The sequence below is a fragment of the Motacilla alba genome, chromosome 28 (genome assembly GCF_015832195.1).
Source record: "Motacilla alba alba isolate MOTALB_02 chromosome 28, Motacilla_alba_V1.0_pri, whole genome shotgun sequence".
Classification (NCBI taxonomy): Eukaryota; Metazoa; Chordata; class Aves; order Passeriformes; family Motacillidae; genus Motacilla; species Motacilla alba.
This window is the reverse complement of record NC_052043.1, coordinates 2,422,270-2,647,957: the sequence shown is the minus strand read 5'-3', so window position 1 is coordinate 2,647,957 and position 225,688 is coordinate 2,422,270. Positions and strand designations below refer to the sequence as shown.

At 49.6% G+C, this 225,688-nt stretch overlaps 15 protein-coding genes and 2 long non-coding RNA genes across 26 annotated transcripts; 7 read left to right on the top strand and 10 right to left on the bottom strand.

Annotated features, from left to right (window-relative positions):
- Positions 1-3,172: 3,172 nt before the first annotated feature.
- SIN3B (SIN3 transcription regulator family member B) lies at positions 3,173-17,473 on the bottom strand. Its single transcript, XM_038164006.1, has 19 exons — positions 17,335-17,473; positions 16,581-16,687; positions 15,657-15,810; positions 14,305-14,568; positions 13,784-13,927; positions 13,453-13,575; positions 12,890-12,979; positions 12,527-12,645; positions 11,680-11,887; positions 10,934-11,050; positions 10,352-10,590; positions 9,660-9,843; positions 8,851-9,445; positions 8,204-8,373; positions 7,509-7,682; positions 7,127-7,219; positions 6,745-6,839; positions 6,121-6,325; positions 3,173-5,721 (listed from the first exon to the last, which is right to left on the bottom strand). The coding sequence occupies exons 1-19, from the start codon at positions 17,437-17,439 to the stop codon at positions 5,491-5,493; spliced, it is 3,417 nt and encodes a 1,138-aa protein (XP_038019934.1). The 5' UTR covers positions 17,440-17,473; the 3' UTR covers positions 3,173-5,490.
- Positions 17,474-31,765: 14,292 nt separating this feature from the next.
- TMEM38A (transmembrane protein 38A) lies at positions 31,766-39,222 on the bottom strand. 2 transcript variants are annotated; one of them, XM_038163777.1, is made up of 7 exons: positions 38,937-39,064; positions 37,347-37,425; positions 36,802-36,958; positions 35,690-35,874; positions 34,263-34,350; positions 34,040-34,157; positions 33,558-33,785 (listed from the first exon to the last, which is right to left on the bottom strand). In XM_038163777.1, exons 3-7 carry the CDS (start codon positions 36,945-36,947, stop codon positions 33,558-33,560), a joined length of 765 nt encoding a protein of 254 aa, XP_038019705.1. In that variant the 5' UTR covers positions 36,948-36,958; positions 37,347-37,425; positions 38,937-39,064. The 2 variants fall into 2 exon arrangements, with proteins under 2 accessions (XP_038019704.1, XP_038019705.1); XM_038163776.1 differs by lacking the exon at positions 37,347-37,425 and having other exon boundaries at positions 31,766-33,785; positions 38,937-39,222.
- SMIM7 (small integral membrane protein 7) lies at positions 39,136-42,346 on the top strand. 2 transcript variants are annotated; one of them, XM_038163779.1, is made up of 5 exons: positions 39,274-39,330; positions 39,831-39,872; positions 39,958-40,010; positions 40,569-40,659; positions 41,081-42,346. In XM_038163779.1, the coding sequence occupies exons 1-5, from the start codon at positions 39,305-39,307 to the stop codon at positions 41,094-41,096; spliced, it is 228 nt and encodes a 75-aa protein (XP_038019707.1). In that variant the 5' UTR covers positions 39,274-39,304; the 3' UTR covers positions 41,097-42,346. The 2 variants fall into 2 exon arrangements, with proteins under 2 accessions (XP_038019706.1, XP_038019707.1); XM_038163778.1 differs by lacking the exons at positions 39,831-39,872; positions 41,081-42,346 and having other exon boundaries at positions 39,136-39,330; positions 40,569-40,657.
- On the bottom strand, positions 41,478-44,685 carry LOC119712488. Its single transcript, XR_005259831.1, has 2 exons — positions 44,545-44,685; positions 41,478-42,612 (listed from the first exon to the last, which is right to left on the bottom strand). It is a non-coding gene; the product is annotated as an uncharacterized LOC119712488 (long non-coding RNA).
- Positions 43,757-66,445, top strand: MED26 (mediator complex subunit 26). 3 transcript variants are annotated; one of them, XM_038163772.1, is made up of 3 exons: positions 43,757-44,093; positions 60,838-60,912; positions 62,214-66,445. In XM_038163772.1, the coding sequence occupies exons 1-3, from the start codon at positions 44,019-44,021 to the stop codon at positions 63,891-63,893; spliced, it is 1,830 nt and encodes a 609-aa protein (XP_038019700.1). In that variant the 5' UTR covers positions 43,757-44,018; the 3' UTR covers positions 63,894-66,445. The 3 variants fall into 3 exon arrangements, with proteins under 3 accessions (XP_038019700.1, XP_038019701.1, XP_038019703.1); XM_038163773.1 differs by lacking the exon at positions 43,757-44,093 and adding an exon at positions 50,834-50,909; XM_038163775.1 differs by lacking the exon at positions 43,757-44,093 and adding an exon at positions 61,525-61,736.
- Positions 61,762-63,079, bottom strand: LOC119712487. Its single transcript, XR_005259830.1, has 2 exons — positions 62,941-63,079; positions 61,762-62,450 (listed from the first exon to the last, which is right to left on the bottom strand). It is a non-coding gene; the product is annotated as an uncharacterized LOC119712487 (long non-coding RNA).
- Positions 66,446-67,008: 563 nt separating the features above from the next.
- Positions 67,009-75,140, top strand: SLC35E1 (solute carrier family 35 member E1). The gene is made up of 6 exons (XM_038164083.1): positions 67,009-67,431; positions 68,446-68,516; positions 68,819-68,956; positions 69,565-69,690; positions 70,141-70,386; positions 71,658-75,140. Exons 1-6 carry the CDS (start codon positions 67,032-67,034, stop codon positions 71,886-71,888), a joined length of 1,212 nt encoding a protein of 403 aa, XP_038020011.1. The 5' UTR covers positions 67,009-67,031; the 3' UTR covers positions 71,889-75,140.
- A 2,824-nt stretch (positions 75,141-77,964) lies between these two features.
- On the bottom strand, positions 77,965-97,067 carry LOC119712387 (scaffold attachment factor B1-like). Of its 3 annotated transcripts, none has more exons than XM_038163504.1 (21): positions 96,930-97,067; positions 95,061-95,148; positions 93,617-93,681; positions 93,255-93,533; positions 92,067-92,129; positions 91,219-91,246; positions 89,762-90,263; positions 89,287-89,333; positions 88,786-88,886; positions 87,795-87,944; positions 87,596-87,696; positions 86,995-87,131; positions 86,392-86,480; positions 85,605-85,741; positions 84,585-84,878; positions 83,815-83,952; positions 82,617-82,656; positions 81,822-81,934; positions 80,909-81,021; positions 80,653-80,719; positions 77,965-78,371 (listed from the first exon to the last, which is right to left on the bottom strand). In XM_038163504.1, exons 1-21 carry the CDS (start codon positions 96,930-96,932, stop codon positions 78,251-78,253), a joined length of 2,676 nt encoding a protein of 891 aa, XP_038019432.1. In that variant the 5' UTR covers positions 96,933-97,067; the 3' UTR covers positions 77,965-78,250. The 3 variants fall into 3 exon arrangements, 2 of the variants coding, with proteins under 2 accessions (XP_038019432.1, XP_038019431.1); XM_038163503.1 differs by lacking the exon at positions 96,930-97,067 and adding an exon at positions 96,331-96,655; XR_005259817.1 differs by lacking the exons at positions 80,909-81,021; positions 96,930-97,067 and adding an exon at positions 96,331-96,655.
- Positions 96,755-116,543, top strand: LOC119712386 (scaffold attachment factor B1-like). The gene is made up of 21 exons (XM_038163502.1): positions 96,755-97,209; positions 98,430-98,517; positions 99,440-99,504; positions 99,589-99,795; positions 101,928-101,990; positions 102,578-102,605; positions 103,502-104,003; positions 104,433-104,482; positions 107,384-107,484; positions 109,153-109,302; positions 109,398-109,474; positions 110,387-110,526; positions 110,813-110,904; positions 111,270-111,376; positions 112,580-112,873; positions 113,573-113,710; positions 114,201-114,243; positions 115,065-115,186; positions 115,650-115,762; positions 115,876-115,927; positions 116,182-116,543. The coding sequence occupies exons 1-21, from the start codon at positions 96,775-96,777 to the stop codon at positions 116,309-116,311; spliced, it is 2,997 nt and encodes a 998-aa protein (XP_038019430.1). The 5' UTR covers positions 96,755-96,774; the 3' UTR covers positions 116,312-116,543.
- Positions 116,544-118,466: 1,923 nt separating this feature from the next.
- Positions 118,467-121,495, bottom strand: MICOS13 (mitochondrial contact site and cristae organizing system subunit 13). Its single transcript, XM_038163501.1, has 4 exons — positions 121,440-121,495; positions 119,942-120,098; positions 119,155-119,206; positions 118,467-118,656 (listed from the first exon to the last, which is right to left on the bottom strand). The coding sequence occupies exons 1-4, from the start codon at positions 121,466-121,468 to the stop codon at positions 118,559-118,561; spliced, it is 336 nt and encodes a 111-aa protein (XP_038019429.1). The 5' UTR covers positions 121,469-121,495; the 3' UTR covers positions 118,467-118,558.
- A 200-nt stretch (positions 121,496-121,695) lies between these two features.
- On the top strand, positions 121,696-127,127 carry HSD11B1L (hydroxysteroid 11-beta dehydrogenase 1 like). Its single transcript, XM_038163500.1, has 7 exons — positions 121,696-122,481; positions 123,150-123,280; positions 124,431-124,542; positions 124,916-125,007; positions 126,009-126,102; positions 126,413-126,578; positions 126,796-127,127. The coding sequence occupies exons 1-7, from the start codon at positions 122,397-122,399 to the stop codon at positions 126,980-126,982; spliced, it is 867 nt and encodes a 288-aa protein (XP_038019428.1). The 5' UTR covers positions 121,696-122,396; the 3' UTR covers positions 126,983-127,127.
- A 428-nt stretch (positions 127,128-127,555) lies between these two features.
- On the bottom strand, positions 127,556-165,165 carry CELF5 (CUGBP Elav-like family member 5). 3 transcript variants are annotated; one of them, XM_038163497.1, is made up of 13 exons: positions 164,800-165,165; positions 158,268-158,350; positions 146,958-147,009; positions 140,396-140,524; positions 139,749-139,828; positions 138,699-138,845; positions 133,310-133,454; positions 132,546-132,692; positions 132,237-132,299; positions 132,066-132,149; positions 130,878-131,021; positions 130,614-130,778; positions 127,556-129,709 (listed from the first exon to the last, which is right to left on the bottom strand). In XM_038163497.1, exons 1-12 carry the CDS (start codon positions 165,083-165,085, stop codon positions 130,651-130,653), a joined length of 1,488 nt encoding a protein of 495 aa, XP_038019425.1. In that variant the 5' UTR covers positions 165,086-165,165; the 3' UTR covers positions 127,556-129,709; positions 130,614-130,650. The 3 variants fall into 3 exon arrangements, with proteins under 3 accessions (XP_038019425.1, XP_038019426.1, XP_038019427.1); XM_038163498.1 differs by having other exon boundaries at positions 146,961-147,009; XM_038163499.1 differs by lacking the exon at positions 138,699-138,845.
- A 7,774-nt stretch (positions 165,166-172,939) lies between these two features.
- Positions 172,940-186,325, bottom strand: NCLN (nicalin). 2 transcript variants are annotated; one of them, XM_038163966.1, is made up of 16 exons: positions 186,077-186,287; positions 182,698-182,888; positions 182,348-182,492; positions 181,644-181,738; positions 181,335-181,415; positions 181,023-181,126; positions 180,662-180,750; positions 180,376-180,515; positions 179,843-180,021; positions 179,556-179,643; positions 179,419-179,457; positions 179,154-179,317; positions 178,514-178,567; positions 178,344-178,422; positions 177,041-177,138; positions 172,940-175,612 (listed from the first exon to the last, which is right to left on the bottom strand). In XM_038163966.1, the coding sequence occupies exons 1-15, from the start codon at positions 186,255-186,257 to the stop codon at positions 177,079-177,081; spliced, it is 1,689 nt and encodes a 562-aa protein (XP_038019894.1). In that variant the 5' UTR covers positions 186,258-186,287; the 3' UTR covers positions 172,940-175,612; positions 177,041-177,078. The 2 variants fall into 2 exon arrangements, with proteins under 2 accessions (XP_038019894.1, XP_038019895.1); XM_038163967.1 differs by having other exon boundaries at positions 173,075-177,138; positions 186,077-186,325.
- Positions 186,326-186,843: 518 nt separating this feature from the next.
- S1PR4 (sphingosine-1-phosphate receptor 4) lies at positions 186,844-190,103 on the bottom strand. Its single transcript, XM_038163859.1, has 2 exons — positions 189,982-190,103; positions 186,844-189,130 (listed from the first exon to the last, which is right to left on the bottom strand). The coding sequence occupies exon 2, from the start codon at positions 188,980-188,982 to the stop codon at positions 187,777-187,779; it is 1,206 nt and encodes a 401-aa protein (XP_038019787.1). The 5' UTR covers positions 188,983-189,130; positions 189,982-190,103; the 3' UTR covers positions 186,844-187,776.
- A 2,707-nt stretch (positions 190,104-192,810) lies between these two features.
- On the top strand, positions 192,811-195,165 carry LOC119712506 (mast cell protease 1A-like). Its single transcript, XM_038163814.1, has 5 exons — positions 192,811-192,935; positions 193,022-193,169; positions 193,358-193,493; positions 193,753-194,004; positions 194,696-195,165. Exons 1-5 carry the CDS (start codon positions 192,872-192,874, stop codon positions 194,828-194,830), a joined length of 735 nt encoding a protein of 244 aa, XP_038019742.1. The 5' UTR covers positions 192,811-192,871; the 3' UTR covers positions 194,831-195,165.
- Positions 195,166-198,391: 3,226 nt separating this feature from the next.
- On the top strand, positions 198,392-202,041 carry LOC119712561 (granzyme G-like). Its single transcript, XM_038163935.1, has 5 exons — positions 198,392-199,119; positions 199,218-199,377; positions 200,418-200,559; positions 200,705-200,917; positions 201,292-202,041. Exons 1-5 carry the CDS (start codon positions 199,044-199,046, stop codon positions 201,427-201,429), a joined length of 729 nt encoding a protein of 242 aa, XP_038019863.1. The 5' UTR covers positions 198,392-199,043; the 3' UTR covers positions 201,430-202,041.
- Positions 202,042-205,952: 3,911 nt separating this feature from the next.
- Positions 205,953-220,440, bottom strand: GNA11 (G protein subunit alpha 11). The gene is made up of 7 exons (XM_038163667.1): positions 220,278-220,440; positions 216,072-216,256; positions 214,867-215,021; positions 214,071-214,199; positions 212,771-212,900; positions 211,861-212,014; positions 205,953-210,353 (listed from the first exon to the last, which is right to left on the bottom strand). Exons 1-7 carry the CDS (start codon positions 220,411-220,413, stop codon positions 210,163-210,165), a joined length of 1,080 nt encoding a protein of 359 aa, XP_038019595.1. The 5' UTR covers positions 220,414-220,440; the 3' UTR covers positions 205,953-210,162.
- Positions 220,441-225,688: the final 5,248 nt, after the last annotated feature.

Below are 225,688 nucleotides of genomic sequence, written 5' to 3'. Positions count from 1 at the left end.
TCAAACCCCCAGAGCAGGTCCCTTCTGTGCTCTGCTCTGGGAAGCTCCCAAATCCTCCCATCTCCTGTGTCAGAGCCCCAGTGTGGCCCTGGCCACCATGTGCATGGCCAGTGGGACAGGAGGTGATGGCTGGGAGGGTGCTGGGCTTTGGGCTGCTCTCTGCAGTCCTTGCCTGGCTCTGCAGGGAAGGAAGGAAGGACAGGAGCTGGAGCCCAGGCAGTAGGAACTGTAAATTTGGTTTGGCAACCTGAGGAGCAGCTCGTTTCTTTCTCCTCGCCTCATGAATGGCCTCTTCTGTGAAGGTTGCAAATCTGAGCCTGGCTGCTGTTTGATGAGATTCTTCTATTCCAAGGAGAAAATGATCCTATTTCCTTTGCTTTCACCATATTCCCACATCCTTGTGCCGAGCGTGTCAAGAGGTGGAGTTCCACTGGCAGGGAGAGGGAAGATGCAATGTTAGATGTTTTGCTTTTGTGATTCTCTCAGGATTTATGAACCATTGCAGAATGACTCATGTGGCCACATATTTTCCATGCCTCAGCCAGAATCCTTTCCATGCTCTGTATGCAAAAAATTAGCCATAATCAGGTTCAGATAGTGTGCAAATCACAGCCCTGCTTCCTATGGGCAGGTCTCTGGAGTGGAGCAGAGAGGGGTTACTCATCGCTGTATCCTTCATTTTTCAGATGCTGTGTGATCTTTAGTGACTGCCTTAGATGCAGAACAGCTTGCCTGAAAATTCTGATGCCAGAGGTTTGTCACGGCTTGTTAACATCTCTTTAAGTCGTGTGATCCCTGCCCTGTGGGGTAACAATTTGGTTTTGAAGTAATTCATTGTGCAATAGATCATCTCCTGGGAGCAGGGGCTCTTCCATTCCGTGGCTCTGAACCCAAAAGATGTAATGCTGCAAATCAGGCTGGGGATTTCAGAGCTCAGAGGGAGGGTACAGACACCACCTGGCCTGGCCCATACATCTTGGAGGCTTGGAAGAGCAAACTGTGGTGGGTAAGGGATGGGATTCTCTGTGGCTGCTCTGTTCCACCAGCTCCAGGGGGTTCCTGAGCAGCAGCTTGGAGCTGGCTCTGCAGGCTCTGCACGTTCAAGGTGCCCTCAAATCTCTGACACAGGTCCCCTCCTTCTCCCTGGGCCAGCCTGAGACTCTCCAGGGCTCCAGGGAATGCCCTCCTCTCCTCCTGCTTGTCCCACAGCTCTCCTGTTCCTCTGGGATCCCACCCAGTCTCTCCTGGGTGACCCCAGACATTCTCCTCGTCCTCACACTCCTGAGGGAGGTTTTTCAGAGCTGCTCTTCTGCTTGCTGGCAGTTTGCACTTCACACCATAAAAGTCCATGTGAAGACATTTTCCAGGAATATTTGAAGCTTGTTAACACCCCTACAACTCAGGGTGCTGGAATAGCTTTTTGGGGGCCTTTCTCAGTAAGATAGTGACAGTGGGGTGGGGGTTACCTGGTCTGACACAGCATCACCATCATCATCATCATCTTCTTCATCATCATCATCATCATCACCATCTTTTCAGCATCAGGACCCTTTGGATTCGTTCTTTAGCACAGGTTAGGAGTTGCTAGACATTAATTTAGTCTGTGAATTGAATTAATTAGTTCTAATCCAGAGGAATGGCTAAAACATGAAGAATACCTCAATATGTGTTTGCACACAGTTCTAGACTCTCTCACTGGTTCACAGCCCCAACCCTCCCAGTGCATCCCTGTGATGAGGAAACGCATAAAAAATGTCCTGGAATGTTAAACGCTGAACTCAGGTACTCCCTGTAGCAACTCTTGAGTTTAATTGTGCAAACCATTTACACCTATTCCATCCTGCAAACCTGAAGGATGTTTTAAAGCTGTCTGCTGTTGTGCACTCACTGAGATCTCCAAGAGCTCTCACGTCCCATCTGGCTGTGCAGCACAGGGAGCATCCCCTTTGTGAGAGGGCCAAGAGAAGACTCGTGCAAAGTGGGCTGTGTCCTCTGAGACCCCATCACCACCATTTTAATCCAATTTTTCCGTGCAATCAATGCACCAGAGGATTGTTATGGGGAGAACAACAGTTTGTTTCCCTGTGAGTGAGCAGGGGGCTGCCCAGAGAGCAGAGCTGCCTTTTGTTATGGCAACGGAAGTGTTGGGGATGATGTCAAGGAAACTCCTATCAGCTCTGGGTCACATCACCACGGCTTCATTTGCAAAATCCACTCATTCATTTGTCCTGCAGAGCTCACAGGGAACACAGTTAAACATGTTATTAGCCAGGAATTTGGGGAGGCTGAGGGAAAGGCGGGTGGAGGGTTATTTTCATGTTGCAGTTGTGTTGTCTTAACCTGTAGCAGATGTGCTTGTGGGGTTGGGAACTGGAATCAGCCCCTTGTCTTGAGCCCTGCTTGTGTTCAGTGAGGGATTCCTGGGGCCAGGCCTGTGCTGTGCCTCACCTCAAAGGTGCTGCTAGGCAGGAACCAGGCTGCAAGAAGCCACTGCCTGGTGGGACACAACTCCAGAGCTGGAAGGATCCCACAAGGATCAAATCCAGCCCCTGGCCCTGCATCTTTGTGACACAGCGCTGAGCCTGGGCAGGGAAAAGCTGAAAAGGTCACAGAGCTGGGAGGGACCCTCAGGATCATCAGCCCAGCCCCTGGCCCTACACAGACACCCCAACAACCCCACCCTGAGCACCCCTGAGAGCTCCTGGAGCTCTGGCAGCCTTGGGAGCATTCCCTGGGGAGCCTGGGCAGTGCCCAGCAGCCTCGGGGGGAAGAACCTTTCCCTGAGCTCCATGGCAAGCCCTGGCACAGCCCCAGCCCTTCCTATGTTTTAAGAGCTCTCTGGTGGAGCAACTGTGCCACCCCCTGGGCTCGCTGCTGCAGGAGGGGCTGTGGCAGCTCCCATGTGAGTGCAGCCCCAGCTCCTGCGTGGGGTCTCTGCTCGCAGGAAATGTATTTCCCTTTTCCATCAGCGAGTGCACTGCTCACACCCTCACACAGCACTCGCTGACACACAGCTGCATCAGCACCCCCTGCAGCCTGTCCAGGAACTTCAACCCTTCCATTGCATTTTTATGCCATTTAAAATCCAGTTTCAGGTAAAAGACAAGCTCCAGAATTGATTATCACAAAGTTTAAATTAGTTGGAAAGAAACAAAAAAACAGTGAGAGCTGCAGACTTTTAAAATCAATATTTTATTTTACTTGAATGTGCAAATAAATATAAAAAAAACTACATTCAAGGAGCTGGCAAAGCAATTACAAGCCCAAAAGCAAAGATCCTTCAAACAAATGGAAGAACAAACTCTTGAGTCAAGGTCGTGCAGATACACAGCTGAAACCCTCAGACATGGACAAGCCCCTCTCAAACCTGCCTGATATTCCCTTCACAGCCCTTGCTACTCTCAGCTTTGAGACAATAGCACTGTGAAGGGCAAAAGTCTTGCTTAAATCAGTTCAGATTATAAATTAAGGTTTACAAAATAAGGATGCTTAAAAATACCTGAAGTACACTTAGAATGGGTGATGGAACAGGACGGTGCCCAGGTGTGTTGCCCACCTTGGTACACCTGGAATCAAATGCATTTTAAGCCACAAGTTACCACCTATTTTCTAGGAAACAGTTTTCTGTATCATAAAACCATAAAATTTGGCACAATTGTCCTCTCCACTGGGAGACAGCAGAGAGGTGAGCAGGACTGAGGTGTGTTTTGGTGAGCTGGCTGGAAGGGAAAGGAGGACACTGTGCTTGGCACTGGGCTTGTCCCCCTGCTCCCCCCAGCCCCTGCAGAGCCTCGTGGTCTCTTATCACTGCAATGAGGGCAGGGGAAGAACCTTCAGATCACTTCAGGAACCAAAGTTTAGCAGAAACCCAGGCCAGGAGAACACGGGCTCTTGAAAAGTCTCTGCTGGCAGTGGTTGTGCAAGTGGCCATGAATGCCAGAGAGTGGCCTCCCTCCTTCCCTCCCACAGATTATTTTGCAAAAAAGACAAAGACTTGGGACAGTTTTCTATTAAACATACCCCAAAGGCCAATTTTTCTACTGTCAAGTGAGACAATTGCGAAACCAAATGTTGTACAGTGGAAATAACCCAGGACAAATCCTACAGGCTGCTCCTTAGGTCTGGCAGAAATCATAACCTAAAAATCAAAGCCACAGAAAGTTTCAGGGTGGGCGGGTTATTGCCCCAAAAGCCAGGGAAAAGTTGGAAGCAAAGCTGAAAGGAGGCTGAGTATGCCTCAAAAATGTCAATTTTGTAATACACTCCACGGACAGCGTGCTTGCCCTTGGCCCCTGAAAAACAGGAGTGAAGTCAAAGTGGGGCTGCAGGACAGACACGAGTAGATTTCCTTGATTTCTCACTAGATTAAGTCGGATGTAGTGTTCTGCACGGATCAGGGCAGGCTGTGTTAGGCTTCATGGCAAAAAAAGCTTCAATAGCAGTATGGATGCTCATCTAGGATGGTTGTGGCTGGATCTCCCTCTGCTCCTCGCAGATTTCCGTGTGTCTCTGCAAACCCAGCGCCTGTGCTGACCCGGCAGAAACAGGAGAGTCCGCGGGCCGGAGCTCAGCCGTGCTCCGGGAGCTCCATCTGCCGATGTCACCGATGTGGTGCAGCCCCGGAGCGCCGGGGGCAGGCACGCACAGGGAAACGCCCAGCTCCGGAGCTGCCCACCAACATGCAAAACACAAACCCAAAAACCAGGCCAGACCTCGCAATGGACATTCCTCCCCGTGGATATTCCTCCCCATGGATGTTCTGGAAGGCAGAGTCTGCAGCAGCTCCTCAGCTCCCAAAGCAGCGCTGGCAGCTGGGGATCTCTGGCTGGGCATCGCTCCCATCCCAGCACCACAGCTCAGGCTCCTTCCCCTCAGTTCATGCTCCTCAACACTTGGTTGATGAGGGAGAGTCAGAGCCTTTCGTGCTGGCCATCCACGTGTCAGTTTTGGCATTTTTCTCACCAGAGCACCAGGAACAAGAGTCATTTGTTGCCTTGTTGGTTCACAGGGATAATGAAGCCCCCCTGTGCTGGGGGCTCTCGGCCCCGCTGGCACTCCCAGGGAACAGTGAAGAGTCCTGCAGGCTCCAAGACAGCACAAAGTCAGGAAGATAGGGAATACCAAACCCTTGGAAGTAGAAGCAGCTGCCAGCATCTGCTCAAACACCAGCCCAGCTCCACCTCTCCAACAAAGCCACTAGTGGTAGTTCACCCCCTCACTGAGCTGGTCAGCAGTGGCCTAAAGCCAGGAAAATACTAAAAAGTGTGTGGCAAGGCCAAGAGCCCCCTTCCCATAAAAGCTTTTCAAAGTCTCTTCATGATGGCTGGAGGATTACACTGCAAGGAGACAAGTCTATGCCATATGGAAAATACATGATAATCCAAAGTAAAATGCTGTTTGGATAAATATCATTAATACATACATTGCATTCCCACCACTATTCTCATAGTAAATGTGCTTCACCAGCAGAGCTCTGCCTTGGCTGGGTGCTCAGGGTGAAGCAGGACGGCGGCTGTACTGGACTCTGTATCTGTTCACTGGCACCCCGTGGACATTCACTGTCTCACAGGTGGTTTTGCAGGGCACCATCTCCTCGTCCTCATCCCCCATCAGCCAGTCTTGAACCACGTCCACGGCCTCCATGGACACGTTCTCCTCCAGCCACCGGTTGTGCCACTCCTCGAACTGCTGGTGGTGCTTCAGCAGCACCACGGGCTGGACCTGGGAGCAGGGCAGTAAAGATCACTGAGAGGTTCCTGGGGGGAAAGCCAAAGCCCTCAGCTCTACCTGAGGTGTGCAGGGCTTTGGGAACAACACAAACGGGAACAGGAAACCGCAGACCGTTTAACCACCCCTATTTCCTAATGGCTGCCACTCCCACTTAGAATCTGCGTGTAAAGAAAAGGCTGCTAAGCTAATCCAAAGTACAGAGCATTTACCAGCTCTCCTCCGTGTTACACCCAACAAAGAGCAGTAACTTTTGGGTGCAGCTTGCAGGAATTCAGCCACAATTCCTGCAATTGGTATTGTGGAATCGGAATTATTGGTACCTGCATTTTGGCTCCCACCCCCAAGCTCTGCTACCACCTGGGCTGCAGAGGGAGCGAAAGGGAGATGTACCTGCTTGGCTCTGCAGAGAGCTCCCCTCCTGTACATGTAATCCTCAGAGTTCATGATGAACATCATCTTGTGGGTGTTGAGCTTGAAGCGGCAGTCGACGTTGCAGGCGCTCTCCACCCCGATCAGCCGCTTCCAGGAGCTCTTGACCTCGCTGCGCAGGGCCCTCACCTGCTTGCACTGCCACTTGCGAAACTTCTTCAGGTTTCTGGAGCAAAACAAGGATGACAAAGCATGCGTCACACCTGGTGAAGTGCTCTCCTCAGCTGACAGGGCCCACAGCACAAGTATGGAACTTGTATTTGCACGTTTTGTTTTTCAGGCTCTCTCCAGCATCTTCCTCTGTATCCTCTGACAAATATTTAGTGAAATGGGAACAAAGTAGACCCAGAATCCCATCCAGAGCCCATCCTGCTCCATTCCAAACACAGTTTCATGAACAAACCTCAGTGCAGTGGTCGTAAATTTCTCCTTCAGCATTCCTGTGCAGCTCACTGGCCTGGAGCAGCCCCTCAAGGGTGAGTGCATTCCCCCAGGGCTGGCACCTGACCCAAAGCCCCTGCACACGGGCAGGGAGCAGGCAGCAGCAGCTGCTGCAGGTGTGGCTCAGGGCAGGGAGCAGCTCACCTTTGCAGAAAGACCGGTTTCAGGAGGAAGCCATCATTCTGGTTGTTGGGAGCTCCTTCCACCCCAACGTACTGCTCCATGTAGTTTGCCAGGTGCTACACAAGGGAGACAAGTTCCAGTGAGATTTCACTTCATCAGGACAAACACCACTGCAAAGAACCTGTTTGTTTCCAAGCTGATCATTCTGAGGCTGATTCACGTTGATGCTCTTTTGCTAATGCACCATTTCTGTCAATGGCCACAGCCCCACAAGTCATCTGCCCACCTCCCAGGCAAACTTGTCCTCATTGCAAAGCCTCACAGTTTGGAACAAGAAAGCAGAGAAGGCATTCTTAGACATCTGCTCTGTGGTACACAGACTCCATGGTCACTGAGGTGTTACCTGCACCTCCACAGGATCTTCTGTCTGGGTTTCTTCTGTATCCAGCAGCTCAATGGTCATGATCACCTGCCCCTTCCTCTGGAGAAACATGACCTATGATAAAGTTACAGAAAATATTTGCCACAGGGGTTCACAATAAAATGCTGCATATTCACAAGTCATTTGGACAACAAATAGAAGCTAGGAGAGAAGCAGCAGGGCTTCTCGTGAGCCACAAAGTCCCCTCACTGCCTGTGCTCTGATTTTGGTACCTTCTCTACATATTGCTCACTCTCTCACCTTGGAGCTTCCAAACCCAACTTCTCCCAGGTGAAGTACCACCTGGGAGATTTTCTGAACTTTTTCAGTGATTTTGTGAAGTTTCCTGGCAGCAAGGTCTCACCTTGAAGCAGTTCTCATCTGCCATGCACCGTTCAGCCTTCCACTGGTAGCTGGTCTCCTTTGCTGCCCGGACACAGCGGGATGACAAATTACCCCCGGCAGCTCCTCGCTTCCTCTCGTTCAGGTAGAGCTCAACCACCTTCAGGCAGATGTCATCGCTCACTAGATGGTGAAGCTTCCATTAAAAAAGGGGGAATTCAGTCAGCAAGCCTGGGCCAAGAGTTAACTCCAGTGTGTCATGCAAGGAGTGTAAAACTCAGCATGGCACCACACTCAGCTGAAGCAGCAAACTGCAGAGACTTCCCACGTTTCACTCTCTTTTTCATGACTTTGCAACAAAAGGAAGAGAGGAGAGTGAGGGGCTGATGTGCCTTAACTATAAAACTACAGCTGGAAGACAGATTTGAGTAAGAAGGACCTGACATTTTTTGTGTTGCCTTAGATATATTTTGAGCACAGCAGAATTTTGAAAAGACTGTAACTCAAAAAACATCGGGAAATACCAGAAAGAATAAATCCCCTAAGATGGTTTTTGCACGGAAGCTGAATTCTCTCCCTCAGTTTCTGCTGGGGCTTTTCCCTGTCAGATATAACTTTTCTGGATTTGCCCTGAGCTCAGTGCCCATTGCTCTGCAGGGTGCTCAGCCTGGCCGTGTGTGAGGGGAGAGGAGCAGCCCCAGCCCAGCCCAGGCTCACCTGGCGCACGATGTTCTGCACCAGCTTGTCCATGGTGAAGCCGATGTAGGCGTGGATGGTGAACATCTCCCGCAGGGTGTCCTCGTACTGCGTGGGGTCGATGTTCCCGTCCAGCAGGCTCCTCACCATGTCCAGGAAGGCTGGGTAGTACTCCTCCAGCTCCACCTCACCTGGCCAGGGGAAAGGGAGTTCATTTCACACACAGAACAGGCAGAGTGAAGTCAAGCAGTGCAAGAGGCAGCACAAGAACCACGAAAACCAGTGCAGAGAGTGACATTGCAGACAGGCAGATCCCTGCCAGCTGCCCTGACAGGCGGGGACAGTTTTTCTCATGCACTTCCAGGACTGCCCTGGGCAATAACTATTTCTTTGTGGGGCTGTTTACATTGTAAATCAAAGTAACGGAATCCTACAAGGAGGTACCTGGGAACACCCGAGCACAGTGGGCTGGCAGGAAGTCTGTGAAGCAGCCTGTGACACCCTGACTGCCCTGCTGAAGGAGCTGTGTCCACAAATCACCAATACAGCAGAGGATTGCACCTCCACACCCCTCAGAGCTGCCTGCTGGCCCCGGTGACTCAGACATACACAATGGAGCACTGGCACCCAGAGCATTGTGAGAGAACTAAGGCCTGCATTATTCTTACTTGGTTGTTTCAGTCTTAGCTCCATGGCTGGATCATTGGTTTTTTCTTTCCTCCCTTCACAGAGGAGCTTCTCTCTCTCTTTCTCAGTCCGATATTCCAGAAGCTGCTTCTGGGCCTGGCGATAAATCTTTAGGAGCCTGGAGCACAGAGTCTGGTGAAGGCGCAGGAAGAAATACCAATTATTATTGACAAAGAAGAGGCTGTAAACATCATCCAGGGTGTTGTGGGGCTCAGCAGCTGTCACATCACAGAAGGTTGCTTTGGTCTCCAAAGGACTGCTTGGAGGCCCAGGCACGTGTTTTTTCCGCAGCTCAGGAGTATCCAGGTTCTGCCCCTGGTGGTTTTCTCTGTCCTCATCTGTTGATTCCTCAGAGATGTTGTGTTCAGGTGGCTGAGAGAAGAACAGCTCAGGTATGAAGTGATGCACAATCTGCCTGATGGTTGCCTGATCCTCCTTTTGGATGGTGGGCTGCCTTTTCACATAATAGCTGATAAGAGATGCTGCATCTTCCAAAATCTGCTTGTCTTCATAGATGAAGATAAGATGAGGCTCGTTCGTGGATGAACTCCTCCCCTCTGAATGCTGCTCCTGATGCTGTAATCAAGAGACAAACAGATAAAGATCCTTCCAATCCATGCTCAAGAGCCATTCCTGCCAGGAGGAATAAGCCAGTGTAACACTGTGCTTGGGACAGCTGCTTTTGACCCCATTTCCAACCACTTCCACACGGTCCCAGGTGCTATGGACACATCTGGGTGACAGCAGCAAGGCAGGGAATGGAGGAGGGCTCACTCCCTGTCATACCCACCTCATCATAGACACTCTCAATTTCATTCAGCAAGCTCTTGGAGCGCAGAGCTTTGGTGTCATTCTGCTTGAAGTTGACAGCCTGGTGGTCCAGGGATTTCAAATAGGCCTTCTCATACTGCTCCCTCCAAATCTTGTTGAAGCCCTGCTGGGCCTCCCTCCATTCTTCCTCTTTTGCTTTCAATCTGCACAAATGAACAGTCTACATCAGTTTAGACAAACAGGCACAGAAACACACCCAAAACATTTTAATGCAGCCAACTGTGATGCAGCAAGAAGTTTTCAGTGGAAAACTGGAATTGATTCCCGGAAGCAAGAAATAAATTTGAGAAAGCACCGCCAGTGATGATGAGCTGAAACAACACCTAGAGAATCACAAAACCATTTAGGTTGGAAAAGACCTCTGAGATCACCAGGTCTGACCTTTGACCAATCATTGCTTTGTCAACCAGACCAGAGCACCAAGTGCCATGTCCAGTTGGTTTTTGAACAGCTCCAGGGATGGGGACTCCACCACCTCCCCAGACACCCCCTCCAAGGTTTAACAATCCTTTCTGTGAAGAAATTCCCCCTGACGTCCAACCAGAACTTCCAGCACCACAGCCTGAGGTTAAATCCTCACATTTTATTGTTTAAAAATGCTTCAAAAATCCTTGTTCAGCTTCTTAAAGAACACAGCACAATGGGAATTACCTCTTAAGAACCACAGGGACAGCAGTAACTGGGTTTTTCTTCAGACTCTCGATGATCTCTGGTGCTTTGTCGCCGTAGATGCGGTAGATGGCCCGGCGCTGGATCACCTCTGAGGTTCCTCCCAAACAATCATCCAGGCGAAACTTCTCCTGGTCCTCCTGGCTCAGGCGGGACAGTTTCTTCTGCACACTCTCCAGCACACGGATTGTGGCTAAATTGGTCTCCAGGACAACATCCAGCTGTTGAGAGTTCCCAGAAATCAGTGTCAGAACAGGTAGAGCAGGAACACGGAGAGCAGCAGCAGGCCAGGTTTGTGGAAGGTGTTCCAGCCCCACGGGGTGGAGCCAGGAAGCAGCAGGAAGGTTTTTACTGGAAAACAGACCTCTCCCAAAGGTCACATGCAATTTAGAACTGGATTCATACCTAGGAAGAACTATTAGACTCCAAGCACGGCACACCGAACTCCATCTCAAACCAACAAATGCCAACAGAACTTTCAGGAACTGGCCACTAATTAATTCAGCAACACCCAGAGGTTTTGCTTTCTGAGGGAGCAGAAAGGGAGCTCAGCAGCAGAGGTACCTCAAAGCGCTCGTCCTCGCAGCGGTGCAGCTGCTCCTCATACGGAGTCTTCTTGGAGCTGACAAAAGTGGAGTCTTCAGACCAGGATGGAAACGAAACCCAGGTATCATTTAACACCTGCAACAGTGCAGAGACATGACATTGAGCAGGGCCTTGTGAGCCCAGAGCCGGTCTCATGGGGTTTTCGCTCTTGTCTTTTTGCATAGTTCTTCCCTGAGGCTCTGTAGGACATTCCAGGCCTAATTCCCAGGTCACTGCTCCCCAGATTTGAGGTCTGTGTGGAACTGCAGGGCCCTGTTCAGAAAACTCAGTGACACCTTCACTATCACCTCACAAACAGAGATCCCTCTGCAGGGATCAGCAGCTGTAAATAAAGGAGACAGAGCTCCCCACTACAGTGGGAATGGTGCCCCAGCCACTGCCTCACGGGGCTCTTCCAGAGAAAAACTGTTCCCCCCAAAGGCCATACTGGCCCACTGCTAGAAAATTAATGCCAGGATATTTAATATTCTTTTCTGTCTATAGGAATAAATTTCTGTCTGCACGCAGACTCAAAAGGTATTAGAGATGTGATTTGAGACAGGTTTTGATAAAATTAGTGAAATGTGGGTATTATTTCAATAAATTGGCTGAATAAATTGAATTAGCACTGGAAAGGGGGCTCCACATGCAGCAGCTGTGGCACGAACCGCCCCACTCCAATTTTTATGTGTGTTCAGGGATTGAACAGCCTGATCCCAGAGTACCTCCTTGCAAATGGCTGTTCTCCCACTGCACTTTGGCTGCTGGTAGGTTTTTGGGAGAGCCCTGTAACTGGATCCGATGCGCTTGCAGGACGCGTAATCGATTTCCCGGCTCATTCCGTCCCCGGAGCGGTCGCTCAGCGGAGAAGCAAAGGAAAGCTCTTTCACACCAAGGAAGGACTTGAACTGTGCAAAGAGTTCTGGGAATTTCCTTCAAAAACACAAGTATTTTGTTATTTCAGTGTGACAGTTTTAGGGTGGTTAATGCGTGTCATAAAAGGGAGGCAGAGATATCTGAACAAACTCAGCAGTGCAGGGAGAAATCTTTCACCAACATCCCACCTCTGTTATCATTCTCTCTGAATTGCTCTAGGGTTTATTTTTTTTTTTACTTAAGCTAGGAAAATTATTTCCCTTCACCACACAAACACTGCCCTTGAGTGCCTGAGGAGAAACTGATCCTTGCCATTTGACTCTCCCTCTTCTGCTGCAAGCCAAACAGCTCAGAAAGCTCACAGCAGAGCTGGAGCTGTTTATCCTCCTCACAGCCCTGTTCTCAGATTTCATGTTTATACCTTTATTACACTTTGAGATATTAAATGGGGAGTGTGAACAGACAGAGGAAAATATCTTCCTCACAATACCCATTAAGAGCTGTATAGATAAATTTAAAGGTTCAGATTTTATTACTTCTCATTTTGGATTAAATTTCATTTTCTTGCCTGCTACCCAGGAGATACTTCTAAATTAAATCTAAAACTTCTGTAAAGAAGTTCACAATGTGCCCAAAAAATAACAAGAGTAGGACCTACAAAGTACCACAGGGCAGAGAGGTAAGTCAGTAACTTACCCTAAAAAGGGTGTAACAAGCTGCAGCAACTCAGAGCCAGAGACCAACTCCTGGTTGAAGAGAGCAATGCAACGGAGAAAATTTTCATAGACCTCCTGACTCTTGAGCACCCTGCGCACCTGCAGCAGTTTGGAGATATGATCACAGCACCTGAATGCCACTTGTATTTAGAAAATTATTCATTATCAGTCTATTCATCTTCTAAATCCACCTATTTTAATATTGGTCGGTCTTTCTCTACCTGAAAAGTCAGGGAATGTCTTACGTGCTGACACATAAATTGTACAGAAAATCAATCAGTTGACAACCACGTAAAAGGCTGAAGATAAGTCCAGAGAATGTGAGAAAAGGACAAATACTGACCTTGTCAAAGAAGGAAAACTCTTGCAGTGTCCCATATTTCCCCACTGTTGCAACTGACAGATCTTTGGTACCTCGCAGCTTCATTTTCTTCTGTTAAAAGAACAAGCAGTTATATTTAAAATGCTGTGACTCAAATGCCATCAAATTCCACTCTGTTGACACAGAACAGCTCCCTGCAAAGGCTCAGACCCTGTATTTCCCCAGCAGTGATCTGGCATTGCTGTGTCACGTCCTCACAGCAATCTCTGTCAAATGTCTCCCAGCTAAGAAGAAACAACAAAAAAAGAGAATCACTTGAGATTCTGCACAGAAGCAGTAAATTGTCCCCTCCCAGGGCCAATACTTAGCACAGAAGCTTGTGATATTTAGTATCAAACATGTTACCACAAACATTTCAGCATGCATTAAGAATGCCCTTTTTCAACAGTAATTAAAGTAACTCAAAATTTTGTTTCTCACAGACCTACATACATCAAATTCACTAGTCATTACACCTTCATCTCAGCAATTACTAAGCACAAGTAATATGAGGTTATTCCAAGTTTTTACTTGCTGACAGATACCTTTGCTGGGCCAGAAACAGGACGCAGCAGCAGCGGCCTGGATCGCTTCTTGCTGTGCTCCAGATTCTTCTCATGCTCGGTTTTCTGGACACTGTTCACTTCACATGGTCCATTTCCTGTGAACTGAAGTAAATAAATAATGATTTCAACATTCTCCTCTCAAATAAAGAGTCCTAACAGGACACAGAGCATGTGGTTAAGTCACCTGTTCTGAGAAAATCCAAACAATGAAGGGGAGCACTGTTCATTACTGGCTGTATGATTTTCCATGTTTTGCATAGTCTACATGCAGAAAGAGCATTCAATATCCTGCCCTGCTCTCAGCACATACCAAAGACCTTTTTGCCTCTGGGAGGAACTGTCCAAACTCTGAGAGCAGATCCTCCTGTCCCCGGAACAGATTGGCCACTTCAGTGAACACTTCCTCCTCTGACATGCCCCGGAAGGGTCGGCCCTTGGTGTTCAGCTGCTCTTTCTGGAAAGACACACACAGATGTTCAACAGAGCCAAAAGATCCCTCACTCTGCCAGAAAACTCACCCTGAGCCAAAAACACGAATGCCACAGAACTTGAAAGGAGTCTGAGGCAGCCCCAGGTTGTTACAGCTCCTCCTTTCACACACAGGATCACAAAATCACCTGAAGGTGAGTAAAGACAGGTCTGGCTACAACCTCTTAACACCCTGCAAAGTTCCACAGTTTCCACACTTTTTTGTCATTTCCTGTGAATATCTATGAAGACAAGTGCTTGGGAACTCTTAAGTCTGTTCAACAGGCAGAGATTAAATTTGACAAGCACAACTCCAACAGCTCCGGTGCCAACCCACCGCCTCTTCCACAGGAGACTTTTTACCTGGTAAGTGTGAAGAATTTCTAGAAAGGATCTGTAAATCTCTGGATGGTCAAGGAAACGTGTTTTGATCTTATTCACGTAACTGATGGCATTATTGAACTCCACAGAATCAGATTCCAAGGGGATTTGGGATTTATCTTCTTTGTAGGGAAGCTGCTGCCGAAACTCCTCGGAGCAGTCGCTGTGGTTGTGGGAGTTCTCCTGGGAGTAGTGCAAGACCAGCCCACTGCCAGGGAGTGCACTGGGAACGGGCTCTGGGGGCACCTGGGGGCACAGGACACACGAGATGGGTTGGAAAAAGATCAGGGAGCAGCTCAACAACAACCCAGCAGCAGTGCTGGCAAGGTCTCAGTAAAAAATAGTCACGTGAAGAAGGAAGAAAAAGTATTTCAGTCACCAAACAATTTCCCTACCTGGTTTATTAAATCCACCAGTTAAAATAATGCCTGAAGTTCTCCCTGGTGTAGGAACCACCTGATTTGTGGCTGTCCACAGCCTTATTGGCCTTGAGAGGCTGCACCAAACACCACTGCAGGTTCTGCTGCCACTGGTTGTTGCAGAGGAGCTGCCAGTTTTAAGGGGCATATTAAACATAAGGCCCTTACAGGTGTTCATTCCTAAGCAACACAGAGATCTGAGGGAGCTGAGATTTAAAAGGTAGTTCCTGCTGCTAACTGGAGTTAAACCACAAGTTGATCAGCAGAATTCAGTTTATGGCTCTATTTCAGCTCCACAACCACACAATAACAACAAAAACAAGCAGGGGCTACACCCATCTGTATCCCAGCAAGTGTGATTCACACCAACAGAACCTGATGGGTAAAGATCCACGATCCTAAAGACCTTTCCCAAGGTAAACAATTCAATGATTTCACAGTTCTTTTGCCTGTTTCCTAAACAAGTTTCCTGGATTCTCACTGGAAGACTGGAAGTGCAGTTCTTCCAGGACCACCCCTTGAAATTTGCCACTACCCACAACCCATTTAACAATGCCAAGCCAATTCCAATTTCAGTTTCCAAACACGACTGAAATATTTGGTGTTGCAGTGGTCATCATTCCTAGGTAAGGCATCATGCAGAGTCATCATTCCTAGGTAAGTCAAACTACCTGGTTTGAGAATAAATCTGGCGTTGGAACTAAGTGATCTTTAAGGTCCCTTCCAACCCAAAGCACTCTATGATTCTTTGAATCAACATTTAAATTTATATTACACCCATTATCACAGGTTTGAAAATCATCTAAAAACATCAGGAACGTGCACTACACATAAATCTCCACAGCCTAAAGTGTGCAGACGTGTCCAGTGACACACAGAACAGTTTATTTACAGAATAAGAGCTCTGTGACCTACCTGACTATTCAAAGGTGACTGTATACTTAATTTCCCATTCTTTGGAATTTCTATCCTGTAGCCCAGAGGAAGAAATGCATTGAATCCTACAATGAGGTCAGGATGCTCATGGAAAAGCTGAGAAACGCGTCGGATCACTCCAGGTGTGTCAATGCTAAAATTGAGAGGGGTTTGTTACTTTTATCCAAATCAGGAACACAAGTTAAGCCCAGAAAATGCCAACAGAAATGTGGAGTATCTGGTAACTTAAGGATGCAATTCTTTAAAAAAAAAACTAGCCCAATTAGAGGGAATGATCACTGCAGCTTCACCCTGGGAATGCTATCCATGGAGAGGAGAGATGAGTGTGCAGGTTGGCAAAGGGGCAGGACAGCCAGCCAGCACCTCCAGGGCTGGCAGGTCACGGGTTCTGCTCAGGCTGCCTCACTTATTTCCCAGATCTGTGTTTCAGAGTGGAAAGCAAAAGCAGATTTGCTTTCTCCTGTGGATTTCGCCTCTGGAAAATTATGGGATGGGCAGAAGTACTTCACCTTCACATGACTGCACCACTGGGGGTGTGAGCAGTGAGTGTGCAGAGGGGGAATGATGGGGTGAAGGCTGGGGGGCTCTGCACAGGTAGAGAGACCCCACACAGGCTGAGACCTGAGGGAAGAACTGGAGCTGTGCCAGGGCTTGCCATGGAGCTCAGGGAAAGGTTCTTCCCCCCGAGGCTGCTGGGCACTGCCCAGGCTCCCCAGGGAATGCTCCCAGCCCCAAGGCTGCCAGAGCTCCAGGAGCGTTTGGACAGCGCTGCCAGGGGGGCTCAGGCTGGGGTTGTTGGGGTGCCTGTGCAGGGACAGGGGCTGGGCTGAGCATCTCTGGGGGTCCCTCCCAGCTCAGGAGATCCTGGGATTCTGTGAAAGGGGGGCAGGACCTTGGCTTTACCTCTGGCTCTTGAACTCCTTCATGATCTCCAGGAAGCCGTTGTAGGTGGCAGGGTCGCTGCCAAAGCGAATCTTCACCTGGTCCAGGTAGGAAAGGGCATCCTCCACCTGAGGGGGAGAACACGCTGGGGCCCGGGCAGGGGAACAGCCCCGGAGCCCCACGGCACCGGAATTGGGGCGGGGGCACCTCAAGACTCTGTAGGGGCTGGGAACCGGTCCCGGGGGAGCCCCGCAGCACCGGGGGAGGGCACTCGGTGCCGGCTGAGGGGGCCGGAGGCCGGCAGGCCCCGGTGGGCTTCCCGGGCTCGGGGTGTCAGGGCACGGAGGGGAGCACGGTACCGGGGAGCCGGGAACAGGTCCCTGGGGAGGATGACCGCGGTACCGGAGAGGAACAGCAGGGCCGGGGAGAGGGACACGGCCCAGGGGAGGGGAGACAGGCCCGGGGAGCCCTCACGGTACCGGGGGAGCAGGACACGGCACCGGGGGGAAAGGATGCGGCCCCGGGGGACCCCACGGGAGCAGCGGAGGGCGGGGAAGCCCCCGGCGCCAGGGGTCCAAGCCCCCGGGACACCCCCCGGCACCGGCGGGTGAGGGACAAGCCCCGGGGGGCGAGTTCGGCACCGCGGCCGGGACAGGACAGGTCACGGCGGGGGCGGGCGGGGCCGTCCCGGGGGGGGGCGAGGAGCGGCCATTCGCGGGGGCGGGGAGGGTGGGGAAGGGGCGATGGCGGCCGCCGGGGCGGCCCCCGCACTCACGTGCACCGGCAGCTTCTCGTGCGGCGCGGCCCGGCCGCCGCCGCCGCCCCAGCGCGGGGCGCTGCCCCCGCCGGCCCCGCGGCCGCCGCCGCCCCCCGCCGCCATGTTGGGATCGGGCGCGCGAGCGCGGCCCCGGCGGCGCGCGCGGCCGCTGCGTCAGCGCGCACGGCCCAGGCCACGCCCCCCGCCGCGCCTCCGCCCTCTGATTGGCCACGCCCCATTATGGGCTACTCCTCCGTACCGCCCACATTTGTGGCCACGCCCGTGTCCGGCAGGCCACGCCCCTATTCGCGACAGGCCACGCCCCCAGCGCCGCTTCCGGCCGTTCGAGCGCCGGGGCGGGAGCGGCGCCTGAGGGAGCGCCTGAGGGAGCGCCGGGGCTGAGGGGGAACCGCGCCCCCGGGGCCCGGCTGGAGGAGCACGACTCGCTGCGGGGTCCCAGCGAGTCTGCAGGAGCCGCCAGCTGAGAACTGGAACTGCCGGGCTGGAGGAACCGCGTCTGGTGCTGCGGGGCTGAGGGAGACGGGGGTGTTGGAGGGGTTCAGACGGGGCTGAGGGAGCCGGGGGTGTTGGAGGGGTTCAGACGGGGCTGAGGAGCCCAGACGAGGCTGGGGAAGGCCGGGAGGGCTGGTGCGGCCTGGGGGGAGCTTGAGGAAGGAGGGCTGGGGGAGCCCCAGGGGCTGGAAGAGGCAGGGGTGTGGAGGAGCCGGGCTGCCCCACATGGAGGGGCCATGAGGGGTTGGGAGAGTCATGGGGGGTTTGGGGGAGCCCGGGGAGCCCTTCACTGGTGTGCTCTGAGCTCAAGGGTTGCTCTGGGGTAGCAGGATAAATCAGGATAAATGTGAGCTTAAAATGTGCCCCTTCCCCCAGCGGTCCCTGTCAGCAGGCAATTTGAACTCAGTAAAACTGAGTGACATGAAGAGCAAGGAGGAGAGGGGGGATAAAATAAGCCATGTGGTTTGTTTTTCCTTAAAGCATTACCGATGATTTGCATCATAGAGAAGTGCAGAAGCCTTTCTTGCCTTGCCCTTAAACTTGCTGCTGGTATTTGAAAACCCAGAATATTTTTCTCTATGTTGTGCTCGGATATTCCAGCTGTTTGCAGCTTTCAGGCAGGATGCTCACATGCTGCCTCTGGATTTGGTATTCCGTCCCCTGTTCTGATACTTGCACAAACTGCTGCCCTGTGACCCATTTCCCTTCATACAGGAAGGATTAAATTAATGCAGACTTTCTCTTTCACAGTTACTGCTTTCCACATCCCAGACTGTGATGGATTGATTCAGTGACCCAGCACACAAGTACTTATCATCTCTGGAGAAGCAGGCACTGCAAAGACCTTTCAGGAGAGATGTGGGCTGAAAATGGCATTAGATTGTTGTACTGGTAAATCCAGGGTGAAGTGGAGATGTTTTAGAGTTTTCAGTGGTTAGTCAGGGCTTAAGAATAGAGATAATAAATACAGATGTTTACAGGAGTGATGCTGGAAGGGTGGTGGGAGCCAAATGCAGCTCCTAGGTTATGAAGCACTCATAGATGTGCAGGAAAGATAACCTGGTAGGACAGAGTAAAGCCCTTTATTCCACCTGTGGAAAGGAGTAGCTCAGAGATACCCTTGGTGTGTTATCAGGTGAAAGAAAATCAGCATTGATCCAGCCTCCTGCACCACTTCTTTTTTTCCCTTTTTTTCCTCCTAGATTCTCCTGAGCTGGCCCAATTTCTGTTTTCTATTACTGTTATTAACTCGAGAAGGCTCATCCTCTTCCCTGGTAGTGCCATGTGGTGACATGAGAACCAGCTGCAGACAAATAACTCCTGTGAGTTTTGTTTTCTGTCAGAGCAGAGTTCCCAGCCCTCAGCCCCTGCCAGCACCAACACCTGGGTGGTGAGTCCAGCTGTAAGGATGCTCCCAAAGCAGCCCTGGGTGCTGGGAAAAGCTCGTGCCTGTCAGTTAGTCAGGATTTGGGTGTTCTCCTTGGGACTCCTGGATGTCAGTTAACCATTGACACTCAGCTCGTGGTGCCTCAGAATAGCTCAGCTCAAGTTGCTGCTGACAGAGCTCCAGGGACCATGGGCTCCACTGCTGCTGCTGCTCCCTGGGCTGCCTGCCAAGCAGCAGCTCTGTGACCTTCCAAAGGGAGCCCTGGGGCCCCAGGGCACTCCTGGAGGACTGAATCCCTGGGGCTGCCTGGCTGGGTTTGGAAAGACAAGTGTCTGCTAAGGCAGGCAGGAGCCTCCCCTGAAATGGGAAATGTAAATCTCCTCCCTCTGAATTGCTATAAATTTTAAATTAAGGTGTTCTCAGGCAAAAACATGAGAGCAGGAATAACAGTTCTTTAATGGGGAAGAAAAGAAAAAGATAAAATAAACAATGCAGTAAACTAAAACAGCACTGACAGAGCCAGAACACAGCCTGACACCCTGTGGGTCAGGGTGCTGGCAGCAGTGCCATTGGAATTGTGGCTGCAGCCCTCCTGCAGTGTCAGGGGTGGTTCTGCTGGAGCAGGGATCCTGTAGAAAGGTGAAATCTTCCTCTGAAGATCCAGTGGAAGAGGCAGCTGCTGTTCCTCTGGGAATCCAGTGCAGAAGCTGTGCTGCTGTTCCAGAATCTCAGATTATATCCAGGTAGGAATGCTTGGCTCCTCCCTCTGGGCTCACATCTCCCAGTGGGATGCTGCAGTTCTTATCAGCCATGCATTCAATGGCCTCTTATCAGCAGATGTCTCCCCAGAGGGAGGAGTGGCTGTGGAAGAGGTAAGGAAAGCTGCCCACTGAACAGAAGCCAACTGCCACCCAGGTGGCAAATAGAATACAGCTTGCCTTGCAGTCTGGGACAGTCACTCTGTGATCTCCAAAGAAATCGGGGATCTGGTGGTGTGGGTGGGCCTGTGGATCTGCAAGGACTAACTCATCCTGTGCTGTGGCAAGCTGCTGCTCCTGCCTCTTGGTTGCCGTGTGGCTTCTGTGGCTCTGGAGGAAGGATGAGAGCATCACCAAAGGGGTACTGGGGACAGACAAAGGTGATACACAGACTCCACCATCAGAAGCATGACAAGGCACTTTATTGTTAGAAATCCACAGTTCTTATCAAAACGATGATGGACCTAAGACCTGATTGGCCTTTAGGAATCTTCTCTCACCTGTTGATGAAGAAGGGACAACTCCATCTTTGACAAACAGAGATTGCCTGCCAGGTGCAGAGATTGAGATAATAATTGTTTTGATTCCTTCTCTGAGCTTTCTCACAGCTTCCCAGGAAAATCCTGGGAGAGCTCTCTCTGTTCAGAGGATATGTGATTGCCACATGCCAGTGACATCCTGCCTGGAGTTCAGTGGGAACACAAGGGCTGTCCCAGGGATCAGCTCCATGGAAAGGAGCTGGCTTTGCTTGGATGTTTCTAAGCATCTCACTCAGGCAGGTGTGTGCAGTGTGTCACACCCTTCACCTCTGAAACAAGGAAATCAGAGAGACTGTTCCTACTCTGTCTGCCCTCAGATGAGGCTCATGGTTGGCTTCTTTACTTGAGAAATGGCTTATTCATATTTCAAATTGTCACCTGTCACAAGCTACAGCCTTCAGGGTTGTGGCTGCAGTGTTGTGGTTCTTTCAGCCCCTTTAAGCTAAAGGCTGACTCTGCCTTTGTACCTGAGGAAGAACAGACAATCCTGTGCCCCTCATCCACGGGAAGGTGATGTGAGGACTGCTCTTTGGGATGCATATCCTGGATAATGAACCTGGCTCTGCCAGAAATCAAATTCCAGGTGTGCAGACTGTGATCCACAGCAGCAGAAACAGCACAGGTTCCTTTTTCAAACCCTTCCACACACCTCAGCTATCAAAGAAGAGAGGGGCTCCCAAAATGAGGGATTCTCAGAACTTTTGGGATTAAGGAGAATGCTCGTGCCTGGGACATGTCTGTGTGACTAAAGCTCCAGGACTGCCAAGCTGTCACAGCTCTTCTCAGGCATGAAAGCAGCTTCCAGCCTCAAAAAGTGGAGAAGACTCAACAGAGTGCCCAGGAAGGGCTTGCAGCATCCCAAAAGCTTCCATATTCCAGACAATCACAGCCATCCCAGGAAGCTGCCACCAGCAGCTGGCAATCAGGACCAAGTGCCATCACTGTGAAACAGAGGAGGGAGAGGCTGCTCTTGCTGCCACGGACAGAAAAAGGACGTTTTTGAGCTTGTTTTTGTGCTGTGTTTCCCCAGCTGGAACCCCTGGTCCTGTGTGAGCCCCGTGCTCGGTGCCAGGGGCAAGATTAGGTTCCTGCAGACATATCTAGGTCAGTGTGTGCTGCTGTTGTCCTGACGACTGAATGACCCACTTTCCCCTCATTTGTGGAAGCAGCTGCCAATGGGGCCAGGGCACGGCCAGCACAAAGGCACGGCACCTTCCTCCTGCCTTTGTCTCCAAGCTGGGGTCCTACACAAACAGGGCTCTTCTCCAAATTTATTGTGTTTCTTACAGGGAAAATCCCTCATTTTGGGAGCCCCTCTCTTCTTTGATAGCTGAGGTGTGTGGAAGGGTTTGAAAAAGGAACCTGTGCTGTTTCTGCTGCTGTGGATCACAGTCTGCACACCTGGAATTTGATTTCTGGCAGAGCCAGGTTCATTATCCAGGATATGCATCCCAAAGAGCAGTCCTCACATCACCTTCCTGTGGATGAGGGGCACAGGATTGTCTGTTCTTCCTCAGAAGAACACAACAAATTCTTCCTTCCTGTTTATTGTGTTTCTTGCATCTCATTCATAACAGATGGATAATTAGAAATATTTTTGGGCTGTATCTGCCCCGGGAATGATTCTACCTTTGAGGAGAGACAGGGTCCTGCACACACCCCTCTGGAGAAATCCACACAGTGGGATGGGCACGGGGTAGGGACAGACCCTGCAGCAGCTCAGGCCCTGCTGGCACAGCTGCCCCAGGTAGGAAGGCAGCAAGGCAGGAAGCCTGGCCAACACTTCTGTGTGGATTATCCTCATCCCTGAGAGGACAGACAGAAAAACCTTTTAGGACGTGGCTCTGGTGAGCCTGTGAGAGCAGCCATGGCTGCTGTATTTCTGTGGTGTGCACTGTGAAATGATCTGGATGGCTCCAGTGTAAAACCTGGGAAATGGAATGGTGTGGATTTTCCCTCAGGAAACTTACGCCTTCAGTTATACCCCCTGAGACTTTGTGTGTTTATTCTCTTGGCTCAGCAAAACTTTCTCCCTTTCTGAAGCCAAAACAACCCGAGGCAGCCACCTGGCACTTGTGCAGGGGTCTGAGCCTCCCCTTGTGCAGGGCTTAAAGCTCTGGGTGTGGATTTCTCTTCATGGCTGTCACCAAAGTGCCTCAAGGACACCGAGCCGGGCTGGGGAGCTCTCAGGGCTTAGGAGGAGTGAGCAGAGGATTTGAGACAGAAGCAGGGAGCTGGTGCCAGCCTGCAGAGTGACACCCTGCTCTGTCCCTGCTGGTTGCTATGGCATTTCCATTTCTGCTTCTTTGCAAGGGGGATTTGTGGCTCTTCCCTAGTTACTGAGCAAACCTCAGCAGTATGGAGTCACAACTAATGCAAAAACAGTGATGGGGGAAAATTAATCTTTACACAAGTCTGAACATCATCAGTAGAGAATTATAGAATGGCTTGGGTTGGAAGGGACCTTAAAGATAATCCCATTCCAGCCCCCTCACATGGGCAAGGACGTGCAACTCTAATTTCAGAACTCTGCAAGAGACACTGAGATACTCAAAATCTCTTGCTAAGGATTTCTCCTGTGAAAAACCTGGGGATTTTGGACCATGGATGACCCAATAAACAACTTGGTCTTTCAGGACAAGGAACCTCATGACTGCAGGTTATTTGCTGCAACATTTCAAGCCTATATTCTGCCACAGAAGGATCCCTCATGTTTCAATAGCCTCTTTTATGGTAGAAATTCTGTGCAAAATAGTCTAATTAGGATTAAATTACCCCTGAAGTACATCCATTGGAATTTATACATGGCACTTTCTTTCCCAGTTGAATACAGAAATGAAAGGATGCTATAAACCCTCACGTCCAGGTATTTAAAGGTGATAATCCACCTAAATCAAGCCACCTTAGCCTTGAAATCCAGACAACTCAATCATACAAACACACTTTATTCAAAAGTTCTAAGAAATTGGCACGGCAGTATTTGACTTCTGGGGAGATGGAAAATCTAGGAGCATTTTGGGATTTTTTTTTGGTCCATCACATGCATTTTGATGGCTTTTGGACAGGACAGAAAGGAGAGAAATTATTTCCCTCAAACATGGGGCCTGTGCCTCTGGATGCACCTTCTGCAGAAGAGCATCTCCACACCAGGTCTGCAGGGGAGGATTCCACCTCTCAAGTCAGGAATGTGAACCACAGAACTGTTAAACAGAATCCTGGAATATCCTGGGTAGGAAGGTGTCGGAACCCAGGACGTCCCTCTGGCTGCCCTGGATGGCTCGAGCCCCTGGCAGGGGGCTCAGAGACCTTGGTGCAGGGGCAAAGACCCCTGTGCCTTTGATTTTAACCCATGGAGAAAATGACCAACCTTACGTGAAGATTTACAAGCCACAAAGGTTTAAGTAGAACGATAGTTAGTTTGTCACAAGGTGAAAAAGTGGAATTTTGGGGTTTTTAGGATGGGGGTTCAGGAGCCAAGATGGAGGGATTTGCGTGTGCTTTGTCCTTCCTCCTTCTTAGCCTCCATCTTCTGGGTGATGGTGGCACTTTTGGATTGGTTTCGTGTAGAGACAGACTGTCTAACATAGGTGATAGGTATTGGAAAATAATTGTAAATAAAGTACATGTAGTTCTTGGTGTAAAATGTTAACACCAGCCCAAGGGCGGTCAGTGTGCCACGGACTGAGCTGCCAGCCAGAGCTCAGGGGGTCAGAGACAGAATGTTACAGATAAGAGAAAATAAACAGCCTTGGAAAGCAGAACCAGCACAGCTCGGCTTCTGCGGTCTCAGGGCTGGGAAAAAGAGACTTTCTAACACCTCGGGGCCATCTTGACCACAGAGACTCCGAGAGGGAGGGACCCACAGGGATCATCAGTGCAACCCCTGGCCCTGGCACCCCAACAAGCCCACCCTGAGCCTGGGAGGGTCACACAGAGCAGCCTGGTGCGGGGTGGAAGCAGCCCTTAGGACCAGGGCTGGAGGGACAGGACCCAGGGAATGGCTCCCACTGCCACAGGGCAGGGCTGGATGGGATATTGGGAATTAGGAATTGTTCCCTGGCAGGGTGGGCAGGCCCTGGCACAGGGTGCCCAGAGCAGCTGGGGCTGCCCCTGGATCCCTGGCACCAGGCTGGACAGGGCTTGGAGCAGCCTGGGACAGTGAAGGTGTCCCTGCCATGGCAGGGCTGGCACTGGATGGGCTTTGAGGGCCCTTCCAACCCAAAGGGAGGGAGGATTCCATGGTTAAAATAAGACCATGAAAACTCTGGATAGAGACATTTTGGATTGCTTGGTTACAGAACACAGCGCAGCAGCATTGATCCAGAAAAACACATTTCTTACACCTTGCTGCAGCAAATCCTCCAGCTCAGTTTAAACCCCCACACTGTGCTGCTGGCCAGCTCAGCAGTGAGAAAGAGCCCTAATAAAAGGCAATTCTGCTCCCAGGGAAGCTTTTCATACACAGTGGAGTCTGAAATTCTTACACTGCTTCCCCTGCTGTGCCTTTTACAAGAGAGATTCCTGCTTTCCAGAAAAATCTGTGTGACACCTCTTAAGTGATGCATTCTCTGAATTAAATCGAGCAGCCAGCTAGGGAAAATTCAGATGAATTAAGAAGACAAAGCAAATAGAAAGAAATTAAGCACATACATGCACACAACCACAAGCACAAGAGTTCTCTCCCAGCAGCCTGTTCACTGATACACAATATTATGTCCATGGATACTTTCCATACATGCAAAATTAAAATATATAGAATATATATAAATAAAGGGAATATAGAAATAAATATAAATATATAAATACATTTATCTCTAAATACATATAAATAAAGGAAATTTCTCAAATAAAGGAAATATAAATAAATCTGTATTTTTATACAACAAATATAAAGGTGTGCTGTGTCAAATGAGATTAAAATTACTTCAGAACTGGCATGTTCTCTCCCCAGAATTATGTCAACTTTCATGGCATTACAGAATCATGTGATAAAGTGGTACAAGAGGGAGTGCTAAAATTAGGAAGGGGAATGGCTCTGCAGCTTTCCTTGGGACTGGCCGAAGTGGAAAGTGATCACTGATGGAGCCTGTGCCAGTCAGAGAGGAAAGAGCTCCCTGGGGTGGGAATTCTGTCTGCACTGCCGTCCCACAGAGCAAGGCTTAGCACAAAGCCTGGAATAATTCATTAGCTCTCACCAGGACTGCAGGAGTTAAAGGAAATTCTTGTGTCACTTTACACTCCAGCCCACAGGAATTCCAAACCTTCCAGTGAGAGAGTGGGTTTAATTTCTTGTCTTTCAGTGAAAATCCAATCACGTGTTACATCCTTGATCCCAGAACTGTTCCCAAAAATGCCTGAGGTCTGTCACACCTTGGACAGGTGTTGTAGGTGAAACCCAACTCTGTCTGTGTCCTTACATGCTGACTCATCTTAGAATCATTAAGGTTGGAAAAGATCTCCAAGATCACCGAGTTCAACCTTAAATTCCAGCCTCTCTGCAGTTCTCATGGACTCCTTCCAGAAGCTGCAGCTCCAACTTTTCTGCAAACACAGAGAGAGAACCTCCCTGTCCAAACAGCACTTTCACCACCCTGCAGCACTGCAGGAGATCCTGCTGGGTTTCCCTCCCTTGGGAAGCACTTCTTGTGCAACCGAGAGCCCCTCTAAGCCTTTCTTCTTTAAAATGGAGTCCGAGGGAATGATTTTCACAAGGGAGAAACTGAGTTTTGTAATTCCCGAAAATCTGAGTCACTGCTACCCACTGCCAGTTGCCACTTTAGGAGCTCAGTCTGGCAACTGTGTCCCAGTGGGCAGAGGAAGTGGGAAATGTTTGGGCATTGTCCAAGAGGAGAAGTTCTCCGCAAACACTTCTTGCTGTTCCAGGGCTGGATGGGAATGCAGTGTGTGTTGTCCAGGATTTGGGAAAGCCTCGTGCCTGGACAGGCTGGAAGTGCACAGTAGTGCCTGGGCTGAACGTGGCTTTGCTGCCAGTGCCATTAATTCCTGATTTCGTGCAGAATTCTGCCATCCCTGCCCCATCCTGAGGTGCTTTCCCTCCCAAATGAAGCTGCAAACTGCAGCTTCCCTGCTGAGGAGCTGTTTCACCAGCAGCTCCAGGACTTTTCAGCTGATTTACCTGAAAAAAGCTGAGCTGAGAAAGATCCAGACCAGGCTGGAAAGGAAGAGGAACCATCTTCCCACAGAGATCCCAGCGTGTGTCTGGACTGAAGCTCGTGGTGCTGTCCAGGCTCCCCAGTTTCTCAGATTTCTCCTTTCAGGGGAGATGAGTGTTGGCAATGAACACCAGTCTGTGGTGCCTCTCTCCAGAATGCTGCCTGCTCCCGGCTTAGAGGAAAGCCTTAAAATTTCAGCTACGTTGACAGAAAATGGTTGACTGGAACTTTACTGAGTCCTGTATTTGTATTCTTCAAGTCCATCTGTATTTGAAGAGAACAAATATCTCTGTAGCAACCAGTGTTTGTCACTTGGGCTCTTCCTGAGGTGCTGGGTGTGCTCCCTGTCAGGTGCTGTACACCTGAGGTCCCTTTGGTCACCACCCCTGACTATTTTAGAAACAACTGTCTCAGTATTTTAGCACCAGCACCATGGTTCAGGCTCCCTGAGCCATTTAAAGCAGGCACAGTGTGCCTGTGCCCTGCCTCTGCCTTCTGGCAAGCTGGGCAAGAGTGAATTCACTAGAAAGTGTTTTACACTGTGCACAATTATGGCAACATTCGGAGAGGGTGACCACCCCCAAAAGAGGAAAGGTAGAAAAGAAAAATGTCATCACTTGCAAAAAGCCCAGCAAGACAGAAATCAGAAGGAGAGAAGACAATCCCCCTTCCTCAGGGATACTACAGCTGCCAGCAGAATTCCAGAGGCAGGAGCTGGTTGGCTGCTGCTCCTGGTTTTGTCAGGAAGGGCAGGACAGCATCCATGGTGCACATCCCTGGCTGGGGGATCCCTGGCTGCTGCTGCAGTGCTCACCCTCAGTGAGCTCAGAGGCAGGAAACTGCTGCTGTCAGCAGGGACAAGGAGGGAAAAACCCATCTTTGTCCAGATGCCCTTGGAAGGCAGAGGGAGAGAAGATGCAGATCAGAAGCCCTGACAGAGCAGACATCTCCATCCTGCTCCCAGAGCATCCTCTGCTGGGACCCTTCCAGGCTGCTCTGTTTTCCAGCATTCCCAGCGCGCTGCTGGTCCCCCTCGTTCCGATCTGTGCTCCTGCAGGGGTTCAGGTTAGCTCTTCCCACCAGGAATGCTGCTTTCCCCACGTCCTGTGCAGACAAGGGTGGTGCTCTGCCAGCCCAGCAGATTCCCTCACTCAGAGCCGCTTTCTGCTTCTCACAAAAGCCCACAATCTATAATTTCTGTGGATTTTTGCCTTTTTTGGGAAAATGAACTGAGCGTGTGAGAGACAACCAGTATCAGCCAGAGCAGCTGCTGTGCTTTTCCTGGTTCTCTCATGAAATGAGATTTGAGAAGCTGGTGTCTATCCCTGGCTGGATCCCTCTGGCATACAGAAGAATAATTAATGAAAAATTAGTAATCTGCATTTATGGGCTCCTTTTGCAGACAATACTTGATTAATGTCCACAGTCATCTACCCAAATAAGGGGAGATTAACCGACACCCTAATCTGTCATAAATCAAAGAGGCAGGGAGCCTTACCTCGAGAGACAGACAAACAGCACAGAGCCCACATTAGGGTTTAGCCTACATTATTCTAAATCTAATTTTAGCCAACACCAGGACTCTGAAGATGGATTTTTAGGCTGCATTTCAAGGCATCACAATCTGGGATGTGTTCCCTGCTTCTCCCACTGCACCTCCCAGCCATTGTCACCGATTCCTGTCACACACAAAGAAAATCCGCTTCCCTCGCTGCTTCGGCCAGGTGGGGACAGTGGCACCAGAGGTCCCCAAGCCTGCAGAGGTTTTTTTGGAATGCCAAGAGCTGGCAGCTCCACGGAGGAGCGCCAGGGCTGGGGTGATCGGGAAGCAGCAGTTTGCTCTCTGCCAGGCTGTGCTCGGGTTTGGGGGAGCTCGCTGGAATTTGCAAATCAAAACCAAACAAAATCAGACAACGAAATCTTTTCCGGGGACATTCTGGATTTCCTCGGGCTATAAAAATGTTGAAGCCTCCAAACATCTCAGACCTGTTTTCCTGCATTCCAGGGCTATAGCCTACCTGTACCCTACGGCTAAGATGGAATCGCTGTCTCACACCGATTCTTCCTGACATTCACAAGCTCCTTGAAAAAAAAATCCCTCCCCAGATTCGCTTTTGGCAAGTAAAGGAAGCAGATAAGGAAATATAAATGGCACTTTTCCTAAGGATAATGTGTGAAAGATGCAAATGCACAAGCGTGAAAGACAGACCAGACTCCAAGGTATTCGTGACTGTTGATCTTAGCACTATCAACATCTTTTTGTCGCAGATGTCATCACAGAGGTGAAGTGAGTAGCAACTGTGACTCAGGATGGCAGCGTGGGCTCTGGCATGACGGGGAAGCGATTTCTCACTCTCTGCCTGTTCCCGGAGCCACCAGCCCCCAGCAGCTCGTTCACCGACTGCTGCCTTCGAGCGGGATTAAATTCTTAGCTGCGAGGTAATTTTGTGGGTGTTTACCAAGTCATGTCGATGTCTGATGAAATTCAAACCCCTTTCATTGGCATTTCCTCGTTGGGCACGCGGGATGAACCAGATGCCTTGGGGCCAATACTAAGAGCATCCTAAAGAGGACAATATCAACCCACCGTGCAGAGTATTTGGCATCAACGGCGTCATTTCCCCGGTGTGAGTGGTTTGCCTTGTCTGTGTCCTGCCTTCCTGGATGGAAGCAGCTCACACCAAATCCAAACTACCTTTGAGACCTTTCTGGAAAGTCTTGTATAGATGTATATTCTGATTTCTCGTTGTTTGGACAAAGAATTAAAATGTCTCGAGAGAAAAATCTTTGCTGCAGCAAAAATCCTGGGTATCTGAGGCCGTAGGAAATGCCATTTTATCCCAGATTTACCTTCCTTAGCATCCTCGCAGGAGCCAGTCACATCCTCTAAAGAACAGCACAAGAACCATGAAACAGAGAATCGTAGCTAAGGGCCAGATAATGCCGTGCTACTCTGAAACACACAAAGCTCTAATTTTTAATGCTTTTGTGTGCCCTTAAAGCACCAGGAACAGGCTGCAGGAAGGAGCAGGCATTTGGCAGCTGATCACCTGGCAAGTGTTAAAAGGAACAACTTCTGTACGGCTCAGGAGACTGCCAAGGTAACATCCATCTTTATCCCCTGGGTCTTTCTGCTTTGCTGGATTATATAATTCGTTTATTCTTTGGACAAAGTGTGCAACAATGTAAATATTGGCATCAATAACAAAAGGAAAAGTGGAAACCAAGAACACTGGCTGCTCTGGCTCGCTGCTTTTGCACTGGCTTTGCCCTTTCTGAAATTCTTTCCTTTGCCCTCCTCTTTTTGTTACTTCATTTACTGTGAAGAATTATTAATGCTCTGTGTAAAATTATCCCCGGGGTTTGTTTGTTGTTTGTTTTACATTACAAATACATAAGGCCTGTTGAGCTTTCCCTATCTGTGGAGCAGATCTGCCACCATGGAAAAGCTGCAGGCACCGGCTTTGGCTCTGCAACAAGAAAGGGAAACCTGTCAATCCACATGAAATGCTGAAACAGCAACTGAAACATTTGCTTTTCCCAGCAGGCACCCAGGGCCTCTTTGAGGATTAAACCTACTGCTAAATTTAGCCTGGTCTCACTGGAGTCAGTATCAGAAGTTATCAGATCAGGACATCTCTGGAGGGAATGACGTCTGTCCCTGGAAGTCTGAGCCCCCGAGCCCTGGCAGGCTCCTGTCCTGCCCTGGGCTGGGAGCTGGGAATATTCTGTGGAGTCAGAGACTCCAGAGACACCGTGGGACTCTTCAGAGGATGTGAAAAACCTGCTCTCATCAGCCTGTTCACAGAGCAAAAGAGCCCTGACCTGAATGTGACAGGGCAGAATGGTTTACCCACCTGAAACACTGTCACCATTCTTTCCTGAGCTGTTTTCTCAGTGGAAGTCTTGCACTGACCTTTTCCATTGGTGGATCATGCCAATGGAAATCCCCTTTTCCAGAGCAGTTTGCACTCTCATCTGCTCTAAATTAAGGAGTGATTATGAAGACTCTAAAAGAGTTAAATCTGTGGGGGAGGCAAGAGAAACTCTTCAAAATATAAACAGGCTTTGCAGATTCTTGTTTGGGTCGGTTGGCTGTGTCACGCTTTCCTTATCACTTCCACCTCTGAGCTGTGGAAACAAATTACTCCATCCCTTCAGGAAACATCCCACTCCCATTTTCTTTCTGTTTGGAGCAGAGCCCGAAGGAAGGAAGTGTCTGGAAAGGTCAGGTGGGGCTTCCAGAGGTGCTGGAGCGTGTTCCCACAGCCGTGGTTAAAATGTGCTGCTTTTTTGCTTTTTCAAATCCCATTTTTGCTTCTTGGGATGAAGGACACCAGGCTGGAATTGTACCAGACTGGCAGTGCTGAGCCATGGAAATTCAAGACAAGTTCCATCTCTCTCTCACTGGGAAAGGCTTCACTAAATGGAACTTGTGATTCCTCTGAGGTTGTTGTCTTCTCAAAACGAATCCTGCTCCTGTTGGGTACTCTGAAGGTGCTCAGAGCTTAAATTTTAACCTCCTTTGGAATATTTCTTCTCTCTGTGTTTGATTAGAAGCTGTGATTTGACTCAGTCCAATTTGATTCAGGGTCTGAAGACTGAAGAGCAATGACTGCACTCAGAGAGCAGAGCAGCAGTGAATATTTAGCCACACTAAATACTCACTCGTGCAGAGAATTTGTTTTTTTTCCAGTTTTAAATACTGATACTCCACATAAATCTGCTGGAACTGTGTGTGTGTATTTACCAGTCACAAGTGAATGCCCTCCTCCCTCTTACAGTGACAAAAGGGAAAATATAAACACCAAAGGAGGCAATTCCTTTTTCAAGGAATAAGGAAATCTCAAGGAAATTTTCAAGGGAATTTTCCTTCCCTGAAATCTGAGGCTGCCTGCTCTGAGAACAACATCACAAACACCTTTTACCCTGTTATTTCCATTTATAACAGTTTCAGACATAGCTGTAGGACTTCAAGTCTGATCTCCTTCACCCAGAATCATTTTGTCCCCAGGTCCTGGTGCCACAGAGCTCCTGTGTGGCTGGGAAGGGTAAAGCAAACACAGAGATCTCCTCAGGTGCCACTGGACAATCAGAGTCACTTCGCCATTTTTATTTGTTGACAGCTTTTATAAAACAAAATTCCCCTTGGATCAGACATCTCATAAAACATTTATTCAGTCTCGTGCATGCTCGTGACACACCAGGTTCCAGCAGAGCAGCATCTGCAGGACCAGACAGTGGAGCTGAAAGCAGAACTCCTGCTCTCTGCTGAAGGGGAGGGAAACTCACAACATTAAGGCACTGTCAAACCCCAAACACATCTGACCTTTCCTCCTGGCTTTCCCCTGCTCGCACACGAGGAGGGTTTCTTGTCTTTAATGAACCATCAGCTGCAGTTTTGAACAGGGACACACAAACCCTCACTTCTCTCCAAACCTGTTTCCATTCCCAGCTGCGATGGAAACAGCAGCAAACCTCACTGCTAGGGATGGAAAATGCCCAGTGCTACATCCCCAGGCTCGCCACTCTCCCTGTGGTGATCCCAGCCCTTGGAAGATGCCATAGATAAGAACAAAATCAGTGATGAGAACAGCTTTGAACTACTCTAAAAGCCAGTGTTCACTAAGCAGAACACAAATGAGCTGACAGACCCCTCCTGAGCCCTGCAAGGCAGTTCAGACTCTTCACTCACTGGGCACAAGCTGCAGCCACAGCCCAGCAGTTTGGCCCCAGGGGATCTAAGGAAGGTAATCAGTATTTTCAGCTGATGTGCTTTTATCAGTCCTTTAAGGTAGTTTTTCATCAGCTGGTGTGAAACGCCCTGCTTCAGCCTTTCTATGTGAATTTAAGAAAATAGGAAAGGTTTCTTCCTGCAGCCAGGGAGTGTTCAGGCTGTCCTGGAGCACACCAGGATCACTGCAAGCCCAAAGCAGCACGTGGCTGTGGGCTCAGGGACACAACTAGAAATTCAGATTGAAAGGTCAAAAAAAAGCCAGATTCAGGTCCTTGACTGAGGTGCCCTGGCAAATATAAATAAATAGTAATAAATACTTACACTCACACGCACTCTTCCTGTATCCCACAGGACTGCAAACAAACCAGAGCCATGCTTCTCCCCTGGTTCAATAGGATGAGCTTTGGGGTGGGACTCAGCAATGCCACACACAGCCTAGGATAGTGGCAGTGCCAACACACGGCACTGGGAGCACTTCACAGCTTCAGAGCTCTTGCAAACACAGACTTGGCTGAGCAAATGCAACGTCCTGACCATCAGAATCAGGGGGAACTGAGGTGAACAGGGTTTGGCTCGGCCATAATGTCCTTATTGCATTTAAAATGTCACATTACTTGGAGATATGGCAGGTGTGGGAGCTGGGAAAAACCAGAGCAGGCTCATACCAGGCCATTTAATTTCCTCGAGTATGAAACCTGATTTCCACATTGTGTCTTAACAGTTTGTTGTTTTGGCAGACACTGAAAAGGTCAGTGAAAATTCTAAGGAACTTAAAGAGTTGCAGGAGCACAAACCATTCCCCCATTCATAAATAAACACAGTGCAAGATTTTACATCAATTGAAAATGCTGCATCAGATTTGCTGACAGTTTGGGAAGTGGCACCCACTAACCAGCCTGGCACAAACCTACAAATCCCTGAAAATCTGATCAGAAGAGAGAGGCACAGACCAAGAAGCAAGCAGCAGCACAGAGAGCAAAAATGAAATTCAGGGACCCAGCTGGCAGTGTCCTGGCTTCCACCTCTCCTCTGGAGTCTGAGAGAGAAGGACTGGAGCATAAAGGAGGTCACAGGTGGCTTTGAGACTCAGCTCTGGAAGAATTTTCTTGGCCTATTTTCTGCGCCGTTGCTTTTTTATTCAGCTTTTTTTGCCTTCCGTTTCCTCGTGCCTTCGTTCAGCTCCTCTTTGGACTTGGCAGGAGGAGGAGGAGGAGGAGGGTGGGAAACCTCGTGGGAGGCTCCGTGGTGGTCGTGGTGGTGGCTTGGGTGCCCGCTGGAAACAGAGCCAAAGAGGACGGGGCAGAGGAGGTTTTCCAGCGGAGCAAAAGGGGAGGCGTGGGAGTGAGTGGCCGTCATGAAAACCTGCCAGGCAACAGGGAGCACTCAGAGATCACACAGAGCAGGGAAACACTGACCAGTGAGCATCTACTGACCCCAGACAACATCCCTGCTGCTGCACGACTCGAGGCACAAGGAGCTGCTTGTGTGATGGAGAATTTAGCACTGAATTTCCTGAGCTGATCCTACAGCCAGGGAATCCTGTAGTGGCTCAGGAAGGTGAATATTACCACTCGAGGTTCTGTCATTTGCTGGCAACAAAGCTGCTGTAAACTTACCTTGCAGACTATCATGAACATGGTGAAAAAGAAGATGAGGTTGGCTTCAGAGATGGGCAGCCAGTGAGTCTGCTGCAGAGTGAAGAGGACTGTGCCATACAGACTGGCCTTTGTAGGGCTGCAAGAGAAAGACAGAGGTTTTCTGGAAGGTTTGCACCCAGCCCTGACTGGCTCTTTCATTCCAGTCTTCATCTGGCTGGGAATTTCCAGGCTGCTGACTTACAAGGACATATGAAGAATTTCGTTTGTTTCAGGCTTCCAGACCCCACGCAGCAGCTGCTCAAAGTTGGACATCAAGGCCACACCAGAACCTGTGAGACAGAGAAACCTGTCAAAGAGCTGGAGCTGCCACAGCAGAGGGCTCTGGATCCTCAAGGGGACAAAGGGTTCCTGACATTCTCCCCAAATTTAGAAGGTAGCCTAAGCCAAGAGGGCAAACACTTCCCTGACTTTCTACCAAGTGGATCTTGATGAAGGGAAAAGGCATTTGCCTCCTGCAGTTACTGATGCTCAAGGGCTTGCTCCAAACCTTAAAGGAAAACTGACTGGCAGAACCCCCTGAAAAGACCCAGGTGAGGTCAGAGATCACAGGAGAAAGAATAAAGAACTCCTGACTCCAGCTCTTCAACCACTCTACGAGGCAGCACTAACACCTGCACGGTGAGAACCTGAGCCCACATCTGTCACTGCCATATACTCTGAAAAATCCCTTCGCCAGGATTTCTCCTCCTGGGAAGCTGAGAAGCCTCAGAGAAGAAATGAAAACAATATTATCTCATTTGCTTCTCCTGTGTTTTGCTGCTTTGGAATGTGGTTTGGGCATTGTTTACCAACAGGTGCATGTTTCATTGGTTTCATGTGAATTGTTTTGACTTAAAGACCAATCACAGTCAGGCTGTGTCAGGACTCTGGAAGGGGTCACGGGTTTTCATGATCATTCTGTGTAGCCTTCTGTCTGTATCCTTTCTCCATTCTTTAGTATAGATTTAGTATAGCATTCTATAATGTAATGTAATATAATGTAATGTAATATGATATGATATAATATAACGTAATGTAATATGATATGATATGATATAATGTAATGTAATATAATGTAATGTAATATAATGTAATGTAATGTAATGTAATGTAATGTAATATAATGTAATGTAATATAATGTAATGTAATGTAATGTAATGTAATGTAATGTAATGTAATGTAATGTAATGTAATGTAATGTAATGTAATGTAATGTAATGTAATGTAATGTAATGTAATGTAATGTAATGTAATGTAATGTAATGTAATGTAATGTAATGTAATGTAATGTAATGTAATGTAATGTAATGTAATGTAATGTAATGTAATGTAATGTAATGTAATGTAATGTAATGTAATGTAATGTAATGTAATGTAATGTAATGTAATGTAATGTAATGTAATGTAATGTAATGTAATGTAATGTAATATAATATAATATAATATAATATAATATAATATAATATAATATATCAGCCTTCTAAGAACATGGAATCAGATTCCTCATTCCTTCCAACGTAGGGGCACCCCAGAAAATACAACACACCTCCCTTCCCTGCTGCTCCCCCTGAGCTGCCCCCACACTGTCCCAGCCCTCCCTGCAGCCTCTGGAGCATCTCAGGTGTCACCTTTGACCCATCCCGTGGCCATCATGACGAACCAGCCGTGGTGGTAGAGGTGGTGGGCGTGGTGCACGCCGGCCGCGATCTTGCGCACCCGAACCACCTCCTTCATGGCCACGAAGATGAGCTTCACGGGCAGGAAGCTGACACACTTGTAGAAGAGGTTCATGGGACAGAAGAATATCAGGTACCTGCAAAAAGATCACAGATTTGTTCTGATCCGGGATATGCAAAGAGGGGTGGTGTGGCAGATTGAGTTATGGCAGGTGAAGGGGGTGAAGGAGAAGAAAAATCTAAAAATAAAATATTCCTAATTTGATTGCTAATTCTAAAAGGAAACCAGCATGCAACAAGGCCTCTCTATAGCAAGAACTGAGTGAGCCCTCAGTAAGTCAGAGAGCCCTCACTACTAATACCCCATCTTGAATAAAACCCAATAATTTTAATTCAGAATTTTTTAGAAGTTTGTGTCCTGTAAGGTCCAGAAGCATCAGCTCGTACAGAACAAGAAGTTACATCTACTGAAATGATATTACAGACAGAGGACAGATTTCAAATACTATTTTTTCCAGAAGACTGCCATATTCTATATTTTTCAGCCCTCCTCCCTGAAGATATTTCTCTTTATTTTTTCAAGGATAGAAAACTAGATGGCTGAGGGATTTACTGCAAGACTTCTTTTTATGAAAACCTCATTCACAGCGTTTCCCAACAATGCTCATTCTGCCAGGCAAAAGCACCTGCAACCCACACACATTAAAGGAAATTAAAGGGAAATTAAAGGTGCATTTGTGCACACTTCACCAACACAACAAATCAAATGGCCCCAAACCTTCAGGATGTGCCACCCCCTGCCCTGTGTGGGACCCATGGGCGCTGCTGCTCCTGGCTCAGCAGTGGCTGCTATGAATAGAAGTGCCCCAGCCCAGATAATCACAGCATTAGGAACTGGGCAGGGACACCGGGAACCAGAGCCAGGAGTGCCAGAGCCTCAAAGGCAGCCTCAGCCCACCTCTGCTGTCCCCAGTTAATCCCAGTGAGATCAGAGCTGTGTCCCAACATCTCCCCCACAGCTCCCCGCAGCTCGTGCCACACCAGGAGGGGTGCAGGGCACTCACCACACTGCTGTGGCCAGGATGACACTGGAGTTGTGGCTGAAGTAGCCAATGGGTGCCTCTCCCAGCAGCAGATCAGCCAGGATGTAGCTCCCAAAGCAGTGGAGCATAGCGCAGAGCCAGGAGGCAAAAGGGCTCTTCCGGGACATCTCCACGGCTCCTGTGAAAAAAAAATTGGGAATCACGGAGTCACCGGTGGTGGAAGGGACCCTGAAGTCCATCTCAGTGAGAAGATGGATCTAGCAATGAAGCAGGAACTTCAAGACCCAGGAAGAGAGAGGCTGGAGGTGTGTGTTCTCCCACAAAGCAACTCCAAGGAAAGCACTTGTAAAACAGAATACAGAGGTGTGAAACCCAAACAAGCACCAGAGACGGCCAAGAAATGATCACAGCCTGCAGACCCCCCCAAAGGTCTCACGTGAACAGAGTCATCAGAAGTTTATGAAATGGCTGAGAGATTCTCTCCTTTATTCTGCTACAAGAAAGAATATTTTTTTCCCCTTGAAATCAATGTCTCTTTAGTCTAAAAATAAAATGCATACTGGTACCATTCTCTCCACTGCTTCAACCTAGGTGCCCTCTAGAATTCATGAACAATCTGCTCAGCTCTTTCATTCACAAGATAACCTGCAAAAATAGAACAGGAATTCTTAATCTTTATTTGAGAGAAGAGGATTTGAGGGCTCTACCCCGCTCCTGTACTAGTCTGGAAATATTTTGTGGTTTCCTCCCACAATCTGCTATGGCCTTTTTTTAAATTCCTGTAGCAATTTTCATCCACCTTTGTGCTTTTTCAGGGAAATCTCCCAATAACATCAATTCTGTGAGGTTCTTTCATCACCTTAAACTGCTCCAGAATCCTTTGTGCAGCATTTCAGATACAAAACTCTGTTCAGTGAGCAGACAAAGAGAGAAAATGCTAGAAATGTTATGTCAACGTGATTACCTGGTACCTCTTAAACCAAACTAAGTGGATCAGCATGAGCCAAAGCTGTGAGTGCCCAGGCTCTTCCATCCTCGGGGACATTTGAACCAGCTGAAAACACAGCGGCAGCGAGACAGCTGCGACAGCCGAGACATGAAACTGGTTCTATAGGAACCTGAGGTTTAGCTTGAGGCTTAAATTTAGTAACACTTGTTTTTCCTTGGCTCCACGAAGCCATGCTGTCTCCAAGGGGGAAACAGGACGGTTCTGTCCTGACACTGATCCTCAGCCCACAACTGTGGGATGGGAGCACTGTAGGAATCTGGGGAAAAGCACACCCCGGCCTTATCCAGTCCCAAGTGGATTCCTGGGCTTGCATATATTTAAAAGCTATTTTTGTGAGGGCTGCCTGTTAATTGTTCGGTTCAGGAGTCCCTGCTGGAAGGCAGCTGGGAGTGATCAGGCCTGGAAAGCCAGCACTTGTTTACAGGAGTTTAACGGGAACAGCGCGTGGATTGTATGGCTCGGAGGTCGCACAACACGAGGGTTGAAAATCATTCCCGAGCCCGGGGTTGGTTTTCCCTTCAGTCACTGTGCAGTCACCGTGAAACTGCTCAAAACAGAGCATGAGGAGTGCACACATTGTCAAAAACAGAGGGAAAGGGGCGTTTGGAAAAAAACGAGGCACAGCCAGGCTGTGACAAAGGCAGAAGGGGAAAGGCAAGGCACAGGTCTATCGATCCGTGCAGGATAAGCCCAAGAGAACAAACAAAGCAAGGTCAGTTATGGTTCCTGAGAACAGCTCAGGGCATGGTCCAGAGGGTGGGAAAAACCAAGGTTTTACTTCCAGCCCTTTTGTATATAAATAGGAGGAAGGTAGTGCCATAAAAATATTCAAGCCAAGGGATTGGCCAGAAACGCAACTCTCAGTCCTGGGGTGGCAGCCAAGTGACCGAACCGAAATACCTCAATGCTGCCGGAATCCAGCCTTAAATAAAATCCAGGATTATTTCTCAAAATCAGAGTCACGGGTTCGCGGGGGTTTTTCCTGCTTTACATTTAGGCACGGGTGTCGGAGCTGTGACATCGCCGGTGACAGGCGGCAGAGGAGAGGCACGGGCAGGACCTGTTGGTGCGGGGCAGTGCGGGGTCTGTGCCGGCACAGCGGCACCGGAGCTCCCCCCAGGGCCCCCCGGCCAAGGGCCGCACTCACCGGGCTCGTACTTGAGGTAGAGGACGGAGATGATGAAATAGGCGGTGTCGAACAGCGGGAACACCGGCAGCGCGGCGAAGGCAGCCGCCAGCTCCCCGAGGGGCAGCGCCTCCGCCAGATCCATCGCGGCCCCGGAGCGCGGCTCTCAGTCCCGGTTCTCGATTCCCCGGCCCGTCCGGGGCTGCGGGAGCTGCGGGGGATGCGGGCGGAGCGGGCGGCGCTGCCCGGGCCGGGCCCCTCGCTCCCCGCGGTGTCCGGGCGCGGAGCCGCCGCCGCTGCGGAGCCGCCGCGGGGAGCGCAGGCGCCGCCGGCCCGGGCAGCGCCCGCCCCTTCCGCTTCCCCTCGGCCCCGGAGCCGCCGCCGGAGCCATGATCGGGGACCTGCTGCTCTGCGGGTACCGGGGCCGGGAACCGGGGGCGGCTCGGCCGGGTTAGCCCGGCCCGGCTGTGTCTGACCCTGTTTTCGTCCGCCTTCCCGACCCCTTCCCCCCTTCCCCCCTTCCCCCCTTCCCATCCCCGTTCTCCCTCCTCGACCCGCTTCCCCGGCCTCACTCCCCTTCCCCGTCTCTCTTTCCCCTTCTCCGTCCTCCTGACCCTTTCCCCATCCCCCTTCCCCGACTTCTTTCACCATCCCCGACCCTTTTGCCATTCTCCATCCCCGTTCCCCCTCCCTACCCGCTTCCCCGGCCTCACTCCCCTCCTTTCTCCCTCTTTTCCCGTGCCCGTTTCCTTCTTCCCTTTCCTCGTTCCCCTTCCACTGTCCCCAAACCCCACTTTCTCCGTTCTCATTCCCCTTCCCCGACCCTTTTTCCCCGTCCCGTTTTCCCCTTCCCCGTCCTCATCCCCTCTCCTTGCCCCTCTCCATCCCCGCCTTCCTTCCCCGTCTCTCCCGCAGGACGCTGCTGGTGAACGCCGGTGCCGTGCTCAACTTCAGGCTGTGAGCGACCGGGGAGGGCGGGCAGGGGAACGGGGGAGGGTTTTTTTGGGGTTCACCTGCCTGACACGACTCCTCTGCCCCGCAGGAGGAGGAGGGACACGGAGGGATTCGGAGAGGAGCAGAGGGAACCCACGACCGGTAACGGAGGGGATGCGGGAGCCGGGCACAGCCCTGCCTTGGGCCGCCAGGACACGCACAGGAACGGGCTTTTCTGGAGGAAATCCTTGGCCAAAGCACAGCTTTTCCAGTCCTTTTTGTTGGATGTGAATTGCTGTGGGGCTGGCTGGAATAACTGGTTTATTAACTTGTAAACTGAAACGAGGAGAAACACACAAAAAGCACATTTCTGTCAGCATTTTTGACCTGTAGGTACCTGTGCTGTAGAGGTAATGCTCTGCTCACTCCCCAGTTGCCATTTCCACATGGATCTACCTGTGTTGCTCCCTCATAGCACTGTTTGCTGGTTAAAAATCCCAGACAGCCTATTTTGGTCTTCCCTTTTTTGCAGTGTGACCCCTTTTAATAATTTTTTTGGTAATTTTGCCACGTATCCTTACAGAGTTGCACTGAACAGAGCATCCATCCTTCACTTTTAATTTTTTTCCCTCTTAGAGTTGCTTGCGACTTTCAGGCAGCGCTGAAAATGACTTGTCAGGTGTGTTTTTAATATCAAAAGCTTCTCCTCTTGATTTCTAGGTGACAATATCAGAGAGTTCTTGCTGAGTCTCAGGTATTTCCGAATCTTCATTGCCCTGTGGAATATCTTCATGATGTTCTGCATGATTGTGTGAGTAACCCTGTGCAGCATCTTCTCACTTGGTAACAGAAAGTCATGTATTGGCATTTTTCTTGCACATAAATCTCTTCACATCTGTCTCTCCCACTCGATTTTTCCATAATTCTTTTCCTCTTCACTTCTTTATTTCAATTTTCAAATATGGATTGATCTCGTGGGGTTTTTTTTACTAATGTGGGCACTTGTAGTGCACGAAAACCACCTGTGCCAGCACCTGAGCCATTCAGCATTGGGCAGAGCGTTGTTTGTTTGTTGGGGGTTGCTCAAATCAAACATCACCTGGGTTTAAATTTGGCGATGTTTTTCATTTTGGGGTGGGGTGGAAACCCATCAGGTAAATCAGCCTTGCACTGGTGTGGCTGTTTCTCATCTCCTTTTTGGTTTTTTTTCCTTTTTTTTTTGCATCCCCCAGGTTATTTGGATCTTGAAAGCCACCCATGGACACGTTGGAAGAGACTTTTGGCTGGGAACAAACTTTTCTAGAAGTAAAAGATCCTGCTGCTCTCCAGCTGCAGCCCCAGGCCCGTGGGGAGCTGGGACGTGCTCGTCCCCTCCACATTCCTGCTCTGCCAGGGCTTGGAGCCACAACCTTCACGCAAATTATCTCAGCTTCACTGAAAGAGAATTTTGACTTGGTTTTCTAAGCTCAGAGTGAGAGCAGGGGAGAGCTGGAGCCAGTTTTAAACCTCTGCCTGTGCCAGCTCGAGTTACCCCTGTCCAAGTCACACTCCTGAGTTCTCAGTTTTGTGTAAAAGTTGAGCAGAGTGTTCTTGTAACTTCTTACTATTCCTTTCATTTTTTGGAGGTGTAGAAAAGGAATATTCAAGAAAAAAATGCCATTCTCACCTTCTCCCTGTTTTTCCAGAAAAAAAAAAAAAAAGCTTTTAAAATTAATATTTCAAAGGATTTTTTTTCCTAAGCAATATGTAAGGGATTTTGAGTGGGGAAAAATGGCAAAAATCATTCTCTTAAGCCAATGTTAAGAGATAATTTTGGAATAATCTTGGATTTGGTTGAATAAAGTTCTATTTAAGGGTAAAATATATATTTGATGTCATGTTCATTCTGTTACAGGAGAAATTGATTCTGTATTGGTGTATTTTGGGAAATTGTAGATATTCCTGTAATCTGTCTGGAGTCTTGTGTTATTTTTATTGTTGGGCTTTCTGACCAACAGCTTTTCCCCAGAATCACCGAGCTCATTTAAGAGAGTGGGGTGCTGAGTATCTTTTAAATCAAACTGTAAACTGTTAGTGGGCCTTCCACAGTTTCAGTTTCTTTAGCTGTTGAGGAGAAAGACACATGATTTAAATTATTCCCTGGCACATATTTTAGGGAGTATTTTGAATTTTACCTGGTAGTGAGATGCAAGTGTTGGGCACCTGCAGCATTTTATTTGAGTCGCCTTCTTGGTTGAACTGAAGTTTTCACATTAATGAAACGTGACAGGGGAAAGGTCATTTGAGGGAGGCTGTAATGAACCCAGAAAAATATACAGACAGGCTCCTTCAAATGTGGTTTGAGCCATCTGGAAATATGTACAACCTTTGGTTAAATTTAAACACATTAATTGTCTGTAATTTTGGTATATTTTAACCCTTTTCTGATTCTTTAGAATGAGATCAAAAAAATAAAAAGTACGATACAGGGATTGAACCAATATAATTCTTGGAAAACATCTAGTGCCTGATCTTCATTAAACCAAGTGTGAAGGGAAGGGTGGATGTGGCATCACTGTGTGTGTGTGACCTCTGGACACCCCTGGGCTCAGCTTTGAGCAAGGAGGGTTTTTATTCTTCCTCAGAAAAATGATGACTTTATGATCACAGAGAGTTCCACTGCTAAAGAAATTCAAACAGTTTTATCACCCTGCACACGGCGTGTGGCTCCAGAGCGTGCTGTCCCCGCAAGACTCCAGTTGTGCAAAAGCTGTGATTCAGCTGCCTAAAATAACGAAATCTGAAGTCAATGTTGAGCTGCTCTTACACTGCTGTGAACAACTTTTAAGTGCCTTGCTGAGGGGACCAGAACACCCCCTCACACCTTCCCGCCCCGGGTGGTGCCGCAGGGGGTTTATTCCCGTCATTTATTTCCATTATTTGTTCCTCTCCGCAGGGTGCTCGGTTCCTCCGGGGCCGGGCGGGGGTCCCGGCGTGGCCACCCGGCTCCCGCTGCCCCTCTCCGCCGCCATCGCCCCGCTCCCCTCCCTGCTCCCCGCGCCCCACTCTCCCCGTCACGGCTCCCCGCCGCAGCGCCCTCTCCTCCAGCTTCTTCCTGCTGCCTCCATGTCCCCTAGCATCGCCACTATCCCCTCAGGGGTGCCCGTTTGCTGTCTCCATGTCCCCAGCGTAGCCTCTCTCCCTTCAAGGGTGCCCGTTCGCTGTCCCCCTGTTCCCCAGCGTAGCCCATGTCCCCTCAGGGGTGTCTGTTCGCTGTCCCCATGTCCCCCAGCATCGCCTGTGCCCCCTCAGGGGTCCCTGTTCGCTGTCCCCATGTCCCCCAGCATTGCCCGTGTCCCCTCAGGGGTGCCTGTTCGCCCCCCAGCATTAGCCGTGTCCCCTCAGGGGTGCCTGTTCGCTGTCCCCCAGCAGTGCCCGTGTCCCCTCAGGGGTGCCTGTTCGCTGTCCCCGTGTCCCCCAGCAGTGCCCGTGTCCCCTCAGGGGTGCCTGTTCGCTGTCCCCGTGTCCCCCAGCAGTGCCCGTGTCCCCTCAGGGGTGCCTGTTCGCTGTCCCCGTGTCCCCCAGCAGTGCCCGTGTCCCCCAGCAGTGCCCGTGTCCCCTCAGGGGTGCCTGTTCGCCCCCCAGCATTAGCCGTGTCCCCTCAGGGGTGCCTGTTCGCTGTCCCCATGTCCCCCAGCAGCGCCCGTGCCCCCTCAGGGGTCCCTGTTCGCTGTCCCCGTGTCCCCCTCTCTCCGTGTTCCCCTTTTCCCCCTCACGGCGCCCCAGCCCCGCCCCTCTCCCCCACCGCGCACGCGCGTTCCCGCCGCCGCCCGCCCTCCCCCGCGCACGCGCGGTGCGCGCCCCCGGCGGTGCGGGCGGGCGGGGGCCGGGGCGCGGCGCGCGCACGTCACGGCGTCGGGCGCGTCCCAGGGAGCCGCGCGCGGCGCCGGCCCTGCCCCCAGCGCGCCCCGCGTTCGGCCCGAGCGGAGCGGAGCGGAGCGCTGGGCTCGCCCGCTCCCCCCGGCCCCCCGCGCCGCCCCCGCCCCGCGGGGAGCGAACATGCTCCTCCGGCTCCCCGAGGCCGCCGCCGCCGGCGAGTGAGGAGCCGCCGCCGCCGCCGCCCCGGCCCGGCCCGGCCCCGCCGCCCGCCCGCCCCGGCCGCAGCCGCAGCCGCCCCGCTTCGCCCAGGCAATGACAGCGGCTCCGGCCCCGTCCCCGCAGCAGATCAGGGACCGGCTGCTGCAGGCCATCGACCCGCAGAGCAACGTGAGTACGGGCCCCGCGGGCCCCCGCCGCTCCGGGCCGACCCCCGCCCGGCGCTCCCGCCGCGACGCCTTTCTCCCCCTCCCGGGGCCACCGGGGCTCCCGCCGGGGCCCCCCCGGCAGCACCGGAGCCTCCGCTGCGGGCGGTAGCGCGGAGCTCCCGGCGCGCCGTCCTCCCGGGGTCCCGCAGCCGGCGGCGCCTCCCGCCCGCGCCCCCCGGGCCGGGAGCGCAGGGCCGCCCCGCTGGGGGCTCCGGAGGCCGCTCCCCGCCCGCCCAGGGCCGCGGCCGCCCCCGCCCCGCCGCCGCTCGGCGCCCCGGGCCCGGCCGGTGCTGCCCGGCCATGCGGCGGGCGGCCCGGCCGCCTCCCCACGCCAGGCCGCGGCTCGGGCGCGGCCTGCAGGGGGCTCTGGGCCGGCCCCGCCGCCGCTCGCCGGGACCTTCCGGGGCGCCCACCTGTTCCTCGGGCCCAGCGGCCGCTCCGGCCGCGGCCGGGGGGACCCCGGGCTGCGGGGACGCCAGCAGGGCTCCGGCGGTGGCTGCGGGGCTCTGGAGCTGCTCCAGCACCGAGCAGCCTCGGTCTTCGCTTTTATCCCTTCCTGCAGCGCCGTAATGAGCTTATGGGCTCCTTCTGGGTTGTGGTGTAAGCACAGAAGTCAGCGTGTATTTTACCTGTAAGTGGCCTTAAGCGGCGGTTATCCAAAGGATCATTTGCTCCTTTTAAGGGTTTTTTGGCTCATCCGAGCAGTTCTCCGCTTAGGTGTTTATTACTGTGAGAGGACTGCAGGGCCCTCAATCTGTCCAATTTTTGAGTCTTAGATCAACAGTCACCGCCGCAGGATGCCAAGGTGGGTCTGCCTGGCCATCTGCAGTTTGTGGGGGCAGCCTCTGGTGCATCAGGCTGAACGTGTACGTGTTATTTGAGGGGCTGGGGTGTGTGAAATGGTGCTTTGATTCCATTAAAGTCATACCTGCTCCTGTCTGAACAAGTGCTTTTTTTGTGATAGACCTGCATCAAAGTGCTAAAGTAGCCAATAAAGTTATTGTCATTTGGAACCCCTCCCGGAGCAGCCTGCGTGTGTCATGGGGACTGAAGAGAATTCACTCTGGCCTTGTCGGTTCTGTCGAACCCCCTGTGCTGGGCATCTGTGGGGAACTGCCGTGTTACACATTGGAGTAACAGTAACAAATCGTGGTGGTAATTGTGGGCTGTTAAATGTCAGCGTTGTCTGAGTTTGCAGTACTTTACCATGGATCTTGCTGAAATGTCAGTTAGTGCACTTCATGAATCCTGTTTGCTCTGAGCTCTCTTTCTGTGGCTGCAGATTTTTCACTCTACGCGAGACTGAGTGCCAACCTACTTTAATAAAATTCTAGCAGATCTGTGGTGTCTTTTGACTTCAGAACTGTCAGCTGCAGTGGTTACCCTAATTCTGGTGTTACTTTGTCAGACACTGTGGCTGTGCAGAACGAAGCAGCCAGGAAGTCAATTTTGTGGTGGATACTCTTCCCTTTCTCCACACGCTGATGTTTGAGGATGCTCTTGTGAGAGGACCCAAAATAACCAGGCAGCTCCCTGCAAGGGGAGGCCAGAGCTCCCAACAGGTCAGTAGCCCCTTAAGTTTAGGAGTGATGTATGTTAAATTATAATTCTACATACTTGATACTTATCCAGGGCAATAATTGGTGGCAGAAAAATCAGCCCATTGTTCCAAAGCGCCTGTAGGCAGGGTCTGTCTTCCAGTTTAACCTTTTCTTGGAGGAGAGCAGAGGTGGTGTAGCTGAGGTTCATTGTGCAGGCTGAGAGCTCAGACTCTTGGCTCCAAAGCACATGGAATATGTGGTGGTGGTGATTGTTCACTACCTGGCACGTCACTGGCACAGAGGGAAGAAAAACTTACATTTTGAACATGCTTAAAAAGCAGATTTTGGGTTTAATCACACTTGGACACCATCAAGGAGCTGCTCTGCTGTTTTCCTACAGGGAGAGTCAGTGCAGCCATGAGCTGCTGTGCCTGCAGGGGCTCATGGAAAGCTCCAGCTGCTTTCTGCTGGCTCTTAGACTCTTCTGACAGAATTAGTTGTGTTCAAACCTACAGCAGACATTGTTGTCACTGACTTCCTCATTTACCAAGACGGTCAAGCTTTGAGGCCTGGATTTAATTCAAGCTCTTCAGTGTAGTCGGTGTGTGTGTTTCTGGAGAGGCTGAAAGCTGCACCAATAGTGTCAGGTGGGCAAAACCAGTCCAGTTCTGTGGGGCTGAGGAGGGAGGAGATGGTTGGTTCTCCATGGTGCTTTACTGTAGGGTCTGTAAATTTAAGCTTCACTTAAATTCCCTAACACCTCCCCTAACACAGGCTGCCATTGTGGATATTTATTCCTGAGTGGTTAGTTAGATCTTGGTCAACTCACAGGTCCAGGTCATGCCTTAAATGAAAAAAAAAAAACAAACGCAGGACATAAGTTTCTCTACCTCTGTTGGATTGAACTGGTCAAAATAATGGTTTCCCCAAGCTTGCAGAACCTGCTGGCCTCAGGAAATCATCTCCTGTGCTGATTGTTCATCTCCAGCTGCTCCATAAAGCCCTGCTGACTCGGGAGCAATATTGAATTTACACATGTTTAGCACTTGAACCTCCTCTAGTAATTGCTGCAGAATATATTTATAACTTAGTTTCTCACACTTAGAGGTTACCTGTGTAAATTCTGAACTATTTCAAAGGAGACCTATAAGAAATAAGCTATTTTTAAAAGAACTTACATCATCCTAAAGCCACCCGGGATGGCTGGTATTGTGTCTTCATTTATTCAGCCTTTTCTCCTCGAGGAAACATATGGGCAAACTACTTCTGCTCCATGACCTAAGCACTGAGAACCAGCATCACTTTCCTTCCAAGGCTTCTCTGGGAACATAGCAGGAGGTGGAGGAGAGCAGGAGTTCTGTTCTGTGAGGTCTGACAGGGAGATGTTCCTTGATTCTGGTGGGAACAAGGCTGAGAAGCCACCCCTTCAGAACACCTTTGCCTCGGTAACTCGTGCTCTGTGCTTCTGGGGGAGTTCATTCCCTGATGTCAGGAGTAATGAGAAATGTTGGTTTTTGCTCTGTGGACAAGCCTGTCGTTTCCAGCCAGCTGCTAGAATTGTGCTTGCAATTAAATGGTTCCTCATGCTGAATATGTAGCAATCTGTTCCTGTTTTTAAATATTAGATAATAACTTCATTATTTGCCATTAGTACCCCTCTGTGACACAAACCCAGCTTTGCTTTGAGTAACAGCCTGCATTGTGTGCTCCCTGTGAGGCTGGGCTTGGCTCTAACTCAGCCTGTGCTTCATGCAGTACCTCAGCTGGGCTTGCTGCACAGACCTTCAGGAGTGGTCCATGGCCTGAATTATTAATAATTAATTAGCCTGTGCGTTGGAATATGTTAGGTGGTGCATTGGCATGGGCTGATCTCCCAGCTGGCACAGGTTGCATGGTTAAAGATGCTTTCGTGGCTGTTTTCTCTGTTGGTTGTTTTACCAAGGTGCTGGAGACAAAACCCCCCTCAGCAGTGGGACAGGTGCTTTCCAGCAGTGTCTTAAGAAGGTGCAGGGCACTGCTGTAATAATATAAATATAGAAGGCAGGGGAAGCTGGTGCTTCACTTCCTGAGGGTCCCAGTGATTTCTTTGGATGCAGGAAGTGTTACGTGTGGGCGAAAGTAGACTAGGAATGGCTCTTGCTTGAGCTTTATCCTTTTCTGTGAGCCCTAATGAGCTTAGCAGTTTTGAGGGAGGTGCAGAGAACCTGTTGTACCTCTTGCCCTCTTTGTCCCTTTCCTCACTTGCAGCTCATCTTGTCTGGAGCAGTCTCACATTTTGTGCAGGAAGGCAGCAGGTTGTTCCAGGTGTGTGACAAAATGCAGGGGGTTGGGGAGCATTTCCTAATGTGCAAGGTCTAAAGTGTTGTTACATGTCAAGCTTTAGTTTCAGATAAAGATTTGGGCCTGATGGAGAGAGTCCCATTGCATTCAGGTTTTTTATAATAACTTTTAAAGAGGTTTGTGTTTCTTAGTGCTCTTAATTATAAACACTTGAATTCACTGTGTGGGGGTGATGGTGCAGTTGATTTGAATATTGCTTGTCCACTTCTTTCTAAAACAGCTTATTTAGCTTGGTGGCAGTGCAGCCTGTCACATCTTGAGAGGGGTTGGGAGGCTGGAGGTTTGAATACTTTCAATTTGTACAGTGCCCTTTGCAGCAGTGAGACCATTCTGAACTTCGAGGCTGCTAAAACAAAATCTGAGTGAACAGAGATATCAGAGAGTTTAAATTGTGGGGTCAAAGCAAGGGGAATGCCAGACTGCTTTTCAGTTGTTAATTCCTTGAAACTCCCCAGGTTGCAGTGATGATGGCAGTAGTCATTTGCTCTGAAGCTCTAATTTGAGTGTTTGTTTCGGCAGCAGTGACAGTTTAAATAACACCCACTTCTTATTCCTGCTACACACACCCATTTTATGTGTACAGGATGGTGTGGTGAACTGAACCGAGGAACTGATCAGCATTTAAAGAAGAAAAAGGCAATATATGGATCTCTTCCCAGGTAGTTTTTGATGTAGCTCAATTATTTGATAAAACTTCTGGTGCATCACAAATAGTTTTGGCAGCAGAATTGGGTCTTCAAGTGTTGAAGTGAGTTTGGAAGCAGAAAAGGACAGCATCCTGTGAGGGTGTGAGGCCCTGGCACAGGGTGCCCAGAGCAGCTGGGGCTGCCCCTGCATCCCTGGAAGTGCCCAAGACCAGCCTGGGCAGGGCTTGGGGCAGCCTGGGACAGTGGAAGGTGTGGGAGGGGAATGGAATGGGATGGGCTTTAAGGTCCCTTCCAACCCAGCCCAGTCTGTGATTCCATGAGGAGTGGAATGTTGCTGCTTCCTGGGTGCTTCCCTGCTGCCTTGGGACCTGGCAGGAAGCAGGTGTTGTCACCTGGAAAAGTTAACCACGCCTGTCTGGGTTTTTTGAGGTGACAGTGGCTGCCTTATGGTCAAGTTTCATTTGCAGAGCCTTTTTTTGTTGCTGTCACTTGTGTGTGGTTCATAGATGTCTGGAATTATCCTGTGTTTGTGGACATGCAGCAATACAGGGGCTGTGAATGTGCCTTGGAATAACTGCTGGGAAACATCTTCACAGCCAGCCACGAGGATGTTCCTGAGTCGTAAGTCATGAGTGAGCTCTGCAACTCAAGAGTAAACCACCACCTTTCACTGAAGGCTGTGTGGACAATGCTCCAAATGATCAAAAATTGGATTGATTTGGCTTGAATCCCTATGTTACACCAGCTGAAGCTGCCAGTGGAGCCAGGAGAGCTGCTGCGATCATGTCCCCACCTCCAGCTGTTCTTGTTTCCTCCCTTGTGCTGACCCAACCCAGGAACTCACCTGGCCAAACCCTACCTGAACAGAGGCTCCTCAGGGACCCCTTTCCATGCCCCAGCTCCTCCTGGGCCCAGAGAGGTGGCAGTCCTGGCACAGAGTTGGGGAACTGTGTGGCAAGGACAGGTGACAGTGGGGTAGTGGCAGCTCAGGCTATCCTAGAGCAGCTTGAGCCCCCTCACTTTGTCAGAGTGGGTCATCATAGGGGATCATTAAAGAGCTTTTTTAATCCAAATGATAAAACTTTGCAGCAAGCACCCGTCTGCACGTGCTGTACGTGGGCCTTTGGTGGGAAACAAACACTGAATGCTCCGAGGCTGCAGGGAAAGAGCTCATTAACACATTTTTATTGGTGAGCCATGAAACAGCTCCTCAGTGGAAGTACCAACTTTTTGTAGGTGCTATAAATGTGGGGAATAACCTCTGGCAGTCACCAGGAGCCACAGCTTGGAACAGACAGCCGGTGAGGGTCCTTCCAGGAGAGATGTGCTGGAACAAACTTGCCAGGCAGCAGAGGACCTGTGGCTGCTGCTTCCCGAGTTGCTCAGATTGGGGATGTTCTGGACCCTGTGTGAGGCCATTTTGAGTGCACCTTGGCACACCTTGAAGCCAGGAGAGCAGGGAGCTGAGCAGGCCATCCTGGCAGGGCTGGAGCTGGGATGGGATGGGCATGGGATCCAGCTGGATCAGCTCCTGCTGCCAAGGCACTGGAGCCTGACAGCAGCAGGGGCCAGAGGGAAAACACTCCAAAGCTCCCTCGTGGAGAGGGACCCTACCTGTGCCTTAGGAAATAGGAAGACTTTCAGCTTAGGCTGTGATATTCAGGAGTCTGGGGCTGGGCTGGGAATTCCAATTAGTCTTTTTGGGGGGGTTGTCTGGTAAGTTGAGGGTGAGCCCAGTTTGGGGGTGGTGAGGTGTGCGTGGTTGCCTCTCTTTGGGGTTTTGCTGTGGCCACATGACACAGCAGCACTGTCATCCTGGCACTTTTGGCTCCTGATCAAAGTAGCTCCACTGCAGCTGAAGCTTTCTCTCCCTGTGAGATCCTTTCCTTTCTTCAAGAAGCTGCTGCAGGTGACAATTAGTGTTTCTTTTTTTTTTCAGGAGCCACAAAAGTTTCAGGAGAGGGGAAGGAGGAATTGATTCTGCCTGCTGCAGAAGTTTGATGTTAGTCAAGATATGGCTGCTTTTAAGGCATAGTTGCTCCAATACATTAGGCTTGAAGTTAAAATTAATGTCAGTGTAGTTTTTTTACATAAAAACATGTCTGTTTTGGCTGATAACATTTTGCTGCTATCTCTTCTCACCAGTTATGTGCTTGGTGATAACACCAAATATACTCCTTCAGTCTGTATAATGTGGTAGGATGTGGCCCCACTTTTACTCTTGGTCTTGAAAAATAATTTAAGGTAAAGGTAAGTAAGTACCTCATATTCAATTTAATGTAAATGCAGGTTTGTTTATTCAGTGTTCTAACAGCTAAATTACTCTTTCTGAGGGTAATTCATGCTTTTGGTGTTTGGAATAATATTTAAGTGCCAGCAAATTGCTTTAATTTGAGGTGCAATCTGCTAAAACTCGGCAGCGAATTGGTGTTTTCAGGGGCACGGCTTTCCCAGGGCAGCCGTGCGTGCCCGAGTGTGATTGTTAATATCAAAGTGTACAATTTTCAGCATGTCCAAACAGTCAGTGGTAGCAATTTCTGCTGAGGAGTCACTGGAAGTAAAACATAATTAGCTCTGTTTTAGTGAACAGAGTGGTTTCTAACCGAGCAGCTGGGGAGGAGGGATGCTGCATCCACGGGATTCAGGGACACGCTCGGCTGGGCGTGTTTTCAAACTTGGAGCTGTGGAGACGACTGCAGAGGTGGAAGTCTTGTCTCAGAGTGACAGCCAGCGTTTCTGTGGAGCTGCTTTCTCACATAGTTTCCATGCAGGATCAGCTTGCAGAGTATCACAGTTATAGTACGGGTCTGGAGGATTTGATTTTTTTTTTTAAGAGCTGTGGAAGGTAGAGGAACATGGTGTTTTTTCCAGGTGGTGATGCACAGTCATAAATTGTCTTTAGTGAACAAACTTCCAGCACATCTACAAATGTCTGTAACTCAAGCCATCACTTTCTGAGCAGGTCAGTACATAACACCCCTCATGCTGTGTAAATTAACCACAGCAGGAAAGGACAGGGAATGCCTCTGTATAACTTGTCATCCTGAAAATTCCAGGAAAAAATAGTATTTCAGTATTGTATTTAATCCTTGGAGAAACCACAGCTGAGTCTTGAATAGAGTTGAGCACGGTGAGGTGGAGGAGAAGATGCAAGAGGTGATGTTTCAGATTTCTTTGTGAAGGTGGGTGCCTGCAGCTCACGGGCTGAGCACACTGCTCAGGAGCCTGGCTGCATCCTGGAAAACTCAGTGTCCCTTGTCTTGTGACGAGGACTTTGTCTGTCAAAATAAGAACTTTGGGGTTTTGACTTCCTATTCTCGTTGCTAGACTTTTCAAGCCAGCCTGCCAAGGGGCTTAGGCCTCACTGAGGCTTTCTGAACTGGAAATGGAGAAGTTTTTTTGCCACTAGGTTAGAAATAAGCAGGCCAGGTTGGAGCTTCATGAATGTTCTGCCCATCCCTGGAAGTGTTCAAGGCCAGGTTGGACCAGCCTGGGATAGTGGAAGGTGTTCCTGCCCAGGGCAGGGGAGTGGAGTGAGGTGGATTTTAAGGTCCTTTCCAACCCAAACCAGTCTGGGATTCCACAATTCCATGTTCAGTGTTTAAATATTAAAAAAATGCAGATGAGTGCTGGTTTCCTTGGTCCTGCCATGATCACAGATGGCTCGAGTGGAGCTGCTTTTACAAACCCTGAGCTGAGAAGACTCCATGCCCACCTTCCTTCTTCTCCCAGCCAAAAGGTAGAGAAGGCATTTTGTTTCCAAGGAGCTGCTGAGGATTGTGCCAGTGGCTGGAATGGCCAAACATTCTCCAGGGATTACTGGGGGGCTTTGCTTTCCTGACAGGTGACATTGTCCTGAGGTGACACAGCCCTCAGAGAATAGAGGTATTTGGAAATGGCTGACTGGCAGCAGTGTTTGATCTAGAATTTGGAGAGCAGTAAGTCTAGGAGATGTGTAAATTGATTTCAATTCTTTTTCCATATCCATAAAACTTGTTTATGGTGTATGCTGACAAGAATTCACTATTGGTAACAGTTGTTGAAAGGATACAGTGACTTCTCCACAAACTTTCCCAGTTTGTAACACTATTTTTCTCAGGTTTGGTGAACAAACACACCATGCCTAAACTCTCATGAGCAGTCACATGAGCATCTTGCACTTCAGTGTGATGAATTAATATATTCCACAAAGAATTCAACATTGTATTCACCTCAGCTTTCTCTGTCATTTAAGGAATCAGCTGAGAAACTTCCCTAGAAATTTGAGAAAAGTTGGCCTGCTGCATTTAAAGTACACTGGCATGGTGATAAATGCTTTTACTTTTAAAAAAAGAGTGAAAATTCTGTATTGTGGGGATATTAGCAGGACCTTTATGAACTGCAGTCAGATATAAACTGCTCTTCATTAACAGCTCTGGGTAGATACTTTAAGGGATGGGTAAAATAATGTTTAGGAACTTCCCAAAGCTCTGGAGCCCGTATTATCAAGTCCTTAAATGCACATTACCTGATTTTAAATGCTCACCAGTTCTGTGGAGTGGATGAAGATGGAGCAGTGGTCACAGAATGGTTCTGTCCAAATGATGCCTTTAGGGGTGCTGTGGTACCTCACTGTGCTCTTACCTTAACCCAGGGAGGTACCAACAGTGAGTTCAGGTGAGTTCCTGAAGCAGAAAGCCCCAAGATCATGATGAATCAGAAGGGGCACATTTTAAGGCTGGATTTTCTACATATTCTGTATTATTCTGCTTGAATAATCATCCAACTGCATTTCTGTCTTGTTGAAGTAGGACCAGTTGTCCCCGTGACTTTGCTTGCACAGCAACCTCATTTTATGGCTCTCTAAATTTTGAAGCAATAATTTTGGACTTCAGTTCATGGCTTATAATAAATAGTAACTACTAAGATTTGTCTGGTTGAGGTTTCTGTACAGGAGGAAGAGGAGGAGAAATTATTATCCTGTAGACAAGGAAAGTGTGTCATAGTTGGATGTGCTTAGCACCAGTGCAGGGTTTGAGGGTGAGTGTGAGCTGGCTGAAATGGTGACAGAGCCTGAGTGGGGAGAGAGACTTGGGGCATTTGAGATTTTTGTGATCACCTGGAGCACAGTGCTGGGGCAGTGAGGTTGGAAGTGTTGAATTTTTAGGTCTTTTACAAAACAAGCTGTTTCCAAAGGATCTTTTTGAGAGGACAATTCTGAATTGCTGCTGTGAGTCTAGTTTGGAGTAGGTGGAAAGGGTGTGATGTGTTTGTGCTCCTTGTAGTTCAGTGTCTGTTCCCCAGGTGTAGGGGCATGGCTGGAAGGGACTTCATGTGGTCCATCACCTTCATGGAACAGCTCCTTCTGGACTTGTCTAATCTGTCCTTAACCCTCCATTGTGGCTCAGGAGACTCTGGAGAGATTATTTGAGTGCACTGGTAGCTCACTGGTTATTTCTATATGCAATCAGTATTTGTCTCGTTGCAAATTAGGCCAGTGAGCATAAAAACTGTTGATTAACATTTCTTTATTATGACTAATAACGCATAGGAAGGCTTATTTCAAGCTTCATGTGTCTCTTTGCTATTTTTTCAATACTGTGTGAAATGAAAACTTCAACTTTATGTTAACCATGTTTTCAAAACATGGTTATCCTGCTGTCCTCTGACCTCCTCTTGGTGTATGCTCTTCTTGCACTGTTGCAGCTTGAGATGAAGATGTAATTCCAGCTGAATTTGATTCCTCTGCCATTCCTTACAGCTTGGAAAACAGCACTCGGTGATGTTGCTCGCAGTGTGCTGTGGTGGATGCCACCAGGAGTGGCAGTGGCTGCCTGGGGTTGTGCTCCCTGGTTCTTGCTCTGTTCCTTCAGCAGGAATTTTTACCAATTGAATGGTATTTCATGTAGCCTCTTCAGCTACTGGGCTCTTCAAAATCAGGCTAATGCATTTTTATTTGTCCAGCTTCACAGTCTGGTGGGGTGGGTTTGTTGTGGGGTGTTGGGGGGGGTCACATTGCAGTGGATCTTTGCACATCTGCAGCTCAGGCTTGGCACTACAGGCACGATTCTTATGGTGTTATACAAAATGTTTAGTAACTGTTGAAGTCAACAGGTATTTCTCGCTGTAGTAACAAAAATGTCTTTCAGTTCCTGGCTAATAAATGTGAATGGAGAAAAGTGTTTCACTGTTGCTGTTTTCTGTTTGCTTAAAAACCTTTTCCTGTAGCACAGCGAGCTGGGGGTGAGTCTTGTCTTCCTGGTCTGTGTTTTACTACCTCTTGTACCATCCTCCTGCAATGGATGCTCCTTTTGTTGGGTGGTTTCCCCTGCCTTGGCCCAGCCTGGAGTCTGTTCCTGCTGTGCCAGGGGCCTTGGGTGCCTCGCTGGGAATGGGCCACGCAGAGAAGAGCTGCAGCGTTCATGGCACTCCCAGCTGCTGTGGATTTGTGTCTGGAGGCCCTTTGTGAGTGCCAGGGCAAACTGTGCTTTGTGCTGGCAAGCTCCCCTCGTTCTCTTGGCTGCTGTGGTGTCTGCCCAGCTCAGGGATGTGCGGGGGCACTGCCAGGAGGGAGCAGGGAAATATTTCAGGTCCACTGGTTCCTTCACACTGCAGTATTGTATTGGAATCTGACCTTACTGACATTTGCTGATCCTGGCTTTGTAAAGCATAGACAGGAAGGTATCTGGATGATGTTAATTTGCCATTAAATGAAGCCTAAGTACAAATAAAATGTATGCAGATTGGTTTGACTCTTCAAAGTAGACCTGGGAGTTTTAAGTCTGGAGGTACAGATAATGCTTCCTGTGCCTGGTCACTCTTTGGACTCTTCTTGGTACTCAAGGATTTCTTCTACCCCTTGTTTAGCAGCACAAATTTCTGATCGTTTCTCAAAGCATGAATTTCTCTGTCAGAGAAGATTCTCCCAGTGAATGACTTCCAACCCAAATAATTGATTCCTTCGTGTTTAAAGATCTGTTTTACCAAATACTATTAGAAAACTGGCCTCCACCTTTAAGAATATCTTTTGTGTACTGGTTAATGTTGGACCTTTGCTTGGCAAACTGACTTTCAGACATTTCCAATAATGCGAGCAAAGTAGTGCATGGTCATCTTTTTGGTATGTTGTGTCTGTGAATAGTATCTCGTGTTCCCTATCTTTAGACAACATCGTGTCACACTGGGGCTGGGGGGAACTGTTAATAGATCAGCTGCAAGGGAACTGAACTAAATACCAGCAGGTTGTAACCTGAATTCTAACTTGGCGTGTTTGGTCTGTACCTTTGAACAAATGACGTGACAATTTGGTGGTGGTGGTGTGTTTTGTCAGTGTCTGGTGTCTCATAGTTCCTCCACAAAGTGCTAAATAAACTCTGCACCGCTGTATTGCTGTTGTCACATTTAAGTAAAGCCTCGTGAATAGCAGCTTTTCTCTCCTCACTTCTTATTCCGTGTTCTAGATTATTGTGCAGTGAAGTAGCTTTTGTACAAAAGCATTGTTGGGGCAAGGTGTGACACTGAGGGGGGGAGCCTGATCTGGAGCAGGAGCTGCTGTTGGGCTGCAGGTGACACTGAGAGCTCCAAGAGAGGAACACCAGCGATGCCACCACTCCTGGAGCAGGCACTGCACCTCCTGGGAATCAGCTCTGCCTCCTGGCCTCTCCAGCAATATTCACCTTCAACCTGGGATTTTCTTGAACATTTTTCTGCACTCCCTGAGGAGATACACAGCCTTGGAGCAGGGGGAAGACAAAAAATGTACAAATGCTTCTGTCAACTTCTGTCTGGACCTTACTGCCACCAGAAACCTCCAGCTTGGCAATGGACGCCTGGATTTGTGTTTGTAGGAAGAAAAAAGACCTGTTCAGTCTCCCACAGTGTCTCCACTTCTCTGCTTGCTTCTGTCACACTGCTTTGGTGCTACAGGTGGGACAGTGCTGCAGAGCTACTTTTTCTGAAACCATCAAAATTTGGAGTACTTATGGATATTCTGATGAAGTAGTTAAGTATGATGGCAAATACATTCTCTCCAAAGCTGTCTTGTGATAGCTGTGTGCTCTGTTCACCATGCCCGTGGTGGTGTCAGGCTGTGATTGTTGTAAGCTGTGATTTCAGGAGGATGATGGTGTTACACTTTGGTTTTAGAGGATTGTCAGTGATGGGCAACTCTGGGCCAAGTTAAAATATTTAAAATATCCTTTAGAAACTTGTGAAGGCACTAATGTGACCCAGAAGGATGATATTAATGTATTAAATGATGCCTTTTAGCACTGGTACCTGAACTTTGTAGTTGAAAAGAGCCTTTCTGCATGAAAGGCAGGAATCTGCATGAGCAAGTTTTTTTTGGAATTGTGCATTGAGTTTTTCATATTGCACAGAAAGAGCTGCTCCTTCTACTCCAGGTAACTCAGAGCTGGTTTGTCATTTATCATGGTCTAGTCAGGCATGCAAAGATCTTTGGAAACATCCCTGTGAAATATTAAAAAAAAAAAGAAAATCATTGCTTTACCTGAGTGTCTGCAATAGAAAGTTGCTGTAGCATTTGTTTTTCAGGCTGCAGTGAGAGAGTGCAGGTTGTGCTGTGTGTCCAGGCAGTCCCCAGGAGGACAGCAAGGTGTTCTGGGGGTGCTCATGTTGGTTTTGGGGTCTGGGCTGGTGTGTAACCGAAGGAGGGGAATCAAACCATCCCATGGAGCGTGCTGCTCCCCCAGAAAACACATCCCAGCCCCTGGAAGTGGTGGTAGAGCTGGTATGGATGCTGAGGTTGCTGCTGCTTTCGGATTTCCTGGTGGAAGTGGAGCTGGAGGGAACAGCTGTACCTCAGGCTTCCCCAAAACCCCTTTGAACTGTGTAACACCCTGAAATTAGTCACTGACTTAGTCCTGGTTGATAAATGCTGAAATAAGATTAGGATGGCAGTTAAGAAAAGAAAATTAAGCTTCTTGATCTTTTCCTGAGAGTTCAGAAACCCCTGCTTTTGTCTGAGGCTGGAGTAAAAGCATTCAGTGCTTAGCTTGGAAAAGATCTCAGCCATAGTAAGCTCCAGAGTATGGCTGAATGGCTGGATGACTTAAGGAGCCTTGCATGGAATAAATAAGATTTGTTTTCTGTGGCTGTCATTAGGGTTGGCTGGAAAGGATTATCGTGGATGACTCAAAGCAGATGTTCTCCAGTAAACTTTGGAGTGAATTAGTGTGTGTGCCAGTCAGTGCTTTCAGCACGGGAGCAGCACGGGAGAATGTGGAACACCTTATCAATTACTTATCAATTATTTTGAGCTGTTTGCTGCAAGCTCCTAAATGGGGGTCCTGGAAGTTGTTTTGGGGTTACTAAGGGGTTGCAGTGTGAGCAGACAAAGGCACACAGAAACTAAAATGCAAATTCCTGAGTTGCTGACCTGGGCAGTTACAGCTCAGTGTCCATAGGGAGTGGGGCTGCTGAATTCCCTGTCCTGCTCTGCTCTGTGGCACTTTACCTGTCTCTTCTGTTCCCAATAAGCATCTTCAGCAGGCCTTTGTGTCAATGAATGATCATTTCTGGTGCTGCTCAAAGCAGGGTGCTGTCCTGGTGTGGTAACATTATTGTCACCTTGGTTATGGGACAATGCATGAATTTTATTGTAACAGTTGGTTTAAGGTGAGGGTACTGCTGTGTAGGATGGGTGTGCTGCTGTTGTCTCTAAAGTGAACAGGTGATACTTGAGGTGTTTTGGGAGGTCCTCTTGTTTCCATCGCTGTATTTAACTGCACTACAAGAAATGTCATAATCTGTGTTATTTTAAAATAGGCAAACATGATTTTTTACTACAAGCTTCTCTTTATGGCACTTTGGATGAAACATTCTGAGAAAACTACACAGGGGGAAGGGAGGAGAAGTTGTTGAACGTGCTTGAACACTTTATGTATTTATTTCCAAAGAATTAAGCTTCCCTACAGGTCAAAAAAAAAAAGGGAAAACGAGAGGAGCTGCTGGCAGTTGTCTGGGTGTGAGATGTTCGTGCTCTGCTCAGCAGTTGCTCCGTGACAGCGCGTTCTCAGTTGGTTACAAATGTGCGAGGAATCCAAAATGGGGGGTGTGTGTTCCAGCAGGAGCTGAGGGTGCAAGGCCACTTTCACTGTCCTTAATTGGCACCACGTGTCCCCCAGAGCAGGGAGGGAAGTCACAGCCTGTCGGTGCTGCTGGGGTGGTTTAGCATTTGGGGCATCCACTGGTGTGTGCTCGGGGGTATTGAACAAAGGCACAGCTGTGACTGGAATTTCCCTGCCCAGTTTCACCTTTCTGTAGGTGTGTGTGCACATGAACGTATCACTTTCCCCGTCTTCACCTTCTGATAGGTCAAGGACCCTTTTTTTGCCATCAGTTCTTCATTTAGATAATGAATATTTGGGGATTACCAGTAACTGCAAAAATAATTGTAGCAGTTAATGGTGTGTGCAACAGAGCCCTTTTCACTCTGGTAATTCACAGTCTAAAATATGTGTTGGGAAGGAGAGTATCGTGTTTTGCAAGTTTAAAAATATTTGTCTGGAAACTCCCAGAGTTGAGCTTTAACTATTCTAAGGGCTCTGGTTCTAAAAACTGAAAAACCAAGCCTGATGTGGTGTATTGCTTGAACTGTGGTGCTAAACTGTCCTTCCTGGGCTCTGAGGGCAGGGCAAGGGTCGAAACATGGAAGAAAGTCAGTGCACTGAAGTGAAATAATAAGAATTAAAATATGTCAGCATAGGTGTTCTTGCTGCTCTAAAGGTTAAGCAGAGTTTTACCAGGCCTGACCTCATGGTAGGGCTTCAAATATCTGCAAAGTGAAGAAAGAACCAGGACAAATTAATTAATCTTTGGCCCGGAGTTGCTTTTACACCCTATAGGAGTTAGAATCGTTCAAAGCCTGCATGGACTTTAAACATAAGTTTGATAAAAGTTTATCAAAACATCAGGACAAATGTTTCATCGCTGACAGCGTTACCCAGGTATCTCCTAAATAACACAAAACTCCTAAAGAGCACTAAACAGTCCTGCAGGGATGGACAAAACATGGTCTGAGCCCAAGGTTTTCTGAAGGGAGGAGATCAGCCCCTGGTGTTCCTGTGGGATCTTAGTGGAGGGGTAGGACTTGGAAAAGCCAATTTTCACACAAGTCAGTGTTTTTAAGAGGAGGGGAATGTGTGGCTGGGAGTGCAGAGCTGCCTGGTGATGATGATGATGATGATGGTCCTGATGAGGTTTCAGGATGGTGTAGAATCCCTGCAGAGGTTTTTGCTGAGAGATTTTTCTCACATGCACTTCACATCCAGTTGAGTCACAAATGCAATTAAGCAATAAATGAGACTGTGATTCAAGTTTTCCTTTGCTTATCTTTAAAATCTGCCTCCAAAGGTGAATTAGAAATCCCAGGTTTCAGTGCTCCTAACATCAGGTAATGGAAACAAAGATCTCTCTATAGGATCATAAACTGGTTTGGGTTGGAAAAACTCTCCAAGATGAATGAGTCCAACCCAGCACTGCCGTGTTAACCCCTAAACCAAGCCCCTAAACGTGCAGTGTGTGGTTTCTGATGGAAACCATTAAAATCACACATGTGCTGAGGATGTGCAGGATGAACAGCTGTGATCAGAGATCCTGATTCTCACCTCTTCAGGGGATGTGGGTTTGTGCACTTCCTCCTCCCCATGTCCAGCTCCAGCAAGGGCTGATGGTCTGGGGACACCTGCTGGGCACAGCCCTGGCCCCAGGAGGGACCTGCAGGCTGGGACTCCTGTGTGCAGTGCAGGAAGTGATCCTGGGGATGGAACTGCAGAGCAGTGACCTGGGTCAGTCTGCAGGGGCCTGAAGGATTGAACTGCACATTTCCCACTGCTGCTCCTGCTCTGCCTGGCACGTGCTTCCCATTAGGTGTGCACAGTTAATTGATGCTTTGCAGAGGGGTCTCAGGATTTGGTACTCAGTCACGGCAGTTTTATTGCCACTGTTTCCTTGGGTTTTACATAAGAGTGTGTTTGTTACAGCTCCTGCAGTTTCCAACTAGGTCAGTAAAAGTGTCCTTGTCCCTATTCCTTGAACAATCAGCTCCCTAAAGCCAGACAGTCTGATAGCAGTTTGTGATTAATGCTTCCAGCAATTATAAAGTGGAAGGTCTTAAATTACATTTGTTAACTAAGACCAGTACATGAAACATGAAGTGACTTTGTCTTCCTTGTTGCAGATCCATAACATGGTGGCAGTGCTGGAAGTGATCTCCAGCCTGGAGAAATATCCCATTACCAAAGAGGCACTTGAGGTATGTCACCCTCTGAACATGATTTTTTTAATATGTATAAAAGGACTTTTCCCTGCCTTTCTAATTTCCATCGGAGCTTTTCTGGAAACAATAGATGGATTGCAAAGGATTCACAATTAAGATATTATTTTGTCCCTCTCGTGCTGTTTCCGACATCTCGCTGAACACAGGGATCCTTTCTGGGCCCAGATCAGTATTCTGGGCAGCACAGTTCCTGTTTGTGCAGGGCACTACATTAATCATCACTTGCCACTGATTAATTCTGTTGCACTCAGCAATATCACCCTGCAGTCCTGGTCACCTTTGGAGACGTTTGGTGACCAAGCACCTAAAATCTGAAATAGAGTTGCTCTGCGTCTCTAAAATTAATCTTAAACGCAGTTAAGCAGGTTTCAAGGCCTGATATTTGTGGTGAGGTCAGGTGTAGGGAGAGCTGAACTCTCACTGGCCACTGTAGAAAGAGTCCAAAGAAGTTTTATGGCTGAATTATATATTTCTTTTTCAGTCTTTGTATTGAAATTAGCGGTGTTCTTGCTTTTAACTGTTGCTTAATTACAACTCCACCTGTATTTCAACATATCTATGACAACAAGTTGCCTATTTCTCTCACAGTCTGGTCTGTGTTCTCCTTTGAAGTACTTTTCTTGAGAAATCTGACTTGTGGAACAGTTCTTTGTTTTCAAATGTACTTTTGGAACAATCAAACACTTCCTTCCGCTCGTGAAACCACCTTGGGACACCCTGGGAATGTTGTTTAAATGGCTTTTTCATACGTTTCCACGAGGCTGGGGAGTGAAGGGAGAGGAGAGAGGTGGAGGAAAAAGGTAGGCCACAACTCACACCTGGTAGTCAGGTTTGCCAAATGGAAATTTTTATTGGTAACGAGTTACTGTAACAGGCAAAGATCCTTGGAATTCTTTTCTCTTGGCTCTCTCTGCAGGTCTTTCACTTCCCTTGTGATAAACACACACCTTTGGGTGCTGCATTTCCCCTCGAATCTGAACCTGTACCCTTATTCTTACAGTTTTTTCCTCATTAAAGAATTCCTTTCTGATGTTTTTCCCAGCTCTCCTGCTTTTACCAGGGCATAAAGACAGTGTGACTTGAAACCTACAGTCAGTTTCATGTTGTGTGGCAGAGCACTGGACTAATCCTTTCCAAAAAGATAAATTCAACACTTAAATCTTTAGTGTTTTTAACCAGGTGTTTCTCAGGGGTGAGCATTACGAAGCAGAAACATTCCTTAAGAATTTTGCTTGGAATGATAACGTGTTTGTAAACCACCTTGTCTGTCTTTGTAGGAAACCAGACTCGGGAGGCTTATCAATGAGGTGAGGAAGAAGACATCCAATGAGGAACTTGCCAAACGTGCCAAGAAATTGCTGAGGAATTGGCAGAAGTTGATAGAACCCGTCACCCCGAACGAGCCAGTGCCAAGGGGGCTGCCCAACCCGCCGGGATCAGCGAATGGAGGTGCTCACAACTGCAAACCAGACTCACAACTTCCTGCTGTGCCCGGCGCCAAGCCCATCAGCGAACTGAAAAGCAGGAATGATATCCAGAAACTAAATTCTCCAAAAACAGAGAAACTGGGAAATAGGAAAAGGAAAGGTGATCACAGGGACGGCCATCAGGGCCCTCCTCCCCCAAAGGTCTCCAAAGCTAGTCATGAAGTATTACAAAACTCTTCACCCCCTCCAACCAATGGAATTGGAGGTAGTCCTGAAAATTTTCCTAGTCCTGTAGACATAAACCTACATGCAGGGCCCGAAAGCAGCAGGACAGATCTCGGTGAAAACGATAAACACAGTAAGATCCCAGTAAATGCTGTAAAACCTCACACCAGTTCTCCAGGACTTGTAAAACCTTCAAGCACTTCCTCTTTACTAAAGACTGCAGTGCTTCAGCAGCATGATAAATCGGAAGAAGCCACGGGCCCCCACCAGCCCAAGAGCCCACGCTGCTCCTCCTTTAGCCCCAGGAACGTTAGGCATGATACTTTTGCTCGGCAGCACACCACGTACTCACCAAAGGATTCGATGCCCAGTCCATCTCAAAGGTCTCAGTTCGCAGACGCCGCCCCGGTGCCGTCGCCGCCGCCATCCCTGATGCAACCATCCACACCTCCCATGCCAGCCAAGAGACTGGAGTTCCCTCCTCAGGCGGCCCCCGAGGCGGCGCAGCACTGGCAGGAGCAGCAGGGAGCCCCCGAGGGCCAGCACAGGCACACAGCAGGGACACTTCAGCAGCACACGGCTCCCGGCTGCAAAGCCCACCCCGGGGAATCACACACGGGCTTCCCACAGGACGCTTCCAGAATGGACAGTGACGATGCTGCTTCAGGGTCTGATAGCAAAAAGAAGAAAAGGTACCGACCCAGAGACTATACAGTCAACTTGGATGGGCACGTGATAGAAGGGGGTGTGAAACCTGTGAGGTTAAAAGAGAGAAAACTCACTTTTGATCCCATGACAGGACAGATAAAACCTTTAACACCGAAAGATCCTTTGCAGGTAGAAATCCCTGCACTTACTGAACAGCACAGGACAGAAACGGAAAAGCAGGAGCAAAAACCCAACCTGCAAAGCCCCTTTGAACAAACGAACTGGAAAGAGTTGTCCAGAAATGAAATCATTCAGTCATATTTAAACAGACAGAGTAGCTTGCTGTCTTCATCAGGAGTACAGACTCCAGGAGCTCACTACTTCATGTCTGAGTATTTAAAGCAGGAGGAAAGCACTAGAAAAGAGGCTAGAAAGACTCACGTTCTAGCTCCTAACAGCAAACCTACAGACTTGCCTGGGGTCACCAGAGAGGTCACGGGCGATGACCTCGACAGAATACGTGACCACAACTGGCCAGGCGTGAACGGTTGTTATGACACACAGGGTAACTGGTATGATTGGACACAGTGCATATCCTTAGATCCACACGGGGATGATGGGAGATTGAACATCCTGCCTTACGTCTGCCTAGACTGAGAGCAGTTCTGCTAGGCACGCTTTTTACACCTGCAGTTAGCAGAACTGGCAGACACGATGCCACTTCCAGCTGGAGAGAGCCTCCTGTCCTGGACAAACAGGCCCCACGAGCAGAGGGGGGGAGGGAGCTGGGCCTTTCCAGCTCGTTCCTTTAAATTCTCCTTTTGTGAAATGCTGCTACCAGTTTACTAACAATTGCAAAGGAAGGCATACGAAGGTCGATCAGTTGAGTTCAAAACTCTATAGCGAGCCAGCTATAAAAAGTGTTAGTCCCCAAGAAGTGAAGAGGATTTCCAGCACTTTCTGAATGCCGGAATCTTATTACAGGCAGGTACAGAGAAAAATTGTGGAAGTTACCTTAACAAAATATGCATCTATTTATTTGACTTGATTTGGGTTTTTATTTGGCAGTGAGATATTCGAGAGACAATGTGCAAAAACTGTAGTTTTATTTCTATCACATCTCTGAACATGATTGCGTTATTTAAGAGTCATGTGGTACGGAGATTGGGTTTTAAACAGCAGGTGTTGCACTGCAGGCTGGGCCACCAGCTTCAGCTCAACATTCCATAGGCATCCACATATTTTAGTCTGGTTTCAGTTTAAATCCAGTCTCTGAGAAATGCTGCAAAAACTAGATGTTTAATGATATTTTTTGATCCCACCACCACCAGCCAAATATTTTTCCTCCTTTTCCCTTCCTGCAAACTTATAGGTAAAAAACAAAAAGACAAAAAAAACAAAAAGACAAAAAGGAAAAAAAAAAAAGAAAGAAAAATCACCTTTTCTAGAATCTAAATGTAATGAGGGTGCTACAAGTTTGTAACTGTACTGTGAGAGGGAAAAAGGAAGCCTGTTTGTATGCTGGAAATATACTTGTTACCATTCCTTTAGATATTGTTTGCCTTATGGATATCCATCATAAACGCAATTTGCAAAAACAAAGAGCCTTAGTGAATGTACAGTAACTAGACTTCTGTGTTCCTGGGATGCAGAAGGGAGCAACTTTGCTATTTGGTCCTTTAAGTGGACACGTTGTGATATAAATGTGGAAATAAAAAAAATTTGCACAAACCAGTTTGTGAATTATTTCTATACACTCCACTCGTTTTCCCCCTCGAGTTTGCTCAGTTCAGCCCAGCTGGGGGAGCCCTGGCACTGGGAACCCCTCGGACACTGCCCCAGGGAGAACGGGATTGTCTTCCAAGAACCTCGCTGTGCTGCCCAGTCACACAGGGTGGATCTGCTTTAACTCTGGAGACTGATAACCCAACTGCTGATAATGTACCTCAAAGTCTAAAGAGATCAGATTTCATCTTTTCGTCTCAGTAACTTTGTAATGTTTTATTCCTGTTTGTTACAGTGCTTTCTGAAGCGGCCTGGGGTGTAGAAAGTGAAGGATTTCTATGAACTGTAATTGCTTTAATATTTGGGACTGTGTTGTTTGATGCAGTCCCCACTGTTGGGCTTCTGTTCAGGGGCTTGGGGAGGGGACACTATACCAAAAATCTTCCTGGGTTTAGTGATGTTAACTCTGTTAACTCATCTGTGCTGGAGATGAGCCCTGGCAAGAGCTGTCCTGCCTTTGAGGGTAGAGTCAAGCTCTTCCCTGCTTTGCAAAGGAAGGTGCTCCTGGCCAGGCCTGCGTGGTGTTGGTTCATTCCCTGGAATACAACTGATGAAGTCTGGTTTACTTTTAAGTCATTCTTGTTCATCACTTATGATCTGACTGTTACTGCAATGTGTGGCTATCTCAGAAATAACGATGTCTGTGTGCTTCCATTTCTGAAATCTGAGGTCTGAGAGTGAAAACAGAAGTGGTTACCAAAAAAATGCATCCAAGTATATTTTCAGTTTACTTCCATTTTGTCCTTCTGCAGTTGCTGAGGTTGAGCAGTGTGGTTTAGAGCTGGGGAAAGCTCCTGTCTTGCAGCTCAGATCTGATGGTAGAGGGCTAAGCTGCTGGTCATTTTGGAAATGCTTAAGTTTTGTTTATGTAAAAAAGTACTGTGCATCTTATCTCCCCCTGCCCTTCCTCCCTCCTTCCCTGAATGGTCCCATTTAGGAACAGGGTCTGTGCTCTCTGGAGGCCTTTGAATTCAGGAAATGACAAAGTGTTACTTGATAAATTCCATCTTTTTCTCCACTGCTTCCATTTCTGATGCAATTGATGGCCCTTGACTGCACTGGGTGAGGTGATACCCAAAGCTCATCACAGCTTTCAGACTCCACCCAAACTGCCTGTGCTGGTGCTCCTCTCTTTGGGGGAGCATCAGGAATCAGACCCAGCCCTTTCCCTGGTGGTACAAAAGCTGCCGGAGAAATTCCCTGCCAATGCAAGCTTTAAATCTTGTTCCTTGCTGAGTTTGTTGCTGCTGTAAGGGGTCAACTGACTTGTGTGTCCTCCAGGGTGAGATGAGGCTTGACAATCTTTATTTCAGCATGCCAATATAACCAGTTCTGTGAGCTCCAACAAATGTGAATAAGTTTACAAGGTGATATTTTTTGTCAATTTTGTAAACAAGTTCAAATGAAGTTTACCATGTGCGTACCTGCTGTGTACTCTCATTTGTGCATGACTCAGTTTCTCTGCTACTGCCTTCTCCTACCTCTCTCGCAAAACTTCTCCTAATCCTAAAACCTGAAGTTAAAACACTGCCCTTTCTTCCTTGTCAACGGCTGACACGAAATGGCTCATCAGCAAATCTCTGGGGCGTCTCCATCCCCTCAAGTGCTTGTTTTTATGGGCAAATTAATTCTGCAGCGGTGTCTCTTGACAGGGTGCATGGATGAACCGGGCTCTAGAACACCCCCTCCTGCCTGCCAGCTACTCACCCATCCTTACCCGGCCGGCTCGCCTTAGTTTTAAAGGTCGGGAGCGATCGTGCCGGTGCCTCCGAGCCCGTGCCCTTCGCTCCGTCCCTGCCCTGGCGCTGCCTCCCTGGAGGCGGCTCCGCTGCCCCGAGCGCCGTCGGGCTCACGGCGCCCTCCGGGGCTCCGTGCGGGGCCGGGCCGGGCCGGGCCGGTCCGGGCGGGGCGGAGGAAGTGACGCCCGGAGCCCGCGGGGCGCCGCGCCCGCCCCGCCCCAGGAAGCGACGCGCCGGGGCCGCGCTGACGTTCGGCGGCGGCTGCGGAGCGATGGCGGCGCCGCTGGCGGCTCCGGGCGGCGCCGGGGCCGGGCCCGGGCCCGGGGCGGGGGCGGCGCGGGGCGGGCGCGGGCCGGCGCTGCGGGAAGGGGCGCGGGTGTCGGCGCTGTGCCTCGCCTGGTACGGGCTGAGCGCCGGCGGCAATGTGGTCAACAAGCTGCTGCTCGGCGGCTTCCCGCGGCCCGTCACCGTCTCGCTGTTCCACATCCTGGGGCTGTGCGGGCTCCTGCCGCCGCTGCTCCGCGCCTGGCGCGTCCCGCCCGCCGGCCCCGCGCAGCTGCCGCCCCGCGCCTACCCCCGCTACATCCTCCCGCTCGCCTTCGGCAAGTACTTCGCCTCCGTGTCCGCGCACGTCTCGCTCTGGAGGGTCCCCGTGTCCTACGCGCACACAGGTGAGGGCTGCGGGGGCCCGGGGCATGGCCCGGCGCCGGCTGTGCTCGTAGGGAGGTGCCCGCGGGGATGTCCTGGGGTCCAGCGTGGATTCGTGCCCCGTGGGGTGACCTGAGCCCGGTGTGTGCTCCTGTGGGCACCTGGTGCAGTGTCCCAGTGCCCACTGTGGGTGCCCAGTGCAGTGTCCCAGTGCCCACCCTGTGCTCGTACAGCTATCCAGTGCAGTGTCCCAGTGCCCACTGTGTGCTGTGAGTGCCCAGTACAGTGTCCCAGTGCCCCCCTGTGCTCGTACAGCTATCCAGTGCAGTGTCAGTACCCTCTCTGTGCTCGTACAGCTATCCAGTGCAGTGTCCCAGTACCCCCCTGTGCTTGTACAGCTATCCAGTGCAGTGTCCCAGTACCCCCCTGTGCTCGTACAGCTATCCAGTGCAGTGTCCCAGTGCCCACCCTGTGCTCAGCTATCCAGTGCAGTGTCAGTACCCTCTCTGTGCTCCTACAGCTATCCAGTGCAGTGTCCCAGTGCCCTCTCTGTGCTCATACAGCTATCCAGTGCAGTGTCCCAGTGCCCACCCTGTGCTCAGCTATCCAGTGCAGTGTCAGTACCCTCTCTGTGCTCCTACAGCTATCCAGTGCAGTGTCCCAGTGCCCACCCTGTGCTTGTACAGCTATCCAGTGCAGTGTCCCAGTGCCCTCTCTGTGCTCCTACAGCTATCCAGTGCAGTGTCCCAGTGCCCACCCTGTGCTTGTACAGCTATCCAGTGCAGTGTCCCAGTGCTCACCGTGTGCTCTGTAGGTTCCCAGAGCTGTGCCCCTGTCCCCAGTGTGCGCTGGCAGCAGATCAGGGGCAGTGCCCCGGTGTGTGCCCTGTGGGTGCCCAGAGCACCAAGGTCCAGGTGGTACAAGCGTCCAGGGCAGGGAGGGAGGACCCATCCTGAGCTGGGCTGAGCCCCTGCTGTGTCCCTCTGCTCCTCTGCTGGAGCTGTCCCAGTCCCCAGCGATGTTTTCTTGCTCCCCAGTGAAAGCCACGATGCCCATCTGGGTGGTTCTGCTGTCACGGATCATCATGAAGGAGAAGCAGACGACGAAGGTGCGGACAGGTTTGCTGAGGTTTCTTCTCTTGGCGCTGCCTGGGGGTGCTGTGCTGGCTTTGGGTGAATTTTGTGACTGGAATTAGATGGTGCAGATTTTTAAAATCCCCTTTCCTTTTATTGTGAGTGTAAAACACATCTGAGAAATGTTTATGGTGCGCTGGAGTTGTCAGTGTCTGCTGCAGTCACTTAAATTTCCTTGAACTGCAGTAGTAAAAGGGTTGTTCCCTAAATCAGCAGGATGTATAAACTCGTTGTAAATTCTTAGCAGCTGCCGTTTACCCCTGTGTCCCTGCTGCAGGTGTACCTGTCTCTGATCCCCATCATCACTGGCGTCCTGCTGGCCACGGTCACAGAGCTGTCCTTTGACATGTGGGGACTCATCAGTGCACTCGCTGCTACCCTGTGCTTTTCCCTTCAGAACATCTTCTCAAAGAAGGTACAGCTCTGTTCACAGCACTGGTGTCACCCTTCAGCAGGACAGGGTGTCATTTCAATCACATAAATGTATTTTTTTTAGTTGGCTTTGCAGTCGGATGAGCCCAGAGGGATGGTTGATATTCTGTGTGTTCCCTGCAGCTCTTCCTACCTGCTGAAGCTGTTACACTGAGTTTATCCTGAGCCCTTTCCTTTACTCTCCAACGTGGATTTTTTTTTTTCTGATGGCAATTCAATAGTGCTTAAATTCAACAGCTCATTTAATGTACCTTGTTACATCAAATCATTCTTCTGTGCTGAACAAGTCACTGTCATCACTGGGCACTCCTTGAAACCACAGTAACAAAAATTAAAGTGTGTGGTTTGGCTCTATTTAGTTACAGGATGGTTTCTGTTTCGTAGAGCTATTAATAATAATTTCAGTATTAATATCTTGTTGATACTAAGAGCCACCACTCAAAAAAACATTGTTGTTCAAAGAGACATCAGTTTTTCTTTGGTCACACTAATAGGAAATTAATATTTTAAGGGTATTTAGTTATTTTCCTAACTTACCTGTCCCCTGAAGCAGTTTGTTTCCTGACTGCTGTCAATAATGGCTCTTGTCAGGTGTTGAGAGATTCCCGAATTCACCACCTGCGGCTGCTGAACATCCTCGGGTGCCACGCTGTGTTCTTCATGATCCCAACCTGGGTCCTGGTGGATCTTTCTTCCTTCTTGGTAGAGAATGACTTGGTAAGTGCTGAATTGGGAGAACTGTTTGCTATTATGAAAGAAAAGAGAGAAAAAAAAACCCCCAAACAAACTCCAGCACCTAACCAGAAAAGTGCTCTGAAATGTTTCCGTGTAGTTCTTGTCAGGGTGGAAGGAAGTGTTGTGAAACACCTGCAAATTGAGTTAACCAAGTGTTTGTTGTGAGAATTCCTGCCAGCGCTGGGAGAGGCAGTTTATGGACAGCATACATTTCAGGAGCTGGGAGCTGGAGGCAGGAACAGAGCGCGTGGGGAATGTCCTCTGGTTTCTCTGAGTTGGGAGTTGCATAAAGCAAAGAGCTCGGGGGCCTCTTTAGAGCTCAGTGCAGACATTCCTCCCTCCAATGGCAGCTAGGAAGTGCCTCAGGCTGTGTTTGTGTTGTTACCTGAAACCCGAGATAATTTTTTTCTCCTGCTGTTTGCTTTGCCTCAGAGCTCCATGTCTCATTGGTCCTGGACTTTGATGCTGCTTATAATCAGTGGATTCTGTAATTTTGCCCAGAATGTGATTGCCTTCAGTATCCTTAACCTGATCAGCCCCCTGAGTTACTCAGTGGCCAACGCCACCAAGAGGATCATGGTGATCACCGTGTCCCTGATCATGCTGCGCAACCCCGTCACCAGCACCAACGTCCTGGGCATGATGACAGCCATCCTCGGGGTCTTCCTCTACAACAAGGTGAGGCAGCTCTTGCTTTCTTCACCAGCAAACACAGCTGAAGCAGTCCAGCAGCTTTGAATTGTTGTTGGTACGAGTTCAGAGCTCCTTGAGTAAAACCAGACAGCAAAGAGGCTCCATTGCAGAGGAGGGACGGCCCAGGTGAAGGACTTGGGTCACACCAGCTGCTGGGCCTCTCACAAGGTTACATTTTGATCTTAAGCTTTTCTTGAAAAGGGAAGTAACTCAGGATCTCTTGAGCAAAAGATCAGCTTGTTTGTTTGGCGTGTGAGAGGAGTGAGGTTTTTATTAGAAGCCACTGATATTTTAGGACTCTGAGCAAAAAAAAATGATGTGACTGTAGAGCTGGCTGCTCTTTTCTGGGTATGGGAATGTGTCTAGGTGGTACCTTAGGTGATGTCTAAGAAAATCTGCCTTCACTGAAGGGTTGTCAGGCCTTGGCAGGGGCTGCCCAGAGAGGTTTGGAGTGCCCATCCCTGGAGGTGTCCAAGGAAGGCCTGGATGTGGCACTCAGTGCTCTGGGCTGGTGACAAGGTGGGGATGGGGCAGAGCTTGGGCTTGATGATCTCAGATTTTCCTGTTGGAATCTTTAAAATTAGAGGGGTTTGGGAAAGCAGCAAAAGGGAGGTTTTAGAGAGAGCAGAACTGCAGTTAGAGCTAAGCAGTAGCCATGAGATTGGTCAGCAGAAAAGTTGGATGAGAAGCAGAAAGTAAGGACAAATAGAACAATGGTTTGTGGTTTAATGCTGGGCTAGAATAACTCCCTAAGTCGCAGAAAAGCATATCTAGTGAGATATTAGGAAGTTCTAAGCTTGATAATGGAGCTCTGTGCATTGTGTTTTAAGGCTTACAAAGCAGGTATTTGAAATAAGCAAGTGTTGTTTTAACCAAAGGTACGTGTGCTTATAGTGGCTGGGTAGAACCACTGTCAACGTGCTTTTGCTTTGTGTGATTGGTCAAAAAACTTTTAAAGTGAGTTTAAGGAACATTAAGTGGTCAAAAAACTTTTAAAGTGAGTTTAAGGAACATTAAGTGGTCAAAAAACTTTTAAAGTGAGTTTAAGTAACATGAAGTTCTTTGTCTGCTGCTGGGGATGTGAGCTGCTGGCATCTTCCCCTTGTCATAAGCCTGTAATGAGGCTGATGCTGGAAGTAAAGCAGCTTGGGGAGCTCCCAGCAGCCCCGTCCCGCCGCTGATCTGCACACACACCCCTGGCCAGCAATATTTGCCCAGCCCCAATGGTTCTGCGACAAACTCCCTTCCTTTCCCAGACGAAATACGACGCGAACCAAGAGGCAAAGAAGCAGCAGCTGCTCCCAGTGACCACCGGGGACCTGGTGAACCTGGAACGGCACCGGAATCCTCCCGAGAAGTCCCCGAATGGACTCGCAGCCTTTGGCCAGCACGGGGACTTCCTACGCGGCAACGTCCTCCCGGAGCACTTCCAGTACAGCAGGCAGGGCTATCCCACAGCCTACAGCCTGAACCGCTTTGATATTTAGGGTCCTGGCGCACAGGACTGTGAGATCACAGCGTCCCCAGCATTATCAGAGAACTTTCAGCCCCCCCGCGAGCGCCGCCGAGCTGCGCGGGTTTGGCAGCAGCTTTAAACCTGGACCAGCCAGACCTGACACTGGAACCAAACCCCCGGAGCAGATCCTGGCGAGGCGCGCGCGTCACTGCAGAGCGGAACGTCTGTCACCGCTCCTTTCAGAGCCTGCCAGCTCCTTGTCCTCTTGGCAGCTGAGTTCTGGCCAGTATCTCGTTTCCATGCTGGTAATGCCACCTTTAACTCGTTCTCTGCTAACGGTTCAATGATCCTTTTAATGAAGCTTTCGGGAAGAAGGGAAAGCAAGGGGTACTTGTGCTGATCAGGATCAGCTGCAGGCAGGTAAACTCGAGCTCATCTCCAGCATCTGTGCAACCTCTTGTGGATATTCACAACTCTTGTGCCTCTGCCTTCAGCCCTGGGTGACAAAGCAGAAGTGTTTCTGGAGGAGCAGGCAGTGGAAGGATTGACCTCTCCCAGAACTGCTTCAGGAAAAACACAGTTCTCCAAATCACTGCTCATGGCAGAGAGCAACCAAGCCCAACCTAAAATCATCATTGTTTTCTGAATCATGTAGTCCTGTAATCCAGACATTGCTGTCCCCTGGCCATGCAGGAAACTCCTTCACAAATAAAAGTGTTTGGAATAATATGATTTTATTTTTTTACTTGCTTCACACCTGTTCTTTCAAAAACTGTTTCGTTGCTTTAGAAATTGACAGGTGAGAGGTGTTTTGTTTTCAGTTTTGTGCAGAAGTTATGCTCTCATATATCTTTTGAATGCATTGATTTGAACAATCACCATTATTAATTGTTTCTTAAAACTTTTTAGCCCCTAATTGTTTGGGTTTTTTAAATTTCTTAATTACTGCTGTTGGAGTAGCTGTGTGGATTTAGCCTGACTTCCACTTCCTGCTGAAAGAAGTGAAATTTTGTATCCTGTGCTGTTCCTGCAACTCCCCTGGCTCGAATAGGAAATGAAAGAAAAACTGTTTGAATCGGCAGTAAATAGATAATTTATGGCTAAGAACTGATTCAGTATAAACTCTAGACAAGGTGTCAGGTACTGCATTTGTGTGTGGAAGGGATGAAACTTGGCTTCCCTTCCTTTGAACGAAATTCCTCGGAATGAAGTGAAACCCAACCTGGAAGTCGTGTTTCACTGAATCAGAATTTTCTGTCATTGCTTTAGTAAAAGATTTTAGGGGCTTTCTTTCTTTCCCAGACTGTTGTACAGTGAGACTCCGATAGCATAAGTTTTATGCTTTTAACCAGAGAGGTACCAGACACCAGTGACAAAATCCAGGGTGTGTCACAGAACACTCCTCTTATTTATTGCTTTAAAATGACCATTTCCATGATGTGAGATGATGATTTGGCTCCTTTCTGGATAATAAAGAATTTATTTTTAAGTGCAAAATCAAGCTGATCTTATTCTTTTGGCTGCTGGGGTGGTAGTTACATGAACAGCCTTCCACCAGAGAGTCCAAAAGAGGAAATGGTCCTTCTGAAACTTGAGAGATGGCTTCAAAATGCTGCTGCTGCTGTGTGTGAGCAGAACTTCTTGCCTTGACTGGAGTTCAGTGTGTTTGTGCTAGCTGAGCACTTGGGCTTTTGCTAGAAAATCTAAATAAATCTGGCCCTAACCAGGGCGAGCAAGGTCATGAGGAAACCTTTCCTTCAGGTGAAATTTCTTCTGCCTGTTGCAGTGTTAATGTGTGTGTAATTACTTCTTTTTAATATGGGAAAATGCCAAGTGTGTATTTCTAGGGCTCCCTTCACATTTCAGTGCTTTTACCTGCCAGTAGCAAGGGTTTGGTGGACTCTGGATGTGGATTAGGTGCTGACTCTGCAGAGACTGATTTGAGGATGGGAGATCCAGGCTGAGATTTCAGGAGGGGCTGAAGTTCTCCAGCTGCTTTCAAAGGCTGTGACCTGCTGAATTCCTGCAAATGCTGACTTGTGTCTTGGTGCCTCAGTTTCCCTTTTGGGATAAGGAGATGATTCTTCTCTGATCACAGGGGGTAAGATACCAGAAAAAAAGTGGCAGTGGGGGCCCAGAGATGTGCAGGGATCCTCTGAGTTCATCGCTGTGCCATGTCCCTACAAGCTCTGCTGCTACAGGGAGTAAATCAAAACCAGATCAGAGGCTTTATTAAATATATTCAGATTTGTTTCCTTTTAAAGAACATAACCAAACCTTTTCTGGCAGGTGTTTTCACACTAAGCTTGCCCTGCACACTCCCCAGGGCAGCTCTGAAGCTCAGCTTGTTCTGTAGCCTTGGCACAGCTCAGGGTTTCCTGTTCAGAGCTGTCCCAAATTCCAGTCCGGGCCCGTGGCCTCACTCCTGTGAGTGAAACAAAACTCTGCTTGCAGGGACTGGCCCAAAAGAGGATATCCCACGAGGAAAAAGGGTCCTTTTAGGGCCCAGGGAATGAATCTGTTCCCTGGAGAGCTCCTGCTGCTGCAGCCGGGTCTGAGGGCAGCAGGGTGTGGTGCAGGGTGTCATTAAATCTGTCAGGTTCCACGGGCTGGATGTGCTGGATCCCAAATCCCAGTCCTTTAGCAATACTGCCCACATTCAGGGAAAGGAACTTCCTGACGCTGCTGGAATAAACACTTCAATCTTGGAGCTCTGCAAGGGTTTTTGTTTGGCCAAGCGAGATGTTTGTTTGAAGCAGGTTTGTAAATGAGTGGCGTGTTTGTAGCCAGGGCTGTAGGAAGGATAAAAGCTGCAATAAAGAGGGCAAAGTCTACACAGCTGTGTACAATGACCCCGTTAGTAACTCAAAGCCAAGGGTTTGGGTTCATTCCTTGCAGGAAGCTCTGGGAGTGTCCTAATGGCCACTGCTGAGGGGTTGGGTGGATGTTCTCACTCACCAACGCTGTAACCAGGGTTAGAACTGGACTTCCTTGAGATGTTTTGATTTTCACTATGCATTTTTTACACAGAAATACTCAACAACATTGAAAAGCTTCTTCCCCAAGCAGCCCTGGGTAGTTGTGGAAATAAGAAAACCAATCTCTGCCCGCTCCACGTGGGTGTTCTGTTGGTAGTTCCAAAGAGTATTTGGTGCTCTTTAAAAATATTCCCCCTGCAGGTTCAATTTTAGTGCCCAGTGGTGGCGAGAGTATCTTCATCATCTGGTAAAATGTTTGTGGTTTTTAAATAGCTGAATGCTAAATAAAATTGAGGCAAGACTTAGGCTGTGTGTGCACAGTGATTTGTCAAAATAGTGTTGGTATTTTGGGGTCAACTCACGATGATTTCCAAAGCTCAGTTTTCCTTTCTAATCTGTTCAAACTCATTTTTTTTTTCTGATGCAGCATTTTGCAGCAGAAGGAACTTCTGCCATGTGGCTCTTTGTGAAACAGGTGCAATATAAAGGGAAAATTTTGTTTATCCAAGGCTTAAATTTCTGGGTCGTGCTGCGAGCTGTTAAAAATAATCCTGAAATCTCTTTGTGGTGATGTTCAGGTCAGTGTTGAATTTGTTAACCCTGAAGGTGTTACAGTGTGCAGATATCCAAGGGGTACCCAGCTGGTTTTGTTGCTGTTTTATGGTAAACCTGTGTAAATTGATGGGAACATGGGTGAGTTTCCCAAAAAAACCCAAACCGACCCCACACCCCTTCCCGTGTGGAATCCTTCAGCAAATGAATTGTTGGTGGTTGTTGTTTTCCTGTTCAGCTGCTGTTCTGTGAAGTTCTGGATGTCACCTGGGTGTCCCTGTGGATCCTGCTGGGATCCCTTTGGAACAACCACACGAGGACTTCAGCTCCTGGGGCTCCTTCCTGCCTTCACCAGGAGGTCAGATGGATTTGGGGGATCTCTGTAGTCAATCCCCAGTGTCACTGTGCTGGGGACAGCAGTGAGTCCCCAATGTCACTGTGCTGGGGACAGCAGAGAATGCCCAATGTCACTGTGCTGGGGACAGCAGTGAGTCCCCAGTGTCACTGTGCTGGGGCCACCAGAGAATGCCCAGTATCACTGTGCTGGGGACACTGGTGAGTCCCCAATGTCAATGTGCTGGGGACAGCAGCAAGCTTCCAATGTCACCATGCTGGGGACAGCAGTGAATCCCCGGTGTCACCGTGCTGGGGACAGCAGCGAGTCCCGAGTGTCACTGTGCTGGGGACAGCAGTGAGTCGCAGTGTCACCGTGCTGGGGACAGCAGTGAATCCCCGGTGTCACCGTGCTGGGGACAGCAGTTGAGTCCCGGTGTCACCGTGCTGGGGACAGCAGTGAGTCCATGGAGTCACCGTGCTGGGGACAGCAGTGAGTCTCGGTGTCACCGTGCTGGGGACAGCAGTGAGTCCCGATGTCACCGTGCTGGGGACAGCAGTTGAGTCCCGGTGTCACCGTGCTGGGGACAGCAGTGAGTCCATGGAGTCACCGTGCTGGGGACAGCAGTGAGTCTCGGTGTCACCGTGCTGGGGACAGCAGTGAGTCCATGGAGTCACCGTGCTGGGGACAGCAGTGAGTCCCGGTGTCACCGTGCTGGGGACAGCAGTGAATCCCCGGTGTCACCGTGCTGGGGACAGCAGTGAGTCCATGGAGTCACCGTGCTGGGGACAGCAGTGACTCCTGGTGTCACCGTGCTGGGGACAGCAGTGAGTCCATGGAGTCACCGTGCTGGGGACAGCAGTGAGTCCCGGTGTCACCGTGCTGGGGACAGCAGTGAGTCCATGGAGTCACCGTGCTGGGGACAGCAGTGAGTCCCGGTCTCACCATGCTGGGGACAGCAGTGAGTCCCTGATGTCACCGTGCTGGGGACAGCGGTGAATCCCCAGAGTCACCGTGCTGGGAACAGCAGTGAGTCCCCGGTGTCACCGTGCTGGGGACAGCAGTGAGTCCATGGAGTCACCGTGCTGGGGACAGCAGTGACTCCTGGTGTCACCGTGCTGGGGACAGCAGTGAGTCCCCGGTGTCACCCCCGTCTCTGCCCTGCAGTACCGCCTTTAGCCACGAGGCGGCACAGCGAGCCCTCAGTCCCCTGCAGTTCCTCCCCGTCACCGCCAGGCGGCGGCAGCGATTCAAATCGAGCCTGAAGTCTGTTAGAGACAGGAAAAAGAAATCCAGAAACCTCCATTTCCTCCTCAGAGAACCGATCTTCTTACATCTTCAAGGCCTTTATGTTTAATTTTTATATATATATAATTCTTTATATATATATATAAACACATAAAAGTTATATTTGTATGTTTAAGAGCTGTATGTATCTGTATTCAGAATTCCTTACCTTCTAAATTCTGTGTATAATGCAGCAGATGAAGAGGGTTATTTGGAAATAACCCTCAGTTACTACATAAATTAGTATTATTTTTCAGTATGTGCATGAATAAGTTTTAAAGGGAGGAATTAAAACACAGGGACAGGAAGCCAGAGGTGGATGGAATAAAGATGGGCCATAGGGAAGAGAAGGAAGAATTAAAATTTATGACTGAGGGGCTCCACCACTGTGCCACCACCCCAAACCTGCGAGCACAGCCCCAGGGGACGCCTGTTCTTGGTCTCTCCTGCATCCTCTGTCCCCCCAGCCCCTAGGTGTGTTTCTGGTGCTGCTGAAGGGGGAGAAGATGAGACTTCTGACCCTGGCAGCATTCTCATGTTTGGCTTTTGGGTTTTTATGTTAAAGGTGCAAAGCAATGAGCAGAGCAGGCCATCAGCATCACAGGGAGGTGAACAAGGTCAGCACTGAGCCCTAGACTGAACTCAATCCTACTTTTCAGGCCTCCTTCCTTCTTCTTCCTCCTCTCCCCCTTTCTCCTAGCTTTCCTTCTTCCTCCTCCTTTTTCTTCCTCCTCTTTCTACTCCCGTAATGGCAGAAAACTGAAATGGAAATGCAGAAAGAATATTTAAACTTAATGGCACACAGGAAATGATTAAAGACAGGCAGGGTCTGCCAGGCCCCTCCACATCCACAATGTCACAGATCTATCACTCCTCTTCAAATCTCACAGTGCTGAAAGCAGATTGTCTCTTTGAAACCTCTCACAAGGTCACCAAAGACTCCAGAGACCAAAAACCAGTGGCCATAAACCAAATTTATTATTTTTGAAAAATGGAATGTTTCACTTACAGAAACTTAAAAGCGATGTTTGACCAACACCATGTTCATTACAAACAAACAAAAAAAAAATAAAACCAACAAACCAAACCAAAACCAACAAACCCCAAACCAAAGTTGACACAGGATTTGGCTACAGCGCAGCAGCAGTCTGGCATTTTTAGAATCACAACCTCAAGGTGACCCTGGGTTAATAAAACTCACTGTCAGGTGCATCAGACACCCCACTGGGGCACAGCGAGGCGTCAGTAGCGGCGGCTGAAGCGGGGCTCGCTCAGCCTGGGGGTCCTCTCAGGGCCTGCAAACACCCCTGGGATGGCACTGCCCTGCAGAGCCTGGCCCTGGCTCCCGGAGAAGCCTCCGCGCCTGCAACGACAGCGTGGGCACCACACATGAGCTCCCGGGAGGAGAACAGCGTGGGCACCACACATGAGCTCCCGGGAGGAGAACAGCGTGGGCATCACCCGTGAGCTCCCAGGAGGAGAACAGCGTGGGCATCACCCGTGAGCTCCCAGGAGGAGAACAGCGTGGGCATCACCCGTGAGCTCCCAGGAGGAGAACAGCGTGGGCATCACCCGTGAGCTCCCGGGAGGAGAACAGCGTGGGCATCACTGTGAGCTCCCAGGAGGAGAACAGCATGGGCACCACACGTGAGCTCCCAGGAGAACAGCATGGACACCACACATGAGCTCCCAGGAGAACAGCGTGGGCATCACTGTGAGCTCCCAGGAGAACAGCGTGGGCATCACTGTGAGCTCCCAGGAGGAGAACAGCGTGGGCACCACACATGAGCTCCCGGGAGGAGAACAGCGTGGGCACCACACATGAGCTCCCAGGAGAACAGCGTGGGCATCACTGTGAGCTCCCAGGAGAACAGTGTGGGCATCACTGTGAGCTCCCAGGAGAACAGCGTGGGCATCACTGTGAGCTCCCAGGAGGAGAACAGCGTGGGCATCACCCGTGAGCTCCCAGGAGAACAGCGTGGGCACCACACATGAGCTCCCGGGAGGAGAACAGCGTGGGCATCACCCGTGAGCTACCAGGAGAACAGCGTGGGCACCACACATGAGCTCCCGGGAGGAGAACAGCGTGGGCATCACCCGTGAGCTACCAGGAGAACAGCGTGGGCATCACCTGTGAGCTACCAGGAGGAGAACAGCATGGGCATCACCCATGAGCTCCCAGGAGCAGAACAGCGTGGGCATCACTGTGAGCTCCCAGGAGCAGAACAGCGTGGGCATCACCCATAAGCACCCAGGAGAACAGTGTGGGCATCACCCGTGAGCTACCAGGAGGAGAACAGCGTGGGCAGAACCCATCAGCTACCAGGACAACAGCATGGGCACCACCCGTGAGCAACCAGGAGGAGAACACAGTGGGCAGCACACATGAGCTCCCAGGAGAACAGCACGGGCATCACCCATGAGCTACCAGAACAGTGTGGGCAGCACCCGTGAGCTCATGGGCATCACACATGAGCTCCCAGGAGCACGACAGCGTGGGCATCACACGTCCCTGAACACACAGAGACACAGAGATCCCTGCCAGGATCTTCCTGGGAAGCTGTGAGAAAGCTCAAAGAAAATGGAAACAATTCTTATCTCGCTGCACCTGTGGCTGTGCACATGGGGAATGTGTTAAGGAGATTTGTTCAGCAAGGGCTGATTTCTGAACTGGACTCTGGTGAGGGTGTGTGGAGGGTTTTCCTGGGAAGCTGTGCATATGTGGAATGTGTTAAGGAGATTTGTTTAGCAAATGATTTCTTAATTGGACACTGGATGGTGTTTGGAGGGATTGATGATCAGGTCAAAGCTGTACTGGACTGTGTGCAAGGGTGATGGGTTTTCTGAAGAGCAGAACACAGAACCAGTACAACGAAGTGACTGATCAGCCTTCTGCAATCATGGAGAGAAACTTGTGGGCTTTTTGCCTTTTTAAGCAGACAAAGAACAATTTAGTCACTCCTTCAACAGCGGGCACATTCCTACACTCTGAAATGTGCTTCTTTAATCTGTTGGGTTTTTCTTCCCCCTTGCCAGGGGCTCGCTGCTTTGATACAACAGGGACACGTTGGGCACAGCCCAGGGGAGTCTCTGAGGATGGGCTCTGCTTGAGCCAGGTTTTGTGAGCTCTCACAGAAACCCATCACACCTGAGATAGCCCAGAATGGCATCAATTAGCAGGATGGCTTCTGAGGTAGTGTCGGAAACAGAAAAAGGTTTAATAAAAGGCAAAATAACAAAGCTCTTACAGAGAAAAGCTGAGCCAGGGGCAGGAGGATCTTGCTCCTGCTAAAACACCCCTCAAAAGCAATTATTTCCTTTGTTCTCTTCCTTTTCTAGTGAATTACCCAGGTGGGACCTCTTGGCCTCTGTCCAATGGACAGCCCCAGGTCTGAGGTGAAATCCCAAAGTTCCTATGAGGTGCCTTTGTATCAAATTGGGAGAGAAACTTGTGGGCTTTTTGCCTTTTTAAGCAGAAAAAGAATAGTTTAGTCACTCCATCAACAGGGGGCACATTCCTACACTCTGAGAGGTGTTTCTTTAATTTGTTGGTTTTTTTTTTTTTTTTTCCCCTTGACAATCTAGGTTTATACAGATAAAAAGTATTATAAAAGCATTATAAGCATTCTGACAGAGGTTCTTACCCTGATGTCCCTCCTCGAGTCATCCCATGGCCTGGTCCTGACTGACCAGGCATGCTTCTATCACCACCTAATACAAAAAGAGAAAAAAAGGGGAAAAAAAAGAGAAAAATACAGGTTTTTGTGCTTCCCTAATAAAAATGTCACCTTGTTCCCAGAATTTCATTTGATTTCTCAGTAATTTAACTACCACTAGAAGGTTCAGCAGCAGTAATTCACAGAAAAGAACCACAATCACACTGGTAAGCAGCAAGTGTACCTTGCCATCTCTCATGATCCCGTCCCATCACTCCTCCATCCACATTTCCCTGCCATGTACGATCTTGATGCCCCTCTAACTTTCGACCATGATCTCCCCAGTCACGTCCATCTCTTAAAAAAATAAAAGAACATCTTCTAGGTATGTCCCCTACCCACTGAGCAGCACAGGGTAAAGCCAAACACCGTACCCCATGCCAAAGTGTGTTAAATGGTTAATCAAGCTCTAGCTGTAGCCACCCAACCACTGCAATCAGAACTGCTCAAAGAGAAACAACGACAGACACTTGCTGAACAGCATCCTTCACACAGCAAAACTTGTCTTTTTTGATCCAGAGACATCATGGATATTGCAATGGACTGAAATACTTGGGCATGGATTAATTCATTGGCTGCCACTCCTCTGTCTGAAAATCATGCAGCTGGAATATGCCCAGCTTGATTAAATGGATTGAAGAGAAACCACTACAATTCAGGTGAGTCCAAGATCTCTACCCCACCACTGCAGAGACTTCTCCTCACTCAATTTCCTTTAAAACCTGACCACTGGCCACGAATGAGACTTGTGTAGGCCTTACTGGGGCATCTGTAGAAACAGACTGAATCTCATCTGTAGAAACAGACTGAATCTCATCTGTAGAAACAGACTGAATCTCATCTGTAGAAATGAAAGTTATTTACAGGAGAAGCACAGTCAGGAGCTGAGCTAACTGAGCAGCTCTTTACTCACTACAGAGCTTCACCCTCCCGAGGCACGTGGGAGCTACATGTGGCAATTCCCTGCTCCTGCAGACGCTCAAAGGTCTGGAGAGAGGATTCCCACTTGCCAAGCTGCTCCTGCTGTCACCCTTCAAAGGCTCACTGAGGAAATGTGCGGAGCCCCCAGCCAGCTCCCTGATGTGCCAGGCACTAACCGGGTTTGTGGGGGGATCCCTCTTCCCTCACTCATCCTCCTGTCGGAGCCGTAGCCCCCCCAGCTGTCCCGGGAGTGCCGCTCAGGGCCCCCGTGCCGCTCGTCCGGGTAGTGCTGCAAGGCAGACAGGACACAGTCAGGCTAAAAACCAACACAAGCTTTCTTCCAGGATTGCAAAAGTTTGGCTTTTTGGATGTTGTTTTCTATGAGCTGGCATTAAAAATTGCAGCTGTCTCGTTTTCCACAGGTTCTGCTGTAGGGCATGGCTCAGTGCAGGTGTTTATTTTGTGCTGTTCACTGGTGGGAGAGGTCCTTTTTGTTTGGTAAAGTTCATTAAGGCTTACATTCTTGGCCACAGATTTTAAATTTTTATATAGAATATCTGCCTACTTCCCACCCCTCTTCAGAAATGAAAGGTTTTGAATGCCATTGTGGCATTGATTTTCACACCTGCTCTTTTACAGCTTTGTTTCATTCAGCTAAATGTGAGAAGGCATCCATTGCCAGCTAAGTACAGCAGCTCTCCCCTAACACCTAAAGCTTTTACTGCCACATACCAGCCTGAAAAGATGCTCCCATCACTCAGAGGTTTCCCCTTGCCTGTATTTGAGGCTACCACCCCAGCAAGCAGGTAACCTAATAATTTATTTTATGCTCATTAGCACACAAAATTAGTTCTGTTTAAGTAACTCAGCTGAAAGGATTGTGTTTGTGCTGTGTGCACTGTGTGTTCTTTCTGCTTTGGGGTCAGCTTGTTTTGGTTTGTAACTGAAGCAGTAATTTTGTTGCAACACACCTGCCCATCTCGATCTGGAATTCCCCTTGTACAGTCTCTCCTGGAACAAAAAAGAAAAGTTTCAGTTGAATCAACACTGTAATTGTAATTCCAGGGTCTGCATGAAACAACACATGAAAAGTTCATCTTCATTAGGCTGTAAATCTGGATGCTAATGTTCAGTGGCAAGATAACTCCAAAGAGTTCTTGTTTCATGGCATAGAAAGAGATCAAACTAACGCCTATCACTGTAACATGGTAAAAAAGGCCAGGTACTGGATGGCCAGGTACTCAGTGAGGATGGCCAGGTACTCAGTGACACCAAGGAGAATACTGAGTGAACCTACCAGTGTCAGAAATAAGTTACAAGCAAAAGCAAACGGTATAGTTTTCACCAGAGATCCTTTGAGAGCAAACAGAAATCTCAATGGCACCATGCAGAAAATATTTTTCCATTCTGTGGCGCTAAAACCTGCATTAGCCAGGTCACAAAGAGGAAAACAGGGAAAGTTTTAAAGCACAAGGAAATGGCTAAATCTTAGGGGTTCATAAAGCAGACTTCCATACACCTTGAGAGGAGCTGCTGCATCTCATCAGCATCATGGCAGACTGCTTTAGGATTTGGCTTATAACCTTTATGCAGACTCCCTCTATGTCCCTAACCCATGGAAACAAGGGATTGCAAGCACGTGTGAGAAACGCACAGGAGTGATTTCTTTTACTCTGCTGACACCACTCAAGCCACAACAAGACACCGAATTTCCCTGAAGGCATAGGAATGTTACCACATTTCTCCTCATGGAGAAAAGCAAGGCACAGCTTTTCCCAGGAATACAGCTGGGACTCACGTTCTCTGAACATCAGAGAAACAAAAACACAGTTCTCATCACTTGCTGTGCCTGTGTTGTGCCAAAGTAGAATGGAATGTGGAGATTGTTTACCCAAAGTGAGGATGTTTTCTTCCCTTGGCCAATCGAGGCCAAGAGAATATCTGTGTTGAGATTGTCTGCTGGCAATCTCGAGGCAGTCAGCAAGAGTTATAGATGAGTGCAGTTGAGCTTGTGAGTGCATGGCAGATTCAACTGTAGATTTACAGAATAAAGTACTTCATCAGCCTTCTGAAGATTGACGAGGCATCTGACTCTTTTTTCTCTCCCCTCATTGACGGGGTCGCCTTGTTTTGCAATTTAGGAAGAAGAAGAGGCAGTGCCTTGCCAACCTGTCCAGGCAGTGCTCCTGGTAGCGGCCGCGGTCGCGGTGGTCGAAGTCGTGGAAGCGATCCTGGCGGCCGAAGTCCGAGTGGTAGCGATCGTCCAGCGCCAGCCGCTTGGCCTCGGGCCAGTAGGGCTCATCCCGCCTGCACACACAGGGCTCTCATCAGCAGCAGCCCCAGAACCACCCCTTTTCCCCTCTCCCTCAAACCTCACTCAACCCAGTAATTAAAAATCTATGTGTGTTAAGCAGGAGTTGCCTTTCGGTTTCAGAGAAAACTTGGTTTACCAAAACCAGTTATTTTTGGTATATTAATTAATCAATAATTATTCCAGCATGTGGTGACATGAGAAGAGAATGAGTATCTTTCCTCTAACCATTTAGAGTTGATACAAACAACTCTACGAACTCTATCAGTACTACTCTACTACTACTCTTTTATTATTACTCTACTACTCTATTATTACAACTCTAGTACTCTATTAACTCTACTAATACTACTCTACTCTCTATTACTCAGAGTAGTAATACTCTGGGTTGTTACTACTCTTGGTCATCCCTCTTTGGGAAAGAAGAGTGGACCGAAACAGTGCTTACAAGCACACAAGCACGGTATTTGCTCTTCTTCAAATTGCTATTAGTGTTAGAAGCAGCACGTAAAGAGCCTTTCAGCTGAGAGTTCCCATGACTGCCTTATCCAGAGTGCTCCCCATTTCCACAGGCTCCCAAGGGGGGATGTGGCTGAGGAGTTTGGAGCCCCACTGCCCTGCTCCTCACCTGCTGTCAGGATCGTAAGGCCTCCTCATGGCAGATCTCCGCTCCTGCTCGTAGCGCAGCTGCTCCTGCTGGCGTCGCAGCTCCTCCCTCTCCCTCTGGATTCGCTCCTGTTCCCGTCTCCTCTCCTGCTCTATGTGCATCCTTTCCCTCTCCAGCCTCTCCCTCTCCAGGCGCTCTCTGTCCAGGCGCTGCCGTTGGAATTCCAGCCGCTCCCGCTCCCTCTGCAGCCTCTGTCTCTCGTCGCGCTCGTGGATGGCGGCGAGGCGCTGCTCCCGGTCTCGCCTCTCTCTCTCTCTAATTTCAAAGAGATACTCCGTTTTTAATCGACACCCCTCAGCCCAAGCTTTACTGCTTCTTTGGTTTGGGTAGGGTTTCATTTTTTAGAAGAAGTTTCTGTGTTCTCCCCCTTCTTCCAAATTAAGTAACAGCTAAGAGGAAAATAAAAAACTCCATACAAATGACAGAAGCAAAGGTGAAAAATCCTGCATAAGCAACACAGTATCCATGAACTCTAGCAGTACTACTCTACTACTCTATTATTACAACTCTACTACTCTATTAACACTACTCTACTCTCTATTACACAGAGTAGTAACAACTCTGGGTTGTTACTACTCTTGGTCATCCCTCTTTGGGAAAGAGAGGGATGCTGCTCTTAAGTCCAGTCTGGAAAACCTTTCAGAGAGCACAGCAAGTCCTAAGACAAAAATCTGATGTACAACAAGCTTCGGGGGAAAAATCAAGGAAATTCAAATCCAGTCAAGTGGAAGACTAAGCCTGAAAGCACCTATGGAAGTCTCATGAGAACACTGATTTCAGCAGTAAAAGCCTCCATCACTTGGCATTAACGTCTGTTCTAGCAGTAATTAGTATGAAATCAATCTGAGATAATAGTAATTAGCATGAAATCAGTCTGAGGTATCACTGTTGGAGGGTCAGCACAGCACTGCTTTGAACACAAACACAGAACAGGTAAGAAGTAAAAAATGCAATTGAAGTTCAGAGGGACAGGGAACTCACCGGCGCCTCTCCGTCTCCCTGATTTCTCTCTCCCTCTGCCTCTGCCGCTCCCGCTCGCGCTGCTCCTTGATTTTATCAAATGATAAAATATCCTGCTTTTCCTTGCTCTCGGATTTGCGGTCCTGGCTCTTTGTGCTCTGAGATGAATCAGAACAATGCATGAGCTGAACACGGTGCATTTCCAGCTACAGCTCCCAGGCAAACACCTACACTATGTCACCCTGAACAAAACAGGCTGCCGTGCCTTCCCCAGAGGCAAACAACAGTGGAATTCCAGGGAAAAGTACCCCTAATTTGACCAGAACTTCTAAATATTACAAATAAATGCTAGAGGAACACAACCTGACTTGCACTGATTTCAAACACACACCAGTTACATTCCAAACTCAAGGAAACGCATCATCCTGACACCTTCTTCATACTGATTTCAAACAACGCACACCAGTTACATTCCAAACTCAAGGAAACACATCATCCTGACACCTTCTTCATACTGATTTCAAACAACGCACACCAGTTACATTCCAAACTCAAGGAAACGCATCATCCTGACACATTCTTCATATTGCAACTCGACTTCTTGCACCAGGCCAGCAGTGAAAAAGTATAAAAAAGGAGAAACAGAAGCATTTCCCCTCTGCCACATCACTAACACCCTGATGCTTTCCAGAAAGAGATAAAAGGATAATTGTACCAAAATGCAAGGCTAAAACCCCTTCATCTCTGAGGACATAAATCTATTTGACACCTATTTTTACACAAAAGCTTCTCTGGAAGTTGGCCTTACCCTCTCTTTTGATGCAGAGGTTTTCACACTAATAACTGGCTCTCCTTTAGATTTATCCATTACCACTGTCCTTTCTGTTCCTCGACTTGCTAGAAAACAAAACAGAGGCAAAAATAAATGGTACAAAAGGCATTCAACAGTTTTTGCAAGATTCAAAACTGTGAAGACACTGTTTACTAAATAGTAAAAAGTTCTTTTATGGAACTTATTATTTAAATAGCTTGTCAAGATTTGGCCAGCTTGAGGATGGGAGCAGTAAATTTATCACAAAATTACAGCAGTATTTTCTCACAGGGATGATAGCTAAAAGAACACAAATTCATTTAATTCTTCTGTCCACAAAATACATCCTTTGCCACAATTAAAAAAAAAAGCCCAAAAAAAGGACATACACCACACATTGTGTCAGATCTAAACCAAGTGACAATTCCATAAGAATTATGGAAACTCTGTTTTAAGTCATTAGAAATTGCAGTCAAAAATTTGAAGGTGTTTTCTGATGTTTGTATCAGTTTTACTAAATAAGCTTCTTTTCACTGAATTATCAATCACATCTAATAATACACAAGTACACTTGAAAACATTCCTGAAGGCCAGCATCACCTGATTTGCTTGTCCTGGATCTATCAGAAGATCCAGACTTTTGTTCATCTTTTTCCTTTCCTTCTTTTTCATCTTTTTCTGATTTCTTGGCATCATCTTTTTTGTCAATCTTCTCCTCCTTCTTAATACCAACAGACCTACAAAAAGCAAGAAAGCAAAATGCCTCTTTCAAAAGCAACAAAACACTTGAAAAAACCAATGCTGGAAGTATCATTCACCAACCACACAGTCAGTCTACCAGAAAGACAGACTAAATCCTAGAAATATTTGTCAGTTAAAAGAAGAGTCCAAGACAGAGTCAGATCAGAGGACAAACGACTGATAAAAATAATGGTTCATCTATAAATAATTTGGTTTAGTATCTCCTCATAGCTAAGAAGTTTTTATACTAACATTAAAGAGCTTTGTATTTCTCAACAGAGGGCCAGTTAAGATGCCCTTACCACTGTAAAACATCAGCTTTCTAAGCATTATTCCTACTTCAAATGCAGGATGAAATATTAAATCAAGATTTATTACAGTTAATGTTCAACTTGGTCACCTGGCTGTACCTGAAATGAGTGGTCTTTAAATATTAAAAAAACACAAAACAACACTTTACTTCTCAGATTTGGACTCTGCAGAATGGTGCCTGTCTTTTTCCTTCCTTGTTTCACCTTCCTTTTTGTCAGAAGGCTTTTTTCCTGCTGGTTCATTTTTGGCCTAGAAATTCAGCCAGAAAGAATGACATAGTCAGAGACAGAGATTAAAACTGCATGTTTTTATTTTCATATCGCTGCCATGAAACAGCTACCACTTACCTTTTCCACAGAAATCATTTTACCATGCAGCTCTGTTCTGTGGAGGTGATTAATACACTTGGTGGCCTCCTCAGATGTTGACATTGTCACAAAGCCATAGCAGCGAGCGCCAGGGCTGCGAGCGTTTGTCACCACTTTTGCACCAACCACCTTTGGGAAAAAACAAAATATTCTGTGTTTCCAGGTCTGTCACTAAATAAATTGTAACTTAATGACCATTTCTTAGAACAGTTTGGATGGGAAAGGACTTTTAAAAGCATTTAGTTCAATTAATCCCCTATCATAGGCAGGAACACCTTCAATAATGCAGCTCAGAAAATTCATCTTCAAGCTGCTGAGCAGGTCAGGAGCTTAAGGTAGATATGCACAGAGAAGGGAAAGCGGGACTGTAAAAACCAAAATAAAATGGAATAAACAAAACTACTACCACTTTCTCTTTCCTTACAGAACATCTGCACCCACAAATGACAATCTGTGACAGGCAGAGGCACTTAGTGACATAAACATTTAACATTACATGCAGAAAAGTATTTGGCAGAAGGGGAGATGGTCACACTGAGAGTTCCCTTCCACAACTTCTGCTCCTGTATGCCAGCAGGCACTGCAAAACAAGTGGGAGGCTGCCCTCAGAGAATGGGTTTCTCCAGAGAACACCCCTTGAAATGGAATAGTTTAATACAGCATTAATTGCTGGATAATCAAGACATAATCAGACTACTACATGATGATCTACCAGTCTCTCCTGTCAAAGAATTGCCTCATTCTCAAAGGTGTCTGCACAGATATTCTCTGCAAATTCCATCTCTGCTCCTACCCCTCCATTTCAATCTTCTTGATTGAGCTCTGCTCCTTTCAGACACAGAGTTTCCAAAGAACACAAAGTTAAGAACTCAGCCTGCCCAGTTATTCATGAGGGAAAATAAGAGTGAAATTTAAGGTCAGCCTTTTAAACTGACAGAATGGTTTGTTAATTTACATATCCACTACACACCTTTCCATACTTGCTGAAAAGGTTCTTCAAATCTGTAGCTCTAGTAGAAGAGGAAAGTCCACTGACCCACAAATTTCTGCCAGAACCACTTCCCACACGGCCTGGGGTACAAAACACATAAAAGACCATGAAAAACACAAATGCAGCAGTGCAAAATTAAGAGTCCTAAAACCTCTCCATTCTTCCTTCATAAAACTCTCCATAGTTAATGTGCATTTGAACACCCTTAAAGAGTTTGTAGCTACAGATTTTCTTCCTGTACTTCAATCACTTTAAGGAGAATTACAAAGTATCACATGTTAATTCACGAAAAAATACTTATTTGAACCAAACCCAACTGTTAATAATGTTACAAAAGTTACAAGGAAGTGATATTTTAAAGTTATACTTGGAAGGGATGTGTTACAACTGCATTGAGGGCTCACTGGATTAACAGTACTCCTTTTTACTCCAGGTCCTTTGTACATTAAAAAACCCAAAAACCCCCAGACATGCACCCACCTTTCTCATCTTTTGAGACCGCCTTTGTATCTTTGTCTTCAACAGGGCTAAAGACAAAACACCACATTATTCAAGAGATCATATGCAAAAAGACCATTAATTCTAGACAGCACAACTAAAACTGGATACCTACCAGTAAATTAGTTCCAAAATAAACACTATCATTGGCAATTTTCTAGAAGAGTGACAGGAAATAGGGATTTGTAACCCTAAACGGACAATTCTGTTTTGCAGATGACAGAAATAAGAGTAATTTGGGAAAACAACCTTTGAAGGTTGAGGAAGGAAAAGAAATCAAACCCACTGTTCTTAAGGAAAAAAAAAAAATCTACACATGGAGAAATAAAAGAGACCTTTAGGAATAGGCTACAATTTCATCAGTCTCGGAGGCCAATTGAAGGAAACAGCTTATTGGCATCACTTAAGGACCCGTGATAAAAGATAGCATCTGGTCTAGAACGGAGAAAAAACAAACCTCTTTTTCTGATCACCGCCCTCACTGGCTGAGGACTCTTTAGTGGCAGGGGAAGATTCCTCAGAATTAGCTTTGTCTTCTGCTCTCTTGCCATCTTCTTTGCTATCTCTGGCTTCGGCACCTGCGCCTTTCTCCGCTGCCTCCCCACTAGAGGCTTCCAGGCCTTGGGAGCGTTTGCTACTCTGATCGCTTAGGGTCTCTACCACTACACCTTCAGAGTCCGGGGCCTCTTCCTCGGGGCTCTGTTCACTTGTCTCCCCTTTTGCTACCACTAAACGCTTTGCTTCCTTCCTTGCCAAAGCTTGGGCCGATTTGCTGTCCAAAGCTAAAGCATCTTCCTCCAGCTGAGCGGCAGCGAGAGCGTCCTCTTCCTCAGCCAGCCTCTTGCCTGGCCCCGCGTTACTGGCTTCCTGCGCACGCGGCCGCTCCGCTTCGGGAGGTTCTTCGTTAAGTAGCTCAGATTTACAAGTTTCCCCCAAAATGTCGAGTATTTTCTCATTTTCTACGGATTTAACAGGAATAGAACGGCACAAGATTTAATCACCAGGGAAATACAGCAATCACAAATGTGGAACTGGCATGGCTGCCACACTAACACCAAGAGAACTGCTAAGCTACACAGAGATTGGAAAACCCTAGTGTACACAGTGTTACAGCTACCACGCTAACTGCTCTCTCACACCCTGCCAAATCAGCCCTAGCACCTCAACAGCCAAGAAAAATGCCCCCACAGATTTAACAAAAAACTTCGGGCTCAGCCTTCATAATTCTTCAGCAAATCATTCAGCTCTGTTTCTTCTCTAGTTAGCTTCCAGAGTCCGAGATGCTTAACTGAACGTATCAAGGCACTGAGAGTTCAATTCTCCAAATTTCTGTGAAGTTCTTTTAGCAGAGATAGTCCAACACGAGAACTGGGCATCTTCTGATGGTTCTGAGTGTGTATGCAGTCCAGCAAGCGAGTGGCATCTGTAGCAAATTCCTGATGGCAGCATGTTCCTTCTTCTGAAGTCCAGTCACTCCTTAATGTCTGTTCTGCACCAGAGCTTTGCACTGCCTACACTCCTGTATTTATCTTTATTCACAGAACCACTGTACAGTGTGATATCACAAGATCTGTTTTCAGAACCTTTACATCTTTAAGGCTCGTTCCTTAACTTCGCTCTGCAGTAACAGTTCTGGGGAACCATTTCATGGCATTAAACAAGTTTTCCAAGGGTGGTTATGCACAGATCTGGTGATATGACTGGGTTTCCAATCTCTATGACCCTGCATGACCTGGATTTTCCACCATAATAACGTACACTACAGTAATGCATTAAAAAAAAAGAACCAAAAAAAACCAAACAGGGACGCAAAAAGCCTAAATGAAGAATGAAACTCTTTAAACGCCCAGGATTTTTTTTTCCATTAAAAAAAAGTAAAAAAAATCAAAGTAACCAAATAAAAACAAACAGTACCTGGCTCCAAAGGTAACTCTTCAAGTTCCTGTAGTGAAAAAGATTTTAAAAAGGAGAAATATCACTATTTCATAAGCAAGACGCTATTCTGAATGACATTTCTTATCCACCCATTACAGGAGAGTATTTAATGAAAGCATCACTATAATTTAGCCTATTTCAGCTCTGAAAACATTGAAATTCAAATAAATTTCTCAGAAGTAAAAATTTAAGATGAATTTTTAACACCCTCAAATTTTATGAAGTCTGAAAACTTTAAAACCTCTCAAATTCAGCCACCTGTTGAACACACGGTACACATTCACATGGATAAATAAATCAATAAATGTAAGAAGCACAGAGGATAGTTTATCTTCATGTTATCCTTCCCTACCCTGTGTTTTTTGAAGTCTCCTCTCTGAAAACAGGATCAACAGAAACACCAGCTTCACCTGGAGCTGGTGCTCTTAACCTACCAGGAGTGATCTGGAAACAAGGCCAGCATTTCAGGAATAGACAGTTCCAGCTTTCTTCTCACCCTGGGATATGTACATTTTTAATGGGAGTTAAACACAATGCAAGGCACTGAGCTGGCATTTACATCAGATAAAAGGAATCCAATCTACCAAACTCAGTGTGATACATACATCACAAATATATTATATATATGTATATACATGTATATATACACATATATGATCTGATAAAGAAATAGATCTTTGTTTCTATGAATAAATCAAAAGGAATTAGTTCCCATTCTGTGCAGAGGAAGAATGCACCCACTACACACACACTGTTTCACCATGCAGCATTATATAGTGCATTTTATGCTTTTTTCTGTTTGAAAAGAAAAATTGGCCACCATTTACCTTTATTATGGTTAAATCGGATGAAGAAGCATCTAAACTGTTCCCAACATCTTCAAACTCTACCTTTAAAAAATAAACAGGAGACACCTTGTTATCTACATAGGAATATTGTGAGTGAAACCTGAATGAGGAACTGAAGATTTGGATTTGCACTGACAGCTGTTAGCCAGCAAACACACCCAGCACCCAAAGCAAGCAATATTGGTAAAAACTGAGTGAAAACCCCCAGGCCTCTTCCCAATCCCCACTGACTGAATAAAACCTCTCATTGTATCTTAACTATGATGGTCAGCTCATAAAAATCTTTTAAATATGGAGATTCCAACAGCAAAATCTCCCTGATTTTTATCCCTGTCATTTACAGCAACAACACAGAGCCAAAAAAATCGACAGGACTTGGTAATCATTTCCTTCACTGATGAAAGCAGATCATGGGAGCTGACCTAGCCTCAAGACATTTACTCAAAAAAACCTCCTTTTTCTGAGTATTTCCATTTAATTTGTGTAGGACATGGATATGCCTGGGGATAGCAGGCCAAGCTTATTTCTGCAGCTTTAGCAAAGAGCCACACAACTTTAGAACCTCACACTCAATGTGGACACACAACAAAGAGCAATACTCCCCCGTTAGATGGGGCAGAAATAACTTTTTTTCAAATGCTTTGTTGTACATTTCAGGAGATAAAACACTTGATTTTGGGGGAAGGGATTATCCTCTAGCCCAGTGTCAACAGCCAGATGAACACAAGAAGCCAACAAAAGAATATTTTCAGCAACTGACCCAATCTTAGCAGAAAAATAACCTTGAATACAATTCCCTGAATGGTGCTGTTCAGTTGAGAAGTAAGCTACACTATTTGTATGCCTCACATGTTCTTTAAAATAAAGAATGTTAAAATAGGAATAATATATATAATTAATAAGGTGAAGCAGAGTTCAAAGCATGATTAAAAACAAATGCTTTGTAAACTGCTATTAATTAATACAATCACATGTGTACCAACAACGTTCAAGTATTTTAACAATTAAGACACATTTCCACAAATATGTAAAAAGAAGAACAATGACCATAAGAACCAGTACAGTTCCAAATTTTCCCAAGTACTCTTCAGCCACCATTTTGCTATCTAACCCATAAATAAATTTAAACAAGAAAATCCTGATTCCACACACGTAACAGATGCATACCATCACTATTGGTATTTCTCTTGATTCTTCTTTAATTTCTGAAAATGGTGGGGATGCCTCCAAGTTACCTACAGCATACTCTGTAGGCTGATCTGTGAGTTCTTGCACTTCTGCATCAGCATTTTCTTTACTATCAGACAGCGAGTCAAGAATATTATGGGCACTGTAATCATCTCCACAATCTACTGCATTGCCATTATCTATTTCAGCTTCGTCTAACACACTAATATCCATCATGTCAATATCCTGCAAGGTGTCCAAACTTGCTTCAATATCGTCCTGTGAGAAAAAAAAAGCACATGTCAGAGGCAGGGTGACTTGAGAGCCATCTGCCACCACCCCTCCAAAGGCAGCCCCTGTACCTGTCCATCTCCAGAATCCTCCTCCAGGCCGTTGTCTTCCACTCCCTCTTCATCTGCTCTACGTCCTAACAACAGCATCATCATTAGAATGAGAGCAGGAGTTACAATTGTACCCCTCAAGCTTTGCTTTTCCAGCAGAGGTGGTGCTCCCTGCAGTTTCTCCCCTGTTTGTGACCATCCCAGCAAGTGACACACAGGCCACAGTCCAACACCTGGCGGCAGCTCAAGCTCTGTGACCTCCCCAGAACATCGGGCTCAGCTCAGATTGCAGCAATTTATTACCTCAACCTTTCATTTCTTTGCAGACGTTTACGAGGAGAAAGAAAACAACCAGACAAAACACAGCTCAAAATACTGAAAAAAACCCACTTTGACTGTGGGTTTCACTGCAGTGCTCTGCCCACCAGCTGGATGTGAATTAACCCAATTAATGGAATTACTGAAAACACTACACCAGCCTCAGCACTCCTCAAACTCAGAGCTAAGCACCTCTTTGCCCTTCAATGAATTTCATTTTCCTCAAAAACTACAAGCACATTACAACTGAAAAGTGAGAAGGATTTTAGAGCCAAGAGGAATATTTCATCTACTTCCATCCCCACACTAAAAGCGCTGTGATGGACATCGGGTGTTTTCCTGAGACTTGGAAATTAATATGATTTAAAAGATCTCTTTCACCCAGAGTTGTGACATTTGCCCTCTTTGTGGTCAAGATTTCACCTTTTTGCCTGCAAGCAATCAGATGTAATGACAAAAATCAAACAAATTAGCTGGCAAAACAGTTGAGTTTCATCTCACAAATTTACATTTTGTGTAAGCCAAATCTAGTAATAAAACTACTCTAGCTAAACTAGTTATTTTGCTCAGCTCCAATGCAAAGTTTTAAACACTGTTTACAAAATAAGATCGAATTGTGCTAATTAACTAATTTTAGAAAAACAGTCAATTATTTTCTGAAAATAAGGATTATGTAAGACTGTCTCACTACTACAAAAACCAAGCATAAGGCCTAGAAAGTATATCTGACTTCAGAAATGGATTAAAAACTTGTCTTCTGAGAAGGTAATTGCAACTGCTATTAGCTATGAAGCACAACACTACAGAGCTTATTTTGTATTTGCTAGAAACTCTACATTTCTACATTAAAAAAGTATTAAAAACACTGACACTGCTTCAGTGTTACTTGGTAATTCTTAAGACAAAGTACAAGGAACTCTGAGAACAAACCAACAGATTCTTCAATATCTCCTGCCTTACTGAATCACATGAAATTCTCTGATTTTCTCTAAATTTAATATTTTCTCACTCATCCCTAGAAACCTGAGAACAAATGTGGGGAAGAGTACCAGTAACAAGAAAAATATTATGAAGGCTCAATTTAATGAGTACACTGCTTGAAAACTCAAGGATGATGAGGTGGAAAGTCTCTCTAACAGCTCTGTACCTTTGCTGCTTCTTTTTGGAGTTTTCTTCATTATATTTTCTGAAACCACTGGAATTTCATCAGGATTCCCTCCTTCCTCCTCAATAGCCTAACAGGGGCAAAAAAGAAGGACAGATATAAAAATCAGACATAAAAATTTCATTTGTACATTTCTGTTGAGTTCAAGTGCTGGATGCCAGAGGCTGAAAAATTCCAAACCATGAATCAGCAACTTGGATAAACAAACAAAAAACCACCACAGCAAAGGAACAAGCAGGCAGGAGGCAGTGGTATAAGATTTTGGGAAAACAGTCAGCAAAAAAAGCCAATCCTACAGCATTTGGGACTATTAATCATCAATCCTACAGCATGTGGAACTGTTCACAGACACACGGGTTGTTGTGACAGGGTAAAATCTCGGCTCTGGGACACAGCAAGCAGATCAGAGAAGGGATTCCTCACGGGATTAACGCGCTGAACGGTGCGATGAGGATACAGCGAAAGGGCTGGCAGCTAAACTGCCAGAAAAACAGCAGCACACAGCAAAAATCCCCAGAGACAGCGCACAGAACCGCAAATCCGGCAGCCCAGAGAACAGCAGAACCCTGTGGTGCACCAAGCAGGAATACCCGGGCCGAGCGCCACGGCAGACAGCGAGCGCTGGGAGCGGAGCGGGCTCGGTGACACCGGGTGACAACAGCGGTCACAGGGCGAGCCTGGGCCGGCCCAGCGCAGCCCGGTCTCGCGGGCCCCGAGCGCTCTCCCCCGGTCCCGGCGGGCCCCGGCCGCTCTCCCGGGCCCCGGCGGGCCCCGAGCGCTCTCCCCCGGCCCCGGCGGGCCCCGAGCGCTCTCCCCCGGCCCCGGCGGGCCCCGAGCGCTCTTCCCCGGCCCCGGCGGGCCCCGAGCGCTCTCCCCCGGCCCCGGCGGGCCCCGAGCGCTCTCCCCCGGCCCCGGCGGGCCCCGAGCGCTCTCCCCCGGCCCCGGCGGGCCCCGAGCGCTCTCCCCCGGTCCCGGCGGGCCCCGAGCGCTCTCCCCCGGTCCCGGCGGGCCCCGAGCGCTCTCCCCGGCCCCGGCGGGCCCCGAGCGCTCTCCCCCGGCCCCGGCGGGCCCCGAGCGCTCTCCCCCGGCCCCGGCGGGCCCCGAGCGCTCTCCCCCGGTCCCGGCGGGCCCCGAGCGCTCTCCCCCGGCCCCGGGCGCTCTTTGGCGCCATTTTCCTCAGCGGCGCCCGCCGGGCCGGGGTCGCAGCCGCTGCAGCGCCCTGAGGCAGCCCCAGCGCCCGCTTCGCCCGCACCTTCCTCAGCCGCTCCATGAGGACGCTCTTGTTGCCGCCGCTGTCCAGGTTGCGCTGCCGGAGCTCGGCCCGCAGGTCTATCACGCGCAGCTCGCTCAGCGGCCGCCGTCGGCTTTCCGACTCCGAACCGGGGACGCCAGGCCCAGCTAGGGACGCAACCTCCGCCAGCCCGGCCGGTGAGTGACTCTCCGCCATGGGCCGCGCTTTGGGCTCGCTGGCGCGGGGCAAGGCGGGCTGAAAGCGGGGCGGGAGAGCCGCAGCCGCCGCCGCAGCACAAAATGGAGGAGACCGGGGCGCAGGGGAGAGCGAGGGGGCGGGAAAGGGAGGGAGGCGCAGCGCGCATGCGCACCGGGGCCCGGACAAGCCGCGCTCGCCGCGGCGCCGCCAACTCCGGAGCGGCGGTGACGTCACGCGGCCGGCCGGCCCCCGGTCCCCCTCCCGCGCATGCGCGACAGCTCGAGAGCCGTCCTTGGACGCGGGCGACGCCGTTTGCGCCTGCGCGGGGCGAATCTCCCGCCAGGCCCCGCCCGCTCAGTTTCGCTCGCGCATGCGCACAGCGCGCTTTGTTCCCCCTCCCCTCGGCGCGTTTCGTTCCCCACCATTTTGTGCCGTGATCGCCAGGTTCGCTGCTGGGTTGTGCCGTGTTCTCCTGCGCGTTCGGGCTCGAGGCCAAATATCGAAGGGGCCTTGATGGCGGAGAGTCAATCAGCGGCCGGACTGGGGGATTTCACATCCCTTGGTGGGGCCGCGGCTTTCGGTTCGGAGCCTGAAACCCGGCGGCTGAGCGAGCTGCGTGTCATCGACCTGCGGGCTGAGCTCAAGCGGCGTAATCTGGACAGCGGCGGCAACAAGAGCGTCCTCATGGAGCGGCTGAGGAAGGTGAGGCGAAGCGCGGCGGGGGAAGCGGGGGGGGAGCGGCGTGCGGCCATCCGGGTCCTTTGTCTGTGGCGCTCTCGGCGCGTGCGCGCTCGGGCCCGGGGCCCTGAGGGGAGCGGGGCGGTGTGAGGGGAGCGGGGCTCCGCCGCTGCCGCCGGGCACCCGCGGGGTGTTGTTGGGCACCGGCGTGTCCCCTCTGCTCCCGCCGCTGCAGAGCCGCTGCCTTTGCGCTGTTTCACGGCACCGCTCTGCGGTGTGGGCGCCCGTTCCGCCGCCCGCGCTCCGGCGCTGCTCTGAGCGCGGCTCGGGTTGCGCTGGACGGAATGTGAGATGGCCTCGGCCTTCCCGTCACCGCCTGACCCCGGCGTCCGCGCGTCCTTCCCCGCTTTACTCTCCCGTTCCCCCGACATACACACGCGTGCCTCTTCCCCGTGCCTGTTCTCGTGCTTCCCTGTGCCGATCGCAGAAAGGGTAAGCTCTGAAGGGATCGCAGTGGGTCATCTGCTCCAGCAGGGTTTTGTCCTAGAATCCATGGTACAGGATTTCGTCCAGACAGTTCCTGAATATGTCCAGTGAGAGAGACTGCACACCCTCCCTGGGCAGTCTATTCCAGTGCATGCTTACTTGCACTAAAAAGAATTGAGATGGAACATTCTGTGCATCAGTTTCTGCCCTGATGCTTGGCACCATTACACTTGACCCTGTTCCATCTCTCTGACCTCTCTGGAAGGTATTCCCACAGACTTCCATGAGGCCAGAAGGACGTGGTCAGCCTTGACCCTTTTATGGGTTCTGACAGGCCTGCACATTGAGAGAAGCCTCATGCACCTGAGCTCCTCTGAGAGTCTCTCCCGGTTCTATACTGTTGATGTGTTTATCTGCAGAGCAGGAAGCTTTGCTCCCCAGCTGTAGCTTGGTTTGCCCGTGGGGATGTGTTGCACCCTATTGTTTGGTATTTCTGACAGGTGGTGCAGCTGCATGGCTGTATGACCTGAGCTAGGGAGAGACACCGATGTTTCTCTGAAAAACCCTAAAACAGTTGTGGTTAAACCCTAGCAGGCAGCCAAGCACCACATAACCGTGTTATCAGCAGTGTTCTCAGCACAAACTCCAACCACAGCCCCCTGCCAGCTGCTGTGAAGTGAAGGAACTGCCCCATCCAAAGGCAGTACAAGTGCACAGCAGCAGTAATGCAGTGGATATCATCCTGCTGTCTCCAACAGGCCATTGAGGAGGAAGGAGGAGATCCTGATGAAATTCCCGTGGCCTCAGAGCTGACCACAAAGAAAATGCCAAAAAGAACAAGCAAAGGTACAGTGTCCAGACACTTGCAGTTCACTGTTTGCGTGGTGCTAGAACTTGGCATACAAACTTGTTTTCTCCTGTTGAATTAGTTTTGGTTTTTTTTTTAAGTTGCTTTTTGCCTTGTGGAAAATGGTAAAACTCTCTCACGTTTATGAGCAATAAGGACTTTAAACCTGTGTTTTATTAGCAAGTCTTGAAACTGGAAGATGAAACTGTAAATTGCAGGTGTTTCTGTATTTGTGACCACGAGTGGAATTGTGTCAGGTACAGAGCAAGCAGCTGCAGCATAAGCTCCATGGAAAGCCTCTATAATTACACTTCAGTTATATGTAAACTATTATTAGATTTAACTGTATGTTGCTTCAAAATATTAAATGTTGTACATGCCATTTTACACGTGGCTTACTTGAGTTGCTGATAATTTACTCTTAAAAATACTTTCTGATGAGAAACAGATTATTGAGCTGCTTTTTTTAAGACAGAGTGGCTAAAAATAGAAAAAGAGCTGTTGTCTTTGAATAGCAGTACAAGTTTGGGGGTGACAGATGTGCATAAATGTGATTTGTATGTCAAGATCTTGAAAGTGAGCACTAATTCTTAAATCTGTTTAATTGAGGGAGGTGTTTTCGTAACAGTCTTAAGGTGTTACTTTTAAATGGATTACCCGGAGGCTGTTGTGTCTTTTTAGGTATTGAAATGTTGTGCAATGAGACTGTAGCTTTGGAAAAATACTGTAGCATTCCAAAAAAATGCAGTTTGTAGTTTATGCTCCTGTTTATGGGGTGGCAGGGGGACCTCAGCTGCATCCATACAGACCCAGAATCTGGAGCAGCCTCTCAGGATTACTTGCTGTTACAGATAATTCACCAAAGCTTAACCATAGTACGAAATGTAGTGCCACATCTCACTGCAGTGATACTGTTTTTAGGAAGAAAGCCTGAAGAAGAAGGTGTGGAAGACAATGGTCTAGAAGAAAACTCTAGAGATGGGCAAGTAAGTGAAATCATGATTGCAGTTACCAAGAATGTGCCCCGTGTAACCTGCAATAAACACACATTTACCCTTTCCTCTCTGTAGGAGGATATTGAAGCAAACCTGGACACCTTGCAGGATATTGACATGATGGACATTAGTGTGTTAGATGAAGCTGAGATTGATAACAGCAGTGCTGTAGACTGTGGAGAAGATTACAGTCCTGACAATATCCTCGACTCTCTGTCCGATAATAAAGATAATGTCGAAGCAGAAATGAAGGAGCTTCCTGATCAGCTAACAGAAAATGAGGTGAGTGAGTAAAGGTCTTTGCAATTTTTCAGAAGATATTTGATGGAGATACGGGCACATGAAGAAGGTATTTCAGTCCAGTAGAATATAGGACGTGAATGTGATCTGGATTCTGTTCCCCATTCACAGCTCTCAGGTCCTACTCTTACAAATGGTAAATGTTCTTGAGGCTTGAAATGTTCTCAGTAGAGAAGTCACTGTCTTCCTTACCTTGCAGCATCAGCTTTGCTTGCTCTGAAAGGAGCCTGGAATTGAAAATGCTGTATCAGTTTCTGTATTCCCTGTTCCTGTCTGTGTGTTATGTGTGTCAGAGTGTATATGTGCATACACCCAGCCATCACGGCAGTTATATATATGGGGAGAGAGAAAAATAAATTTTCAGCTCAGGAAATGTGGATATCTTCTCTGCAGAAATAATGCTCTAAAATAATGGTTTAAGGAAGCTGTGTTGCTCTGTTTTCTCATAGAGATTGATGAAAGACCTTCCTGTGTTGCCCTGTTCTGACATTGTCAGGCTTTTGGCTTAGTTTTGAGAGCAGCTTGCAATGTCATTTGCAGACAGCACGAGGTTATTCATATGCCACATTCACTCCCCAAATATCCTTCTTGGATCTTTGTGGGTTTGTTTTAATTTATTTTAGGTTGTTCACTCATTGAACAGAGCATATTCTTTCTTTGGTGTTGGCAATATCTGCTTCAACTTCTTATCGCTTTTCTTCTGTCTCCTGAAAAGGGAGATTTTCTCAAAGCCTTTGTGTTCGATTGGTCTGTCAGTGCCACAGGAAAGCCAAGACCCTTGGGCCCACAAAGTGTCAGCCTCCTGTTCTGGGCTCCCTTCACTGGGCAGTCCCCTGGATTCCCCAGTGCCCTGGGGAGGGTCACACCATCAGAGACCCCTGTCCCAGTCTCCTCAGCTGAGTCTGTTACTCACTGCAGGCACTGGTGGTGCCCTGGAAGGACTCACACTGATCCCTTGTGGAATAACAGCATTGACAGAATAGAAAGTTACAACAGGTTTAAGGTACTCACACTGATCCCTTGTGGAATAACAGCATTGACAGAATAGAAAGTTACAACAGGTTTAAGGTTCCAGGATTGCTGCTGGTAGTATCTGTCTGAAAAAAAACCCACTGTATTAACCAGCTTCAATTCCTAACAGGAGCTGGCTGCAGTTCATCATTCTTCACACTCACGGTGCAGTTCTTACCACCAGACATCCCTGAAGGGGAAAAGACCGGCTCAGACTGTTGTAGTGGAGCCTTCCTTCACTTCTCCCCACTTTTAACTTATTTTTATACTATTTTTACATTTAGGTGGAGCTTGTGTGACTCTGGTTTTGCGTCCTTTTCAGTGGGGGTGGTCATGCCTTGGAGGTGGGTGACATCAGTGTGACATCTGAGGTGACCCTTGGCACAGAGCTCTGCGTTCTGCTGGGTCAACAACAAGAAATCTTCTGTCTTTCCTTTGCCTGACAGCTGCTCTGTGGCTTACCAGCTGCAGTTTACCACTGAGTCCCCCCTCTTGCAGGGATTTCAAGAGAGCCTGGCTGTGCTGTGTGCACCCCAAACAAACACAAAGGCTTGGATAGAATCTCCCCTTTCATGGGACTGAGCACAGAGTCCTGGCAACAGCATCCCCGTCACCTGGAAGGCAATTTTGTGGTGGTCTGTGAATTAACCTCATGTAATGGATGGGTTTTGGTTCCATCTTCCCATCAGCTCTTTAAAGAAAAAAGATGTTTGGGGTGTGTTTTCATTTGGAAGAGTGTAAACCTAAGTCCAGCTTCATTTCTAACTTGTTTTTTTCATTTAGAAACTAAAGTTAAAAAGTGGGAAAGAGAAAAAACATGTTCAGTAACTGCAGAAATGTGAGATAAGACTCTAAGAATAACTTTGAAATAGACAATGACCTGTTGAAATTTAAATGAAAAGTAATTGGAGAAAGATATTTAAATATCAGGTATGTTTAAACGTTGCTCCTCATTTCTGGGTCACACTCTGAAGTAGCAATTGAGATCTGTCAAAAACTTTAAAATATTTCTGGTTTTCTTGAAAGGGAAAATTAAGTACAGCTTTATTCTCCTTAAGCTACTTTTGGTAAGAAATACTTTCATTCCTTTCTTACTCTTTTAGGAAGATTATGATGAAATTGAAAACAATTTAGAAGCCTCCTCCTCAGATTTAATTGAAATGAAGGTAAACTGAAATGTAGCTGTATTTCATAGCTGTATCTTGTATTAATGTTTACTGACTTCTCATACTGCAAAAAAAAAAGAAAAGGTGACCATAATGAAAATGAAATTGTAACAGAATCCATACCTTGCTCAGCACACTGTGTGAATTGAGGGTGCCCTGTGGTTTTTTTCCTACTTTTCAGTCAGCTCTTAAGATTTCCTTCACATTATGGCAGGTAAAAAGGGTCTTGTACTGCTGATTCCTTTCTCCCGTGACTATATGAAGTGGTAGCTGAGTTTGTTTTTCACTCTGTGATTGGTGTGGTGGTACACAAAGATACTTTATTGGTCTCTTTATAATTCAGATTTATTTGAGAGAACGCAGTTATGGCTGATATTTTGATTTGGCATTAAAGTGCCACCAAAAAAATATAAAATACTCCTTATATAAAATACTTCTTTCCAGTGGACAGTGAAAAAAAGAGCTAAATGTAGTAGATGAATTTGTTTAGTTTTACATTTTGGGATTGAGTAGGGAATTGTTATTATTTTGTATCAGAAAATATATTTTATAAAATCCTCATTCTGTGATCTTTTTTTCCTAAACAGAAAATGGAGAAGCTACACTTGGAGCCAGGTACTGTTAAAGAGAAACATATTCCTGTCTTTTCAACTAATACTTTTTAAACCATTAACTATTAAAAAACCCAAGCAAACAAACATAATTTGCATTATTTTTATAATGGACAATCCAGATCATGCAGGGTCATAGAGATTGGAAACCCAATCATATCCCCAGATCTGTGAAGTGATGCTTGAAATACTTCCAGTGAAATGAAATGGTTTAAAAACCTGTTAAACTACATAAGTGGATTTAGAGAAGTTTAATCACAGTTATAAAAGCTAAATATTCTACTTGTAAACAGATCTTGTGATATTGCACACACCTTAACTCTAAAAGTAGAGAGCAGTGAAAGCAGTAAAAAGATATTGTAGGGCATTAAAATGTAAAGATTAGTTACTGGATACAGAAGAAAGAAGAGAGTTTCTTCATGGAAATTTCATACAGATACTTTTCCCTTTCTGGACTGCAAACACACTCATGCACCATCAGAAGATGCCCAGTTCTCATGTTGGACTGTCTCTACTAAAAGAATTTCACAGAAATTTAAAAATTGAACTCTCAGTGCCTTGATACGTTCAGTTAAGCATCTCGGACTCTGGAAGCTAACTAGAGAAGAAACAGAGCTGAACGATTTGCTGAAGAATATGAAGGCTGAGCCCGAAGTTTTTTTGTTAAATCTGTGGGGGCATTTTTCTTGGCTGTTGAGGTGCTAGGGCTGATTTGGCAGGGTGTGAGAGAGCAGTTAGCGTGGTAGCTGTAACACTGTGTACACTAGGGTTTTCCAATCTCTGTGTAGCTTAGCAGTTCTCTTGGTGTTAGTGTGGCAGCCATGCCAGTTCCACATTTGTGATTGCTGTATTTCCCTGGTGATTAAATCTTGTGCCGTTCTATTCCTGTTAAATCCGTAGAAAATGAGAAAATACTCGACATTTTGGGGGAAACTTGTAAATCTGAGCTACTTAACGAAGAACCTCCCGAAGCGGAGCGGCCGCGTGCGCAGGAAGCCAGTAACGCGGGGCCAGGCAAGAGGCTGGCTGAGGAAGAGGACGCTCTCGCTGCCGCTCAGCTGGAGGAAGATGCTTTAGCTTTGGACAGCAAATCGGCCCAAGCTTTGGCAAGGAAGGAAGCAAAGCGTTTAGTGGTAGCAAAAGGGGAGACAAGTGAACAGAGCCCCGAGGAAGAGGCCCCGGACTCTGAAGGTGTAGTGGTAGAGACCCTAAGCGATCAGAGTAGCAAACGCTCCCAAGGCCTGGAAGCCTCTAGTGGGGAGGCAGCGGAGAAAGGCGCAGGTGCCGAAGCCAGAGATAGCAAAGAAGATGGCAAGAGAGCAGAAGACAAAGCTAATTCTGAGGAATCTTCCCCTGCCACTAAAGAGTCCTCAGCCAGTGAGGGCGGTGATCAGAAAAAGAGGTTTGTTTTTTCTCCGTTCTAGACCAGATGCTATCTTTTATCACGGGTCCTTAAGTGATGCCAATAAGCTGTTTCCTTCAATTGGCCTCCGAGACTGATGAAATTGTAGCCTATTCCTAAAGGTCTCTTTTATTTCTCCATGTGCAGATATTTTTATTTTTTTTAAACGCAGTGGGTTTGATTTCTTTCCTTCATCAACCTTCAAAGGTTGTTTTCCCAAATTACTCTTATTTGTAATCATCTTCTTAATGTAAGTCTGTTTAAGAATCTGACTTCGTTATTTCTTGTCAGATTTCTTAAATCCAGTATACAAAGGTGTGTTTTCGTTTGCAACATATTTTCTGGTAGGTATTTAATTTTAGCTTTTTTCATAGTTTATATTTAGTCACTTTTCTTTCTGACTTGAATAATGTGGTGTTTTGTCTTTAGCCCTGTTGAGGAGGACAGAGATACAAAGATAATCTCAAAAGATGAGAAAGGTATGTTTGTTTTTAGATGTAAAACTTCAATGATTGCTTGGATGGCTGTTTGTCTTGTTTGGGTTATTTCAGTGGAAATTGATTGCAATCTGTGCAGTTGTTAAATAGCATAAATTCGCTCTTTCTACATTTTCTTAGTAATGACAAAATAAGTATTTTCCTTTTATGCATTTATTTCAGGACATGTGCTTTGCCCTGTTGTGTTTGTATGTTGATTTTTGAAGGTCGATGTTAAGACATGGCAATGATGGTTTTTTGGCACTGGAGATGCCCCCTGACAGCTGTTAGGAGCCTTTTTCAATTGTTTGCTTTACTACACACGTGGAATTCTCCTTCCCATCTTCCATTTTGCTGAACTAATTTGGGATGATCCAGTATTCACATATTTAAATGCCACAAATATTATAGCTTCATGTCGTCTGGAAATTATATTAATTTTATTAAATTTCTGTCCACACAGATCCTATCTATGGTGCAAATATGCATCATAAACAAGAATAATATATTATTAGTGTCACATACCTTTATACTTCTTGCTTTTTATGCACCAGGCAGCTGAATGTTTGCAGCTCACCCCACCTCTGTTCTCTTACATGTTGCTGGCAGGTACTTCAACACTTTTAAATGTGGAAGTTCCAGTGATTCCTATAAAAATCAAGAAACTCATTATGAGGTCTGACTGCCAGCTGGACAGGAGGAATTGGATTGGTTTTAATTGGGTTTTACAAGGCAGAGTCACCTCCCTGTCAGCTGCTTTTTCCGGGATCCTGGGTTATACCTGTTTGCACAAGCTGCTGGACCTCCCTTGTTAGGGTCAATTTCCCTCTTGCTTCCAGTGTGTAATCTCAAGTTCTCTCATTTCAGAATATTTCAAGGGGTTTTCTGTGCATGCTGTCCTTTACCTAAGGACTTGAGTATATTATTTTTTTGGACTGAGAGCACCCTTCCCTGAGTTTGCTTTCAGAGCAGCCTTTGGGGGTCTGAAACCACCTTGCTCCTGCATCCCTCTCTCCAGTGGATGTGCTGTGTTCCACAACATTTGTTTTATTCATGTTCTGGCTTCGTGAACAGCAGTGAGAGGGAGCTGCTTGACTGTGTGCCGTTCTCTGCATGCAGAGCAAAGTGACTGAGGCAGAAGGAACCCAAAATAGTATGTACAAGACAGGTCTGACTCATACATTGCTAATTGCCCACTTGTATGAAAGGGTTTTATTTAGGATGAGGAGTTCTCCATATTCCATGCAATAATTCTGTCAGCAGGAGTGCAGACAAATAAATTTATGAGCTCAGCCTGGTAGGTTTGGCTGTCAGTGGATGCACATCTGAAAGATTTCTCCAGTGTTGATGGTTGGCTCCCAATACCTGCATTGTTCTTGGTTCAAAGTTAAATGTTTTCAAGTCCCAGTATTTCTTTGTCTTAAAAGTGCAGAACCATTACAGGAGCACTTTTTAAAGTCTTGTGGGAGGGCAAAACCTGACATTGAGACTGATCAATCCTTAATCAAAAAGGACATTAACATAGTTTTAAAAATCTTCAAAAATCTCCTTGGTTAAAATAGCAGAAAAGAGAAAAATGAGCACTTTCTTCTTTCTCCAGGATTCTGGGGCCAGAGTAATTGCAGACAGTAATTTTTAAATTGTAGAAATGTGTGGAGTAAAAGCATCAAAGCCTTTGGCTCAGCTTTTTAAAACACAGGACAATGCATCTCCCACGAGTTTATGTGCATGACCTGCCTGTGTCCATGCACTTCTGAGATAACCAATGGCACATGTGTACTCACCTTTATGCAAAGAAAACCACCTCTTTTTGGGTGTTTTTCTAAGAGATTGATACAAATCACTGCATCCCTCCCTAGGAAACCTGTTTAAATATTAATTTCATTAACAAATCTAAATTTCATGTCAATATAAATTAAATATTAACTGTGTTCTCAGTTACTTGTGCCAGTGACTGAAATTATCATGTCGCAGAAGATGGAAAGGCACCCAAATAAAATAGCATTTTGGAAAGGTTCTGGGAAAAATTACTTCTGGAAAATTCCATACATCACCAAAAAACCCCAAACCAGAAGTATGGAAGCAGGGAGCTGGAGTGAAACCCATTCACTGAGGCCTTGGAGCTGCCCAGGCTGACAGAAAGACAGGACAGACATTTCAGAGGAGACTGGAAACTGAATCCTTGTGTGAGTCTTCGTGCAAGCACTGAACCTTGGGCTTCAGTTCACTCTTTCCTCACTTGATGGTGGCTGTTCAGACTTGGCAAGTTCATTAGCATTTATTAAATACCTTTGTAGCTGAGATGCAGAATTGGCCAGGTGTTATGGAATTCTTGCATGGTTTAAGCAGGCCAGCTCTAATTTCCTGACTTCCTAGGCCAGATCTTTCCTAACTCCTGCAGCTGAGGTCAGACTGAATCCCAGCTGTGGATCTGTGTGGGCAGAAAGAGAAATTTCCTTGGTTTCTTGAATGGCTTTCCTGGAGAGGAATTCTGCATCCCATCAGCATTCCCTTGGAGTTAAGATAAAAAGGGAAGACATGAGCACATGTGGGGTGCAGACACAGTTCCCACAGCTCTTCTGTCTTCTGTGAGTTACTGGCATCTACCCTGGCATGTTTTGAAGGGCCTCAGTTATTCAGAGGTGCCCTAATCCAGTTGCTTTCTTGAAGAATGTTAAAATACTTCCATATCAAAGCTCATAGTTCCACCCAGATTTCCTTACCTTCAGCAAAGCAAATCATGGGAGGAGAATATCACACAATGCATTTCACTTGCTCTGTGATTTTAAAAAAGCAAAAATTTTTGATCCTGCTGTTTTAATTCACATAAGGATTCAAGTAATTAATCCCAATAATTAGGATTTGGGGTATGTTTTGGTTTTGTCTGTTTGTTTTCCCAACTAGGTCGCAGTGCTAGCAGTTCTGGTAGAAACTTTTGGGTGAGTGGATTGGCTTCCACCACCAGAGCTACAGATCTGAAGAATCTGTTTAGCAAATATGGGAAGGTAAGGGGTTATTTTTGTTAGTTTGTTTTTGTTTTAGTGTTTGGTTTGTTTGAAACCGTTAATAAGACTTTTAAAACTCTCATCGCTGCAAGTACCCATGAAAGGAATCCAATTACCAAAAATACTGTGGGATATCAAGGAAAAGCACACACTGAATGACTGGAGGTTTTTTATTTTGTTTCCCAGAATATATAAAGATTAAAAAAAAAATTCCATTTGTGGTCCTTTATTTGAAATAGTCAGTTACTGTATACGCACACTTCTGTGCTGCAGTTGGTATCTTCACCTGCTGAAAATTCACCTGCAACTGTGAATTAAATGCTTATTAAAGATTTCCTTAGGATTAAGTAAAATATGCAGAAAATGTTGAGACTGAATTACTGGGGAATATCTTAGGATTTGCCTTAGTAACTTAAATTTTAATTTATCAAGAATTGGCAGTTCCTTTGAAAAACACTTGTTTGGGTAGTTTGGGGCATGGGGAGGTGGTGTTTGGTTTTGCAGTTGCTGTTAAAGACAGACAAAATATCAAATCTCCCTGTCAGCTGGAAAATTGAAAGAATTCAATAAAAGGCTGATGTCAGAGCCACCAGTAAGGATTTTTGTCAGACCTCTGAAGCCTATTTACAGATAACTACCAGCAGATTGTAGTAAAAGCAAATTGTATGTGCTGGCAGTCAGCCTTTGGATGTTTTACTGATGAAAATACTCTGGAACTTGAATATGACTTTACAAATAGGTACAAAAATTGATTGATTGTAGCACAGCTTGGAGTCTGAAAGTCATGGGACTGGTAAAACCTTTTTAATGCTTCTTGTAATCAGTGCTTACATTGATTTGCTTAGAATTCCATCTGGTAACCTGAAATGTGCCACAAAACTTTAAATGTAATTAAAAGCTAAACAACAGCCAGCCTAGTATTTGGCTCTAGGTAGATGTCACGGTACCATTGAGTCATTTAAATAAAATATTGTTATTTTCTTCAGGGTGTTAACAGAGGCAGAGCTTCCTGGAAGTAGATGTACTTGTGCAATAAAGCAAATGCTCAGAAGTAGGTTCTTTATTCAGCTGTACTTTAAAACATCTCTCCTGAAATGTGATTGATTTCTGTATTACAGAGTGAGCTGTACTGAATATCTGAGCATGTGTAAACACCATTTGTGTGACTTTTTCAAGCTCTAGTTTTTGGGGAAGCTTCATGTTTCTTAAAGACTGCAGGTGACATTGTTGATCTGCCTCAGCAGTAACACATAAACATTTTCTGGAGGGAAGGTGGCACTTAGCAGCTGAGCATTAATGTGGAAATCTGCTTAAAAATTTGTGTTGATTTTTACTATTTCATACTAAAGGAAAGCGATGTTGTTGATTTAAAGTTAGATGCCTTTTAAATAAATTTTATTGTCACTTGGTGGGGGGGTCTTTCTCTGGAAAAGAATTCAATCTTTAGCTCCCACTTCTTGGTTCAGCTTTTGTAGCATTCCACTGGTGACAGAAGCATGGTTGGCTCCAAGCAATGCACCTTTTGTATTTCTTAATCTCTCAAACCCAGAACTTTCCTGCCTGGTAGTGGCCCGGAATTAAAAAAGAGCAGAAGTGGAACTTGTAGTTGGTGCTGTTTAACCTTGGGGACTTGTCACAGGGAGAGTAATTCCAGGTTTTTTTGGGAAGGTGGTGGGGGCCAAGGTGGTGACCAACGCTCGCAGTCCCGGCGCTCGCTGCTACGGCTTTGTCACCATGTCCACAGCCGAGGAGGCCACCAAGTGCATCACCCACCTGCACAAGACAGAGCTGCATGGCAAGATCATTTCTGTGGAAAAAGTGAGTACTGGGCCTCAGAGATGCTGAGTTCCCACCAGATTGTGCAAATGGTCGAGGCCACATTCTCAGCTGATGATGTGCAAAATAAATTTCAGGCAAAAAATGAACCCGCTGGGAAGAAGACAAGTGAAAAAAAAGAGAGTGAAGCAAAGAGAGAAACAGTCAGTGAGAGGTACTGTGTTAAAAATTCTCCTACCAAAGGTGTTTTGCTGTGCTTCAGTCTGTGTTGATGTCTGGGAAAAGTGAAGTTGCAGTAAGAGTTTCTGTGGCAAACATTCAAAAAGAGGAGTACATGGATTTTTTTCAGCTTTTACTACAAGGTAGACTTTAGTTGATGTTCAGTGCCTAAATTAAAATGTTTCTACTGCGTGCTTTAAAGTAGGCATTGGAAGGTTGCATTTTCAAGCACGTCTTTTAATTTAGCCGTATTTGAGGTTTAGTAATGATTGTGGGGCTTTCATGTCTTAAATCTGTAGGAAAGACCATGTGAGAATTTTGATCTGTGTCACTGTTTCCTCATCACCTCGTGTCTCGTGGGAATAGGGTTTCCTCCAAGTCCCAAGCAGTTAAAACAGAGTTGTCCAAGATCTGTTCCCAGCTCATGTTCCTCTTGAGCACTGTGCCCTTCCTCTCCAGCACTGCTGAAAGGAGCTGAAAGAGGCACTGAGAGAGTGAATTAAACACTGAGAACTTTGCCTTCTTGAATTGTCTTCTTGAGGCATAACTGCTGTTAAATGCTACTTGCTGAGAATTTTTGGCTATTATTTCACCCAGTTTCCTGACAAAACTGGTTCATTGTAATGTTGTGTAAGAAACTCCGTGGGCATTATTAAGCACGTGGTGGTGTGAATTTGTCTTTGTGCTTCCAGTTGAGATCCTGAATCCTGGCCAAGTTTGTTGTCTACTGCACAGGATGGTCTGAATATCTTGTTTTATGGCGCAGAAAGTTGTGCAAGGAAATGTTTGGAAATCTAATTATGATTGTTATCACATCAGAGTTCTACTTTGTTGCTGGCATTTGCCTTGATTTTTTTTTTTCCTCTTAGTCTGTATTGGTCTAATCTGTATCAATATTTATCCACAGACCTGGTGGTGCTAAAAGGGATGAGAAATCTGACCAAAAAGATGATCCTAAAAAGACAGAAGATAAAGATGAAAAAGAAAAAAAAGATAAAGATGACCAGAAGTCTGGTTCATCAGATCAGCCTAAAACTATTAAATCAGGTAATTGGATTGTTGGTTTTTTATACAGATATTTTTATGTAGGAATATTTAATTGTAGGTAGTTCTTTCCAAAGATACTAGGATTGTTTCAGATTCTTAGTTGGAAATCCAGAATGAATAAGGGGAAGGGGAGATGATGGACATTGTGCAATCCTTAAAAGAAGTACCTGGATTAGGTGGAGTGAAATAATTGATTTTGAAGAGAGGGTTAAATGCCAATTTTCACATTTTAGAGAGCATGGTGTAGCTCATGAAATTTGTTTCTTTCCACTTCTGATTTATTTAGGAAGTAAAGGAACAGAGAGAACAGTAGTCATGGATAAATCCAAAGGAGAACCTGTTATTAGTGTGAAAACATCCACTACATCAAAGGACAGAGTAAGTGATGGAAAACATTTTCCTTCTGCATGGAAAACATTTTCCTTAGCCACAGATCCTGAATCCTGCCACGCTCTGTGTAACCCACACTTGTCTTGCCAGTTTGTCCAATTATAGTTTCTATAACATGGTTTTAATTAGTAAAATACCTCTCATGTGGCTGATACAGCACTCAAATCCTGCCGAACAAACGGGGCAAGGTATCACTGCACTAATATAAGGTGTCTGTAATGGTAAAAAAGAACAGCTTTTGGAAAATAGCAGAGACCAAGCTTTGAGATGTGAACTGTACAAACGGAAACAGCTCAGAGTATTGTTTGTGAAGGTTGTCCTTTAATAAATTAAAGTTTCTCTTTTAAATACAGAGTGTTAAGAGCCAGGACCGCAAATCAGAGAGCAGAGAGAGACAAGGGATTGTCCCCTTTGACAAAATCAAAGCCCAGAGGAAAATGAGGGAGGCAGAGCAGCGCCGGTAAGAGCAGCACTGACATTGTTTGGGGCTCTTTCTTTGTTTGCATATGTTTAATTGGTTTCATAATGTTTAAAGGTGATAGTTTCCAACCTTCAGATTCCTTGCTAGAACTGTGACCTGGATTCCATGTTCTCCACACATTACAAAACTCCTATTTCTCACCTAAAAGTAGTCAGATTGAACAGGAGGAAAATGTTTTTGTTATTTTTATTGAGGAGGAAAAAGTTCCTCCCTCCTAGTTAAATTCCTGAGCTTTAGTGGCGTCATTATCCACCATACCATCCTGCCTTTCTTCACAGAAATAAAATATTCTTCACAGATACTTTATTTCAATATTAGAAATGAACTGTGGGCATTTGGATTCAGATTCTCCCAATCCTATAGCAGTATTTGTGGGCATTTGGATTCAGATTCTCCCAATCCTATAGCAGTATTTGTGGGCATTTGGATTCAGATTCTCCCAGTCCTATAGCAGTATTTGTGGGCATTTGGATTCAGATTCTCCTAGTCCTATAGCAGTATTTGTGGGCATTTGGATTCAGATTCTCCCAATCCTATAGCAGTATTTATGGGCATTTGGATTCAGATTCTCCTGATCCTATAGCAGTATTTATGGGCATTTGGATTCAGATTCTCCTGATCCTATCACTGTATTTGTGGGCATTTGGATTCAGAGTCTCCTGACCCTATAGCATTATTTGTGGGCATTTGGATTCAGATTCTCCCAATCCTATAGCAGTATTTATGGGCATTTGGATTCAGATTCTCCTGATCCTATCACTGTATTTGTGGGCATTTGGATTCAGAGTCTCCTGACCCTATAGCATTATTTGTGGGCATTTGGATTCAGATTCTCCTATAGCAGTATTTGTGGGCATTTGGATTCAGATTCTCCCAATCCTATAGCAGTATTTGTGGGCATTTGGATTCAGATTCTCCTGATCCTATAGCAGTATTTGTGGCCATTTGGATTCAGATTCTCCTGATCCTATAGAAGTATTTCCCCCTGGGGATGGATTTTGTGGGAGTCATTTGATCAGTCTCTAAATAAATTTGCGTACACTGAGCGTCTTCCCTCCACACGTGTTAATTTCAAGGGGATGATGCAAGTTTGCAGCCACCGTGGTTTTGATTTTTAGCACTCTTTGACTTCCTTTCTTTGGTGAAGCATTGCCCGTGTCACTTCTGTCTCTGCTCCAACAGCACCCGCGAGCGCCGGGAGCGGCAGCAGCACCTGCAGACCATCCGCGAGCGGGAGGAGAGGGAGAGGCTGGAGATTGCTCGGGAGAGGCTGGAAATAGAAAGGCAGCGCCTGGAACGAGAACGGATGGAGAGGGAGAGGCTGGAAAGGGAACGGATGCACATCGAGCACGAGAGGAGGAGGGAGCAGGACCGGATCCAGCGCGAGAGGGAGGAGCTGCGGCGCCAGCACGAGCAGCTGCGCTACGAGCAGGAGCGGCGCTCCGCCATGAGGAGACCCTATGACATAGATGGCAGGTAGAGCCACCAAATCCTGATGGTGCCAGTGGGAAATGGCACTGCCAGTGGGAAATGGCACTGCCAGGTTCTGCCTCATCTGCCAGGACTGGAAGAAGCCATACATGTGCTCTCAGCGGTTGTTGCTTGCAGTGAGATGGTCGTGTTTAATGGCCCAGGTTTTTCAACGCCCTTTTGAACATAATTTCCCTTCCTTTGGTTTGGAAGGAGGAACAATATCAAAAGGCATTTATTGAATATCAAAGTGACCCCCGTGGCAGGGAGAAGGGACACATCTGACTCCATTGATATCAGAAGGCTAATTAATTATTATTATTACTTATACTATATTATTCTATACTCTTACACTACATCTAAACTGAATCTGCACAAGCACTCAACTGAACAGAATCTCAGGACTGTCAGCTGACAGTCCCGACACACACACATGAATTCAATTGGTCAGTGAATCAAAACACTCACACCACAATCTAGTTACCAGTTCCCTTCAGGTAAACAGTCTTCCACAATGCATTCCACTCGTGCACAACAAGAGGAGCAGCAATTGAGATAAGAATTGTTTTTTCTTTGTCTGACGTTCCTCACTGCGATTCCCAGAAAAATATCCTGGGGAAGTTGTGCCTTGCTTTTCTCTGTGAAGAGAAATGCTGTCACAGGCTTTTATTATCTAGGCTGAAATGAGTCTGTTCTTTCTTTCAGGAGGGATGATCCATACTGGCCAGAGGCAAAGCGAATGGCCATGAATGACAGGTACCACTCAGACTTCAGCCGCCAGGATCGCTTCCATGACTTCGATCACAGGGATCGTGGGCGCTACCAGGAGCACTCAATAGACAGGTTGGTGTCTTACCTCCCCTGCTGCCTGAGAACAAAAGACAAAAATATGTGCCTTCGTGTCACATTTTGCTCCTATACTGTGTGCTTAGTTTGCATTTTATTTTCCAATGCTACTTAGTGGCTGTGGAATTTCTCTTCTAAAACCATGAAAAGGTCTGTACTGTGCCACGAGTTAAAGCTTCTGGCAGGCTTGGTCAGTGCTTTTGCAGTGCTGTTTCACATATTTGTAGGATTCTGAAAAACTTCTAAATAATATTGTAGGCACCTAGAATTTGAACAAGAATATTTTGGTTTATACATTAGGACTAACTGTTTTCCAGGAATCCAAAATGTGGCACATTTTCCATATATTCCATCTGTTCAAGCCTTTTGTGGATAATGTGGCACAATGCGAGAGCAGGATTTTTCATCTGTGTTGTTAAATAAATGGATTTTTATAGACTGCTGTGTGTTTTACTGTCACAGTCTGATTCCAGTTGTCTGTTTGCAGGAGAGACGGATCCAGAACAATTATGGGAGATCGGGATGGACAAGTGAGTTGCTTTACAGAGCTACAGAAATATCTTTGCATCTTATAACCTGGTTTTCTTTAGTGTGTGTGTGTCAGATTACATTGCAGTAGTTGAGAATTACATTATATCTACCAAAATACGTTGGAATAATCAGATTGTCTTGTTTTCTTCAATAAGATGAAATTCACCTCAAAGACTTGTTTAATATAAAAGTTGGATGTGGTTATTCTGATAGAAATCATAGCAAGTGAGTCGTGTCAAAATACAGTATTCCAAAAGATCACATAGAAGAGGCAAAGGTACAAAGTACAAATGCACTCTGTGAGGTTGCATGGTAATAACAGCTGAACTGTACAGGTGTCTGTGGTTGAGGGCTGGGGGAAAGACCCGCAGGGCTCATTCAAGCAGTGACAGGTGAATTTTGTGGAGTTATAGAATCCTCAGTGGCCTTTACTGTGAGGTTTGGAGTGACCTGGATAAGTCTGGAGAGTTGGGCTGATGGGAATATCCTGAAGGTCAAGAGCAGCAAGTCCTGGGCTGATCTTACCAATGTGCATTAATAACTGATGGGAGGGAGGATGGGGATAAGATGTAATGAGGTGCCACTCAGTGGTGCCCACTGAAAAGACAAGAGTCAGTGAGCACGAACTGGAACACTGCTCCATCTGAAGAGGATTCCAATCCCCTTTAACTGGGAACACTGGAACAGGTTGCATGCAGGCTGGGAAAGCCTGGAGCTGGCTGACCCTGAGCAGGTGTCAGGAGGTCCCTTCCCTCCCAGATGATTGTGAGAGGGAGCAGGTACAGCTGTGAGCAGCGTGTGAGAGCTCTGTGCCTTCCAGCACTACCCAGACGAGCGCCACGGAGGCCCCGACCGGCACTCGCGGGACTCGCGGGAGAGCTGGGGCAGCTACGGCTCCGACAGGAGGATGAGTGAGAGCAGAGGGATCCCCCCACAGTCACGGTGAGTGCTGAAAACACCTATTCTCCTGCACCTAAGGAGTGTTCCCACACGTCCACGTTTTTGGAAGATGTTCTTTTTTTTCCAGCTTTCACCAAAGGTGTGTTGGATGGACTGCAGACGATTTGATGCCTTGTGCATCCAAACGTGCACTCACCTGATCTTTTTAATAACATCACATCTTAAAGTCATAATGCTTTCCATTAATCTTAACTAACATTCCTGTCAAAGCTTACTGTTTTCAGGATAGTGGTTCTCCCCCAATATCTTATTCATTCGTCCTCTTAGTTGCTTTGAGCAGAACATTTTTTCTGAGATTTTACTTAACAGATAGCAACGTAAATATTGTAAGATTCATATGAGCCTTGGTAAGACATTTGAGTAAGTTTGTGACTTAGATTCAAATATAAAAACTATTCCATGTGCTCTGGCTTGTGTGAGAAGATGGAATTCCATGTCTTGACAGGGATGGACGTGACTGGGGAGATCACAGTCGGAAGTTTGAGGGGCACCAAGATCGTTCCTGGCAGAGCAGCGTGGATGGAGGGATGATAGGACGGGATCATGAGAGGTGGCAAGGTATGGTTCTTGCAGAGCTCCTTAGCTGTGCTGTGTGAAGAAGGAAATACAGACATTATCCTTGAAGTAAAACTCTTGCTGTGGCTATAAAGGGACCATTTGAACTTTTTTAGGTGGTGGTAGAGGCAGACCTGGCCATGTGATGCATCGTGGAGGCATGTCAGGGTAAGAACTTTAAAAGGAGCAAACTCTTTGATTTCCTGTTAAGGGACATTTCTTCTATTTAAATTGGGAAAAGAAACATTGTATGGGAGTATCAGTTATCTAATTTGCTACTTAAATATCGAGGAATAATTAAATATCCCCATGGTTTTTGTGTAATGCATTTGATGGAAGAGTGAAAACAAAAAGAACACCAATTCTAGCAACCTGAGTATACCAGCATGAGAGAATATTTAAATGTCTCAATCCCTTTCTAGGCGTGGCAGTTTCATGCAGGGTGGCAATCAGAGTCAGATCATGCACGGAGGAGGAATGCAAGGAGAAGGATTTGCTGGCCAGGAAAGGGCAAACAGACCGAACGATCCTCGTTTCAACCGTCGCTACTGATTGTGTTTGGTTTTTAATGCAAGGTGGCAAGTGAAAAATCTGTTACCCAGGGTTACCATTAATTGTAACTTATGGGCTACTGTAAGTGTAATTTTTTTTAAGCTGCTGCCATATTATGTCACTCAATCCAATGTGAACTCATTTGTTTTGTAAGGTGTTGTTCATATCCCATTTAAAAATGTTTGTTAATGAAGCATTCCATTTTCCATAAATAAACGCCAGTTTACAGTTACTTGCTTTGTTTCAGCAGCCCCTGTCAAACAGATTTCTTCAGCTGTGTGTTAAACCACAGCTTTGTTTCAAGATGAAGTGTCAAAACGCCTTACAGGTGTCCCTTTGCACTCCCAGAAAGAGTGAAATACTGTGTTTTACCTCACGGCTGTCAGTTACCAACCCATGTAACCAAGGCCCATGTGCCACCATGAGAGAACCTCAGTGGATCCCAGCTGCCAAAGCCTGAATGCCCTGCACTGCAGAACTGCCACAGGAGCTTGTAGGGCAAGTGGTGAAGAATTCTTCTCATCTGCTGTCACGTGCAAGCTAATGTCTGAAAAAGGAGTGAAATTCTGTGCTAGCAGCACAGCTTCTGTAAGAGACAGCGCAGAGGTGCTCGTCAGGATCACTTTATTTAGCTTCTGGTAGATCAGGGTAGTCCAAAACTCCGCCGGTCTTACAGCCCAGTAATTTTACCTAGCAGTCCATCATTTTCTCAGAAGCAGCCACTGGCTTTGGCATAATTTTGTGTTGAGGAACTGACACGATCAAATGATGGTGCAAATGATCTGATGCTTTGTCACATCCAAGGTACAATTTGTCTTTGTGCAGACATCTCTGGAGCAACATGACCGTAGCCTTACCTTAAAATGGCTTTTATGGTGCCAAGAGGAAAACAACTGCTACTTTCATTTGTAGGGTCACTGGTGTTTTTCCATCTTTAGAGAAGGGGCTTTCTGTGAGTTGCATGAAGATAGTGAAGACATTTTTTCATTCATCAATGGAGAAAGCGTACAAAGGGCAAAGAAGTGGTACAGAAGATCCTGAAAAGCGTGGAGAACTCAAGTTCTGAGCATAGCAGAGGTGCAGTATTCTGTTTGTACAGGGTGTGCTTTGCTCTGAGTGGTTCCATGGGGCTTGCAGCAAAGCCAGAGAGAGGAAGACACTCTGTGAGTGTCAGGATTTCATCAGTGGGAGCTACGGCCTGGTGAGAAGGGAACAGACCTGGAACCAAAGCTGTGCTGCTTCAGGAGCAGTGGACATTGGAAAGCTAGAGAAGAAATGGGGCATTGACAGAGGTTATCTGGGGTGCTGTGAAGCATCTGGCACCTGCAGGACACAACTCCAAGGTTTACTGAGCTTGAAGCTTCCATCTGGACCATCAGGTTTAAGAGCTGCTGATGGATCCATCCTTCAGGAATTAACTTAAGCACTTTTTAAAGCCATTTGCATCTTAGCCAAATCCTCTGAAATCTCTGGGCAGTTGGCTTCATCATTTATCTATTTGTTAAAAAAGGAAACAAAACTGCAAATCCTTCTTCATCCTCATGTTCTATATTTGCTTCCTGACTTGAGGAAGGACTCATCCTGCTGTTCCCTGTGCTGCAGCTGTGTTTTGGCACATTCTCTAATTACAACAATCCTATCAAAGAGGGTTAAAAACAAAGAATCAATTTGTAACTTTATTTTACAAGTGGTGCCCTCCAGGCCACTGGCGCTCCTTACATTTGCCTGGGCTGTGCCTGAAAAGTCACCTTGTGAAAGTTTTCATGCACATGAAAATGAAAATGTGCACAGTCTGCCAACTGGGGCATGGTGCAAGGTAACAAAAGGTTTCATGCAGATAAACTTTGCTCAGTTACTCTCCCCTGTGCTTGTATAATCCTCCCAGGCCATCTTTTACAGCATCTTTTACTGTTACCTTGGATTTTTAAATTTGTTTTGAACTCTTGTTGGCTTGGTTTGAATTAGATGGCATTTATCTTCAAGATTAATTCAGCTTCAGAATAATCTATTTCCTTTCCAAGCTTTAGAACAGAAGCTGTTCCAGCACATGGCCATCACTTCATCAGAACTGATCTGTGATTCCTGGAGCTTGGATCAGTGCTAAGACAAAGCAATTATTCCACTCTGCAGGCTAAAACCAACCCAAATACAAACGGAAGTTCCACCAAAGTCTTTTATTGTAGCCCTTACATGGCTGAGCTGCTCTCCAGCGGGGACTGAGAGAATCCTGAGCCCTGGAGAACGTGTTCATTTCACAAGATCCTTCACATATTTCCAGCCTTCCACTGTGTATTCACAGGCCCTGGTGGGAGCTACAGACAAGGCAGTCATGACTGTGTGCACTCCTGCAAGCAAAGCAGAGAAGAATTACCCCAAGATCACCATTCAATCCAAACTTCCCAATTTCCAACACCACCAATGTAGATCTCTTTAAGCCCTGAGCATTTGTGACACAGAAATTCCAACTCCAGGGTCTGTATATGAGCTAAGACAATTACAGGACTGAGCTCAGTTCTTTCTTTAAGTCCTGTTTTATTTCTGGCCTTGCCACAGACTCCGTGGGTGATGCTGGACATGTCACAGCTATTTGTGGATTGTGTTTCCCCACAATTACATGAAGACTCTTTGCTGCACTATAAAACCTATATATTACCAGGTATTTATAACCTAGAAAAGGTATTAATTACTAGGTATTTATAGGTTTGGCCTTCAAACAAAAATTCTCAATTTCTTGTTGAGAATTTGAGACAAAAAGTCTCAAATTCTAATAACAATGGGAATGTTCATCCCTTCTGAAAAGCCAAAGACTGAGTTCAGACTCAGTTACTGAGCAGTTATTTTACCTTTATTCCAGGAAGCAGAGAGGGAAAAGTCAATTTTTGGAGTGGATGGGAGCTGGAAAGAAAGAGAGAGACAAAACATCAGCACTTGAGGGGTTTCACGTGGAATTCACATTACCTTGGCAAAGCCTCTTGACCTCAGATCCCAAAAATACTTGGGTGCCTACTCTCCATAAGCCTCAAAAGGCACCAGACATGATGCTTAAAGTCTGGGTTTTGCTCTTTCCTGCAATATAAAGTGGGTGCAAAAGGTAGAACATCTTATTTAGGTTCTCCTGAAAAAGCATCTCCATGGCTGGCTCCGTTAGTTTGTAATTGTTTGTAATATGAAAAATCTCAAACTTTAAGCAAAGGTCTCTTATTTTCTGAGGATTTTTAAAACTCGTAGAGGAGGAGCCTCTTCAAGCAACTTAAATTCAACTTGAACAGTTAGCAATGTGAAAAACAGGGAGGATAATATTTTCATTGTTTTTCTTAACAACAAGCAGGATCCTTCAGAAGAAAACTACAAAGTGAAATACCTCCCAGAGCATGTTTGCAATCCCCCCTTGATCCTGCATAGGCTGCTTACCCCTCTCCTTTGAAATAACATGTGAGCAATGTCTCTGCCCCAAAATTAGCATTTTATTCGCCTTCCATACCAATCCTCTTCAAAATATTTGCCATGTGAAATCCAGTTTCAACAGTAAAACTCCTGCCAGCCTCACTGGAATCAGAATATCACCCGATTTTCTCTTCCTGATTCAGAGGAGGTGTTTTGTGTTGCAGGGATCACCTGAGCAGCCCTTACCTCCCAGCCCAGGTAATCTGTCCACTCCTGGATAGCTGGAGGCAGCGTTTCTTGAGCTTTCTTGAGTGCTTCAGCACCTTCTATGCCACTGCCCAGCAGCCCCTGGTCATATGCCACATACACAGCAGCTCCAGCCAGGCCTCCTTTGACCAGAAACCTGAAAGAATTGAAAGCACAACAGTTCAGTTCCTGTTCTGGCCATCAGTGCATCTCTCTCAGTGGTTGTGACTGCCAAAGAAGGTACCAGTAAAGAAACCTCATGTCTTACTCTAAGTAAAAACCAGCAGAAAAATACCTGCCTATGTTCCTTGCCTTCCCAGGACAAATATTTCCTGTCAGCCCCTTGAAACTACTCCTAATTCACATTTTATCAGTGATGGTTTTCAATATGAAAATGAGAAAGTGTCAAGTTCCTCAAGAGCATGTGCCACTTTTTAAAGCCCGAGAATCACTGGCATATTCCTCTGCTAAAAGCAACTAAAGAACTCTGCAGTGGGCCAGCCATCCACGTTAATGATGAGGTTCTTCCTGATAAATCTGATATTTACCGAATAAATCTGACAGACACCAATATCTTGTTAAGCTCATTACAGCCCAATGAACACCTGGCCACGGTGTTTGCATTGCCAAGGCTTTTTAAGTTTCCCTGCATGATGTGCAATCTCCAGTTTCACAGCTGTGATGGCAACCTACAAAAGGGGAGATGGGAAGAGAATATTTGGCATTTACTGGCTCTTCCATTATAAATAAGAGATTGGAGGTAAGTGACTTTCCCAGACTCAGAGAGATGTTTTCCCTTTAAGAGAACAGCAAAAGCTATTGTACAAGAGGACAACCCAAAACTTGGCAGACAGCGGTACTGCAGTAGTAGGACATAGAGATACAAGAGAGCTGACAAGAGAGAACCAATTTTAAAGTCGTATATTCACACGCATTTCGGGGAAAAACGATTTCTCTGCCGAAATGCACTGCTGGCCCCCAAGGATACCCTTCCGCACTGCCTGGCTGTGGGTGCTCGTCCAGCTCCGAGCCCCGCGCTACTCCCGGCCCTATGCTCGCGTCCGCGTCCGTGTCCGCCCGCAGGCAGCGGCGGGGCGCTCCCGGCGTGTGCAGGCACACACGGGCTGCGGCTGCAGGCACACACGGGCTGCGTGTGCAGGCACACACGGGCTGCGTGTGCAGGCACACACGGGCTGCGGCTGCAGGCACACACGGGCTGCGGCTGCAGGCACACACGGGCTGCGTGTGCAGGCACACACGGGCTGCGGCTGCGGGCACACACGGGCTGCGGCTGCAGGCACACACGGGCTGCGCTGCGGGGGCGGGCGAGGCCAAGGGCGCGGAGCGAGGCGAGCAGAGCCGAGGCACAGCGCCGGCCGCGGGCCTGGGGACGGGCCGGGGACAGCGGCGAGCACTGAAGCGCGGGGGCGAGTACGGGGGGAAACGCCGTGCGGGGATGCGGAGGGCCGGGAGGGCGGGCAGGGCCCGCAGGACTCACTTGACAGCGGGCAGCAGGCGGGCGGCCATGGCGGCGGCGGGGCCGGGACCGTCACGTGCGCGCGCGGCCCCGCCCGCGCCGCCGGCGTGAGGGGCGTGAGGGGGCCGGGCTGGGCCGGGCTGGGCTTGAGGGGCTTGAGGGGCGTGAGGGGGCCGGGCAGGGCTTGAGGGGGCCGGGCAGGGCTGAGCTGAGCTGAGCAGGGCCGGGCAGGGCTTGAGGGGCTTGAGGGGCGCGAGGGGGCCGGACAGAGGCTGAGCTGAGCGGGGCCGGGCAGGGCTGAGGGCGTGAGAGGACCGGGCAGGGCAGGACTGGGCTGAGCAGGGCCGGGCAGGACTTGAGGGCATGAGGGGCGTGAGAAGGACAGGCAGGGCTGAGGGCGTGAGGGGGCCGGGCAGCGCCAGGCAGGGCGTGAGGGGCGTGAGGGGGCCGGGCAGGGCTGAGCAGGGCTTGAGGGCATGAGGGGCATGAGGGGGCCGGGCGCGGCTCCTCCGCCTTTGTGGCGCTGTCCCCGCCGCCCGCCTTGTCGCGCTGTGTCGCAGCGTGGTGGCGGAGCAGCTCATCCTGCTGCTCTTCTTATCCAGACAAGGCTCCGTCCTGTGGGCTCTGGCGCCGCCTCCCTCCCGAGATCCGACTGCTCTGGGGTCACTGCTGCCAGCTGTCATTAGTCTTTAATGAATTAAGAGTTCTCTAAGATTAGACACGAGGGTTTTTTTTCTCCTGTAGGCTCTAAGTGCAGAGGGCTGAGGGAATTGCCGGTGAAAGATCCTTTTTATTCTTGACCAAGGTGGCTGTGGTTCCCGGGGGAGGGACCCCTCAGCTGGGCTCTCGGTTTTACAGAAGCCTTGCCGTGCCTCTCCCAGGCTGGCTCCAGGCATCAGAGGAAGGAGAACACGGTATTATTTTGGCTGAAGTGCTCAGCTTCAAGACGTCACTTTGTTCCTCACAGCTTGGAGGAATATGAAGCCACTTGGAAAAGTGCTTTGTGCTACAGGGGTGGTAGCTGGGCTCATAGCTTTCTTCTGGAAAGACGACTTTAACCCAGGTAGGCTCACCAGGGGAATGATTTCAAGCTGAAATATAAGTCACACAAGGGAAGAGGTTGAATTTCCAAACTTTGACTGAGGCTCTCATTCCTGCCCATAGTCTTTCTAGAGTTGGTGGCCCCAAAGCAATGTTTCATTCCCAGAAACAAAGAGAAACTTGAAACAAAGAGGAAGATGAAGTGGTCTTAGAGCAGGGATCCTGCTGTCTCTGGGGTGGGATGGAAATGGCACTTTGCTACTGCCTTGCTCTTTCTATGTTCTGGTTGTACATTCCTTGGTTCAAATTCAAGAACCATCTCTGTGGGTGTGCAGTGCCTGGCACAAGAGGGCTGATGTGTCTCCAGACTGATGGCAAAGAGCAAATGCTATGCAGAAGGCACATAGCCTGGTTTCTGGTTTATGTTGTACAGCTTCTTAGAAGGTGAGAAACAACTTGGTTCTTGAAAGATTTTGGTCTAGCAACCCAGGCTAGGCCCCGTGACACAGCTAGCTGTCATCATGTCATTGCATCACCAGTCCTGCCTCTTCTAGTTTTGGAGAAGCACCAGGGATTGTGAGCACTCAGGTGCATCATTCTTCTTTAAAGCTCTGCCAGTAGTTAAGGGTAGCTCCTCTGCTGCTTTCTTCACTTACTTCTGTATCTTTTATTCTCTTTCCCATAAAAAAGAGAGCCTGTCTGGTGCCCGTGTTCTCGTGACTGGAGCCAGTGCGGGCATTGGAGAGCAGATAGCATATCACTATGCCAGATTTGGTGCTGAAATTGTGTTGACTGCCAGGAGGGAAGCTGTGCTGCAGAAGGTAAGAACCTCATCCTTGTATGGGGGAGACATGAGAGATCCAGGCTTTTACTAAACCAACAGAAAAATCAGTTGTCAGCGTGATAGATTTTCCTCTGGAACTGTCAAGCATGAACTCAGAAGAGAAGTTGGCCTGTACAAGGAGATGCAAATACAGTGCCTGAGCTTTCAACTGCCTGAACATTTATTTCTATAAGGGGATGCTGTGAAGCTGCATCAGGGAAAGTTCAGGCTGGACATTGGGAAAGTGTTCTCCACTGTGAGGATGAGTAAGTTCCCCAGGGAGCAGTGGTCAGGCACCAAGCCTGCCAGAGCTCAAGGAACATCTGGGCCACATCCCTGATGGTATGGTTTGGTTTGAGGGAGTCCTGCGAGGAGCAGGGATTTGGATTCCATGATCCTTATGGGTCCTCTTCAATTTGAGATACTCCATGAACTACAATTCCTGTGCAATATTGTGCAGCTTTTCAGAGTCCAAATTGTTTTATTTGTAGCCGGTTTGTTAAAAACTCAAGACTTTTTGTAGGTTAAATGCCTTTTGACCAACTCCAACAGATGAGACTTCTTCATCTTTATGAAATGGGACAACACTTAGGAAGGGTAACTCTTTAACTCTGGGGATGTGTGACTTCCAAGGAAAGTTCTTCACTGTGAAATGGTGCCAAAGGTGAGCTGGGGACAGTGAGCATAATAATAGTTCCTAATGACTGGAAGGCATTATTTCAGCAAATAGCTAAAACTGCATATCATTGCCAGGCACATTCACACGCTCAACATAGCAAAGGAATTATGAAAGATGAATTCTTTTCCAGTTATTTTGGAAAAAAGAGAAGAACTTAATGTAAAGCATAACCCTTGTTCCAGAAGATTTCTCCTGAAGAAGATTGGGGTTTTTTTCCAGTGAATCTTGGTCCTGTCCCAGAGTAGATTGTTTAAGCAGACAGTTAAATAGAGGTAGCTCTTTGCAGGATGCAGATTCAAAATCTGGGTGCAGAGGGAGCTGTCCATGGCCCGAACAGCAGTGAATTTTAAACTGAAGTGTGTCTCTGTCCAGAGCTGACTCTCACTGACTGTAGTATGTGTTTTATCGTGCCCTTTTCCCCTATTATTTTTTCAAATAGTTTAATCTTAGGAGTGTGTTCTTTTTCAAGGTGATGGAGAAATGCCTGGCACTCGGAGCAAAGAAAATATTTTACATCCCTGCAGATATGTCTTCCCCTTCAGAGCCTGAAAAGGTGGTGCAGTTTGCTGTCCAAAAGCTGGGTAAGCATCCCGAGCATCTCTTTGGCTTTCAGGTGTGCGCACAGTTCTCATTCTAGTAGGAGCTTCCTGCTTCAGTTCCCTGAACTGAGAAAGCTGTTAAGGACATGGATGTACCACCAGAGCTAAGTTCTGATTCTGAGTCATGCTGAAACATCATTTCAGGGAGTTTCTGTCAAAGTCAAAGTGTTTTCCTTTCAGTTCTACCCCCGAGGAGCAGTCACAGCTGCTCCCAGATGAGCATATTTAATCTGTCTTCAAGGTAAAGCACTTCCAGCCTCCTGAGGGAGTGGTTGAGCCCTCCTGGCATTTCTGAGCTCCCTGGTAGATGGTCAGGGATGGGCCCCTCGTGTGACTGCTTTTTCTGCTCTCCAAGGGGGCCTGGATTACCTCGTGTTGAACCACATCGGCACCAACCGCTTCCAGGAGTGGACGGGGGATGTGGAATACACCCGCTGGCTCATGCAGGTGAGGCTGCCCAGCTCCCTGCCCCTGCCTGGGCCTGCCTCCTCCTGGGACACCTTGGGAAGCTCCAAGGCAAATCCCCGTCTGTGGCAGCGCTGGAGAACAATCCTTTCACTTCATTCCTGTTTGAACTCAAGCAGGCTTTGTTGCTAGAGAGGTGTTTGGCTCAGATGTTGTACATTTGTGAAGAGGAATGTTTGGGAAGAACTTCAGACTTCTTCCTTCTGTCCTTCTTGGCTCCCTTTAGCCCAGAGGTTTAGGATTGATGGGCAGCTCCGGGCAGTTGTGTTTAGCTCAGGAAGGTCTCTAAGCGAGCAGCCAGCACTTCCTGCTGGTCTATGGCATGTGCACAACTGCAGAACACAAAGTTGTTTGAAATGGTTCTGCCATTTGAGTCTCTGTTCACATTAGAGTTTTCCTGTAGATCCACCCTGGTGCCAGGTTCTGGGGCCATGGAAATGAGGAGCTGTTTTCTTGATTCAGTCTTCTTCATTCAGGTGGGTCACACTAGTTTCTATTTCATTCTGGGAGATGGCTTTTTGCTGCAGAGTGGGAACTTAGGAACGTAGGTAAGAAATTAATATCATTGAAGAGAGCAGTCAAGCTCTGAAGAGATGCTGAATTCTGTGCCTCATTGTAGTCTGAGCTCAGTCAAGAGAAACTTAGAAGGGGAGCAAGCTGAGACTCTGGTGTCTTTGGCAGGGATTGCAGAATAAAGAATAGCACAAAGAAAAAGCAGGGACAGCTAATTGTATCTTATCAGGAAATCTGTATGTTAAAGCCCAGGAATCACCTTTGCTCTGGATCTTCACTGCTTTTTCTGGAATCTGAAAGACTCATGGATGCAATGTTTGTCCCCATCTTTAGAGATGATTTTTCTCACCTGATGTTTGAAAAGGCAATCCCAAACCATGCTCCTTTCCGTTTCTGACCACTCTATTGCCTTTCTTGGCTCATGCTTTCAAACCCTCTTGCTTCTTCCATGTCTACATTTATCATTCCAGGTGAATTTTTTGAGTTATGTGGCTCTTGCAACAGCAGCTCTTCCCACCCTGGAGAAGAACAGAGGTGCTCTGGTGGTTGTTTCTTCCCTCACAGGTTGGTGGCTTTACCTGAAATAAGCGCTGGCCTTGTGGAAACAATGATTCCCAGTACTGTTCATATGTACTGTTCATACTTCTCTGTTTAACCCCTAAACACATTTTCAAACTGTGCTTTTCTTAGTGTACAATAACATTACAATAAATATTTGATAATACAGTAATATGTATTCTCATATACTTACATGAAGGGAGACTCACTTGAACAGAACATGAGTTGGTACAGTATTGCAAAGCCTGCATCTCCCCATGGATCCTCCTTACACCCACTTCCCTGGGGTTTTCCATTCTCTCCTTTCCCTTTCCAGGGAAAATGCCCACTCCCTTCACCACTTCTTACTCTGCCACCAAGTTTGCACTGGATGGATTCTTCAGCTCACTGCGCCACGAGCTCATCATGCAGAAGAGAGATGTGTCTGTCACACTGTGCATCCTGGGCCTGATTGACACCGAGTCAGCACTGGAGTCCACCAGGTATGCGTCTGTCTGCAGGAACACAGCTCTTCTTGAAAACATGCAAAAAAATGCACAGCAACTCTGTCCAAGAGGGTGCGTGCGCCTGCCTGGGCACAGCACGGGGGGCGTTCATCATGGAACACGAGCAGGCAGAGCCCTGTGGGGTCAGCGTGCCCAGCTGGAGCCCCAGCAGGGGCTGCCTGCCGTGAGTGACCCTGTGCCCGTTGCCTTGCAGGGGCAAAGTGCGCCTCAGCGCCTCCCCCGCTCCCGAGGCCGCGCTCGCCATCGTCCGGGGCGGGGCCGCTCGGGCACACGAGATTTTCTACCCGCGGTGGCTGCAGCAGCTCTGCTGCCTCTGGGCTCTGTTCCCCAGCAGCGGGAACCAAGTGCTACGGACTTTCTATAACTACAGCAGTCCCTGAGGGATGCCCAGTCTCATCCTGCAGCCCTTCTGATCACATTCCCGCCATCCCACTAAGCATCCCCCTCAACCGCTGCTGTCAGTCGGGAGCAGGGCAGCAGTGGTGGCAACGTCCCCTTTTCCTAACGTGACTCACGGTCTGTCATCCTGCTACCCATCAGAGATCTTTCCCACTGTTCACTCTGCCCTAGCCCTCCTCCTTCAGCCTCACCGGTGTCCCTTGACTGCATCCAGCCTCTGCTCAGCCCCAGCTTCACCCCCTGTCTGTCTGCACAGGATGTCCTGGAATGGCTGTACATTCCCGGCACACCCTCCTCCACTGCTTCATTTTGGATTCCATGAACCCCCTTGCTTCCTCTAAGTGGAATTTTTACCTCTATTTAAATTAAACAAGTTTTTTATGTGTTGGTGTTTTGTGTTGATGCTTCCTCTGTGGTGAAATGTTGGTCCCCTGGATTCTGTGGGCCGGTTTGCTGACCCCGTGTGACCTGTTAAATTAGGGCTTTGGCAATGTCTTCAAGTGCAAGCATTACCTAAAAGCAGGTGCAACTAACAACAGGAAGTAGAGCCCCAGTTACTTAGCAAGTAAAACTTTTATTAAATAAATTTAGGATTTTTTTTTTGACCAGAGTGAGGAATTTGACATTGACAAAGCTTGTATCGCACCTGTAACATTGTACAGTCACATCAGTAACTGTGATGGAAGAAACTGTAAATGCTTGTTTTAAACCAGCTTGACCTAGGATTCCCAAAGTTCTTTTTTTCCCATTTTGCATTTGTTCATATTTTTTCTTTTTTTTTTTGTTTTGTTCAAAATTAGACTAAGTTTAAACTTCATGAAATTACTTGTAGCAGAAATAAAGTACATTATACAAATCACATACATAATAGATGTTAAGTATAAAAATGGTATTTACAATAAGTAAACATGGACTATAGAAACACACAGACTCTCACAGCTTCATTCACCTCTCGTAAACTCTCAGCTCAGACACAGAAGGGTGGTTGAGGAGATCTGAAGGTACTTAAAGGACTGTGCCACAAACACCTGAACAAAGGGCAAACTGGAGGAGAATGAGAGTTGGCTGAGATTCTCCAAAATCCCCATAGCTCACTTCAGTATCAATTGCACCAACTTTGCCCCACCAACTCTCTTGACCCTATTTCAATGTGCTCACACGCCCTCACACACACACCAAGGTTTGTGGTACCTTATCAAACTCTGAATATTGAACTCGTTCATTCCTAATCATTCCGGGGTTTGTTGGTCTGTTCTGCCTTGCTTTCCTTTCCTCACTTTTGTTGAGACTTGAAGAGACTGTTCCAAACTGTTGGAGGGATGTGCCTTGTCAGGATGACACACACAGCCCCTATTCCCAGGGGATCTTTTTTAAAATCCAGTTCTGAACTACATTCTGTGCTTTAGAGTTTGTGTATGTAGTGTATAGAGCTGTCCCTACATATATATATGTGTGTATATATATATGTATATGCTGCATAATGTATAATCTGTCTCTTCGAGGGGGTGCCGGGGGGAAAATCCCAGAATGGAACCCTCTGTCATCCTGTTTTCCTTGCATCTGCTGGGGAAAGCTTTGCAGCGGGTGCATGAGGAGAGTCCTCCTGCTGAATTCAGAGGGGAGAAAATGCCCTGTGTCGTCTGGAAGGAGAACTGCCCCCTCCGCAGGGCTGGGATCCGACACAGGGAGGCAGTGTGCAGCCCCTGGGAGCCCTCTAGCTGTGCTGGAGATTGCATCTGCTCACACTCTCTCATCTTCTCCTGCCTTCATCAAGAAAATGCAGTTGCCATGGAGAGCTGTGAAACACGGATCTGTGCCGCGTGTGGGGAGGCAGCGCAGCTCCTCTGAGGAACGGGACTGGCTCGCTGTGCTTTCAGCTAATCACGGAGCGCTCGGGGCGGGGGCTGGCACCACATCCCGGAGCTGTGTCTGCAGAAGCCCTTGGAAAGGTAAGACAGAGCTCTCCAGATCCTTAACCAGGCTGGTGCTAAGGTGGATGAGTGACTCAAGCTGAGCAGCTGACTGTGCCCTAATCCTGGAGGAATGTATTTCTCCTTCTTGCTCGTGTTCAGCAGAGAGATGTGCCCTCTCTCTCTCTCTCTCTCCCCAACCCACCCCCAGCTCCCTCTCTCCAAAATGTTCAGGCCTATCTGCAGTGCATGCTGAGAAGACACTGTTGCAAAGGCAAACCCCTAATTTCCAGCACCTCTTGCAAGCAGTCACTCTCTGAATGGAAAAGTTTGGTCCTGTGAGCTAGTTTAAAAAAAAAATAGAGACTGTATATATTTATAGTTATCTATGAAAGGGCCAGAAACAGAGCAGGAGGGAGGGAGGGACGGAAGTAAATTTCCACACATCACTGCAGTAACCTAGAGACACACCATGGGTTTGCTTGGTCCATGTTCTCCAGCCACACCCCGAGAGGAAGGGCTCCGTGTCCCAGGGGCTGCTGGTTTGCTGGTCCCTTTGCTTTGCACCACGTTAGCAGCAAATATTCGAGTCCAGGCGTGGCAAGAATCTTCCTCCTGGGCAGATATTGAGCCTTCTCTTTAATTGCATGTCTTGGAGAGGAGGGGAGGAGGAAGACGGGGCGGGTAAGGTGGGAAGCCGAGGAAGGAAAGGGGTGGTGTCAAAAGAGTCGATAAATTTACTGGCCTCTCTGAAAATCAACCTGAAGCAGAAATTCTTCCTCTGGACTTTCCCTTCACCTGAACAGAAATGGAGGAGGGAGGGAATCGGGAGGTTAGGAGGACATCTGCACAGATCTCAGGCTTTGAGCTGCTGCTGCTGCTGCTTAAACATGGAGGACTGTGACCCAAATCAGGTCAGCTCTCCCCTGCTCCCCATCTGTAGGCAGGAGCTGGCTCTTGGACAGCAGCCCTTCAAGGGTCTCACCTTTTCTCTGCTTTTCTGTGATCCCTGTGAATCATGGGATTGTCTCTTCTCACCTCAGAAAGCACTGTTTGCAGACTAACTTCAGGGCCCATGTAACAGCTGAAAACCACTGGGGTTTAATACCTTTTTAGGCAGTCAAAAGCTTCTTGGGAGCAGTGGGACAGCAGAGTAAAACCTTGCTTAGACCACAAACAGGCCACTGGAGCCATCTGCCTGTCAGGGCACTCACAGGCCTTGAACCTGACCAACCCCACCAGTGTCTGTCCACACTGCCCACAACTCCAGGAGTCTCCCTACAGCTCTGGGCCATCAGTCTTTGACACACAGCGTGGAAGTGCCAGTCTCCCCCTGCCCATGGACCTGTGCTGTCCATGAATCTCACTACCTGGGCTCCAACCCCTGGACCGGTTTCCTGCCTCGGTATTTATTACTGACATTACAGACCTGCCTGGCAATCACTGGACTCTGTCTGACCCTGTTTACCTTCACCAGACCTGACCTGACCTTGACTCTCTGGCTTGCCTTTGGGCTTGTCTCACTGCCACACATCTGCCTGCTGATGTTGAACCTGGCCAGCAGCTCCAGGCCTGCTCTGGTGACCCAGCTGAGGCTAAGCCTGTGCCCCCCCAGCTGTGTCACTGCCTCACTCCTGGCCTCCCACTCCGCAGGGAGCAGCCGGAGCCTGACCAGAGCTGTGCCCTGCTGGGGACAGTTTACCTGTGCTGCAGAAGTGACTCCTGCTCGCTCACTGCTGTCAGTAGGGGTGGTTGGCATCCTTGGGCCGTTTTAACTGGACCTTCAAGCGTTTCATGCCAATCTGGAAGCCGTTCATGGCCTGGATAGCAGTCTGTGCACTGGATGGGTTGTCAAAGCTCACAAAACCTGAAGGAAGGACAGAGGATGGGTGACAATGGCACCGTTGGTGCCATGCCCAGTGTGAGTGTCATTGTTATTGATCATGCTTCCCTTGCCTGCACTTACCAAAACACTTGCTCTGGTTGGTGGCACGATCCATGAACACCTTTGAGGAGATGATATTGCCAAAGGGCAGGAACATCTGCATCAGCTCGTTGTCTCCAAACTCCTGGGGGAGATGGTAGATGAACAGATTGCAGCCTTCAGGACCTGCAGGTATGGGGGTGATGGAGAAGGACAAAACAGAAAGCCCCCAAAGGGCAGGGGAAGAGAAACAGGCTCAACTCACAGCACAGCACTGGAGGAGAGCCCTAGCACTGCCTCCTTCTGCTCTGACCTCCCCTTGCTTGTCCCTGTCACTGCTCCATCAAGGGATCTCAGGGCTCTCAAAGAGCAACTGGGAGACTCCATACAAAACTGGAGTTTCTGGAGAGCAGATTCTCTTTCAAAGCTTGCCCAGGTCCAACACAGGGTGCTGGACACACCCAGCTCTGTGAGTGTCTGGGTGCTGTTTTGCTGGAAGGAAATCAGCTGAGGTGAGAGCTCACAGCCGTCCCAGTCCTAGGAGAGTGGCAGACACTGCTGTGTGAAAGCTGCTGCTGTAGCACTCCCTGCAGCATTGCCTTCAGGCCAGAAACCACAGCCTTAACTGGAAACCTCCTGGGTTGCCACACATCCAATTTATGGGCTGAGCTGGTCCTGTCCACTCCTTCACTTGCTCCTTAGGAGCACAAGGAGCTGCTCCCTTGCTGACACTTGCTCTACCAATCAGGTGCAGAGAGACAATGCCTTTGCCTCCAAATTCTGTTCGAGCCGGTTTTGAAGCAAGCTGAAGATAAATTCAGTAGGCTATGAAGGCTGAAGGAGAGGAGAGCACATTGGAGAGGCTGGTTTGACTGGTTCCACTGTGGTTCTGGCACCAGCAAAGAGGGGGATGAGTGCTCTTTGCCCCTGGGAAGGTGCTCTTTGCACAGGGAAGGTGCTGATTCTCACCCCCTTTGGCGTGGAAGGTGTTCCAGGGCCTACTGCCTCTTTGCACCTGGCAGCATCTGGCCAGATGTGAGGTCAGGAAACATCCTGTGATCCTTCCACTCACTGCAGACATGTGGTTGTTTCCATACCCCAGCTCCAGCATTAAAACCAGGGGACAAAAATTAGTGCTATCTCCTCTCCATCAGCTCTGTGGTGCAGAAGATGAGCTCCCCAAATCCCACCCTCACCACTGGACACCCCTACCCCCAGTGTGATCCTCACCTTCTCGCTGCTGCTGCTGCAGGATGGGAGGCTGCTGGGGGATGCTCTGTGCAATGGGGGTGATGGTGGTGGTTGGATACACAGCTGCAGCCCAAGGAGACAGAACAAATCATTTACCTGAGGATCTGGTCAGCCACACAAGGGCCTGAGGGAGACAAGGGAAGCTGGTACCTGCATACTGCTGAACTCCTGTGAAGGCTGGGTGCAAAGTCTCTGCTACTGAAGGGCTCTGGGCTGCAGAGAAAAACACAATCAGAAGCACAGCAAAGGGAATCACTCATGCATTCTGTGTGTGTGTGTGTGTGTGTGTAGTGTTGTGTTGTGTTGTGTTGTGTTGTGTTGTTTCCCACCCTCGCCCCCAAGTGAGTCTCAGTGCCTGGCTGGGAGGGAGCTACAGGAGTGTGGGGAATCCAGAAAAGAGGAGCTAATTGCAGTTCCTCAGGTCTCTGCATGGTGGGGTTTTTTTACTGCTCTCAATACCTGAATATGGCACAAGGCCATTGGTGTAAACTGTTTCCAAGGTTGGATGCCCATTTGGGAATGGTACCACTCCAGTGAATCCATTGGAAATGGGTGCCACCAGTCCCGGCATGGCCGCTGTTCCCAGGAGAGGTGGTGAATGTAGCCCTGGAGAACAAGAAGAGAGGACATCCCATGGAAGTCAAGGTCCCACAGAGCCCCTGCTCCCCCCTTGCACCTGCCTGGCAAGACTGCTGTGCATGAAGGCATTATCCTTTCTATTTGGCACGTGGAGATGACAGACTGGAGCCTTCACAAAATTAAGAGGCAGCACTAGTGGGAAGAGTGTGAGAAGAACTGCCAGTCCTGAGTGCTGCAGAGCTTTAGGGGGGGTGGAACATCTTTGATCTGGGTTTGCACAGCACCTGGCAGGACACAAGCCTGCTCTGACAGGGGTTTGACCCCAACATGCATCACTGCTGTGGGGCGATGATCATGAACAGCAGCACTGCTGATCTGAGCCAAGTGCAATCCTGGGAACTCGGGCCTTCTTACAAAAACTGCAGCGAAAACGCATGGCCACGGGGCAAGAGGATGTGTGCTGAACGTGTGAGGGTGTCAGGGGGCTTGCAGGAATTTGTGCAGAGCAGAGACTGCTGTGCTCAGAGGCTGCACTGCCGGAGAGCAGCGAGCTAATGCAGCTGCTGACCCGGAGGTGCAGAACTGCTTTAGCTGGGGAGCCCCGGGAGCGCTGGGCCAGGAGCTCCCTGCCCAGGAGGCCTCACCTGACGCTGGTGCAATGGGAGTGGCTGGCAGCCCGTTGAGACTGACGGCCCCGATCTGCTGGATGTGGCACGGGGAGAAGGCGACGCCCGGGCTCAGGTAGCTGCCGTGGGAGGTGGAGAGAACCGTGGTCTGCTGCTGCATCAGCTGCAAAGCAGGACCGTGCAGTCAGGGCCCCCTGCTGCCAGGGCCCTGCAGAGCTGGGGGAGGCTGTGCACGCCAGCCTGGCTGTCACCTCCCCCGGGTCCTGCCACCTGCCCTGGAGCTTCCCCCGACACCGCCAGAGCTGCTGGGGCGGGCAGCGGTGGCTGTGCTCCACGAGGTCCCTGCAGCCCTGTACTCACACAGCTGCTGCCCCTGCCAGCGTGGGACAGTGACAGCCACCCTGTCCTGCAGGCAGGGGACACAGCTCAGGGGGCACCCCAGAACACAAAGCCAGGGCCACGGCTGGGCACCCCATGCCTCACCCTCTCCATGGGCCAGCAGCCCCGAGGGGCTGTGGCTCACTCAGCTGGGCAAGGGCATCAGGACAGGCCCCTGGGGCTCAGAGAGCTCCTGCAGCGGGGAGGGAGCGGGTCTGGGCTGTGCCCCTGGCACCCAGCAGCACCATCTCCCCACTTGCACTGCCAGGCACAGGCCCTGTCCCCGGCACTTCTGCCAGGACAGTGGCAGATTTAATAACACAGCTTTGCCCCGAGGAACAGGGCCCAGATCCCCGTTCTGCCCAGCCTCCACGAGCAGATCGTGCTGGGGCACGCAGGGCTCGCTCTGGCACGGGCAGAGCTGTGTGCCCAGGCCCAGTTCTCAGGGTCTGCTTTGCCCTCAGAGGTCTGGACTGTGAACCCCTGAGCTCAGGCTGTCCCCTGGCACTGGTCTGCACCCTGGGGCTGGGGGACATCAGTTCCTCGGGGTGCCATGACACACCTGCCAAGGCACAGTACAGAAGGAAGGGTGGGAGGGTTGGGAGGAGGGTTAAGAGAAGAAAAAAAATCCTTCTGGTCCTATTTGACCATCATGGGAGCATAAGATGCCTTCAGAGTGCAGTGGCAAAAAATACTTAGAATGCAAAATTATCCAGCCCTTTATCAGCTCTGTCTTCACATCAAGCAAGAGAGGGGAGGCAAGGCAAGGCTCTTAGGAAACCTGAGTTCCTCAGGAGGAGCTGAGGGGTGACACAAGGCAAAACCCAAGGAAACACCAAAAATCTTCCTGACACTGCCACACCCCAGTGTCTGCTCTGCAACACAAACACAGAGCTCTCCAGGAACCCACCCCTCACCAAGGGCTGAAGTCAGCGAGGCAGCTGGGCCCAGGGCTCAGCTGCAGGCTCTGGTAGCTGTGAGAAGTTTGTGGCTAGCTAAACCTCCCAATTCCCTCACACAGGAGCTGATCACGGCTTTAGCACAAAAAGAAGAGGAATTTGATGGCAGGGCTGCCTCTGTAAGCTGGAACAAGAACAGCCACGGGGTGAAATTGGATTTCCCTTTTCTGGGGATGAGTGAGTGCTCCCAGGCCCGTCCCAGTGCAGGGCTCTGACAGCACAGGGGTCACTCCTGTGCCATTCCAGAAGGGACAAGCCCTGGTGTCCCCTCTCTGTTCACCCCCTGGTGTCCCCTCTCTATTCACCCCCTGGTGTCCCCTCTCTGTTCACTCCCCACCATCCCTGGCTCCCCTGGAGCTGGACTCACTCCTGTCACTGGGAGCCACCCCAAGGAGCCAGGGCTGCAGTGACACGTGGCCTCCCTGGGGCAGAGCCCCACCAGTTCCTGCTCCTGTCCCTCTCCAGGGTGCAGGAACCACCACATTTCCTACTCACTATGTGAATATTGATCTTCTCTTTTCTCTTTAATGCCTCTTCTGTGCCAGGCTCTGGCTGGACCAAGGCTACACGAGCACCAAACTGGCACTCTGGAATTGTTCACTTACAGAAAATTACCATAATGAACCATAAGAGCAGAAATGAAAGGGGGGAGGTGTGAACAAATTATGTTTTGTGTTTGGAACTAATTGATTTATGATACACAAGAAATATTCAAGCATTATAAGCACTTAGTAAATTGTCTTGCTGTTTTTTTAAGACTTCAGGCCTCTTTTTTTATTGATAATTTTTTTCAGCTCCCAAACATCTCCCTGAGTCCACCTGAACTAACTTTTTGAATAAAATGAACTCATTTGCAGAAGCACATGGGATCAAAACCTGATTTAAGCACTGAAATAAACTGCTTTCAGATGCTTAGCCAGTTGTACTTCCCAGATGAGACTTTTTCATACAGTTTCAGCTAACATGCCCTGTTTGACATTTTAAGTACCTTATTTTGCATATTTGCATAGATCTGAATAACTTTAGGCTGAACTTAGTGCGTGATTATTTCATGTTTTAGATAGATTTTGAAGAAGAAGGTTATTAATATAAATTTAAAACAGACAACTGAAAACAAAACAAAACAAACACAGGCTCCAAACTTCTTCCTAAGCCCCTGGGGACCACTTTGACTTGGTAACTCAGCAAACCCTGTAGGGAAAGGGAGAGGAAGCTGCTGTGTATTAAATTATGGCTACAAGAACCTGTGATGCCTCTGATGCACCAGTTCACCCCAGCAGCTCTTGCCCCTGTCAGTCTGGTTCAGCCACATCCAGAAGGGTCAGAATGGTCAGGATCCAGAATGGTCAGGATCCCGAGTGGTCAGGGTCCAGAGTGGTCAGGGTCCAGAGTGGTCAGGGTCCAGAGTGGTCAGGATCCAGGGTGGTCAGGATCCAGAAGGGTCAGGATCCAGAGTGGTCAGGGTCCAGGATGGTCATGGTCCAGAATGGTCAGAATCCAGAATGGTCAGGATCCAGAGTGGTCAGGATCCAGAGTGGTCAGGATCCGGAGTGGTCAGGATCCGGAGTGGTCAGGATCCAGAGTGGTCAGGATCCAGAATGGTCAGGATCCAGAATGGTCAGGATCCAGAATGGTCAGGATCCAGAGTGGTCAGGATCCGGAGTGGTCAGGATCCAGAATGGTCAGGATCCGGAGTGGTCAGGATCCACAGTGGTCAGGATCCACAGTGGTCAGGGTCCAGAGTGGTCAGGGTCCAGAGTGGTCAGGGTCCAGAGTGGTCAGGGTCCACAGTGGTCAGGATCCACAGTGGTCAGGATCCAGAGTGGTCAGGGTCCAGAATGGTCAGGGTCCAGAGTGGTCAGGGTCCAGAGTGGTCAGGGTCCAGGATGGTCATGGTACAGAATGGTCAGAATCCAGAATGGTCAGGATCCGGAGTGGTCAGGATCCGGAGTGGTCAGGATCCGGAATGGTCAGGATCCGGAGTGGTCAGGGTCCAGGATGGTCAGGATCCAGGATGGTCAGGATCCAAAATGGTCAGAATCCAGAATGGTCAGCTACATCTCCCAGCCCTGGGGGGACCCTGGGTGCAGATTTACTCCTCCAAGCCCAGAATCAGGAAGGCATGAGGGATTTTGGGCTTCCCCTGAGCCCCGGCTTACCAGAGGTCCCAGCTGCCAAGGGCTGCCCACGGCAGAGCATTTTGAGGAACCAGAAGGAGATTCAGCATGGAAATTCCTCTCTTTTGCCCCCACTTTCAGAGATGTTAGGTGGCATTCCAAAGGGCTGATTCCCTCTCCCTCTGATGGTGGCACTGCATGTGTGAGGACTGGCTGGGATGTCTCCTCCAGAAGGGAGACCAAAGATGGGGATGGCACAAGAGAAGAGTCAGGTGTGAGGTCAGTGCCTCAGGGACAAAAAATAGGAGAACCAAACCCAGTGGAAAGTAAAAGGAAAAGAAGGAAAAAAAAAATCCCCAAGAAGTGGGAGACAGGTTGAGTCTCGAGTGAAGGGGAAAGCCAAAACAAAGTCACAGAGCAGGAAGGCCAGTGAAAAATCAGAGAGAAACACAGTAACAGACACAACTGTGGAGAAAGAAGATGCAGACAGCAAGGAGGCACAGCTTAGACCTGACTGCCTTCTTGGCATCAGCAGGGTTCCTGAAGATTAAAAGGCTGAGTCTGGAAGCTCTCACTGCTCTTCCTCCTTTCACAGCCTCAAGCTGCAAAAGCACCTCCTGCCACCATAACTCACTGTGCGGTCCCTCCCTGCCTTCACCACCACACCATGCCCAAGTCAGGCCATCTCTAGGACAGCAGGAGGCACACCAGCATGATCTCATGGCTGGCTACAATTCTGACCTCAGGTGCAGCTGGCTCCTGGGCTGGACAAAAAAAGAAGGATCTTGGCAAAAGGTGGTACCTGGTGACAAAGGGCTCTTCAAATAATCTGTGTTGGATCAATTCTGTGTTTGGCTTGCAAATTTCCCCAAAGTTATAGAGCCTCATAAGTATTTCCTTTTTTTTTTTTTTTTTCTCATTCATTCTCTTGCCACACACTTAAAATGCATTTGGCAGTTTCTGGGGAATCTTTGAGGATTGAGCCAACAATTGAGAAGCAGCTCCTCCTCTGTCATGTGAATGAAAGGAAGGCACATCAAGGAGCTGCTGAAGCCAGAGGAGAAGAGGTGTCCACATACACAAGAAGAACAGGTTTATTTGCACTCCCCCCTAGGAGATTACTTTCAGGAACAGTATCTACTTTTGACTTCTTTGTCCACACAAGAATCTCTCGTGCCTTGAGCAATTTCTGAGCCTCCTTCCATGGGCTTTACACTTGGCAGCAGGGAACTGAAAATACAGTCACCAAGGAGGCTCAATGCTCCACCACAGCTGACCTGGGACTTGTTGAGTTTGGGACCTACCTCGAACATCAACGGCCATTGCCACCATCCCCCAAGGCAAGGAGGTTCTCTCACTGAAACCCAAAGCACAGCCAGGCTGCTGAGACACCTCTGGCTCTCTGCTACTCACTGCTCCCTCTCCAGCACCTTGCAAACTCCACAGTCCCACTGGCCAAGTGAGAGAACCCAGGAGCCAAGGACAGCACTGGGGGATACAGGGCTCTCCTGGAAATTTCAGCAGAAAAATGAACACGTGAAGCTGGGTCCCAGAGCTCTCCTGCTGCTCCAAACCCAGAGAGACACGCATTTGTGTCACAGAGCCAGAGAAGGGTTCACAGGCTGGTACTGCAGGAACCAATGCCCTGAGCTCTCCTCGTAACAAGACACAAAGGAAGTGGGTCATGACTGACCTGTTCCCAACACCTCCAGCAACATCAGAGAAATCCCAGGCTCACTTTGAGGAGGCCCCAGCTCTCCCCTGCCCCCCCATTTCCAGCAGAAAAACGCACAAAAACTCCACAAGACGAGGCAGCTGAGCGCTGAGACGAGCCAGGAGCGCTGCCGGGTGCTGGGGAGCTCTCCCGCAGCTGCAGGAGCTCAGCTGGAGGTGTCCCAGGGCTGCCCGGGGCCAGCAGGGCAGCGTTCCCCCCCTCCCCCGCGGGATACTCACAGCCTGCGCATAGGCGCTGTATGGGCTGAACGGCAGGGAGAGAGATGGAGTGAAAATGCCCAGCTGCCCCACCATTTGCTGCATACGGCGCAGGGTCCTCTCCTTATCTGTGTCAGCAAACTTCACCACTAGACTGGAGGAGGCACCCTAGGCACAGAGAGAGGAGACAGAGGAGGCAGGAGAGAAGAGGCGTGGGACAGCCAGAGAGTCAGCGGTCAGCCAACGGAGGACGGGGCAGGACAGGCAGCAGAGAGGAGTGGGAAGAGGAGCAGAAGAGCAAATATTGGTGTGGAAGTGCTGGGGAGCTGCCTGGAACCTAGGCCGTGCCCTTCCCCATCTGCCTGTCCATCCAGCCATTCCCTCTCACACCCTTCCCCTCCCAGCTGAGCCTCACACAGCCGCCTGCGTGGATGCACACATCCCTGGCTGCACTCACCAGGTGATGGTGCAGCCACAGCAGCTCCTGGCAGCTGGGAATCCCCTGGCTGCAGCAGTGCACTGTCCTGTCCATGAGTGCCCCAAACGCAGGCTGGACATTGCCAGAGATGAGGCCACAGCTGCAGCTCCACTTGCACGGGAAGGCCCAGCTCCAGCCACACAAGGCACAAAGGGTTCCCACCCACACCCAGCCCGCCCCAGGGGCCTCCTCTACCGCCTAAATCAGAGAAGCCAAGGAGTGCTCAGACACTGGAGCCCTGACCACCCACGTGGCTGAACTGTCAGCTTTCACCCTGCTCAGTTTTGAACAGGTAGCTGTTTCCAAAACAAAATCATGGTCTGATTTTTGGCTCTCTTTTATTTAGCTTATGCAGCTGTGAGCGCTGTCCCTCCCAGTCTGGATGAGCCCAGGCACAAAGAGCAGCCCAGGGGACAGGATGGTCACTCTGGGTGGAGCACAGACATGCACACACACACCCACAGCTCCCAGCCACACCACTGGACACTGCTGTTGAACCTGTCGTGGTTTTTTGGAGAGCGTGGGGAGGTCCCTGCAACAGGGAAATGGGACAAGGATTAGGAAGAGGGTAGGTCCCCTGGCCTTATACTCACGGGCATTGTCTGGCTGCCATGGAGTGCGTGGATTGCTGCCTGAGCCTCTGTGTGAGATGAGAACTTTACAAAAGCACAGCCTGGAAAGGGACAGAAAGAGCACAGGAGATTGCAGTGACAGGACTGCTGTGAAAGTGCCATCACGCAAGAGACAGTGTCTGTATCTCAGGTAAGGCAAAGGAAAGCCACCCCAAGGAAGCAGGGAACAAAAAGGATGACTCATCCCAAGTCCTCTATCCTGGAAAAAAGAGGAAGGGTCTCAAATTATTACTTCAATGATGTACTCTACAGATGATGACACCATCTCCACCCTTGCCCCGATCACCTCTTCCCCAAATTCTCTGTGGACTCCTCATTGTGGGCACAAACACTCCAACCTGCAGCCCCAGCTGGACAGGACAGGCTCATGAGTGATCCTGACAGCTCAGCTGCTCATCGTGCTCTGCCTCCCCTCCTGCTCCCTCAGTCCCTGCCCACCCTCCCCAGTCCCTCCTGGCAGCAGAGGGATCCTGCCCTGCTCCCTATTCCTGGCTGTTTCCTGGGTTCCCTAAATACAGCGAGGGGAATGAGTGCCCCAGGGGGAAGGTGAGGCTGGTGAGCACCACCCAGGGCAGGGACAAAGGGCAGGACACACAGAGGGTTCACACCTTTGCTGTTCCCATCAGGTCCACGGAGCACCGTGCATTCATCAATGACCCCAAACGGTTCAAAGAGCCGGAGCACGTCATCCTCAGACTGCTGCTTATTTAACATGCCCACAAAGAGCTTCCTGTCCCCTAGGGGCAAACACAGAAACATCAACCTTCTATGAGGCTTGCAGTCCAGAGCAGGAGAGGAATACTTATGCACAAAACAGCCTGGTATTAAAAACATGCCTGCCATGGAAATGGTTTGCTGTTGGCTGAAATGCTTCCAGGGGTGAAAAAGCAGGGTCTGCCCAAGCTTCTCACACCTTCAAGGGTGTGTGTGGCTTCCCCTGTCCTACCCTCCCCATTGGAAAACAAAGGATTAACAATTTCCTTTCATTCATTAGCCTTTTCCTTCCAATAATCCAAAAGAAATGATCGTAAGAATAACTGTTTGGGCAATCCCATTTCTGTTATCAGCAGGTGAAGTCCAACAGGTGCCTGAGGTAACACAGCAGACCAGCCCAGGCAGGGTGATACACTTCAGGACCTCTGACTTCTGTTTCCTTTTCCTTCCCTCCAAGACCACCATTTCCTCAGCTGCCATGTAACTAAGCACCTTGATTTCCATTTGCCCCTCCCCACCCCAATCTAACCAGCTGTCTCCCAAGGCCTGGATAAACCCTGGCCTGGCATCTTGGGTCCCAATCTGCCTCACTGTAGGATCACCCAAATCCTGCAGCTGGGTGAAGGCCACGATCAGCTCCATGGTCCCTGCTCTCCTCTTTCCAGTGGCATCTCCCATGTCACACTGGCAGGGAGCTGGAAGAGTGGCCAACACATCCAGGACTTTGAGCTCAGCCTCCTTCTGGGCTCCTCCTCAAAGACAGAAATGAGGATTATGGTTTGTTGGGATGGGTAAGTGTGCAGGCACGGAAGGTGCAGAGTGCCTTCTCCCACTCTCTCCCCACCTCAGCACCCCCAGGAGCCCATCCCATCCTGATGTTGTCCAGCCAAGCACAACCACAGCAGTGTTTGGGGCAGCATCCTCCCCACAGCAGTAAAACAGCACAGCACCAAAATCCCAGCCCAAACGCCAGCCCAGCCTCAGTTTTTGGCAGGAAAGAGAGCTAACCCTCCCCCACTGGCCCAGATCTGGGTGGGGAGACAGGACCCACAGGAGGGAACGTGTTGGGATGTGGCTCTGGAGCAGCAGTGCCAGAGGATTCCTTATTGTTAGCGACAGGATCAGAGGGGCTGGCTCCACACAAAGCAATGCAATGTGACTCACGTCAGGGGCAATAGCAAGGGAGCTGCTCTCTGCTTCAGAGTGCACTGACCTGAAAAACAACAGGTCTTGGAGCTACAGCAGCACAGCAGCTCCAGGGGGGTGCTGTGGAGGGATGCCAGGCAAGGATGGCACATGACACATTCACATTGTCACCAAGGCTCGCCCCAGCCCCTGCCGTGCTCCTCTTGGCTCAGGGGACGGGTCAGAGAAGGAAGGGAGGCACCTTCCCTGCTGCTCAGCCAGGTACAGATGCACTCAGCAGCACACACAGGCAGGACCCGCTCGTGCCATGGGTCCTTCCCAGAACAGCAGATGCACACAAGCAGCACTAATGGGGAGCACAAAGGCTCACACCCGCCCTGGAACACACTGGTACACCCCCAGCCCCAGGGATGCCTTCCAGAAAGAAATTCCTCAGTGAGGAAGAGGAATGTGCAGACAGCCACGCTCAGCCAGCATGCAGACACCACAGGGAGCCACCTCACCCTGCCCCAGAGCCCCAGCACGGCTCAGCCAGGCACAGCTCTCCTGCAGCCCCAGGCAGACACGTGCCACTTGTGCCCACCGCACACACAAAGTGTTGGAAGTGCTGCAGCCCAGGCTCTTAACCCACTCCCAAGCACATACTCCTCATTTATATAACTAGAAGTGGCTGAAATCTATGGCTTTGCATATTTTTTTAAAGGCCAGGTTTCCCAGCTTCCCCATTTTCATGAATCCCTGGGTAACTACACCCATGGGAATTCCATCCCCTTCTGTTTTCCCAGTGATTCTTTCTACATTCCTCCCTGCACCTGCATGGCAGTGGCTGCCTTTGCAGACATTATTTCAGCTGATTGAGTCCATTCAAACGGGTGATGCCCAATAATCCCCAGGAGTTCATAAAGCAGGTGCTGTTCAGCTCCCTGCTGAGCAGGGAGACAGCACCTGCCCCCACCAGGGCCAGCTCAGGAGCGCTGGGGGTCAAACCAACCAGAAAACAGCACACAGAGAAGGTGAAAAATTGGATTGGAACAGAGGGGGTGAAAAACAAGGGACTGGACAGGAACAGATTGACTGGGCAGTGAAGAGGAGCATGAAAACTAAAGGAGCAGCAGCTCTGTGGTGTGACTGACATCACCTGGTGTCAGCTGTGAGCCCAGCTTGGCCATGGCAGGGGACACTGGAGGTCTGGAGGTTCCTCCTTGCTCTACCCTGAATCTCCATGGCAGCTGCAACCAGGCCTTTACCCAGACATGCTGCAGCCTTTGGGTGGCAAATACAGGGAGCTCCTTTAAAAAATCATCAACGCGGGAGAAATACATTGGGAAACACTTGCACTGACTCCAGGTGCTGTGAAAGAATCCTCTGTTCTTTGAACTAGCAGGAAATAACCGTGGGCTAAGATCTGACAGCCAGAAATGCACCTGATGGTCTTGCCTTTCTCTTCAGGGACCCCTGGCTGGCTGGGGCAGGGGGTGTTGGGATGTCTTCAGTTATCCTACACCTTGCAATCAAATCAACATCAAATTACAAGTTACTCATTATTTTCTCCTTCAGAGACCTCTCAGATTTCCTGGGTAATTCCTGGGGTTTCTTCCTCACACCATTTCTGTTGAATCAAAAGCATTTTTCTTTACCCTGCCCAGTGGGAAAAGTGCATTGAAACAGTGACTGCTCCATCCCTGCAGCTTTACAGGTCTTCTGCTGTCTGACAGGGCTCACTAACAGAACCTTTTGGAAGTCCTGCCTTCATGTGGGAATTTCAGATTTCCTATTTGGAATTTGGAAGGAAAAAAAAAAGCCAGTCTTCCTGGCTATGCAGCACAGGTTAAAACTGTGACACATTAGGGACTCAAGCTATAAAAGCAAATATAAATACACATACTATGGGTTTGAAATACTTTCTGAATACCAAGAAGAGCAATAGTAAAAGGGAATGAAATCACTGACAACGTAAGATTTTTTTCCATAGTGAATATCCTGCTTCATACAGCCTGGTTCTGAAGATCACACGAAGGAAAATGATCCAGCCTGTTCCCTTTAGATGCCTCTGCAGCAGCTGGGGACCTCTGAAAGGGCTTTTCTGCTGCTGACCTCTACCTCTCTGCATCTTGGAGCCCAACCCACGATCCGGGATCCTCTCGATTCCGTCAGCTTCCAAACAGGGCTGTTCTCCCACGATATCCAGGCTGACTCATCCCTCCCCAGCCGGGCTGGAACGCTGCAAACCCTTCCACCTGATCTGCCATCAAACCCTTCCACCCGAGCTGTGATCCTAAAACCAGCGATCCCAAACCCTCTGGCACTCTCAGGGCTGATCCCAACCCCGCTGGCATTCTCAGGCCATCACCTCCATCGCTCTTCAGCTCCCCACAGGGATTCCTGCAGCACTGGAAGCTCTCCCCTCTCCTCCTCGGCACAGCACACCCTCCCCTCCTGCCGCTTTCCCCTTCACTTTCTCCACAGCTCCTGCTTTTCACCCTCTGATTGGCAATTTCCCGTGCTGTCCAGCAAGCAGGGAAATTCACTGTGATCTCCGGCTGTCGAGTTCCCATGGAAACGTGCTCTGGGCCCCGGCAGCCAGGCAGGCAGCAGGAGGGGCAGCACAGAGCCCGCTGCCGATGGAGCTACCCCGCAACGAGCCAGGGGTTGAGGCTGAACGCCGCGGCCAAGGGACAGCACACAAGCACTGGCCACAGCTCCTACAAAGCCAGCGAATTCAGGTCATCTGGCCAGCAGCAGGCAGGATCAGGGAGAGAGGGAAGCCAGCTCCTGGCTGTGGATGGGATGCAGCAAATCTCGTCGGGAAGCAGAGAGAGATTCCTTGTCCCTGGGCAGTGCCAAAGGCTTGGGTTACCTTTGTACCCATCACTGCAGCCCAGTGCTCCAGACAAGCACTCAAACTCCTCTGCCCCTCTCCTCCTGGCACCCCAGGCTCCCAGCAAAGCCGGCAATGTCTGGCCCAGCATCACAAGTCCCACTCTGAACTAATGCAGGCAGCACCTCTTCTGTAGTGAATTCCTTCTGCAGGGTGCAGGAGCACTGAGCACCCAGATATTTCCGTACAGCCCCAGCAGGGCTTGGCCAAAACTGCCCCTTAGCATAAAAATGAGCATCTCTCAGACCAAGAGATAAATTCCGGTGTTCTAACTTCATGTTCTTAATTCAGGGTGCTTCACTGGAGAAATGTCAGTCCCTGGTGAGTACAAATGAGGTTCCCTTCAAGGGTAATGCAGAGCAATGCCTCACTGATGCATGCAGCTATTCCTTGATAAATTCCTACTCCATACACTTCTGCCCTGCCCCAAATCTTTCCTTCACCTCCTGCCAGTGTGGGGCTATTGCTACAGGGATATTGCTCTTCCCTTATCTGCAAAGTTGTTCAGCCACTTCTCTGACAAGCGGAGCAGCACGACAGAAACATTTCAGAAGAGCAATCTGTCTCAGACAAACACAGGGTGCTGTCTTGATGCTGCTCCTGCCTCAGGAAAAAATCCAGTTTGTCATGGATCCTGTGGGAGCTGCTCGTTCTTGGGCTCTGCGAGGAGCCTGGAGGGAGGAGCACAGGCTGCAGGAGACAGGTGCTCAGGCTCCAAAGGTTTCTGCTCTTGTCCATGGGAAGCAGAGTTGATGTTCTGACATTTGCAACCATTAGGGAATGTGGCACTTCTCATAAACTTAAGAGATTTCAGAGTCCAGTGCCTTGGCCAAAAGCTTGTTTCTAAATCAGCACCCTGGTTTTTAACCTGCTCCAGCTTGATTTGACAGAGGCATCAGAGATGTCACATCACAACCCTTCATATCAGCTGGGTGTGTACAGAAGAGCCCCCAGTAGTGCCCCACCAGCAAAAGAGAGATGCAGAGATGGCCTCAGCCCTGATTAGACACAGAGACCCCAGAGTTGCACTCATCAGACACATCAACTTCTTTTTTTTTTTTAATCAATGTAGATGGGGAAGGACTCACCACCCAGAGGCAATGTGAGGTGTCAGTGAGAAGCCAGCCCTCCCCACACCACCCACTGCAGGCATCTCTAAAGGATCTCTCATCCATTCTTAACATCATTTCCAACAGTGAGAGTGAAGCACCCTGAAGATTCTGGTCTCTTTTTATTGTCTATAGCACAGATAAGGACCTTAAATTCAACCCTAAACCAAGGGGCTGAAGTAAAATGCCCAGACCTCAGTAAAACATAGGTGTACAAGTAAATAAGCAAAAGTGACAGACTTTTTCTTAAAGGAGTATCACACAACCACAAATATACACATTCAAATAAATTATTATCAAATATATTTCATGTTCTTGACAGTGACAGTCACTACAAACTGTTTGGAAATGTAAAACAAAAGGCTTCCAAATCTAAATAAAGCATGCAGGACATGCTTCCCACAGCACAAACAGCAGCACACAAACCCTCCCCTGGCCTCTACTAAACTGCTTTCAGGGGCAGCACCAACAGCACGGGGCATGGAGAGGCAGAGGTAGGAATGGAGAGAAAAGGAGAAGAAATAGATCAGTAAAGCAAGGAAAAGAAGCAAAATGAGTTAATGGATTTGGAAAGGGCTGAAGTTGCAAACCTTCTCCACCTGGAGGAGGCATTTGAGCTGCTGAGAGCTCCCCATTAAATTACCAGATCCTCTTGTTCCCAACCTTCCAGCTCTGAACTTCTCAGTATATGCTGCTGTGACCAAGCTGTCCCCTGCAGGCTGACAGCACCTCCATCTCAGGATCCTTTCCCTTCAGACATTATTTCCCCATCATGTGATCTTTTCTGCAACAGCATTTTGGCCTTCACAATGTGCTGGGGGCTGCTGCAGGACTGAGAGTGGCAGGGCTGAGACAGCTCAGCAGTGATGGGGGAGGCAGTGGAGGGAGCTGCAGACAGGAGAATCAGCTGCAGACCAGTGAGCTGAACACATTAAAAAGCCAGTGCTGCTGCAGGGATCTGGTTCTTATTGGGCTGATCAGGTGTAGGAATGAAGGAACCTCTTCCCAAAGGCTTCAGGAGCCCCAGTGCCACACAGGTCTGCTTCAGTAATGTCTTGGGGCAGACACTGCCAGGCTGATGGCACCCTCAAATAGCTGGGAAAGAGTGGAGGGGGCAGCCACATCACCACCCTCAGGAGCTGGTGTGCTGTCAGCTGCCTGCTGTGTCCAGCTGCGTCCCTACACCGCCCTCCTGCCCCCCAGATCTCTGCCACACACAGACTCCTCATACAGAGGAAGGCAGAGTCAGGACCCCGTGTCTCATTTCCTGGTCCCCCTCACAAGCACAGGGCCACCAAAGGAGAAGCAAGGAGAGATGACAACTACCTCCACGGCTCTCGCTGTCCGCAGGTTTCACCTGGATCGGGCGCGCCATCTGCAAGGCAAGAGGAATGCAGAGGTTATTGCTTGGCCCAGTGCCCAGCACAGGCTGCTGAAGGCACTGTCAACAGGGCAGAGCAGAGAGGCAGAAGGGAAACCAAGACACCGTGATGGCAAGCAGTACCCTTGAAGAAGGGATGGTTTTTTCCCAAAAGGAACCTGGCGCTTTTCCCTGCTCAGCTGCTCGCCCCAGAGAGCAGCTCTCCTGGAAATGCCCACCATGCATAAAGCTCTGCCTCCTCAGCTGCTGCAAGCAGCACAGAGAGGACTCTGAGGAGGCAGCTCATCGCCATGTGACTGGAGCCTGAACAGTGGTCAGGGTGGCCTGAGGTGAGACTGTGCCTGGAAGCTCTTCCTGTGTCTGCCCTGACTCAGTGCAGGCATGGCCACATCACCCAAGCGAGCCACTTACTGTCCTTGCAGCAGGGAAGAGACACTGCCTCTGAACTTGGCCAGAAGCAGCACAGCAGGCAGGCCTGTCGTGTTCCCCCTTCCCCAGCCCTCACACAGACAGCTCAGTGCACCAGAGTAGCTCTTGAGAAGGGCAGTGCTGCTCTCCAGCAACATCTCTCATCTCTGGCCCTCAGCGGCAATGCTCAGGTTGAAAGTGTCAAAATTCCTCTTGTCTGGGTGTGGAGAAGAGGTTTTTCCTTCTCTAGCAGCCATTAGTGTCAGCAGCAATAATCCAACCGCAAACAAGCCTGAAGGGTAGCTTAGCTCACATGGTATGGGGACTCTCCAGGTAACAGAAGTAGCTGCATTAAGGAACACACAGCTTTAACTGTCTGGTTTGAAAAGCAGGGCAAAACTCATCTGCTGGCAGGTCTGTGTGTCCTGTGCTGCCCAGAGAGGCAGCTGACAAGCTGTAGCCTCCTTTCGCAGCTAGCAGGATCCAACTGCACCAGAATATCCTCCAAGGAATGGTGCACAGGGCAGATTTCCACATTCACAGCACATCTCACTCCATGTCTCTCAGCATCAGTCACAGAGGCTGACAGTGACCTGAATCAGTGACATTCATAATAAAAAACAATCAGAATATTGCAGGGAAGGCCTGCACAGGAGCTGCAGGTCCAGGCACAGTCTGCCCCCTCTTTTAGGAAACCCCTGAGGTAAAACAGCAACAAAACAGAAAATAAAATGAAGCCATAAACGTCACCAACTGAAATGTGTTCAGAAGCCAGCATACAATATGTGGAGGGCTGTCAGTCTCCAAGTGGTGGCTGAGCCAGACTGGCCAGAAACCAGAGGCAGAGCCCACATTCCCAAGAGCTGGAGGAAACCTGTGAGGTGGCTCTGCAGTTCACAGGACAGAGATGCCAACCAGGAGGTGACAGGCTGGCATGGCACGGCGCACAGCCTGGCAGCTGGGGGCTCTGAGGCTGGCTTCCTCTGGCTGATGGACCTCAGGCAGGACAAGCAGAGGCTGGGAGCAGGCCCATCCCATTCCTGCCTCAAGGACTGATCATGGGGCTGCTGAAAATGGCCCCAGGGATGGGCTGGCAGCTCCCCAAAGGAAGGCCAAGCTGCTGCCATGCTGCACCCTGACAGACGACAACCCCAAGACCTGCTGAATCATTTAGGGAAGAGAGAGAGGCTGCAGGTCCTTCCCCCACTCTTGATGAGCTGCAGGCATTTGCAGAGCTCCTGATGTCCTGCTGTTGCTGCCATGTGGCCCCAGCACTTGCAGCACTGGAACTCACCAGGAGCTGCTGAGGGCCCAGCACCCCTTTCCTGAGCCGAGTGGGATGTGGGGCAGGGATTCAGGAGCCTGAGGTCAGAGATTGTTGCACAAAGCCTCCGATTTCCTTGCTGAGAGGCTGCTGTCACTGCTCACGGTCCCTGGCAGCCTGCCTGTGTGAGCTGAGGCTGGCAGAGCTGTGGGAGCAGGCTGAGTGGGAGAGGGCAGGCAGCCCAGATGTGTGCTCAGAAGAGAGGGCTCCGTGCAGAGCCAGGAGAGGCAGCTGGCCACGTCACATCCAGGACGTGGATTCCCCCAGCACCAAGGAACAGTTTTGTTTCTACCCAGGATGCAAAACAAGGGCTAAACTAACTGAACTGATGGGGAGGGAGAGGGAGAGACAGACTGGGATCTCAGCTTCTGCGAGGAAGCCAAAGCCCCAAAGCCATTTGGGGGTAGGAGGGGCGGCAGGGATGCTGTGGAAATGCAGCGCACACACAGCCAGCACCTCCCTCCCAGGGATGCAGGGGCTGAGGGCCAGGGAAGGATGGGGGAGGCGAGGGGGAGGTTAAGTACCTGAGGCCATCTCCCTGTCCCCTCCCCCAACAGGGCTGTCACTCCAGCTCCCAGCACCTAGGATAAAGGAGGTGTTGTCATGGAAACGGTTATTCACCACATGGAACCTGACATTTGCAGTTGCCATGGAAACCAGCTCTTGGGGGCATTCCCTCTGCTTTGCACAAAAGAGACATTTTGATATGATCTCTGGGGAAGGGGCCCCCTCTCCCCATCTGTCCATCCCTATCCTTTCCTCCATCCCAGGGACGTGACCCCAGGGGTGGTGACCCCACCAGACCTGCCACCCTGGGCGAGCGCATCCCACGGGGCCACTGAGCCAGCGAGGTGACGTGCCCACAGCTGGGCCACAGCACGATGCCCTGGCAGGGAGGTGGCAGTGCCAGTACAGCGACGTGGGTTAGCACTGGTGCAAACCCAGAGGCAGCTCCTGCCTGGGGCTACAAGAGGAAGCAGGGCTGCCCTGCACCCCCCAGCTATGGCCACAGCTCCTCTCTTGCCCACCTGAAACAGCACCTGGGGTGGGCACTGGAAGACTTTCCCCCTGCCCATGTCAGACCAAGCCCTGGGTCAAGGGCTGCCCATTTCCAGAGGCCTTGCCAGCTCCAGTGACTTTGAGAGGCACCCACCAACCTGAGGTCAGGTCTCTGGGCTTGTCTTTATCTGCTCTGGAAGATATGGGTAAAGAGAAGGAAACAAGATACAAGAAATATGTCCAGATGCTGAGGCTTGGAGAAGAGCAGCAGGATTGTCTGGCAGCTTCTTCCTGAAACAGGAGGTCTCCCAGCTGAGGCAGAGGGAGCCATGGCCCTCCTTGCACAGAAGAGGCTTCTATGAAGAAGGACAGCACCACTTTAATCCTTCTAAGTCTCATATTGCCACCAAAGATGAACAAATTATCAAAGGCCTCTCAAGCAGAGGGAGTCCACAGCAGCTTTAACTCAACCACCTTAAGGCCTTAAGAACTGTCCCTGGGGGATCCTAAACTCTGTCTACAGGTCTCAGACAAAGAGCTCTGTCCCCTACAGGAGCACCCAGCAGGGAAGTCAAGTTTTACCTCTCCCATTTGAGGGAGAAAGAGAGGAACAGGGCAGCAAGGAGGACCCACTTCTGGCTTACACAGCAAACTCTGGAAGTACAAATTCTCCTGGCCTCCAGTCATCACCTGAGGCTGCACAGTAATCAGAGAACACACCTGAATAAGAAGACTGTATTTGTATACACCCAGCTGTGCCCAGAATCCAGCAGTCAGGATGTGTCTGCTTAATTTCCCAGAGTGGAAAGACACGGATGCCTTTTACCACACAAGAACACATAGGTGAGCACATGTGTAGGATGGAGAATTCCAGCAAATGATTCATGAGCCTGCACCTGCCTCACAAGCTGAGCTTCATCTTCCCTGTTAAATTATTCAGCTGAGCATTATTAGTCTTCATTTCTTAAGAATATCACATTAACATTTAGCACATGCTGTCAGGACACCATGGGCCAAATGTCCCCTGTCCCCGTCCCTCACCCTCACACCTCAGGGTCCTCCTTACCCGCTGCTGATGACCCTGTAAGGGCTGTCAGCTCCATGACCCACTGCACTCAGCAAATCCTCTGGAGCAGCAGTGGGCACCAGATGGGCAGCAAAGCTCCTACTGCCCTGCTCCAGCTTCTCGCTCACATTTCCCTCCTGGCTGGATACACAGCTTCCCCAGCACAGCTGTCCCTACCCTGCTCTCAGCTCTCACAGAGGATTCTCTGCCTGCACCACTGTCCCTCTGACGAGCCTGCAGCCCTTGTTGGCTTTCTGGTGGGGTTCCTGCTGGGAAGCAACGTGGCAGCCAACCTCGGGAGCATCACACAGCAGCCACGTCCTGTGCAGCCCTCTGAGAAGAGTGAGGAGACACCCACAGGGAGGGTCACTGCAGCCCAGAGGAGCCCAGGGACCTCCAGGGAAGAGGCAGGGCTAAGAGGCCTTGCTGAAAGTGACTGGATTACATCCACCCCAATCCCGGGATTGGGCAGCACAGAGAAGCAGGGAACCCTGCTCTGCTTGGGCTTCCCCTCTGCTTTTGAGGAAATGCTCCCCACCTTTGTAGCACCCCAGAGAACAAGGAAACATCCTGGCACTCCTAAAGTCAGAGGAAGCTTTGCTATTGGTTTCACCAAGGCCAAAATTCACCCCTTTTCTCATCACACCCCAAATAAAGACTTCTGGAGGTGAACTGGCTCCCGTGTTTAACCAGTGCCCAGCACGAGCTGTCAGTCAGCTCAGCAACCTGGTAGCCCTGTTCTTCAAGGAGAAGACTCCCAGATCCCCCTTCTTCAGCTTTCAAATTGCAAAAGCTGGATGGAAGGAAAAAGCCCCCTGAGACAGCAGGGCAAGCTTCTCTATTAATTACAAGTAAGTGATGTAAAATAGCCCCTTAGGTGCAATGCAGGGGAACCTCAGTGTTAAGAGGGTCAGAAGCAGAGTGTACAAAGCACACAACGCAGGCTGGCTCCTCTGGGATGTCAGGAACCAAAAGGCATCCAAGGCCACAGGCAGAATTAGGTCCTAGGCTTTCCACTTTACAAATCCTGGGCTTGTCCTCCTCTGGCCAGTTAAAAATGCCCTGCCTGAATGATCATAATCACTTCTAACTGGGCAGAGCACATAAATCTAAATGCTAATTTGTTCATTTGGATTCCGTTTCTGATTGGGAATGCAAGCAGGGAGGGATTGGTGCCAGTCTCAGTGCTCAAGTATCCTGCTTGCACCCTCCCTCTGACATCTCAGTGTGCCTTAGTCCTGTCCAGGAGAACCATCCTTCCCTGAGAAAGAGGGGTTGTCTCATACAGAAACATGAGCAACATTAGCACCAAGTTCTGGCACAGCTCTACAGGCTGCTTATGAATTCACCTCATTCAATCCTGCTATGGAGGAGACAAGGATAATTATGAGCAGTGTGTTCCAGGTGGAGGAATCGAGGCATGTGGTGATGAGGATCATGCAGAAAGTCTGTGGCAGAAGCAGGATGTGAATCCCAGAGTACAAACCACACAACTTCTGCCTGCATCTTTTTTGCACAAGCAAGGAAGATTGCTGAAGGACTGATGAAACTAAAAACCCAAAAGCTCCTCTAGAAAGTTCATCAAGGCCACAAGAGATCGTTCTGGCCTCCAGAAAGCCCTGGGCCTGAGGACCCAGGCACGGCTGAGTGCTCAGACCCACAGTCCTGTGTCAGCTGCAGCATCTTGCTTCAGAGACTTGCCCAAGATTGTCACATTTGTCACTCCCACCGAAGGACACTTAGCAGGCCCAAGGAACGCTTAGGGTTTAAGGCCTGCAAAAAGCAGGAGTAAGATGCTGTGAAATGGGTGACCATGTTCCCCTGAGCAAATGCAAGAAAGCTGCAGAGGGAAAAGCTGGGAGCACACACTTAGCTGGCTTTGATCTCTCCACTGGAAAGGACACCCAGCACCCTGAGCCTTTCCCTGAGCCTTTCCCCGTGCCCACTGGTGCACCACTGGTCCAGTGAGCACCTTCAGGGGCTTCTCTGTGCACAAGCTGCAGCCTCCAAGGACCCCAAAAAAGCAGGCAAGGGAAGAGCCCGGGGCAGCAGTGTCTGAGCTGATGGACACAGCAGCTCTGCAGAGCCTGCCCAAGCCTCTCCTGGCTGTGCTGGCAGGTTCACTGCTGCCACTGGGCTGCTGCAGCCGTGCCCTTCTCCTGCCCAATGGCAGGTAATGACAGTGGCCAGGAAAAGACATCTCTGCTAATGTAACAGGGACCCTCTGCCTGCACGCAGAGTGGCTGTGCCAGTTCCCTTGGCAACCACTAACACTGACAATCCGAGCGGAGCAAAACCTCCGGCGATACTGACACACCCACGGGAAAATCCACCCAAAACGGGCCCAAGCCTCAGCACCACCAAACAAATCCCCTGAGCCACTTCTGGGCTGATATGAGATAAGCTATTTCCCTTTAGGGGTGCTGGCAGACTGGAAAAGAGGCCCCAGGTGACAGCAGGATGCCCCTGGAGACTGTCAAATCTCACTTGGGGACGGCCCTCAGTGATCTGGTGTAGTCAGCCCTGCTTTGAGTGGGGTTTGAGCAGAGACCCCAGGGGTCTCTTGCACCATAAATTATCCTATGATCCCATCTCCATCCATGTTCACAAACACTTGTGTGCAGGCACACGCCCCAAATGACCCCACGGAGGTGGGAATGTGGAGCCTCACTCAGGAGGGTGGTGCCTCTGCAATGAGCAAGGTCTGTGTGGGCTGGTGTGCAGGTGCAGGGAGCTCACCAGCACAGGTAAGTGAGATCACCAGGGAAGACCCAGCTCAGGGAGGCAAAAGTCAGAGCTTTGTGCTGCAAGGAGATGCCAGGGCCTGGCTGTGCAAAGGGCAGCAATTTCTCTGGAGAAAGGAAGAGCCCTTGTGCACAGGACAGAGCCTGCATGTGTCCACTCGGTCAGCGTGTGGGAACGGGTGCTGATCTTTAATTTCACTGTTCTTCCAGTTCTCCAGGGAACAGGAGGCAATGCCTGCCTTGGCAGCTTGATCTTCAGTGTAGACACTTCAGTGGGCAGCTGCTTCGCCTCACTGAGAGTTCTCAGCCCCTCAAATCAAACCCTCAACAGCACAAGTATTTTCAATTCCCTCTGCACTGAACAGGCACTTCTGCTGCTTCTTGCCCAGGGGCTGCTTTAGCCCAGCACCTTCATGTCCTGGTGCTGCCATTTCCATGAGACAGCCCTGGCATGCTCTCTGTATGTCTAACTGATAATGCTGCATGGCTCTCTGCAGCTTGCTGGTATTGTCTATCAAAGCTGCAGGATGGACACGGGAAAAACTTCTCCACCCTGCCCTGTTCAAGGGTTCAAGCTGCAAAGATTAATGAGCAGGGCCCAGCTTCAAACCTCAGCCAAACATTTAGACCACCTGAAACTTTCAGAAATAGTGGTCCAGGCTGGTGCACAAATGAGAGGGGAGGGAAGAATGAGATGCACTGCCCTCTCCACCAAAGTCCCTCCAGTCACCTGTGCTCCCTCCTGCCACCACGGGCTGTGGATCCTGACAGATGGCCCAGGTGAGCCCTTGCTCCTGGCAGCACAGGACACAGCCTACCCACAGGGATGCCCTCTGCTCCAGCTCTGCTGGGTCTCTGCACGATGCTGGTGCCCAACCACCTGAATTAGTGCTGCAGCATCTCAACCCCTAGTGCATTCCCAGAGTCTCTGTCTGCTCTCATGCTGCTGCTCTCTGTAATTTTCCATTCCTGTGTCCCTGCATCCATGAGTTCTCCCTATGATGTAGCCACATTTCAGTACCCTCATCACTGCTCTTAAACTGCCCGTATTCCCAGCTTGGATCAATACCAATTTCTGCCACTTACTTGCCTACCTTTCAGCAGGCCTTTCTTTGTTCTGCATAGAAATAAAACTGTAACTGTACCTTGCCAAAAGAATTACTTTTTTAAACCTCCCCCCTCCACTTCCTCCCTCTATTCTTCTTCCTCTTCTTCTTCAGGAGCAATTTTATGTAATTTGCAACTGTCTGGCTGCAAATGAAAAGAGACATAAAGCGTTTCTGCGAAATATTGAAAAGCTGGATGCTTTTCCCTCAAATTTCACTTAGCAAGAGGCTTTAACTTGCTGTGTGATCACTGTGTGTCATTAATAACCTCTCCAATTCCTTTCAGAACTCAGCAAAGTGAAGGCACAATCACGAATCAAAGGCATGGGTTATTGAGATATAATATCATTTCACTGAGGCAGGGAGGAGTGTGCCAGGGAGCGGGGAGAAGGTGAAACACTGCACTGCTGGGCTGGCTGGCAGCTGAAGAGGGCACCAAATTTAGGAAATAGCCTTAAAGGCCTGATTTCAACAATCCACCAGCTCTGAAGGCAGCACAGGTGTGTTAGATAATACAATATGCAGCTGTACAGGTGAGACTGGTTGAGTCACCATCAGATGTGGCACTTAAGGACATGATTTAGTGCACTGGGCAGTGCTGGGTTAATGGTTGGATTCAATGATCTCAGAGGTCCTTCCCAACCTGATGATTCGATGACAGTCTTGTTACTTTACACCCTGAGCACACCAGCCCATATAAAAGAATGTAAAACCAAAATTCTGTCTACCTCAGAAAAAGATGTGGAGCCTTACTGTTAAAAAATAAGCTTTTTAGAGTTTAAATTCCATTCAGTTACTAGATATCCAACAGCACTCAATTCAGAGACAAAAGAGAATTCTGACCTCACATAAAGAGAGCTTGCCCCAAATGCCACAAAAATAAATACAGACAACAGTGATTCCTAGTGACTTATCTGGAAAACCTAAAATATAAATATAACTATATATAAAAGCTTAGGTAAGCTACACTGCACTCATGGCCCTGCAGGTGGGCTGACATTGCTGGCACCAGATCTGGAGGACCTCAGCAACACCTCTGTGGGCCCAGACCTACCCAGTTTGGAAGAGAACCCAGAAGTCCTGCTCCAGATGGCTGATCACAGCCTGAGTGTCACAGAAACCATATCAAAGCCCTTCCATAACCCTGTCCTTACCAAATCCTCAGTCTAGACCAAGAAAGTCATTTGTCTCTATTCAGGTTCATGAACTGCTGAGTTCAACCACAGCTCTCTGCATTGAGACCAACAAAGGAAGGGACTTTGGTTCTTGTGGCATCTGCGATTGCTTGGTGGTACAACAGCAAGTGTAGGATCAGCACAAGATCCTTCCTCTGCCAGCTGGATCCCTTGCTGTCTCTAAACCTGCTGAGGCTTGGTCACGCACTCAGGTGACAGTTTGTGTCACCCTACACTTCATAACCCTTCAGCTTTCTTTCTTCTCCTGCTATGTGCAACCAGAGAGGATTTGGGTAAAATGCACAATAAATCAGTTGTTTACCAGTCTGTGGCCCATTGACTGAAATCTCAGTGCTGTGGTCAGTACATTCTGTGCCCTGCCCTATGCTGGGGCCCTGGCTGAACTCCTGGGGATAGGCTTTGCCCCAGAGATCATCAGAAGATGATCCAGATGTGAATATACAGACATGAAATTTTATGTTCTTGCTCCTCAAACAGGGAAGCAACTGCCTGGCTGTCCTGTGTGTGATTAATTTCCAAAGTGTTGCCCACAAGGACAGGTGATGCTACACAGACACCAGCACACCACGGCTGAAAGCCACCTCAGCTCACCCAGCCCACGTCCATGCCAAGCAACCATCTCCACATGACCACAGAGAGAGAGAATTGTGCCTTCTTGGTCACTGAGGGACCGAACAAAAGAGAAACTAAATGTGATGAAGTGGTATATTGGCAGCCTGAAAATAGCTCCAAATGCAGCACAGCTCATCTTCATCCTAATCCTGAAACATAATTACACCACACTGCTCATTAACTGTCTCCAGACAAGTATGTTCAAAAGTACTCACCTACCTCAGATTCCTTACTGTTCCCAGGCAGTGTCTTACACCTCCCTTAACATAAAAAGCCTTTAGATCACCACATCATAGATAAATTGCTGCTTTAAACACTGCTCCATGCAGCTCTCTACAACCCCTGAGAGCACAGACAGTAGAGAACACAGTGAAACATGCAACAAATCCCCCATGTAGAACTGTAGCAAAACTGAGATTGCCTTGAATCCACCAAGCCTCCCATGAATAATTTTTCAGAGACACATCTGACTTCTCCACTGCATTAACAGCACTGTACCATGACTCCTCTCAACTGCTCCTCCATCCTTTGACTTGTTCTTATAGACACTGTCAGCTCTGCCCTGGACCAACACACAAGGTTACACTGCTTTAGTTTAAAAATCCAACCATTTCCCATCTCACAAAAATATCTCAGGCAGATTTGTGCTGCTTATCTGCACTCTTCCCCCTGGCTGTGCTGAGATAAGGACCTTGTTAAGTGATAATTAAGTCACATGCATTTTCCAGCACAGGCCCATGCCAAAAAAGCAGAGGTAAACAAATACAGAAAAGAGTGGGTGGAAGGGTGGGTGGGTGTGTGTGGAGGTCTTGAGGGCAGCTGGGAGAGGTGAGGGAAGCTCTTTGGACCTGTATGGGTTAAAGAAAAAAATGTTATGGTTAAGAATTCCTAACCACCCTCCAGAGACCCCTGGTTTACATTAATTATTCTGTTGCCTTGAGCACTCAGGGCCTCCTGTGAGCTTCTATCTATAAGTACCCAACTCCTCCTCCTACTCACCTCCAAATGAATCCTTTCAGTGTGCTTGATCAACCCCCTCAGTACAGCAAGGGAACTGCCCAGTCAAAGCTCTTAAATCATACCAAAATGGGAAGGGCAACAATCCAGAACTCCTTTCAGCTCTCCAGCAGGTCCCAGGGAGGCAGAGGACTGCCAGGCAAGGAGGGACCTGTTCCACAGTACCCAGCTTCCCTCAAATCCCACTGAACTCTGCTCCCAAGACCAGCTGTGGAGTGAGCAAGACCCAGGAACAGACCAGCAGTCCTTCTCTCACCTAAAAATAGACCATTTCTCTTCCAAACAACGGCATGTGGCAAGAGTATATTTTATTTTTGAGAGGCTTATCCAATTCAGCCACTGCATCACGGCTCCATCCAGACACCCTGCAGGGCAATGGCAGAGTAGAATTGGACGCACCAGGAGGTTCTGCACACCTGGAAAAAGGCTCTGGTATCTTATCTTGTGTGAGTTTTTCAGCAATGCCCACTGTGCACCCACACACTTCACCCCAAAGCCCACAGCTCCCTAGTGACAGGGACAGAAAGCTGAAGGTGTCCTGTCACAGCACAGGGAGCAAAGGGCAGCACAGAAACAGGCCTGGCCAGAGAAAAAAAGCAGCAGCTCTGAGGAGCAGTGCTGTGCTTCCACTCCCATACCCCTGTCCTAAGCCCTGAAACACCCTTCTCTTCCACAAGCAGGAAAATTGATCTAAGCCACTTCTCCCCCTCACTGCCTCCCCTGAAAACTCCCCATCATCCTGCCCACGGCATCAACTCCAGACAATTCACTGGGACTTACCCCTGGCAAAGTCTTCTGCTCATGCAGGGCTGTCTGGGCTTTGATGGCAGAGTCTCTGGCACAGTACGTGAGGAATGCACAACCTGCAGCAGATACAGAGAGCGTCAAGTTAGACAGGCACTTGCAGATGAACATCAACACAAATGTTACATAATTTGGATGTGTCTAAAGCTCCGGGGGAAAAAAAAAGACAAGGGAACAACGTGAAAGGACTTGCAGGCCACATCTGAAGTCTATTAAGAGCTGGAAAAGGGTCCCAGTGAATCAACAGGGCTTGACACAGGTGTTAAACAAGGTGAGACACAATGGGGGAGCAAAAGGAAAGCTGATCTTGTTTGTGGCAGAAACAGCTCCAAACACAAGGATCAGGATGATTACTGATTAAAAGAAGAAAAGAAGCAAGGAAAGAACAGAAGTATCTGGGATTTTAGGCTTACACAAAAGCTCCACGATCCAGATTCACAAATCAGGGAAAGCTATGGCAGGAGAGGCCTGGCCCTGAGTGCTGGGTGACGCACACAAACACACACCAAGGTACACAAGCACCACACGGGCAATACACAGCCCAGCAGAGCATCGTGCATTCTGCAAGGGCCAACCTAAGAAGCCAGACAAAAAGCACAGAGAAAAGGCCAGATCCTGACATTCTTAGTCAAGATATGACTCAACATCTCAGACGAATGCTGGAGCCAAGGGAGGAGGGGGAGGAGTTGTACCCCTCCAGGAAGAAGAGGGATCATCTTTGGGTGCTCTGATGCTAAGAATAAGCAAAGGGAAAATCTGGCTGGTTATCAAGAAACATTTCCTAGCAGAAAGAGATTTAGACTGTGGAATGATCTCCCCAGGGAAGTGCCTGGAGCTCTGTCACTTGAGTTGTTTCAGATGAGGGTAGGCAAAGCACTGGAGAATAGACTCAGAATGCATCTGACCCCCTCACTCATCCCCCTCCTATCCACAGTGGCATTCCACATCCCAAGCAAAGGCAGGAGGAGTGCCTCTGGCTTGCTGATGAATATCCCTGTCTACACTGCTGTGCTGGGGCTGCAGATGCCGCGTTATGGCCAGAGAGGCCCATTTCTCTGCCTCCACATTCTTGTGCCTGGCTTGGGGTACTCCAAAGCTGCTTCAGCTCTCCGTGAGCTGCACCCAAAGGTGGGTGCAGAGACTGTCTGGACCTCCCCCCTCCAGCCCAGTGGGACTCCAGGTACCCAACACCCTGAGGCCAGCTCCTCAGGACAGTCCAAACCACAGCAACGTAATTATCCTGTTCTTCCATCCCAACTCCAAGAAGCAGCTGCAGGTAAGCACATCACATCTGTTCTCACACCTCTTGCTAGGGGGAAAAAACCTTCCATAAACAGCACACAAGCACTAGGTATCTCTAAGAGGTCATTAAAGCTCCTTATTGCCCAGATTTTGAATGCTGCACCAAAGTCCAACGTGGGACCAACAGGTAATTTAACAAATGCAGTGAGGCCAGGAAGAATGCAGGTCATTCACTGCTCCTGGCAAAGGCAGCTGGCTCTGTCGTGGTGGGGAAGCTCCCTCAGCTTTCACTCTCCCCATGGACTGCTCTGACATCAAGCCTCAAAAGCAGCTCTGTAACCAGAGAGACCAGAATCTATAACCTATTACCTATTTTTACTCTATATTTTTACCTATTATTACTCCATAACCTCTATTACCTATTTCTAACAGATCTGAAGGCCTGGACACCAAAGCCTCAAACACAGATACCCAATTCCACCAATTCCACCTGCTGCTCCAGTCTGCTACTTTGCAAGTCATACAAGACTCAGAATTCTAAGACAATTTGGGCCAGGTTTAGCTCACAAAACCCTGAAGTCAGCAGTTGGGAATAAGCAATTTATTCCACTAAAAGCTTCAATGCATTGGTACTATGCCCACGTGCAGTGAAGGCACTATCCTTGCCTCAGGAGCATCAGCCATCAACCAAAGAAAACTCAGGATAGGAGCAGAGTTATGTCCACATGAAGCCTGCAAACCCCATCCTTGAGCCCCATATTCCAGTGCTCAGGAATGGCAAAACTGAGGCAAAGCGCCCTCAAAAACCCCAGTCCAGGGGAGGACAAGCTAAAAATGAGAACTGGACAAAGACACACCATTTAGTGGGGATAAAGGAGATACACTCCTCACACAGGCAGGTGCTGTTATCATGCCAGATCAGGGATTTGTAAAGGCCAGCAAAACCTAGGTCCACCAGCACCAAAGTGAAAAAGTGCCATGAATGCCCTCCCTAGAGCCCTCTGGTGCTTCTCTTCCCCACAGCAAAGGCAGTAACATTGCTCATCTTCTAGCAGCTCAGGTACCAAGAGGCAGCAGCTTCCAGAGACAGAAACATCCTGTAACTGTGGAGCCTGAAGCTGCCTCACTCCAACCCACATGCAATCCCCACTGCTGCTCTGCTCTACAAGGGTGTGGGTATTTGCTCAGCAGAAGCCACTTGTGCTCCTCCTCCTCACTCAAGCATGAAGCACCACTCAGGCAGCCTCTAATGTCCTGCCTGGACTGGGGCTGCACGTACAGGACAGCCTGCTCCACTGCTCTTCATGTCTCTAAGCTTTGAGGTTTGAGGACATTCCTCTCATTCTTACTTCCCCAACTGCAGGAACCTGGGAAGCTGTACTGGTTCTGGAAAGGAGGGAGCTAAAGATGTCAGCTATGCTTTTTGGAAAATATGATTACTGCCTTTCACAGCCAGGAGTTTTGGAGGTAGAGTACTCAATTCCATTCTCTTTGCAAAGTCCTGGTCAGAAATACAGGAAAAGGTTTGGCAGAAACACTGTGCTTTAATTGTGTAAACAAATATTTGGGGAAAATACACTTCCTTTCTGAAGAGCCATTATCTGTTGTACACTAACTGTGCAGCTACTCCTGGGATGCTGGGACAGGATTCTGCTCTCCCTGTCCTTCATGGCTTCTTTGGGCTCCTAAAACTTTGAGTTGACAGAGCCACCCACGGATCTGAAGAGATGTCCAGAGGTGCAGAGGGGCCTGTCACTCTCACTAGGTTTTCTCACTTCCACATTTCCTGCTTTAGTTAACAGCAAGCTCAGACAGGCAGGCTCAGGCCCCTCTGGGCACTCACACCAAGTCAGCTGTGCCTGCTGAGACACAGGACGTGGTGTTAGAAAGTGCTCAGGGTGTTCAGAAGTGTCAGCCTGGAAGGTCCCAGGCACCCAGACAGTGCCAATGACCCATTCCCAGCACAGGGATGCAGGACAGCACCCAGAGCACTGTCTGCAAAGCCAGGCCTGTCTGCAAAGCCAGGCCACCATCATTGTGCCAAGGATCCCTCTATGTCCCAGCAGCATGGTACCACTCTACTTCCACGGGCTCCAGGAGGGTTTCCAGCTCCCTGAAGGCAGAACCCAGCCTAGTTTCACTTGCAAGAGATTGCATAAAAAAAAAAATAAATTCAGTGCCTGATCCTCCCTACAAACTACACATTGACTCTGGAATTTACAGTCCCCTCAGATCCTAAATATTACTCCACACATCAGCAGTCTAAAGCCTTGAGCAAGAAAAGGCTGCTGGTTTGCAGGAGGGAGGGATCTCTAGATTCTGCTTAGCATCAGAAATCACATTAAATACTTCAGCAGGGGAAGTGTGGAGTCAGTGGGGAGCTAATCTACAAGCCTGCAGAAGCTGAGTCAAAACTGGGCTGCCAGGGAGGCAAGTTGGGCTGAGGGTGGTGTTGTATCCTTGCCCTCTGGAAAAGCCACCTATCTGTCCACATGCCCGTGAGAGGGCTGCTCCTGCTGCTCCTGCCCCTGCTGAATACTCCCCTGCAATTCAGTTTGGCATCTCACACTCCACTTTCCCTACCATGAGCACTCCTAGGAAACCCATCCAGTTGACACTTGTGAAGGAACTGTCTTCTGCCTAATCCTAAAACATAAGGCCAAAAATTTCCACTTGATTCTCCCCACTCAGCCTCCCCTGACCCATTCCAAAAGCCTGTTCAAACGCCTCCCTGCTCTTCCCAGGAAAATATTAGCTTTGAGACAAACACTGCCATTAACATGCAAATGTATCTGTGATTAACATAAATAGAAAAACTGCCTCATGAATAATATTAGGCTGGAACAGTATCAGCTACCAGTAGCCAGGTTGCTGAGACATGACTAGTCAGGTGCTAACAAAACCATTTCATAGCAGAGCTCACATTTCCAAATCTCTAAGATTCTCCTCTGCCTCCACCAAATTCATCCATTCTCAGCACCCCTACAGGACCAGCTCTTGGACACTGCAGCCCAACTCACATCCTCCAGCCCCTGGCAGGCCTTTTCCACCCTTTCTTCCTCCCTGGAGGCAGAGGTGGCTGCTCAGCTCCATGTCAAGCTGCAAGGGAATACAAGAGGACACGCTGGGCTGCACCAGCAGTGCTGGCTTCTCACACAACCGCTTCCTCCCCTTTGGGGAGAGAAAGGGAAAAAAGCAGATGGAAGCTGCATGTGAGCTGTCAATTGGATCTCACTGCAGATCAGGAACATAGGGAGAGAAAACTGAGTCTGCTGTTAGAACTGCCCCAGAAAGGTGGCTTCTGTTCAGTGCAGGAACGAGCCCGCAGCCAAAGTGTCCTCTGTTTGGGGGCTGTGACAGTGCTCCAGGCCACTGCAGCTCCTGGGTCAGGCCTGGCACCTTCCAGGCCTGCAGATGCCAGCAGCAGCTCCTCGACAGGATGGCCTTCCTGCACGGAGCACTGGCACTGCAGCCAAGGCTGGTAAATGAGAGCGATCAGGCACCAGGGTGGGCTGGATTGTGGATCTCATTCCCTGGCTGCACGCTAAACCCCCACACACTTCCTTGTGAAGCGATGACTTCTCTGGAGAGGCTGTTCCAAAACAGGCTGAGGATCTACATGCAAACTCATGCCACCAGGAAAGGAATCCCAGCCTCTCACTTTGTACAAAACAGGACAGGGAGGGGCACAGGGAACTGAAGGGGTGTGGAAACAACCCCAAAACAACCGCCAGAGAACCTCACACCTCAACAGCCCCTTCTGGACAGAACAACCCCTGACCAACAACACCCACATCCACTAAAAAAAAAAAAAAGTTAGAACCAAAAGGATGTATTTATTTTGCTGCAGAAATCCTGCTTTTAACAGCAAGTTAATATCACATACATCTGGCTAATACCACTGCTGCCCCCTCTAATTTCCATACCTAAGCAGATCCCTAGAATTTGTCTCCTGCTTGGAAGCTGACCTCAGACCGCACAGTCTATATTTAAGATGTCAACTGGAATGAAATGTGCAACTGTCTCTTGCCTTGGGCCCATTCTCCTCCTTGCTGGGTTTGAAACCTTGCAACTCACCATCCCCTGGCAGCAGGTCTGGATGCAGTTCCTTGCACACAGAAACACACAAGCACATGGCATCCTCGTTTTTCACTCACAACCAGACACACTTCTTCAGCTAAATTCATGCCAGCCCAGCCCCCACGGGCTTCAATGAGAAAGTGTTTTCCTTTTGTGCTGGAGAGTTAGATTTGGCCTTTTATTTGAAAATACACTTGTTTTTTTCCTGTCCTCTTCCCTCTCTGTTCAGTCTAGAATGGTTCACGTTACCAAGGCACTCGATTTTTCCTACCTTTCCTCCTAAATCTGAGGCATCACGACTGAGCGTTGCACACTCCCTCCAGCATGCACCAACACATGGCCCCATCACAGATCATTTTAGGGCACAGCAGCCCAGGCTGAGCACCGACACCTTTCAGTACTCACTGTCGGCTCCCTGCAGGCTGTTCTACCTGCGCCAGGGAGCGATGCTGCCATCACCCCCTGGGATCTTACAGCAAACAACTCCGTGAGTTCCCTTCCTGGCTGGAGCCGCGCTGGTCACAAGATCCCAAACACCTGCTGGGGTGGGGTAGAGCCGCTCCACTGAAGGGAGCTGCCACGCCGAACGCGACAGCTCTTCAGTATAAAAACAAAATAAGCGAGGCTAAAGGAGCCTCCTCAAACTTTTCAGCACCCAATAAAGGTCCTTCAGCGAAGGAAGACCCCTCATCTCCCTGTGTGCCACCACGAAGGCCCCTCACCTACCCCAAACGCCACTGACAGCAGCACGTTCGCGGCCAATATTCTTTGTTGCACGGATTTTAAAACCGCAGCGCCGAGCCCTGCCCGGGGTCGGTGTGAGCCCCCCTAGGGGATGGCCAGCAGCCCAGCGAGGGTCCCGCCGCGGCCCCCGCGCTCCGCGGCAGCCCCGGCCCGGCCCACGCCGCCCCTCGCCGCCTTTGTCACCGCACCCCACGCGGGGCGACAGGCCCCGGGCTGCCCGAGGGGCTCGGGCCGCGGCCGAGGGGCTCGGCGGGGCTCCGCCGCGGGGATGGGGAACCCCGCCCGTGGGCGCCGGGGGTGCGGACGCGTTCCCGGGCAGCGGATCGGGGCCGCCAGCCCCCGCTGAGGGAGCGGCGGTGTGGGAGAACGGCACATCGCGGTGGGTCACGCGTGGAGCGACCCGGGGCCCGCCGCCCCTTTGTGCGCGCCGCGCCGGGCTCACCCTTGTGCATGCCGGTGTAGCGGTCCTTGAGCACGGTGAGCTCGTAGATCTTGCCGAACTGCTCGAAGAGCGGCTTGAGGTCCTTCTCCTCCAGGTTGCGCGGGATCTGCCCCACGAAGAGCTTGATGGCATCCAGGTCCTTCATGCTGTCGGGCTGCGCCGGGGGCTCCGCGCCGCCGCTGCTGCTCATGGGGGAGGCTCGGCGCGGCGGCGGCGGGGGCGGCTGCGGCGCTGGCGGGAGCGGCGGCGGCTGCCTCCTCGCCTCGCCCTCGGTGAGTCTGGCCATGCCCCGCGCCCGGCGCGGCTGCGGGCGGGCGGGCGGGCGGGGGAGGCAGCGCGGCGGGAACGGCCCCGCCGCCAGCGCCGCCGCCGCGGCGCCACAAAGAGCCGCGCCACAGCGCCCCCTGCCGGGCCCCGCGCCGCCGCGGCCCCTCAGGAGCGGGGGGCAGCGGGGAAGGCACCGGAGACCCCCGGGAGCGGCCCGGGAGGGGCACTCGGGACCGGCCCGCTGGGACGAGAGGGTGGTGATAGCCACGGGGCGGCAGCGACCGCCGCGATGCCCGTCCCCGCGAGCGAGGGAAGAGCTGTGCTTTTAGGGCCCAGGAGCGCGGAGGGCCCTGGGAGCACGGGAGAGCTCTGAGCACCCACGAAGGCAGAGCCGCTCCACATCCGTGTCAGAAATTAGCATTCGGCCCATTTTCTTGGTGCCTCAGCACAAGGGTCTGGAGGCGAAGAGATTATTTAAAGCAGAAAATTTTGTAACGCAGCCGTGACCCAGCAGCGAGCACAGGGGCTGGAGGGGGCTGAGCTGGAAGGGGAAGCCATACACGGCCCCAGCTCTACAACCCCGGGCACACCTCTCTGCCTGCCCCTGCCTTTCTAGGGAAAGTCTCCTTTCTTCCGAGCAGCTCAGCTCCCCCCTCACTGGGGCTTGCTGGAGGCATCCCCAGCCCGGTCCTGTGTCAGACCGTGCCAGATGGTCAGGAGCTGGTTGTGTACCCACGTTGGAGCAGCCATTATTGCTAACGGGATCAGCTCTCCCTCCCCGTGTGAGGCTCTGCACTGCTCTCCCACTGCTTTCTCCAGCTCTGGCAGATGCTGTGAGGCGCTGAGGGGCTGCGAGGCACTGAGGGGCTGCGAGGCGTTGAGGGGCTGTGAGGCACTGAGGGGCTGTGAGGCATTGAGGGGCTGCGAGGCACGGAGGGGCTGTGAGGCGTTGAGGGGCTGTGAGGCACGGAGGGGCTGCGAGGCGCTGAGGGGCTGCGAGGCGCTGAGGGGCTGTGAGGCACGGAGGGGCTGTGAGGCGTTGAGGGGATGTGAGGCATTGAGGGGCTGTGAGGCACGGAGGGGCTGCGAGGCACGGAGGGGCTGCGAGGCGTTGAGGGGATGTGAGGCATTGATGGGCTGCGAGGCACGGAGGGGCTGCGAGGCACGGAGGGGCTGCGAGGCGTTGAGGGGATGTGAGGCATTGAGGGGCTGCGAGGCATTGAGGGGCTGCGAGGCGCCGAGGGGCTGTGAGGCGCCGAGGGGCTGCGAGGCATTGATGGGCTGCGAGGCGCTGAGGGGTTGTGAGGCGCTGAGGGGCTGTGAGGCACTGAGGGGCTGCGAGGCACTGGGGGGCTGAGAGGCACTGGGGGGCTGTGAGGCGCTGAGGGGCTGTGAGGCATTGAGGGGATGTGAGGCACTGAGGGGATGTCACCGCTCCAAGCAGCGCGGCCCAGGTGGCCGGGGCTGTGTCACCTCTGTGCCCCACCTCTGTCACGCCAGGGTGACGCTGAGGCACGGCACAGCTCCGTCAGGAGCAGCTGTGCTGCAGGGATGCAGCCCAGCCCCGCTCCGCCGCCCACAGCCACACGCTGCCTGCATCCCCTACAGAGCATTCCCTCCGCAGCGTGCACGGCTTTTGTCGTCACAGCACACATTTCAGCCTGTCATGCTGCCCCGGTGTCCCTGAGGATGAATACGCCGCTCGTGCTGCGAGGAGGGAGGGGGTGCTGGCTGGGTTGTTTGCAGAGAGCTGTGGCAGAGTCAGGTGCTCAGCTCCACTGAGCATGCCAGGCTGTGCCTGTGAAAGGACCGTGGTGCAGGCACAGCCTGGCCTTGCTTCCCCTTGCGTAGTCTCTGCTGAGAGCTTTCTGCCATCCCCCTTTCCTCCTGCCCTGGATCCTGCGCAGGGAGGGCGGCAGTGAGTGGAGAGGTGACCCTACTGCACAGCACAACATAACCAGGGCAGCCACAGCTCTGTGCTCCCTCTGCAGCCTAACTCAGCATTCTCCTGCCTGGTCCCCAAGCCCCATCCTTCCTCCTACCCTCTCCCCACAGTGCCCCACATGCCAGAGCCTCAAACCCTGCCCAGATCTCTCAGGTGTGATTTTACCTAGGCCCCTGCACCAGGAGATACATGCACCAGGAAAAGGCAGGTTAGGAAAAAGGGGGGGGTGTGTTACTGGGGGAAGAAGAGGGATCCCAATCCTACAGAGCAGAGGGAAGAATGGAGAATAGTGGTTGTGTATGAGCACCCACCCTGCTCCCAGACTGAAGTCATGGCAAGAATGAGAGAGGCAGAGCCAGAGGGATTGGGTATTCCTCTTCACTCTTGTGCTCAGCAGAGCTATGGCTCTGTACCCTGCTCTCTGCAGCACTGGCTGTTGTGCCCAGCTGTGCGTGGAGCTGCCAGAGCACTCACTGAGGGCCAGCAAGAGCCTGGGATTTGCATCCAGGCTTTTCATGGAAATGGACTCACAAAGGCTTGCAGCTTTCTGCAGCCTGGTCTGAACCCAGGGATGCTGCAAGGTATCTCAAGGCTGGAGAGCTGTCTTGTGTTTGATGGTGTTACCACTCCTAAAATTCACCCTAAACCCCCCCCAGGATCTCCCCACACTGGTGAAACTTTCTGTTGACATATCTTGCAGAGACTGACAGCGTTCTGCCATCTATTTGGAAGCCACAGACGCATCAGCTGGGAAGCCTATGGCAAGTCAAGCTGTTCTCATTTTTAACAGCTGCAAGCAGATAAGGCAGTGTTTAAAACAGGAAAGCTTTATGGCAACAGCAGCAATCCTCACCTTGGATGAATCACACCTAAGCAAGTAAAGTTTTCAGGCACCTTTGCATGCCCATCTTGCTTTTTCACATCAGCCATTGCAGCAAAAGCTGCTCTAGGCTTTTGTTACAGCTCAAGGGACCCAGTGCCTCAGGTATAAAATGCCTATTTAGAAGGAAAGATAAATCCAGTCTCTTTTGGAGTTCACGAATGGACGTACTAAAACCACCCCGACTGCAGTAAAGAACAGCAGACATGAAAATACTGCTGGTAAATGAAAAACAGAACAGCTGTCAATCAGCACCTGGCTTTACAGAGCCAGACACAGAATTATATACCAGAGTAACAGGATGAAGGGGAAGAGAAAAGGAATCTTAGCACCACGACAGAGAAAAAGGGAAATGAGAGGTCACCTGTGCAGAGGAAGAAGAAACATGTTGCATCTGTCATGGAGTCTACACAAGAGTGCTAGAAGGAGCACAGCAGAGCTCAGATGCACAATTCCCCGGGGGGGAGGGAACAGATTCTGCCCAAACCTGAGATGCTGCTTCAAAAAAATAACTGCTAGAAGAAAACCACATTGTATACCCAACAAGTTTCTCTTTTGAAGAGATATTTGCGAGTGAAAAACACCCAAAATATTTTCCTTACACACATCTAGATTTGCCTGGTTTCTTGTGGCATATGAGTGTTTGTATTTAGATGGGGTAGCTTAAGATGAAAGGTGAAGAGGTCCAGTCCAGTGGGCCAAATCTGAGCAGGGCTCAAACAAAGGGTGCAGGAACAGCCAGGTACATTTTACCTTAGGAGTGCCTGCCTAGTCCTTCCAGCTCCTAAAGGCAATGAGGAATGGAGAAAATACAAGCTGGAGCTCTGAATTTCCACATCACCTAGGAGACACCATTTAAGGCAGAAAATCCTCACCACAGCCCAGGGGAAAAAAAAAAAAACAAGAGGAAAAAAAAGGGTCCTTTAAAACAGTCTGCCTTTCCTTACCTATTTGTTCCCCAGGCAGAAGAGCCAAAGGACTAGGTAAGACTTGGCAGAAAATATCCAAGCAATAAGACAGTATCTCAGGGAGATAAAAGTTATTCCTCTAATGTGATTGCTTCTTGTCTGGTGTAAAAGATTCTGCAGCCAGACTGCCAGCCTAAGAGAAAAATATCCTGTGTAAAAGGATATAACTTGCCATCAGCTTTTATCCTCTCTTGTCCACCAAGACCTTGCTGTTTAGCTTTCACTGAATAGCTGTTTTACCAATCAGAGTTAGAAAGTTTTAACATTTTAACTTTGCAAGAATCCAAAAATTAACTAAGTTTTGAGGCTTGTGGATGTTTTGGCCCGAGTTGTTCACAGCAGGTGAACTGGAAGTGACCATCACAGATTCCAGGTGTCTTTGTGCAGATATCAAAAGCAGCTGTTCTATGAGGATTGATTTCAAAAACAAAACAAAACCCAAATAAACAAACAAAAACACACCACCTTGTGGAAGGAGTTTGGCTTGTGTGCAAACTGTTTCTTCCAATGCTTGAAAACAAGCTAGTCAGGAAAGAATGGCACAGGGCTGTCCTTTCCCAAACAATGAGAGGCAACTCAGCTCCACAATCATGCAATACTCAATCAGGCTGAGTTCAGTTTGGACCTGGTATTAATCAGTAAAGATATTAAGCTCTGCTGATTTGATCTGCCTTCTCCTCCTGCTCCCCAAACACTCCTGGAGCACAGAGATGGTCGTTTCTCTCACACGCTTTCATCTGGGTACCCCTTAAAAATAAAAGGAATTCCTAGAATCTTGGGGTCATCCCTACAGCATCTGCTTCTCACTCATCTCTTTTTTTTTTTTTTTTTTTGTCAATTCTCTGTCTTTTCTGTCTTTCTGTTATTCCCCATTACACTGTGTTATTACATTAAAAATATTCCACAGGAATAAGCCCACAACATGAGCAACCTGGCTTCAGGACACAACCTAGTTGTCCTCATGTTCTCATTACCTGAGAGAAAGAAATGTGGCACCTGAATAAAGCAGAGAGGATTAGAGGAGAATGTGGCAATCACCAGATCTACTCATCTCCACCCCTGCTCCCAGCAGCTACACCACTGAGCCCTTCAAATATTTTTTCAGAAGTTTTATGAGGATTTCTTTTCTCCTGCTATCCCTAACCCAGCAGTGACAAATCCAGCCTCTGGAAAAGCACATTTTCCACTCAGGACTCCACCCCACATCTTCCACACATCCCCGGGCTGTTCCAGCTCCAGCAGCTCCAAAGAGCAAGGCCCTTTGTACCTCCTACTTCACCAAGGTGCTGTAAGTGTCAGATATATTTAAGAGCATGAAGCATTCAGATACTATGGAAACCAGGGCAAGAGAAAAACCAAAAATAGATGGAAGACGCAAGCTGTTGTAAGGTCTGGAAAAGCCTTGCTGAGGAAGGCTGTGCTTGCTGCAGCTGATTGCAGAGTGGGATCCATTTAGAGCTCGAGCATAAAATATCCTCTCTCCAATCTTTCTGTAGTTTGTCATTTTTCTCTGCCACAGGGAAAGGGATATTCTTTAACTTCCCCTCTATTTAACAGGCCTCCTAATTAGCAGTTCCTTTGAATGATTCATATTCTAGTGTGCCCTTCCCATGACCTGGAGTAGACTGCTGCCTGACTGCTTCTGTAGAGCAGGAGTATTTGGGAACACACCATGAAGAAAAACCACCACAGAGCACGCTCCTAAAAGGGAAATCCAACAGCAACCTGCAGAGAAGGGTGCCTAAGAGTTGTTTGTCTGCCTCTCCTTTTAATAATCTTTTAATCTCTACTGACAAACCAGTTGCTAAAGTAGAATAATACCTTCACTGAAAAAAACCAGAATGGCACATAGAGGAAACACAGAGGATGCCAGCATGAGTACAAACCATCTGACTCAAGGATGGTCAGCCAAATGCAAGTCAGTAACAACACTTCAGCACCCCTATCAAGAACTACTCATTGCTACCACAGAAGCACCATCTGAGAATAAAAACTTTAATTGCCTTTCATGAGTCCCACAGCCCCTTACAGGCTGTTCTCTAGTACAAATTCCCAGTCCCTCAGTGGGGCAAGCAGAGGTCTCCCTGCACCGAGAGCAAGGCTAAGCTGGAGTGGGGTGGCTGCCACAGCCCCAGTCTCCATCCAGGGAAGGCAGCTGGACCTTCTTCCACTCTGCTTTCACACCACCCTTCCTGTCAGCAAAGAACTCCCTGCTGTCCACAGTGACCTTCCCTAAAAAGCAGGGCACTGACATAATTATAGGTGACCTCAAAGGTCTTTTCCAGCCTAGTTAATTCTGTGATTCTGTGATAATGACATGACAGAGCCTGTGCAAACCCAGCCCTGCAATGAGCTGCCCCTCAGCCTGTAGGCTATTGCTCCATGTGCCAGAGAGCTGTGAGGGGACAGTGAGGGCTGGGAGGGGACACCCCAGCTCCAAAAGCGCACTGTTACAAGCAGAGGAGCTAGAGGGGAGACCTGTGTAGAGAGAGCAATGATGATACATCCCTAGAGCAGCTCTTTGCTCTCCATTGCTGGAATACACCCCCTCTTCACTGCCTTGTCCCAGCGGCTCTTCTGTCACCTTCCAAGGGTTGGCCTTTGTTTTCAACCTTTCCTCTGACTTAGAAGACATTTCTTTCTTTTCTAGGAAGACACATCACCACTTTGAACAGCCTGGTGTGAGGAGCCAGGACCTCAGCATCCTCCTGGCACCGCGGCATCCCCAGCAGCAGCCTCAGGGACCAGGGGACAGGCAGCCACGTGTCCCCGCTGCCGGCCGGGAAGCGGAGAAGGAAGCGAAGCCCTGGAACGGGCGGAGCGGGGATGCCGAGGCCACACCTGCCCCGCAGCTGCGGGCCGAGCCCCGCTCGGCATCCCGGGACCGCCCTCCTGGCCGTGCCCCGCCTGTGCCAGAGGGCTGTGATTTTGGGCACTCCAGCTCCGGAAGCGCACCGTTACAAGCAGAGGAGGTACAGGGGACACCTGTGTAGAGAGAGCAATGATGATACATTCCTAGAGCTGGGATACACCCTCCGGAGCGGTCCCCAGGGCTCAGCCGGGCCGGGGCTGGCACCGGGAGATGCTCCCGTCGCCTCGGGACCCGCGGGCAGCGGGCGAGGCTGGGGATGTGACAGTCTGGTCAGAGAGAGAGAGAAAACTAGGTAAACCTTCCCAGAATCGGCTTGGGAGACTTCAGGGAGCTGGAGATAAACAATGATAGCCCATTATTAAAAACAACCTGCAAGTGTTGTTTTCCTAATATCTGTTTTCTTGTTATTCCCATAAGATTGTTTATAAATGGGTGTCTTGTTAATTAGCAAATCACAGAATCACTGGGTTGGAAGAGACCTTCAACATCATCGAGTCCAACCCAGCCCCAACACCTCAACTCAACCCTCACACCCAGTGCCACATCCAGTCTGTTTTAAACCCATCCAGGGATGGTGACTCCACCTCCCCGGGCAGCCATTCCAGAACTTTATCACTCTTTCTGTAAAAACCTTTTCCCTGATATCCAACCTGTATTTCCCTTGGTGCAGCTCGAGGCTGTGTCCTCTGGTTCTGTCAGTGCTGCCTGGAGAAAGAGCCCAGCCCCACCTGAGCACAGGCCCCTTCCAGGAGCTGTGGAGAGCGACAAGGTCACCCCCAAGTCTCCTTTTCTCCAGGCTGAGCACCCCCAGCTCCCTCAGTTGTTCCTCAAATGTATTTTGAGGATACCTGGTTTTCAATCAGGCGAGATGTATTGATTAAATGACCAATCAGGTCCAGCTGTATTGATCAGTGTATAAAAGAAGTGGCTCCAAGTAAAGACATGCACTTATGCCACTCAGCCTTCTGATGTCTCCGTGTCATTTCTTATTGAACAGGGACACAGGGCTGCCTGTGTCACCACCCCGTGTCACCCTGGGGACACTGCTCAGCCCCACACGCTGCTGGCTCTGGAAGGGTTTCCCAAGGAGAAGCCCTCAGGGTTCTGATGCTGAACTCAGCATCAGGGTGAGAGCACATCCAGCTCTCCCCTTCTGCCACTCCACACCTCTGACCAGGACTCTGACAAACTCATGCTCGGGGAACAGATCTCTTGCAATGCTTATAATTGGAATAAACAGTTCAGTGTTCAAACAGGCAAGGGTAAGGACAGAGGCACAACAATCTCCACGAGCACACAGTGCTGCCTGCTGAGGTAACCAGTTTTTCACAGTACCAAAGCTGTTTTGCATAGAATCTTTAATTGCTTCACATGAGCACAAACCTTCAGAATAAACAGGAATTTGCTCACCTCAAGGTGCTGGAATCATGCTTGGGAGTGTGTAAATGTTTTCTGTCATACTATTTTACTTTGACTACACAGGATGAAGCTTTTAAATACATAGATTTTTCTCCCATTTTGTAGAGGTGTCTATTCCTCCAAATAATGCAAGGAGATTCCATTTTTGTGAGCAAATAGTTCTCTGACAAATCTATCCATCAAACCTATTCACTTGGTTTATTTTCCAAAGGAAAAAGGGACAAACAAATAAAAAACCCCAAAGTTAAAATACTTAAATATTATTACATTTACAGTCCTAAAATATGTAAATCAACTGCATTGAATTTTCTATTAGCTTTTAAATATTCACCTCAATATACATTTGTTCTTCAGGGCACACAAGAGATAAATAATTGAGTTAACATTGCTAGATAAATCAAATCATTTTCCTGAGCTGCAAATATTCCAGATGATAACCTTGGAGTTGCTATGCAGTAACTACAAATAGAAACTAAACAGATTAAAGTGAGCAAGCAGGAGTCCACACTCAAGTACCCAGAGGCCCAATTTTCTGACACATCCAGGAGCAGCCCCAGCATTTCAGATTGGTGAGTCAAGGCCAAATGAAATGTAAAACCCAGCTTAAACACGGGGTGCAGGAGCAGCCTGGGATTTGGGCTTGTGCCATGAACAATGTAAGAGCATGAGATTTAAAACAAACAAAACACCCTCAAAACCAAGCCCCACAGCAATTTTGGGTATAGCTGTGGTTCTGAATGTCTAAATAGATTGTGGTGACTTTCAGCCACAGATAGTGGGAGACATAATTCCATTCTGGCTTCAGGATTTTCTCTGCACTGAGTCGAGGAGTGGAGCTCATATTGCACAGCATTATTTCTCTCCCAACTATAAACCAAGCCCTCTCATTTGGGAGATTGACTACAATAATCCAAGTTACTCCCAAACAATTCCCAGTAGTGCCCACGCAGGTGGAAGTGGACAGAAGGAATTAACAGCTTCAGTTAAATCCTGCTGGAAAACCAGTTTTTGTGAGCTGCAGACTTTGACAGCAGCAGGACATGTGAAGTCAGATAAACAGCAAAGAAAATGGATTTTGACTAGAAGTATCAACTGCTAGCAACTTGTGTGTATGTGGAGATAATGCTTTCCATGCTCCTCCCTACAAGCCAGGCAAATTCCTCAGACAAGAGGATAGGTAAAAATAAGGGCAACAAGAATCAGCTACACAGAGCTCTTCTGCAACATTGTGGAGAACTTTTATTTTATCACAACACCTGCTGCATTTCTGCCTTTGTGTTGGTGACTGAATTGATCAGTTATGCTGCACTGCAGATCAGCTCCAGGGGCTCTTTGCAAGCTTCTGTGTTGACTTACCCAAGGAAACAGCAATGTGGGAACTAAGTTCAATCCCAGGATGGGCACTCTGCTCCAGCTATGAGGAGGTTGGGATTTAAATTCAGTCCCAGGATGGGCACTCTGCTCCAGCTATGAGGAAGTTGGGATTTGACTATCTCAGATTTGAGCATTTATGTTTCAGTGCACGTGCACTTTGATCAAAAGCAAAACCTCTTTTATCTGTTGTAAAAACTACTTTTTATGGCAACCAGGGAGTCACAAAAGGATTACGGGACAAACTAACATTGTGTGGGAGAGACAATGTACCATCCCAACTGCCCCTCAGGTTTATGAACTCTCCTCATTAATCTTATCCAGCTTTTTTTTTAGGTTGTTTCCTCTGGCTTCTGGCACTGCATCAGGAGTGTTAACAGTTCGTTGCTGAGACCACACAGAGCTAAGGTGTTTTCTTTGTGCTACAGCCTCTGCAAACAGATTGGGTGGAAGTTTTTGACTCTGAACTTTGAGTTTCTCATCTGGAAGACTGAAGGCTGACAGTTTCCACAGCAAGGAACAAGCTCCACGTCTGTTCTGTTCAATCTACTGTCAAATCTTACACACATCAACTCAAGCTGCAGCAGCATTGTTAATATTATTTTCCTATTTTTTCTCAGCAAAGTAATCATTAAGACTGGTGAAATAATCAGCTAGCCTGGAGGGAACACCACCTCCTTAAGTGTAACACACCAGAAATGGATGCTGCAGCTGGAGGACTCCAACTACTCCCAGATATTCAGAGCCTGCAGAGTTCTTCAGAGAGCCACTGCACCATGCACGTTCCAAACCTAGCCAGCCCAGGGCCTGCAGCTCCCCAGGGCACAGCAGATGCAGTCTCTATGGGCAGAGCATAAAAACCAGTGGAAAACTATCAAGGCTTGCCTTGCAGCCACTCCAGCAACTTCTGAAGTCATTATAAATTCATTTGGCAGAGGAGTGCCATGAGCGCTTCACGCATGCAGAGAGACACATTTCAAATGAGCACTCAAAAGATGAGGAAAAGGCAGATTTCCCTGGGTGGCTGATAGTTCTGGAGTGCTTGGCACCATGCTGGCACCACGGTGAGCCATTGACACCAGCAGGCTTTCCTGGAAAAGACAAGACCCTTTAAAGAACAAATTGCTACACATTTAGAGTAGCAGAAAGGACACATCATGGGGTAAGGGTACTCCAGGAAGGAGATTACAGTAAAATAAACAAAGGAGGATGGAAATCAGTGCTTTGGTGCCCATCCAAAGGACAGTGACTGGCCACAAGAACCCCTTTTCTAACAAGCACAGTGCTTTGGTGCCCATCCAAAGGACAGTGACTGGCCACAAGAACCCCTTTTCTAACAAGCACATGCACAACAGGTGCGTGCAGACAGGAATCCACAGGGTTTTCCTTGAATTCAAAAATCCTGGAATTTGCCTTGCATTCAAAAGAAAAAAGGTCCACCTCAATTCAAAAATAGCTTTTCAGCCTCTGTAAGATATGTTGCTTTAATTACGAGTAGTAGCTTAAATTAAAAAAAAATGTCACTGTGGCATGTGAAGAGACCTCCTGTCCACAGAAAAGATTACAGAAAAGGACTCAAAACTTGCTGGGTGGCAGGACAGTGCTCAGGGTGATCTTCTAGACCTACAACTAGCCTAAGGCTTGTAGTATTTAAATAAATTTTCCAGGTCTGAGCTCTTGCTCTCATTATCAATGGAACCAGCTTGTGTAAGTACATGGAGCAGCACAGAATGTGATCCTGCAGCAGCTGAACTATGGAACACCCCTCAAAAATCAAGCAAGAGTTTAGCACAGAGTGGTGGCAGCTGTGAACTGTTCAAGGACCAAAAACCTCCAGAGAAATCAAGTACACAGCAAAATGCATCCTGCAAGAGAGAGACAGGATAGAACCTGTCCCTGGCAAGAACCCTCATGCCAGAAACCCGTCCTAATCTTTCCTCATCCTGGCGATAACACTCGAGATCACTCCCAGTGCACCTCCTAAGAGGGGTGAGTTTGAACAAAATGCAAGAAGGTGCTTGCTGCAGACACTGCTTGCTCAGCACAACTCCCTACAGCCAGGCAGTGAACTCAAGGAAGAGGGGCCATAAGGAAACATGCTAATTGCATTCTCTTTAATTTGCGTGTGCACTTTTTGGTTTTTTCTTTTAAACAACTGCTTCAAGTCCTTGTTTGCTGGGCAGAGATGCCACGTGAGGCTGTAGTTTCAGTTTCCAGGCTGGCTGTGTGACAGTGTCCATGAAGGTGCAGGACTTTGGGTGACACTCAGAGAAGCTGCTCAAAAATCAAACTGCAGGAATTGCTGAAGTCTCTCAGCCTCTCCCTCACCAAAACGCAAAGGAAAACCAGACACGGTGCAGGTCAGGGGAAGAAGGTGAAGAAAAGCACTTCAAAGGTGCACAGGAGTTAAAATTTCATTTTCTTTATGCCTTCCTCCCCTCTATACAGTAGCAAAGAGGAGACAAAGGAAAAGGAGCAGCAGGGTTCAGTGGAAGGCAGAAGGTTCCCAATGGGCTCACCGATGGCTCAGTGCTGCTGGGTGGGGGGACTTGGTGCTTCACTGCTGCTTGGTTTTAAGGGATAATCTCTGGATCATCTTGTAAAGGAGACCAAAGTGCTGGAAACAGAAGGGAAAAAAAGTAACCATGACAGCTCTAAACACACAGCTTAGCAGAGGGCTTAAAACAATAGCAGTGTGTAAATGCAGTGCCTTGTCTGCATCAACCACTCATCCTGAAGATGGAGTGGGACTTGATGGATGAGGAATTATGACAAGGAAGCCAAGCTATACAGAAAATGATGGCTTACAGAAGTGTTTGTGCAGGTCTGTATCACCTCATTGTGAAGATGTGTTAACGATTTTTTAAATTTTTATTTTTAATGCAATTCTGTTCCTTCTGAAGGCGAGAAGAAAGCTTCAGATTTCAACACATGCAGGGTCCTGGTCTCTATAGAAACACTGCTGCCAGCAGATTCAGGAAGGTAAAAATGAACCAGGCAAAGAGAGATTCCCAGCAATTCACAATTCTTTAACTGGATCCTCTCCTTCACCATTTCCTCAGTGACTTAGAAATTCACTTCATTCCTCTTTTGATTTTGCTGGAGTTGATTGTATTTTGATTTGATATTTGACAGATGTAACAAGATCCAGGCTTCAAACAATTTCAAATTCAAATAACAGAACTAATTATGATTGCTAATAGAAATCAAAGTATGTTTTTCCCCTTGTTTATATTCTTACACATTTTAAATGCTTGTAGTTTCCCTAAACAAATAGTAGACACAACTAACACAAAGTGATCAAAATTGAGAGTGACCTAAAAAGCTTCCCTTTCATTCATGTCCTTCATGAACCCAGGCAGGAACAAAGCCTTGCTCACACTGTCTTGGTTAACACTGACAAAAAAACATTACATTTAATTTGGCTGGCCAAGGCATGGAGCATGACATTTCCAGAGGTATGGACACAGCACGTATTTCTGGTTTCACTGAAAAAAGAAAGCAAAACTCTGAAGATGCATTCCTAAGCTGCATCCCAAGTTCAGATATTTCCTAACAGTACAAGCTACAAGCCTGTAAATTACCAAGGTAACTAAAATTTGTTGTAAAGTTTCAGTTTGGAGCCAAAATAGGTTAGCAAGTCAGTTATGCGTGTCCTTGAGTACAAGAAACAGCTCTAAAAAACAGGTTTGCATTAGAATGGCAAGAGACTGCCTACAGCACAGGTAAGTGACATTATTGTTCCAACTTTAGTGCTGGCACTGTGTGAATTCCTGCATCTAACTTGTTTTATAAGGAAAATAATACATCTGTGTCTCTTACCTGCACTGCAACATAGGCAACACCAAGGTAGGCTGCAATACAGACAGCCAGGAGCAGGTCAAAGATTGCTGGCTTGACCCTGCAATAAGGAAAAGTGTCCATGAAATTGCTACAGCAGTTCCTGCCAGGGGGTGAGACAACAGCCCAGCATGGCCAGGGGAATTCCATACCTGTATGCATTCATCACCTGCTTCAGCTGGTCATAGAAAACAAACTCGGGGTCCCTGTGCAAAGGAGAAATTTTTCAGATTCTGCTGCACTTCTTGACCCTGCAGTCAGGACAGCCCAGAGCTGTTCCCAGGTTCACCCAACCAGGCAAGCATGACCACCCCCATACTGGCTTTGAGCTGATTTTAGTCATCAGGACTTTCTTTGCCTACTATCAGAAGACCAAGGACACAATCCAGAACTCATGCTGGTGTTCAGCTGTCTCCAAAGAGGCTGAACATCAAAGATTCCTTCCTCTGTTCACCAAAACAGCTTCAGCCCGAGCAGGTTCAACAGGATGGAAGCTGCCTTTTTGTAATTAACCAAAACTTGGCCTTCCCCTGCTCTCAGAGTGGGAACAGTGGAACTAAAACAGTTTAAAAACAAGCTTTTCAGGCAGAGGGAGCTGCTGGGCCTTGCTCCTGTGCTGAGAGGAATCACGAGCAGCTTTCTCTGCGAGAACACCAAGCATGAACCAAAACTGACAGGAGAGCAGAGAAGAACAATGTTAAGAAACCAGGAAGCTGCAGCTCAGAGACAAAATTCTGTCCAGGGGGAAGCCAGTTTGTGTGCCCTGGCTGGTTCTTTCATGTCTTTTCTTACCGTTTGTCTGCCTTCACGTGGTGCTGCTTGACGTCCTTCAGGTAGCGTCCCATGTAATATTCTAAGGTGTTGAGGAAGGTGCTGTCCTTATCAATCAGCTGGGCAGCCCTGGGCTGACTGCTCAGCCAGTCCATCACTGACTCCAGCTGCTCCTGCTGGATTTGCTGCAGAAAAAAACCACCAGAGAAAGGGAGTCAACCACACACCAGAGCTCTCTCCCACACTCTAGGTTCCACAGGTTACAAAAATAATGCACTGTGCTTACCATCTGATCTGTGAAGATCTGCATATCTGCAGGAGCTCCCTGCAAGGGAAAATGGAAAAAAGAAACAAGCCAGGTTATCGTTGAGCTTGGCTGGGCAGGACAAGTCTGGCCAGCACTGCATGGTGTGCACCTCTTACCTTTTCTGTCAGATTGTAGATGACCCTTGTCAAAGCCTCAGCAATGATCTGAGTATTCCTGGTCAGTGCTTTAGTGTCTATTCGTGCCCTAAAGCAGAAGAGGGGATGATGAACTTGCCAATGGCATCAGCTTCCTCTAGAAACAACCCTTTTCACCAAGCCTGAATCCAGAGCCCAGCTCCCACCATTAGGCACCTGTGCCCTGACCATCAGAACAGCACAAGCAGCTGCCAGGCCAGGTTCCTGGGCTGGATTTAAGGCCCAGCCTGCCTGCCCAGGCCCCTCACCTCCTGTCCATGATGCTGTTGCGCAGGCTGTCCCGGTGGCTCTCCAGGTGCGAGATGGTGAACGCCGGCAAGCGCCGGATGGCGAAGCGCTCGTGCTCCCACGCCAGCATGTCCTCTGCCAGGTTGATCTTCTTGTGCACCATGGAGAACTTCACCTCTGGGAACTGGCTGGCAACAACCTGAGGACAAGGGGAAGCCATTCAGGGGTGCTGCCTGCTGCAGAGTCCCACCCTGCACTGCCCTGTCTGCCTACACCCACTTCTGTGTGCTCCAGAACATAAGGTGCAGTTATTGACATTATTAAAGCTGGATTTTCAGGTCAAAAAGAGCTGTTTTAATGTCTGTACAGGGCAGCATTTGCAGATCTAGTCTGCTTCACTTGGGACTGTGGTATGAGGATTTGTCTGCACTTCAAATCAAGTGATGCTAAACAATACATGAATTATTTCAACAGCACACCCTTTCTCCAAATCTTCCTTCCTCTCATGGAGAGCTGTATAGTGAGTCCCAAATTCCCATGAACTTCTCCTTACCATCTCCAGTTCTCTCAGAAATGCATGCTGCAAGGTGCCCTCCTTGGGAGGCTTTGACACGTGAAGATGAAGGCTATTGCCTCTGCCCAGAGTGTCAAGGCAGAGAACAAACGCCACATTGTCCTGCAGCAGGCTGGAATCTGGAACAGAAAAATCCAAACCTTTATTGCTACGTCTTGTGCTGGGATTTCCATCCCACTAAAAAAGCAAGGCTCACACAAGGAGATTCTCACAGGAGAGCTGACAATTAATTATAGGCTTTTAACACAACCAGCCCCTTACTCACCAGTGTGGTCCAAATTATCCTCCAGCCACCGCTTAGTTCCTTGATAATTAAACTTGCCACCTCCAGATGCAAAGAACAGCAAGTTATACCTGCCCAGCAAAGAAGCCAGAAAAGGGTTAGCATGCTGCACTCCAAGAATTCCTGCCCTCAGCCTTGGAGGTGTGGTGAAATCACAACCACGTGCACCTGACATCCAAGGCAAACTGCCCATTACCACTTCCCACATGGCACATACTCAGGTAATGGCAGGACAAATTAAAAGTGGGGAGCTCCCAGTGCTTGAGGATGGGATCTGCTTCCCACATCACCCCCTCCACATGCCAGCTACACACATTTAACCCCAAACAGAGCAGTTCCTCACCCAGCATGGGTCCTTCTGTAGGTGTAGAGCCGAGAGAACAGCCTGGCCAGTTCCAGCAGCACTGAGATTCCACTGCCATTGGAGTCAGCCCCGTGGGACAGCCACTGCAGGATGAGGTGGGACAGACACAAGGTGACAAACCTACACTGGCTCTCAGCCACCAGAACAGCTGCAGGACAGAACAGCACTGGGCTCCACTCGTAACTGCCCCACAGCTTTAAGGCCAAGAAAAGACCCAGAAACTCCCCCACAGTCTTAAGGAAGAGGGGAAAAAGGACAGGAACAGAGAGCTGCAGGAAAAAGGATACTCACAGGAGCCACTCCAAAGGAATCATAGTGGGCAACTATCACAACAGTGGGCAGGTCTTCTCCACCCAGCCCTGTCAGCCTTCCCTGCAGAGGAAAGAGAGCAGTGTCACTCCCCATCGCCTCTTGTGTGCCTGTACAAGGACAGCCTGACTTCTACATTCCTGCTGAGTCTGCTGTGGACTCAGTTGTGAAGACTTCAGATACCTGGCTGAGGCTTCTCTGACTTGCCCTGTCAGACCAAATGTCTGATAAAGTGCCAATAAAAGAAATCACCTCATCAATGATGCCAGTTTGAATCCATCCACAACTCACCTCCACACTGGGGATGAGCCAGTCATTGATAGCTTTGCTTTGAGCCCCGCTGGTCACCATCTGGAAGCCATTGGCAGTTGCTGTGTGCAGCAGAACTGAAACAAAAACACCAAAAAAAACCCCCACAATGTACACCTGGGGAAGTTTCATCCCTTCCTGTCCCCTGCTAACTGAGCTTTGGAGAGACCAGCTTTAAACCATTTAAGCCCTCTCACTTGTCACAGGTGTTCATGCAATGACACAGAATCTTGGTGCTTTTTCATTCTGTCCTAAAATCCCAGTATTTTGGCTGGTCAAAAACATTTCCCCAGCAGTACTAATATGAGTCATAAGCGGCAGATCAATAAGACAATCATATAATTCACATGGAAGCATCAAACTGACTTGTGGTCAGACAAAAAGCTTCAGCTTCTACCAACACACCATCACCACTCACCATTTTCAATGTTGATTTAACCTAGTTTTGATTTCTACCTTACTTGAAACTGTGAAGCTGAGAACTTCCAGCAACTGTATATCCAAATATAGTCAAGTGATGCTTTCTTATACTGTGCTTTTCTTCCACTGAATCTCTAAACACTTTGACAAAGGCAGAATAAACACAAAGGCGACAGAACGCCGGCTCGTGGTGCACAGCAGACTCCTCCCAGAGGTGGGAACAGGCCTGTCTTCCTCAAAACTTTTTTCTCCTTGCTAGAACTCACCTTCTGCAGCTGAGGCAGAACCCTGTGATGCAGAAGCAGCCCGTGTTTGCTCATAGATAGACAGCAGCTCCTCATCTTCCACTGCAAAGTAGACTGGCACAATGGTTTCCATAGCAAGCATTTCTGGCTCTATCTCCATGAATTGCTGAAGATTTAAGTGAGACACAAACTTAGCATCTGCTAAACACGAGAGGTGTCAAGAAAAAAATCAACAACCAAAGCAGAGAGAGAAGTTTTAAAATTAGAACGCGATTCGTTGCGCGTTACAACAAAATCTTCCAGCCCTGCAGCAGCCAAGCTTTTCTCCAATGCACCTCCCACGGGAAGGGAAAGAAAACTTTTTTGTTTACCCTCACGACATCCTGGGGGACAGAGGAGATGGATCGTGGCAGGATGATCACCACAGCCCCGGCTGACTGGCGCAGAGCCTTCTGGTACTGCTCGTAGGAGAAGTCCACCAGCCTCATCATGACGCAGCGGCGGCTCAGCACGTCCGCTTCCACGGTGCGCGCCTCCGTGTTCAGCACGGCGCTCCTGGTGCCTGCCGGCGGGGAAAGCAGGAGGGCTGGTAAGGCACGGCACCCCGTGGCCCTTGCTCCAGCCTGCCTCCTGCTCAGAATGCTCCTGGGGACAGTCTGATGGGCTGCAGAGAGGCCAGAAGCTGCAGAAAGCTGAGTTCGCCTCCTTGTCCTCGTCTGAGATGGAGCAGAGCTCTGTGGGTTTTCCTGTGCAGCCACATCCTGCCAGACACCTTGTTCCACACCCCACAGCCTCACCTGCCAGACACCTTGTTCCACACCCCACAGCCTCACCTGCCAGACACCTTGTTCCACACCCCACAGCCTCACCTGCCAGTCTAAATCCTTACAGACCCCTCTTGTTCCACACCCCACAGCCTCCCCTTCCATTTCTACATCCTGCCAGACCCCTCTTGTTCCACACCCCACAGCCTCACCTGCCAGACCCCTCTTGTTCCATGCTCCACAGCCTCCCCTGCCAGTCTAAATCCTCAACACAACACCCAGGTTACCTGTGTGCTCACCTGCACCTAATACCCAACACACCTGGACACAGCCTGGCCTCTCCAGAGCCACCCCCAGCTGGAGGATCAAGCTGCAGAAACCCCTGATGAAAGGACACCACACTGCCCCATGTCACCCCAAGGACACCCCGAGGACACCACACTGCCCCATGTCATCCTGAAGACACCAAACTGGCCCATGTCACTCCGAGGACACCACACTGCCCCGTGGCACCCCAAGGACACCAGACTACCCTGTGTCACCCCGAGGACACCAGACTGCCCCGTGTCACCCCGAGGACACCAGACTGCCCTGTGTCACCCCGAGGACACCAGACTGCCCCGTGTCACCCCGAGGACACCACACTGCCCCGTGGCACCCCGAGGGCTGCTGTCACTCAGCCCCAAGGGAAGGCTGTGTAGCTGGCAGAGTTACAGAGGAGCAGGCTGCTCCTCAGGGCTCGCCCTCTCCTGCTCTCAGTTCCAGCAGATCAAATCCCCCACGGGGAAATGCAATCCCCAGGGAGCACAGCAGGCTTGCCAGAAGCTCCTGCATTCCCCAGGGGAGGGCCAAAAGGACATCTTGTGCAAATAGAGAGGGTCAAATCCACCCTATAATTTATAATTCAGTTTCTTCTTCTATAACTCTGGCACCTCCACTGGAGAGCTCACTGTTCTGGGTCCCCACACAGGGACAAGGTGCTCCAGCCTCTGTTAAACAGGAGCATTGCTGAGAACCAGATTTAAACCTCGCCTAGCTTAACTCTAACATTGTTTTGGTCTTGTCAAAGGTCACACCTAAACAAGAAAAATCTGCATTTACCCTGTGCAGTATCAGCAAGGACCACACACAAGAGAATTCTCCCCACAGAGCTCTGACATTAAACAAACACTAACAGCACCCCCACTCCAAGCAGAGAAAAACAATTCAAAACGAGGATAATCCCTCCCCCATTCCCAAAGGATGATGTGTAAACACAGCAATGTGTGCACCTGAATTCTGCTCTCTCTGACATCTGAGCAGAGCAGACACAGCAGTATTTTCCTGACAGGTTGATTTTCTGAGGTTTCTCTACAGAGAGCTGTGTGTAAATGTAAATCACTCATTTACAAACTAAAGAATTCCCATTCTATCAGTATTAGAGGAAGTCCAAGCTTGTTCTTAAATTGCTCTATGAGTGATGCTGACAAAAACTCTTCCCTCTGCAAGAAGAGGCTGAGCAGCAGCCTGTCACTTGGTATTTTTGGAAAGAAATACAAGAATCTGGAGCAACAAATCAGCTCAGTTGGTCAGAGCACGGTGCCCACCATGGTTAGGGGTTTGATCCCTCTGTGGCTCATTCCCTTTGAGAGCTGGACTCAGCGCTTCTTGTGGGTCCCTTCCAACTCAGGCTGCTCTGAAACACAGCTTTTATCCTGAAGGACATCTCAGAACACACAGGGAACAGGCACAGCAGCTACCCAAAGGGAGACACACAGCCCACCGAGCTAAAAGGCTCCAGGAAAAGAAACAGCAGAAGTTGTTAACTGGAAGCACCTTTAAAAAACAACACCTGGCTTTTCAAGAGGTCACAAAATTGTGAGAGGGGACACTCGGGCAAGCAAAGTGAAAGCCAGCTGAATCACATCCCTGCTAAGCCTGTCAGCAAACAGCTCCCAGCACCTGAGCAAAGAGAGAGAGCCCTACCCCCATGCAGGGCCTGCCTTGGAGCTCCTGAGGCTGCAAGAGAGCCCTCAAGATGTGGACACCTTCTGAGAAAACGTGATGGAAGAACACAGAAAGAATTTCATTGATTTAGAAGCCAGCAGAAGCACGAAGTGTTTAAGAAGTACACAAGCGCAGCTGCAATTCTTATCTTATATATTTGAACTTATTAAGAACTGAAAGAATGAGAGATGGTGTCTTGTGGACAGCCCAGATTAAACGTGAGGCTGTTCACTGTTAACTCTATAGGAAGAGTCACTCACAGACAGAACACATGCCCTGGCCGGGAATAAAATCTCTACAGCAGACCCAGAAACAACCTTTGATTCTGGGTTTGCGGGCACACAGAGGAGGAGGCTGAGGGCTGCAGCACCTCAAGGACTCGCAGAACAGGGCGTGTCTCTGACCCAGACAAAGGTGTTGCACAATCAGCAGGCTGCAAGTGAGAGAACTGAGGAAGTAAAGGTCAGTTGTAACGCAGGGGGAGGACGGGCTCTGAAATGGAGCCACTGGAGCAACACAGAGCTGAGGATGAAGAGGATGAAGAGCGAAGAGGAATCGACCTGTCAATAAAGGAGTCAAAGGCAAAAGGACAAAGCTGAGCTCACAACCGAGTTTACCAGACACAGGAGGGACGCAGCTGGACCCCAGAACACAGAGCCCTCAGCCCACACACAGAAGCCCTTGGCTACCTCTAGCTCACCACCGTGGAGCTCCCAGCCCCTCTCCCGCTCGTGCTGAGCCCGGGCAGTGAAACCCGGCCAGACGGGGCCCTCCTGCGGCCTCCCCCGCGCCTGGGCCTGGCCCCGGGCCCGGCTGCCACCGCCTCCCAGAGCCCCCCCAGCCCTTCCCTAGGCCGGGCCGCCCTCCACGGGCCGCCCGCGGCTTCACGGCCTGCCCTGGGCTCCTGCCCGGGCTCGGGGCTCCCTTCCCACGGCCCCAGCACCCCTGCAGGAGCCGCTGCCGGCGGGCCCGAGCCCGGCCGGGCCGTGCAGTTCCTCACCGTAGGGCTGCCCGCCCAGCTCATACTGCTGCATGCGGTAGACCGTGAACTCGTGCGCCGCCTCGGCGGCGGGCGGCGGCCCCAGGAGCAGGAGCACGGCGGGCACGAAGAGCAGGACGCTGAGCGGGAGGCACGAGGCCTTGAGCACCGACTCCAGCACCTCGCCCGCCTCCTCCAGCATCGCCGCGGCCCCGGCCCGCACTGCGGCCTGCTCGGCACGCACGGCGCGCCCCGCGCGGCACGCCGGGACCCGTAGTTCGCTCCTCGCCGCGAGGGGCGCTGGGAATTGTAGTCGCGGCAGCCCGAGCAGGCCGCGGTACCGCCCCGCCTTGGCCTGCAGGGAGCGCCCTCCTCCCGGCCTGGCGCTCCCGAGCGCCCCCCAGCGGATGGGATCCATGCGATGGGATGGGACGGGATGGGGTGGGGTGGGGTGGGATGGGATGGGGTGGGATGGGTGGGATCCACGGGATGGGATGGGGTGGATCCATGGGATGGGATGGGATCCATGGGATGGGGTGGGATGGGATCCATGGGATGGGATGGGATCCATGGGATGGGGTGGGATCCATGGGATGGGTTGGGATGGGATCCATGGGATGGGATAGGACAGGATTCATGGGATGGGATCCATGGGATGGGATAGGACAGGATTCATGGGATGGGATGAACAGGATGGAGCAGGATGGGATGAATGGGACAGGACAGGACAGGACAGGATGGAATGAACAGGACCAGGCAGGAGGCTCCTGCTGCCCCCTGAGCAGGGCAATCCCCCTGTCTTGAGAACAGGAGGGCAGCTCCAGCTGTCCTCAGACTACAAAAGCATCCCCCAGGCAGTACCTGGCCTCCAGAGGAAAAAGTCGAAGGGAATCAGCCCAAGGCTTTCTGATCACCTTGATTTATTGCAAAACAAATGGGCTGCACGCTCAGCTCCTGCAGAGGGGCTGGGCCAGCAGGATTCGTGTGAGTCCCCAGTGCTTTGGTGGCCTTTGGCACGGTGAGAGGAGGCATTTGGGTGCTGCTCTGATTATTCCCTACATGGGAGAGCAGAAGAGCAGGGATCTGAGGCACAAGCTGGCCGTGTCTTCAGGCTCAGGATGGCACCAGGCTCCCCAGTCTCTCTGGCACCTCCTTCTGCCCGTGCCAGTGCCAGCCCTGTCACTGCAGCTCTGAGCACGGTCACAGCATTTGCCCTGGCTCAGTGCTCAGCCTCTGCACCCCGGGGAGGGTGTGGGCTGTGGCTGCAGCCCTCTGCCATCCTCAGGCTGGGCAGGACATCAAGCTTGCATTCCTTCCCAGCAGCTGTGCCCATCACAGAAGGTCCAAAAAGATTCCAAAGGCTTGGAAGGGCCACCTGGTTGGGAAAATCCATCCTATTTGCCAATGCGCCCTGGGGCAAAACACCCTCAGGTGAGCAGCTGCAGCACCTCTGCACACCCAGAGCTCACACACAGAACCTGAGCACTGCAGCTGTCCCAGCAGAGCATCCATCCCAAAATGTGCCTGTGTCTTTCACCGCCAGCCTAGGAGCAATTCCTCTCCCTGTGCTGCACCCACCCCGCGGCACCATCCCAGCCCCACGGGACTGCAAAGCCTGGCCCGGCTCACAACCCGTCAGCCTTGCTACAGTCCTGCCAGGCCAGGGGCTGCACCTCGAGCTCCTGGGGGCTGTCTGGCACCTCTGGCTCTCGCCGTGCCCCTCACAGACTGGGCAGGTTGCTCATCATGCTGGAGTTGCTGGACAGCGGCGCCCTGGGCCGCGCGTTCCAGGCCACGGAGCTGCGGAAGCTGTCCCGGCAGCGCAGGGAGCTCTCGGTGGAGGAGCCGGAGTTGATGTCCGAGATGACCACGCAGCTGCCGGGCCCGCAGAGCCCGGCCCTGACGCAGCAGCAGCACAGCAGGCTCCCCACGGCACGGCGAACCTCCACGCTCCGCAGCGAGTAAATGACGGGATTGACCCCCGAGTTGAGCAGGGCCAGAGCCAGGGTCCAGTCCAGGCTGTGCAGGTGGCTGCAGGCCCCGGTGTCACAGAACACGTCAAAGAGCAGCAGCACAAAGAGGGGGCTCCAGCAGAGGATGAAGGCCCCCAGGATCATCAGCACCGTCTTCAGCAAGCGCAGGGAGCGCCGGCGGCCGTGCCGGGAGCTGCTTTGCCTGGAGCTGGCCTGCACCAGGTGGAAGATGGAGATGTAGAAGCCGATGATACCCAGGAGGATGATGCTGAACATAACCACGGAGAAGAGGATGTAGTTCTTGGAGTAGAGAGGCAGGAGCACGGAGCAGGCCTGGAAGTCGCAGAGGCAGTTCCAGCCCAGCAGCGGGAGCAGGCCGATGACGAGGGCCAGCAGCCAGCAGGCCACGATGAGGCCGCGCAGGCGCAGGGTCTTGCTGGCCTCGTTCTCCGCGATGGGCCTCACCATGGCACTGTAGCGCTCCACGGCCGTCACCAGCAGGCTGAAGGTGGAGGCGGCCAAGGCGATGAAGAGGATGCCCTCCCGCAGGAACCAGAGCTGCGGGGACAGCTGGAAGGTCTTGCTGCCCGACAGGCAGAGGTTGCAGAGGTAGGCGACGCCCGCCAGCAGGTCGCTGAGGGTGATGCTGGCGATGCAGGAGTAGACCCAGCGGCGGCCCCGCAGGCAGCGCAGCACGGCCAGCAGCACCAGCAGGTTCTCCAGGATGATGAGGCAGCTGATGACGGCGAAGGCCGTGCGGAGCAGCCCCATGCCCTCGTCGCCGGAGGGCCGCTTGGCGAGCTTGCCTGAGAAGTTGTAGTGCTGCAGGATGATGTTCACGTTCCTCGCGGCGGCCAGCTGCAGGCAGGAGGCTTTTGTGCCGAGCAGCTGAGCAGAGTCCAGGGGAAGGAGGAGGGAGCGATTCACCAGCCAGCCCAGCACTGGAGCAGCCATCTTCTGAGGTGGGGCAGCAGGCAGGGGATGCTCGATGGAGGAAGGGTCAGGTGGGGCTCGGGGCAAAGCAGATCCTCTGTTTGAGGGCTGAACCCAGCCCTGCTCAGAGGAGGTGAGAGTCAGAGCCCTGTCTGCCAGCCCTGCAGCACTGAAAGAGCAAGGGGAGAGGAGGGTGAGGTGTTTTGTAAGTCCACCCATGAGATGGGCTTCCTGTTGTTTAATAAAGTTTCCTGTTGTGAGACTGTATTGACATCTCTTCTAACAGCTGTCATCATTTCTTGGTAAGGGTCTGGTTATTCTCTGCTTTGCTGTGGTTGTGAAGGTGTGGCATGAGCGAAGAAACGTGCCAGGGTTGGAGCAGGCTGTGGCAAACGGGGCAACACCTTGGTGGGTGGGGTCTGGGGGACTGAACAGATCCGAGTGCTGGTAAGAGCACCCAGACAGCTTGGGATACAAAGTGCTTTGCTTGCTGTGCTTCTCAGCTCGCCCCTGAGCCTGGCAGAACCACTGCCTCTTCATCAGCTGCCCTGTGCCATGCTCAGATCATGCCTCTTCCTTCTTCAGGAGGAAGATCCATGCTGTCACTCCATGGCCCCAGCTCCTGCCACTCTCTCAGAACACATCCAGACCCATCCATCCTGTCTGTGCAGCAGCTCCTGGCCCCTGTGGGGCTGCAGCCGAGCCTCAGCCCCTCCACGCCAGAGGAAACCAGCTGCTCCAAGCTGAGCATGTGCCCTGATGCTGCAGCCACACTTCAACTCACCAAGCACCTGCTAGAGATGGGTCAGGATCCTCCCACAGGCAGGGAAGGAGACAAAAAGCTGCTGCTTCTCACCTTTGAGGAGGCACAAGGTGCTGAGACCAGAATCAGTGAACGAGAGCACGGCTGAAATGTTAATTTCCAGCATTGGCCTAATTCCTCATGTTTGCAAAACTCAACAGGAGAGCCTTGGAACGTGCTATTCCCAACTGTGGCTGGGAATTTGCCTGAGGACTCACCTTTCATGGCTTGTGGGAGGCTCTTGCTGCCCAAGGGAGGTTCAGCAGTGCTCTCCAGCTCCTTGTCTGTGGCCCAGCATGGTGCAGGTAGTGGGGACAGCTCCTCGTGCAAAATAAGTGAGGCTTCTACCTACCAAAGTGAAAAAGGGGAAGTTACAACATCAACCACACTTCTTTGCAGGGTGGACCCCACCCAAATCAGCTGCAGAGTGGCAGAGATGAAAGAAAAGCAGAGCACCTTTTAACTCAGGATCTCAGCAGAAGCTGTGCCCTGCTGGCCCTGGGCTCCCACTCCAGACTGCCAGGAAGCCATGGAGATGTCCCAAGGCTGGGAGCAAAGAGCTCTTCCCTCAGCAGGGAGCTGTCCAGGGAGCTCATCCATCCCTGGACAGACTGATCCCAGCCCGGATGGCAGCACAGACACGAGGAAAATGCAAAGGACGCTCCTGCAGGAAGCCACGTGCAAGCAAGAGCGCTTCTCATCAAAAGCTGAGGGCTCCATCCTCCACCTTCACCCTTTCAGCTGAGGTTTTGGCCTTTTCTATCAGCAGTGTGGAAAGAAACTCACAGTGATAAGGTCAGCAGATGACCCGAGATTGAAGGAGCGGAAATCAGCCGGGAGGCTGGGCCGCGAGTGCAGGGCTGCACATTCAGCACCAGGAGCTCACTCCCAAAGCCTCCCCAGATCCCTGGAATCCAAGGCTCGGTGTGACCCTGGCACATCACCCCTGGGAGCTTTGCTCTTGCCTCAGGGGGAGCCTACTGCTCGTGTGTCTGTTCAGGAAATGGATTTGTAGAGGGTTTTTAGGGCTTGATTTTGGGAAATGGACCTGTAGAGAGTTTTTAGAGCTTGATAGAAAGTTCTGGGTCTCTGGGTCTGGCTCTGGGTTGTCTCTGGCTCAGGAAAAGGTTACAGTCAGACAGTGGAATGTTCCTGGAAGATCAGAGGATGGAGAAACTTGTCTTGTCAGGGGTTCTAAGTAGCTTCTCCAAGAGCTGGCGATGTGTGAGGAGTCTCAGGGATTCCTGAGAGATCTGTGGAGAGGATGGGCCTGGGGCAGGCAAACCCTTCTGAGAGCAGGAGGGCTCGAGGCAGATGAGCTGCTGGGACAGCTTGACACCCCCCCTCACCCTTGGTGTTCAGGTTCTCTGGACCAGCAAAACATCAAAGGATCTTCCTAAAAAGATGCCCCTTCCACAAACGCAGCCAAGGCAAGGAGTCCCCAGCTCGTGACTGGGGGCTAATGGGGTCTGAGCCCCCACATGAAGAAGAGTTCCTGCTCTGCCTCATCCCCATTGCTCTCTGCAGCCACAGCCTGAGCTGCATCTTGGCCTTTCTCTTCTGCTGCCATCCCAGTTCAGATGTTCTTTGTCTGAAGCCAAGTGGGTCAGGGGAGGGACACCCCCTCCTGCAACTTTTCTCATCTCTTCCTTCAGATCAGAGCCACAACCTGCCTGAAACTGCCTGAAACTGCCTGGTGGCTCTGTGTGCTTGTCTGGAAAGGGCCAGGGGACACATGGGGGGCAGCTGAAGCCCTGTGGACCTGCTCCAGTTCCAAGCCTAAAGCAGGTATTGATGGATGCTGAGATGGGGCACCTCAGCAGAGAAGCCCTGGAACCCTCCAGAGGTCAAGAGGAAGGCCAAAATACCTTGGCCTCAGAGAGAGGAACTTGTCTGCAGTCAGAGGGGAGCAGGAGAGCAGCTCAGCTCCCTGTGCCCATGGCCTGTGGCCTGCCCAGTCCCTCCTGTCCTGGGGCTGCTGCTCCCGGGAGGGTTTCCAGCCACAGATTGTGGGGGGCCACAAGTAACGGCAGGGCAAAGACAGCAAGGTACAAACACAAGATAAAATATCGATGATTCCTCTTGAGGTTTTCCTGCTGTGCTGCTGCACAGTCCTGATTAAACCTTGTGCTTTCAGATATTAAGATTTAAAAAACCAAGTCATGGGTTCAGCTCTGTGGAGGGCTCTGTGTCAGGCAGCCCCCAGGCTGGCTCATGGCCATCAGGCATCCCCACCTCTCCCCGGGCACCCATCCTGTCCCCTCTGCATGGCCCCGAGGCAGCCCCTCACTGGTGTTTTTCTGCTCCAGGAAGGGTGGAGCAGGCTTGGTTTAAAAATGACTGATCACTCCTGGCAGTTGGGTGGTTGCACTTCCCCGCTTTGGTCTCTTCTGCTGCAGAGCAGCACTTCCCACATCCCAGTCCCCAAGCTGGCAGGATGCTTCTGGCCCCAGAGGAGCCAAGAAGAGCCAGGAAGGCTCCTCTGAGCTGGGCGGACCCAAACCCTGCAGATCTGACTTTTCACAGTGCTCAAAAACCATCCCAGGCACAGTTGTTGGGCCCTTTCATTTAAATTGGCTGGTGGTGATGGTGGATCTCTGCAGAGCATCTCTCAAAGGAAAACGAGAATATGAAAGAGCAAGTTTCAGGATTGTCTCCTCTAGACCACATTCATGACTTTAAATGGCCACGTTTTTCTGATTAGTTTTGGTTTTTTTTTTTAAGTGGCTTTTTTTTTAGAACCTTACATTTCCTCAAGGCGAAAACTTTAAAAAGAAAGTGTGAGAGAAATGTTAAATCACACCTCAAAACCACCACAGGATGGCCTCTCTCTTGCTGCCAGCACCCCCTGAGGCTGTGACTGTGCTGTGCCAGGCTCTATCTGCCCTGGCCTTCCCCCCTGGGCTATCACCCATCAATGCCAGCCAGGGGCACGTGGGCACTGAGCAGGCCAGGCCAGAGATGCCCTGATTAGCCCAATCAGCCCTTTGCACATGGTTTCCTGGGTTTCCTGGCTGCTGGGCACAGCTGCCTGCAGGCTATAAAACCAGCTCCTGACCACGGGCAAGCTCAGGACTGGCACCCAACTGGGCACCCAGCCTGGCAGAGATGTGCCAGCCCCAGGCAGTGCCAGCCCTGCTGCTCCTGCTCTGCTGCCCCTGGGCCAGTGCCAGTGAGTCAGGGCTTTGCTGGGGGGCAGGTGGCTGCTTTGGGGCTCTCAGCAGCTCCTGGCTCATGCTGGGCTGGGGTTTCTTGCAGGTGCTCTGCAGGCTCAGATTGTGGGGGGCCACGAGGCGCGGCCCCACTCGCACCCGTACATGGCCTTCCTGAAGATAGCAGAGCTGGGGGGCTGTGGGGGCTTCCTGGTGGCCCCAGACTGGGTGATGTCAGCTGCACACTGCATGGGGTGAGTATTCATACAGGGGTTTTATCACTTTCTTTCTCCTCCAGCCTGGGAGCTCCTTCCCTGGAGCAGTTTTGGAGCAGGTCCCTGCTGGGCTCTCTCCACCTGCCTGTAAAACGAGTTCTGTAAAATGAGGGAGGGGGTGACACCCAGCCTGATTTCCCCTTTCCCCCTCCTTCTGCCATGGCCAGGAATATCACGGTCATCCTGGGGGCTCACAACATCCACGAACCAGAAAAAACCCAGCAGGTCCGGGGAGTCCTCAAGTACCACGAGCACCCTGAATACAACCCCAGCACGACTCAAAACGACATCATGCTGCTGCAGGCAAGGAGTTCTGAGGGGCAGAGGGGCTGTGGGGCCACCTGGGACTGGGTAGAGCTTGTCCTGGCTGTCAGCTCCTTCCCCAAAGCTGCTCCTGCCCGAGGGGCTGGAGGCTGGCAGGGCTGGGAGGGACCTGGGAAGGAGCCATGGGAGCCTCGTGTGGCTCTCACAGCAGCTCCCTGCAGCTTGCAGAGCCTGCTAGACCCTCTGCAGAGCGAGTGTCCTGCTCCCGGCCCTCTCTCAACCCCCTGCTTTCCCCCAGCTGACATCAAAGGCCACTCTCAATGAGTACGTGCAGCCCATCCCCCTGCCCAGGACAGGCAGCGACCTCCCCACGGGCACCAAGTGCATGATTGCAGGCTGGGGTCTGATCGACGAGGACAAGGCCACCAACAAGCTCTTTGAGACCCAAGTCTCCATCTACAGCCGCAGGAAATGCACCCTCTTCTACCCACACCTGGATTCTGGCATGGTCTGTGCAGGCAGCTTCCACCAGCTGAAGGATTCCAGCCAGGTACGGGAGGGCACAGGGGGCAGGAGCTCTGGTGGTGTTTGCAGGGACCCCAGGACGAGGGAAGGGATGAGAATTTTGACTCTGTGTTTCAGAGCCTCTTTTTCTGCAGACTCTGATTTATTATATTATGATATATGTGATATTAAAAATACTATACTAAAAGAAATAGAGAAAGGATGCAGGCAGAAGGCTAGACTAGAATAGAATAGAATAAAATAATAATCAAATAATTACCTGTGACTCTCAGAGCTTCAACGCAGCTGGACCATGATTGGGCATTAAGTAAAAACAATTCACATGAGAGCAAAGATGCACCTGTTGGTAAACCCTCTCCAGACCACATTCTGCAGCTATCAGATAGTTGTTGCTTACATTTCTGTCCCGAGACTCCTCAGCTCTCAGGAGAAAAACTCCTGGCCAAGGGATTTTCATCAAATATGACAGCGACACGGGAGCTGCAGCAGGGGCAGCTCCCAGGGCAGGTGACAAGCGTTTGGTCACAGTTGCCATCAGGACTGGCTCTCTGCATGTCCTGACGCCAGCCACAGTCCCCGGCCAGCAGCAGGGGTAGAGCTCCCCCAGCTCACGGGGGGGAATGGGGCAGGAGCAGAGCCCCAGGGCAGGGAGGGACCGGGGGCAAATCTGTCACCGCAGGGAAGAGACCTCGAAAATCGATCTCATCTCTCCCCAGGGAGACTCAGGCGGGCCCCTGGTGTGTAACAAAGTGGCACAAGGCATTGTTTCCTTTGGCTACGACTCCCCACCCGGGGTCTACACCCGCATCTCCAACTACCTGCCCTGGATCAAAAAAGTCATGAAGAAGTAGTGGCAGTGCCAGTGGCAGCACTTTCTCCAGCTCTGGTGTGGCCCTGGACACTGCAAGAGCTTCCTTCCTGCCCCTGCTGAAGGCTCAACTCCCTCCTGTCTCCTCGGGAACCCAAGAGACTTGGTCAGTGCTCTTGAGAGTGCCCTTTGCTCTGCTCGGGGCTGCTGCCTGTCCCTCCTGTCCCAGGGCTCTGCTAAACCCCCCTGGCAGGAGCAGGGATGGCCCCAGACGGCACAAAAAGAGGCTGTGCCACAAGAAACCTCACTTCCTTCAGAGATAACCCTGTTCCTGCTTGAACCTTGTTGCACTTCGAGTAAACTCAAAGCTGCCCCTCCCGGCGTGTGTCGTGTTTCTTGTGGCCTCGGCACAGAGAGAAACCTTAAATCACAACTGTTCAAACCGAGCTCTTCTGGGCTCCTCCGGGGCCGAAGCATCCTGCCAGCTTGGGGATTGGGGTGTGGGAAGTGCTGCTCTGCAGCAGAAGGGACCAGAGCGGGGAGCTGCAGCCCCCCAGATGGTAAATCACGTTCAGCAGGAGGGAGGCTCTGGCTGCTGCTCGGGGGAGGCTGCAGGGCCAGCAGCGGTCACAACTCTGCCTCACTCAACAGCAGAACCAGAAACAAGGGCTGGGCTTGCCCTCCCTGGGCTCCCAGGGATGATGAGTACAGGAATGTGCCTCCTCTTGACCGAGTGACAAAACTGTCTTCTGTCCCCTCAGAAAGGAAAGAAGCTCAGAAGTTCCTCTCTTTGATTGGGTGTAAAAGCCGCCTCATAGGCCCGGGGAGCTTCACCTCAAACTTAAGGATAGCTAATTAGACAGGAGCCAAGAAATCCCACCTGGGCAATTTACTAGAAAAAGAAGACAACAAAGAAACTAATCACTTTTGTGAGGTGTTCTACCAGAAGCAAGAACCTCTTGCACCTAGCTCAGTTTTCCTCTGTTATTTTGCCTTTTATTAAACTTTTTTATTTCCAACACTGCCACGGAAGCCATCCTGCTGATTCTATGCCCCCAAAAGTAGCTGAGCTGTCTTAAGTGAGTAATAGACCTCCGAGAGCTTCTGAGACCTGACTTGAAGAAGCTGCTGTTACTGATGAGCCTGCTGTGAGGAGAGGAACTGCCCAGGTAGAAACGGGCACGGTGATGGGCACACACTCCCTTCACCAGCTTCACCCTCCTGGCAGCACGGGCAGCAGGGCTGTGGGCACCAGCAGTGCCCAGGGCTCTGAGGGTGCCAGGCTCTGCAGAGTGAAGCTGCTCCCCCCCGAGGTGCTGCAGCCCAGGGCACAGGGCAGCCTGGACAGCAAGCTCACAGCAGGCTGGTCTCTCTGAGCTGCCAGAGGCTCCCCTGGCTGCAGGGAGCTGGACTCTCTGTGTTCTGAGCCCTTGGGTGCAGGCAGGTGGCTGTTAAAACACCAGGATTTAGGATCCCAAAGAGCAGGCACCCCCCCCAAGTCCCAGCTGTCCCACACCCACTGCTCCCAGGCTTTGCAGCCACAGTCCATCCCTGTTCCTGCACCGTGCCCTGGGTACAAGCACAGGAAGGCTTCAACTGAAAGGGCTTGAAGGACCTGGGGTCACAGAAGTGCCTGACCCCAAAGCCACTTCCTCCTCCCCTCCCTGCAGGGCCCAGCTGGGTCCTGGAGAGGGCAGGGGCCAGTCCTGGTGGGTGCTTGGGGCTGCTGGGCACATCCTTGTCCCCCGAGCAGAGGCTGGTCTGGTGGCAGCCCAAATCTCTTCCCTCAGCTGGGTGATGCCCAGAGCCAAGTTCTGTCCTCAAAGGATGCCCAAGGGCTGCTTCCAGACAGCTCCTGCATTGGAGTCTGAACTTCCTTCCGTGGCCTGCCCCAGGCTCTCCCTGAGCCCTCATCTCCTTCCTTCCAGCTCCTTCCTGGTGGCATCTCTTGAGTGCAGAGAGAGCCAAGAGCTCCCAGGGGAGCTGATGGGGACAGACATTAAATAAAGTTGTTTTGTCTAAAATTATTCACCAACCTTTATTCAATATGTTACTGAAGTTATAAAATACAATTCACCACTAAAATTATTCACCAACCTTTATTCAATATGTTACTGAAGTTATAAAATACAATTCACCACTAAAATTATTCACCAACCTTTATTCAATATGTTACTGAAGTTATAAAATACAATTCAACAACACACTGAATCATACTTTATAATACATATTCACAATCACTTCTCTTCCAAAATTTTTCACTAAAAAAAATGTTATAACTAATACTCTTATCACCAACATTACCTTAACAATTCCTAACCACAAACACCAATCTCATTAATTTTACCATCCGAATATTCAAACAATTTAACCTGAATAATAAGATACTTGTTCAATTATTACTACATACTCAAAAAAAAAAAAAAAAGCTCCACGATTAGAGTTCCAACAATTAGCTCTGGTGAATGAGTGAGTGCAGAAGTCCCGGGCAGGGGGGAGGATGTCTGTGATGTCAGGAGGAGACTTTGTGAGTCGGTTTGTGGTGGGAAAAACCAGCGGGGAATTTTAAATGCACGAAAGCTGGCTGCAGTCCGAGGGAAGGGGTGCCTGCCCTGCTCTCATGGCCTTTCCCACTGGTCACCCCGCCAGGAGGAGGTTTCCCCAGCCCAGCCTGGATTTCTGCTCCCAAATCCTCCGGGTTCTTGCCTGGGATGAAGGGAAGCTGCGTCAGCTCTGCCTCCAGCACCCAGGCTGCCCTGGGGAAACCGAGAAGGGTCCATGTTTGGGCTTCTGCTCGCAGCTGCTATCGGCTCAGAAATCTGCAAGTGAACAGGCTGCAGCTGCTTATCTGTGCTTTATGAATCTCTGTCACGTCAGGGTTTTCCTTGAAGCTCCAGCTGCTGCAGGCTTTGCACGAGAGTGGCAGCTCGTAGCTCAAAGCTGGGGTTTGCCCAGTTGGCGCAGGAGGCAGGGGGGAAGGCAGATTTCCTGGCAGTGAGGGCAGCAAGGAAGCCTCAGCCCCGTTTCGTCACAGGTGAGCCGTGGATGTTCCAGGTTTGCTCTTACTGTAAAATCCCAGAATGGTTTGGGCTGGAAGGGCCCTTAGGGGTCATCTCATTCCACCCCTGGACACCTTCCACTGTCCCAGGCTGCTCCAAGCCCTGTCCAGCCTGGCCTTGGGCACTGCCAGGGATCCAGGGGCAGCCCCAGCTGCTCTGGGAATTCCATCCCAGCCCCTGCCCACCCTGCCAGGGAAGGATTTCTTCCCAATATCATCAGTGCCATGTTTTAAACACACTTATTGCAATTTTGCTCCATCAGCCAAGACTGCAGCTGCTGAGGGAGAGCAGGAGGGTCCTCACCTGCCACTGCAGAGCCTTTAGTGGTGCCCCAGGTTTGAGCTTTTCTGTTTTTCAGATTCTGTGCTGCTTCAGTGGGTGGGTCTGGGCTTCACATGAGGGGATGCTGAGCTCTCTGCACAGAGCAGGGACACAAAACAATTCCTGCTCCAGCTGGGGACCAAGGACAAATGATCCAAACCTCAGCCCAGGAGCACAAACAGCGTGGAATGAAGAGAGAAAAACAAGAAGGTTGGGATTAAAGCTGTAATTGGACAATTAGCTCCAAAATGCAAATGGAGCAGAACTTATAAAAATGTCTCACCCTGTGAGCTGCTGTCCATTTTGTGACCGTTTTGGTTCATCTTGGGTGCAGCCCTGGCTGGGCTCTTGTGCTGCCCAAGGTGCATCCACTGAGGCCTTTTAGGAAATCCCTGCTTAATGAACTCACCCTGTCTGCTCTCTGTACTGGGTCAGCCTTCACAAGGCATCGCTGGAATGATGGAACGGGTGCATCAGGTGAAAGAAACCTTGCTCATGTGGGGCTCCTGATAAAAATCAAGAGGGTTTGCAAGAAGAGAACTGCAAGGGAAGGACTCACAGGGAGTCAAAGAGGTGAGGGTGGGTGCATTGCCCACAACTTCCAGAACAAACATGATGTTCTAAAATTGGCTCTGGTTTTAGAAGGACGTCAGATCCCTCAGATCAGACCCGTGATGGAGTGGGTTAATGCCCAATGCCAAGACTGACTGAATTCCCCTCTCACACTGCTGAGACATGCAACTTGTGGAGAGATTCTTCAGATGAGTCTGCCTTCTGTGGTTTCCTGGAGTCTGGTGTCAGGCTATAAAACCCTGCTGGGAGCAGGATGAGACCCCAGAAGCAGCCCCACCTCGACGGGATCCACAGAAGGCCGTGATGGAGCACCTGCAGAGCCTCCTGCTGCCCCTGCTGCTGCCCCTCGTGCTGGTGATGTGCCCCCCAGTCAGCAGCAGTAAGTAGAGAGGGTTGGAGGAGAGGAGAGGGTTGGGGAAGGATAAATCTCAGCCCTGTGCCCTCCAAAAACCTCATCCCCAGCCCCATCCGTTGCAGATCATCCCTGGAAGTGGAGGGAGAGAGGAGGAGAAGCCAAGGCACCCTCCAGGACACAGCCCACCCCCTACGTGGCCTTTCTGCAGGGGAAGGACAACCACTCCTGTGGAGGCTTCCTGGTGGCTCCAGGCTGGGTGATGACAGCAGCTCAGTGCCTCGAGTAAGTGTTTGCTGGGTCCACAGAGCACCTGCAGAGAGGTGTCTGCCCCACCAGGGCCTGGGGACACCTCCCCGAGGGAGGGCTCACAGCTGGAGCCACCTCAGCCACGGGCTGGCTCTTTCCTGGCAGCAGGACAGGGCAGGGCACAGCTCAGGGGCAGCTCTGAGCCCCATCTCCCTCCCCAGCCCACCCCCAGATATTTACCCTGATTTTTTCCCTCTCCATGACTCGTTTGGTTTTTCCCAGATGTCAAAAAATGGGAGGTCAGGGTGGCACTGACCTGCTGGCAGGCTTTGTCCTTTCTGCCACCAGCTTGTTTGCTGGCAGAATTATTTCCTATGAAACACATTCCTATATTCCTATGAATATTCCAGCTGCTTGCCCAGCCCTTTTCCACCCCTCCAGCTGGGCTCTGGATGGGCAGGAGGGCTTTTCCAGGCGTGCCCAGCTCTGCCTGTGGCTCCCACACGGCTCAGGGCTGCCAGCTCTGCCTGTGCCAGTGCCAGGCTCAGGGCCAGTGCCACACCTGGGCAGGAGGGAGGATCCTGGAGGCCCGAGCCTCACCTGGGAGAGTGGGAGGCACTCCTGCACACACCCAAGGTCCTTTCCAGTTCTCCTGAGGCAGCACTTTCTGCAGCTGATGTAGAGGACAGAGAAATATGCTGATTTAGAAACCCCCTGGACTTCCCTGGGGCTGTGGAGCCCAGAGCAGCAGCAGTATTGCACAAATGTGCCCAGCTTGAGGTCTGGGTGCTGAGATAAAGGAGATAAAGGAGAGATAAAGCAGGTAAAGGAGCCCTTGCAGAGCTCTGGTGTGTCAGGTGGGAGCTGGCTCTGCCTCTTGGCTGGGCAGGTTCACTGGCAGAGCTCCTTGCTCCCACTGCTCTTCTTTCAAAGTGCTGGATAATGGATTTTGTGGGAATCCAGATACACTGTATTGTGCAACCGGACTGTCCTGGCCATGCCCTGGGGGACGAGCCTCAGTGTCCCCAGGTGAGCCAGGGACAAGCTGGTGACACCGCTGCGCTTGATGCCACCAGGCACAAACCTCTGACTGTCGTCCTGGGAGCCCACACCCCGCAAAGGAGAGAGGAAAGCTGGCAAACCTTCCAGGTCAAGGAGTACCACTGCCACCCAGGCTTCACGAGCCCCAAGGAGGGCAACGACATCCTCCTGCTGAAGGTAACCTGGCTGGAGCCCCTGCATGGCCTGCTGTGCAGAGCTGAGCTGCAGCCCTGGGCAGGGGGGGACAGGGCAAGCACTCAGCTCTGTGCTTTCTTCTCTCTTTCTCTCTTTTCACCTCGGTGTTTTCTGTCCCCTTGCCCAGCTGAATGGCAATGCCACCAGCAGTGGCCACGTCAGGCCCATTTCCTTTGAGAAGTCCAAAGTTCGGGGTGGCACCGAGTGCAGCGTGGCTGGCTGGGGCGACAGGACAGCCACTGTCACCGTCCTCAGGCAGAGGGACTGCCTCAGCCACTACCCAGGCCTTGCTGACAACTTGATTTGTGGCCGCAGCAGATCCTCCAGGGTACCTGAAAAGGTCAGTCTGCTCAGGGAGAGGAGGAGGAGGAGGAGGAGGGGGAGGTTTGAGCCAGGGGCAAAGCACAAGGAGAAGAGGATCCTTCTCTTCCCATGGCACAGGACCTGGGAGTCTCAGCAATGGCTTGGCCAGAGGGGCTCACCCTGAGTCTCCCTGCTGGTCTGAGTGTGTTTTGTGCCTGAAGCCAGCACAAGGGCAGAAATGGAGCTTCAGTGTTCCCCCAGCTGTCCCAAACAAAGCTGTCACCACCAGCCCCTTGTGGAGGCAGAGTTATCCCACCCACTGCCAGTCCTGGGGAAACCCTGCCCTGATGTTTGCAGCCTCCCTCCTCCCCTGCAGCTCCCAGGCACTGATCTCTCTCCTCCTTTTCACAGGGTGATGCTGGGGATCCTCTGGTCTGCAACAACAAAGCCTTTGGCATCTTCTCCTACAGGCACAGCAACTGGCCTGGCTTCTACACACACATTGCTCCTTTCCTCCCCTGGGCCAGCAGTGTCATGAAGTCCTCGTGACCCTGCTCCCCCTGCAGAGCTCGCCCTCCAGAGCCCCATCCTCAGCAGCTTGCCTTTCCTTTCTCCCTGGAAACATCTGCCACGGCTCCTCGTGGACGTGGCAAGGACTTCTGCACAGCCAGGCCGAGCTCTGCCCGGGCTGGGGCTGGCACGGAGGGGGTGCCTTGGCTGGGTTTGTGCCCTGGGCACGCTGGGCTCCTTCAGGGCTGCCCTGACTGTGCCCTCCGTGGCTCCAGCTCTGCACAGGAGGCAGCAGGACAGCCCCAGAGCGGGGCCGGCAGCTGAGGGGATGTCTGGAACCCTCAGGGGAAGATCAGAGGGATGCAAAGAGCAGCCTGCCATTCGTGGCGTGTCTGGGTGTCCTCTGCCCAAGCTCTGAGCTGCAGGATTGCCCAGGCTCCAAGGAGGACACTTCCAGTGCTCCACTGCTGCTGCCCCTCCCTCTGAAACCTGCTGCCTCCTGTCTCCCCTCCCTCCAGTGTTGTAAGAACACAGAAAACCAATAAATCTCATCAGCATTTGAAAGCCTTTTCCCTGGTGCCATTTGGATTTCTCTGGGCCTCTGGCTCCAGTGCTGAGCAGCTCAGGAGAAAGCCACAGCTCCAAGGGCTGAATCCCCAGCTGGAGGTTTCCACCCCAACCAAGGGCCTCCATTTTCTGCCCTCTAAACCTCCAGAACAGATGTCCAGTCTGGATTTCAGGGCAGGGGCTCTCCTCACCCCCTCCAGGGGCCTCCAAGCTGGTCCTTGGGAAGGTTTCCTCTCTCCATCACATCCTGTCCCCCACGGGCCCCTCTCAATTCTACCCCATCCCACCTCTGGCTGCCATTCCACACCCAACCAGCATCTTCCTTCCCCCCAGTGCATCTCTGTCACTCACAGTGCTCATCAGGGCACTCTGAGCCATCTTTTTAATGAAGCTGGCAGCAAAGAGAGGAACCTCCCAGTCCCACCACAGCCTGACAGTCAGGAAATATTTTATTCCTTTAAGACAAAAAATATAAACCCCTGCTTTTCCGACAATAGAGCTTAAAAGTATTGCAACCTGAGGAAATTAATCTGGAGATTTGGCAAGAGACCCAGCAAGAGGAGCTCAAACACTTCCGTCAGATGTTTGGGATTTCATCTACAAAGCCACATTTCTGGGGAGTGTTTGCCTTTCCTTATGCTCACCTCTGCCCAAAGGTGACTTGTCAGAGGCCATTCCAACATCTGTGGCAGTACTGGACACAAAACACAAGGACAAAGATGTGAAGACTCCAAATATTTTCCAAACCAAATAATTCAAAATGTCTAAAAGTCCCCCGGCCACTCACCCGACTAAGAAAAGCTGCAGCTGAGCAGAGCTGTCAGTGGTTTTTGCTGTGGGTGATGTTGCACAAGGCAAGCACCTCTAGCACATTTCTGCTGAGTTTTCCATGCCCAGAGTGCCCTCTTTGGGTTGGCAGCAGGGTGTGTTCTTCAAGGTTCTGTCTCTGAACAGCTTCCACACTGATCCAAAGACGCTCCCCTCTCGCAGTTTGGAAGCAAATTCGTGGCTGAGCTGAGGGAAGGCTTCTCTTCCCCCCAGGGTTCCTCACATCATTTCACCTGCTCTGAACCAAGGCTTGCAAAGCAACATTGAACAGGGATTTTTTTCTTTATTGAGGCTGCCAAATCCTGCCCAGAAGAATTTCCCAGTGCTCATCCCGTGCAAAGAGCCTGTCACCTCCTGGGGAGCTGGAGCCCTGAGTCACTGGGAGGGAGGATGGGAACCAGCAGAGCAGGAGGGACCGGTCCTTGGGGAGCTCCATCAGAACACCGTTCATTTCCATGGCCAGGAGCTACAGATCCTCACCTGAGATGAAGGGAGGAGCAGCTCCAGGAGCAGAGCACAGGACAAAGAACAGCCCTGGGCAGAGCTGAGGTCCCTGACAAGCCACATCCTCACCCGGCTCAGCAGCTGGGGTTGCCCAGAAGCTCCACACAGCCCGAGCCTGGAGTCGTTGTCACTCAGTCCAGCCACAAAAACTCTTCAAAAGCCATGAGTTCTCCACCCACAGTGGTGGAGATGGTACAAAAATTGCCTGTGGAGGCTTAACTTCCTGGTCAGGCTGCATGGCAGGAGATAAAGCAGCTTGAGGACAATTCTACCAAACTGGTATCACTGGGAGAGCACACAGGAAACAGCTTGGGGTAGGACAAGCCCTGGCTGAGCCCAGGGCTCAAGGAGCTCTTGACAGAAATGTTGTTCCAACAGCAGCTGCCATTCCCCAGGCCAAGCTGCTCCTGAGCTGCACATCAGCTTCAGAGCCCTGAGTGGGATCAGGGTAACGCAGGGGAGAAACCCGGGGTAGAGGAGGGAGGCTTTATATTCCTGCTTTGTAAATTCCACGTGGCATTTTACCTTTATGGTGGACAGCCATTTCCCTCTCTTCCCCAGAGGGAAAAGGGAATGCTCAAAGGAAAGAGTTTCCTCCTGCTGGGAGGGTGATGGTTGTCCAAGGACAAGGAGAATCCCAAACTCTCTCTTCTTCGCCCTTTTCTTGCACATGGGATTATTTTTTAATATTAAAAATATGAAAATTGATTTCCTTGATGTCTGCTTTACCCATGAGCACAGCCCCAAGGACCTGCTTTGGTAGGGCAGGGACATCCAGTGGCCAGGTTTAAAGTGGTTTGCAGCAGTCCCTGGGCCAGCTCACCTTAGCAGGACACTCCCCTGGCCCACAGCCCAGCCCTGGCTGCCCTCTTTGCTGGGTCCCTCCCTCTGGAGCAGGCTCAGGCCACGGGAATTATCCAGGCAGTGGAGGTGCCTCATGACACAGCTCCCATGTTCCCAGGACCTCTCCTTGCAGGATGGGCACAGGAGAGCTGAGAGCTCCTGGCCCCAGCTGCAGAGCTGGAGGGGAGGAGGAGCTCTCTGTGCTGCTGGGAAAGCTTTTTCCAGCCCAGGCTGATGCCTCAGGATTTAGTTTTTCTATTTTTCAGATTTTCTTCTGCTTTAGTGGGTGGGTCTGGGCTTCATATCGGGGGATGGTGAGCTCTCTGCACAGAGTGGGGAGACAAAATTATTTCTGCTCCAGGGGAGCAGGAATAATTATTCCTGGGGACCAAGGACAAATGATCCAGATCTCAGCCCAAGAGCATAAACAACGTGGAATGAAGAGAGAATAACAAGGATGGGAGTGCCTGGGCTGGGGCTGGAGTTGGAGAATGAACTGCAAGATGCAAATGGCGCAGAACAGATCAAAGTGAGAGACCCCGTGAGCGCTCGTGCATTTTGGGACCATTTTGGGTTGTGCTGCCCAAGGTGGATCTATTTAAGGCCTCTTAAGGAATCCCTACTTGATTCTTTAGCTCTGTCCAGTCTGTTCTAGCTCAGCCTTCACCAGGCATCAGGGCTGCAGCGGTCCTTGGGAAAGCAGCAAGTGTGAGCCTGCTGCTCCTGGGCTGCTGCCAGCAGCTGCCTCCTTCCCTGGGCTGCTGCAGCCTCCTGCTCCTGCAGCGCCCCAGGGCCAGCCCCACGCACACCTGCAGGCTGCAAAAGGCCCTTGACACCCGGTATGGCCACCCAGCTGCAAACACTGGCTGTTAAAGGTTTCGTTTTTTTCCGTGAGGAGCCTCGCCTTGTTGCTTTGCTTTATTTCAGCAGAGCAGATTTGGCTCTTTGCAGAGAGCAGCACAACACCTGACTGAGGACACTCTGTGAGGGGACAGAGCCTCTGAGAAAAGCAACAAAAGCTCACCCAGAGCTAGCAAAGTGACACTTTAAGTCCTTGCCAGTGCTCTGGCCACCACACCACCGTTCCCTTCCTGGTGGGAGCCAACAAAATGCCTCAGGCTGCCCAGGAGCTGCAGTTTCACCTGTGCCGAGTGACCTTGAAGGGAGCAGAACATCCTCGGTTGCAGCTTCCTGAAAACACAGGAAACCTTTACATAGAGGAAATTGGCCATCTCTACCCACTCCCAGCTGATTTAATGCAACATTCCTGGAGAATGAGCCCAGAGAAAAGGAATTAAGCTCTATAAACTCCATCTCAGGAAATCTCTTGGTGGAAGTTTTCAGTCATCCAGCCCTGGACTCCTTCAGGGATGATTTTAAGCCGTGTTTCATATTTCAGTCCCCATTTCTAACAGACAAGACTGGAAGCAGCTCTGGTCCCACCAACATTCCTGCTACTGGCAACAAAGATATCCTGCTTGGAATTGTGCCTGCAACAGGCTGACACCACGGCAAGAGGCAGCAGCAAACACCAACAGCTTCCCTCAGCAATCCCACCCCAAAATCCTGGAAAACTTCAAATCAAGAAGCCACCATTGCATCCCTGCCCCTTAAACCCCCAGCCAGCCACTGCTCACATGTCAGAGTTAATGGTACAGTGCATTATATAGAATTATGGCCTATTATACCTTTTATTTACCAAAACATGCTTTGTTTCTATGCCTCAGAATCCTGATTTTCTGACAGGAGGCAGAGCTGCAGATCCCACAGGCTACCAGGGAGGAAGAGGAGAGAAGAAACACACACACAACCACCACGGCTTTTAGGAACAAAATTTATTCCAATTTCAAACAGAGAGTTTATTTCAGGAGAAAGATATGAAAATCAATTTCCATCAGATATTTCTGTAATAAGCGTGTTGCCCAGCAGTCAGAGTGGGATCATTCCAAGAAACAATCACACTCCTGGACTGGAATGAGACAGTTTGGAGTCTGAATAGATCCTGACACTGGGCATCTTATTCAGAAACTCCTTTACCCTACCCTCTTCCCTCCCCGCCCCCCAACACGCACAACAATACATGCATTGCAAATGACAAGGTTTAAAAACAGCATTTTATATAGTATTCTTTTTAAATAGGATAATGTTTAAATTGTCTTAAATCAGGATCCTATAATATACAAGTATAACCAAATAATTTCCACCACATTGGCACTTGTAAAGAGTCTCTGGCACTACTAAAGAAGGGGCATTGGCACAAACCATACTCTTAAAAAACTGGGTGCTGCATAACACACTTTATCTCTGCTGGACTCTAACGACCTGGGCTCTGTACAGGACAATACAATGGTCAGCACACTCCGGAAGTATTTTTTTTTTTTTTGTCTTTTTTTTCTTTTTTGTTGTTTTTTTAAATTATTTTTTTGTCCTTTTTTTTTTTTTTTTTTTTTAAACCAATAAAACACATGAAGAAAAACCGTAGTTGAACGCGAGGCCAACATTGCTAGGAAGCAACAACAAGAGACCAAAGAATCCAACTCGAGGAGAAGGGGGAGGCAGGAAGGGCAGGAGCTGACACGCTGCAGCTGGAAGGGGCTTTTGCTCACCAGGTAGCCAATCCACATGGAATGGTGCAAGGAAAAGGGATGGTCCTCTGCTCACTGACTTCAAGTTTCAAACTAGTTCCGAGTATGTTGGTTTCTTCAACAGAACAAAGATTAAAAGTGCACAAGGAGCAGAGGTTTGCAAGGAGACCCAACTCCTCAGGCTCTGGATTCCCTACGACAACAAACCCAATTTTACCTCTCTGCTGAAAGTCACTCTCAGCCTGCAGGAACTCTGACAGGCCTCGCTTTCAGAAAGGTCGATACAGGCAAATTTGGTTTTAAGGTTTGGCACTTTTGCTAGGGCAGGCATTTGCCAGCCAACAGAGACAGGAGCCAGTTCTGCAGGAGCACTTCACTGGCCAAGCTGGAGGCACACAAGCAGCTGCTCACTAAGGAAAGCACGTGCTGACACTGGTATCTTCTCACACACGATACAGTCACAGACAACTCCAGGTGACGTGCACAGGTCTGACCCATTCCCACCCCAGTCCAGGAGGAGGTTTCAGAACTCAACGAGAGCCACTGAGCAAAGCTCAGCCCTTCCCTCCCCTCCCTGCCCCGAGCCACTTCTCAGCCAACAGCCACCCCAAGCAGGTGCCCCACAAGGTGCAGCACATTCCCTAAATCCTCGTGCCCACAGCCTCCCACAGTTGCCTGCCACGATGCAGAGTCACTCTGCAAGAGACAGATGCCAAGATCCCTCCTCCTGTGCCAGGGCAGCAGCTCTTAAAGAAAGGGGAAGGTACAAAACAAGACGAAAAAAAGTTTCTGATTCAAGTGGAAGTACCACCATCATTCACCTTGGAAAAGAGAAACTTCTGGGAAGTTATTTTCCAAGAACCTGTGTATCTCAGTGCCAGGCTCATTGCTGGCAACAGCTGTAGTGTGAACCATTTACAAAAGGATCACAGAAGCAGAAGAGGTTGGTGCTGCTGTCTGCTTCAGAGGAACAGCACTTAGAATACATGAAGATGATTATAAATTCCTCTTTATAAGACAATTTCTACAAACTGGATCATTTTGGCATAAAGATGAAAAAAAAAAAAAAAAGCAGTAAAATTGATGCAAAGCTGTCTGACACATGGGAATCCCTCCTCATTCCTCCCAAGGGTTAAATGCAGTCCAGAGCATGGCTAGTCTAAAGAGATGCTATGTTTCCCTCAGCATCACCACTCAGACTGGCTCTACAACTGTTGGTCCCATGGCTACTGTTCCAACTCGAGCTCTGTAATCACCTGGAGCAGAGCTTGCTTTGCTCTGGAGCACTCTGAGCACACAGAGGCTTCGCTCGGCTGCTCTGGAAAATGAGGGAACTAGCAACAGAATTATTCCAAATTATGTCCCTCCATAGTTTAGTGTTCTAGATCATAGCATCTTAAGCATCTCAGACAGTTAGATTTACTCTTACAACGTTGTGCAAAACACTGATGTAGTGCTCTGTCTACAAAAGAGACAAAATATCAACGGCCCCCCCAGCAGTGCAGCTCGTTTGGCCTCTTTTCTACTGGCAGCCTTCAAGGGGGCAATCTGGTTGATCCAGAGAATTTGGACCCAAAGCCACTCGTTGGAATTGAAACAGAAGCATCAGTGATGGCTGACTGACACACGTCCAGACGTGGGTCTCACCTCCTGCTCCCCACTCTCTCTCTCCCTGCCTTGCCAATGCACTTCTCTCTCCCAGGCTGGCAGCAGCCCTTCAGCACCTTGACTTGCCTCAGCTCCTGCAAAAGAAGCTCTCCTGTGTGCAAAGGCTTCATCTCCTGCTCAGTGGAGATTCAGGTGGCACTGAGAATCCACAGCTCCATCCACTCTGCCTTCCAGGCAGTGCTGCTGCCTCTCTCCTCCTCTCCTGCTGCACCAAGTGCAGCCAGGGCAGGGCTCTCTGGATTCTGCAGCAGCACTGCTACCAATTAACCACTGCTACCAATTAACCACTGCTACCAATTAACCACTGCCAACGCCACGAGCACAGGCACCCTGCAGCGGGGATGTGTGCAAGCCCTCCAGAGAGGATCCCATACTCCTCCAGAGAGGGACACGGGGGGGAATGCACCAACAGGAGAGACAGAACTGCTGCTCCCTCCATCCTCAAGCTCCCCAAGCAAGAATCCCAGCAGAGCCTGTCACCCTCCAGCTCTGGTCCTCTCAAACTCTGTAAGCTGGACAAGGCTGAGGAATCCTTACAAAGTCATTCACACACTGGCACAAAATGCAATAAAACAAGGCTTGATTGCTATTAGGCAGCAAGAAAAGACCTAGGGGATGGCACAAGATTAAGGTTTTCAATCCAGGCAAAGTCTGATGTTGGAATTCCACAAACACTCGGTGTGCTTTTGGTAACTGCTGCACAGAGAAGTTGCTCGTTGATGTCAAAAACTCTACCCAACAAAACAGTTCCTCTCTGCAGACTGAGCCTTGTGCACACACAGCCACGTGCTTGTGGTGTGGGTGGGATGTGTTTGTGTGTGTGGGGACAAAAAAAAAAATTAAAAAAAGAACTAAAAGTGAAATAAAAATGAAATAAAAAAAGAACAATTACAGTCAGGCACTTCCCCAGGCTCAGCAGCTATTGCTCCAAGAGCTTCCATCATTTGTAGTCCATGAACAAAATACAGCAACACATAGCAAACTATGTATAGAACATCAATAATTTAAAAAAAAAATCACAGTCTCCATACCTTTTATAATTGATAACAAAAATTACTCAGAACCTATAAAGAATGGAAAAGTGATGGCTTTTTTTTGTTGTTGTTTGTTTGTTTGTTTTGCCTTTTTCTTTTTTTTTTTTTTTTTTGCACAATAGTTGGAGAGCAATCGCTCCTCCCCAACATTTCATCACAGTGAACCATGGAGCGTGTCCTGGGGAAGGGAAGGGAAGGGAAAGGAGGAGGGGAAGGAAGCAGGATTAGCAAATTACACCAGAGGCACCCTGGAGCACAAGGCAAAGGGACCAGTAGCATTCTGCACTCCCACAGTCCAGTGAATTCACAATCTCAGCTGGAAAGTGTTGGGGATTTTTGTTTTTCTCTACATATACCACGGGAATGAAAGGGGGGAGAAAAACAAAAAAAAAAAAAAACCAAAAAAAGTGGCTTAGCAACAAAGGAAAGATCAAGATGAGGCTGCCTTAGCTGCTTGGCAAAAATTAAGAAGTAAGCAAGGTGCTGAAGAAATGAGGCATATCCCTGTTAACTGTGACATAAAAGCAATTTGTTAAAAATATGAAATCAACTACTCTGTGGACAGAGACATGAGACTCCAGGATAACACCGAGCACTTGCCACTCCACAGATCAGACAATTTGCAATCATTACATCATCAAAAATTAAAACTTTTTTTTTTTTGTTTTCCTGTCATATTTAAAATTTCATTTTTTTGTCTTTTCTTCACGAAGAAGCCTCTCAAGGGGCAAGAGCAGAGCAGGTCAAACCAGGTTGTACTCCTTCAGGTTGAGCTGGAGGATGGTGTCCTTGACAGCTGCAAAGACGAAACGGATGTTTTCTGTGTCTGTGGCACATGTGAAATGGGAATAGATGATTTTATCACTGTCGGGATTTAAATCCACAAACATCTTGAGGATGAACTCACGGGCTGCCTGCGCATCCCTCTGTGGGCCTGCAGCAAACAGAGACATCAGTGAATGGATTCACTCTGAGCATCCCCCAGATCCAGCAGCACTTTTATCCTAAGGGTTACAGAGCTTTAAAGAAGAAATTAAGATCATTTATGGGATCAAGGCTCCAAGAGCTGAAGTGTCTTGTGCTTTTCAGCTGTCTAACCAAATCCCACAAGAGCACTGGGCACTTTCCAGGTTTGGTGGGTCAGTTCAGACCCTGCTTTGGAATTCAGACCTGGGAAACAGTGGCAGCAGCTGGACAGACACCACTAAATGCTCTCCCAGGGAAATGGGGAGTACATTTCTTCCTAATATACAGGGGGATTTCACAGGCTGAAGACACAAGTGTGTATTTTGGAAACAAGGGTTATTGCCAGCCAAAAGTACAGCCGGTCTGATCCAGCTGGTCTGATCCAGCTGGTCACCTCACAGGAGCTAAAAATGGCAATTTGGGCCAGTTTTTAATTCACATTGCTGACAGGTCCCCAGAAAGCAGTCACCTACTGCAATTTCTTTCACTGCTGCTGTTGCGTGGCAAATATCATCACCTGAGAGGAAATCTGATGGGCAACCTCCCACTTACAGGCAGCATCCTTGAAGGAGCTGCTTGTAGGAAAAAAATAGAAGTACACGACACCCCTGGAAGATGGGATCTGTCTCCAGCTGTTCATGGAACCCAACAAACTCCATTCCCTGTTTGGGAAGCAGCTCTTCAGCCACTCCCAGCCTGCTGGAAAAACTTGGTGTTCCCACCAGAGCTCCAAGCAGGAACTCCAGATGTGGGAGGACACAGCAAGAGCAATTTCACTGGTCCTCTAAAAGATGTTTGCAAGATGGCAATTCTTCCTTTACCTCATATTTTTTAAGCAAATAATTGCAGAATTAATGCACGAGAGCACGGCAAGAGGAGTGTTGCCTGATTTATTCTCCACTGCTTTGATTTTATTTTCAGCCCTGGACAGATGTGTTACCAGCCAGCTCTAAATGTGTTCAGCTGAAAAGCCTGAAATAATATTTTGGCTAAGGAGTTTTGTTTCAGATGGGAAATTCTCTGTTGCACATAGATATTATTTTCCCACAACAGCAGATGGCACGCTAATAAGAATTTCAAGCTGCAGGAAGATTTTTTTTTAGCACCATCATTTAAACAACTTGGGCATTTGACCAGTTCTCAAAACAAAGACTCAAGTCACCTCTTGATTAGAGGGTTAAAAGGTCCAGAAAACCAGTAAACTGCCATGAAACTGGTTACATGCACAAGTTAATTGTGCATATTGGAGGGGGTAAGTCTTCATTTAGGAGAGGCTCATTATTTTATCATCCTATCAGATTCCACTTATCTAGGCATGATTGAGATATTTTTGTGATGCTTCCTTATTGCTGTAGGCATTCTTTCTCCAATTAATGTCTTCTCCACTTCTAGATCTGAGAGTTCTTTAAAAAACAAACCAGTTTGAACCAAATCACCTCCACCCCACCAAGTGTTCCCCCTTGAAATCCACTCACCATCAAACTCTGGGAAATAGTCAACAAGGTGGGAATACAGGATCTTGTCTTCCAACAAATCTTTCTTGTTGAGAAAGAGGATAACAGAGGAGTTTTGGAACCATGGATAAGTTATAATGGTTCGAAAGAGAGCTTTACTCTCTTCCATCCGGTTCTGAAAGCAGAAAAAGAAAGCCCTGTTGTCACAGAGGAGCACTAAAATGCCTTTCTGCTGCCTGCACATGCACTCAGATCTGTAGGAATTCAGCATCTCAAACATTCTACACAAAATGCTTTGGCCCCAGGTAGATTCTGGTTCAAGCTGGATCAGTAAATGGAAAGGAAATGCAAAATCTGAGGGGCTCAAGCTTCATTTATTTGCCAAGCCTTTCACATCAAAAGACTTAAAAGTCATTTTGTGCTTTAACAGTCATGTGAGAGGACTGTCCAGTGATACTTTTGAGCATATCTTGACTACTAGAAAAAGAGCAGCTATTGTTATCTAATAGCATGTTTTTGTTCTACTAGCAAGTGCTAAAATTCAGATTTGGACCTTCAGAGAGTGCAGTCACCCCCTCACAAGACAGCAAAGCCTGAAGTAACTCAGGGCAGGAAGGGGAGGGGTGATTTGGGAGCACAGTGCATGGCACAAGGACTCTGCAACTCCAGATAATTTCATTTTTCACTTGAGAAGTCCAGATGATTTGAATGGCCTCTGCCTTTTCCATCCTCAGGGACATCATGACCCGTGGAGGCTCATGTTCCCTTTGCAACAAGAACTGAAGGCCAAAACCAATAACAGCAGTTAATCCAACTTGGCACCAGGCACCTGGGTACCAGCCTTCAAGGAACTACACAGACATCCCTCCCTCTTTCCCTTTCTTCCTCCTCTCCTTCCTCCCTCCTGCAGAGTTCCCACTCTTTGGCTCACCTCATTATCAGATTCCACCAGAACTTGGTCATATTCACTAAGTGCTACTAAAAACATGATGGAAGTCACATTTTCAAAGCAATGGATCCACTTCCTTCGTTCTGATCTCTGACCTCCAACATCCACCATTCTAAGGAAGAGAAGTAGAGTATCACAGAGGCAGCTGCATTCTCTGAATGCAAAGGACCAGCAAACAGTGAGAATTAATTTGGTTCTTTACCATTCCAGTTAACCTGGCACAGGGATGTGACAGCACCTGCCTGTTAACAACACCAGCAAGCTGACAAAATACCCCAGTCCAGAAATACAGCAAACTGAAAGGATGGCCACAGGTGAGTGATGCCAAATTCACCCTTGACCATTTTTGCTGCGTTCTGCTCTGGTTTGCTCAGCAGCAGCCTTGAGTCTGAAAAGACAAGTCCTTCAAAACTGTGCTCTGTCACATGAGCAAACTATTTTTATTTTTAATTAAAGCACCTGCTTGCCTCAAAGCTTCTCCCCCACCCAAATCTTTCTTTAGTTGTGACACTTTTGTTGGAATGTGCCGTTTAACAGTCACACACTTCAGCCTCTCAATCTCCAGTCCCACCTGTACAGTACAGTAAAGTCATTCTGGCACTCACCTGAAGTGCCACACGTGGTTCACCTTGGATAAAACCCTACACCCACTCCCTAGGTCAGCAAAACAGAACGGGGAGAGGAGACTTCTGCATTGCTGTAAGCAAATGGTTTAAGAGAGGGGATGCAGGTTCCTTTCTTCCTCTCTGGCAATGCCACACTGTGCTGGGGAAGGGCAGAGAGCAGCCAACCACCAGAGAGAAACCCAGGAATGTGGCTGAGTTCAGCCTGGCCATGCCAGGCTCAGTTGCTGGCTTAAGCCTGCCAAGACTCTCTGCTGCTGCAAGCTTTGGTGCCACCCTGAGAGCACAAGGTAGGCACAGAAAACCAGCTCTCAAGCAGGTACTGGGTACAGGGAAGCATTTCTGCACAAAAAGAGTCAGCCCTTGGTGGCTTCAGCTCTCAACACATCCCTCAGCTGCCTCACAAGCCCCATTTCAGCAGTGCAATCCTTCCCAGGAAGGACACCAAGATGGTTCCCTGGCTTTGAAGTGTCACCGATTCAAAAGCAGGTTGAGTTCTGAATTTTGAGGTTTCTGACAGCCAAAACATCAGAGCACCCCAATTGGAGCAGCACCCACTGAAACCATGTGGACACACTGAAGCAAACCACAACTTATCCCTCCCGAAACCACGTCCCTGCTGCCCCAGCTCAGCTGTAACACGAGGACACCTCCAGTACCTGAAGATAATATTCTCTAGGTCAAAGGGGTACTCTATGATCCCGGTTGTAGGGACTCTAACCCGTAGCACATCTTGCTGAGTTGGTAGATATCCTGGGGTAGCAATACGATCCACATCGCTGAGATAGCTGCAAGCAGGACAGTGGAAAAAAAAATAGCAAAGGAAAAAGGAAAAACTACCTTAGGTTGTAGCACATAAAGACACAGATGTACAAACTGCTGCATGAAGCCTTTCTGTAATGAGAAAGGCAGAAGTTGTCTGAATGATTTTAAGCATGGTGTGGAAAACGAACAGAAAATATTTTTGGGGAACAGTAATTCACCATCCAGCCCCCTTGGAAGATAAACAGATACACTAAAAACAACTTCACCAACTCTGTATAGGAGTGGAGAAGACAATCCTTACTACAGAGGAAGTTTAACCACAGGAGATGCTTTATGTTTCAAGTCTCATCTCATTTCTACTTATAAATGTACAAACATCCTCTGTACATTGCCAAACTTAATGGATTTGTAATTAATAAAATCTGAGTTACACATCCACGTAGGCCAAAGGCAAACTTGATGAGGAGAGCAGCACTCCTGCTGCCCGAGAGGCAGGATCAATACAGATGGAATAACGTGGAGATTCTGGCCCCTGGTACACCCTTACACCCACCAGAACAGCTCAGACTCTCAGGAAAAGCAGCAAATGATAAGGAAACAAACTCTGGACTTTAATAAATAACATGTGGACAGGTATAATTTGTTAGAGCATCACTCCCACCACAAGCATGCCAGTGATTGTATACTTACTATTTAGCTGAGTCAGAAAGTTGATATTCTCTTCTCCTGTCATAACACTCTTGTATTCCAGGGTCATTCCACAATGTTTTAATTGCACTTACATATGGCTGCTCAAATGTCATGACCTTTTCTACATCCACTTCTCTGATCAGCACTGCATTGGCCTGGAGATTGAAAAACAAAAAAAGAAGAAAAGAGAGAAAAAGTAAGAAAAAAAAAACCCCAAAACTGGAGGGGGCATAAAAACACCCACCCTATGGCTAAGGAAAGGAAGGACTACAGTAACTGCCACAGCCTCAGGTGGCTGTGAGGTGATTATCCACACCCAGGGGCTTTTGCCAATGCCCCAATAAATAAAAACTAAAGTGAATTCTGCACAAGTTATAGCAAGCAAAAGCTGGCAGATTTTATTCATCAGAAGCCCTCCACCATGCCTCACATAAAGCACAGGGAAAGCTTTCTCACACTCTGCCTGTTCTCACCACAGACAGCAAAGGGGCACCATCTAATCCTTACAAACAGTAATTCAAAATCAGCTCCACGACACTGTGTGACAGGTCAGATAAAACACAACTTCAAAATATTAAGGATACTAAGCATTTAAAAAAAGCAAAATATGCTAAAAAAATCTATTTTCCTGGCATGTCCTAACTCTCACTGTCCTCCCCCTCAAAAAGATAAAATAATTTAGATCAGATCTGTCTAAAATTAATTCCTGGTCTCAAAATCAGTATGTTTCTGTGGTTGAGACTGAAATTCTTCAAGAAAGGTTTGTACCCTTGGTCAGTAGCTATCAGAAAAACAGAAGGATTGCAGGAACAGGGGAACTACCAGCATAGGTCTGTGTCTTTTGGGTCCAGCATGTATTTTGCCAGCTTCAAGTTCCAATAACAACAGCAACACATGCAGAGAAAATGCCAACACATTTAACAACCCTGAAGCCTTGAAATGAGTAAAAATAACACCCCTCCTATCCCTTCCTATCCCAATCCCTTGCTCCCACCACTCACTAGGCACACCAGTGCACCAGCCATGCAAAGTTCTTCTTTCCCTTAACACAACCAAGTAAAAGGAGCTGGGTATCATGAAAATGTCACAAAAAGTTTACAGAAAAGAGTTCAGGGAGGTTGAAGTTGCAACGCAGAAAGACACAAAGAAACAAGAACTCAAAATCCTCACTGACTAAAGACTTGTGCAAAAACTGACAAACTTACCTTGTTCTGTTCATATTTGTACAGAATCTTCAGGGTTTCCATGGCTCTTATCATAGACTGCATGGCAGTGAAGATGTTTTGGTACACCAGCTTGGTGAAGCCTTTTTTGTCCTCTTCAGAGTAGCCTGAGCCATGAATTATACGCATTTGCTTAATGAACGTGCTTTTCCCACTCTCCCCAGTGCCTACAGGATGCAAGAGAGCGAGTTAGGAGCCACCAGCAGCAAAATCCACCACAGATGAAAGCTCCTATCGCTACACCCAAGCACACACCACTCCCAAGCCCCTTTTTGTCACTTCTCAGACTGGTAAAAAGGCAGCCTGGATTGTTAGGAACCCGGCAGCACGGAAGGAAGACACCTTGTCCTTTAGAGCAGCCTTCAAAAGTAGCTCTGGTACTTATTCCAAATCTCACGTTACAGCCACTCCCACACGTCCTGCGTCAAGAGGCCCTTGCCCGTCACACCTGACCTATTCCCAGATACTCCAGCAAGATGCTACAACCAGCCAGGAAGGGCCTGGACACACTCTCAAGCCAGGAAAGTGCTACAGACTCAGCGGTGAATGGCCAGGAGAAGCCCAGTAAACAGCAAATTTTGTTTTGTTCTAATTCGGCACAAAACGTTCTTTGCCTCGCACGCGCCGTGCCTTTTCAAAGGGAAGAACCAAACACGACGGGGGGAAAAAAAAAAAAAGAAAATCAACTCTAAAGGAGAACCGAGCTCAAGAAACTCCATCTGCCGCGAACAGGGCAGGCAGCACATCTGCCAAAGGTTTGCTGCTCAGGGCTGAGCCCTGCCCGTGGCAGGACTGCTGCGATGCCGCTCTGGGTGCGAGGGAGTTAAAAATGGCGTCTGGCAGGGAGAGCAGAGTAGGCCACTGCTCCAGCTGTCGGTGCCGTGCCTGGGTCCCCACGGGCTGCAGCCTGCTCAGCAAGGCCACTGCTTCCTTCTCTTCCTTCTTTTTCAGGTTTTACTGCCGGGCTGGGAGCAGATGGGAGGGCAGGACGCGGCGCAGGGCAGCGCTTCCTGCACCGTCACTCGGGCAGGTCCTTCCACTCCTACATTTATGGCCCCACAGGAGTGTCACTCAGCATGTGAAGGCCACCAGATGATACCAAAGGACAGTGGGAACTTTCTAACAGAGCGAGCAGGAGAGGAAAACGCCATCAGACGGCATCCAAGCAGTTACAGAGAACTGCTAAATTCACAATTCAACTGGGACGACCCTGGTGACATCGCCCCATGCGCAGAGTCCTTTGGGAGGGGACACCCAGGCCAGGTCTCACTTGGGATCAGCTCACCCCCACATTTCAGCAGCCTAAATGGACACCACTATGTTTCTGTGGAGTGCTTCTGTTCCATCTTCTAAAATTTGCTATCGTTATGCAGGATGTTGATAAAAAACCCACACCCCTCTAACACAGTGGCCCAGTTCGCCTGAATACACAGACCAAGAACTCAAAAAGTCAAAATATATCATGTCAGTGATATAAATCCTTTTGACCTGGAGTTTAAATGCTGGCAGAGCCCTGGCTCTCCCCACAGGCACCTCCAGATCCTCCTCACACCAGGGGAGAGATGGATTCAGACAGGATCTCATTCATCCCAATACACAATTAATACTCGCACGTAGAAACCCAGTTACTCATTTTATCTTGGTAGGCTAAAAGGCAAACAAATAGAAATGCTCAGATAAAAAGCAACAAGCACCTAACTGGAAGCAGAATGTTTGAAATGAACAGCAAGAGCTGACAGGAATCACGTCAGCACAGCCAGAAATTAACACTGTAGACACTTTCAATATGCAGCAAACCATCTCCATCTTGAATACAAAGGTGCACCCTAAGTGGGGGAAAAACTGGAAACTGAGATCTCTTGTGGTTTCTGTCAGTGTGGTGAGAAATACTTCCTTGTCTTTTACCACAGTGACCAAAACTGAGAGGAAAAAAAAAAAAAAAAGGTGGTGCTTCAAAGCATTTCAACAATGAAAATATAAAAGAAACCTCAACACCAGACCTTTGCTTGCTTCAGGACTTCAGAGTTCAGACACAGATTCTTCCTGTCACTCCATCACTGCCCTTTTTTGGTTTGGGGGTTGGTTTTGCTTATTGGTGGTGGGTTTTTGGTTTGGTTTTGGGTTTTTTTTTAAAGTTGCCTTTTGCTTTCCCTGAGGTACAGCACTACAGCAGCAGGTTACAAGCTCTGGTGGGCAAGATCTACAACTCTCAGGGCATAAAATATTTCTTAAATATGACAGGTGCTAATCTGAGTTCACCACTTCTTCTGCCAACACGTGAAAGCAGCAGAGTTTACAGCAACTTCCTAATGATCCCCCAGTAAATACATTGCTCAGTCAACAGTATCCCATGGTTAATCACAAGTAATTTTTGTACAAAATATCCTCCCCACCCAGTAAAAAGACAAATTACTACCTTGTACCAGATGGCAATGTCCAACACCTTGAATTTCTTATTAACAGGTTCATCATTGATTAGCACTGTTATTCTTCACCTCAATTTTCTGTCTTAGGCTTCAACAAAGTAACTGTCACCAGATGTAGTGACAAGAAAAATGTAACAGATTCTACAAGGTGGAAACTCCCTTCACACACTCAAAAATTTGGAGATTTTGGGAAAGCCCTCTCACTCAGCCAATCATTAATACTTGTGAATATAAGAACTGCATAGAACAGGAGCAACCCAGGAGAAATCCCTGCAATCAGGGAGAGAGGACACAGGTTACCTGTGCCAGCTGAAGGTGGGCAATGTGCTGTGTCCAGTGAAAAGCATCCTGCAAACACTGTCTACACCCAGGAGTGCTGCTTATCCATTAATAACCACCTTCTATATAGTTTGTTTTTTTTAATTTGATGCTGAATCTATATCTTTTAGAAAAGCAGAAAGGATTCTTGAGCAATTTGAATTCTTTCTAAAGTGAAATATTTAGATCCAGTGGGATCTTCTTAACCCAGATCTATCCTATAGCGACAACCTATTTTGACACAGCTGCTTCTGTGGGACTGCTTTTAGGGAAGCATGAGAGTGAGGGGCAAGAAGCCTTACAGAAACTGCCACAGCATCTCCAAAGAGCAGAAAGGCAAAGCCCTCAATTTTACCTTTCACACAAAGAATGGCAATACATTAACTGTGAAGGGTTCAGGGTGAAAAGGAAAGCTCTGGGGTTTACTTGACAGTTATCACCAGGCACCAGTGTTGGTACTGGAGCCCTCCAAGGGGCTGGGCACACACAGCCTCCCCCCACTTCTGCAAAGTGGTTTTGTTTTGTTTTTTTTCACAAGAGTCAGCCTCCTTCTTCAGCTGAACGTTAATGGCTTGTCAACAGATCCATCAGATCTGCCCGATTTCATCTCAAGATAATACAGTCTTCAAGACACAAAGCAGGATATATCTGACACACAAGCAACGCTAAATGACAGCACGCAGGAAAACTGAAACTTCCGTTTAAATTTGGGGGCTACCTAGGCACGAACATCAAACTCGCTGCTGAAGCAGGAGGCACACGCCTGCAAGTCTGTTTGCAGCTGACTCCCCATCGCTGTAAACTCCTCTGAACACGGCACAGTTACCCATCAGCACGGGAACACTGCTGCTTCCACCCGAAGACCCAGATTGTCACGCTGCACAGGTGATCTCCACCTCTGAACACCACAGGCACCTCCTCACCCGGCACACGAGCAGGAATTCCCACCGCCCGTCCCCTCCCGAAGCACCGCACGGCGCTCCCAGCCCTGCCGCCTCTCCCGGCTCCTGCCCCAGGGGAAAGTGCGCTGGAGGAGCTGCAGGCCCGTTTTTCCACAGATGTTCCCCGCCAGTGCTGAAAAGCACCAACTCCACCAGCGGATTCCCGCACGCCAGCCGAGCCCAGCGCACCGCCGAGAATCCTTTCCCCGAGACAAATTTCGCGTGCCCGCCTTCACGAGCAGGAATTCCAGCTACTTAGTTCCTGCTCGTGTCAAAACCCATTTTGACAGCGAACGCATCACAAAATCAAACAAAGGGCAGCCAATGAGGCGGCCGCCCCGCACGGCTCGGGAGCGGCCCCGAGCGCCGGGCCGAGGCGGGGATGGCTCCCGCCGCTTCCCCGCCACACCCGCTCCCCGCCCGGCCCGGCCACCCGGACCTGCCGGGCCCCGGGCCGGGCCCCGCGGCGGCCGCAGCGGCCGGACCGGCGCCGCGCTCCTCACCCAGCAGCAGCAGCTTCAGCTCGCGGCGCGCGTCGCGCTTGTCCCTCCGCAGCTGCTTCTCGATCTCCGCGTTGATGCGCTTCGACTCCTTCACCTCGTCGCTCAGGCAACAGGCCATCATGGACTCCAGAGTCATGGTCGCGTCGCGGCCGGGACGCCCCCGCCCACCCCCCCACCCCCCCGGCACCGACCACCGTTCTCCGCACGGCCGGGAGCCCGGCCCGGCCCGGTCCCGCGTCCCGCGCCCCCTTCCCTCCCCACCCTCCCGCCCTGCGCGGCGCCGGCCCGGCCCGGCCTCGCCCCGGCCCCGAGTGCTGCGGCCGGGCCCAGCGCCAGCGCCGCCGCCGCCGCCGCCGCCCCCGCGCCGCTCTCGCCCGGCTGCGCCGCCGCTCCCTCCGCACGGCTCCGCCGAGACACCGACGAGCCGGCGCAACCCAACCCGCTGCCGCCGAAAACAAGCGCTGACTGACGGCGCCCGCGACCAATGGGAGAGCGCGACGCGCGGCGGGGCGGGCCCGGACGGGCGGGCCGCGGCGCCTCGGCCAATGGGAGCGCAGGGTTTGGTTGGCCGGTCGCGGGGGGGGGAGAGGAGGGCGCACGGACGCGCGTTCCTGGAGCGGGGCGGGGCCGCCGGGCATTGTGGGAAGGTGGCGGACCGGGCGCCCATGGCGGGCGGGCCGGGCCGGGAGCGGACCCTGCCGTGACCGGGCGCGGCCGGGCCGAGTGCGGAGCCGCCGCCTCGCCTCGCCCTCTGCGGGCCCGCGGCTGAGCCACGCTGGGCGGCTCGGGCCTTGCCGGCCGCTGGGATGGCGGCACAGGGCCGGCCCGGGCCCCGGACGTTGCGGCTCTCCCCGCTCCGCTCGGAGCCGCCGGCGGGTGCCCGGAGCGGGCCGGGCCTCACCTGTGTGGGACAGGCGCGGCTCGGCCCGCAGACCCCGGCAGCCCGGCCCTCGGGGCCCAGCAGGGAGAGGCTGAGGCCTCGCCGGGCCGGCCCTGTGCTCCAGGCTCCGGCCGTGTCCCGGCAGAGCCGCCCCGAGCCTGTCCGCCAGCCCTGGGTGCCCCCTGCCAGCCCTGCCGAGCCCTGAGTGCCCCCTGCCAGCCCTGCCGAGCCCTGGGTGCCCCCTGCCAGCCCTGCCGAGCCCTGGGTGCCCCCTGCCAGCCCTGCCGAGCCCTGAGTGCCCCCTGCCAGCCCTGCCGAGCCCTGGGTGCCCCCTGCCAGCCCTGCCGAGCTCTGGGTGCCCCCTGCCAGCCCTGGGTGCCCCCTGCCGAGCCCTGGGTGCCCCCTGCCGAGCCCTGGGTGTCCCCCTGCCAGCCCTGGGTGTCCCCCTGCCAGCCCTGGGTGTCCCCCTGCCAGCCCTGGGTGCCCCCCTACCAGCCCTGGGTGTCCCCCTGCCAGCCCTGAGTGCCCCCTGCCAGCCCTGCCGAGCTCTCCGTCTCTCCACACAGCGTCTCAGAGCTGCCTTTATCCCAGGTTTCCTCACTGCTTCCTACCAGGTGCCTGTTGACCTGTGACAGCTCCTCCAGCCAGCAGCCCGCTGCATCCCCTCACCCACGGCCTTGTGCTCGTTCTTGTGCTGCCAGGGCAGCCTCGTGTGTCAGAGCAGCCCCCTGTGCCCTGGGGGACCCTGCCCCGAGCACAGCAGCTGCCACCTGGACTGTCCACACACACACCCACACACACACCCCTCTTGCATGCCTCTTACCCTGCCCTGCCTGGGGTCTGTATCCAAGCAGTCTTTTTGAAGGTCCAAAAAAGCTCCATAGAGCTGTTCCACACCTGCCTTCCTTGTTACCAGCCTGGCTCATGCAGTGGTCTGCCAGCCCTCAGCTCTTGGCAGTTTGGCTGAGACAGAAACACAAGACACTCACAAACAACAGGTTCTATTTTCCACTTAAAATCACTCGTACCTGTGCTATTCCCATGAGCTATTTGCCTAAATTAAAAGAAGTTTCTAACTTTTTCCTTTTTTTTTTTTTTCATAGTTTGGCCTTTAACAGCATCCATACTGACCTCCCTTTGTTACATTGCTCTTATTTCCCTGCCAGGAAACAGCCAGGAGAGCTGTTCCTCCCTCATCACACACCTCTGGCAAAGGCCACGTGCTCATTTGGCTTTGGCAGCTGGAAATTACTCCGCGGGCAGAAGTGCTCAGCACAGCCAGCATCCCAGCCACAGTGGCTGTTCCCTGTGGCCTGCTGCAACTCCTGGACAGTCCTAAAGGAGACTGGAGTTCCTGCCAGCCCTGCAGCACTGGACAAGCCACTTGAGCTCTCTGCATGTCCTCAGGCTGTGAGGGTGACACAGGTGACACTCTGGGGCTGCTGAAGAGCCCCAGGTTGGGATTGCTGGGCTGCTCTGAGCCACGAGGTGCTGTGTGTTGGAAGCTTGTTTTGGTTGCCTTCTCTTAGGCAGGGTGAAAATCTAAAGGCCAGCAGATCCTGAGGAAATTTCCACAGTTTGACAAAAGAAAAGGGGAAATAAAATTTGCATCCAGCCTCTGGGCCACTTGCTTGGCTGCTGCTGGTGGGAGGTTTGGGTGCACAGATACTGAGTTTTGATGAGTCCTGATCAAAGTGTGATCTAAGAATTGCAGAACTGCCAGTCTCCAAGCAACAACAGCCCATCCACTCCCTCCCTTTCTGCCCTAATGGAAAAGTTTTGGTGCTCAGAGGGCTCCCAGGAGCCGTGAGATTTCCCTCAGCTCTGTCACCAGTGCAATTCCCTGGGCTCCATGTCCCTGTTCCTGCAGAAAGCTGATCCTGAACGTGCCAGGCCACTTGCAGAGCAGCTGTTCCCATGGCCCACATTTGCAGCAGTTAATGCTGAGCCCAGAGATCTCCCCCATTTGTTTACAGAGGGGAGGATCTCATGGAGATGGGATCCCAAGCCATGGAGATGCAGACACATCCCAGCACCATCCCTTTTCTCCATCCTGGCCCCGTTTCTCAGCTCTTTGTGGGTTCCAGAGGGGGGCAGGCATTGCCAGCAGGTCAGGGAGGTGATCCTGCCACGCAATGGCAAAGGGCCCTGGCTGGGTGATAACTGGCATAGACTCCATGATTCACAGAGGGCTGATCAGTAATAATCTTTATTAAAAAACCCATCGTTCTTTTAGAGACAGTTATGATACAGGTGTACTTGATTGGTCCTTTAATTAAAACACCATTACTTAATTAGGAAACCACCTTTTAGTGAACAAATCTCCGTAAAACATTCCACATGTTCACAATACCAGGTACAACAGGTTAAGAATTGTTTCTCATTCTTTTCTCTGATCTTCTCACAGACTTTCCCAGAATAATACCTGGGAAAGATCTCTTGTTTCTCTCTGTGGCCAAAGAGCTGCTGCCACACTGCCAGGCTGAGGGAGCTGGGTGTGCTCAGCCTGGAGAAGACCAGGAGGGGATTGTACCAATTTTACCAATATCCATAAAATCCTGAAGGGAACTGCCAGGGGATGGAGCAGTTTCTGCTCAGCTGCTGAGCAATAGGACAGTGAGCAGAAGCTGATGCACAGCAAGTTCCAAAGTTCCACCTTGAACATGAGGAAGAGCTTTCCTGTGCTGCTGACACAGCACAGGTTGCCCAGAGTGGTTGCAGAGCCTCCTTCTCTTGTGATATTCAAAGCAGGAATGTGTCTGGGCTCTCTCTGGGTGCTGATAGGGACCAGGGACCCAGCTGCAGAGCACGTGTCAAATGTTTCATCCTCCCCCAAAATTAATTTTACAAGTTCTTCAATTGCCTGTCACAGGAAGATGCCACGAGATTGGAGTTCTCTGAACAGAGGAGGAAAGGCACTGAGATCAAACAACACTGACAAATGCAGCCCGTGACAGCAATTGCTGGATTAGTTTTTTTAAACCTTATGTTTCACATCTGGTTTGTCATGGTGTTGTAGGTGGGCTCAGTGCACAGTAAACTAGGATAACAAACCTACATTTTCTGTGATCTTTTCATCCCCTACGATCCCAAAACACATCATTTAATTGCACTCAACCTGCACACAGACTTCATAAATAAAGGAATGATGAATTAGCATAGCTGCTGCAGCATTCACACAAGTTACTAAGACACAATCTCCTTGTGCAATCAATCCAGCCTCATGCTTCAGTGTTTGTCATAAATTGAGGTCAGGAAGAAATGTTCTCCCTACCTGGAGGAGTGCTGCTGAACTAGCCGAGTACAGAACAACTCTTAAGGGTGCAGCAATCTGTCTTCCCTGTGCAAACCTCAGAAGCTGCAGCAAATATGCATTTGGTGCAGCTCCAGTGCAGTAGATGAACACTGATCCTGCACAGGGGCAGCAGGAATCTGCCTCACACGAGGCAGGAGGAAAGCCCGGCTGATCCTTTTGACCCTGAAATTGGTATCTGCCTCCTCCCTTCGCCCAGCAAGGGAGCCAGAGGAGGGAGGGGACAGTCCTGAACCTGGCGATGCCCACAGCACAGGTGGGGCTGCTCGGGAAGCTGCTCCTCTGCCCACTCCAGCCCTGGGGTCACTCCCTTCAGGCTCAGTCTGGGTTTCACACGCAGAGGGATTCACACACTGCTGCTGCAAACTGGTTGTGCTGGGAAGCTACTCATGACCAAAGGGTCAGTGGATTCCCCTGCACCTCCTGACTGTCTCACGGCTCCAAATTTCCTGCTTATCTCCCACCAAATGCCTCAGGGACACCACCCAGGGAGCAAGCAGGTTCAGGCATCCTTGCCATGTGCTTCCTAATCACGGCTCAGCTGCAAAATCCCTTTCCTGCTTCCTGCAAGGAGTGTGAACTGTTCCTTGCACTTTGGCTGGTAAAAAGGATGATAATTACCCCTAATCAGTCTGCAGCAAAAACACAGGCCACAGCAGAAGGGAGGGGTGGGGGGCAGCCACCATGAGGAATGGAGCCCAATTATTCCAAGTCACTGATAAAACGGGATCAAAGAGGGTAGGAATGTTTTACCAGCTGTAAAAAGCCTGCCTGGACCAAGGCTGCTCTTGGAGAAAAGCCCTTTCTGCCCGCAGGCCATTCCTGGCTGGGACCTTACGCACATCCAGGGACAGCTTCTCATTTTTCTTCCTGGTGTAGGCGAGGAATTTGGGCTGCTGTTCATTTCTGCCCCTGAGAGCAAGCGGCAAGACAGTTTCAGCAGGAAACGAGCATGGAACCATGGGCATAGAGTGCAGAACGAATGCCCTGCCTGCTGCCCATGTGGGCATTGAGGGGCTGGGACTCTGCTGTGTCCCCTCAGGGGCACCTGGGTGTGCCAGGGGATGGAGCAGCTGGGGCTGGGTGGTGATGGGGGCAAGGGACAGCGCTGCTAGAGGCATTTGTGCCCTGCCAGTGCCGTGTTTGTGCCTCTTCTGGCTCCCTGGGAGCCTATGCAGCCCCACTGCTCATTCCAGGCTTTTTCTGCAGCAGGGAGAC

Excerpts from the sequence above, each read along its gene's own strand:
- CELF5 (XM_038163497.1), bottom strand. The coding sequence starts at position 165,085 with ATGGCCAGACTCACCGAGGGCGAGGCGAGGAGGCAGCCGCCGCCGCTC. Across the intron at positions 140,525-146,957 it reads CAGCGAGAGCCGTGGAGGTA|GGGACAGGAAGCTCTTTGTG; the intron begins GTTGTCATCTCT and ends GTTTGCCCCTAG. Across the intron at positions 130,779-130,877 it reads CAACCAGAGCAAGTGTTTTG|GTTTTGTGAGCTTTGACAAC; the intron begins GTAAGTGCAGGC and ends TCCTTCCTTCAG.
- GNA11 (XM_038163667.1), bottom strand. The coding sequence starts at position 220,413 with ATGACTCTGGAGTCCATGATGGCCTGTTGCCTGAGCGACGAGGTGAAG. Across the intron at positions 216,257-220,277 it reads GCTGAAGCTGCTGCTGCTGG|GCACTGGGGAGAGTGGGAAA; the intron begins GTGAGGAGCGCG and ends TGCATCCTGTAG. Across the intron at positions 214,200-214,866 it reads CTTTCTGACTCAGCTAAATA|CTATCTCAGCGATGTGGATC; the intron begins GTAAGTATACAA and ends TCCTGCTTGCAG.
- LOC119712561 (XM_038163935.1), top strand. The coding sequence starts at position 199,044 with ATGGAGCACCTGCAGAGCCTCCTGCTGCCCCTGCTGCTGCCCCTCGTG. Across the intron at positions 199,120-199,217 it reads GTGCCCCCCAGTCAGCAGCA|ATCATCCCTGGAAGTGGAGG; the intron begins GTAAGTAGAGAG and ends CATCCGTTGCAG. Across the intron at positions 200,918-201,291 it reads CCTCCAGGGTACCTGAAAAG|GGTGATGCTGGGGATCCTCT; the intron begins GTCAGTCTGCTC and ends TCCTTTTCACAG.
- S1PR4 (XM_038163859.1), bottom strand. The coding sequence starts at position 188,982 with ATGGCTGCTCCAGTGCTGGGCTGGCTGGTGAATCGCTCCCTCCTCCTT.
- TMEM38A (XM_038163776.1), bottom strand. The coding sequence starts at position 39,060 with ATGGATCTGGCGGAGGCGCTGCCCCTCGGGGAGCTGGCGGCTGCCTTC. Across the intron at positions 34,158-34,262 it reads GAAATTCTTCATATGTCCTT|CCCTACAAAGGCCAGTCTGT; the intron begins GTAAGTCAGCAG and ends TTTCTCTTGCAG. Across the intron at positions 33,786-34,039 it reads TGTTCATGATAGTCTGCAAG|GTTTTCATGACGGCCACTCA; the intron begins GTAAGTTTACAG and ends GTTGCCTGGCAG.
- NCLN (XM_038163967.1), bottom strand. The coding sequence starts at position 186,257 with ATGCTGGAGGAGGCGGGCGAGGTGCTGGAGTCGGTGCTCAAGGCCTCG. Across the intron at positions 182,889-186,076 it reads GCTGGGCGGGCAGCCCTACG|GCACCAGGAGCGCCGTGCTG; the intron begins GTGAGGAACTGC and ends CCCCGCCGGCAG. Across the intron at positions 182,493-182,697 it reads TCCCCCAGGATGTCGTGAGG|CAATTCATGGAGATAGAGCC; the intron begins GTAAACAAAAAA and ends TTAAATCTTCAG.
- SMIM7 (XM_038163778.1), top strand. The coding sequence starts at position 39,136 with ATGCGGGCGGAGCGGGCGGCGCTGCCCGGGCCGGGCCCCTCGCTCCCC. Across the intron at positions 39,331-39,957 it reads GGGGACCTGCTGCTCTGCGG|GAGGAGGAGGGACACGGAGG; the intron begins GTACCGGGGCCG and ends TCTGCCCCGCAG.
- MED26 (XM_038163772.1), top strand. The coding sequence starts at position 44,019 with ATGACAGCGGCTCCGGCCCCGTCCCCGCAGCAGATCAGGGACCGGCTG. Across the intron at positions 44,094-60,837 it reads CCATCGACCCGCAGAGCAAC|ATCCATAACATGGTGGCAGT; the intron begins GTGAGTACGGGC and ends TCCTTGTTGCAG. Across the intron at positions 60,913-62,213 it reads TTACCAAAGAGGCACTTGAG|GAAACCAGACTCGGGAGGCT; the intron begins GTATGTCACCCT and ends CTGTCTTTGTAG.
- SLC35E1 (XM_038164083.1), top strand. The coding sequence starts at position 67,032 with ATGGCGGCGCCGCTGGCGGCTCCGGGCGGCGCCGGGGCCGGGCCCGGG. Across the intron at positions 68,957-69,564 it reads AGAACATCTTCTCAAAGAAG|GTGTTGAGAGATTCCCGAAT; the intron begins GTACAGCTCTGT and ends GGCTCTTGTCAG. Across the intron at positions 69,691-70,140 it reads TCTTGGTAGAGAATGACTTG|AGCTCCATGTCTCATTGGTC; the intron begins GTAAGTGCTGAA and ends GCTTTGCCTCAG.
- MICOS13 (XM_038163501.1), bottom strand. The coding sequence starts at position 121,468 with ATGGCCGCCCGCCTGCTGCCCGCTGTCAA. Across the intron at positions 119,207-119,941 it reads CAGATTACCTGGGCTGGGAG|CTCCCATCCACTCCAAAAAT; the intron begins GTAAGGGCTGCT and ends CTTTCTTTCCAG. Across the intron at positions 118,657-119,154 it reads CTCTGCTTCCTGGAATAAAG|GAGTGCACACAGTCATGACT; the intron begins GTAAAATAACTG and ends CTTTGCTTGCAG.
- SIN3B (XM_038164006.1), bottom strand. The coding sequence starts at position 17,439 with ATGGCGGCGGGGGGCGGCGGCGGCCGCGGGGCCGGCGGGGGCAGCGCC. Across the intron at positions 12,646-12,889 it reads AGTTTTCCTTCTTTGACAAG|GTGCGCAGGGTGCTCAAGAG; the intron begins GTCAGTATTTGT and ends AAACTGCTGCAG. Across the intron at positions 6,840-7,126 it reads AAGATCCTGTGGAGGTGCAG|CACCTGGCAAACTACATGGA; the intron begins GTAACACCTCAG and ends TCCCTTGTGTAG.
- LOC119712386 (XM_038163502.1), top strand. The coding sequence starts at position 96,775 with ATGCGCGACAGCTCGAGAGCCGTCCTTGGACGCGGGCGACGCCGTTTG. Across the intron at positions 97,210-98,429 it reads TCATGGAGCGGCTGAGGAAG|GCCATTGAGGAGGAAGGAGG; the intron begins GTGAGGCGAAGC and ends TGTCTCCAACAG. Across the intron at positions 109,475-110,386 it reads AGAGAAACAGTCAGTGAGAG|ACCTGGTGGTGCTAAAAGGG; the intron begins GTACTGTGTTAA and ends ATTTATCCACAG.
- LOC119712387 (XM_038163503.1), bottom strand. The coding sequence starts at position 96,525 with ATGGCGGAGAGTCACTCACCGGCCGGGCTGGCGGAGGTTGCGTCCCTA. Across the intron at positions 95,149-96,330 it reads TCATGGAGCGGCTGAGGAAG|GCTATTGAGGAGGAAGGAGG; the intron begins GTGCGGGCGAAG and ends TGCCCCTGTTAG. Across the intron at positions 81,935-82,616 it reads TTCCAGATCGAGATGGGCAG|CACTACCCGGACGAGCGGCA; the intron begins GTGTGTTGCAAC and ends TCTGCCTTGCAG.
- LOC119712506 (XM_038163814.1), top strand. The coding sequence starts at position 192,872 with ATGTGCCAGCCCCAGGCAGTGCCAGCCCTGCTGCTCCTGCTCTGCTGC. Across the intron at positions 192,936-193,021 it reads CTGCCCCTGGGCCAGTGCCA|GTGCTCTGCAGGCTCAGATT; the intron begins GTGAGTCAGGGC and ends GGTTTCTTGCAG. Across the intron at positions 193,494-193,752 it reads ACGACATCATGCTGCTGCAG|CTGACATCAAAGGCCACTCT; the intron begins GCAAGGAGTTCT and ends GCTTTCCCCCAG.
- HSD11B1L (XM_038163500.1), top strand. The coding sequence starts at position 122,397 with ATGAAGCCACTTGGAAAAGTGCTTTGTGCTACAGGGGTGGTAGCTGGG. Across the intron at positions 122,482-123,149 it reads GAAAGACGACTTTAACCCAG|AGAGCCTGTCTGGTGCCCGT; the intron begins GTAGGCTCACCA and ends CCCATAAAAAAG. Across the intron at positions 126,103-126,412 it reads GGTTGTTTCTTCCCTCACAG|GGAAAATGCCCACTCCCTTC; the intron begins GTTGGTGGCTTT and ends TTCCCTTTCCAG.